The sequence below is a fragment of the Parambassis ranga genome, chromosome 14 (genome assembly GCF_900634625.1).
Source record: "Parambassis ranga chromosome 14, fParRan2.1, whole genome shotgun sequence".
Lineage (NCBI taxonomy): Eukaryota > Metazoa > Chordata > Actinopteri > Ambassidae > Parambassis > Parambassis ranga.
The window spans coordinates 3,617,124-3,838,319 of NC_041034.1; the positions used below are offsets into that span (position 1 = coordinate 3,617,124).

The window sequence follows — 221,196 nt, forward strand, 5'->3', positions numbered from 1 at the left end:
GACTGTGACCACCCCCGTTTTTTTTTTTTTTTTTTTTTTTTAACCTTAAACCCCCCCAACCCCAACCCTAACCCCAACCCCAACCCTAACCCCAACCCCAACCCCAACCCTAACCCCAACCCCAACCCCAACCCCAACCCCAACCCCAACCCTAACCCCAACCCCAACCCCAACCCCAACCTCCACACCCTCAATTCGCCCTCCTCCTCCTCCCACTGCTTCTCTCACACGTTCAGATTACGCTTTACTCTCGTTGCCGTTCGCCTGAGGAGCCTCGTTGGGAACTGTCTTCACCTCGGCCGTGGTGTTGTTCACCTCCGTCTCGCCTTTAGTGTTATCATCCTTCACAGTCTTACCGCTGTGGGCAGGAACAGGAAAAAAAAAACAAAAAAAAACATGGGAGATTCAGTTAGCTGCAAATCACTAAGTCTCTCTTTCACAGCTAAACAGTTGGCTCTGAGCTGCCTTTTGTGTCATTTTTCAAAGAAAAGAGGAAAAAATGGGGGGGGGCGAAAAAACATGCAAGATGCTTTGAGGGAATTTGTTTTCCCTCCTGGAACTGAATGCATTTCACACATAATGGGATCAAGCGCACTATCCTAGCCAGACATCAAATAAAGAGTACATGGATGTCACAGCTACTTTCAGGGAACAATGAATGCTGATGTGGAATGAGACAGGGCCGGTACAGTAGGCACAATGCATGAGAGGGAATGAAAGACTGAGGCATAACCTACAACACAAACTACAATACACGAGAGGATTACACGCCATCTGGACCCGGCTGACACACAATGGGAAGAGACTTTAAAGCCATACATCACTTAAGTCCAATGTTTACTGCTGTTCCATTTTGGAAAATGTGGAGCTCCACTGTTGCGTCTTCTCTTCTATTGTTTTGTCTCAGCTCTTGTGTGGGTATTCCAACACATAATTACACAACCATGGACTCACACACACAGAGCATCCTGTGTGCATTATAAAATCAAGATAAGCACCTCTCCATATACATTTTTGGACGTTTGTTTCAAAACTTTGGCTCCTAGTGTTATTATATAAACAAGCACTTGCTCCCTCTAGAGGCCGAAACGGTCACTACACTTTGTGATAAAAAAATGCAATGAGTGACGATGATCAGTTTAAATTAAAAAGTTATCTTAACATGATCTCCAGCAGCAAAATAAAAGGATAAGCTGGAGCATCTCTCTCTCTCTCTGACTTTTAATTCCTGCAGAAAGCTGTTACTCCAGCGGGGTTATTATTTGGAGTTTTTGGGCCCTCTGAGCTTGCAGATGTTCCTGACTCCTGACAGCCTGTGAGGATGATGAGAGAGCGATGGCAGAGGATGAATTACTGAGGCTTACTGACAGTCACTCCTCTTTCTCTCACTCCTTCATCTCATACTTCTGCTCAGTCAGATGGCCAGAGGAAGATGTCAGTGATGAAGTACGGGGAGCTGAGAGCTAGCTGGAAGCAGGGCTCTTGTCAGCTCAACATCACCTTGATAAAAAACCAAACTTGTCATTGGAGGGGATTTTTCTTCATAACTCTGACAGGAGTGAAGCACAGCTCTCCCACTGATCTATGTGGTGATCCTTCTTTGGCATCCCAACACTGGAGATGTCTTGTCAGACTCCTCGTGGGTTTATTGGATTTTTGAGTGGCGGACTCCTCCTCTGGACTCATTTTCCCTCAAGAGCCGGACAAAATCTGCAGACTACTTCCACAGACTGTAGGCCAGCACTTAATAAATGCAACATATTCCAATTGTCCTTGATTATAAGCAGCAGGAGTGTGATAGACTTCCTTAAAAGTGCTCTTCTCTTATACTTGACTGTATTGTGTTTTAAAATTCTGCAGCAACTTGTAACTAAGTTAAAAGGAAGATCAACAATATTGCTCCCTATAGAATCCTAATATCATAATTTAACTGATAAAACCCCAATTGAGAATATATATTAGGGTTATAGATAAGGAGGATCAATCCTTCTATATCCTTACACACACACACACACACACACACACACACACATATATATATATATATATATATATATATATATATATATATATATATATAATAAGGATAACAAGGATCAAGGGGTGTAAGAAAAAAAATTGATAGCGAATGATATATCGCGATATTTTATTTGGAGATACTGGTATCGATTTAAGTTGTGGCCAAATCGATTTTATATTAATTATTTATGAGCAAACATTAATTTCAGCGTCTTACTTTTGTGGTGCACACTGTCTCTTTTAGCATAAAAACAACTTGAATGTGAGATACAGTTGCATTGTGCAATGTTCTTATAAAATAATTATAATTAAACATTTTGTTCTTGTGAAAGATGCATTACTAGTATTCAGATGAGGCTTTCCAAATAAGTTTCCATACTCTTAAAAATATATATATATATATAAAATGGCAATATATATATACCGTCTTTGTTCCAGTATTGGGATATATCGTATATCGTATTGTATCGTGACATGTGTATCATGATATTTTTCGTATCGCCAGATTCTTGCCAATACACAGCCCTATATATATATATATATATGAATATTCATTATATTATAAGACTTAGAAGGACTGATCCTTATTATCTGTCACTGTCTGGTTGATAACTATGTGTAATCACGGCTCCTTTTCCTTTGCTAAGGAGAAAATTAAGTAGATGGAATATTAAGTGTTTATCAGGATTAAAGCTGTAACAGTCTGCCAGAACAAGGATGGATATTAAAGTACTTACCTTATTGAACAGTATAATACTGAACAAAAACAAGGTCAATAAAAATGATTTAGCCTTTTAAGTAATATTAGCACATATTGTTGTATTATAAATAACATTGCTGATGATGTGTACAGTGTAAAATGCATCATTCAGCTACATGCTGGGGTGAGATGACTGAGGTGAGATATTGTAGGAGGAGGATTGCGTCTGTTAGACGAGTAAACAAACAAAGATGGAGGTGGTTGGGTGACGATGACAGGCATGCACTGGTAGCATCCCATTAGATCACATCTATGTGCTCACTTTCTCAATATATTGCAGTTTTAAAGGGAAAGTCCACCTTGCAAAGTCAAACAGCAACATTCAATAAGATGGAATAAAGTAGACGGTGCACTCTTCCTTTGATGTGTAACATGGTTTTTGTTGCTTTTTCATGTGTGATCTATAATGTAGAGGTGCTGGTATCTCTGCCTTTGGATCTTCTCTGACAGCTGATGTATTAATTACTGACACCAAAGACAAACATGTTTCGGGGAGATGATGATGATGAAAAACGTTTTGATCTGTATGATACATGATTGTATGCACTGCATTTGGGTGGATCTTTCCTTTAAAGCAGGAGCCGTATGAGCTAACAGGATGCTATCAGAACAGAAGTGATGGTTCAAGGAATACGGAAATGGAGGTGTTCATACTCATTTTGGGCTGGTGTGGTCGAGTCTGCGCACTGGGCATTGGTGGCCTCCTTGGCCGGGCCGTCTACTCGTAAGTCCTGACTCTGGCTGCTGTCGGGGGCTTTGACTGAGTCACTCTGGCTCTGTGGCCCATCAGGACTAGCAGAGGCCTGGCTGACTGGCTCAGATACAGGGGGTGTTGGGTTGGAAGAGGAGGGGGCAACATTAGGGGTGTCGCTCAGGTCAACCAGGGGCCCGACATCAGGCTGGGTGTTAGCTTTAAGTGAGGCGGAGCTGTTTTTGGGGAGGAGTTGGCGGGGGCCACTTTGGTTGGACTGGAGGCGCTGGTGGTTAGTGTGGTGCACTCGCTAGCAGGGCTGCTCTGCGCCGTGCTAAAGCTCTCAGAGTTAGCGGCGGTGGAGGGGAGCAAGTTTACCGCCATGGAAGGGGTGTCTGCAGCAGCAGGCCTGTGTGGTGGGGGGGAGGAGGAGGGAGGGAGGGAGAGGAGGAGGAGGGGGGGGGGTGGATATAGGGGAGGAAGCACAGAGCCGGAAAAGTGAGGGGGGGGAGAAAAATTAAAAAAGGAGAGCAGAGGGTAGAGTGCAGGTCAGGGAATAAACAAGGCAGAGTGAGTGAAAAAGTCAAATCTACAATCGAAACGTTAGAAACAAAAACATCTGTGGAGGGGAAACATAAAATAAGCCAACAACAGAGGAGTGAGAGGGTTCAGGACTGGGATGCTACGATGTTTTTTTAACAAGCACTTTTCCCAGCAGAAGGCGGCGTTTGTTCTCCGGCTGAATATGTCTGACGGGTTTATGCAGCTTGGCGAGCTCACGCAGGGCGAGATTTAACAACGCTCGAGTCTTTATGAAGATGAACACGGGTTTCTATAGAAACTGCTGGGTTCAATTAAAACCCAGTTAAACACATACTGGTAATTATAAAGTGCATTCCAAGCCTTCGAAATCTCACACACAGTCAGACTGTCTCTGTGGATGGATGGCGCTTCCTGAGCAGTGTATAAATCAGAATTATGAAGCTGCAGCCATCTTGCCTGCATCACAGCTTGACACTATATATCCTGCTAGCTTATCCTGCTGTATATCACACAGAGAGAGAGGGTGTACCAAAGGGACATTTAACCCCTTGAATAATGTGCGTTTGCTGCAGTGAACTACCCTTAACCCCTCTTGGTTCCATACTCACTCAGGTTCTGTCAGAGGCGTGGTCTCATTGGGCTCAGTTGGACCCCCTCCACCTTCCTGGTTCGGGGTGTTCTCTTCCTCTGTTCTCACCTCAACGATCGGCTCCTTAGACTCATCTTTCCTGTTGTCAAGAGATAAAACACTGTCAGCATCGCATGTACAAATTAAAAATCTACAAATTAGTGAGCTACAACATGCAAAAAAAAAAAAAAAAAAAAAACAGAGAAAAAACACAACCAAAGTCCTTTAATCTGTCCAATATTTGATCATCTGTCCCCGGCAGGCTGTGATCGCAGGTTCCCCCCTCGGGGCCTGGCGGCTCTGACTGTGCTGAACTATAAAGCGCTTTAGCTGAGAGTGACGTGCTTAGATCTAAGCGGTGGAAAAATGTCTACAACAATCTGTACATATTGGCCTCAATAAATTTGGTTTGTGTGAGCCGTTTAGTTAAAATATTTATTTGTTGTGTTCGTAGCGGGCATGGCGAGAGACAGTTGAATATACTGAACTGAATTTTTGATCAAAGGCAGCATTTCGACTGGATTACATATTTACTGGAGCAATCTGTTTCGGAATATTTTTTTACTGCTGAAACGCGTCTTTCTCTTGTGATGAATAAATCCTTTTTTACCTGCTTCTGTTTTAGTTGAGCACTGTGGGGAGAAAAAGAAAAAAATGTTTGTTTGTCCCCAAACTCAGACAAAAATGATAACGAATGAAAACAATAGAGGACGGGAGCTGTGACAAGCCTGAGGTGAAGAAAGCTTCAGCTTGCAGCATCTTCAAAACATGTTTGGCTTAGAGTTATGAAGAGGCTTTATGGATAATAAAATAAAAAGTTCTCATTGAGTCTTCTTGCTGATCTTGAATATGCATCCTGAATGCACAGTCTCATCCCATGAGGGGAAGCAGTCAGGTAATTCTGAACGTGTTTGTGCACACTGACATGAGGAGTCCTGTTTCTAACTGGCAGCAAGAACTTCTAACTAATACTGTTGGAACGTAGAGAAGATTGAAGCAAGGCGTCTGGACTTGTAGAGTTTTCTTGAAGACGTTTCGCTGCCCACCCACATAGGTCTGTAACCACATATAAACCATGTTCCCCCACCAAACGGTTAGAACTGATGAAGCTGCTTGGATGAGCAGCGAAACGTCTTCAAGAAAACTCTACAAGTCCAGACGCCTTGCTTCAATCTTCTCTACGTATGATGACCTGGATGACTGAGAATCTTCATCAACAATACTGTTGGAAGTTTCCTCATATTTTATATAGACTGACATGTTTTCGTGTGTGACAGGGCCGAGTGAAACACTGCGTTTCAGTGTTTTCAATCCACCACTTGATGACACTCAAAGCAACAGAATGACTGGGAGACGTGAACCCTGGGCTCCTGGGTTGGAGCCTGGCTCCTTCCTCTTGAAATGGGTTTAATTAAACAAAAGTACAATTTCACAAAAAAGCTGGACAATTGATGTTGGCGTGCACCAAACAATAGACTGATTATGTGACTATTTCATTTAGTCAAACACAATTAAGTTGGTGCTATTCTTCTAGTTGGCACCTTTAAAACTACCTTTAAACTAGACTTTGTTATTGATTCTTGCCAACTAGCTTCAGGATTTATGATGGAACTATGCTGATAAAGTCGTATAGCGGCTTTCCCTTGAGCTCTGCTTTAGTCTCCATAAACCAAAAGAGAAATATTTGGCCAATGTTTTCAGATTTAACAGCTACATTTGTAATAAAAATGAATATAAATGGAAACGTAATTGTTTCATAAAAGGTAAGAAAAAAAAGTTGCAATGCCACAATTCTTTGGGAGGGTTGGACACATGAACCGAAACCACATCATCACCAACTGAAATCCTGTAGAATATGACATAGTTTTAAACAATTTAACAATTAAAATAATAAAGAAGTCATGCTTACGTGAACGCCGCCTGGCCCTCCTCGATGTCCTTGCTCTTGGCTCCCGGTCCGGCCTTCCCGCAGAGGTTCACGGCAATGCACATGAGAAGGCCGCACTTGTTGAGGAAGTAGCAGGTGACGTCCACGCCCACAAGCAGCAGGAAGAAGACGACGATGAGGATGCCTACGATAGCTCCGGTGCCCAGGCCACTCATGGCATCTGAAGGACAGGGAGAGGAGGGATACGCCAAGCAAAACCAGGTAGAAGAGGAGGGTTTAACATGGAGGACGGGGGACAGGAAGGAAGTTAGAAAGAGAAGGAGAGGGGAGGAGGGGGGAGATGATGAGGAATGCAGTCAAGCTTTTAAAGGTTTCAGTCAAGATTTTAAGTGTTGGTGTTCAAGTTGTGCCAGAGACCGCCCGTCCTAATCTCTGCCTCATACCTCAAATTTACTCTTGACGCACTTGAGGCGTTGAGCCTGAGACAAACTGAGTCTACACATTCATCTACAGCGTTTCCTTAAACCAGACATTACACATAAAACCCATTGTTTTCTTTTAAATTACATAATCCACAGATTAATGCTTTACATTAATGGAAAACATGTAAATTCACAGTGGCGGGCTGGGGGAACATCAGTCTATCAGGGGAGGAAGGGAGTACAGCACAGGAAGACATCACTCACTGCAGACTTCTCCTTTGAAGATAATACAGGGGACGGAGTTCACAGGGCAGCTCTTCACTTACCGCTCTTATCACACCCTTCAAAAACAGTTACCAGCTTTCACAATGTTTCCTTTCAATCTCTTAAATCAGCTGCAGCGAAACTTTCTTTGGAAACATAAAGGTTAAAAAAAAAAAAAAGTGGGGTTATCTAAGAAGCTGTTTATCTCAACATATACACACGAGCAGCCATCACATTAAGAATTCAAGTTTGAGGACTCCAGTGCAAAAAGCATGAGTTATTTTCTCCCACAGATTATTCCACATAAACAAATAAATGCACATGCGGTTTACAGACACGATGGAAGAAAACAGGATTTGCGGGTCAAGGCAGCTCAGGCTTTGCAGCTTTGCATTTGAAGAACGTCTTTCTTTAGCTATCGTCAGTCAGTTTGTTGACATTTCCTGATAAAAAAAATGGTTGCCAAATTTCTGTCTTCGCATGCAACCACCCTTCAAGAGCATTTAGCAGAAATTAAAAAAAGGACAAAAAAGGTACATAATCCATGCATATTTTGGTCAAATTAAGAGCAGCAAAATTCATGCTGGGGCCTTCATGTGCAGCAACACAGAGCACTCAGTTAGACACAAACTACTTACCACTAGACTTCAAACAGGAGAAACATTTAGGAACATTTCTTCCTGGTGAACAGTCTAAAATGACCACATATTACTGCCAATCAGGGCACACATGATTCCAAATAATAATAAATCATTACTAAAACGTTGAATTGTATTCAGAAAGAAAGCTCAGAAAATAGTTTTTTTTGAGTGGGACTCAAAGACCTTTGAAAATGAAAGTCTCTCTTACTAATATCAATGAGGCCATAGTCTTTACAGCTTCAGGCAGTAAAGACTGTGGCTGTAAGTCGCCGGGGTCTGTTAAGGATCAGAGGCTCATCAAACTGTCTGAAGAGAATGTGAGCTCTGTGCAGTTAAGAGGACCAACTGTTCATACCCTCACCCTCAAAGGTGGGAATAAAAAGCAGGAAGCAGCGACAGAGCAGCACGATGAACCACTAAAAACTACAGTGTGAGCCTGTATGTACAGTATGATGATGCATGTGCAGTGTTGCAGAAAAATAGAACAGCTGTCAGAAGTGTTATCGGCACTGTTGTATCCACTTTGTCATCAATTTACACCATTTACTGCCGCACAATAGACTTTGTTATACCTGAGTTAACATCAGGGTTTCGTGTTAGTTCCAGATATCAGTTTCTCAACCAATCGTACGTGTAGCACTGACGGCACACCACAAGAACCAGTGAGATAAAAAGCAGTCAGGACTGGCTCCATGTTTAGGGATGTTTTTTTAGTGATACATTTCTGAAACAACACACACAGTAAAGAGCACAAACTTAACTCCTCACAGAGACGAATTTCAAAGAGGGAAATCTAATAGTTCAACAATAACTCAACAGCTAGCCTAAGTTGTTTCAGGCAGCAGTGGCTCAGTGGTGTAGCAGGGTTGTCCAGTAACTGGAAGGTTGGTGGTTTGATCCCAACTCCTCCCTAGTCACTGTTGTGTGTCCTTGGGCAAGACACTTTACCTGCATAGCCTCCAGTGTACTCACTGGTGTATGGCGCTCTTTGCTGGGCTGCCTTCCCCATTGTGGGACTAATAAAGGTTTCAAATTTTTAAATCAGAAACCTGACCCTTAGATCCTGTCTTTTCTGATTATAATGCCATTATAAATATATGTACCGTATTTTCCGGACTATAGGTCGCACCAGCCAAAAAATGCATAATGAAGAAGAAAAAACCACAGATAAGTTGAACCGGATTATTAGTCGCACCAGCGGGCCATCGTAAATCACTTCGTTTTTAGCGTAACGTTGCCTCTTGAATCCCTTTTAACTTAAGTGGTGCGGCTGCAGGACATTGAGAGTGAGACACACGCATTTCAAAAAGTTCTCACGTGGAGAAATGATTAGCTTCACCACACAGAAACTCCTATAAACATCCTGTAGATGAATAAAAGGCGACTACTGTGCACTCACATAGCTGTCTGGAGTTAGCGACATATCGACCACACGCATCACCTATGCTCGGAATGCAAAGTGTGGACAAGCTGGAGGTGGAAGAGACCCGTCAGGAGAGGACAGAACAGCTGCCATTATATCTGTAATGGGACGTCAGGACACAAAGAATTTCCCCTTGGGGATAAATAAAGTAATTCTGATTCTGAAGGCTAACTAATTGTATATTTTTTTAAGTCGCACACCCAGCCAGAGGATGAAAAAAAGTGCGACTTATAGTCCGGAAAATACGGTACGTATTTGCCTTTTTGTGGTTCCACACATGGAGCTCCTGTGATGATCCTTAGAATTTGGGTCAATCTAATGTCATATAAAACTTTGTTTACATGTTTCACTCTTGCTCGTTAGCATGACGCCTCTCATAATATTTACCACTGGGCCACTGTGGCCATGAACATGTCCATTATTCACAGGTCCACTTGATGTCACAGATTAGAAGCCGACATGAAAACCTCCAGAGTTTATAAGCACCGAGCAGGGACTATAATTTCCTTGCAGACTTTGGAACAGATTCCTGTAGGTGTTTGGCTTTGTGCGACACGTGACTCGCAGACAGCAGCAGTCGATTGTTCAGCCTCTCAAACATGTTATGTTTGTGTTTACTGCACTCGTCTGACAGATAACATTTTCAAGTGAAAACACAGCCCACGGCCAAGTGAGACATTTCATTTAAATTCACTCTCACCCCCCCCTTTTTTTCCTTTTGGCTGCACTGTAGTATGCAGACCTTAATTTTGTTTGATGGCTGTGATCAAAATAGCAGGTAGCGTGCCACAGCTCTGACTGACTGTGTACTTACAGGTGACTACAGACAACACCCCCCCCCCCGACCCTCTGCTCATTGCTTCATTTGCATTTTAACAGGCACAATAAATCATGTGGCATGTATTCAGTGCAGAGGTGGGGGTTTCTTGACGAGTTCTCTACACAAACATGTCTCTTTTACAGGCCTGTCAGGTACAGTACTGAGCCAGTTCCCCAGGAGACGGCAGATAACAGACCGTGTGTGTGTGATTTTTTACATTTTTACTGAAAACCACACATTCCTAACAAGTCAATCCTTGGTCACTGTCCAGCACTGACAGTCTGCCACACCCGTGTGTATATATATATATATATACATATATATATATATATATATATATATATATATATATATATATATACTGTCACATCCACAGGTGAATTTACATATCTCTACAGAGCTGGAAGAAGCATTCAAATGGTGGCAGGTGATTCTTTATATTCATCATCCACCTCTGCAGGGTGGATGCATCCTCACAAACTTGTGCAGCAGTTTGTAAAGATGCCAGCTTTGACGTGATGTCCCACACTCTCATTTAAAGGTGATGGACTAATGCAGTGATCAATAACCGCAGCCAGGCTTTTTTTTTTTTATTATTACAGCAGAGAAATAGAGTATTAGACTCTTATTTCAGCAGAGGGCGTGAAAAATGAATCATCTTCAGAGCACCGAGGAGCAAACATGGTGTTCCCCCATTTACAAAAGAAGAAAGCGATGTTTACATGGCAGCTTGAACTTGTGAGGTCACAATCTGGATCACAATTCTAAGACCGGGTCAATATAAAAGAACCATATATTAACACTAGTTGATGTGAGTCTGTGCTCCCACAAAGTCATGGTCCTTAAATGTTTATTTCACAGATTTTTCCTCCTCTTTTTTTTTTGCACACTCTATCGACCTTAGACAAAGTTGGGCCATGTTTGCGTCCTCCGTCAAAGCTTTGCCACAGTGTGGCACTGCACCGCCATTAAAACCACATCAGCCTCAGATGCAGTTTTCTTCTGGGGAAGCAGAGTGATGCTTTGACAACTGGCTCCCTCTGATTGATTAAGACAAGTGTGTGTGTGTGTGTGTGTGTGCAGGCTGGATGGGATTTCAAGCATTTAAATGAAGATTTCACTTACAAACTGATGTGTGAAGAATATGAATTGTGGGCTCACTTTCATGGAGTAGACTGGAGGGAGGAGTCATTAGGAAAGAGTTTAAATTATAATCTGTCTAATCTAATGAGAAGGGAGGGTTTGGATTGGTGTTTTACATTTTTTTGCTTCAGTTGTGGGAGATTGCAAATGAAGATAATACGACACAGCGGAGACAGTAGAGGGACAATGGCACTTTGTGCTTAATTTCCCATACGAATGTGCGTATTTAAATAGAACTTCTATCTCTATAAACATCTCGTTTATCTCACTGTGCTTACACACTGAGCACAGACTGTGAGTCTCACAGCAGCTCTTCCTGCGGTCTGTATGCAGACAGCGACTGCACCGCTCGCTTCAGGGAAGAGGAATATTCTGTTTATATGCAACACAAGTAAGCGTGATGCAGACATTTAGATGGAGATCCTGATTAGCAGAAATGAAAATCCCTCAGCACTGATCAGCACTATCATTACTCAGTAGGCACTGATGAACAACAGGAGGGACAAAGTGACAAAGAACACCTCAAGGGTGTCGTAAGCTCTTATTTTTCCCGGTGGCAGAACTTAGTTGAGATTAAACAGCCGTGCCAGGGATGATAAACTAATTTCAGGAAGGAAGGCGAGGAGGCCATGTTTCAGGACACACACACAGATCGTGCTATAACGCTTATAACAACACATGCACCGTCACGGCGAATCGATAAAGCTGGCCGTCTCTGGGTGTGCTTTCACAGAGAAAGGTATTAGTCAGAATCAGAGGAGCGTTGTGTTGGTGTTTAACACAACATGTCCTGTTAATTCTCCTCTCCAACCTTATTAGCTTGTTGTTTTTTGCTGTGCAGTCGTACAGCATTGTGCTGGATTGTTCTAAGTGCCCCAACATAGCTAAGGTGAAGCAACAGCAGAGGTGGAGTCAGAGTACCGTCATGTTTATCTGCTGACGGGTCACTCTCTACTTCAACCAATCAACAAAGCTCAAAACTAGAGAGAAGCAGTTGTATACTAATGTTAATGTTTCAACACATGTTCATTATTTGTCAATAACACATCCCCCTGATACGATGACGAAGTTTATGCTAACAGAACGTATGTTCACATATACACGTACGACACACTGTTGTTTATGCAAATGAAACATTGCCTGATGTCATTCAATCATAGGACCAATACAATCTGCATTAGGAGGAAGAGTGGCCTTACTCAGGAGTCTGGGGGTTGAGTCCCCCTGACACCACACGCGGTTTTGTTTTCACTCTTTAAGTTTCGTCTTATGTCTTATGGGCCTTTTTCAGCTACCATCAAATCAAGTGGCTAACCTACTTTTTGTCTCTGTACCGTTCACACACACAACATCAGGGTAGTATACAGAAGCAACAGGAGGAGGAAGAAGAGATGAACTTATAACAAAACATTTATGTAATGTCAAATTATGCTGTTTTTCTCAATGGGATTCTCCCTCCATCTTGTTTGGGTAAAAACCAGGTATCAGTTATTTTAGTTTCTGGCACACAAGGTCAAAGTTTGATGACGCTTTCATGTCCTACATTCAGGCAGAGAGCCTTTTGAGATACATTCACCTTAGCATTCGCTGCACAGGCTCCATCAAAGGCTACAAATCCCATGACATTTGCTTATGTGGAATTGAAGAGCTCTTTGCTACAGACACAAACACTTCTTTTAATGAACCCTTCTGAGTTTCAAATGGGTGCAGGCATGCTTGATGTTTAAGCACTTACAAACCACGAGGCTCGTCAGTGTAATGGGGGAACTGACAAAAAACTCCTGCCAGTTAATGATTTGCTGGATTTCAACACCGTGTTGAAGTACAAGGGGGGGTAAAAAAAGCAGATGGCAAAATATGCACTTCAAAAGTCATGAATGCTGCAAGAGTGGCTTTTTCATACCTGACTCTTGTCATGGACACAGTGAACGCCAACCCATCTGCACCATATCATTTGGTTGGAGTGCCATTACAGGGACAATATTGGGCACCACTCAGCTGGAATTCGTGCTAAATGAAAGGTGAGAAGCTTTAAGACAAGCACCAGCTTCAGATTCATCATGATGCATGACGCAAACTCTCCCTTATCGAGAAAGAAAAAAACAACAATCACCATCCACATCTGTGTGATTACTGAAAATGTATCAATGCTTTATTAATTCTCTCACATTGAAACGTTGTCAATGGTGGCTGCATGTGATTCTAGTCTCTTTATGTATTTGCTGTATCCCCTCATCTGACTCTGCAGCACTGATTTGTAGAGCAGTGTGTGGAACAAATGGATGAACAAATGGAAACTGTATAGATAGGGCTTACACTCTGATTTGCCATTTAAACTATGTAGCTTTCAAAAAGTCCTGAAGTTATTGCTCGAGTTCTTCAATAGCTCAATTGTTTGACAGCTTTGAACCAAAGCCTAAAACAACATATTTTTTTAACAGATAAAGACCTCCAGAGAGCAATGTTGAGGCAGAACTAATGTACCAGTGGATGTCGTGTCAGGATGGAAGAAATCTGTGCAGACAGACATCTACAGGCCAGTTTTCCACTTTGTAGTACAGCGTCTGACAATGATTTGAGGGGTCCACAGCACTTTTGTCAACCAAATACCATCAATAAAGCTATTATAGAGGTTTTAAACTGACAGACTGGCGCAGATGCTACTCCTCCATCCTTAAACCTCATCACGAAGATGATGCCTCTGCCTAAAACAGTCTTTCTAAAGACAATTTTGACTTAGTCTTTAAACAATTTTCCAACAAACTCTCTCTCTGTAGACCACTGTTTATATCCCATGGGGTCCAGTGCCCTTCCACTGGAGTGACTCAGGCACTCCAATAATTGTAACTGGTCTTGATTGGAGTACTTTTAGTTTTTAGTTGGCTCCATGTCCTCTCCACCAACATGGAGGAGGTGGGGTTTATGAGCTATACTGCAGCCAGCCAACGGCAGGCAATCCAGACGTTTGGAGCCATGTTTATTGACAGTCTATAATCTGGATTTCTGTCATCTGAGAAGAGTTGAACACATTAGCTGCTGCCTACAGAAGTAAAGTCATCTGACAATGTGAGAGAGATACAGTCTCACTGTGTCCAGAGAAGAGCACCATCATGGCCGCCGCCTCAGATCGCAAAACCAGAAAAAGAGGTTGGGCCATGCTGAGAAAGAGCTAGCTAGAGACGCATTGGATTACTATGTTGTAGTTTTAAAATAGTACATCAAGAGTCCTATGACATGGAGATAATTATTTGTGGTCCAAGAGAAGGGCAGGACTTCGCCTCTTTACAGTCATTTATAAATCTTACGCCTTCTTTTGGAAGGGAATTACAACTAAAGAATTTAATTTGGACCAACCGTGTCATTTCTTGGCTGTGGCTCCTGTATTATCATCATTCCAATGCTCTGCCGTCTCTTTTTGTGCTGCTGTAAAGCCTCTACATGATCTACAGTTTACCATTTGTTCCTTCTTTGTTCAAAATGCACTTTATCTCCCTCTACAGCTGAGCTTATAATCTCTCAGCATCTGGGTGTAACAGTCACGTGCGGTGTAATTTATCACTGAATGCAGGATACAGACATTTCTTTTTTTCTTTTAAAGCTCCAGAGGGGAAGAAAAGGGGGCTAAAAATCAGCTTCACAGAATCCCAGAACAGTCAGAGAAAATTCAGCGTCTTAGTACGTTTAGTCTCTAAAGCCTCAGAAAGCCATTACTGTCATGAAAGAAAAAGAAACACAATTTATTTCAACCCTACAATGGTTACATGGAAATACACTGATATGCACTTACAAAAAAAAATGTCTCAGAGAGCAAAATAATCTCACATTATTGAAAATGAATTTTTTTTTTTAGTGTTTAACAGCTGTTGCATTGATGAGACATTTCTCTGCTTTCAGGTAAAAAGAGAACATGGATCAAAATAACAGCTGATTTCTTCGCATTTCTTGAATATCAGTTTGAAAAGAGTATGTACACTTTGTCACAAAACATGATTAGTTGTTTTTTCTGCACAATTAACCTTTCTGTCCTCTCACTGACAAGGCGGTTACATAACAATGTATCTGAAAAGTAAAGAAAACTAAAAAAAAAAAGGATCCTCGGCCCATAACCAATATTAAAATTCTCTGTAAATGTTATCTTCCTTCGTTTCGTACAGCTGAACATTTCAAGCTTGTATCCAAAAAAAAACAAAAAAAAAAACAGAAATTAGGCACAGCATTTGTACTCATCCCCCCCACCCCCTTGGTTAACACATTCATAATGCTTGACTGGGGAGCTTTGAAGCTGCTGCATAGCACATTCATGAATACTGGATCATGCCTTGTGTCAGCTTTCATGCAGTGTTCATGCGTGTATGTCACTATATTAGTGACATAACAGTGGAATGATGTGTCTGTTTAAACAGGCAGTGAAGTCCAAAATAAAAGTCTCTTTACGACTGCCATGTCCGGTTAAACAATTACAGACACAATTCAACAGTGTAAGGTAATTTTTTTTCTCTCCTATTGATCACCCTCCCTCTTCAGATCACATTAAGGCATTATGAATGTGTTACGACTCAAATCTGAAACAAAGCTACAATACTTTGTCTACCTCGCTATCCTGATGGGAGCACCAAACAGAAGCCTCCGAAAGTTTCCCTTCCTGAATCTGTTCATACACAACATGAGAACAGGTGAAAACTGAAAAATATGAACAGAATCTAGAAATCTGAGAATGATGCAAGTACTGAGCACCCTGTAATAACGTCATGAAACCAATGTCTTGACTCTTCTTCATCTTTTTTTTTTGTTTCTTTTTAAATCTTGTGTGTGGCTGCACAAGGGTCAAAAGGCATAGAAAGCAAAGGAGTCCGCGCCCGACAGATTTTTTTTTTTTTTTTTTTTTTTAAAGGCTCAGACTATCCTCTTTCTCCTTGAATGAAATCAGTTTATGAGAGCCAGAGCACAGTCAGCACGGACAGCAGGAGAGCTGCCAGACTGCACGTCACACACTGGCAACCAAGGGTGGCTGATTGACCCAACAAATATATGTATGTATATATATTTATATATGCATATATCAGAGAGGGATAGTCATTGCAATAAAGTGTGACAGGTAAAAAGAAAAACACAATAATAAAAAAAGCACAAACAGAGAAAGAAATTTGTGTGTATGACAATGTCATGGTCCATAGGTGCCCAAGAAGATCACACATGAAGACAGGAAGGAGAGGACACGGAGAGAAAAAAGGGGGGGGACGCAGGAGAGACAGAGGGAACAGAGGGAGAGAGATAGAAAATAGGTCAGAAATACAGAAATACAAGTCTGAAAGGTTATTAGAGGAATAAAAAAAGGACGTCTAAGTTAGAGGATCCGAAATAAAAAAGAAGTCATAGCATGTTAGCAGCACGGCAAATGACACATGGTTCACGGCACGCATGGGTGGAGGGGTCACACAGAGGCGGGGAAAGAGTGGGGGGGGGGGACACACACTGTAGCAGAGTCTTCCACTGCTTTACGGCTCAGTATAAACACACAGGGTTTAATCAGACATGGTGCAGATCAGTGGCGAGCTCAGGAGAAGACGCACAACAACCTGGATGCAGGGACACATCCATAAGAGTCAGGCTGTTATCTCTCACTCCTAATGGCCAGTGGTGTAATAATGTAAAAAAATAATGCAAGAAGCTCTATGCTTCACTTGCCACTGATGTGTAAACTGAATCAAGCCAAATGAATTTGCATGTTAGCTAATTAATAGAGGAATTATAGACAAATAAAGCCTGTGGATTTGGTTCAGTGTGTCTTTGGAAGCATGAGCCAAATGCTGCTGTACGGACAATAAAACAACCATTTCAATTTCCAATCAGCTGCTCTCCTCTAAGCCTGAGGACTAATGATGCTGGATGGGTTTTCTGTGTTAGAAAATGAGGATTATTTAATCTGATTAACATGAGGCAATGTTGGCGATGCCTTCATAAGGAATGTTTTCTCCTAACACTGATCAAACTGAAATCTGGGCAGCTTGAGGTTTTTATTCAAAACATATTTTGTCTCCTGTATATTATGATCACCTGGTCAACAAAAAAACTAAAACAAACAAACTCAGTGTTAAAATATTTAACCGGCTCCAAAAGCTTAAATTCAGACATATGTATTTGTGTGGTTGGTTTGGGTAACCGCTGGTTGTTGTTGTCACCTCACTAAGACCCCGTTCACACTTGGGAAATCAATCCGGCTAGAGCGAGATTTGGGCCGTATCCGGATATATTGAAAACCGAGATTGAAATCAATCCAGATATATCCGGATTTACATTGTCTATCCAGATATATCTGGATTGATAATTTCAGTCCACCTCTCGGAGGTGGATCTAGCCGGACTGGCTCAAATGTGTCTCAGGTCTGAAAGCAAATGCAGCTAGCAAATCCCGCTAGCGACGTGATACTTCTGGGTTCCTGGTTGTCCGGGTCGTGTACAGAAGCCGTATGTAAACAACCGTCGCACTACGACAGCTTTGCCCCGAGTTTTATTTTCACCCAAAAAACGAGCGACACAGGAAAAAAAGAAAAAACGATTGCACGGCGCTTGTGCGCACGTGGTCCTACCGCACTCTGAATGGACTCTGTATATTACGAGGCGCCACCTAGTGGTTTGGAGGACAACAAACAAGCCGGGTTAAACTGGATTGAGCGCTGACACGTGTGTGATAGATTTGAAAATAGGTCTGAACGTATGCAGCTTAAAAGCTAACTGGATTCGATCCTACTCTAGCTGGACTGACTTGGGGCCCAAGAGTGTCACAAGCTAAGCTCCACCTCCAAGATAGGTGGAGACATCACACTTTTTTTTAACACTATCAGCTCTGCATGGTGTGTAGAGTGGACGGATATAAATCTGAAGAACTCGTTTGGACTGAGATTAAGTTCAATTTAAGTTAATATAAGTTTAAGTTCAAAGTGCAGATTTTACATTATTAGCATGGATGTAGCACACAAGTGTCTCCTCCTTCCCCAGAAAAACCATTTAATGAGAAGGTACACATGTTTATAAGGGAAAGAGAGGGACAAAATATTCACTTAGGATTAGGGCAGCTACCATTACACCACTGGTCACGGCAGGGAGAAAGGCCCATGCAAAAAACCACACATCCAAAAAACAGAAGCTGGTTATGAAGGTCAAGTCTGTGACATGGATGAATGAGTGACCTCATGTTATATAACCTGAAAATGTTAATAGCCATTTTTTTAATAGTTTTTACTCAACCTTAGCTGGGGAGATCTGGATGGATCACCTGTCGACATTTACAACAATTTTGTGTCCAGATAATGAATAAAACTAACGATGTGTCATCTCTCAGTCTGCCCAGCTGGTACCTGCAGATTTGAAGCTTTTGACACGGCAGACTCAACAGATCATTTTTCCAAAGAGGAGAAATCCTTCATGCTAAAACGCATCAAATCACTGGGGTGTGTGTGTGTGTGTGTGTGAGAGAGACTGCTTCGAAACAGAAAATAAATTGAAAGTCATCAACACTGCTTTCACAATTTGAGCTGAGGAGTGAGTGTATATGGAGCCAGTATATACTCAGAGAGGAGCAGCTGCTTTAAGTGACTGTTAACAATAACAGCTGTGAGACTGGGATCAAATGCAGATGTTGTAACTAAAAATAAACCTCGGCATTCTCCCACATGCCTCGAGGCAATGAAATAAAAATACAACAGCACCTTGGAAGTACTACTGAAAAATCCCAGAGCACAAAAAAAGAAAAGGAAAAAAAAAGACCTGAGAGTAATTAGGGGAATTAAAGGGGAGCTGACTTCAGCTCTGATAGAATTAGAAGTGATCCAAACCTCCCACTGCTATATGGCTGTTTCCCAGCAAGCGCATGAAAAACAAGGAAAAAGAACGGGTTTCTTCATGTGCCATGCACTGGCAGCCTTTTTTAGGGTCTCCGGTAAATAAAAGAAAAACAAATTAATCCAGCTGGAAGTGGCGCCATGCAAAGACTGTACGGGCTGCATCCCCACACATACTGTAAATGTTCAGGTTCAGACATGGAGCCTGAACTGTGAGACCCACTAAACCTGGCAGTGGAGGGGAAACATGGAGGCTGACAGAAGGAAGTGAAGGAGAGGAGACAGACTCCATGGCCATGGTAGACATGTGTAATGTCAACGTCAATGTCAAGAGAAAGATGAAGAGATCCTAAGCAGGATGGCCAAAGGTCAGACATTTTTCTGTTTCTACCAGGCAAAATTTACAGTTTTAATAGGATGTGTTATATTGAACTTGGAAAATTTGGATAAGTAATATCTGATATATATGTTATTTCATATTATGCTCATTATAATTTTTTTTGGATGTAAAATAAATTCACTAGTCCACTCAGATGAACTAAAAATGTAAAAAATACTAAACCATCCAATTAGGTCTTTCTATGCCTGAAAATCAAACACACTATTTGACTGCACTATGTGCAGCTGTAGCTGGTCATTTTAATGCTGCAGTCTACTGATGATCGTTGCATTATTGATGGATTGTCTATGATTAATCAATCAATGTATTCAATGTATTGGATGGACAAACCAGTGGACAAATATTCCAGTTTCAAACTTCTATTCATTGACTCATTGTTGCAACATTAGAGCATATAATGAGGATTTAAGTGATACATTTGTGTGTTTGCTGGACAGGAAACACAAATAACGGCTGGGTGTCCCTACAGTGTATTCATATAGTGTTTATTCTTCATAAAGAGATGCTTTGATCTGCTTTATGTGTGTGTATGTACATATTCTTTCTTTGTTGCATGTGTGTGTATGTGTATATATGAGTTTTTGCTCGTGTTTATTGTATTTATTGTTCTTTGATATGCTGCTACTACAACTTAATTTCCCCACAGGGATTAATAAAGTTAATCTTAATCCTAATCTTGTTGCTTCCGCTATAAAAAAACAGGATGATTCAGAAGAAAGAATAGATGAGAAAGTTTTGAGAGTGAATTTTGCTACATATGATAAAGAGACAGCTGGATGTAAAGGAAGCTTAACCTGTTAGCCAGCTCAGGTGTAGCGGGATGGGGAGGCAGCCCAAGTTAAAAAAAAGTGAACTTTACACACAACACAACAACAACAACAGAGCAAAGGCCGACCGTGACCACCTGTGTGCAGAGAGGCATTTGAAAGTAAAAGGACAGAACTCTTGAGTGTGACTGATGTCTGCTCGGACTTTATTGCTCACTGAACTTGAGCCGTTACCCCACAGAGACCATCATCCTGATGCTCAGTTTTATCTGCAGCAGCAGAGACAACACAGTTACTGTTGATACTGTTCAGCTCGGCCTCAGTAAACCTGCGAGCACAATGTTTTAAAAAAATGCAAATATGACTCTCTGTGCATGGACTGTATTTCTCCAGGAGCGAAGGATTAGGTGGAGAAGACACAAGATGTAACAAGCTGCAGAGTGTCATTAATATTAGGAATAAAGACGCTGCAGGCTGTGGGTGAAATAAACTTCAGATGACCCAGCTTCGAGTCACTGGTGAATTTCTACCGACATCAAAGTTTGAACCTTTGAGGCACAGACGGCTCAGTCTCTGGTTTTGTCATTTATGAATGCTGCTGCTGTTGTAGAGGGATGTCAAGTTGCTCTTTGAAATGATGCTGCTCATTGGCCGTATTTCGCCTCTTAGTGATTAGTGTGCAAGCAAACGCAGCCATTCCCACTGCTTTGCTTAAGCTCCCTGAATTGAATTTGAATCAAAGACGAGGGACTGTTTTTCTAAATTAAACCATTAGTGAAACTGTCATTTCCAATTTATGCAGCTGTATTTAAAAACCCTTCATGTCAATGTGTCCAGATGAACAGCTCAGTGGGGACTGTGCCATGCCGGTCCACATTGTTACCGACTGTGATAACGACACAGACCATCAGCTTTCAGTAAGCACCTGGTAAGAGCCATCAGAGCCCGTGTGGTCACGGTGGAAGCCTGCGTGCTCCGTGGCTGTTGTGTGTGGATGCTCGGGGTGAGATGATGAGAACAGTACCTGGGATGGTAGTGGGTTCTGTGGCTGTTCTGAAGGAGAGGATGCCAGGCTGAGATTTGCCCTGCTGATTCTCTGCCACCACGTGGATCTCATACTCTGTGTTCCATTCCAGGCCGCTCAGCACCACGTGCTCGCTGCCATGGGGGAGGCGGATCTCTGGCTTCCAGTCGGATACATGCTTCTAAAGGAAAGAATTCAGACAGGACAGACATTAAAGATGAGCAGGAGAGCCTCATATGAGCGGCTTTTAGCTTATTCCAAATGTAAATGTAGCATGGGACACATAATTATATTAGCAAGGAAAGGTGCCTTGAAGCCACCTCTTAGCCACTAGTTGTTATATTCCTGGAAATGACACATGCTGCTGAAATCCTATAAAAAAAAACATGACCTATCATTGGTGGATGGACCATGATCTAATGATTGACAGGTGCACAGGCTCAACACATTAAATCGCTATCGCTAAACCTTGTAGCTTTTTTAGCTTGACTAATTGTTGCAGCTTTAGAGCATATAAATAATGAGGATTAAATGATAACTTTGTGTGAAGAATAAAGAAATAATCTTCCCAGCTTGCTGTGGGGGAAGTTGTTTGTGTGAATGCAGCCTGCATGCGTAATGGGCCACACAGGAAACACAAGAAAACAACGGGCCGGCAAAAACAAACGATGGCTCAGCGTGCAGCCATAGTGTACTGTAAGAACCGAGCGGTTCATTTCTGCCTCCTCGTTTGAATCACCAGCATTATAGTGGTACCAAGCTCCATCCTTGCCCTGCATACTCACAGCCTTGTATCTGACCAGGTAATGTTTAATGGGGGAACCACCATCGTCCTGCTTGATCCAGTTGACCTGAAGAGAATTGCTCCCGCTTTGGACCTTGACCTCTAGTTTTGGGGCACTGGGTTCCCCTGCACGGGACAAACACAGGAGTCAGGATGAGCAGAAACATCAACATGTATGTGGCATAAAAACAATAATAAATACAAGTCACCTTCCTACTGTGTGTGAATGTGTCCTTTTTTACTTCAAGGTCAACAAAGCTAAAGTAATGGCTGATGTTGGAATTGATTGCCAGTGTTTTATTTTTATTTTCTTTTCAAACTGGCAATCATTGCAATCAGAGGACATTGCAGATGTGGATGCAGCCTTAATCACAGTGTGACTCAGGTTGTCGTTTGTCCTAAACAGAGTTTTCATCTAATGTTTATGCAGCAGCTGTAAACATGGACAGGGGTTTGGGTTTGAATTATGACATTTCATGGTATAGGTTATTTATCAGCTCAGTCTAGAAATGAAGAGATCAACACCAAGCTCAGATAGTGTGTTTGTCTTTAAGTGATAATCCACCAAAGTCCTTATTTTTGCCTCCATAAGGCATAGAGGTAGAGATATTTTTTTGAATTTTGACATGTTTCTAAAACAAAAATGTTCATTCTTTTGAAGACTGAAATTGATTATAACTAACAACTGTGGTCATGTGAATCATGGCTCCTGCTTATGTCCAACATTTTAAGGCTACGGGGAGCTTTCGCATTAGAAAAGACTGCCTAAAAACACCCTGAGCCTAGGTAAAGTTGAATATAATGCAGCGTTGTGTATGTTTCCTCTTTAGTGGGTTCTCTGGATCATAGAGACCATCAGCCATGTGCCAGTTTCTCTTTCTACTCTTTCAACTCTAGCCAGGTGGCTTCTGTCTTCTGTCAGAGATTTCTCACCGACTGACTTTTTGATTCCCACAGATAAGATTTTGGGTGGAATATCTCTTTAAGGACGGTGCAGAGGGCAGTGTGGAGCCTCAGAAACACAGGCTGAGGTGTTGTTCACATTCAGGCTCCTCATTATCTGCTCTGTCCTCCTGAGTAATGACTGCTGGGCCACTGGATAATGAGCCTGTAGGCCTTGATTGGACATGTTACTCTATTACTTTTAATAACATTTACATAGTCTTGTGGGAAGGAAGGTCAATGTGTGTGTGTGTGTGTGTGTTATTTTACTCTGTGTGTGTAGTGTGGAGTCTCCGGCCACTGTGAGGGTGGAGATTAACAGCTCAAACTCATCAATTATGTAGATATTGGTTACACACAGTTAGCCTTGTTATGGTGTTATTAGGTCCCATGGTGTTAGAGCCTTTGCCCTGTGCTAATAATCTGATGATTACAGCAACACAGCAGGTGGCAGAAAAACAGTATCATCACGTCTTCAGTATTAAACAGTTCGAACATGAGTGTTAGTAGTTATTTCAATGAATATGCATAAAGGCACGTTTTTCTTGAAGTGCAACCGAGCTGCATTCCATCAGACCTGAGTGAGCATGACAGAGGAAAACTGCAAGTGAAGCAGACAGTAGTTTCAGTTAGTGACAGCAGCAGTAACATGGCGGCAGGCGGCGCCGTTATTACTAACAAGCATCATTCTGGGTTAGGTGAATTATTTTCTGAAGCTAAAACAGAGAAAAGTGATGGTTAGAGTAAGAGAAAGAAGCAGAACAGTTTCCATGCAGCCTGGAAGGCTTAAGGTGCTGCGGTGCTGCGTAACATCAGGTCAGAACGCCACCTACGACCCTCACACTAACATGCATGTGAGTCCATGTGTAGCCAGCCTGAGCTGACGCAGCACCCGCCCTCAACTTCCAGCATAAACCGAGTGAAAAGAGAAGTTATTTCAAACATGCGATAGGATCACTTTAGTACCTCTTAATGCATCATCACATTATGAATAATGAACCAATTATTGAATGCCACTGATAAAAAGGTAACCTGGATACAATTGTGTTAAATGATTTAGGAGTATGCCCTTTGCATGGAGGGCAATTAGGGCCAGATAAAACACAAAAATAATACAATTCCTAAGAAATAACAAGAGGACTTGAAGCAACTTTCTCCCAGAGAGGGAACAGACACCTAATTTTCTCTTCGACTTTAAAGGCTTTTAACACATTGACTTCTTAAGGAGACGTGACACCAAAGACGCAGACACATGCAAGCAGGACTGACATATTCACTGGGGAAACTGCAGAACAAGAGGAAGGAGGAGGAGGAGGAGGAAGAGGGGATAGACTTGCATGCTGCAGTAATGCAATGAGCTGCTGTGAGTCCAATCAGTAAAGTGTGAGCCATGGAGACCATTTGGGGGGAAAACTAGCTTTAACCGAGCGTGCGATGCAGATGGCGGTCAGTGGCACTTTGTGAGGCTGCTCCTATGATGTTTGAAAAGAATTTAGCATAATGGTAAAATAACATAAGAATAAATGAAACTTCATGGGAAAGTATTCAAAACCACGCTGTGAAATCAAAAATGACAAATATGTTTGGATGAAAATGGAACTAATAACCCTATATATACATAAAAGAAGCAGAAAATCGAATTAACCTTCATATAATTAGATGCACATAAAGCCCTAACAATCAATGTCAGACAATGAATTAAGTTGGATTTAGACAGACAGATGTGATGTGGCCAATTAAAATTAGACGTGCAGCATCTGTTGCATGATTTCCATCCAGCCCACCTAAAATGAAAAGTTTCCAAATATGTTCCCTTTAAGTTTACTAACTTAAATTACAGCGAGTCTCAGTTATGATTTATCGCTACTTCTAATAGGGTTTAATCAAACACCCACTTTCCTCCTTCTATTAACATGCGCTCTATATCTGGATATTTTATCCTGGTAAGTGCAAACACACGTGAGGAAAATAAATGGACTCAATCACTTTAAGCAAAACCAGCTAACCGCAATTAAAAGGATGTGGCGAGTGTGTATTTCTAATCAGCCGCTTGTACAGTTACAAAAAAAAGAAAGAAAGAAAGAAAAAAGGCACTCAGAGGAAAAATGTTATTTTGTAGTTGTAATGGAAAAATGTGCAGAATGCTGATAGAGGAGAGTAGGAGGATGCCTTAAGATGAATGGAGATAAGGTTTTTGTGTTTATTTATGAGCTGGATGGTTTCTAGATGAAGAAAAAATCTGGCAAAATAAAAGGGAAGATGTGTCTCTAATTGAACACAAAAAAACCTGGTAAATGCTCACTTCTAATCTTAAGATCTCAAACTAAACAAAGAAAATTTACCTTCTGTTGGCCAGCGAAGTCGACATCATCAGCACCATGCAAGAGCCACATGACAAAGTCACATGATGTGCACGCACATGATTTGGTAGAAAGGTTTGGGAGGGAGGAGGAGGGGGAGGTGGGGGGGTGGGGTGGAAGGGGCACATGGGAAACATACAAAACATTTTTGAAATGATGAAAAACATGGCAACATAATGAACAAAAAACAGGAATGTTAGGGACAAACAAAAAACAAATACAGAAATCCATATAACAGAATTTTTGGAACACATTTAAAACGAAACTGAATATATGATGCAGCTGGAGACTTTTGAGAGTTGAGAGGAACAATCAATAAATACAGGAACAACCAAAACTGTACACCCACGATTACCTCATGCATCCGGTCGCAGCTGTTTCTCTGCAGATGTGTTTTACTTTAGTAACTAAGACTACCTTTGAGGAAACTCTGCAGCTTTGGGCATACACACCATGCTGACAACATATGATCCGCAACAACACCGCAGACAACGGCATGGACACATGAACAACCAGGACAGACAGGTCTAAAAAGCACTTTACTCTAAGTGATGCACGCTGGAGAGCAGCTACGTGGATCTGACTCGGACCTAAATGGACACCATGGACACCATGACAAACAGCATTTTAGAACAGGTTTGTTAGTCAGAAGATGCACAGTTAAAATGGAAGCATTGAGAAGATGACCTGATGAAAACAGCACAGTAGATACATTAGCTCTGTGATGTGGAGATCAGCATCACTTAGGTATGAGTATTTAAGTCGTTGTGTATTTCAGAGGGCCGCTGCTGATCACTGTGCATGATCAGGTCTAAACCTTTCAAGAATGATCAATATTCAGTCAATATTTTGTAGAAAATGATTGATTTCCTCAGTGAGAAGCCGTGTGATAAGTGTGATAATCCTTAGCTATCTGGTTCGAGCAACTTTAACCCTGTAAGTGACCAGATCGCAAAGACAGTTACACAAACATGTTAGCGGTCTACTATCACAGCATGAACATGCCGAGTCTGCTCTAAATTCTACCAAACATAACGTGTTAATACTTTACTACAAACAGCACTTCACTCAGGGTCAGTACTGCTGCTACCCAGACATTCCCACAATGTTTACAGCAAGCTCGGTATAGCTTACACATATTCCAACACACATCCACACACACATGACGTTCCATCTGCACCTTGATCAGGCATATTGTGTTAATCATTAGATCTTCACATATTGACAAATGTTAGTGAAAATCTAGTTTTCCAGACAGTTAGCAAAGCTAGCAAACTGCCATCTGATTTTTCTGTTTGATTATGCACTATTGGTGGATGAAGAGGAGGAGGAGGAGGAGGAGGAAGGGTCCTCCTCTGAGCCACGCCGGAGATAAACAAACATCTACGCTAACTGTGAGGCCAAGCACGTAAGAGAGTGATAAGAGGTGAAGAGAGACACACTGCACACTGCTGGACTGGCATACTCACTATGGGCCATACTGGTGGCAGGAATAGGGGGCGGAATCTCTGATGAAACTGAAAGATGGTGAAAACATTGTGAGAGGAGCCCGAGTCCTCAGCAGGAGTAACTCAGTGCTGTGCTGGTGATAAGGAGGTTTTTTTTTTCCCTGGAACTTTCCAGTGGAACATTGAATTCTCTTGTTTGTCTGCATCTGCACACAGACACACACAGACACACACACACACTGAGCTAACCACTGAGATGCAACAACAATGACAGCAGGCTGCTGCATGCATCCAGTTATATGGGCTGAATGTACAAGTGAATGGAGCAGAGACTGTATATTTTCAGGAAACCTTGGTGCACAGCTTATTTGTTAATTTAAATTAAAACATCTGCTGCTGTAGGTTTAAAAACCAGGAAAGGAATTTAAACCGAGAGTAACCTCCAGTCATCTCAGATGCTAACCATGCTGTGTGCTGCTTTAATAGCATTTTAAGCCCCAAAATTAGCTGTAGAGAAAGCTTACAAAGAGGTTCTAAAAATGTGAACTGTTGATTGAGGAAAGATTTAAGCTGTGACCTTCCTGTGTTTTCCTCCCACAATATAAATTTAGAGCTAAAGTGTGTGACAGTAAAAGGAAAAGAAAGAACAATAACTGCATTCTGCCGACTGACTTCAGCAAGTTCATACGCTGCATTCTTACAGTGGTGTCACCTTCGTTTCTGCCCTTTTTGTTCTGTTTTCCTTTGCAGCAACAACCAAACACACACACAGACTTTTACTCATTCCATACATTCTCTGTGCAAATCAAAAGTGATCACCAGGGCAACAGGAGCATGATGAAAAAGCAGCAAAAACCCTCATCTGAAGCTGTTTACAGTATTATTTCATATCCTAAATGGAAATTCTGATTGCTGTGAATTAAATAACCTGTTTACTTAAATATAAATACCAGGAAATATCCTCATTTTATAGGAAAGTACAACTGTATTCCTTCTCTGAAGCTGGCGGATTTATGTTCTGTATATCACATTCACTGACTGCTGCTGAGCCAAAAAGCAATACAAGAGACACAACAAAACAAAGATGCAGGAAATACTAAAAAAAAAAAACAGGCATCACTGAGAACTACGGGACAGAAATCAATCGCTTGCTACAGGCAGGGCGTCTGACATATACATGTCTGCAAAACAACTAAGAAACCACATGAAGTAATGACTGCAAAACAGGTGGAAATTGGGATTGGTGTGGATAAATGAAAATGGATGACGATTTGTCTGGAGAATCATTGGATCAGTCAGATTATTGTGGCATTTTTCATTAATCATTAAAGCAAAAAAATCAAATAAATAAATATGCAGTGAGGACGGAGACAAATGAGGGGAAACAAAGGAGACGAGACAGACGAGGAGAACTGAAACTTACTTGTGAAAGAATAGCCTGAGTCCAATGGAATACAGAACAGATGAAAAGCCGTGATGAGAAAACGATAACACAAAGAGAAGAAACAAAGACAATGAAATGAGACATGTGATCCATGAAGGAGGGCAAACACTGTCCTGCCACACTATTAACCCTCTGTCACTCTGAGGCCGGGCTGCCTGCTGACTTAAAGGACACATTTATTACCCTCCAAATTAAAAATGTATTTTTTTAAATGATCAGTTTTGAGGGACACTCTGGATCCCTTCATATAGACATTAAAATGCTAATAAAAATGTGAATTTTCTGTTAAACAACGCTAGCACTAAATAAATAAGATTCTTTGGCTGGAACATCTGTAAGTAGGACAAAGACTCACTTCAGCTGTAGGGAATCGAGTGAAGTAAAGAGGATGCTGAGGAGGGCTTTTTCTACAGAAGCAGAGGGGGTGATGAAGCACAGATGGAAGCGTGACATAGAGGCGGGTCCAAACTAAAACAAAGATTTATTCATGGCCCTAGTTTGAAATGCTGACTGAGAAACAGGTCTGTTGCCGGCTAAACTAGCTCACAGTGGAGACACAAAAGAAGACACTGCAACACGTCCTCACACACACACAAAAATGAAAGAGTGAGAGCGGCCACCGACCAGAGGGCCCTCTGTTAGGGTCCTGCATGTACTCTGTACATGGCCACTGCTGTAGTTTAAGGTTTGTTGGGCCTCAGAGGCCCCTGACTGCCCTGGGGTCTCATGCACTTGCCTGCCGGCACGCAGAGCCCCTGCCAACAACATCAACAATCAACATCTCGGCATTCTCGGTCATACTATCGCATAAACTCTCATGGAACTGACGCACATACACTCCCCTCCCTACCCCTGACCTGCCTTCACGTCTGCCACGGTATCTGTTGTTTTTCCTCCCTCATCCTCTGTGTCCATGAAAACATTCCATCACGTTACCACGTGTACTGTAATCAAGTGTCAATGTCATTATGTGATTGTTTTATTTGTATGTATCAAATCTGCAACCGCAATCTAACTTCAGGAGCACGTGTGGCGGCGCCTGATGGCTGCGGCTCGGAGTCGTACTCCAACTCGTAATTCTATTCTATTCTAAAATGTCTGCAAACAGGACTGGAGACCATTGTTTTTATTTTCCTTGGTAAACTCCATGGTTGCAGTTCCTCAAATGGCCACTTGAGGCTGGCTCCAAATGTGAGTCAATCCTGGCGGCTGGAGCTTTTAAACTCTTGAGGAAAATGGTGAATGGTTTCATCCATCTTTGTGTTTTGACAAGAAACAAACCTCCTGTCTAGACAAGCTTTTTTTTCCTTTATACACCCCACCACAGGAGGGCGCATACCCACATAAACGCCTGTCACTTCAATCACTTTAAATATTCTTCTGAGGACTGACAGCATCAGTAATATGCTGCAGTGAGCAGTTCTAACATTTCCTGAATAAATCCCAGAGATCCTTGTACAGCAGAGACTGTCTCAGCACAAATGAAAGCAGTTCTTAACATCTATCCGGTCCAATTTATATTTCAGAAAGAGTGTTTTATCTGACAAAGTCACATTTTATGTCATACCGGTGCATTCCGATTGGTGATGACAGGTGTCGCGCACCTGCTCTTTGCAGATGCTGCCATGTGTCAAGCACAGCTGTGATATGACGTCAGATTATTCACTAAGAAAAAAATGGTGTGATAACACGTCTCCTCTGAACATTCAGAGTCAACAAACGCAGACCAGATCTCATCTGCCTGACAAGCAGGCATTCTCCTTGTATCTTTTCTTTGTGCTGTTAAGGTGACTTTCCATCAAACGCAGAAACTTCCAGCATGTCATCACTTTCATAAACACTCCTCAGCAGGGCTTGACCTTTGGCTGCTGTCACTGAGCTATGAATGCTGCACAGAGCTGACACCAAAGTATAAATCAGCTTTAGGAATGTGATTCCACTAAATCACCAGCATGATGAGCCGCACACACACTGCAAACCTTCGTAAACACGAACGTGACGAAGGATGCAGAGTTAACACTGTTAAAGAAGTTGGATTATGAAGTGGCGTAATGAGTGAGTTATCGCTCCGTCTGGCCTGGATGGGGAAGGAAGGACTGTGCTAGGGGCTTGGCGTGAGAACAGAGGAGTGTTGGGGTGAAAGCATCTGGGCTCAGCTAGACATGAGCAGGCGGCGGAGTGAGCGACAGTATTAGGTTCAAAGAATCAGGGTCAGTTTGGGAGAGCGAGGGGATCACTTACGGACTGGCTCGGTCTTGAAAGTGTTGGCCGCGCTGCTCTCGCCTTCACCTTTGCCGTTGATGGCGGACATCCTGACCTCGTAGGTGGTTTCTGGTTTCAGGCCGACGATAGTGATCCTGGCCGCGTCTGTCAGAGGAGAGGGAGAGGCATTGTAAACACTGAGGTAAAGTGGAAAAAAAATTTTCATACATTCACCAAAATTGTTCGCAACAGGAATTTAACTGATAGAAGGGTTTATTGTCATTCAGTGGCAGCCACTGAGCACAAAGGCAGCACTGCAAGAAAAGGACAAATTATAATTGCAGTGGGGCTCTGTGGTTTCCTGTTACAGGTTTAATCGGAGGAAAATAAATTAAATTAAGGTCTATTGTAACACAATGCCCATCAGGTGAACGCTATTAGGGGAAAACAGCAGTGTAATCTTTAAATGTGTGTGAACTATTCTGATAACAAACAAAATGACAAAATCTTTCTTTTAATGACGCAGTTTGTGTATTACATTTAATCATGTTATGTCTATAGTAGCAAGGCACTGTTTAAAAAGTGATCCTTGACTTTTGGCTGATATCTCACTGCAAATAATGGTAATTTCATGGATGAGAACGAACTTAGGATGCAGAAACCATCCTTCTATTACTGTGACTCTTTTTGTGGCTCAGATTAATGTCTCAATGAGAAGGAGTTTCTGGATGAACACAGCTTAAGTGACTGAGGCCAGATGAAGTCAGAACCAGGATTTTAGCACCTGCGTAAAACGGATGTCACTGCACTGAAACCATGCACGCCCTGATGAAATCATCACAAACAACCCTTATATATGCAACTGACTTCAGTGTGTATAGTAATGGCGGTGTTGTTGTGCATGCTAACATGTGAAAGACCATCTTAGCAGATGACTGGATGAACCAGCATGTCAGTGGATGATCTTTTTCTGCACACAAAAGGCTTATTATCACTAAAACAAATATTAATTTAAATAAAAAGATACAGTGGTTGATATTATAATGCACTGGTGAACTTAAATTTACTGTACACACCGTGTCGGAGTTTTATTAAAAGCTTCACAAAGTGAGTGACACATTTAATCATGTAGCAATTTCCGCCAGAGCCAGTAGGTGGAGTTAATGTTCAACTGACTGTTAACGTCACACAGGTGTCACCGGATCGCTGGCAGTCAAACACACACCTGCAATTACTGCTTATTGCCACAGGTGCCTCCAAAGAGCCCTATACAGTGTGTACACTTAATAATGAATGATTTAAAATTACAATACAAACACATCATAAGCACATCAGTCAGCCTCAGCGTTGATGAGTGACATTACCATGACGACCTGCAGCGTACAGTTATCATCATGGCAAAGCAAAGATGGACATTTATAGTCTATGTGCATCATGACTATCATGACGGAAACATGTGATACATATGGGTCTGATCAATGAACACCTCTGTGTGTGTGTGTGTGCATAAATAGCTACACAGCATGGCTCCACAGTGATGGGTGTGGTATCTATATCTGGCAGTACTGCTTCTAAACATGTGATGGCAGCCCTGGCTCACTGTATAGTCAAGACACAACGGCTTGTTTTTTTTTAATTGACAGGTGCTTGATAATTCAGTATCAATACACTCATCTTCTCTCTGGTTCACTGTAGCTTCGACAACAAGCCTGATTTTACAAATCGATGTACATGTGCAGCAGAACACATTCACCGCATGTGTATGCCGCAGCTTGTCAGAGGTAGAGCAGCTGAATGAGACATTTTTGGTTACTGCTGGAGCATGGGTGCGTGTGTTTTGTTTTGTGTACATGCTTGTATGACAGGCGGCTCTTGGGCCTTGAGCTGACAGCGGATCCTGTCAGCCGCTGACTGATACGTCCCATGTGGCAGACGGGACGAAAACCGTCCAGATTTGTAAGAGCTGCGAACCCTCAGCGGGACGGGGATGTTATCTTGGGCCTGTCAGTGTCTGAGCTGAACTGTCATTTAGGCTACACTGTTCCACCTCAGTTCCTGACATGCTACTGTCATGTTTGGATTAACTGCTTTTGCAGAGTGATTTGTGCATGGAGGAGATGTAGTCCCAAAAAGAACAACAACAATAGCGTAAACAAAAATAAACGGACACCATGTGCAGCTTTTAGGTCTGTTGTTGGTTGTAAACTTGGGAAATCTTAATGCTGCAGTCTGCGGATGATTTGTTCACATTATTGATTGAATCAGCCTTTCTCAAGGCCACCCGATGCCTGACCTCACCACCCTTCATCAGACTCTACAAATGCTTAATGGGCTGAACAGGGAACCTAAAGTATATGTGGTGTTTCTGTTCCCTGTATATGTAAAGAATATTTATTGCTTTGTTGCAGGGAGGCCACAGTTTTTTTAACAGTTTTCTTGAAGTAATAGATATTTGTTTACAAAGAGACTTAGTTGAGCTCTTCTTTGGGAAGACTTAAAGCAAGATTTGGATGCTGAGGATTAAAGTGGTATTAGTGTTACTAAGGTGTAGCTGACGCAGCTGATGCTGCAGGAATGAGTGAGGAGAGCACTAAATAACATCCCATGCATCCACGGTGCCTGATTAGAAGTATTTTTTTTTTAAATTTCAGGGGAAATGTAGGTAAGTAGTGGTGACTCACGGATCTGAAGAGTAATTCAACCCTGAATCACACTGAGGAGAAATACATGACACCACAGCCGCTTCCCATCTGCTGCCAATGACTGAATGGATCCGATGCTCAGGAAAAGCCACAGCGGCATTTCTTATGAAATAATGATTTCTACATGTGCGGGGAAAGAGAAACGAGTGGCTCACCATCATCGGCGTCATACTCTCTGCCAGTCCATTCCTTTCCAGGCAAACGCCATTCCACTCTGTACTTGATGATGGGCACTCCACCCATAGAGTCCGGCTCCTCGAACTCTACCACCGCTGTGCTGGAGAAAGGGTCCACTTGTGTAATTTCTGGTGCTGATGGCACCTCTGCAACAGAGAATAACAAGTCTTGTGGTTGGGGTTTTAAAGCACAAAAATAAGTTTGATAAACCACAGAATAGAAAGAAAGAATTCAAACAAAGACAAGAATGATTTCATCTCTTTTGTGCTTTGGTAAGGCTCATAGGATGGCATCCACCACAGTGCAATTTAAGTAACTCATCAAAGTGACACCCAGAACTGTGAATGTTTACATTCATGAGGCAGCATCCTCAGGTAAAATGCAGTTTTTAGTTTCAAAGTCAGTCAGTTATGATGCTTGAACAGCATATTTTTAATAATTAAGCGCTAAAAAAAACACAGTCAAGCATGAATATTGTACCCATTGACACTTTGAATAAATACAACTTGACAAATAGATTAAAAAAAATGTAACTAATTGGTTATATTTTGTTTCTCTTGAGGCAACATGATCAAAGAAAAACATTTGTTATCTTATGACGAGTATTGTCAGATTAACAGATCCTCTATATGTGCGTGTTGCTGTTGTACGACTCTTCAAAATAAAAGGCCTAAGAACACTGGATTTAATCTCGCTGTGGGACTATAAGACCAGCGTGTGCCTGTGTGTGTGCACTTGTACAGTATCTTTGTGAGAACCAGTCTGAGTTTTAGTGTGTCAATACGGATGAAGTTTCAGTGACGTCATCAAGTGAAGAACTGTTTTGAGTTCCTGAGGTGGAGCAGAAGTGGAGCCGAGGCTGGCGGGCAGTCGCCAGTTCACCAGGCTGTAAACACGTTTTATTTCTGCTGTTCAGTTGGACATTTTATCATGGAGGTCTATGAGGACCGACTCACTTTTGGAGCCAGCCAATTAGGTTTAGGGTTTACCACTGTGATGGTTTAAGGGTCGGGGTAGGAAATGCATTATATAAACTAACAGCCTCACAAAGACAAGTACAAGGTTGTGTGTATGTGCAAGGCACCAAACTTTCCACCATGTGCTTTGGCAGAACTACTTAAAGGCACTACAGTTGAAAGCCTCTAAAACTAAAACTGTGTTAGACATGCCTGAATGAGTTTCCAGTGACAGTTTTAGCTCACGCCTGTAGATGCACTTTGATTCATGAATTTAGGATTGAAGATTTAGAGTGATGAAGCCAGAGAAACAAGAGTCCACTGCAGGTTCAGTGTTATTCTCTGCTCACAATCATTGGTCAAAACATCTTTTTCAACACTAAAGAAGTAATTTAATGGACAAATCATTTTTGTTCTGCAGAAGAGTCCGCCATCTTTCATCACCACACAATCCTATTTTAGCACCACTCCACAGCAAAAAGTTCTATTAGTCGTATTGTTTTGTGCAGTGAATGCAGCAACCTCATGAGCTGTCACCTTTTCTGACTACTAAAGTCACTGCAGCTAACTACAAAGCAACCAAGTATGTTTATATCACTGCTAAAGGGCAAAGGATCAGATTAAATATTAGCCTATTGTGCTAAGTTTTTCTGCAAACCTCCCAGAGGCAGAAGAAAAAAGATAAATCCACTCCCTCCTGAACTGTATACCATTAAAAACTGACTTATTTATCGTCACTCTCTCACTACATTTTAAACTTTCTCCTTGACATATCATTGTAGGAAGAAAAAAAAACATATTTAGAGAGTTGTGTTTTGGGCCAGCTCTCTCTGGAAGGAGCCACTTTATGCATACTGATGAACCACACAGAAAGAAAACACCTCAAAGAGCCTACAGGATATTACACAATGGCAGCACAAGCTGCTACTGCAATTAATTTGACCACACTGCATTTAGACAAGGTCCTGAGTGACCTACCACTTTTAATGGGTCCAAAGCAATTTGCATACCAAATGAAGCTAACGGAAACCAAACGCAGAGCACAGAAAATAAGACGTAAAGGGCACTTCCACAGCAGTCTCATTCATTATTCGTCCAGTCTGTGTGGTGGAGTGGCTCTGTGCATGGCCAGCCACTTTATTTAAGCTACCCTGCCATCAAGATTTCAACATACTGTCACTTTCCATATGTAGGAAATACATCAACAACAACTACCCTGTTAATCCTCTCAAGGCAATTAGCACCCTCATAAGTGGATGTTGTTGTAAACACATGCTGTTACGCACACCGCAGTGGCAGGGTCACTCCACCAGCAGCAGGATTTTATATCCGTGTACTCAAAATGGTTTCTGCCTTTAAATTTTATTAAGATATCAAGAGGAATTTCTTCTGGTTTTATTCCAGAGCTGTTAAAATATGCATATATTATGCAAGATTATTAACTCATGCTGGAAACGTAACATGGTCAGAAGCAGGTGTAACAACCTTTTTGATTTTTTTTATTAAAAAGGTATAAATTAATTAACGTGTGATCAACATTACATCAGCCTGTTTGCTACCAGCATGCTTCTCCCATCTTATTTGCTTTATTGCTTGTTTATCATGATGACAGTTACACCCCCAGGACTCTATAATAACCACCGTTTCTTCTTGCATAAAGTCAAATGCTCCATTCTTTGCGGAAAAATTGTCAAATAATACATATGACTTTAACTTGGAAGCACACAGATCCTGAAGCAGAACAGAGACAGCTTCTAAACAAAGTCTCTGATTTCAAGATTAGGCTTTGTCCAGCAGCTCAGTGTAAGAAAGCTTGGCTATTCCAAACTTGTATTATGTTATACCCCTTTTAAATAGTACGCTACAGTGATTCTCAGACAAGAGTGGACTGAGATTAAGTCATTACAGGACGTGACGGTGCAAATATAAAGATGTTTCTGTGCACTCCTACCTGGCTGGTTTGGACGTAGGTTGAGGTGCTGGGTGCCCTCAAGTGCCCAGTTTTCAAAAAATATGCTGCCCTATCTAAAATTTTAATGAACATTTTGCACATAAATGAAGTGCTAAATTTTCAAACCTGCTTGGATAAGAAGGAACTCCTTGGATTCAGTTCCCATCACGTTGGTTGCCGTGCAGTTATAGCTCCCAAAGTCGTTCTGAGAATCAGGGGTAATCTGAAGGACAGAAAAAAAAGTTTCAGTTCATGTGATTGACTGCACAATAAAAACTAAACACCGATTCAAGTGTATATATATATATATATATATATATATATATATATATATATATATATATATATATATATATATATATATATATATATATATCTAAGATGTAGCCATTAGTTAAAAGTTTTACTCCATTTAGTTGCGGTTGACCACAAATGATTCATCTGAAGGTTTCTGGTATGCAGATGCACAGATGTCGAGGAGCTAATAATTACACACTGCTTCATTAACACGGCGTCTAGCACTCTCTACTCAATAGCACGCCTGCTATTATAATCCATTTAGAGTTAGTCTGGAAGTACTTGATAGCTTTTCATGCCATTACTCAGGTCACTTTCTAATCTCACTGCAAGTATGTTTTTGTTAGTCTTTGAATATTAATGCTAAGTGAAACATGAATGCGTTGCCAATAGATTTCCATTTGTTAGTCAGTACAGTCACCGAATGAGAAATGACAACACAAAAAAAGCCTTTACAAAGATTTGTTTAGGAATACGCTCATCCCATTTATAATTGTTTCTAATGGCTTTATCTGCTGAGTAACTACAGCTGCTGCTGCTGCAGAGAGAAAGTGTGTGAGAGATGTGACACGTCCTGCCAAAATCTCTTTGTCTCCCTGCACCTTTGTATGTCAGTATGAATCAGCGTAAAAGATGGCAGACCTCCAGGTAGCTGAGTTTTGGCGTGTTGTAGATCTTCATGTTGGTGGTGTTGGCAGTGGGCAGCGGGAGGCCGTCTCTGAACCAAACCACAGAGGCTCCGGGGTGAGCCACCACCTCACAGCTGATGTTAGCCGGGTTTCCCTCCCATGTGTACACCGTGACAGAACCCAGGATCTTTGGAGCATCTGAAGGAGCGAAGATGACATGATGTTGGGCATGTTTGGAATAACAAAAAAAAAACGTCTTCAATCTGGCTCAGACATCCAGCAGAGAATGATACGTGTCATTAGAAGAAACATTAGATTATCATCAGCTGAAATCAGCTGTATGTGGATATACTATGTGTGATTGTGAGAAGATATAGTTTTTCTTTTTTGCACTGCTGGCAGCGAGGGTACCAGAGTGATACATAAAGACAACACTTCTCAGAGGGAACTGAAGCACTTGTGGCAATATTGACAAAATCTGCAATTTTATAGCATGGTAAACAAATCCTAAGTGCAGCCTGATGGCTGTGTTGGTGCTCTATATGTTAAAGGCAGCACTGAAATGCTCTTTTTTGCATCCGACAAAAAAAAGAAGTTCCATTTCAGCAATTAAAAACATCCCATCAAGTCTTAAAGTAAAAAGACCAATAGCTGCACAATCACATATCTGCAGACACATTTAATCACCAGAAATAATAACAGGTTGTTTTGTCAACATGCAGTGGGATTCCAGCTTCATTTTGGGCATGATTACTGTTTCTTTTATTGCTGCTGGTACCTGCAGAGATAACAGTGCTTCCACTCATGCAGTGTAAGCCCCATCAACCAAGCTAGTCTCGATACCACGTGGCCATTCTCTTAACACACTGAGCCCTCAATTTTTTAAAATCAGAACTGAGATGTGCCAAGCTGCCAGTAATGACTGCTTTCCTGCACTGTTTCCTTTTAATAAACCCTGCTCACATCAGCCAGCCGTGATTTTGCATGCAGACAAGTGCGCTTTTGCTTCCCGAGTGCTGTGGAATGCTGCGGCCCCTGACCCTTCCAGGCCTCTACTCCTGACCCTGGATTCTTGAAAACGCTGCAGTGTGCTGCCGCCTGGGATTGATGGACAAGGCTGAGTCAATAGATGCTCCATCTCCTGCAGCCCTGATTAGACTCTCTGTCTTTCTATCAATGCTGCTTTCGGGACTCATTGACTGACCACAGTGTCTGTGACCTGCCTGTTTGATTTCTGGAGCCTCATAGCTGAGTGGCAGTGAGATTAGCGGTGCTCACACAGATGCCCAACACAATGATGGCAGCAAGGGTAGCATAACAGTATACTTTAAGGTGCTCTCTTATTTGTCAAAGAATGGAAGAGGAGTTCACTGAACTGTAGCTGAGTGGTCACGTTTGAGTGAGCTTTGCTTCCATGCAGCTAAAAATGTAAAGAGGTGTATCGCCCTGTCATAGCCTGTCAGCAAGCAAGCAGACACATCACTTTTGTAACGTTGTAAAGGGCTTTAAACTGTTACCTGCTCCATTCATATTTCAAGTCTGATTGTAAAAAAAAAAAAAAAAGATTGGTGGATCAATGTATGGGCACCACGCAGAACACGGTCTGGGACCTTAATAAATATAAATTGCAAGCTCTACTATTTAGTGATGTCCCTTTTTTTAATATTTCAAAAGGAAGCCACAGGAAAATGACTTGGTCCAAAGCACCATGTATTTACTGTATTTTACATTAACTAATCTAAGGTGTAAATATGAGAGGTTAACTATGGAGTAAATATAGATACAGATAGATGTAAAAAACATAAAGGAATGAATAAAATAAATGGCATTTGATTGATGGTGAATAAAGAGAACGGAGTCATGGCGAGGCCAATAAACTGTAAATAAGATGTAATTTGGTGTTTTGAGCAGAATAATTAGAATCCGTACATCAACCCTCATCAATGTGCAGGTGTGCAGAGGGTCATGCCAGCCAAGCTGGATGATCATGAAGATGGAACCCTGCATGATGCTGTGGCCTTCGTTTCCATGCGTTGCTAGGCAGCAGAGTCCACCGACATTAGCTTACATGGTTTCTACTATTACACCAAGCTTTGCTATGCAGAGAAACACATCAAAGGTTAACAAAAAGTGGTTAAAACCTAATGGACTTTCTAATTCTACTGCTGGCCAGTGACCTTCTCACAGCTCAAGCTGGGTTTCTCATGCAAAACAAACGCTCCAACTGCTTCACACAAAATGCAGCTCAAACCGAAATATTAACGCTTTCAGTCCTTCAGCAGAGAATCTCAGACACACTCAGCCTCGGCTAATGGGATCATGCTGTGCAGCAGATAGGAAGTTCCATGTTTAGATATGGTCTTCATTGTGTGAGAGGCGATAGAGAGGACAGAGAGTGAGAGCTGTGCTCAAGACAAAGCACCTTTTCTTATCGATAATTGCTTGGCAACAGTGAATCAGCTTGCTGATTATTTGCTTATTGCTCAATCCCTGAAACAACTCTATCAATTCTGCACTGTGATTATATCTCCGAGCGAATTGTGAGCACATTCAGAGCAGGGCATATTAATCCAATTATACATTAACAGGCTTTATTTTTTATCTCTCTTTCTTCAACCAAGGTGATGTTTGATAGATTTCAAAAGAGATCAAATATAATCATCCATGTTAGGACAGTTGACTTTGTCTCCAGCTTTGCTGCAAAGCCCTAAAGGTCAAAAATGGCCACAGCTGTTGACTCTTGTTTTCTTGTGGTGCGATGGCTGTGTCTTGTCAGGACGTGTGTGACCACAGTAGCTGCTGTTCTAATGCAGGCTGTCCACATCTAATCCACACGGGTCTATTAGGACCTATCCTAAAAGACAGTTGCTCAAAAAATACAGAGTCATTTAGTCTTAAAAGCCACTGCACCCCTGAAGGTATGTGAGAACTGAGACCTTTGTTTCCATAGTAACAAATCACAGTGGTAGCACTGACCCAGCAACCTCTGTCTGTACCATTTATCCCCTGGTGACGGCTCAGGGAGCTCATCATCACAGCACTTGTATTTTCTCAAGTGTCTTTCATTGCATTATAATTTATTTATTAATTTAATTCTTCTATAAACTAGCCTGCCACAGTGGTGTGTGTGTATGTTTTTTTCTGTGACAGTGTTTTGGTTGTGTAAGAAGAAGTCAAAAAGCACAAACTAAAGGTGATAAGCCTTAGTAGCAGCGAGAGTTGGGAGACTCACAGCGGACTTCCAGGTAGACCTGCTGGTCGTCCTGACCGATGGAGTTGCTGGCAGTGCAGAGATAATGTCCGGAGTACGTGAACTGGATGTTTTTCAAGCTGAGGGACGAGACCCGTGCGTGGCTGCGCACAACGATGTTTCTGTCATGGCTCTGTAATAGAAAAAAAAGAGAAAAGAAATCACTCACACAGAAATGATTGTGTGTCTGCTCACCTTATTTATGAGGGGTTTTAGTAGTGGGTCTGGGAGGTTACGAAAAAAATAAAGGAAGCGACTAGTAGGAGAGGGACACTACTCGACTGGCAGGTGTTTGATGTGCAAAAATACCATAGCAACAGCTAGACACAGGTTCCAGCTGCATCATATTAACTTTGTTATTTCAGGTTGCACAGATGTAATCTTACAATATGCATCAGTTGATGAGGAGTCGCTGCTGCTACCTTTGAGTTTCACACCTTACTGTGATTTTCTTGACTGACAAAAATAGCCTTCAATTTGACAAACAGAAACCTGATAAGTTAACATGACATGAAGTCTTACACAGTAAAAAAAAGTCTTACACAGTACCTTTTTAAGTACAAAATGAGAGTTATTCATTATTGCAATTGTTTCTAGCTGTGGTTGCCAGAATAATAAAATAATTCTGTAAAAAGACTTACAGCAAAAATGTAAACTTTACAGGACAGTTACAAAAACATACAGGATTTCTACAAGGTTGTTCCGATAAAAAAATAATGTTATTTAACAGTGCATCCTTTAAATCATAGATGTAAGTTAGACCCAAGGTAGGCTCAGGTGGTCAGGTTACAACACGTGAATCTTTAAATCATAAAAGACAAAGCTGTTATAAAAGCTTACAAAAACACTGGCCCCATAACGTCTGAGCCCGGGCGACTCTATCCCCGGATCGACCTGGATAACCCTTCCCCATAAACTCCTACCTCTTTTATATCCTTTCTATTTTCAGCAGGTTTACAGGCAGTCTACCTGCAGATGCACTTTTGTTGTCTTAATGTTTGTAAGCAGGTCACATTATGAGCTGAGCCGGCTGTTTGGTGAATATGCAAAGTCACTGAGGATGCACAGTGACGCACTCACAGGTGTGAAGCGGACACCCGAGTTCACCCCAGGTCCGGTTTACTTTAAATAAATAATAATCATACACAGTGTGGGTGCTAAACAACACACAAGATGAGACCAAAGACGGGGACGCTCAGTGTCCTGCTCTGATGTCTCTCTCTCGTTTTTGTTTATGAATATTCTAAAACAGTTTCTGTATATTTTGCTGCAAAAGTTAATAGGTAAAAAGATGAATAACAAGGTAGGAGGATATATTAAAAACTCTGGCTGTTAAAAATACAACAGCTCCTCTTCCCTGTGGGCGACACGTATTTCACACCAACAGGGGGATATACTGTACATCTCCCGTCTAGCTGCCATGATCTTCTATGAATATTTCAGGCCTGCTAGGTGCTTCTGTTCTTATGTTTTATAAATAATTAAATGGTGTTTGTTGTATTTGCATGAATTGTTATTCTTCACAGAGCAGGGTGATGCAGATGTGGCAGAAATATTTCTGCTGTTTACAGGAGATCTGAGGGAGTGCCCTGGAACATTTTGAAAGGGCAGCATTAATCTTGTCGTACTGCGGTATCGCAAGGAAGTGCTGTAGTGGGCACACTGACAGAATGTGCACAGGGAGAAAAAAAAAAAAAGGTTAATGGTGAATAATACTTCAATGACTCTACAGAGGTAGAAGTGAATAAGCGGACCTTTGAACAGGATTTATTCATTAACTCCGATGAATCATTTTAATTATGCATCTGCGATTTGTTGTCATATTAATTACTGGTAACAGAAGGCATGGGAATGATTTCTCAGCTTCCCTCTGTTTGTGCAGTCGCTGCTGCTTTATGTTGTCGGGCAGAACTGACGCTCTTACATAACCTGTCAATATGTGTGTTTAGGTTGTCACATATTTTGTACTGCAAGTGTCATAGAGGAGCGAGAGAGAGACTGCCAAGAGATAATCTGCACAGGCTGAGTGTGTCAGAGGCAAACCTATACGTGTGGGGCTTCTAGATTTTTGAGAGCTTCTCTCTCAGTGACCAATGTGCGAAATACGAATTTGGCACCTCTCCACTACCAACACCCTGTAAATAAGTTTTAAGGTAGAAGAAGTCAATTTTAGAAAAGTGATATTTTTCTGCCCTCTACATTTACACACTTGGTCTGGAGCTTAAAGGTCACTTTGTAAAAGTTGGCATCTTGGACTTCCACACAGCAGCACCGATACCATCATCAGAATCAAAATGGCAACCACAGAGCTGAGGAGATGCTGTCCTCTCTCTCTCAATCTTGTTGATTTTCTCCTGCAGCAGTCGTAGAAATCAGCGTAGTTGGGCCCTGTAATAGTTAGACCCCTTCTCCAGGTCATTCAGCAGCAGCACTCAGAAACAGATCGTCATCCTCTTGATGCAGACCTCACTCTTTTCACTGTGTGTTTGGACTGTTTCAGTTGGAGTTGGTGGACCAAAGTCTCATTAACGGTTAGAAACGGTTCAAGATATCTCTCAGGATCCACCTCAATCATGGCAAATTGTCCCCCAGCATGTTGAATCTGCTTCTTATCAGGCCCAAGGACTTTCAGCACCCGATGAACTCACACTTTGGTCATTTGGAGTTTTTTGTGATAACAGCATGGACACACTCCTATGAGATACCCAGCTCTGTGCCAACGTACTGCTGAGGTATTTGTTGATCCTGTCGCAGTTTTTGTCTCCTAGCGGTGACCAATGATCCCCAATGTTCTCTTGACGCTGCATCTCCTTCTATTTTAGGCCACAAACCAATCAAGCAATCACCCATTGTAAGAGTTTCATATATTTGGTCAAACACAAGAAGAAGCCCACATTGGCACACATGGTTTCCATTGCTGCAGTGAGGAAGGATGATTACACTGATGGAAATAGAGCTGGGTTAAGCACAGCTGAGGTTGACATGCTGAGCCAACAATGTCTTAAAACAGCCACTACACTGTGTCTGCAATACACCTCATGATTAAGTGTGTCCCAAAGTGGGACCTGGATCCTTCGGCTGGACAGTCTGTATTTTTCAGAGGACTCAAAAAGACAAAACTGAAGTCAAACCCACCGTCTGCAGTACAGTACCTCGGGTTTGACCTTCTACCACCTACTAATGACCAATGAATGCAAGCACATAATGCATAGAAAACAGTCCTGTAATCCTTCCAGATTATAAAAGTCACCAAGGATTAGCAGCACTTTGTCAGGCTATTGCAATCACACCCTGATCTGGCTAAAGTTGTCAGGCAGCTTTGTAAAGTGCACTTGTTTGTGAAATAAAGACACAGTAGAAAGGCTTTGCAGTTCATATTAGCATAATATCACCTTTCATGTTACATTTGGCATTGTGACTAACTGCATAATGTCTGCTCGTTAGGGTCGTTGATTCATGCCTGTCAGAAGCAAGAGGCAAACACAAAACTATTGTCAGTGATTTGTCAGATTGTGTGCTGTGGATTCTGATTAAATGCACACAGACACACATCCACTTCCACTTAAATCCAGTGTTTCTTTTGCTCTTAATCCTCTCACCTTTTACATACTTACACATTAGAGTGTAGTATATTTCAACTGGGAAAAGAGTAAGTATTTGCATTATTTTCATATCTGGCTCTGTCTTACAAGCTTCAGCTACAAAAGTAAAGGCATCCCATCATAATGCATGTGCTGCAGTTGTGGTCTGTGGTGCCATAAATCACACAACTTGAAACCCAGTCAACTGTTCCGCAAGGTGACACGATAATGGTCGCACGCTGGGATAACACAGTGTTAAACAGTCTCGTGTGATGCAAAATTATGCAAGCAGCAATTATGCGGAACCCAGATGATGTCATTAGTTAATGAAATAACTAAAACCAGTTAGGTGGAAAGTGTATGAATAAACCCGTGAGAAGTCAGGATCTGGAAACTTGAGTCCATTTCTCTTCAGGCGTGGTCGACAATGAGGGAAGTTAGCTTGTCAATGGCCAAAGAGCAAAACCTCCTATGTGCTAATGCTGACAGGAGGTTTTGTGCTTTAGCCAGCTTTGTGATATTGAGTCAGTTCTTGTTTTTGGGAAGGTCAAGAGTTTGCATGTTTTTTTCTCCAGCCAGACAAAAGAACAGGGACCTCAACATTTCTTATGACTGTCTGATTAAATACGCTGATTTCATCTTTAAAAAACTAGCCTTGAAAATAAAGCTGTACTTCACTTTGGGGCTGCATCCTTCACAGGGTGCATTTGAAGGCCGACTGTGTCACAACAGCATGACAGGGCTTTTCCATTTCAAAGCAGCCTTTTAAAAGCAGCCTTTTTTCCTCCTCTAGTCGCAAAGATCTAATGGGTGGATTCTTCGTGACACAAGCTATTCAAGATTCATTGAATAAATTGTCTACCATGCCTTCATTCACTGCCCCTGAACTGAGATACAGCTTCGACCAGGACTCCCTATGTTGCCTAAAAATGTGCACATTTCAAACAGGGTTGATTCCAGCTCCACGGTATGACACAAAACCTGGAAAAACTAAATCTAAAACTTGGGTACATATAGAACTAGCAGAGGCTAGCGACAACATTTTTGCTGTTATTACGTGAATGAACTGACCCTGCGAGTATAAATGAGGCCCCAGGGGACTGAATAAACCAACTGCTGTAATGTGTGGCTGGCACAAAAACATGCAGACCCCTGACCCATGACAGGAAGTTAACCCATTGTTAAGATTTAGTAAGAGTTAGAGCCACGGCTTTCCCACAGCAGAGCAGACAGTGTTTTAAAATTAAGGAGGAACTAAGCAGACCACGGAGCAGGATAAAAAAAAAATGGAACTACTTAATCTACTTTGAGAATCTTTGACTGACTCTCTCTGCATCACAAGATGATTGACGGCAAAAAAATAAACAGGGACAAGTAAATAGAGCAAGTCTAAATATGTACTGGAACTAAATGGATTAAATGAACTGCACTATGTCACTAATGGTCTACATATTCAGTGCATGTCTAAATGCGGCACTGCTAAGGCTACAAACCGACACTTCTGCTCTGCAGTAAAGTTGGGGTTATTGTAACTGGGGTTATCTAGTAGTCATACCTCATATTTGTCTGGTCGAGTCCAAGAAGCCTAGAAAGGACAAGAGGAAGTAAAGACAAAACAGCGACACAGGGATTCACACACAATGCGAGCAGAGCTGGAGAAACCTGCAGGAGATGTTCCATGATTTCATGTCTGCATACCAGGACATTCATTTTCTACCGTGCCGGTCGTTTCTGGTTTGTGAAAGAGGCGAACTGTGCTCCTGTTTATGTAATTGAATGAATTTTTTATGCTACTATGCAACAGCAGTGTATCTCACCACCTCATGTTACATGGCTCCATATTGATTTTGATATCCTACATAGTAAAATAAATGTAAATCAATGACAAAATGCAGGGCAACAGCCTTTCATCCGGAACACTGTAACAAGCGTGTGTCCGCTGTCAAGCTGCACTTATAACAAGTCCAAAATAACACTAAAAGTACAAACTATATGACCAAAAGTAACTAGACACCAAGCGCAGCTTTAGCTGGTCTGTTTTTAGCTGAAGGTGCAGCAGTCTAGTGATGATTTTTTTGCATTTTTGATTAATTGTCCATCATTCCAGTCAATGTATTCGGACATTTTATAGACAAACCAGTGTGGTGATGATCTGAAAATGTTCCTGTTTCCTAAATGTCTAATACTTGTTACAGCTTTAGAACATGTAAAGAGTTTTAGGTGTGGAAGAACTAGCCTGTCCCGTCATCATCACCCTTCATCAGACTTTACACGTGCTTCAGGGGCTGAACAAGGAACCATAACAATGGAAGCCAGCAAATGCATACAATGGCTCTATAGCCACATACCTTTGTCCATATAGCATATTATTAAAGAAATAAATAACAGGCAGCATAGTGTAGCAAAAACATCAACATAAACTATCATTCTTCTTCCTATAACACTACTTTGCATCTCAAGGGGTGACAGTGGGTCACTATAGCATCTTTTCTGCCTGGAGATGTTGGACACCAAGTCAACGATGGCCCATCCCAAGCAAGAAAGGACAAAGTGCTTCTTATAGGAGCTAAATGTGAGTTTAGTGACTTTCCACAGGAATGACTTGATGCTGACGTAGCAACATAATACAGCTGATTATGCTATGCACATAAACTGCAAGCTAATCTTACATATTGCACCTTTAAAATATTAAACAGAACAGGATCAATATGAAAACCTGGCATCATTAAGTTCGATATTTTTCTTAAAGTGAACTGTTATGGGGTCAGGATTTCTGCCTTGGCAGAACAACGGCAATCAGTGAAGTGTGGTCAAAATGCCGAAGTAGAGCATATTTTCCTGAGGCAGCATGAGGGCCCTCGTCACTTAGTTATTAATTAATGTACTGTAATAAGAGAGGGTTTGGAGGCATGCTATGGAAAACAAAGCACTGAAACTAATTATAAATGAACCACAACCAGCACCAAGAGACTGTTTTCCTAATCAGCACCTTTGCTTATCATGGCATTCTGTGGTCTGATTAACTCATGTTAATATGTATGTCCAGAACACTGGTTTCCTCCACTTATCCTCTCTTAATAATAACTACATACAGATTCTAATCTCACAGTGGGAAAAAAAAAGCTCAGCATCACACTGAGGTCTTTAAAAAACAATGACACTGATACAATCAGCTGGACCTTTTTACACAGCAGTGAGGCAGCAACAGCGGGTAAAAATCACTGTTCTGACACTGCACATTATTATAAATATGTCTGTGCTCTTCTTGTCTGACTGGCTGGTATGAAGTGGAACTAGAAGCCTGAATGGAGGACAGAGAGCTGGGAAGAGAAGAGAAACCTATGATGAATGACGATCTGATGAAAATTAGTGACAGCTATTACCAAATGATCAGCTGGAATTTTCTGAGTACAGCAGCGCTAAATCAAACTTGATCTGACAGTGATAGATCGGAAAGAGAGGGATGATGACGGGCCGTGAATGGGAGCCATTTGGTGACAAGTGTGAACAAGCGACAGGCGAGTCCCGTCTTGCAGGTGGAAGATAAGATTCAGTAACTCGGGACGTAGCCATGAATGCTTCCACTGATTGGCAGTGATAAATGGCACAGTTAATCAGGAGAAACTGAGTCAGATGTACAATAATCCTCTAGCACAAATGTGGAAAGATGGAGATTCCAACACACAGCTCGCGTCACGTTAAGTTTCCTCACAAGTATCATCTGTCAAAGCATAACAAAGAAAGTGCCATGGAATCTATTCATCTATTTTTAACCAGCCCTTTTTACTCTTACAATTAGCCAGTAGAGAATATATATATTTTAAAACACTGTTAAGACCTAATTGAACACACTGCGCTAACCGACAGAGCATGTGAAGTAAAGTAGGCCAGTATGGCCCAAATATTGTGCAAGCGAGTCTCCTCACATCCTCAGGGACTTAACAGGACAGGTGCTTTCACTGCACGTACCTTGCATCGCTCTAAAAAGAGTAACATCAACGCAATGACTGCGTTTGAAAATGCAGGATAACATCCCGGATTCCCATCTGATTCGCACTGTTTTTATATTGACAGTTTCTTTGCAAAAGTACACGCTGTATTTCACAGCAGACACTAATTGAACAAGCCCCACACCTGACAGCAGCAGGGAATGGCCTCACAGAGATGCTGTATGTTCCAATCACAGTGGAGCGCTGATGGAATAAATCCCAAAATCTGGGTCCTGAAGTCAGTGGGGGGTTTTTGTCTAGATTATTAAAAGAAGATCTCTAGCTAACATAGGAGATTTTTTAAACTTTATTCCAAGACAACTATGCCAGCAAATATACCATGGGTGTCTTAAAAAAAAAAGCTGGCTGGAACTGCTTTGGGACACATTAATGTCTCCAAATGTGGGGAGCATGTCTGTGGTGTAGTCATTTGTAGCACGGTGTAGGTTCAAAAAACATAAACGTGGTGTTTATTTGTGATGACTGGCTGATGTCTGATAATCAATTCATTTTTCCACCTAATTGCAGAGGACACACAGCCTATCCTGTAGTGCAATCAATTTATCAAGATGATGAGAAAATCTGTTTGGATCTGACCCCTTCTTTAATGGCCGATGCTAAACTATTTTGCTACAAGAAAGGCCAGAGCCTTCCTGCAGATTTTGTGTGGAGGCTCAGGCCCTTTAACATCTGTTGGACCATGCTGAGGATGTTTTGTTTGCTGCCATGTGCTGGGGCAGCAGGTTGAGAGCAGCGGACACAAACAGATTCAATAAACTCATCGGAAGGACCGGTGACGTTGTGTGTGGGTGGAGCTGGAATCCTTGATAGCAGTGTCAGACAGAAGGTTGCAGTCTGAGCTGCGGGGGATCCTGGAGAACAGCTTCCATCCTCTCCACAACGTGCTGCTGAAGTGCAGGAGTACTTTCAGCGCTAGACTGATCACTCCTAAATGCACCACTGAGCGCCACAGGAGGTCATTCCTCCCTGTGGCCATCAAAGTCTGATCTAACACACTGTCTTTAATTATACCCATACTGGATGTCATTTCTAATACTCTTATATTTTACTTGCTTGCCATAGTACAGTTATATATATTACCTTATTTTATATGTCTAATCTGCTAATATTTGTGATCATGCACCACATTTTTAATAACCCAATCTAATATGAAAACTTCACTATGGGACATGCTGCATGTTCTCTGCAATTTGCCAGAAAAAAAAATGTGCAATACTGCAATGTGGTAATTGGCCAAAAAACATGTGTTCTGTGCATCTCTAATATGTGTCATTTTAAAGCCATCTCATACTGACATTATTGCGCATCCCTAATTATTTTGTCACAGAGCTTATTGTCTTTCTGCTAACTACCAGCTTGGCCTAAAAAATGATTTTAATCCTGCAGCACTCTATAAGGCTGAGAAAATGATGCAAGAAACTGCAGCGCACACAAAGCTAGAATAACCATTAACTGCGTCATTATGCCAAATCAGGACATTTTCCTTCAAGCCTTTAAGCAAACGCTCCAAGTCAGTCTACGCTAAGTCCGCATCTCATGCAGCACCAAACTGTTACAACCATTAGAAATAATACACATTATTGTTTCTGCAGGATCTAATGTGAGAGGAGGCACAACCCAGCACATGAAATGTTCTTCCTGAAACCTGCTAGAGGCAGCAAGGTAATTATCTTAATACTGTTTACTGCATTCACAGCAGAAAATTACCCCTCTGAAGTGACTAATCTGTCTGTCGCTCACATGATGTATGTGTTCACAACAGACCGCTAAGATGGATTTTTTAAAATTATACCATTTTAATGAGCTGATAAGAGCATAACAATAGACTTAGGATGAGATGCTCTCTCCAGGCTGGTAGCATTCAGAACACTGTGACCACTGTAATGCCGAATATGCACAGGAACAGTATTCATAGCACACAGATCTTAAGAAGCCTTTTACTATGTTCTGTGGGCAAATCTATAATCCAGTGTTATCTGCAGTGCTCCTGAAGGACGTGAAGGAAAAAAAAACGAGGATACACACCAAAGCATGACAAAGATGCATTACCCTTATGTGGATTCTTTACTCGTTCATCCACAGAAAAAAAAAAGTGCCCACTCATTTCCGAAGTGGATTATCACAGCAGTTTGCCAGAGTAGCAGAACTGAGCTCCAAACATTCTGATTCACAGCACTAATTGGCCTAATATCACTCAAATCATTTTCACATTCTCACTTAATTTTCTGTGAATTTCCAATGAGCACTTTCCACACACAAAAAAGTCCGCCTTTTAAAATGCTAATAATTAATAGGGAGTGAAGTTGTGTGTAAGATGTGCTGTCAACAACACTGTGTGGAGAGTCACAGTGTGGAAATATGTTGTTTACAGAATCCCAACTTTAATGTGTGATGACTACATTCACATGACAATTAAAGATAAGATGAGACATTTTGCCTTTGAAGCAGAGCAAGTAATTCAAGTCAACTGATTAGCTATTAATGATCTGAGATACAAAGTGATGAAAAACACAGTTCATTTCAAGACTAAATGAGAAATGCCATTCAATGGGCTGGAGACTAAATGACTCAAATATACCCATGTGAATAACGGTGATAAACTGCTGCCACTTATAACAAAAACTGTTATATTTCCAACACTTTATTAGAAACAAATGGCAGTTTTTTTTTATTGCACACTCAAGGACTCAAAGGTTAAAATAAAGTTGTACCTGCTCTCCTTCAGAGAAAACTCTGTTCCCAAAGCTCCAGGAGATGGTAGGCGTGGGATCACCTGAGGCTTCGCAGGTCAGGGTGACTTCCTCGTCAAACTCTGAGGCAGTTTGGTTTTTCAAGTAGGTAATCTTGGGTTGGACTGAAAGAAGGACAAAATGTATTTTAAAATGCAACAAAAAACAAACTCCACATCAGAAGGTCTGTTTGTCCTAAAACTGTAGTCAATGTGGCTCAGAAAGTACGCACAGTGCCAAAGTTGCTTGCTTACTAAAAAGCTGGCAAATCCAGCTGCTGTTCTTTGCCATGATTTAAACCGAAACAAATGCTGTATATTGCAGTGGCATTAGAGGTGTATGGATCGTAGCACAAACTAAACACAACACAGTGTATTCATTGACAAATTGTTTGTAACACCAACCAGCTGGTTGGCTATAGGTTACCTAACTGAGATTGTATGAATGAATACATTCATTTTTTTGTGATTATTATAATATATGTTATTATCCCGAAATTAAAATTCTTGGCCGAAACCAAAAACCGAAAATGAGGAATCCAAGGCCGAAAACTGAAACAAACCATATTATGCCAATTATTAGTACTATTGCCTTAATGGCTATGACTGTGTACTAACCACACTAAAATCAAGGCATTGCAAATGCACAACTTAATATTAATGTTTCAAAGAATAAAGCAATTTAATTAATTTAGCACATTCAAACAATGCACAATATAAAATAAAATAACTTAGCTTGACCCCACTCATGTGTACATTATGTGTGCATCTTATTTAAATAGGACCAGTGCATAAATAAACAATTTGTTAAATTAAAAAAATGTCCAGCAGAAAAATAAATCTGATGTCACATATATAGTAAATCAGAACACAATAGCCTGTCTATGATTTTTTGAGGCGCTCTACTGCAGGATCTGACTGAACACATCAGACAGTGAGGGCCTTCCAAATATGATCTTTAGAACGCGGACGAATACCGTGATGAAGTGCAGAGAATCCGAGTAGTGAAACGTGTGTGTACGTTTTAAAGTTTTCACTTCGCGGCCTGTCTTAACCTCTTTGCTTAGAAGACGCTTTAGTGCTGCGTTTAAAAGAATAATGTCAGCTGCAGATGCGTCAGAGTGGATCTCTATAGTTAGCTGCTCAAATGGAGCAAGAAAAGACACCTCAACACCCTGTTTTGGCGAAAAAAGTGTTTCCGGAAAAATGCAATTTTGGGCCATTTTTGGGTGAAAATTTTTGGTGGCCGAAAATTCGGTGCATCCCTATTATTTTTACATGAATAGTATAAGCTTTATTTTTATATCTATAAATGATTTCGTTTCTAGTATATTATCATTTTTGTATTGTGTGACCCTGGACAGGAACAATGCATGGTTTTTCGAGTGTATTATTGCTAAAATAAGTTCCTGCTGTGTTTTTCTGTCTGTGACTGACACTGTTTCCCAGCACACACGGCACCAACTGATCCACTGCTGATCTGAGAGCATTCAATAGATAATTTATCATTACTGTTCAGGCTTTATTGGGGTTGTGGCTCCACAGCCTACTGACCTATAACAAAGCACATGATTACACAACTTCCTCTGTGGATATCTGGTGTGATTTATCTGTAAATGTCCTACGGGATGGCCTAATTAGATTCCAATAGAACACGCTGTATACTTCACACTGTGTGCACCTACATACAACCTTTGGGAAAGCTGTATAGGACTATACAGCAGATGTCTATACTGTATGGTCAACAGAAAAAAACCAGCCAGAGAGAGCAGCGGTGTTCTTCATTCATGTCTCAAGTGGATGGAGTTATTCTCTCACCGAACACGTTCAGGCTGACTTCCTCGCTTTTCTCTCCTGCCTTGTTCTTGGCGATGCATGTGTAATCTCCTTCATCCACTTTCTTGACATCTTTTATTACCAATTCCGAGCCATCCTCGTTCAGGCTGTACTTATCTCCCGATTCAAGGACGACGTTGTTACTGTAGCAGAAAGAAAAGAGGAAAAAGACAGGGGTTCACATCACAAAAGGTTTGCTAAAAAAACACTTGAGGGTCACAGAAATACATTTCTGAATTCACTGACAGTGAACTGTTTGAGGTTTTATCTCATGAAGCAAGCAGCTGGTACACAAAAGAGACCGAAAAAATCCGTCCTATGCTGTGTGCCTCTGAGATTGTCCCCAACACTTCTACATCTGCTTTTGTTTGTCTTGATTCTCCTTTTAGCCCTTACGTCTGTGTTTCTAAGAAGGTCATGCACCAAACTGCATGTTTTTCTCAAGTTTGAGGAAAACACTCTTTTACTCCTGAGAACCCGGCCTTCACTGGAGGTTAGAATCCTGTTTGTAGAGAATTAAGTGTATGTATGTATGCCTGGAGTAGCAGCATTCCAGGAGCATTTTGCAGGCAGACAGTGAATGACAGCCCTGTCAGCAGCCCCTGAGAAACCAGAACAAATAGAGCTTTAGCCTTATGTTTTTTTTTTCCTCTGCCTCACCCATCTGTTCTCTCAACAAGCTCGCTGACGGCCCGTCTTAACCCTCTTCTGGCCAGAAACTGTATCTCCCCCAGCTTCAACATCCACATCACACAACAGCTTTGCTACATGGGAGACAGCTGTGAGCGGGGCCCGAATTTATTCACTCACATCTCAGTAAAATATATATATATGTTTACAGTTTCTCCACAGCAGGTGAAAAACGAGGCAGCATGAATGCGAAGGCAGCTTCGTGAGAAAAAAAATGATTGTATTTGTCAAACACAGTCTAGTAGCAACATGAACTCAGACTCAAAAAAGGGTGAAACATCAAGTATGCACATTCATTATAGGTTTATGACCTGTCTACTATCACCACCTTTAACTTCCCATTTGTTTCTCTCTCCTTAGAAAGTGTCTACACTTAGATCGTTCTATAACACTGTTGCAGAGCTGTTTATGCTCTCATGCATTTAAAATTGATCTTTCACAGGTGGCCGTACAGCAGCTACATGAATCTTGGCTTTCATTTTGTAGAAACAGGTGTAGAAGTGACGTGACGTTGATGTAGAGCGTTGTACAAAATATGTCAGTGTGGATGAATGGATCAAGTAGAGTGTAAACATTTATGTCATCCTACCAATACCAATACCATGAGGCGTTTTGTTTTCATCCATGGTTAAGTATGCGGTTGTGAGTCTGGAAAATGAGAAATACATTTCAGACTCTACACACATTTTTTTTTTTTTGCCGTTAGCAAGTTAGCTCTAATAACAGATCCTAACTAAACGTGAATTTAAACGCAAGAGATTCTTAGGGCCTCAAATTCATGACTACATTCAAATTGATGCTTTCAGCCTCCATCCTACTTGTCTATTCAAGTTTCTGTTTTGGGAACATCTCCACTTGCATAACACCCAATAATATGTTCATCAAAAAAAAGCAGCATTCAACCAGAGACCAGAGCAAAGTAGAAGTTTTGCCATTTTCTTTTTTAACATTAGATTTTACAGTGATAAATGGAATCATCAGGCGTGTTTCTATGCAGCTGTTGTGACCAGGTGCCGATTTTACTCCAGGTTTGCACATCGCGCACATCACTCCCTGTTATGTAACCTCACTAACCAGAGCAGAATGATATGAAAAATAAATAGCATGATGCACAGTGGGAACTCTGCTTAAATAACACTCTGGCAAACCTGATTATTTTTCCCACAAAAACTCGATGAGATGTTTGCGGCGTGTGTCGCTTTAAACAAAGCGTGCGAGCAGCATGAGGCATCACCGCTGAGCAAGAGAGTCAACATCTCTTTTATCTCATGCATGATCAGAAGGATCAATTTAAAAAAAGCTACCAGCCCTCCAGTGGATAACTAAACCTGAAAAAAATAAAAACATGCACTCTCAGCTAAAGTTTAAGTGTCCTTTGATAAAGCTTGTTTGGAGCATGACTGAATTTGCATTCTTTTAATGAGTAAGAAAAAAAACTGAAACAAAAAAGCCTGTTTCTTTTAAAAAAACGGAATATATATATATATATATATATATATATATATATATTTTCCAAAGTTTGACTTATTCAAGGTAGTTTCATAGAATGTCATTGAACTAAGATGCTAGCTTGAATTAATCTGAACAAGCTCTTAACTGTCTTTTGTATTGTCTTCTATGCAATCAGTGTTTTGTTTTTATGTGGAACTTACCTAGATTTCTCCGATTTGCAAAAAAGTTAAAGGTTTAATGTGAAATCAAACTTTCATCTGATAAGTGGTGAATCTGAGCCCCATTCATTCAAACAGTAAAACAGAAAAGGACGTACTGTGCCCAGGTCACGGTGGGTTCAGGGAAGCCATCTGCGTCACACGCCAGCAACGCCGAGTTACCGATGTCTGCGGTAGCATTGACCTCTGAATGACGGGCTCGGATGGTGGGAAGCACTGGAAGACAGACACGAGATAAATATGCAGCAGGTGGCAGAAACAAGGCTGATCGCAGAAAGTGGTATTATTATTGATTACAAGTTTGATGAAACAAGCAAATATACATTTACAGGACAGCTTGCCTTTGTAAAGAGAATAACACATAAAGGTTATGTTGTTCCTGAAATGAAGGTATCAGTGTCTACAGGTGTGTCAGTGTCATTGATAAAGATATCATTGGACGGATGGACTGACAGACTGGTATCATCATTAGGAAGATTTATGAATAAAATTAAAGGCTTGAAAAATATGTCTAGCATCATCATTACTGTATCCTGCTATGTTAAGCAAGAACAGCCCTTCACTGAACTGCATGGCAGACAAGGTGACGGAGGCAGCGCTCACCATTAACGACGACCTTTATCGTCCTGAAGTCAAGTTCTCCCCGGACAATGATGCGAGCCTCACAAACGTACATGCCCTCATCCGTCTTCTTGATGCCGCGTATCTGCAGGCCGTTAGGCATGTACCTGAATCGCACTAAAAACAGAGGAGGCAAACGGGAAAAGGAGGCAATTCAAAATATTGTTCACAACAGTTATTTTCAGTTTATTAGACCAGTTTCCAGTGGAGGTCAGATTAAAAAAAAAAACTGCTGTGGTAATAACACAAAGCGCTGCATGACACTCAGGCTACAGGCAACACATTTTACCAATGTTTTCCAGCAGGCAGAGAGCCTGACAAACTGTTGCACCTACAATTAAAAACAACATCTAGTAACAGAGTGAGCTGTCTGAGCTGAGGTGTTGTTCCCGACAAGTTCCTGAGAAAAAGCATTTATTAAAATCCAGAGCTCAGACCTCATCAGATTTAAGTGCCTGAAGACAAGCAGCTGAGTCATTAACTTCCTTTTCTTTATTTGGGAAACTAAAACCATCCAACTGGATTAAAAACCAGGTACTTGTTAAGCTTACCCATGACACTGATTCTGGGCTAAGGAGTAGGAATGATATTTCAATTACTCCACCTGTCTAAATGGGAAACATCCACTGAAGTGTAAACCCATTTTACATGAACTACTATGACCAGTTTGGGCACTAGAATGAATTTTTAAAGTTTACCAGTGTAGCTGATATGTGCATATAATGCAATATAATAATATACGTTTTCCCCATAGACTGTAAATAAAGATGGATGACATGACTCCACCTCCACACTTTGTACAACACTTAGGTCAAAACACCTCGCTTACAGGCTCTGCCATGAAGGAACAAGATGCCATCTTGGACTTGGAAGTGTGGAGTAGAGGTTGAAAAACAGCCACCCACTTCCACAGCACACCCTTCACTGAACATTTTGCACAGCTGGGGCGTTTCATTGGTTGCTGACAGAGACATTACTTTTTTTTTTCCTTTAGCCAACAATAACTAATTAAACATGAACATATAGGAAAAGAGCATTAGAGCACAGACAGGTGTGATAGAAAAAAAGAAAAAAAAAATAGCCAACAAGCCATAAACTGCCACCAGGAGGCTTTCCAAATGTTTTGTCTTCACTCTCGGATAGCTGCCATGTTGTCCTTGTTTATTTATAGTCTATGGTTTGGCCCAGGTTCACAGAAAATCTGATATTTTCACAATAAAAGCACAGAATGTGTGAATGGCCAAAGCTGTTTTTTAGTATTGATTCTGGGGTAGCACTTCATGGCTAGTATTGTGAAAGATTGTTTTTGATCCGTAGTAACTTTTGCAGCAACACAGGCCTTTTATTAGCCTTTGTAATAGTTGCACAATTAAGTTAAAAATACATGTCATACAATGTAAAGATGTGCACAACTTTACATTATATCTTGCAAATTGTATGGTTAAAACTATTAGAATTACAATACATGTTTTCTGAATTAGCATGGCAATGCTGCCATCAAACACATTCCTTTAGAAACATTTACATGCAGTCTAAAAAATCTTATTCAATTTCACAGAAAAACAAACATTGTTTTAAGGTAAAAGTGACATTTGAGTGAAATTTACTTAAAAGTTACATATTTTAAATATGTTTTTACAAACTTAAGCAACCACAGCTGCTTTTTGTTTCCTGCGCAAGAGCTTGTTTTACAGTGTAGTTTAATCTTCCCCCACTACTAAAATAATAAATCACCGACTCCTCCATGTTCAGTGTTGAAATGTCATAACATGTAAAAACATTTTGGTAGAGCAGCAGTTTTATATTTTGTTGACCATCTCTTTATTCATGTCACATTGACACATATTAGAGTTCTTTTGGGGAGGTTCGCTGAACAATGCAGTATATGGTTAGGTCAACTGCTGCTCTGAGGAAAATTACATAAGCAGTTTTCAGTGTTGGTTACAATTAGTGGTTTTTTCCAGTGAAAAACACATTCCTTGACTAGCGTCCAAGAATAAAGGCGGGCTTAGCGCAACACTGCGGTGACTCCGGGCTCTTCGGGCGGTCATCGGGGGGGAGGGGTTACTCTGAGGTTAGAACAGAGCCCGGTTCAAGTGTGAAACAAAACCCAGCATCCCACTTCACCTTTACCTCCTAAAGTTTGTAGTTCAACTCTTTTTGCTGTCCAAAGAAAGCAGCTTTTGTCTGCTTTAATGCACTGACTACACCATTAATGCCCTCCTTATCTTATTAGTGGAAGCAGTGCTTAAAAGGTTTGCATTCACAGCAGCTACAGTAGATTCCAGTGCTGACCTTCAGTCCTCAGCAAAATGTTTCAAAACTCCTTCAGCTCCACTTTGTGTGCTTGTTCATTCATGTGTTCACACTCTGTTTCGGTCCCACAGAACTCAACACCTTCTGTGTTTTACCGTCTTAGAACATATGGAGGAAGGGGATGACAATACCGTGGCGGTTTGACAAGATTCTATAGAACCTTTTATGTTTTTGTTTTGCGTTGTTTTTTGTTTTTTTTTCCTGCTGTGACTGTGTGAGTCACCGTTGGAATCCATGGCAACGGCTGCACATCAAAACTAATTATAGCTTTCTTTCTCTGTAAAGGAGCAACAACCTTTTCACAACCTCCTTTCAAGCCTAAAGCCAGGGAGAGTTGTTGATATACTGAGAAGATAGATTTTTTTAGTGAAGTGCACTTTTAATAGTGTACTTGTAGCAATGGGTAAAGCTGACAAAGGAAGGATGTACACCCACAATAATCATTCCTATGTTTGATATTCAATACCAAACATGTTAACCTGCAAAACCAGGTTGTGTCCTCCTAACAATTGTAGTTTTGTTGTCACTGGGAGCAGGGGCACCCTAAAATTGTTCTGGTTTCCTTTCTCTATTCCCCTTTTTAAAATATAGTTTTTCAGATTTTTACAGCTCTGCTTCTGCCTCCGTTTGGGGAAATTAAACTCCAATCTGCCCTCAGACATCTTTTCTAGTGACAACAACGACTTGGAGCCAGGCCATAAAATACAATTTCCATGTTCATGCATGGTCTATGAGGTCTAAAACTACTTTCCTTCTGAAAATGCATGGCTTTGTTCATAGGCGATGGGCAGGAGGAGAAGGAGATGAGGAAGAGTGTGGCAAATTGATTGGAAAAGCATGAACTGGCAGGCAGCAGTGGACTGCCAGGTGGACTGCTCAGGATGACAGGTTTGGAGGTGAGAAAGCAGCTCAGGCAGTGGAACATTTTTATTTGGTTTTGGCTCACCGTCCTGGGCAGGATGGATCCTGGAGCCCTTGTGCTTCCAAAAAATATTAGGTGGCGGAGAACCGACGACATGGCAGATAATGTTGGCGTCATCGCCCTCGTTGAACTCCTGTGGGCTGGGAGCATTCAGGAAGGTGATCTTTTCTGCAAGGAAATGTGACAAATGTTAACTTTCTCAAAGACTGCAAGCAAATTGTTTACTTGACCTTATTTTATCTTATTTACCTTAGTTTGAGCAATACATTTCATGTTAATTATTATACGTTTTTATGTATGCACCAATCACTAAGGCAAATTCCTACTAATGTGAATCCTCTCACTTACATGGCAATAAACACGATTCTGATTCTGAATGATCTTATGTACTTTGCTACTCCAGAATCAGCAGGTTCAGCAGGTTAGCATGTAGCCAAGGTTTAAACTTCCAAAGTTAACGAAAAACCACTCAACCACCTGAGCCACATATAACAAAAAAACAAAAAAAATACACGGTACAGGTACAGGCAGTGTATGGTATTAAAGTTCGGTTGGTTTTTATGTAACCTCAGAGGAAGGAAGCGGAGGAAAAACAGTTCAAAGAGCTAATAAAGACAACATTAGCTGCCCTCTAATAGGACCTAATAGGACCTCTAATAGGACCCATATGTTGACATGGAGGGTGTGTGCCAACACAGAGCCTCATGGCTGAATTTAAAACAAACTGCTGATTTGGTATCCCAACTAGGTGGGTAGTGTTTGCACAATTCATTAGATTATCACACAACAGCACGTCTTTGCCAAGCTTCAATCAAGAGGTTGTCAATCAGCGTAATGTAAGAAACTACTGACAGCTACATATCCGCCATTATTACCAACAGTTTCCAAGGCCGACTCCTGCCTTCCTTCCTTTTAGAATAAAAAGTTACATACTTGATGAAATATTTTGTAGAGATGGAATTAAAATACAGAATGGCTGCATTCTTTTCTTTTTTCTTTCCCATTTTTATCTTCAGTGTCTAGGGCTGAAAATATTAAATCCTCATCTCTTTAAAAGCATTACTCATGGAGGGCCCCTCGTGGCGCTCTTGTTATGTCTAACACTGCTCATTCAATACCTTTGATTGGCAGCAAAAAATCAGAAGGAAAACATCGGAGAACTTACGGAAAATGTTCACTTGGACCGTAGCTTGGGCTTCTTTGTCACCATTCCTGGCCACGCACTTGTAGATGCCGGCGCTGTCCTCTTTTGCATGGTATATGGTCAAAGCTGACGTGGATTCGTCACTGCGGCTCACAATGATGTCCTGCCTGTTTGGAAGGATCTTCTCACCGCTCGGGGCGTACCAGTCTATCTCTTTAGCATCTCCCACCACTGAAAAACAAACGGAACAATGAAGTATTTTGTATTCCCAAATAAAGTTGGAGTGAAGATAACTTGGAGACATTATTGTCAAATCAAAACTTTATAGTGAACGTCTTTTAAGAAAAGTTAGACCAAATAACCAGAGCGATACAGTATAATTCATTTCTATTCACTCAGTAGGATTATTTAGTAGAAGGCAACTTTCACTAAAGGAAAACTACTTTCATTCATTTTTAATAAAGATAAGTACGACCGGTGACAGCTTTCCTAAAAAAAAAAAATATATGAATACTATCTCTTCTCTTCAGAGACACATTCAAAGAGCTCTGAATGCATTTTGGAACTCTTTTCAGCCGAGAAATTTCAGTTCAAACTGAAGCAAATTTCCTTCATAGAACAAGAAGAAAAATAAATAAATAAATAAATAAAATAGCTTAATACTTCAAGGTTTCATGTTCTGTACGCACAAGAAATACTGAGTTGTGCTTTAATGGCTTCATTGTGACTGTGAAACTCTCTGCATGTTGCAGCAGTCAAACACCTACTCATTAGAAGGAGGAAGAGGAGGAGGCGGAGGAGGAGGGCAGTGATAATTAGTTAGTATAATTAATGCCACATCTATCAAGTGTCCATTGCCAATCTGAAAAAACACACACCTGTGGACACCACCAGTTTTAGAGTGCCATCCTCCATCCAACCTTACTAATTATCCTAGCGGTAATCGACTGAACGTTATCTGTGCGTGTGATAATGGCAATTTAATTGATTGATAACAATCAAAGCTACAAATACATGGCCAGGCGTTATTTAAAAAAAAAATCTGTGCCAGACAGCTGCGTTGCCTTAATATAAAGAACCACCTACATCTTACAGAGAAGCTGACAAGTGCACATGTACATTCCACAGTGAAAAAGTCAAAAGCCTCTGTCTCATTATGTCTGCAGACTGCTCCTCTCTCCCGCTTCTCCTAAGCCCTCTTTCTTACCTGCCTGTGATCTCATCTTCCCACTGCCTCGACAGAATAAACCCTGCAATCAATTTACCTGTGTGTGTGTGTTTCACCGGTGCGACAGCCTCATTACTCAACATGACTCACATCACTTTTATCACATGACCTCAATTAATACTGCCAATATTGCCATATGAGGTGACATTTGCATCCAGCTGTTGAGATGGCTCTTACCTTCGCAGAGGAAAAATTTGGACTCTCCAAGGCTGATCTCCCCTTGTGATGGAGTGATTTGCACCTGAATGGCAGCTTGGGGGGAAAAACACAGAAGACAGAACAAAATATACATTAGTCACTGGCTGCATTGAGAGAAATGGTGTAATAGTGACACAAGGGTGGTGGAGTTCAAAGCACAATAATACAAGACTCAAGAGTCAAATTGCTATGCCTGCCCTGCTCACAGGAACAACCGTGTTCAGCCCACACTCTTGTATAAATGAAACCAAGGGATGAAATTTTTATGCTCACTGGAGTGCAAAATCTCAATGCGCAGATAGGTTATGAATTTACAGTCACACAGCCAAGACACATACAGTTAGTGAGCAGTAATATCTTTCTTTTGTTTTTGCACATCACAAGCTGCAAACTGCACTGTTAAGCAGGATGTCTGAACATTTTGAAAGATTTCTTGTAAACCTCTATTGTCTCACGTCCCCCCTGAGAAGCTCCTTTTTCCTATCAAAAAGGTGTATGCTCTCCATGAACTAACACTTGCATGTAGTTGGCACTCTGCGACAGCCTTTAACTGACAAGAATACAACAATTATGCAGTTGGTCTCTTGTAGGTTAATCTTCTGCAGCAGCAACACAATCTAAACATTCTTTTATGTATTCTGTGTTTATAAAAGCCGCCTCGCTGAGTCATTCCAGGTTGCTCTTGTACTCATTTTCCACATCCCTGCTTCTCCCGACAGATGATTTAGAAGCAATAATGCCTTAAATCAAAAGAATATCCTTTACTGAGACTCAAATACATTTCATCTCTCGGCAGCAGCTAAAGCTGCAGTGACACTGCTGGGGTTCAGATGCAGCACAGAGAAACACCCGGTGTTTGTTCCTTCCTGCATGCTAACAAATTAAAACTCTTCCATAATGAACGAAAAGTCTTTAAAATATTTCGGAGTCTTAATCAGCGAGCCATCATTTGCATGTGTGCACCAGAATCACTAGGAATGTGATGATTTTTTTTTTTATGTGTGACATGGTTTAATGTATAAGGCTGCTATCTTCGATGATATGTGGCATGGAAGTGAAGCACAGCCTGTGAAGTCGAAATACCACTGAATCGTGATCCGGAGCTTGACAGAGAAATCCCGCTGAGCCTTCAGCATGTCGCCACTTCACACAAATGAGTGAGTCAGTCTCAGCTCAATTCTCACCAGGAGATTCATGGGAATGGTTTGCAAGGACTTGCCATTCAAAGACAGGTATCCAGCTATAATCACAGCTCAATGTCACGTTGGTGTTTGAAAATGCGACAGTCTCATAGCTACAGAAAAACATCCGTGACTAAAAGGAGACTGTCAAAGCAGAGGCCTTTGTTGCTCTTTTTTCCCCTCTACAAACACTTTATGTGAAAAGGTATCATCATTATGGTGTGAAGCTTAACCTCAGCCAAAATGCTGGGATCAGCATATGCAACATTTAGCAATGCAAAAAAGGTACACAATGTGCTTTTGTGTTCAGAAGCATTTACAGATAAATGTGTTTAAGCCCTTTTGTTTTTTAGCAAAACATTTCAGGCAGAAAAAAATGTTCCTTTTGGGGGAGATACAATTACTGGCTTTTGGCTGAAAATGGAAAAAAAGTGTTTGTATATTCCTGGATGTTTTTTTCCAGTCACATAACCTACAGTTTTTGCACATTTTAAGGCATGTCTGTGGATGCTCTCATTCATCCAGTCATGTTTTGTCTGTAGTTTAAATTGAGGCACTGAATTGCCTCAATCAAAGATTTTTTGAGGACGTTTCGCCACTCCCCCGTGTGGCTTCTTCAGTTCTACGTTTTAGGTTTTCTTTGTCTCCACTAACCCATTCTCATATAAAAATAGTCACGTAATTTGTAACATATTGTGTCACGCAACTGACAGGCAGCATAATTTTCTAACAATGCATTACACTTGGGATTGTCTTTTGTGCCTGCAGCATGTTTTCTCTCATGTATTGTTTTTTTTTACCCCGTCTAACCTTAAGCAGCTGAGTTTTAATGCCCAGCCCAGACTGCAAGAGATAAAACGGATGGAGGTGATGTTCCTGATGCTCATGAAAACAATACAATGGTGCCACAGAGAGGGCACGAACCTGAGGTGAAAGACCACTGCAGGTTAGAGTCATCTATTATCCTACCTCCTTCGCATGAATTTCTGCAATTATATGTCAAGGAAGGAAAAAAAATGTCTGACTCGTGTGTCAACACATAAAAAGGTTGGTGTTGTTTAGGTTGGTGTGCACAAAACGCCACATTCTTTTGTGTTTTCTCAAATAGTAATGGCAGCGAACAACCTGGACAGATTGCCAGTTTATCACAGGGACACTGGGAGACAAACAACAAGACACACTCACACCTACACCCAATTTAGAGTCCCCAGAGAAAACCCATGCAGGAACGCATGCGAACTACACACAGAATAACCCTGCACCAGGAACCTTCTTGCTGTGAGGCCACAGTGATAAGCACATGCCATTAAATGAGGATTTCACATAGTTTTATGAGACTGAAACTCACTGTCATTCCATGTGCTGAAAACAGTGGTGAGATTATTGTCAACACCAGAGTTACAGCACATCCTGCTGCACAAATGCCACATCTCGCCCTGCATTGTGTTGCACAAAATAACATTTTTTAGATCAGTGACTATCAACATATACAATGAAGCCAATATGTCTGTTTTGCCCTGATAATATCAACCCTCAGAATGTACCCATACCCAGCCATACCCAATCATTCTGTGGAAATTATATCTGTGAAACAGATCTGACACTTCCCTCCCCTATCCACACTCAGTACACACCCTATTATAACATTCACAGTAACACCTCCTCCACTGGACGCCATTCGGGATGTCTTCTGTTGATACTAGCCCTGGTTGTCGCTCTGCATACATCACATGCCTTGTATCTCTGATTGGTTGTATGTCTATCCAAATGCCTCCAGTAGGAATTTATTCTGCGTCTGTTGGTACTGTCCCATGGAAATCCAACTCGGATCCACAGAGACCAGACTGAGTCTTTGTATAGGCAGGCTAGGCTTTATTTCTCAGGCTCTACTCCTTTGTATGTAACACAATGATACAGCATAAGATCCCCATAACCACTGCAAATCCTTCCATAAAAACCACAAAGTTGTTTGTTATTGGGCAGCAAAAGAGCCAGTGTGAGCGTTTAAAACAGCCTTTTAAATAATGATGTTTATATTGAAGCAACAAAGCCTGAATAAAGCCTTGAAAATGCCAAAGTAGCAGAAATCACAGACTAAAATCAGCCTTTGTGCAAGTATGCACTTTTAAATATGATGTCTGTTGCAACATCTTTTGCTTCTGTTATCTCACTAATACAATACAGCAAAGCTTATCTTCTGTCTGCATATTTAATAGTGTCATATGTTGCCAGTTGGAAGCTCTCATGTAAGATATTCCTGCCAACAATCACAGTTATACACTTAATTCTGAAGAAGATATGCAATGCAACTCTTTGTTAAAAGCCAGAGCGTAAATGATCACACAACTATGCCAAAGTTAGGAGACACAATGACACCACTTGTCAGGCAAATGTAAACACGAGTTCTGAGTCAGTACAGGAAATAAATGGTGCATTATACGTACAGTCTCATGTTGGTTTCATTAAACTATTCCAGGTGAGAATAATATCCTGCTTCAAATCTTTAGTCCAGAAGTCATACAAATATTGATTTGCAGTAAAAACCCTGTTTCTGCCACATGAATGAACTGGCCTTTATCCCAGGCTAGCCTACAGGCTCCAGAGGCACACAAAACCACTACCCACAGTGTGTTTGCTTTTGCAGGCTGGAGGTAGATACAAAGACAACAACATATCCATTTCCTTCCCTCATCGAGTAAGATCACAGATACCATGCAGCAAACCCATGCCTCCTAAGACCGGCCAAAAAATCAACTGATCATATCTGCAACACTAAAGACAACAAAAAGGGAGTTCAGGCGGTGTGGGAAAGATAGCTATTCCCAGAGCCATTTTCTCAGCGTATGCCTCTAAATGGCCACTTGTGCAGGTGTCAAACAAAAGTGTGATTTTGTGTCTCTCTTGTAAAGAGTGCACAGAAAGTTGAAGGTCTGTTTCCCAGGTTTAATCTGCAAAAGTCCAATCAGTACTGAGCTCAAATGAAAGCTGATGAGATACAGCTGCGCACCCAGCACCTGCTAATTTGTGCACATTTGCAGTATTAATAAACAAGGAAATGATTCAACAGGCAAAGACTGGGGATAAATAATAGGGCCAATGTAGTTCTTTAAATGACCACTGGAGGGTGGCTGTAAAAATGAATCACTCTGCACAGACATGCTATTTAAAGCAACACTATGGAGGGTTTGGAGGGTTTACTTGCGAGGTCCCCCTACAGTCTGATGAATGCTATCAAATGCCACAACTGTCATACAGGTTTTCTACACACACATTTGTTGACAAGCAGCCAAAGACACCGGCAAACACCTTCCAAGCTAGAGCTGTGTGCTCAACCGTGTCATCCAAACTATCGTCAAGTTACCTAGCATGTTAGCTTCTAACTTTACTTAATGGTAACAGTAACAGCGCCAGGTCACCGTGACGTCAGTCGAACATCCCTCCTCGTCTTACAGCTCTCGCCAGCGAGTGAAAACCGGGTCTATATTAATCCTTGTTCGAGCTCTTGCTTTATCTTTTTACTTTGTCATTCAAGCGCCTGTTTGTGTTCGCGCTCTGCGTGGACTCCCGGCAGACACCGGTCCGCAGCTAGAGGATGTGCGCATGCTCAGTAGTAGTGCGCATGTCTCCCACAACAGCTTCGTTTGCTTTGCTCTGTCATAATGCGTGTTCAGTATTTTTGCCACAAGTTCCGAATAAATGAATGAGTGGATTTAAAGTATGGACTCCTCGGTCATTTCAAAACTTTCTTCGGTGTATTCGCCGCTTCAGCCGTGGCTTTGAACTTCGTTTACCAATGTGACGTTTGCCGTAAAGTAGGGAAATGTTGTAGTCCTTTTAAAGGTACAGGCTTCAAAGTAATAATAAAGGCTCTGGAGGAAAGACGGGCTGTCATTTGATGAACCATCAGTGATTTTGGAAATACAGTTTAGAGGCTGAAAAACTCCACAGTGTTAGACACTGCACATTAACAATGTGGTGTCGTAAAACAGCACATGACACTATTAAGGAAACATCTATAAAGCTCTTAAGGAGAGAAAGAAGAAAAACGCCCTTTCTTCCTTTTTAATATCTAACTAGCACACTTCTTTCTACATGGGCTGATTACAAACTCTAACCTGAGGTAGATTCAAAAGAGAACACACTAAACAAGACAAACAACACTGAAAATTGGTCTAATCAAAATTTGCAACAATCAGACTCTGATTAGGCTACACGATGTCACATGGGAGCTGCGAATGCACTCAGTGTAATATCATCGTGCAGGTATCTGTTAACATGTCTCAGAGAAAAAAGAGACATGAGAACTGTTCTATAACTATAATAAAGAGACGATCCTGCTGCAGTTTATGTTATGGGGGAAAAAACATTCAGCTGCTTTCTTTGAAAATATAAGTGTGATTTTTGGGAAGCTGGGTGTTACAAAGTGAGTTTTTAGAAGGGGAATTCTCAGGCGTGAGGAGTGTTGAATGGAGGGACTTAAATTAAGCCACTTTATAAGGATCAACTGATTCACTGAAATCGATGCTGAGGTGAGGCTGATTGGACCTTCTTGTGTGAACAAATCTCCATAAATCAGATTGAAATAACACACAAAAACCCACTTCATTATAAAACTAGCAACAGGACCTACTAATAAGCATCACTTCTTTAATGGTGATAATTTGCCAAGAATGAATAGGCTCAGAAAACTAATTAAAAAAAAGGTAAAGAATAAAAAGTTTAACTAAGAAGCCCAGAAGCAAAAGGAGATAGGGTGTAGATTAACAGCGAGGTGATAAAGAAGTGCTTGACACAGTAAAGAGAGAGCTCAGATAAAGCGTGGAGCTATCTTTGCCCCTAACATGCTCTCTCATGACACCAATCTAATATCTATCCACTAAGCCCGTCCCTCGCTTCCAGACTCACAAACCTCTCCGTCTGCACTCAAGAGTCCTCCTTTACTCTTGCTCTGACACATATAGTCATGTCACCCTGCTCTTTAGCAAACAGCACTTCACTATCAGCACAGATGAAGCAGAGGTGTGTGTGTGTGAACAAAGATCCTGTAAATCACAGAAAATCCCGACTTCAGAGGAAACATGAGCCTGTTTCTGTAGCAGACAGCTGCTGGATTTTCATCAGAATTACATTGTTTGTTATCAGACACAGAGCAGCTGGATCTCATTTGCATCATATCTTGCACATCGTCCTATATTCCTATAGTAAAGTTGGCGTCTGCCTCCCAACAATGTGTTGTGTTGGTGGAGAGAAGTGTGTCCTGAATCATGAACAGAGCAGCAGACGTGCAAACTCCAGCCAGACTTTAAAAAAATTAGGGCAACTTCTCCAAAAAACGATGACGATGATGATGATGATGATGATGAGTGAGAAATAAACTTGCAGCAATGAGAATACTTCATTTTTTTCGTGTTACACCTGGATTAGTTGTTGGTTTATTGTGTATTTATTGTGATACGCTGTGGTGAGGCACACACAGCTGCTTATATAAGAGAGTGTTATTGACACATAATCACTGCACTTGCAGGATCAGGCTATGTAACCTGGATACAGAGGCTCAAAGCAGGCAGGCAAATGTTGTTTATTCAGTTCAGTTGCTGTATTTTAACTCCCAGCCCAGAAGCCCTGCCTCTCCCTTGTATAAATAAAACTCCCATCTGCCTCTCTGCCTCTCTCCCTGTAGACTTTTTTTTTTTTTTATTGCCGTGCCCTTGTTTGAGCTATTGAGGGCAGCACAACTGTATAACCAGAGATGACAGTTTCCTCCTCAAACCTTAGTGCACCCTGTTCTTTCTTCTTTCTGGAGGTGGAGGGGGAAAAAAAAAAAACAGACAGGTTGTTCCCTGGAACCATCCAACCCAAACCACTCACAGTTATTCCACATGGTATCCTGCAGTGTTTACCTGCTGCTGCCCATCACTGATACTGTGTGCCTGTTTAATATCCCTTTGCAATATATAACTAATTCTCAACAGCATATATAAAAAAAGTTCCCTCAGGCAGCAATTACATTAGCCATAAACACGACATAAAGCCAGGGAACACTCAAACTTTACTGTTATGATAAAAAAAAACACTATATGCATTCTATAAAATATAAATAAAAACATAAAAAACGAGGTAACTTTTAGGATAATAGGATGGAAATTAAATTACACTTTATAAACTGCGAGCAGCTTACAGGCATTTCTTTTAATTCACTGTCACATTTTAGCACCATGTGCTCATTGTTCACTGTGATATAAAGGCCTGCACCTCTGTAGAAACAACACACTCAAGGCTGCAAGTAGGGGAAATGTCTTTTATGCAGTTAAAATTATAAATGATATAGACTCAGCATGTTCACCTGGAGAATAGTTAAGCTCAGATTTTGTTTCAAATTTCCAACAGAAGTCACACATGATGCATTTAAGAACCACCGGAAATTTGGAAGCCTTACAATTCCTTCTGTTTTTAGCATTTCTGGTTGTGATTAACAATGTAATTTTAACAAAGCATGCTAAAAGGGCAGCAGTGGCTCAGTGGTGGAACAGGGTTGTCCAATAACCAGAAGGTTGGTGGTTCGATCCCAACTCCTCCCGAGTCCTTGGGCAAGGCACTTTACTCGCTGTGCACTCACTGGTGTGTGGTGCTCTTTGCTGGGCAGCCTTAAGCAATTTGCCTGATGGGATTATTAAAGTATTTCAAAAATAAAACTGCTTCTACACACACACACCTTTTGTTTGCCTAGTTTTTAATTTATCACACAATCCGATTGCTCAAGTCATTAATTTGGCAGAAGTTAGAAAAAAAACAAACAAAGGAGAACAATTAAAGCTAAGAGCAGAAGACCCAGATATGATATTAGCAAAGGTGTATTAACTTCCTGCTAATCCTGCTGAGGTAAATATGCCTGCAAACAATCACCTAAACCGCTGAGAGAAGAAGAAGTGAGAGCCGGCCATTCTCCTGTGAGAGGATTACAGACTTTACAGCCTGCTACTGTAAACAGGCTTTCAGCATCTTAACCGCTGAGTTCTTCAATTCTAACTTATGTAAGAGCACAAATATTTACAGCAGCAGCAGCAGCAGCAGCATGGCCATCATTACTTCATTTTAGGTCATGAGAGTTTGAGAATTACCAACCAACAAGTAAGCCGGTCCTGTTTGAAAAGCTGAAGTTTTGAGGCAGCTTCTTTCCCGTCTTGGATCAGGAGGTTTGCATGCCTAATTGGAGCCTGGCAGCCGGTGGTGACTGGCTCCATTACAAGGAGGCTACAACAACAGTCAGCTGTTGGTGCTTAACATGCAAGTCATGTCGGAGCAAGCACACACTATGCCGGAGCAGACAGTATACCGTGCACTGGGACACATGCATCAGTGTACGCTTGAAAAGCAGCTGTCTGAGAATGCGGAACAACAAGAAGAACAACAAGTGAAGATGCTGGAGTTTTATGTCTGAGCTTTATTTCCAAGCACACACTTAACGTTACCCTCTGAAAACAACCGGAAAAAAACATTTACTCTCCTACTCTTTCATCTATTTAATTGGTCTAAAAGGGTCATGCTTAACCCCCCCCCCCTCCCTGGCAGGAAGGAGGAGTGAACGGTGGAATTCTTGAGATATCATGAGACAACTTAAACTGGTGCTGCACCATTTAATATGAATATTTTAGGGCTATTCATGCCATTATTTGACAAAGAAGAGAGAGATGCAAAACTACTCGAAACTTCATTTAAAAAAGTCCTTAACTTGCTGTTACGCCTTATTAAACGGAGCCATAAGAATTTCTGCATCTCTAAGTTCCTACTTAAATAATCTCCCACAGACATTTTACAGCACACTGAGGGACAGAAAACCCTCCTAAGCATTATTTTCTTTTCAAGCACAGCTGTTCATGCACATGCTGGGACAATATTAGATATACCCACTGTAGACTATTTACATTTTTTTTAATCATATGCATTTGCATTGTGCTGGTCTTCCTTCTCAGTCCAGGTAAAGTGAGCAGTTTAAGATCTATCGTTAGAATCAAATGGGATTCTCTAATGTGAGAGGGGGGGGGGGGGGGGGGCACTGAAGCACAGCTTGGAGCTAAGTTGGCAAATATCCATATCTGTTACCCCAGCCTCTTATTCTCAAGGCCTATATGTGATGCAACATGTCATTTTTCTCCAATTTATTCCTAGTCTCTGAGTCTTAAGTCTAGTCGCAACTATCTTCCATTTACAGAGCACTTACCTGAAACTGCATTTATGCACATTTTCTTTCCCCACAATTTTAATTTGCCTCTAAATCGGGTTAAATGCTTTCACACAGACATGTAGATTTTGTGTAAGGTGGATCAGCACATTTGTAAACTGAAGCTGTTTAAAGCTTTAAACAGGCCACCATCAGACCTGTCCTCACATTAACAACGATGTATAATAAGACCTCCAGTGCATCACCTGGCTATAGGTGCAGCCGTCTTGGATACCTTTGATACGATGGGGGAGAGAAAGCACACCTAAAAATAACCTAATCATGTATGAGTGTCAGATATAACCTCCACACATCACCTGTCTGCAGCCTCCTTCAGAGGCTTTGTCGGTCAGGTAAAGCCAAGTCAGCTCCCTGATATCAAAGTACACGGTCTCCACGGACCCCCACCGGAGCTCTCCGTCTAAACCCCTCACGATCTTTCACAGACCTGAACAAGCTTCTTCACAAAATTCCAGCAACCAGCACTCTATAAGTTTTTTTTTCTTAATAAACACTTTTTCCTCACTTGCCAGTCAATCCACAGAAGCACCTAACACAGCTCCCAGCAGGCTGTCACCCCCATAACCTGTACACACTGTCTGCAACAAAGGGAATGGCCTGTAAATGCTACTCTACGTCCTCCAATTATCTTCCTTTCCTCGTGCTGAAATGCAATCTTTTTGATCTTTCCTGCAGTTTATACAGATGAGTGCTGAATGAAAGTCCTGCTAAGGTGTTCCGAGACTATCACTTTTAATGCTACTTGACATTTATTCTCCCACTCTTGGGGAAATAAAAGGAATAATATTTTTTATGAAATATGCTCCTTCCACTTTTTGGTAACTTGCCAAATGTTCACATTATTTTTAGCCTCATCCTTTAAGCCCTCATATCCTTGGAGGAGGATCTCCTCAAAGAGCTAAAGAGACCTCTCCCCCATCAGGTTAGGGTCTCAGCTTCTAGGGTAAAGTGGGCTTAAACCACACCAAGAAAAGGCCGACATCATAGACCATGTAAAAGAAGGGCACACCAGGATGTCAACCCCTAATCTGCTGGCTCCAGTTTTTGAGGCCTTTGGGTGTCTCCATCTTTTATTTATTTGACTGGTGGGACTGCTGGGAGAAAGACATAGACAGAGCAGCCATGACATCACCAATAGGTCTCTGAGGCACCGCCTTGGGAGGCTCTGACTGTTGCCATGTTCATTTCTGCCATTAAGCTGGTATTTTTAACATGGAGGTCAATCAGGTTTTTGTCTTATCTGCAGGCTTTCTGCAACCTTTGAACACCCTGACAGTAGGGGGTGCTGCAGCCCTCTCAGTACCACTACTTCCAACATCCCTGATATTTGGGTCTGACTGAGAACCGCAGCTATAATGTAACTAACCATCATGCATCACGTCCTGCCTCTTTGCACCGTAAGGTGGGACAGTGAGTTAATATAGGAGCCACATCTGTATAACCTGAATTATTCTGAGCCTCTCTTTCATTCTGCTTTTATGTTGTCACCTCTTGTGCACACATCACCCACACACTGAGATGCAGCTGAATTAAATCTGTACTAGTCGACACTGTAAAACCAGCATAATATTACACACTTGTAGCATAACATTTGCAGGTGAATATACACAACAGCGGTTACATTCGGGCCCAAAACAGAACTTACTTTGAACATTATGTGTCCAATTTGTGTTTCAGAGGTAGATAAATTAGCCTTTCAGGAGCACATTCCAAACTGTCGGCACCACTTATCATTAACCTGCTGTACTTGGAGGCACTGCACAAAACACTAAGCAGCCGTTTCCATGTGCTGTGTGTGGGTGTCAGGCCTTAATCAAATTGACGTAGACGTGTCAGCTACTAAGCTCCTTCTCTTCACATCTTTCAGTCATTCAGCACCACAGCTTTGTCAGGATTACGGCTGTTGCCATCATCACACCACCCCCATCCCCTCAAACACAACACTACTTCAGTTGTCATCCAAGTGAATTATAATTGGAGAAAAGTGAATCTGAAGGAGGCACAAAAGGCGTAGTACTGCAGAAATCCACGTTTTTTTTACACTGAAAAGTTTGGAGGCAAATGGTGATATAAGCTGGGCCTTCACCTCCTGCAGCTTCATGTTTGCCCTCCTGTGCTGATTAAAAAAAATGTGCTGCCTCACCTAATCTTCTCCAAGTATACAAAGCCCTCATACATTTCCAATAACAGCTTATCTGTCACTTTAAATATTTGGACATCAAAAAGAAGCCAATCAGTAAAAATGTCCCCTCTTTACTTTCACTAATTAAAGTCTTGTCAGTCTGACAGCACCTAATTACCAAACCAGGAGAAAATGCTAAACAAAAGGCTAAAAGGCTTAAAAGGGCAGCCGGATGGGAAACAGCTACAGCTTGCAATCCATCTGTGAAAAGCTTAAATGTAAAAATCAAAGGGTAAACTGGGTCAAAATGATACAAAAAACTTAAGGTAAAAATATATATACAGTGTTCACTACACCTCACAGTATAAAGCCTTCCCTGTAGAGAGGTTTGTCTCATGGGAGACGCCTATAAGGAAGAAAGATGGAGGTCATTCAAACACAGGGGGTTTATTCATGGGGAGTCAAATTGTGTCCTACTATTCCAGCTCAGCATTTTGTGTGAGGAAAGCTGGCATTCTGGTTTTGATGTTGGTACCAGCGGAACTCTTTATGTGGGATTGAAATGGCATATCTTCTGATAAGAATGAATTTCCTCAGTAAATGTCAGGCTGAGGTTTGATATTTATTCAGTATAGGTGAATGTTAGGTGAAGTTCACCGTTCTTATCAGGACTGAACCTCACAGGACCACATCAAAACTCAGAGCACTTCAGAGCAAATTTCACAGCAATACTGTTGCTGACAACACATCCTCCTGAATAAACGGCACATTCAGTTCATAATTACATCCTGCAGATATGATATGTGGTTATGTTTATGCTAGATGGTCATCACAGAACACATGGATATATCATCCAAAGACAACCAAAAATCCACACCAGGAGGTCAAAAGAGGTTGTAGACCCCCGGGTTGTAGACCCCCGGGTTCCCCCAACACTGTTACTCCATGTTGGTTAGGTTCTTTGTGAACACTGAAAACATCCTTTTTCATTTCCTTATCATTCATAGTTGGGGTTAGGCATTAAAAACTTTAGTTTTTCAGTTTTTTTTACATTAAACACGTTGCATTCTTTCATTTTAAAAACATTTTTTACAAGTAAAAATGTTCTTGTCTGCGTTTCCATGGCAACAAGTTCCACCGTCAACATCATATCTGAACTGGACTGAAATATATCAACCTTAGATCACATTTTCCTGGTGATAGTGTGGTGGTTGCTAAAGGAAAGAGCAGGTTGAACTAAAAAATTAAGGTTCCATATGTAAGAAAATGAAAAAAAGAAAATGTTAATCGTGACATCTCTGTCAGTCTCTTGTGCACATGCTCACCCGACACGTTAGTGAGCGATTGTGACAATTCTTCAGTTGTTTTTTGAAGCAGCTCATGGCATCCCTCTTGGCTATTAGAAGGTGATTTTTTATTTGTATTGTTGCATCATTTGTTGGCTAAAAAGCCAGAGAACTATCATGGCTTATGTTCGCCAACTCTCATATCCACATAGGCCTAGATAATGTTAGGACACAAGTTAGGATTACATTAACAACTGTAAGTAAGCTAGGTCACTGTGTGATAATAATATAATATATACAACATGCATACAAACTGAGCATTATTATAAAGCTGTGATCCAAGCATCAGCATCTTGCAGCAACATATTTCTGTTTAGTTGTTGCCTGTGTAACTTAGACTAGTGGTCATTAGCCTACGTAGACTCTCTGAGACTGTAAAAGGTCAGCTCTCCAAAGCTTTCATTTATTGTTCTATATTTCACACACCCTTCCTATCGCACTTCTCAGCTGAAGCAGATCATGAGAAGTATTTCCAGGTAATTTGAACCTGGTTCTGACCTGAATATACGTCGGCTCCTACCAATTAACTTTCTGCTGGGTCTTTCTGTCACAAGGTCAAATCCCCTGGTACTTTATAATTAACAGCAATGCAACCGAGGCCAAGCTATAATTTGGAAAAGGAAATTGTAATAGAGGTAAACGGTAGGACGGACATTATAACACAACAATAATCACTTTAGCATGATAAAATACAACTTTGTATAATTACATAATGTGCATAAATATGCGCACTTTCTATGCATGATTACTGTTATTTGCATCAAACCTTGTACAATAAACATCTAAACATACACAAGTCGTCAGTTGGCCAGAATGTTCTTGTGCTGCATGTGCACACCTGAACACCACACATAAAAGCCAACACCAAACGTCTTCTTTCAAATGAACAAAAACACAACAGACGAACTCTTACAATCTGAAAATAAAGGTGACGTTTTGCTCCTTCAGCACTTGGCTTTTAAGATGCTATGAACATTAGGACTGTGTATTGGCAAGAATCTGGCGATACGATACATATCACGATACACACAATACGATATATGATATACGATATATCCTGATACTGTAACAAAGACGTATATATATATATATATATATATATATATATATATATATATATATATATATATATATATATATATATATATATATATATATATATATATATCTATGTATATATATATATATATATATATATATATATATATATATGTATATATATATGTATATATATATATATATATATATATATATATATATGTATATATATATACATATATATATATATAGATATATATAATATAATAATATAAGAGTATATTTAGAGTATATTTAAGAGTATGGAAAGCTTGTTTGGAACAACACATTGCACAATGCAACTGTATCTCACATTTAAGTTGTTTTTATGCTGAAAGAGATATTGTGCACCACAAAAGTAAGATGTTGAAATTAATGTTTGCTCATAAATAATTAATAAAAAAAAAACAACTTAAATCGATACCAGTATCTCCAAATAAAATATCGCGATATATCACAGAATCGTTTTTTTCTTACACCCCTAATCGACATGCTCGATTTAAAGGGAGGTGTTAGATCTGCATTCCTGAGCACGGATCTCTCCTAATAAAACAATATGAATTAAAACCTGCTCAAATGGTGCAGCAGTGTCTGCTGGAAATCATGATTTATTGACAAAAATAGCTTTTCTCTGCCGAGTAAAATTTCCAGTCACTCTGCATTTCCCAACCTTTATTTACATTCCATCATATATCAGACATCGCTTATTCTCTGTGCACGCTGAAAGGCCAGAGTGAAAGAAATTACCAGTCTGCACCTTAATTAACTAATAGGGCCAAAAGGGCTAAACCACTGCCCCCATCCTCTTTCTTTCTGCGACCCTGAGGTGGCCCTGCATCTCACCAAGCTGATAATCACTGCAGAGCTGCAGAAGACTCCCTGGCATACTAATGTCAAAGAAACTCATACACCAAGCACCACAGCAGCCACTTTACATTATGTAAAGTGTGTGTGTGTGTGCCACTGAGATTGCATTCTTGATAATTGTTGGAAATGAGCAGAGGAGACGAATGATGATCTCCAACAGATTCTCTCCGTGCTGGTGTAAGCGCTGTCCCGGCACACTCGGTGTCTCAGGAACAGACGTTGTTTTATCCTTCATGGGCCGGCAGCCTCATCTGAATTGTTGACAGTGGCTAAATGATCTGGAAGGCATTTTTGGCAGCCAGCAGTTTAGATAAACTTGAAGAAATTGAGTCGGTCGCTACTTCCCCCTGAGGCACCTTATCCCCCCCCCCCCCCCCCCCCCACCCCCGACGTCTTCAGGGTTGAGTGCTTATCAGCATCTATACTTCTCTAAAGAGCATTTTCCAGATACACTTATGCATTTGTGCAACAGGTGGACAGACAGTGCAAGTCTGGGTTCAGTTTTTAAGCTTAGAACCAGATATGAGGCTCATTCAAGTGGGTCTGCCAGAGTCGGATTTCAAAACCTTGCATGACAGGACAAAACAATAAAGTCTGTCACTCTACCAGAGGAGGACAGTGTGTGCCACAGACAGAGACAGAGAGTCGGAAAGGAGAGGGGGGAGCTGAACTGAGCTGACCTCTGCTTGAGATTTTACCATTATCAGTGTAACACTCATGAAGTGGATGGCTTTATTAGGGGCTGCCCTTTTGGGTCAACGACTTCCTTTATAATTTTGAGTCTTTGCTGGCTGGTAACAGGTCATTGTCATGGTGATGTGCATGTGTGTGTGTGTGTTTATGTTCAAAATCCATGGATTTAATGCACAGAACTATGTAAAATATGATGTAAAAATCTCACAGTAGCTCCCCTGTTGGGAGGAAATGACTTAATAAATACAGACATTCTTGTTTCCCAATTAGGTAAATTTTTAGTTATCTTAGGCCGTGTCAGTCATTAAAACAAACACCCCTCGAGCAACAGCTGACAGGAGGATGTTGTCTATGCAATTCGAATCAGTGTTGTTGGTAGTAGGTGATCTTAATTTAGAGAAACACCAGCATTAACAATGCCCCTGGTGCGACTAACACTTTCAGCCATGTTCTCATTTGTTACTGGTAATGTTACAGAGGTGCAGCAATTAATCTGACAGTGATATATGACTGTTTGAATTTGCTAAACATAGCACTTTTAAAGCAAACCCGGGGTATGGTACGACGGCAGCAGAGGGAGGATGCCGTGTGGCATGTGTCCAAGGCACGGGGCACACCAGCCATATATATATATATATAGTCCACTGAATCAAGCTGAGCCTGCAGTGGGGGATTGGATATGGCAGGATCCATGAACAGAGGCTAACTTAAATCCAATTGAATCTTTTGCAATCACTTTAGAGCCTCTGGCCAGTTCTGTGCTTATTCCTCACACCATCCCTCAAAGGACCACAGACACTTCCAGCTCTCAGTAAGCACTTTCTGTATCATCCCCACACAGACGTAAACGCACACCAAAAAGAAACTCTCGTTCACATACCCGTGGATGATATAATAAGGAGCCCGAGTAGATATTAAGAAACAGAAACCATAACCTCTGGGATGTGGTTCTGGATTTATAATTGATGAGGTTTCCACACTGGCTGCTTGAGATAGAATAAAACTCTTTTACATAATTGAGAGTGAGTGTTAATTCATTCCTCCTGAGCTTTTCCATTTCGACCATGTGCTTCTGGGTGCGATGCAAGTTTCACCGAACAGCTTCCATACAAAACAACGAGACGTCCATGTGTAAAGCATGTGCGCACATCACCAGAGTCAGGCGGCTGTAGAACCTCTGCTGAACCCTCTGTGCTGTGCAGAGTGATGATACAGATCCTTTTTGAAAGAGGACTCATGTTCACCGCTGAGACTGTATCTATCACTCATGCGCAGCTGTAACTTGGATATTCTTCAACAGCAGTGGAGGGACCTTATAATCCAGCTCTCAACTCAGGCTGAGCTCCCACAGGGCTTTTTGTAATCTTAATCAAAGACAACAGCAAACATCAAGCAGACCACCATGTGAGACAATGCATACTGAGTCTGTGAGTCTGTATGCAGGCGCAGACAATTACAAGCTAGACATTAAATATTAAAGACATTAAAAAAAAAATCAGCATCAAGAATTCATTTTAGCCTTTAGCTCATGTGTATAAGTTTTAAAAGTTTTTAACAATGTAAAGTCCCCACGAAAGTGGCATTAAAAACTCGTCCTATGGTACACCGCCCCATAAAAAAAAGAACAGAACGTTATGGCAGATGCACAATTACTGAATGTTTAAAAAGTAACTTACATCAATCCTCTCTGTCTGATACATGAAACCTGACCTCTGTCCTCGCTTGGCGGTGTGCTGGAGCTACCCTTTAAAAGCTTTGTGAATCAAAGTTAGAGAACAAAGCTCTTCATGCCATCACTTCTTGTTTTTGCTGAGTGAAATCATGTTCACTCTGAACCTCCTTGGTGCAGGGGATCAGGCGAGCACGGATAATAAGCACTCTTTTCTGTCTGTGACACCGATCTGCAGGGGAAATTCTCTTTTTTTTTTTTTTTTTTTTTTTCTTCTTTCTCGCCCACCTCCACAGGAAGGTCAAAGCTTTGTCTGCAGCACAGCAGCGCTCACGGACCCGGTCCTGCTGCAAGAGGCTTTTAGCTGAAGGGAGGTCTTCCTAATCACTGGGCCCACCCTGATGCCTACATGAACTTTAAAAGTTCACTGTGTTTCTAGGTCCTACCACACCACACCCCCCTCTGGACAGGATGCACCCTGCTAACCTTTTAGAAATGACGTAAAAAAAAACAAAAAAAAAACCATCAGTTTACAGAATTCATCCAATGAAAGTCTGGCATTCATGTTTGACTGTTCAATCTTCTTGACATCAAACGTTTACACCCTGTCAAAGCCGCTTCCACCCCAACATTTTCATGTCACCACATCAGAGTGATCACATTTCCTCCTTGCACTTTCACCACCACGACAGCAAATTGTCCTGAAAGATTCACCCATTATCCACTTGTTGCCTTTTCACCAGCAGGAGCACTCAGGGGATGCTCTCCGTCCCTTTTGCTTCATGGGTGTGCATTTTTATCGAGCAGTGGAGTCACATCTGCCTCTATTACCATCTGATTTATTCATACAGGAGTGCTGCTCATTTGGATTTGATCATTTTTAGCAGCAGAAAGGGGGAGACTAAAGCTAAAATAATAAGATGAAAGATCCAAATCTGAATACGCTCAGTTATGCACCGCTGTTGTTAAGCATTGAATAAGAAATATGAAATGAATGTTTGAGAACAAATGCTTGCACCTTGAGAACTTTGTGTATGTCTGTGCTGTTGTTTGCTTTGTTTGATGATTTAGAAATGCATGTAAAGATGATGCTGGTGGGGGGGGCTTTTTTGAGAAAGGGATCAATAGTTGTGAATAAAATTGTAATTTACAGCAGTGAAGGAAATCTGCAGCAGAAAATCAATCTCCTATCAGCTGTTTTGATAATCAGAAAACTACCAACCTATACTGCAAACACACACAGAGATAATAATAATAATAATAATAATAATTAGGGATGTCCCGATCAGGTTTTTTTGGCCTCCAATCCGAGTCTGAGTCATTTGATTTTGAGTATCTGCCGATACCAAGTCCCGATCCGATAGTTTCAGGATTCTCTATAAAGGCACTCATTGCAGCAAAATCCACGCTGGGAGATTTCACACACGCAGCAGCTCATCGAAGTCTCGAACCCAGGACCTCTCGCACCAAAAGCAGCTGTCATACCCTTACACTACAACACACAATGCCACCCTGCATAGAAGGCATTAACTTTGACAGCCCTAATAAATATATATCCAAGTCCTGATCGGGAGGTAATATCTGATTCCGATCGAGTCTGAAATCACGTAATCGGGCCCGATTTCCATTCACGTTATCAGATCGGGACATCCCTAATAATCCCTGGACTCAATAAAACCTTTCTTTATATGTGCACACTCCTGCTGTCTTCACATTCATTCATTCAAAATCAGTCACTTGTCACCGGAGAAAAATGGCGAAGAAGCTTGTTGCAGAAGAAATTTGCAATATTCTTCTTCTTTTCTATAAACCCACCAACAGACGTAGAATAAACTGCCTCTGAAGCAACTGAAGAGCTAATCAGAGATACAAAGCATGTGACGTAGGCAGACTAGTATTATGATGGTGTTCAGTACGTACAGCAGTTATACTGTTATATTTTTGAACGAGGCATTGAATAAAGCCCGCCCCCTTTTAGATGAACGTTTATGATTGGTTCCGTGCATGGGGATGAGAGATTATAAGACCACATGACAAAGCACCTCATCAATACACAGTCACTTGGACCAATCAGCATCCTGTATAAGGAAGCAGGCGCTGTAGTGTAAAGGTTTGACAATAACTTGGGACATAAAGCTCTTAAAAGACGTCCTGAAGGTGGACACTGACTCAGTAGGTGAACGTCTAACTTGGCATTTGTACTGACAATATGAGGTCACATTAAATCTTTCTCATCAAACAGCCAGAAGATTCCTCATAAACTGACAGACCAAACCAATCCAACTGCTTGTTTTTTTATTGCTGCTTGAAAGCAGCCCTGAGATGACCAGAGTAACAAACACTTTGTCGCGTCTGTCTCATAAACACAAACGTTTGTTTTTTAACAGAATCCATCTAAGATGTCAGACATTTCAAATGTGATTTGTGAGACTGAAGCTCGTCCGGTTGAAAGAACACACTGACAAACGCAGGGTGTGTTCCCTCACAGGTGCACAATTAGATCTCTGTTATGAATTGTGAGTATTTCATTTACTACGGCAAACAAACCGTAGTACACACACAACAACACGCTTTGATCTGGTTTCTCTTTTAAAGCTTGTCACTATGAGCCACGTTCCACAGGGCAGGCACATCATGACATCACTGATGGTTCATAACAACACAGACTTCCCTCACAATTCAGAGGTTTGGAATTAGCCTGCTTGAATACAGTAGTGCGATGAACTTAAGCTTGTTACAGCATTGACAACTGAATTGAATGGAACTGTATCAAGAGCATTAGCTCCATGTCAACTTCATTAGCCATGCAGACGTACTTAACTTTTGTGTAATCAGTGTGGCCGCAGCACTTTATTCCCATCATTATTATCCCGGGAGACATTCTCCCAGAATGCCTTTGACTTATATTCTGCTCACGCCGACAACATAGGAGGAGAAGTTGAATATGTATTAACCATGAAATATATGCTAACTAATTTATGACAGTGCTTAAAGTGCATTAAGCCAATATTTCCTAGCTCCCATTCCACCCTCCCTGTCACCCAATAAATCTGCCTGCTTTTAAACGTGATTATGAACATTGGAAATGTGGAACTCCAACAGCCGACTGGAAGATCTGGTGTTTGAACTCCACTGGATGGCTGCTGGGCTTATAAACAGAATGGACCATAATAGATGGTGTGTCTGGGTGTCTTTTAAAGAAAAAAAAATTTGTGTCATCTGAAAGTTATCTGGTAAGTCTGAGATATGGAAGTCAGTCTGAATCCCCGCATTCAATCCAAAGAGATTTTTCTCCTGACAGATTCTATTTTAATTGGATTTTTTCTTTCCGGAATAAATCTTCCTCAAAAGGACACCTGATCTGACACATGTCATCGTCAACAAAGGCCAGAAAACCATCGATTAAATAGCTGATAGCTCTCGCCTCTGCTGGGATTGCAGAGTTTCCAGAGCCTTGGTTGTATTTTGTATTTTGCAGAACTTAGTGAGGGTTCTTATAATTGATTTTGCTTGTTGCCCTTTGCATTCTGATGATGGCAGCACCTTTCAGCACGATTTTTTTCCCCAGAGAAATATAACAGGGCAAATTAATCGACCTTTTTAAGCTCAGTATTATTTTCACTATTGTCATTAAAGATATCTAAAACTCTGAAGTGTGCTGCACTACCACACGATAGGGATACATGATAACTATATGAACAGAATAGGGGGAGGAGAAGAAGAAGAAAGTTACATTATCAATGAATACCCAAGAGATATTATCTATAGGGATGTCACGATCCGATCACGTGATCGGAAATTAGGCCCGATCGGATCGGGACTCGATATCGGCAGATACTCAAAATCAAATGATTTGGACTCGGACTTGAGGGCAAAAAAACCTGATCGGGACATCCCTAATTATCTACCAACTTCATTGTAGGTCTCAGCGAACATTAAATTCCACGATATCAGCAAGGTGAGGGAGCATTTTAAGAAAATAAACAAAATAAACAAGCACCTGCACCGGACTTCATCAAACCACCAAAATAATGACATAATGCGTCGCTTCCTCCACTGAGTTAATTACAGTGTTTAGTATTAATGGCTCCATTCCACAGTCAAAGGCCACAGGAGGGGCAGTAAGCGCTTCACACATGTTGCAGGAAGTAATAATTGGAAACAATGGATAAATGATAACTGTAATTAACCAAATGTGAAGATGCTCTTAATACGCACGGTGCAGATGGACTGATGTCAGGGTGGACAACAAACGGTCTGAATCACAGGCTTCAAACTCCACAGCAGCAGTCCTTGTCTGACATGTTCCACTGACCTTCTCCTAATGTTTGACATGTTTCTCTGTCATGTCATGTATAAAACCCCTTCACCTGCCCTCAGGACTGTATGTAACAGTAACACAATGATGCCAGTGAAGTCATGAATATCAATGAGAGCAGCCCACCTCAGCTTGATGTATTCTTAACAGCTGGAGCTTGGGCCATAAGTGCATCTCAGTGTACATCCCACTGAAGCCATTTCCATATAAATGCAACCCCAGTGCAGCTGGGTGCATGCAGAGAAAGTTCCGCTAATTTGCTGGTGTGGGTGTGGAGATAAAGTCATTGTAAGTCTGGATAACAGCGGGCGGTGACACAGATATCAAACATTAATGCTGCAAAATGAGGTGAAGCAGAGATGGCTGACATTCCTCTGTATTCATGTTGAAGCACCAATCTGATTGTTTGAAAAAAAAAAAAAGTCAGAAGCAACACCTGAACTCTTATTTCCTGGAAATTCAATAAAACGCACGCCGGATGAGATGTACAAGCTGAGCAGAAACAAACAGACAGACAGGCAGGACGGAGGCTTTGTAGGCAGCAAATAAAAATCACATTCTCGCACCACCTCTGTATCCCACCCTATCTCATTTTCACTGCACTGTATCCCATGTTGAAATTCATCTAAAAAAAACGCAATCCGTCTGTGGATGGTGTCATCCTAATGACACACTTGGCATACTGATGACTGCCTCCTGCATCCCCCTCCTGCATCCAGCTGAGTGGATGTGCAGCGAACACATACATTATTTAAGCATCTGAATGGGACGACGGAGATTGGTAAAAATAACATGCCTCTGTGGTCCAGCTGGATGCTGAGACACTCTATTATAGCATTTTCACTCCTCGGATTGTTAAATAATGTATGTACATAAGGCAGCAGGGAAGGAAAAGACGGAGCCAGTGCCAAGAAAAGAGAGAACAGAGGGAAGTGTGAGATAGGAATAGACAGAGAAAGAAGAGGGAGAGAATTGGTGCAGCCTACTGCTGATGGTGTAAAAAGACCTTGCCCTTGAAAAATGAGGACAAGCTGCTAAAACTAGGCTGACTCAAGTTCCCAAGTGAAAAAGTACATATAGTAGGTTCTGACTTGTATATAAGGGATGGCCTATCACATGTGTTCTTCTTCTTTTATCAAACCTGAAAAGACAGCGCTGACATTTTAAATGGTCAGAGTAGACTTCAGCACTAGACCGACAGTCTGAGCTCAATTAAATTGCATTTTTTGTACATTTTGAAGATCTGGATGAGAACTGGAAGTTCTTCACTCAACCTGCTGCCTGCAGGGAACTCTGTGAATCCACTGTGCTGCTGCTGTCTGTGGAAATTGCTTTCGGATCACAATTTATGTAGAGCCAGTGTTAATGCAGAAAGTAGAAGCACGATCCTCTCTCTCTTTTATTCTCTCATCTATTTTCTCTAAACATCATTTTTTAGTGTCTTTCTTTTTTAACTTAACTTTAACTTTTATTTCCATTCTCATTATAGGGATGTATTTTATTCTATTCTTTTGATGTTTATATGAAATCATGCTTCTGGTTTCATTGTATTGTTTTTTTGTATTCTCTTATTGTATTGTTGAAACTTTGTTAACTTGCATATAACAAAATAGACTGAACTAGTGAAACAGAAGCTGGGATTTGTATAGACTCGAGTTAGAGACCGACCTGTTATAAAGGTAGGGCAGGAGATTTTGAAAACTCAGTGAGAGTCAGCCAGATTTGGAAAGTAAACACACGCCCCTTTCTCTCTGAGCTCACCCCGAAGCCACGCCTCCAATCACATGGACGCGCATTACCTGAAGACGAGCTGCGGTCTGTGACTTCGGCCATCATGCACGTACCTCTCTGGTGCGCGCAGAGCAGGAAGAGAGTGACAACCAGCCAATACTCCGTGCAGGGTCCACCCGGAGGATTGGCTGATGTTTTTAGTGTTTTATAGCTTCCACAGATGATTCATATTCTTTGTTTTAATGAGAAACTGCCAAACTAATTGGTTGCTATCGGATTGTAAAGACAAACAAAAAGTGCATCAGAATGAAATCTCCTACCCTACCTTTATAACACTATATGGTCTGGCTGACTGAATACCCAGAAAATGTACAATCCAAAATAAAAATCCACTGTAAATGTAATATTTAGATGCTTTCATTGAGGAATAAGTACATATGGTGTGTCCTCACTAGGAAACTATAATATGGCGGTGATATTTCACATCTTTGAAAACAGAGCGCTTGAGTATTTTTCCGTATTTTGCCACATGATGACCAGAAAGTGGCAATTCCATTCTAAATAAAATCTTATTTTCATATTCGAAGACTAAATAATCTCCCATGTAAAAGCAAAAAAAAGGCCACTTAGACTGGTGAATGTATATATTTAACCAAGGCTGCACTTCTATTCAGCTGTGTAATTTCAGCTTCCAGCTTGATTGTAATGTCCGGTGTGAGCTGCACACGGTGTATGAGCAATCGACCTGTGCAGTGTGAGTATAAAAGGCCTTTCTGGCTGCTGTGTATGATGTCAATTAGCCAGAGTTTATACATCTAACCAGGTTAATAAAAAAGCATCCAGGGCTGCACAGCTTAAAAGCAGCATGCAACAGCTGGCACTGTGGATACAGGTTAACAGACAGGAAGCTGCGTGCAGGACCCGCTCTCAGAGAACAGAGAACAAATGTATGCGCTGATACCTCCTCAGGACGGATCGTCAATCAAAAAATAAATGTCCCTAATGTATCACAACACATGAAAACATTACAGGTCTTTAGTACCGGAGGGATGGGGGGGGGGGTGCAGGACTGGTTTTTGGTATCTATATCATGTAATATATGCAGAAAATAAAGACAGAGTCCACAGCCAGCATCTTAGGATGCAGCCGGTGAACCCCTGAAGCAACGTTTTAAATAGGAGTGCCCTCCTCTGCCCCTGAAGCCAACTGTTCTGCTGCTGCCTGCCTCATCTCCTCAATCTGTTGTTTGCAGCCTAGAGAGCCAACCCTGGCTGCCTCTCCCCCCTGACCGGTGCTATCAACAAAGCAGCAAGCAGCACACTATCTGACTGCTCATTCTCATGGGGAGAGTCCAATAAATCAGCATGCAGGAAGCTTTCAGGGGGACTTCTACACGTTTTGGAACTAATTGGACTTTTTTTTTAATGACCTCTTTCTTTAAAGTTACTCTAAAGCAGACAGGCTTCACACACGCATGTTTTAAAGACTATACCATCGCTGTGTTTATGTCAACACGAGCAAAGATGATGGTAAGACTCCATGACTGTGTAATACTCTGTCGTCAGTAAGCCAGAGAACGTCCATGGCCTAAAACCATTCCTCCTTCCTGGTTTGTTAATGTTGTTTTTCAGCTCTGATCATTTCTAAAGGGGTAAACAGTTTGATTTCCACTATAGCTGACCAGAATATCATCACACTGCATTCACCACGAGGATCAACTTCTCCCATCGCATTATGTTGGAGTTTTCTTTTTTAGAACAGATAAAAGCTTTTTTATTTTTATTTTTTTTTATTTTGTGCACTTCACTATTTTCCCGTGTTGATGATAATCATCTTACAAATATTTTAATTTGTAACTTGTTGTCAGCAAAACAGTGTTTGTATGTGTATGTGTCCAAGCAACCGACCTTTAGTGAACTGAAGCATTTAATGGGCAATTTTAAAAACATCATTTAAAAGTAACTTTAAAAGTTTTTGTCTGTTCCAATAGAACATTGGGTCACACACAAGCACGAGCCAATACAGTGCTTAGAAACCTTGGTGTTTTTTTTTAACCCCTTCGGACCCTGCGTCCATTGGAATGGACACGACATATTTCTGTCTCTAAACCAGTAAATATCCTGTGATTGAATGATGTCAGTAATGCTGGTTACTGAGTGGTTCCTGATTATCCAATCACAATCATGTCATGACTTTGACAAGCATGGCGGAGCGACTGCAAAGAGGGAGGAGTAAGTGCTTCAATCAAAAATATACGTTTATGTTCATGTTGGCCAAACAAATTTGCTGTCAGCATAATTGTAACTGTTAAAAGTTATAATATTTGAGGTAAATATCCTTTGATTAATTTACAGGATTTTTTCCGATGTCCATTGCGATGGATCAGGAGTTGAGCGAGTTTAGCTAGCACACATGTTTAGTGTCAGTTTATAAAGAAATAAAAGACCTGCAACCTTTCCATAGGTAAAGTATGGTGTCACATTTATCCATGATTATACATTTTTAATAATATATATATTACTCTACTCGAGTATCGAGTCGAAGACTTCCTTGAACGTAAATGGAGAGTTATCCGAACTTGATGAGACAAGGGCTGAGATAGGTGGTAAATTTAGTGTTTTTAATTGTAAAAACATCATATTTACTATGAAAAGGGGAAATAATTTGCAGTGCGTGTATTAACTGATTCAACAAAAATGTTTCTTTTGACTCAGACGGCCGTTGGTGCCTCTCTGTAGACTCCCCTCTGTTGACAAAGGTCTCTAGCGGCAAGAAACAAGTGAAAACTTCGGTCAGCTCAATTCTGCACTGCTTGCAAAAGACTTGCTAAAAATGTAATGTGAAGAAAAACATGCAGAAACAGAAGAAGGTCTGTGTGGAACTCCCCGAATGCTTCTCATTTCTCATCCTGTGTGCTGCACATCTGTGGTCAGCTGTGGCTGCTGTGTGTGTTTCTCTGTTTATGTGTGCACACATGTGTTTGTGTGACCACTTGTGTGTGTGTGTGTGTGTGTGTGTGTAGCTGAAAGATTTATATGTTGGCGGGCTGCTTTGTCTGTGGCGGTGGTGACCACTGCGTGGCCCTCAGCTTTGTCATGGTAAATAGAGACCTTTGCTAGTGTGCTTTTTACTCAGAGTATCTATTGTCTTCCTCTGGCCACAGAAACAAAGCGAGGCTCCCGAGGGCCCAGATGTACACAGTAAAAGCAGCCAAGGTCTGAGAAAAGGGGGGTGGGGGGTGCATAAGCACAACCTGGAGCTTAATTTAGCCTGGGAGCATTTCATCCACATCTTGTGTCCCTTGGCTCACAGCGTCTTTGTCCTGTGTTGGAGACAACTACCAGGAAACAACAACGTCCTGTAGGGCAGAAGCAGAGAACACAGTCTGATGGAGGTGATGGAGGTGCAGTGGCCTGACTTCATTAGAAGTTTCGTCTGAAAGTTTTTCGTTAAGCATCTCATTGTTGTCAGGGCAGAGAAAGGGCTGTGAAGGATTTGAACCATGAGACAACAACACAACACACTGCAGGGTACACACACTCTTTCAGAGGGTTTAACAACACAAGGAATCACAATGTATTACTGAGCGAGTAGGAAAGACTTCCTAAATTGTATTTACAATCACCTGGTAAACCAGCAGTGCCAGTTTTACAGTGACTCAAATCAGTCAGAGTAAATCAGAGTAAAACTGGGAAAAGTTTCATCAGTTCTGGTTTGTTGGCCAGTGTCAAAGGTGCAGTGGCCAAAAAAACAAAACCCACAACATGTAAAACCCTGACAATGCAAGTTATTTATACCTGATGTTAATACAAAGGAAATGAGGAGCACAGTTCTCACTGGTGTGGTGATCCGTGGTGCTGTGGGGTTTGTTTTCATGTTATTCTGGTATCTTGTATTTTCCAGGGTTTCGGTTATGTTTCCTGTTTTATTTTGAAGTTCATATTTCCCTTGTGTGTTCCCCTGTGTTTTCCTTCCCCTTGTGTTCCCCTCTCTTTGTGATTACCAGCCCCGCCCTGATCGTGTTCACCCTCCTTCAGTGTGCGCTCCCTTCTGGCCTGTGTCAGTCTGCGTGGTGTTGTCACTCCGTGTTGTTCCTGCCTGTCACCTGTGTCTTTTGTCTGCTTTAGTTGGATACTTCTGGTCTCTGTGAGTCTGCATTTGGGCCCTATTTGAACTCTATAACCTAACAACTAGCTTCCTATTATTCCTGTTACTGTGTGTATGTCACAAATGAACAATGTTGATAATTGCCTTTATGTTTTCATGTGAGGGCAGTTATGTTAGCATCACCTAATGTACCGTATATTCCGGACTATAAGTCGCACTTTTTTTCATCCTCTGGCTGGGTATGCGACTTATACTCAGGTGCGACTTATCTATGAAAAAATATACATTTAGTTATCCTTGTGTCCTGACGTCCCATCACAGATATAATGGCAGCTGTTCTGTCCTCTCCTGACGTTTCTCTTCCACCTCCAGCTTGTCCACACTTTGCATTCCGAGCATAGGTGGCGTGTGTGGTCGATATGTCGCTAACTCCAGGCAGCTATATGAGCGCACAGTAGTCGCCTTTTACTCATTTACAGGATGTTTATAGGAGTTTCTGTGCGGTGAAGCTAATCATTTCTCCGCGTGAGGACTTGTTGAAATGCGTGTGTCTCACTCTCAATGTCCTGCAGCCACACCACTTAAGTTAAGAGGAATTCAAGAGGCAACGTTACACTAAAAACGTAGTGATTTACGCTGAGCCGCTGGTGCGAGTTATATATGTTTTTTTTCTCAGTCATCCAAGTCATCATACGTAGTGAAGATTGAAGCAAGTCCAGACGCCTTGCTTCAATCTTCACTACGTATGATGACCTGGATGACTGAGAATCTTCATCAACATATATGGTGGGCAGCAGTGGCTCAGTAGTATAGCAGGGTTGTCCAGTAACCGGAAGGTTGGTGGTTTGATCCCAACTCCTCCCTAGTCACTGTTGTGTGTCCTTGGGCAAGACACTTTACCTGCATAGCCTCCAGTGTACTCACTGGTGTATGGCGCTCTTTGCTGGGCTGCCTTAAGCAATTTCCCCATTGTGGGACTAATAAAGGTTTCAAATGGTTGTTTCTTCTTCATTTCGCATTTTTTGGCTGGTGCGACTTATACTCCGGTGCGACCTATAGTCTGCAAAATACGGTAAACATGTACAGAAAGTACAGTGAAAATGACAACTACACCTTCACTAGCTTCATCAGCACCCCAACTTCTGCTGTGACAACTTCTATCATCAGGCATCATCATGTCGTGGGTCTTGCCTTTGCGTGTCCCTTGTCTTCTCACTGAAATGACAGTACTTCTCCTTTGCAAGCCTTTTCTAATCTTACCTCAGTGTTTAGTATTCACTTACTTACAAATAAAACCATTAACATTTACATGTAACCACAGGTTTAGGCCACTCGGACTACTTGCTTAAAACAATATTGATACAAACAAGCCACATGCGCCTCAGGAATGTAAATCAGTGCGTGATTCTGTTTAAAAGGACCGATAAACATCTCAGAATTCTACATTAATGAAGACATTTCCAATCATAAACAAATCTCTCTTTGTATTTCTCACCATGTCAACAGACCAACGCACAACTCACACCGAGTAACACTTTTCCATCCCGACGCAGTCTGAGCTTCAGAATGTAGCACGTCCCTCTTCTCGGAGGGCAGCTAAATTTACCCCACTTCCCTTCTTTATGTGGAGCGCGCCCCAATTCCCAAAGCCATTTATTTTGACTCCAACCGCTGTCAGGAATTAATCTGAGTTATAGTGGTTTCCATAGCAACACACTACACCAATTATGTATGTATGTATGTATGCATACATATATAAAAAAAGATGTGTTTTCTTGTGCTTAAAATGGTTCCACCCTGCAGACATAAACACGCTGGGCCACCATTTACACCCACTTTTGACAAGGTTTCCATTTCAAAGAGACAGGATAAGACGGAACTTAAAACCACCAAAACACACTTTGATAGACTTAAGCACTTTGGTTTGTTATTGAGGAGGCTGCCTTCTTTGTTGCACGGGTTTCTTTTGGACTTGTCCCCAAAAAACCTCGGTGCCTGGGCCAAAGTTTCCTTTTTGATCCGCATGAAGAAGAAAAAAAAACTAAAAGGAAAGAGAGCGTGGCTGCTGTTCATTGGCTTTAAGCTGTTCTGGCCTGTGATAGCTGGAGGAGAAACATCATGAAGATGGACTCAGAATGCATAAACCACGCTCTTTTCTGGCCAGTGGCTCTTGCAATAATAAACCTAATCCATTTAAGGGGTCATAAATTCTCATAAGCACAAGTTGAAGAGTCGGTGCTAATGTACGATAAAAGCCGCCACAACACCTCGTGCATTTGTATGAGCGCTGGTTTCCAAAGCAGGGGAGGAAATAGCACAAACAGTCATTCTATAAACAGAGTTATTCTAGACTGAGTCAACAGTCCAACGGATGGACAGTATTTTTATCTGAATCAGCTCATATAACCAGGAAATGAATTCCATTCTGATTATGTGGTCAAAACTGGAAACCGCTGGGTCCCTATTTCCTTTAAGATGCACTGACTCACACTGAATTTATTCAGGGAAGCAGAACTGCTCATCCTGAAACACTGCTACATCCAAGTCTGACTCGACAAGACGACCGCACATTCGCACCACAAGTGTTTTTCCTGCTATGTAGTGGCGACAAAGTACTCCGGCTTCTAGTTCTCAGGGGGCTTATGTGTCTTTTAAACAACATAAAAATGACACACACACACAGTGCATTAAGCTGGATCCATGCTGCACGAGAACAGAGAACTCCCTCCCTCTGCACAAAATGACATCATTTTTCTCTCGGAGCGCCTGTTCTGCAGCTCTCTCGGACACATGGCCCGGGCAGAACTTTTTCTCTCAGTGCTGTGCGAGAACAATTGGTCGGAATTTATTGTGGGTGTTATGAATGTGGTGAAGCACAAGAGCTTCTTCAGGTGCAGAACACACAGACAGAAGAAGTACAGCGACGATGGATTTTTTTTTGGAGTTTAGATGAGCAGCTGGCAAACAGCTCCTGGAAGGAGAAACACGGCACACAGAGGAGAGAGTCTGTCCAAAAGGTGGCGCTAAAAATTAATCCCAGTATTGATCACGGCGTTACAGTGGCTGGACGCACATTAAACACCGGGAGACGGGATGTATTATTGCAGACAGTCATCCACACGTTCACAGAGTTAAACTCACACAGACCAGAGGTCTGCTACAGTCAGCTACACTGATCTTCTATGTATTGTCATGCTGTGCGCCCTCTTCCCTGAACATTATCAGCTCGTTAGGCCAGGTAACCACAACTGTGCTCACAACTTGCAACACAATTGCATTGTCAAGCTTTTGTGTGTGATGTGTGCTGCGTGGGCGGGCCGTATGCACACACACGTCTCGTGGAGTATGGTACCTCTGTGCCGAAACAAACTTTTTTTTTTTTACTCCTACCACCCGGGGAGCGAGTTCTCTGTTATCGTGGAGTATGGATCCAGCTTTACATCCAAGTCTGACTCGACAAGACGACCGCACATTCTCACCACAAGTGTTTATCCTGCTATGTAGTGGCGACAAAGTACTCCAGCTTCTGTTCTCAGGGGGCTTATGTGTCTTTTAGACAACATAAAAATGACACACACACAGTGCATTAAGTCACATATGCGTGCATGGTAAAAGTTGTGTGAGCAGTGTAACGACGGGCAATCAGCAAGCTGTATTTTACAGTATGTGTAGGTGGTTTTTAATGACTTACAGTGTTATTGAGTTATATAAAGTTGCATATTTCGAAGTATCATTCTCATTCTCTGGTCCTCACACTGAAGACACATTTTCCTATTTGTGATTATGTGAATGCAGAACAACATGAGAGCGCACTTTTATTCCTCATTTCCAGCAAATTGAGGTTCTTAAAAGAGCCTGTCATTTTCTCTCAGGAACGGCTGAGCAGAACTCTGCAGGGTTTTTTTTTCTTCAAGAAATATGAAACAGCAAAATGAATCAATATGTAAATCGTGTGCGAAAATGCACCCCCTCAAAAAAAAAAGAAACAGAACATTAAACGTTTTATTTAAAGAAACATCAATGGAAGCCGGTGTGCTTCTCTGTGAAAGGTAGGAAATGACAAATCAAAACGGAAGAAATGTGCTCTAAGAGAAATTAACCAAAAACTGCAGGGAGACGAGTGCGCGGTGCACAGAAATGCAAAAATAAGCAGCTGAAAAACGTCTGCTATGCACTCTAACACACCTCTCAATCAGGCTGTCACATGAGAGTTGAAGTTAAACTGTTACATTGTGCATGATTGTATCATAAATTTATTATCTGGACAAAGGCAGCCAGAGAGCACAAATGAACATGGAAATGCACTCAGTGTGCATTAAACAGGGACATATTGTTACACCTGAAGAGTGTGTGATGTAGATTTGTTCAAGGGGCACCAAGGTCGTTCCATTATTAAAACATTCAGCCGCTGCATATGGCTGAGCTGACTCTTCAGATAACTGTGTGTAATGTGTCAATAAAGCATTGAGGACCTTCACAGTGAGCTATGTGATGCTATTACAGAAGCTATTGTGTGTTTACAGCAGGAGTGTCACTGAAAGCGATGCTTACGATAGCGTTCAATGACAAAGTGTGTGTATATATACAGAGGCTGCCACTGTTTCTTGAGTGTTTCTCCACACGCTGATGCTCTACTGGGAAAAAAGTGCTGCAGAAGAGGAGAGGAAAGCTGTAGAGGGACTGCAGCCAAGGCAGCCACGATGTGTCAATTAGGTCACACCCACATGTGTGCACACATCAGCTGCACACTTGTGTAAAAATAGTGCAGGGCGAAGTGAGCAGAGGAGGTGAGAGGGAGGATCAGACGAGCAGGACGGCAACAGGAAGCGATTCCAAATTAACAGCAGCTTTTAATTGGGTAATTCTACTGTGACTGTACAAACTGATACACTTCTGGTATCGTGACATTGTTTATTCTACATGACCGGACTCCTAATGCCCCCCCCCATATTTCACCATATCCACCATATCAGCTGCCACTCAGCCAGCTATTAGGGGACAGGGTCTAGAGGTAAAAATAAGAATAGCAGCAGACCACTGGCTTTTTGCAAAAAGCTCTGGTTTCCTCTAAGAAAATAAAGATTTGTTTGGTTTTATAGGCTATATTAAGTCACAAGAAGAGGCCCCTGTGGTGCAGAAGCTGAAGACAGTCAACTCTCTCTGAAATATCTCTATTAAAAATTCAAGACTAAGGAACACAGTGTGAAGTGGTGCTTTGCTATTACACGATGATAAGACTGAAATCTTATGGCTAAAATAAAGCGTTTGTGTTATCGGCCTGCTGCATTCAAGTGATGGATGAGACTGTTTCATTACAGCCAAACAGATTTCTAACATGCTGGGTCTGTAGGGAATTCAGCACATCCTGAGCACACACCACCGACAGATGTACTCAAACTGGCTACTGTTTTTGAAGGGGAGATGACTATTATATGGTTTATTATTCTTATTTTATATTTAGGCAGATTATATATATGCAAAGTTACTGAGGAAGGACTAAATGAGACTTTTTACTAATAAAAGGGCTCCAACCACTGACAGTAACAACTATGGACAGAGCTCTTCTAAAGAGCTGTTTTGAGGCTTGGTGGGAGGCTCCGGGATGCTCTGACCGCCGCCATGTTGGCAGCGTCATGCCAAAACTCCAAATATGGACAAAAAGGGGTGATCGTCAAGGCAGGAAACTCGCGCTGTCATACGGCAACCATCTGCCGCTCAAGCGGCAACGCCCATAATTATGCGTAATTTTAAGTCTGAATAAAATTAAAACGAGTGAGTTGTAAAAAAATTCACCCCCGTACAGTTTTTTGTACCAGGCTGTAAACATGTTGATTTCTGCTGTGAAGTTGGCCATTGTGGAAATGACTCACTTCTGGAGCCAGCCCCCAGTGGTTACAGCATGAACTACAAGTTCTGACACTTCTGCATGGGCATCAAGTCTGAGCCCTGAAGGTTGCCGCTTGGCTCCAACACATGATGCAAATGCAACAACCTAAAGACAAATAGGGTGGACAAACAGTCCTGTCCTGACAATGATAATAACCTACAATGGGACAAACCACAGACCACCTTTAAAGGTGCTTTGGCTAATCAGCAACAAACCGTCCATGAGTAGCAATGAAAAGACAAATGCAGAGCAGGGACAGTCATTAAAGTTACATAATGTTACTGTAAATCTATTCTACTAGTACAAAGAAGATCATTAGTGAATGACAAAAAAAACATCAAAAGTGAGAATCTAATATTGAAAAGAATAAAACAAAATGAAATTTCAGGTGTTTAAGAGACATAACCTCACTAAAGCCTGTAAAAAGAAGAAGCCTTATACTGTAGGGGCTCTAATGGCAAAAGCTCATCACTTTCTGTCTTCAGTCTTTGACTTTGAGAGAAGCACGTGTCTCATCTGAGGATTTAAGGAGTCAACAGCTCTGTTAAATAACTTGGAGCCGGGGTTATGTGATGTTTCCTGTTAAAACCAGTAAGATGATCTTCAATGGAACAACCAGAAAGTAATTAGTCTTTCAAATAACTTGTTCAATGAGCAGCACTAATGAAGCTTCCATCTTTCTACATATTTGGAAAATAAAATGTTACCACAGACATGGCAGAAATAAAAAAATAGGCTTCCTGATAAGGCCAGCAGGTCAGTGTCCTCACACTCCCACATTCAGATCGCACATTTCTGAGGAACTGAGGAGGTTCAGGGACTTTACAAGTTCAGATCAGAGGGGGATCTTCAGTGGAAACTCCCTGCAGCACGCCTGCTTCACTTTTCCCTGACAGGAATCACTGTGCTCGTCCTCATCACTATTCCTATTGGTGTTGCTCGCTTCACCGACATTTGACACAAAGTTGACGCAGATGAGGACCACTGGGGGAGACATCTTCAACATGAAAGCACATTACAGCTCCTCATCAGAAAATGGCGCCTGGAATGCAGCAAACATCAAGGGGCTGCTTTCCAACTGTGGATGTGAGGGTGGGTGGAATTTCCATGGTCCATTTTACACCCACTCAAATCACGAAAAAGCTGCTCAGTGGACACCTGATAAATAGATGCCAAATGGGTCTTCTCACTAAGCAGCTCTGGCCTTCAGACTCTTGGCTTTTATGTAGCACGCCAGCCAGTTAACCCCGCTGCCATTCCACATCAGCCTCCTCACTCTGATTTATTACTGAAATCTACCCAGAATGCTAACAGAGGCCACATTCCACAGGAACTGCGTATTTACACTTTAATTTTAAGTGCAGGTTTTCGACAGTTTGGGTCTGTGTTAACAGCAGAAAGAGACGGACACACATGCAGCACTTGCCATAAAATGACCTCTCTTCATTCATCTTTCATTTTTGTCTTTGTACTCTGATGATTTTTTTTAAATACCACCCTCATATTCCTGCTTCGGTTCTCTCAGAGGTGTGTGGGAGAGAGCTATTAGGGTCTGATGGCCTTTCTCTGATAGCCATTTACACCGAGGTAATTTAAACAAGACCCGAGGGTATCCATATACAAAAATAATGATCTCCTGTGTTACAGGAAATGTGAAATATACTTTTTACATAGTTTAATTGCTGCTGGAATTGAAAAAAAAAACACAAACAAAGTGAAAATAACACGACACCATGGAAATATAACTGATTAACAAAAAGACAGACAGAACAGAAAATGAACTGGAGAAGGCAATTCAAATTATTTATAGACAAGCAATAGAATATGGCACAAAACAGACTGGATGACTGTGTCTCTACTCTTTAGAATATATCCATGGCCCTTTGTTGCTGTGCTGGTAATGCACAGGATGGAGGTGGAGAGGCACAACAAGATGGAGGCTACACAGAGATAACACACTTCCTTGACCTTCCAGTAACAATGACGACGCTCAAGGACCAGGCTGCGTTTGAGAAGACGCTCTTGGAGAGTCTGAATGATGAGTAATGAAAAGAGAAGGACTATGCTGCAGCATCTACACCACAAGTACATGTGGGTATGTTTGTGTTGTGGCCAAAAGGAGCTTTCCAGGGTTAAATTAATTGCTGAAGTGGGTGATATGAACTCAAATGGAACACCAATGGAGAACTGCGCCCTTGGTACCACAGTATGACTGCGTGTTTCGACCTCTGCACGCCGATGCCCCGCTCTTGTATGAGGCAATTTGATTGCTGTCAGTTCCCATCCTGCCACGTACTCAACAGCAATTGCAAAACTCCAGCTTTACTTTACTTATCGTGCCTCCTTATCTGCTGGTGGGCCACGTAATCTCGCTGCCTCTTTGAGAGCATCCCAGCTGTAAATCCACTGGTGGGGAGCTGATACCATCTCATGTCAAGAAGAATCCACTTCATTCATCTCACTGGGGGAGACAACGTGCGTCACTCGTATCTGCCTGCCTGCTACTTCCAAATACATTGCACATACGCCCTATATTTTTGAGATTAGCATAGCCCGAGGACAGAAATACAAAATATTCAAAACACTTGGACTGCGCTGGGACGTGTCATCGCCTATTGTGTTTGCATGTCCATTTTTGACAGCTGTATCTATTCCTGAGTTATTTTAACCAGACGGTGCACAGGATGGTCTTACTCACCCTGATGCACAAACAAACAGTATTAAGAAAAACAATTATTACACCTCCTGCACCCATATAGTATGTTAAAGGCAACTGAACCTACATGGGGGTGTGCTGCCGTTGACTACTGCCACATCTGCCTTTGTAAAATGACCAGAAATCGTGTGGAGGGCTCGCTCTGCTGCAAGGGATTAGAGTGTATATGTGGGGCACTACAAAGACATCCGGGTATCACTTTGCCACTAGCTACAAGGGCACCTAATGCACATGCGATGGAAGACCAAAACAGACACATCTGTCGCACCAAAAGCAACTGTCATACCCCTGCGCTACAGGACACAGAGCCACCCTGCACAGAAAGCGTTAACTTTGCCAGCCCTAATAAATATATATCCGAGTCCTGATCGGGAGGTAATGTCTGATTCCGATCGAGTCTGAAATCACCTAATCGGGCCCGATTTCTGATCACGTGATCGGATCGGGACATCCCTAGTTTAAACGCCATTTTTGTTAGTCCCTTCCTGTGAAATGGGTCTAGGATCCAGTTGTTTATTTGTGTACCTCCTCCACTCTATGCTTTGTTTGTCGATACCAGTCTGATTGTTGATCTTCTTATGTCACATTTATTGGCCGTATTTCTATCCTAATGTGTTCAAAGGGAGTTTATTCTGTGTCCGTTGGTCATTCAATCAGGAATTCACAGAGACCAGACTAATACTTTTGTATGGAACAGAAGGAGATTTATGATGGTTGGGCAGGCTGCCGTTCTTACAAAAGAAAATTCTCTTTGAAATGGTGGTGGAGAGTGCTGTCTCATATTTTATAAAAATAGGTGTTCAGTGGGGTCAAGATCTGATAACTGTGACGACCATACAATATGATTCAAACCCTTATTTCTCCTTTGCCCGCCTGCCCATCAGCAGGGGTCCCCCCCACCACCACCACCACCATCATGTGAGCCTGGTCCCGCTCAAGGTTTCTTCCTGTTAAAGGGGAGTTTTTTTTCTTACCACTGTTGCCTTAAGTGCTTGCACAGGGATCGGGCTTCTATAAAGCACCTAGAGACCACTTTGATGGTGAAAGATGCCATACAAATAAAATGGAACTGAAAGCCAATGTTTCTCTCATCCTTGCTGAGCAGCTCTCTACTATATGTCAGCATCCGTGATACCTCCTCCCAGCTCCCACCATTACAAGAAGACAGGGAATAAGTCCTGCAGTTCAATTGTGAGCAGGGTGGCATTCACCAGCTGCAGAATAACCGTTACAATATAAACCTGCTCTCCATAATGATGATGTCACACTAATTCCCTGTCTGCTTCCACAGCATTTTTTTTCAGGAAGAGGCTGTCTATGTGCGTGCACCTCTTTCCAGACATGCTGCCTGTTTGCTAAGGTGATTAACTCCACATGTTCTTCAGGATAATCCTGGAAAGTAGTAATGTCCTCACTGGACACATGGCGGAGAGCGACAATGGGATGTTGGCAACAAAAGACAGCTTAAAGTTAAAAGGCTGCAGGCAACAGTGTCACATCTGCAGCCAATGAAGCTAAGAGTTAGTACTAACTACTTATATGCAGCTTGCCACAGACAGCTTCCTCTGTGTGTGTGTGTGTGTGTGTGTGTGTGTGTGTGTGTGTGTGACACACAGCTATTGGCTGGCGGACGTAAACTCTCTCAAATGCTTTTTTGTCTTCTCCTCTTTCCGTATTTCTCTCACTCAGTCATAAACACACGTTACAGCCACCAGGCCCCGCCGTAGCCCAGTTGCTAGTGCCTGCACTGTTGTTGCTATGGAAACACCTGCATCTCTGGTAATCCTATGAATAGGATGCAATGAGCTTCAGGGGGGAAAACAGCTCATCGCGGTGGCAGGTGGAGACGGCAAACTGAAGCATGTCGCTCAAAAGGACACTCAACTCTGATTCTCCCTGATTTTCTGAACAGCTGGCCTAAAAGTGGCACAAAAAAATCCATTCCAAAAATCTTATTGCATTTTACCTTTATTAGTGTTGCTGCACGGTTTTCGGCGGTCTGATAAAACGTGTCAGTACTGTAGGCAGTAGGCAACTACACTCACAGCCTACCTGACTATTAGCTACGTTACCTCATTAATTTGCCAAGGCACCTTCAGAGCTTAACACGACCGCTACATAAACACTATAAGTCTATTGCCATTCACACCCAAAGCAAGATATAAAGACTATGATAAAAAAAATCAGACAGTTTTGGCTCTGACATAAATCATATAATTGAGATTTTTAAATCTATTAAACAAGCAGAACACAAGATGCTGATCACTGGTTGCTGGAACAGTCTGTTCCAACACAAGTACTTGGCCCATTGACAGCCCTGACTGTGTTAACACCTACACAGTAAACAGGTGTGTCATTTTGTTGATGATAAATGCTGCACCAGAATGTGATTGTCAGATTGTCAGATCAATAGCATGATGCACGATAAGACTCTGAAGGCGAGGCGATATGTGTTAAGCCGCAAGATGAGTCATACATCCAATAAATGAATGAGAATTCTATAGATGCATATGACTGAATGCAGAGTGGTGCTATCTCTCTAGGGACCTTTGAATTCCCCCTATGAAAAGTGTCATGTTTCTGCAACACTGCAGTCAGAAATGTGAAAAAAACAAAAAAAAAACAACCATCAGTGATTTAGAGATTATTATTATGTATGCAGCCCAATCACTTAGGCACACTTTGTATAATTTTCTAATTTGCCTGTAGGGCTCTTATCCTAACATTCACCATAAATTGCTGCCACCATTTTGAATTTTGAAAACCTTCTCTTATCGAGAATGACTTTTACAGAATTATGTGAGGTTCGCAAAACGATTAAGCTTAGATTGTTTTCACCTTTGTTGTCTTAAATTCAGTGTTGAAATGTAAACCCTGATGTAAACACATGCAGAGTAAGAGGCACAGAGGCCGCCTCGCCATCAGTTCAGTGCTTTAAAAGTTCACTTCTCTTTCTTCTCACCCTCAAAAATCCTGACGCCCCTCAAAAAAGTCCTTGGCTCCATCCCAGCAGCACAGACCCACACACTCTTCAAACACAACGGTTTGGGAAACACTTTCAAATTAAGAGCCTGCCACCATAATTTACTGCTGTCATTTTGCCTCCATCTGCCTTCGGAACAGGTCAATGAGTTTGTCAAAGACATAAAATTAGGCTGCTGTTAAAGCGCTGTCGCAGCTGTACCGTATCTCCGCTTGTCACTTTTTGACCATTGAATGACATCCTCTTACAACTCAGCGTCAACATAAAACGCACAACAATTCAAATGTTTCTTCCTTTTTTAAACTAAGAAGGAAGAAAGATGTGAAGACTGGGGTTGAGCAGGGAAAGTCTGAGCAGCTGAAGAGGCATGTCAGAGAGAGAAAATGAGAATGATGAGGCTGGATGGCAAAGATCAGAGGGGAAAAAAATGAAGAGAAGGAAGCTTGACAAGACTGAAGTACAGACATAGGATGCTGCTAATAGAGCTCTGTAGTTTGGCTTTCTCAGAGAAGACTAGCCAGGTGTCAGCTGCTGATGACAGCCACTTATCTCTTTTGGGGCTGTAGATGACACAGTGTTTGCGATCAGCAGTACTCCCTAATTCCCACCATAGTCTGCACTCACTGCTCGCTGCCATGACACCAATCAATGACCCTGCTGAGCATCTGCTGATGATCGGACAAGTCGAAATGACTCTAAGAGCCACAGAGGGAAGGAAACATGTCTTTATGTCGCATCAACCTGAAGAAGTTGATAATGATCGTTTTAAGCTGCCAGGTTTAAATGGCCATCCTTGTTTCAGCCACTCAGAGTTATTTTTAAGAAAAAATTGTGAAGGAGAAAAAAAAACACCTGGGTCATATCCATCAATGTGCTGCATTATGTTTCTGGCTCTGACCTTCAGCGTGAGTCACCCTGTCGGCTTGTTATTGAGCTCTAAAAAGTTTCTAAGAAGACTGCACGGTGCATTTTTACACCACAGGCATTTACCACAGAGTGCATAGAAAAATAGACAACATGGTCCCACCTCTGTCTTCATAGAAGGGAGGCCAAAATATCTCACTTCCATAAGAAGCCATCTTGGAAGATAGTTACTGACTGTGTTGTTACTTCCAACAATAACTAATTAATACAAAAAGTTGGGTCCATGCTCCATTTATTAATATGGAGGAGACGAGGTTTATGACCTGTTACTGCAGCCAGCCACCAGGGGGCAATCCAGGCATTTTGGCCTGACTTTTAAGGAGCTGTCATGTCCTCCATCTTTATATACAGTCTATGGTATTAACTAAACAAGTAGGTTTAGTTGAGCTGCTCAACCTGCCTAGCAAGCTAACTGTTTAGCCATACTGCTCATAGACGAGCCCGACTACAGTTTTGCAGCAAGTTGTTCGGGTCACCGAACAACTTCTTTTTGTGCCTGCGACATCCACATTAAGGGCCGAACCTCACAGACCGGATTCTGAGTGCTGAATCAGCAGAAAAATCGGACTGTGTGATTTCTAACTTTGGACATTTCACTGCAACACAAAGCAGCAGCATCGATTCCTGAGGAAATATTCTCTTCATGGCGTCTCATGGTGCCTGTGGAGGACTGAGGTTAGGGAGATTAACTTTCCAGCACAATTCTTTTTAGGAAGTTGTTTTTCCCCTCCTCCTTCTTCTGAACAAGCAGTCCCTCTTTGGGATTTGTATCCCGGGCCGGTGTCTAATCTGCAGTTCAGAACCAGCCTCTGACTGCAGGCTGCTGCCTTCACTGATATCATGCCAGTGCAGCCTAAAAGCTGACACAGATGACATTTTTATTATTGTGCAAAGGAAGAATACAGTGTCCAGTGCCAGCATCGGTAATAGCTTCCACTACTGAAAATCAATACAAAGCTTTGTCAAGTGAGCTCCTTGTATGTATTGCTAGGCCAAAAGGTTTCCTGTGCCACTTAAAACAGCCTACGGTGTTTTTTTTATGTACATTTCTTTGAATTTGAGATAAACAGCTAGAACAGAAGAGAGTGACGGACACAAGGGGGAAACAATGCCAGAAGAAACAAAGAGGAGATTAGACCCAAGGATTGCTATGCCAGGCTCTGGGGAGATAAAGCACAGAGGAAAGCCATATTCCTTTTTTCCCCTGGTTTCTGGTTCCTTTTCTTGCAGCTGTCTAATTGAAACTGCTTTGTTTTATAATAGCTTCTGATCCAACAGGAGCGGAAATACAGTTGGAATTGGAATGGACACGAGGCATGAAGTCTGCAGGGCTGCACCGTGCTGTTTCCAAGGGTTTGCACGGAGTCAGGAGAAGACTGCTGTACTTGGCAGAGGTAGTTAAGGGCTTGAGTTATTTTGTTTACGACTTCCTGTCATCCTCCACCGCAAATTACACAGTTATGCTGGAGATGTGGCTGGTCTGTGTTCAGGATGCTGCGTCTTATCTTTAAAAGCACATCTGACTGACTTCACATATGTTAGCACAGCGTTAGGATTTCAGTTTTGTCTGTTCCCCACTTCATTTAATATTCAGTTCCATTTGTAGGCTAGAAACAAAAACTGCTCCATGATCTGTGACAGAAGTAGAGCTCTATGGAAAATGATTAAAAAAAAGAAGAAGAAGCTGCGACAGAGCGCAGAACGAGTCTCAGGAGTCGTCTCTGACATTAGGCCTTAGAGGTTGATCGCAGACTCAGATGGCGTAACATACTCTGTGATTTCTCTGTTAATTGGATGGTGCACCCATTAAATATCTTCAAATAAGAGCTGATATCAAAATGAGAAACTTCTATTCACACGTGCATTTAATTTCAACTAAACAGCCGCATCAGAAGGATAATCAGTCCTGATAAATTAATCTCTGCAGTTCTGTGAGCTCAATAAAAAAAAAAAAAACACCAATGCAACAACACAACAACATGAGCCGAGGAGAGCAGCAGCTTTGATTGTTTTCAAAGGCAGCAAGGCTGATGGCTGATTCCTAATGGCTGTGGAGGAGCTTGGGGGGTTAGGGAGAGTTCATTTAAGAATATTTTGCTTAATAAAAAGGTGTCTATATAAAAAAAAAACAAGTGCTTCTGCAGCCCTTCCCTGTGGTTTCCTGTGTGAGTGTAGCAGCTACCAGTCTGACTGGGATTATTGCCCGGGAGTAATGGCTTCTCTTGGTTTGATGCTTTGGAGGAAAATTAATCACATTTGATGTAACTCTGCTTTAACAAATCCACACGGAGGTCTTGAAATGGTGTTCTAATGCTTTAACTAGGCATTTTCTTTCCAAAAGTACCAACTGGATGTTATTCACATATTTAGTTCAGCAGCAACAAAAAAATATTCAGAAGATTCTTACCTTTGAGTAGACATGGAGCGATGATGCAACACAAGATGGTTTAGAAATCACCAGGCAGCAGCAGCAGAGGGGGAGGCAGACATGAGAAGAGAATAAAAGAAGGAGAAGAAGAAGAAAGGAAACGTTAAATTTATCACAGAAAACATCCCACTCCACAGTAAACAGGTTCTTTTGGTGTGTCTGCTGCAACTATTTCCAGAGATAAAGGATATGATTTGAGGCAAAAACAAACCTACACAGCTATAAGAGACAGTGCACACAGAGTGTTTATAATAGGAGGATATAGGTCCAAGGCTGAGCGTAGACCTGCTCTTAATGCTTTATGAAAAGCCAAATGCTCCTTATGGCAAACTGGAGACGGCATAGTCTGTGTTCTGACAGCAGATAACTGTGAACTATGATCCCATTGTGTACAATGGTGCGTCTTTATAAGCATTAAAGTATAAAAGCTTATTAGTGTTGTAATCAGGGGGAGCCATGTGGTGATAAGGTAGCCATAAGTGAGAAGTAATCCCATTGGACGAGGCCTGATGTATCAATTCACCATCAGCACAGCACAAGGCAAGAAAATGTGTGTGTGTGTTTCTCTTCTGGTAGAATAATAGCAAGGCGAAAAAAAAAAAAACACATGAAGTGCAGGTCAGAGATCTGATTGTCTCATTCAGGCCTTGTCCATATGCGCTCTGTGAAGAGCGCGCCATGACAACAGGTGATAACATGAACCCTGAAGGTTCGCTTGTTATCTCGGCCAATCAGAAACCTGAAAAAGCCTGTTGAAGCCTCTGTTTCTCAGCAGTGGCAGAGCAGCAGCAGTGCAGGGCGTTTATGTGTGAACCAGAGACTCCAGCTCAGCCCCCACTCAAACATATAGCTCCACCACTGCTCACCACAACACTACGCCCTGCTTCTTTTTACACCAATTTATGATTATACTGCAGCCTCTGCTGGCCTCTGTTTTGAGAAGCCATCATGTCATCCATGTTTATATACAGTCTATGCTGCAGACAAACATAGGATTCAGAGTTAACTGAGGACATCATAGAAATGTAGCTCTTATACCCCGTTCACACTGGGGGAAAAAATCTGGCTAAAGCGGGATTCGGGCCTATTCAGATGTTTTTTTCTGAGTGTGAACACCTCGAATCCGGCAGTATCCAGTTTGAATTCAATCCGGATCGGCTCAAATGTGGCTCAGGTGTGAACGCAAATGTGGCTAGCGAATCCGGATAGCGACATGCTACTTCCAGTTAGCGACATGCTACTTCCGGTTACCGATGTGCTACTTCCGGGTTCACAGGGAGCGACACGGGACAAATAACCGCACGACGCATGCGCACACACGGTCCTACCGCGGCCTGAACGGTCTCTGTATATTACGAGGCGCCACCTAGTGGTTTGGAGGACAGCAAACATGCTGGATGAAGCCGGATTGAGTGCGGACACAAGTGTGTGCTAGCCAGATTTGAAAATAGGTCTGAACGCATCCAGCTTAAAGGCTGTCTGGGCTCAATCCTACTCTAGCTGGAATGACTTTCTCAAGTGTGAACGGGGCCTTAGCGTTCAAGTTCAATCAGGAAGACTCTGTTCCCATCATTCACCATTTATCCCGATTCGCTCCTAATCTCTCTCCCTCTATCCCTCACTCCACCTCCCTCACCAATCAGCTGTCGCTTTCTGTCCCTCTCCTGACCAATCACAGCGTAGCACGAAATTTCCATCTCCTCTCCAGCTTTCTTCTGATCGAACCCGGCAAACCCTCCTCCACCCCGAGCACCACCAGATCCACGCCTCCTATCTCCTGCCCTCCAGCTCTCCACCACCACCAGGTCTAGACCCCATGGGGGGGGGTCTTCTAATCAAGCGGCCTCTCCTCTTGTGTGATGTGGTCTTCACAACGGGGTCTAGGATGCCAATGCACATTCAAACTTTGTACTTAATAAATATTTCTCATTCAGTTTGCTGAGTCTCTCATGATTTAAATGCATTTCTCTCATTTAAAAGAAAAATAAAATGCTGTAAAACTGAAAGTCTAAAAAATAAAATGCCCAAAAAAAAAAGAAAAACAGCAGAGTCTGGCTGTCACATGTATTTTGATGGAAATCCATCCAGTTGCAGCGAAAAGTGGGGAGGATTGCACATCCCTTGTGGAAGTCTGTACTCACCAAGAAAACAAATCACTTTGGTTTCACATCTCGATCTCTGAAACTGGGCCTTCCAAGTATTTTTCAACTGACTGGGTTTCACTTTTACAAACACAGACACAGCGGTTCACTTTGGGTCACAGTTCTAACATTTTACTACAAAACACAACCGAGGCATCACCAACACACACACACAAACACTTTTAATGAGCAGAAAGCAGGAGGAAGACGTTTTTTTTTTGTAGCTGATAAACAGCCTCACAAAGCTCATCAGATGTAAGGGAAGGGAAAAGGTTACTCAAACATTTGTCCCTCTAAGGAACATCCGCTCTTTTCTTCCTGTCTGTGGATGCCTGTGACCCCCAGGCTAATTTGTTTCTTTAAAAGCTATTTGTTTACACTGATAAAACTATTGTGGAGACGGGCATGCCATGGAGTGCAATGCGAGATTGTACTGTACAAACCTTCACCTCCCTTTTTACGGATGAGCAGTGCATATTGATGGCGACAATGTGATGTGTGCAAGAAGCGACACGCTGTGTGTCAAACCATGAGAGCAAACACAGACAGCGGGGAGAAACCGCAGGAAAGTCACGACAAAAGGAAACTTGTCTTTTTTAGAGACGCTGTATGTGGGATGCCTGGAGGTCGGTGAGGATGGTCTGCACGCAGGGGGGGATGAGTACGACTCTCCCACCACTAGAAATATGGTTCTTAAAGGCGCCATGTTATACTTTATTTAACAAATTAATAGCTAAAGCCACCACAAAGATCAAACAAAAGTAAGTGGAGGCCATTAAATCCCATTGATTTGCTGTGAGAAAATAAAAACGGTGTCAAAAAAAGTGTCAAAAATATGAACACAAACTTCATGTTTACATGTTAAATGCTTTGCATAATTCTGTCTGCTTCGGCCATGCAGCCATTAGACTCCCTGCATCGCTTTGATCCACTTAAAATAATCTCTGCATTATATTCTGAAAGATGGATCAAGCTCATCACAGTAATTTGTATATCTGTCTTCTGTCAAATTCAATTAAACGCTTGTTCCAGTTTCTAACGGTTCATCAGTCTAGATTATCTAAATGGATCATCTTCAGTGTCCAGATGGTCTGTTATAAACTTGGCAAAACATTCTATGCATGCTGTGCTGGGATTGTTTTGGAATAACTTAAATTTTGGAAATGCAGCCATCACTTTTCAAAAAGATGTAAATAGTTCAGCTTTTTTTTTTTTAGGTCACACTGACTCCACTGTATATGGATGCTTCACAAATGACTGACTTTGGGTATTTTTAGGCACAAGAACCACCTGGTTACAAGCATGAATTCATCACATTAGCATTCATCATGTTGTCTTATGAGCAACGCATAGAGCTCAGCTTGTTTTTCTTCCATGCTCATAAAAAAACAAAAAACAAAAATGAGACACATCTGCCCTGCACGTCCGGAGATAATTCAAGGAGCGGAATAAGGAGAAGAAGCCAATAAAATGAGGAAGAGTGCAGTAGGTATGAAGAGCAAAGGGAAATGCAGAAACAACCACCGCAGGCAATCTCTCTCTCTCTCTCTCTCTCTCTCTCTCTCTCTCTCTCTCTCTCCCTCTCTAATACAGCAAATTAGCACTGATGAATTAGCTATTGTCAGCAGCTCTTATTGTATCCTGTGGGCCACTGGTATTATGAATACAGAAATTTTAATACTACTTAAGGAGCGTTCTGGCAGATTACATTGAGTATTCATGGTGGGTATACCGGGACCACATGGTCTGCTTTTAATGTCACCTTCAGAGGGTGTGTACATGCTAAATACTGCCCCAAAGAAATATTTCAATATATTAGAGCTAAAACATGAAGCATCAATAATAACAGTAACTGCTGAATTCACTACACACAACACCAATATTATAGCTCTAGCATAGACTGTGAACCAAGGTGGATGCTGTGACATTGCCCCCTCCTTATGTACAAACTATCTTGCTTATGATCATGGTCATGTCAGAAAAAGACACCATCTTGCCATCAAACACAATACCCCACCTGTCATCCATCTTTACATACAGCCTCTACCAATCAATCTTCCACCATATCACCGATAACATAAGAACCTCAATGTGTTCTGTCTCTTACTTACTGCTAAACTTACTGCTTTACTTCAAACTGTAAATTGACACTGCAACAACTAAGGAGTAAAATAAAAGCCGACAAACGCAGCAGTATCACAGAACACACCTACGTAGGAGTGAAATATAAACATCATAAAGTACAGAATAGTGGCTCAAAGCTGCTTAATTTAAACAGTCGACTAAAGTGTGTGACTCTCTGTTTTGGTCCTGTCTGCTATGGACCCAAAACATAGGAAAACATGCCCACACACAGATGGCACAGTGTGAAAGTGAATAAGTAAGTGTTTTGGTCATTGGAACCCTGCCAGTGCATCTTACTAAATATGAAATTTTTGAATCTATTTTTCACGAACCACTTAACGATAACGAGAACATTCATGTGCAGCAGAAACATTGACCCTATATACACACTGATTGGTTGTACTTCCCTTTTTAAACATGTTGCTCAAGTGCAAAAGTAAACTGTTCTGATTATACTAACAAAAATGGCAGCTAGTCCTCTCACTTCTAAGCAGGCGGAGCCTTGGAGTACCACAGGGAACCATACTGGATCCACTTCTACATGCATACATGCAGCTGTAAATTCAGACAACAGCATCAAGCTGTGCAGACAAGCATGCCGACTTCCCATAATCCTTTGCTTTGAGATAATGAGAGCAACACAAATGGAACCCAGCATGCAACCATAAATTGGCCTTGGCTAGAATCACCAGAAGTTCTGAGGTTGCTGCCTGCCTTGGAATTATATTTGGAACTGTTGACCAAAATAACATAACACATTTGAGCCAGTTCTTTCTCCAAGATAATACTTCAGATGAAATATTACTCTTTATATAATATACCTATATCCGGCACTACTACAAACTGTGACCGGGTTCATACGCCCTATGTGTCCTTTGCCACTGCATATTTTAGTGGAAGTCGCACGATATAAAACAGAGCAGAGTTCTGGCCTTCGGGAATCTGTTTCAAACCAAAGTGTCACACCCAATCTGTCAGCTCGCAACCACACACTGAGAAAATGGAACGCCAGTCAGAGCACAGCGGCCAGCTTAGCTGAAACTGACCTACATGTGAAAGAGAGGGCGAAGCAGCCTCATTATGTGGAAGATGTTTATGTCAAAAACCAGGAGGAGGATCAGAAAACGTTTCAGGCTAAAGGCTGATTACAATCAACTAAACATGTAGTTGTGTTCCATCATAAAGAGATAAAGTCCCTTTAAAAATAACCTGTTGATGTTTGATGTTGATCTAGTGGACTGTTTATTGCAATTTTCAACACAATATTTTTACCCATTCATGCCCATATACACCAACACATATGATTCACGATGACTCATTAACAGTCTGTTTGTGTGTCACCTCCATATTGCATGCACCCACAGTCACAAATGTGTACACACACACAGATCACAGCCTTGCGCTTCTGCACACGCACACAGGCGCACACAGACGCAGATGGCAGTCAGCGTGGTGACCTTGGAAACAAGCAGGCGATCCATTTGGAAAAGTGGGAAAGTGCTTTATCACTGGTAGAGCGCTGGACGTGACAAAGTTGCCGTCTGCCAGTGAGAGTGAGCGAGGCGATTGATTTTTCAAGAGAGTAAACAAAAATTTGACAATTGAATTTTTTGTACACAAATGCGTCACTTATGCTCACCCACATCCTGAAATGTCAATATATGGAAGCGAGCCAAACATGCTGCATAATGAAAACACGTCTATCCTTTCTTTTCAAGTAATTTTTTTAGACATCAGCTGCACAAAAAAAAGCCAACATCTGAACTGAAAGCTGCAACAGGGTTCTTCGTGATGCCCGGCAGCAGCCCCACAGCGCCGCAGTTTGCCCTTGAATCATATACAATCTGTACTGTGCTCGGCTCTGATCAGAGTAGAAGCCCCGAGGTTGGAAATGCACCAAAAGCCTTTAACCTCATGTTGTATTATCATCCCACATTCTGATGATTTGTTGCTTTGCTACAATTGCACCAGCAATGACAGAAGCAGCATCATATGGACACACTGACAGATAACTCGGCCTATTTATGAGCCTTGCTGTAACAAGTGGGAGGCCTAGCTCCGACGGTCTGGGCAGCACCATCCACAGATCTACATTAGCTCTGATGTAGTGTAATACTGTAACATAAAAAAAGGATGCAAAATATGAGGAAAAAAATCCAATTTGATCGTTCAGATACTGTGGTGTAGGTGTAAAAAAGGCAACATTTCATCACTAAAAAAAAGCCACATTTAGTCAATAATACATCTGCCCCAGATACGACACATGGTTACATTTATGCTGGACGGCCAAAACAGTGGTGGTGCAGGCAGCGGTCTGGGGTCTCGTTTTCACTCCCTATTAAGCTTCATTCTCACTAACTAATAAAGGGTTGTCTTAAAAAAAAAACATATATTAGTAACATTAATATGCATTTTACATGACTGTTCCCTTCTACTGCTGCCATTTTTGGCTACCATGGCAACAGGTCGCGCCCCGTAAACATTGAAACGTAGCGCACTTGATCTGTTTCCAAGGACTGAAATATCAACCTCATGTTTGGCTTGTGAGGACAGGCTGAATAAAAAAGTGTAATTATAGGGGGAAAAAATCATTTATATGACTGTCAATGCTTGAAAGGTTCAAATGGAATATTAAAATATGCAACAAAAAAATATGGAACTCCAGGATCTACCCGATTTTCTGGTGCTGGGACATCCATAACAAAAGTTACACACTGCACCAAACAAACTGAAAATCAGTACAGTACAGGCTCTGCCACTTCAGCATCACAGCTGAGTATTGCTCAAGGGCACTTGAGGCAGTCAAAAGGAAGCAGACGGTTGGTGATGACAGAGGGGTTTTGCTCGCTGCCTTTCTCCACTCACTTCTCTGATTGGAATCTTTGACCTTCTGGCCACAATTTCATCTCCTCCACCTCCTTCTGCAGATTTATTTCCTCATCCTGTTTACATTTTCATCACATAACTGCTTCAGTGCTTCTTCATATTTACCCCCATGATATGCAGCTTCATCACTGACGGGCCTCCCGCCGAGCCGGCTGTGATGACTATCCCCCCCTTCCACATTTACGACTGATTATGGACAGTGCACCAGACGAGTCTCCTTCAATTATCCCAACTGCTTAACAGCAGCCTGCTCTTACAGAGTTGTGCCGTCACCCACAAAAGTCAAACTCCTTGACTCGGAGCTCAGCAGACGCCTTTCCTTCCCTCCATTTTTTTTTTTGCAGTGGGTAAAGGGTTAAAGAGGCAGCCACAGCCGCTGATGTAAACCGAAGCTCTAACTGAAACGCTATTAATCCAGATGTTGAATTAATCATAATTCCACTCCATTCTGTATGCAGCTGATAGTTCTTTTAAGTCATAATACCCTGAATTATTCACATTTCCCCTCTGAAGAGTAATTTCTCTCTGAATTATTGAATTTCACAATTCCACCACAGTCTGCCTGATTGGCCTGTTAATACGGCAACTGTGCCTTTAGCATTTCACACTTTACAGCTTCCTTTCTTTTAAATAAGCGAGATACCACATTCAAGTCTCTCTGAATTTCCGTTGCCGCTCCAGATCACGGGACGACTTGTCATACGTAGGATTAAGGAAATATTTCCGTTTAGCGTCGCCTTGTCGCCTCTCAATGTGCTCACCCTGTGTGGCTTGTTACTGTTATGATCACCTACAGTCTGCTCAAGTGTTAGTGGCATTTGGACTTCCTCCTACTTTATTGGTTAGAGCAGAATGTTGGAAATACAGACAAACAGTGGAAGAATTTAGAAACCAATGGTTGAACCACTGCTAAGACATTTCTGGCCCTTAAAGAAGAAAACACGTGGTGCACAATTATTCCTGTAAATTCCCAGCATACCAGAGAAGAGACGCTCACATGTATGGATGCTAATTTTTCTATTTTACAATGCGGACATCCATCCATCCATTTCCCTCTGCTTATTCAGGGTCAGGTCGCAGGGGCTTAAGCAGAGAAACCCCTCTATTCAGCCACTTCCTCCAGCTTATGCAGCAGCTTGGAGGCTAGAAGCACCTTCCTTCAGGACAAATTTTAAATTTTGCTTCCATTTTCTTAACCCACTTTGTCCTGTACAAGGGTTGTGGGGGGTTCTGGAGCCTAACCCACACTGGACAGATTTCCAGTCTGTCACAGAGAGACAAACAACTACACAACAGCCAAAGTAGAGTCTTTGTAATGTAGGAGAAAGCCAGGGTACCCAGGTAAAACCAACCACAGGCACATGAAAGGCCAGCTGGCCTGTAGGTTTGAACCCAGAACCTTTTTTTTTTTTTTTTTTTGCTGTGAGGCTACAGCGCAACCATTACTGCATAATGAGGACATAATCTGCAGCAAAGTGGAATCTTGCCAAAACTGAACGAACCTCAACAAATTACAGCTAATGGTCTGTGTGCCAAAATCTAATTCTCTCCCTGACATGTTGTGCCAAATAACCTTGATGAGCGTACACATAATTTGTTTACACATCTCTGCTGTGGATCCTTTATTACGCCTCATTTTTCAAGTGCCACGCCCCCCCCCCCCCACCCCCCACCCACACAGAGAGGCCTGGATGGTGTCCTGCACAAGCACCCATACTAGGGTTAGGGGAACATGTTGACTGTCATTATAATATCAATAAAAAAATGATGGTGTGCTGATGAAGAGTCCATGTGCAGTGTGGATAGTTTGAAAAATGACCAATCAGAAGAAGGACACCTCTAAATGATCAAAGAGTGGGGTGATAAATAAATAATGAAGGTGCAACATCACTTAGTGTAGTTATTCAAGTGTGTTTATGAACAGACGGGTCAGTTATTGCACAAGAAATTACTGCACAGGTACAGCAAGACCTCATCATGTATTAAGCATGTGTGAGAGAAAGAACTGGTCTAATTAGGAGCTAGCATTGGTGTTTGACTGACAGATGGTTATTTGAATTATGAAGAGACAGATGATAGATAACATGGTTCCAAACATCTTCCTCTTAAAAAATACCAGCTTCAAATAAAATGAGGGGCATCTCTGATATCGATTCAGCCTTCTTCTCTAAATGCAGCTGAGGTACTGATTATTTTCTTGAAATTCATCGTGGAACATGTGGGGTTTGTATCAGCGGCGTATCAACAGGGGAAAGTGAGAGACGTGGAATTCTTGCTAAAATGTTGCGCAGGAAGGGACCGGGGCTGAAAAAAGCCTCGCTAGCTGTATCGCAGAGAGCGCTCGGCTCCCGGCGGGTCTCTTCAACATGGCTCTCATGCATATGAATGATGCTTAACCCCTGGGAGGAAAGCTGTCATGTCAGACACAACTGCAGCATTGGCAAATTTCTCCAGACAGATCCCAGAGCCAGCCTCAACAACAGCGTGTCCAGCACCGGCGACAAGTCCGTCTGCATTTAACACTTTATTTTCTTTTTAATTTTTCAAATTCCAATTGATTTAATTTTCTCATACATTTGTAAGAGGTGGATAATGAACGGTGAGACAGCGGCAGATGGAGTCTCAGTGTAAAAATTAACTAAATTAATTAACTAAAAAACTGCCAACCCTCATTTAACTGAGAGCCCAACCCCTTTATAGTTAGTGAGCTTTCAGATGGAGGCTGCTGCACACAGTGCACAAATACATGAGAAACATGTATTTATATACTGTATAACACAGAAGAAAGGTGCATTTTAAATGTAGTTGGTGACTACAATGTACACTAATTAGAGCTGACTACATAAGTGTGTAGTTTAACACACACCTTGCATATTTAATTAAACACAGCAGGCTCCAGCTTCAAGCTACCAAATGCCAGATTCTTTCCCCTTAACCAAATTTTCTGTTGCTCCCTGGATTGTGTCACAATTGATTTCACCCATAAAGGCCCAAAACACATTGATGTTAAACAGCAATTTGTACACCAAAGCTTTAACACATCAAAGTTTAGGAGTGACGTCTGATGGAGTGATGAAGTCTCAAGTCATAAGAAAGAATAAAAGAAGCATGGCACATCAGAATCACACGTGCATTGTGGGTAATGTAGGCAAAACTCAAATACATGACATAAAAAGAACATTTCTGTTTCTGTTGTATGTAATTTATTTTGAGTTTGAGATTGATTAATTAATAGTTTCTTACTTAAAGGTAGGGTAGGAGATTTTGAAAACTCAGTGAGAGTCAGCTAGATTTGGAAAGTAAACACACGCCCCTTTCTCTCTCGGAGCTCACCCCGAAGCCACGCCTCCCGATCACATGGACACGCATTACCTGAAGACGAGCTGCGGTCTGTGACTTCGGCCATCATGCACGTACCTCTCTGGTGCGCGCAGAGCGACAACCAGCCAATACTCCGCGCAGGGTCCACCCGGAGGATTGGCTGATGTTTTTAGCGTTTTATAGCTTCCACTGATGATTCATATTCTTCGTTTTAAAGCGAAACTGCCGAACTAATCGGTTGCTATCGGATTGTAAAGAGAAGTTACACTAATTTAACAAAAAGTGCATCAGAATGAAATCTCCTACCCTTCCTTTAAATGGAAAATAATAAAAGGCCAATTTGATGGAGCCTGCTCAGTGAATCACATGTTAATATTCATCTTCTGCTCTACGTTATTTTTAGTCTGACCTGTGGAGGCTGTGGTTCAGGTGTGACTGTGTTCACATGGCTCAGAGTTCAGAGTAGCAGAGCGACATAGAGGTCAGGACCAGCTCTGCATTTGCAATTTTTTGCAGTATTTAAAACAAAATGTTTCTTTAAAAAACAAAACAAGTCCCACTGGTGTGTCCGTGGATTCTGTAGCCGGCTGTGATGCACCACACTGACTGATGATACTCAGAGAAGAACAACAGGGAGAGCAGCATGTGAAGGTGGAAACTTTGTCCCTGACACAAACCATGCCTTAAGCGAGGTTTGGAGAACAGACCTTATTGTCTGACACAGTGAAAAAAAAAAAAGAAAAAATGATGTTAGTCAGCAGTCGCACCGGTACAAGCACACCTCTGATTCACAGAAACCAGCCACAATGCTGGTGCCCCGCAGGGTTTGCAGCGACAAGTTGGAAAGCAGCATGCTCCCCCTCAGCTGACGCATGATACCGACCAGCAGACATCAGGCTAAAAACACACCAGTGTGCACAGATTGTAGGGTCTGGAGAAGTGCATTCACCCAGGTGGCCGCGTGGAGTCAATGCTTCGCTCTGTCAGTGTCATTAGAGGCAGATATCACAGACACAGCAAAACCCAGGTAACAAGGTAAGACCAGCCTGTCAGATCTTTTCCTCACATATTGTGCGCTTGACATTTTTGGATATCCACCTTTTATTCAAATATCTTACCAGTGCTTGTTTGCTTGTTTTAGCCCATTGACTACAAATCACACCACACATCACACTAGTGCCAAATTTCCAGCCTTTGTTTGTTGTTTCAGGATATTATGAAAATCAACTTGACATTTACAGGACTTGACAAGAAATCCATCTTCGTATTGTTTGTGCTGCAGAGTTATTTTCACTCTCCTTGGTGACACATTTAGATTTGCGTTGTAATTGTTGCAACCTGACAAAGATATTAGGGGCTGCAACCCACAAATCTTAGCTTTCAGAGAGTCTTTAGGTGTCCTTGAATGCACCACCGGCAGCTACAGGCATATATTTGGCGCCATTAATGTACATTTCAATTTAAAAAAAGGGAACTCAATGTTCCGCGTGACTGATTGCCCATTCAAAGTAACTTTCAATCCCTTAGGCGACTTTTATTATAGCGCACTGAAAATAATGGGCGGCAGGAAATCAATCAGCAAAACCTATCACCTAGCAACATGTGTTTAATGGGTTAAAACAGACACAAAAAGCTTTTATTTCAGCTGTAGCATATCAATATACTAATTATCAGCTTTGTTCTGACATTTTGTGTTTTGCGGGCTGCTAATCCTGCCACATGTTGTTACAGCTCATTCCACGTCTTTCTCTCTCTCACACCTACAACAAAGACGCCGAGGATAACTTGTGCAGGTAGAATCCGCTGAGAGATGGAGGGAAGGGAAGGATATGAAGTGGATGGCTGTTTGTGGCGGGTGAGGGATAAGCAGGGTTGGATACGTGACAAGAAACGGGATCAATGGGAGGAAAGAAAGAGATAGAGAGAGGAAGAAAATCCCAAACCTAAGAAGAGACAGCTGCTTCACAGCCAGCAGGGCTCCACCTCCCAACACAAACATGGAGGAGGGATGATGGTGAGAGAGCAAAGGGAGGGGCTGTGCTTGGTAAAGAGACGGGCTGTACAGCATGAGTGCTGCCTTGACGGAGCTGCTGTACATTATCAGTAAAGCTCTCTCTCCCTCTTTTGTGGGAGACTATTCTTTTGCAGAGCACACTGGCCATTTTAGGCTATTACAAAAGCTGCAAAAATAACACCAATTAACTCGGTGAAAGAACTTTTTTTTTTTTTTTTTTTTTTTTTTTTTTTTTTTTTTAGGTGTGAGCTGGAGGGGCAGGACGGAGATAAAAGGGAGAACAGCGTATATCAAAACCTCGACTCATGAGGGTTTAATGAGCACATGGAATTTTCTGTTGTTTTTTGATAGCGGCTCGTTTATTTCCAGTTTTCCTGCAGCATTATTGCAGCAGTGCACACACAGACACACTCACATATTGATGTGATGGCATTCATTTCCATTTCAAGCACGCAGTCTGCCCACTTCATTTTAGTATTCAAGGAGCTATATGAAGCTGTATGAAGGTGTAATGCTGAAGTTTAGGTGGACTGTGACTCCAGTCCGTCCCCCCCACAGGGCCTTAAAACAGCGCTTCAGAAGCCTACGTGTGATGTCACGGAGGCGTTGTCCACGGTCCACATGTCGCTGTCTATGATCGAGGCTTAAAGTGTTTTCTGTAAGCAGGTTTATTTCGGCTGCTGGACATTTTAACATTGAGGTCTATGATGATTGACCCTTTTGTGCATCCAGACCTGTAGAGCAGGGGTGGGCAATTATTGGGGTGGACATAGACTTCCATAAGAAAGCAAAGAGCCACATATCCTTTTCATAAATAATACAGTGATATAAATTGGAGACCACTGGCACAGTACCTACTTTTATAAATATGCTCTTGTTGCATTTTCATCATTGTAAGAGTCTTTTGCTGTCATTTACTGCTCGCTCCTCTGTCCCCTCTGTGTGTGTCCATGTCTACTCTGAGTGTATGTTGGTTGTTAAAACACACACAGTGCAGAGCAGCACAGATAATGTGAAGATATTTTTTTACAGAAGAAAACCATTAGAAACTAAAACTAAAGTTCTGAAAGTTGGGCAAGAAGTGAGCTTTTTAAGAACAGATGACAATGAAATATTTCAGCTGCAGCACCGCAGCAACATCTGAATGCACTGTGGAGTTTCCGGGTGCTTTACCGTATATTTCAGCATAGTCGCGCAGCATTTTTAAAGTGTAGAAAGCGCGACCGTGTCTCTACAAAAAGTAGATGGTATGATGCAGTACAGCAGCGTGGACGAGACAAGGAGGGTAATGCCGTGCTCAACAGCTGACTTTCACTGCCTTTGTTTAATATTTGAGTGCACGGTCCACGGACCGCATTAAAGACGCAAGCGGGCCGGGTCTGGCCTGGGGGCCATACTTTGCCCAGGTCTGCTCTAGAGGGTGTATGTGGAACTGCAGTTTCACATAAACTCTTCATTCCACAGCCCCTTTATTTAACCCTCTCTGTGTTGAATTTATTTAAAAAAATGATATTAAAGCTACTATGCAGAACTTTTCTTGCCCCCTTCTGCTAGTTACAGTCATTACAGAGAGACAACAATTATTGATTTTCCCCAAACTTGCTTGCTAACATAGAATACTCTTGGTGTGGGTCTGCTCAATGGGAAGGTTAGATCATCCCCTCGCTGCTCTTGGACACGTCTAATAAATATTGAATTATTGTCTGAGAGTTGTGGAGCATTTGTTCTTGACATTGTATCCTTAGTCTTGGAAAAGCAAAGAATTTTCTGCTTTAATAAAGAAAAACAACAATTCCTAAAGAGGACAACAACAAACAATGACTCTGTTTAAATGTGGAAGCTTACACTCGCACACATTTTGCTCCCTCTGGTCTAGCTGTGCTCACACTTATATATATATAAATGTCTGTCTGCGCTGGCAACTGTTGCGATTCCGCATATTGCTAGACCATCAAAGCTGTGTGAAGTCAGGGTGATTCCGCTGGTGAAAAATGCCTTGGTGCAGTGGAAGGGATGTTTAATGTCTCTGGCATCAGCAGCTGTGGTTTGTTTGTGCTGAACACTACAAGGAAAAATGAGCCACTTAGCATGAGCAACTACAGACACCAGGCCGATGAAAAAGACGCACACACACACACACACACACAAAAACAAGAATACAAATGAAAATAAACACACCACAAAACAACACCTTTGCTCCTCGATGCAACAACAAGCCTTCAGGATATGTCAAAGACTTTAAGAATAAAGCTGCCGTTCTATTATCAGCACGTTGGAGTTTTTTTTCTTATCTAGAGAATCTGATGGCTTAGAGGAAGCAGCCATCATCACCTTCTGTTTCTGCTGCACGACTACTTCCTTTGCAATTTAACAGATAGCGCTGTCTGAGGAAGGAAAAAAAAAAGCCAGAGTGTGCAAATAAGAAGATGACAAATGGTTTCAAGCTTCATGATCCCATCTCTCAGGCTGAAAATCTCATTTGTATGACTACAAGATGTCCTGCCAGAGCCTTTCTTTGGACACAAACAAGCACTTTCTCCACTGAATTGTGAATCGTCATTGTAATTAGATTCTCCTCAGCCTAATGTGGCTGCTGCTCCTCTCAGGCACACACTTTTTATTTTATGGTTGATACTGTTAGAAGACACAACACTCCAGCTGTGACGTGTACTTCACTGGAAAGAAAAGGATCTGATTAACTAATTAAGGTCCTTTGCATGACAAGCTGTAATCTGTGTGCAGGGGGGGGGGTTCACCAGAAGCGAATCAAAAGGTGCTTTTGATGTACTGGTCACAGATGATGAGTTATTGATAAAGTCATTATGTTGTCTTGCATTAGTCAGGCTGTGTATGGTTATGATAAATGACATGATGTCACATTGGCACAGTGTGTCTTTGGCTAAATGATGAATGGCAGCAACCATCTCCTGTCCAATGAGTCTGATTATCTGCTGAATCGATTCACTCACACACTGTCAGTCAGGTGCTTCTGCTCTGAGCTCATAATTTCAAACCTGGAACATGTCATGTACACACTCACAGGTCTGATTAAAGAGGCCGGCACTTCAGAAACATTAACATGGAATTTCTTGCATTTGAATTTGCACTACGTGTGTGACTAACACATTATCGTTAAATTGGTCATTATACTTCATTAATCTGTGACAGTGGCAGCTAATTAAAAAAAAAAAAAAAAGTAGAAACACGTCAATGTGCATTGGATTTTATCATCTTCCTCTTCTCAAGTTTAAATTTCCTGCTGTTGATGGGATCATGAAGTCACATCACTCCGGTTCTCAGGTCTTTACAGTGGCTTCCTGCCTCTCAGAGAACAAACTTCAAAATACTCCTGCTGCTCTGTGAAGCACTCAGTGGTTCGTAGACTTTTCGACCCTGTTCCACACTTTTACTTCGCTTTCTCTGGATTTTTTAAAGTTGTTTTTTATCCTTCAGAAGTGAAGTGCTTTTGAGTTGCCTTGTTGCTGTGCTATTAGATAAATTTGCCGTGCCTTTTGTCACATAAATGAAGTGCTTATGAAAGTTAAAAAGTGTGAAATGTCACAACACACTCTCAATAGTTATTATTATTACTATCAGCAGTGATTTAAAACCTAATTTAACTCATTATTGGGAGTTTATAAAAGTGGTCCTGTCAACTTTGAATTAAAAAATAAATCTAGTTTGTAATTTAACAGAAAATTTGAAAATACTTAAAATGTTACAGCTATTGTTAAGGCATGACAGTGAGCATGCAATAGAGCTTTTGGTAGCTAAACGGTTACTTTAATACCCTGTTTAGGGAAAATCAATCCGGCTCGAGCGGGATTTGGGCTGTATCCCGATATATCGGGATATATTTTTCAGAATCTGAACAACGTGAATCTGAATATATCCCGAAAGAAAAAATAAAGAACGAGTGTCATGGGACCAACAAAAATGCACGGCGCATGCGCTCACGCGGTCCTATCGCCACCTGAACAGACTCTGTATATTACGAGGCGCCACCTAGCGGGCCCGGACACGCATGTGTGATAGCCAGATTTGAAAATAGGTCTGAACAAATCCAGCTTAAAGGCTGTCTGGATTCAATCCTACTCTAGCTGGACCGACTTTCTCCAGTGTGAACGGGGCCTAAATAAACAATGGAACTGAGTCTGTCCTCTCACACCCCTGTCCGGTCCCGACTCTCTTGCGTCTTCCAGACTCCTTCTGCATTCATTCACCTAATCACCGCATCTGCTCCTTTACTCCTTTATGTCTCCTCCTTTATTCTCCTCTTGCTCATCTTGCAGGCACCCACCAAATCCCCAACTGCACCTTCCACCAGGGGAGTCCTCACTGGGGCAGGCTCCTGCAGAGCACTCTGCCAGGATCTGCTCATGCCTGGTTATATCTTGGGGAGTCTGAGTCTGCGGCAAATAGAATTTTCTATGCCTCATTGTCAAAACCTTGTTAATAGATCCTCTCTCATCACCATTTCATGTGGCAAAGTCTTTTCTAGTTGAATTAATATCATGTAAAGCTTTCCTAAACCCAACCAAGTAGTTTTGTTGCCTAAATCCATCCAAACAGCCACAAAAGAGAAGCAGTGCAAACTGGCTGGTGCTGTACTCTTTCTACAGTGTAATCAAGTGAAGCAAAGTCTATTTGGCAACTTGTACCTGCAACAAGCTGAAGAAACAATATCATATAGCCACTCTATGGCTGTAGACTATTATGGACTTTCACAACATCAACAGTGAGTTTGAAATAAATGTGAGGTTCTGGGGTCAGTGTAGGAAAGAGAATTCAGCCAGAGAGGTGAAATGCAGGGCACAAAACAATACAGCTATGCTGTGAAGACTGAAAATGAACAAATCAGAGGTGAGTATACGTGGACTCAACTCTGAGTAAAGATGGACCTGAAAAACAAAGGTCCAAGGTCAAGAGGTACACACTCCTTGAATGTAGAAAAGAGATATTCTAAAACTGTACGTTTACTGATCAAATATGTATAAGAACAAACGGTGAAATCTGTGTATCGTTAGTACTGCCCACATTTTGGGCAGGGAACCAGTCTTCCAGATCATCCAGTCATCTTGATATAGTACGATGAAAGTCCTCTGAGCCTTGTTAAAGTGGGAAGTATTGGCATTCTAATAAAGAGAATATTTCTCTGAGTGTGAAATATGATGTGGGGCACCCTGCCTAATACTGCTGAAGGTGTTCGAAGAGCAGACGACTGCTCATCTCGTGCTCGTCTAAGGGATATCAGGCAGTTTATTTTAACAACCAAATCTGCAAATTTCCTTAAATGTATAAAACAGCCAAAAAGGCGGGGTCTTCATCCACAGCTGATCAGTTGCCAGTACATTAAACCGTTAACATCACGGCTACACCTGCAGAAGGAAGAAGAGAGAAGAGTATGTTGAAGCTGAACATCCAGACTGACTGCAGAAAGGGTCTTAAAATAGCCTGCTGGGATAATTAGTGAGTGATTTACGAGCTGCTGAAGGTGTGATATATAGAGTCATGCTGTAAGCTGCAGTGGCGTCCGCATGGAGTATTTATGAAGGGTGACAGGAGCAGCAAATGGCTGCATTGCAACACGGTGACGGCACGCGCATATGTTCTCACCCTGCTGCACATTTCTCAGGAACAGCTCTATGGCATTGCAGAGATCTAGGACTTCTGTGTCATCTCGGTCGTACAGTCGGAGGATTCCTGACGAAGCTAACAACCAGCACAAAGTCCAGAGGAAAGAAAACCATATTTATACCACAAGGTTGTCCGTCTGAGTCCCGACTGCAGTGGCAGTAGTCCAGACAGAGCACTAATGAATTTACTGATAAGAGTCTTTCAGCTGAGGCCATCAAGCTCTCCTTCATTCGCACTTTACTTCTTAAAGGACACTGGAGTTTATGTAATGGGTCACAAAACCATCTGAAAAGCATCAGAGCAGCCCAGCTAATTATGCAGGGAGAGGAATGAGCTTTTCATGCAGGCAAAGACGATGGCACAGTTTTGGATAAACTGTGTGTGTGCGAGTAAGTAATCTTATTAGGCAAACAGTAATGCAAATTGATGCATTTCAAGCTCATAATTTAGACTGGCTGCCCAAAGCATAAACAAACACCTCAAATATCAGTAGGGGGGTAGTAGTAGTAGTGGTACCTGTCAAACTTTCGATAAGCCAAACTAATTTAAATAAACCTCAAACTTCTTGTTATCAAACCTGATTTAGAATATTAGAAATAATAATATACCAACGTGTGTGGCTAACAGCAACCACATCCACACACAGTGTAAGACGTTGACCTAATGGCTAGACAAGACAAAATATGCAGCTCATTGCAGCACCATTACAGCAGTCTGCAATGGGTCAGCAGTTTCACATGATGCGATCCTCATGTGTCTCCACTGGAGCGAGCTTTTCTGCCTAATTTCCATTTCTCCTGCAGTGTGAATATGAGAGTTAGTAATACCCTTACTTATTTGACCATTCATGGGAGAATCTGAGAGTCTGCACAGTTAACCTGAGCCTCCTGTCTTAACACAGAGTCACAGTGTGGACACTGAGTTACACAATATTCTGTTTACAGTATATTCTGTCTTTCTTTTCACACTACAGGCCAGCCAGTCCTCCCACAGCTAATGGAGGCACCAAAACATCTCTGAGCAGAATCTTCAGTACACAAATAGCAACAGGTATCTGTAGTTCTGGAATATCATAGCTGTTGTTATGAAATATTACCATTGACAGCTGGGCTGTCCTGAGGCATCAGCCTGGCTGTGGAGGGTGGGTGTGATGGTGGGTGTCAACTTCACATTCCTCAGGCAAACACAAGCATCACCCGGGTGAATCTACAGTACATCTCTGCCCTCCACCCCTGCCGGGCCTCTCTACCATAAAGATGAGACAAGCTGCCTTCATGGCAGGCCGGGGAGGCAGCAGAAGCAGCTTCCTGTTGTGATGAGGGCATGTTATTCACTCTTGGATGCTATCGAACAACAGCCAAGTTTATCACTTCCTCCCCCGCCCTGTCCACCCCCCACCCGGTCCTCTTGGGCCATCTCACTCACAAGTTACTATTGATACTGATGAATGGATTTTGCCAACTAAATTCTTAAAACAAAAAAAATGTCATATTTCAAGAATCGTCATGAGCTCATGTTCAACTGTAAGCTAAAGGGCAGTGAGAAGGATGAGATGAAAATAAATCCATTAGCAGAATAATCAGTGATCACTCTGCCCCTGGCTTAGCCTGAGGCATGCATATTAATTGATTACCAGCGCCTGGCAGCCCAGACCCAGGGGAAAACCTTTAATATATGTTGTCTTGAATGGCTCCATTCATTAAAATTCCTCACTCACAGGGAGGCATGGTTTTCCTCACAGTCAATAGCGGTTGTGTAATCAGGGGAAATCAGCAATTCCAGGGAAACGAACCCAACCAACGTGAAGGGTTTACAATTAAAAGATGACTAATCAATTTTTCTGTGAGGTGTTCTGCTTGTAAAACACACGGAAAAAGACCAGAAATCGTTGTCTGAGAGATGCAGCTGTTACATATCACGTTTATCTATTTTGGCTAAAGCTACTGAAACGCAACAACAAAGGAGTTTAGTAGAAGTCAAGAAAATTCTCACATTCTGACAAAACAAAACTAATAAAAGCAGCTGTGATGGCCGAGTGGTTAAGGCGTTGGACTCGAAATCCAATGGGGTCTCCCCGCGCAGGTTCAAACCCTGCTCACAGCGACACCAAGAACTTGAAGTGGGCTTAATTATTATTCAACAACTACTGAACAATTAAGCTTTTACACGATTTACATGGTCAGAGAGCCCTTTATGTCACAAACAAATAAATCCAGAATTAGTTGTGAACTTAGTTTCTTAGAGGCAATCACGAGCCTCAAAATCCATCCATCCATTTTCTTGTGCTTATTCAGGATCGGGTCACAGGTGCAGCAGTGTAAGCATGGAAAACCAGACCCCCTTTTTCCTATAGCCACCTCCTCCAGCACATTACGAAGTGAGGATATTGAGGAGTTCCTAGGGCAGCTGAGAGATACAATCCCTCCATCGCATACTAGGTCTTCCAGAAGGTTGAGGGGTAAATTGAGAACCTTGCAGTTCATCCCACCTCTTCCTCCCAGCGTCTTGACCCCAACATATCTGAGCAGAGCCCCTATGACTGTGGAAACCTGGCCAATGAGTCACGTAAAATACACTCAGATGGTCTCTCTCCATTTTGGACAATCTTTGTCTGGAATCATCAAAGTCTAATCTTTGCACATAAATGTACTGTAAGTGATAGATACATATTTCTGCCTTTAACCACGGACAGAGTGTGGGGGGGGCGCGACATGCAGTCAAAGGCACAAACTGGATTTGAACCTAGGTTGCTGCGATGTGCCTCGGTTTATGTGGGGCAAACACCACCAGGTGAGTGATCTAAGCACACTGATGTGAATGAGCTGGACACTCTCTCCATATCGGTTGACTGAATGAATAAAACCTTGCAACAGGAACATTTAATTGAAGGTATAGATATGAAAACACCATATGTGAATATTCTTAATACTAACTATAGATGCTATAGTTGTTCAAATGTAAAGACAGACCAATAAAAGCCCACTTGGTATCGACTCAACATCCTTATGTGTTTCTCTGATTCTGTCCAGGTCTTCTAAAGAATAAGACATGGACTCAATTAATGGTTATTGATTGGTTGCAGAAAAAAACATGAATGCCATGCTGCTTTGAAGGTCTCTGTTTACCTATTAGAAAATGTTGTGTAACCTCTCCATAGAAACAGGATATTTCTAAAACTGTGTAGTGTCTTTTTGCTGTTCTTTGCTGCACCTCTCTCTCTCTCTCTCTCATCCTTGGCTGAAAGCACTGTTTAGCCTACTCTGTGTCGTCCATATTTATCAGCAAAATAGCCCCTGTTTTTTTTTTTCCTGAAAACCATTTCATCCTGTACATGAAGGGATCACTCTCCCCAGCTAACATCTTTCTTATTTAAGCAATGCTAAACGGATGAGCTATTGCTGGAGGCAAAATGCATGGTTGATGACAAACAAAAGTGACAAGTGAACAACAAATAAATTACAGTTTAAGGAAGGGTGCTGCCATCAAGGACAAAGTGGGGCCAGGGGTAACACACTCAGTCAATGACTGTGTAATATATCTCTGGTATGATGGTGTCAAGTCACTATGTTGGGATTTAAACACAGCAAATATCAGGCAGCTACACAAGGACCAGAGAGATGATGTACTACACAGATCTCCGATTGCATCGCAAAAATGTTGAAGCTGTTCTTTTCTGGGGAGGAAAATATGAAACATGATCAAAAGATCACAGGAATGCTCGACCTGATTTAAATGATAGGGTCCCAATCTTTCACCTCAGAGCTTATTAAAATGTTCTTTCACATCATTTATCACTGCATATCCCCAAATAACCTGACAGTTACAGGGACAGGACGAACCGGCCTCTCTGACGTAACCCAGACAGGGTCAGTTGAGGCACAATTTCAGCAAACAATTGCGGTCTAACAGCAATCTCGCAAGCTGGCACCGCTCATTTAGAGTTTTGTTTCGTAAATACATGTAAATAGAACCTAATTAGAAAGCATCTAGGAAACGAAGCCGGTGCCAGTCTTGTCAGGGTAAAATAAATAAGCTGTGAATAGGATGCAGAATTAAGAGGCTGCATGAGCCGATGATAAGAAAGCAGGAGATGGCAGAAGTTTCAGTAGCTATTTCTGTGGTGGCAGACTTCCAGACTTTCCCCTCATTTGCAACCCATTAGGTTATTGCATATTCATTATATATGGCTAGGGGCACATAATTCACATTCAGGAGAGCTCTTGAGAGTTTTCCTCTAAAAATACTCAGCCAGGGTTGTAAGATTGGCGTACGGCAGAGCAGACAGGTGGTGGCCAGGAACAGATACCCCCATCAGTAAGACAATAACACAACACGTTTATCGATGTTTGTGGGAGGAAATGGAGTCAATCAAGTGATGCAAGTTCAGAGGAGGTTTTTAACGTCAGCTCGCAGGTGCAGACAGACTTTGAACAGTAAGTGTACTCATCATTGGGTTAAATATGCGGAACATGAATTAGCATGACATTTGTTCGAGTGGGATGAGCAGGGGGAGCTGGAACGACATTTCTAACCCTAATTTTGGTGCCAAGTCACCAAACATTTCTAACAGTTTATTTAAATTAGATTTGTCCTTTTTTCATTTTGATCTGAAAAAAATCTGCTCTAGAACCATACTTTGATGGATGCAAATGGGCAAAACTGGCTTGATACCATCCTAAGAACAGCGATTTAAGTGATTTAACGATGGGACTGAGGGTTTTCTTTTCTTTTCTGAGCCCGTCTGGTCCTGCCTCTCTTTAGTCTTGCTGCCTCCTCCTCATTCATCCGTCTAATTGCAGCATATGCTCTTTCATTCCATTACATCTCTTCTCATTTCAAATTCCATGCTTTTCCTCACTGTCCCTCATGCTCATCTTGCAGGCACCCACCACTTCTCTAAACCCACCTTCCACCAGGGGACTCACAAGAGTCCTCACTCCGGGCAGGCTCAGACGCCCTCCTGCTGAGCGGCTTTGCCAGGATCTGCTCATTCAGGGTCTGAGTCTACACCAGATCAAATTTCCCCTGCCTCATTGTAAAATCATTGTAAATAAATCCTTTCTTATATTAATTTCATGTCGTGAACTCTCCTCTGGTTGAACTGAATTTATATCCCTACAAGGCGCATAAAAATGAACTGTCATTATTATATTAAGGGATAATTTGAAACGTGTTTGTCTCCTGCGTATATTCGACCTCCTCCCTTTGCTCCCTGCAGATATGTCACGTCACTCTCTCTTTTGCTCCCATCATTGCCACTTCCATGTTGATGTAGGCAAAAAAAAAGACTGACGATGTGGCACTCCAGTCAGTGCAAAGAATATGTTAAGATGTTGCAATGTCCGTTTGCCCCAAATATTTTTACTTGACTGAACTGGAAGCCACTTCTAACACACTCTCCGTCATTCAGAGGCTCCTGCTAATGCTGATTCAGATGGTTCTTCATACAGGTTATGCAAATGCACATAGCAGAATGATGAGAGCGCTGGCTCTGGCTGAAAGGTTCGACCGCTTGCGGTAACCACGTGGAGTCCTCAGATTTCCAGAGTGCACGCATTTTTCCTCTCTGACTGGAAAAGTCAACACAGCACAAGGCAGGCAAGGGGAAAGTCTAAGTAAGGATGAGGTATTCCAGATGAAATATCTATTCTCCTCCTCCCCCTCCTCCTCCTCCTCCATCAAGGATTATTGGTTCCCATAGCTTGAGAGATTGAACGCATGTTTTCGCATTTCATTCTAAACCTTCAAAATTCAATATCTGTGTAAAAGCAAATCTGGAAAAGTCGTTATAAATCACAATACTATCCAGCCTTTGACAGAGCCCTTCAAAGTTTCCTCATGCGTGTTCTCAAAGCTCCTTGGGTAACAAGAAAATACAGCAGTCTTTCTCTGAGTGTTTTCCTAATTTCCTGACTCAGTCCAAATTCCGTCTGACAATATTATGACTGGAACCTTGAGTTATTTCGAGGCAGGCGAGATTTATTTGGCTTTGTAGTGGGAGATAAAGTTAAAAAGAAAATGAATGAACTGAGAACAGAGAGTGAGTGGACACATGATCTATGGTATACCTTACGAGACAACAAAAAGGGTCATGCTAATTACACTGTGTGTTCTCTAAAGCAGATTAACATGTCAAAGACTTTGACTGGACTTTCATTAAAGGGTTTAAAACAAAAAATGAGGGGTATTCCATGACACGACCTTGACCTACAACCTGAAATAATCTGCTCCTATTTCATTTTTTTGGGACAAGGACTTGTGGCCCCGCAACCGGAGAACAGTGTGAGAAATCCTTTAGTCAGCAGGGCTACATCCCCACCCATAATGAATTGAATCTTTGTAGTGAAATACAGTTCTTCCTAATCAGTGGTGACTAAGCACTTTGCCCGGGGAGAGCTGCACTGGTCTTTAGCCTTCTCTATTCCCTTTTGGCACCCTTTGATATCTGAATCACCAACTGCCTGTGTGAATCTGCAGCTCGGGTAACTGACATCTTTTTGCAGGAGTTTTTGGCCGTTGAAATTCTTTTGTTCCTTCTCACTGCTACATGGGGGCCACGAGCGTACAAAAAGCTGGCAAATGCAGCTGTTGGTTTCCATCTTGAAAAGTGCTTAGAAGAGCAGTAATGGAGGGAAAATCAGTAATATAAGACGTGCTAATGTCATACCCCATCACCCCCAAATACCTCCATTTAATTCAACTAAAGTCCCCACTGAACCCGAACTCCCATTTTCAATTGATCCAGTGCTAACGTGGTTGTTTCAACACTGTTCCAGTGAGCAGAATTCCACAGAAAAGAGAGTCAGAATATTTGGAAATGCTGGGCTGCTTATTGAAGTATTTGTGACGTTAACCTGAGGGGGGTGATATGGAAGGATACTTTACACCCCGTCCAGACTCAGAGGTGGTCTTTGGCATCATGGAATAACTTGTTTAAACAAATGTCATCCATGGTGAGCCACACATCTGCACCAAAGAATGACTGAAACTTCCATTTTTTTTTTTTTTACCCCCATACTTTCAGGACTCACATACCAGCCACCACAATAACACTTGCTGGCAGGTCCTGGGCCAGATGTGGTGGTTCATAACTGAAAGAGTGAAACAGAAGCCTCTTCTGAAAGAGAGTATATCAAGAGTGAGTTGAACTAAGATAAACAGTGAGTGAGGCAAAGTGAGACCGTGGAACCTGAGGGGCACCACCAGATCTGGCAAATAAACACACCTCACATGGGCTACTTGTGTCCGTAGCAGCAGGAAACAAAGACGATCCAACCCACTTTGAAAAATAAATGGTGCCGGGAAATGTACACAAACACACACACATACACATACACACAGAGCCAGGTATGTTTCACAGCCAAAGAAAGCCATTCCATGTCTTTGAGATTAGGGTCCACTCATATTACAGGCTACATTTAAGGAGCTCGCTGCCCAGATTTCATGAAGCATTTCTAATTAAGGGGATCTGTTTTTGTACTATGTGGGCATTAAAGGAACAGACGTTTGCAGGAGAAAAGAATCTTCCAGAACTGTATTTAAACAGATGGTTGTATTAACCTGGGATTTTCATCTGCTGGAGGAGTGGGGATAAAAAAGGGGGGGTTATAAGGAAAAAAATATGCCCTCATTCCCATCTGGGTAATGTGATCACAGACAGGTGTGAACACGCTTAGGTCCACATCTGCAAGTAGCTCCACATATGCCTATAGACTGTATATACAAATGGATGACATGATAGCTCCCCAAAAGCCATGCGGAGCATCTAGATCCCCCCCCCCCCAGTGGCTGGGTGCAGTAGAGGTGATAAATCCTCCATCGTCCATGTTAGTGCCCCAGAGGGGCTCAAAGTAGAGTGTCCTCCTCATTTAGAGGAGCCGGCTGAGGCTGGGCTCAGGCTTCTGGTTAGGATGCCCCCTGGGTGCATCCCTTTACCAGGTGCAGCCATCTGGGAGGAGACCATGCGGCCTATCCAGGACCTGTTGCAGAGATTACATCTCATGGGAACAGCTGGGGATCCCCTGGGGGAAGTTGCTGGAGACAAGGAGGTCTCTGCTCCTCCTGTTTCTACCACAACCCCGATGGATTATTTGCAGGATAGACGGACGGTTAGTCAGCTCTAAACATGCAGTAGTGCTTTAACATGTGAGGACGTTATGGCAACCACACACATGGATACCTATTCAAATGCAAAGTGATGTATCTAAAGCTGTCTGCTTTACATGACCCGTGTTGCTGAATGTCTCCTTTGATTCAACTATGAGAGGAAGCAAAGTTATAATTCTTCAAATTGTAGACCTCAGAACTGACAAAATGACCACCTATCAAACATAACGTTCTCCACACTGTCATCTGCACACATTCCTAAAAGCGTTATTGGAACAAAACCACATGAGGTCCAAGGCTTATCTCTGCACGGGTCTTTAATGTGATGTTTTAAGCGCGCCTGTCTGTCCCTGAGACACACTGTGACTAAAAGTAGAGAATAAAGCCCCAGAGACAGGACGAGAACAGAGGACACGCCGCTTATTTTCACAAGACACCGCCAAAATGCAGCCCAGTAAAACTAATTTGTGCTCATTTCACCGACAAACTTTAATTGAGACCTGGAAGGGGAGGGGAGGTGGGAGGGTCATCACGCTTTCTCGGGGTGATGAGCAAAGAGTGTGTGCAGTGCAGTCACAGCTTGTAGGGGTGAATCAAGTCTTCGACACCCCCCTCTTTTTCTTTTTTTCCCAGGACGGCTCATCAAGCCAACATTAGAGGCTGATTTTTTTTCCATTGTCAGCAAATGCCAGCATGAATTTGCATCAGCACACTGCCTCTGAAAAGACACTCAGACTTCTTCACTGCCACCGTGTTCCAGTACCCAGGGATTGGGGAAAATTAAGTGCTGCTCCTATAAAAGGATCCCTCACCCCTCATGAACCAAAAAGCACTAATTAAGCAAATCTCATTACCATCATATAGCAGCACAGCATCGGCACTCGATGCACATTTGCAAGCACAAAATGAGTATCTAGGCTGTTCATCAATACCAATAACTCTGAAGCCACAGAGTCTAACAAGTAGTTTGGAACAATGGCTTCTTGTGCATTGTGGTTGGTACACAGAGAGGAGCAGCAGGAATGAAATCCCATGCAGGGTGAACTTAAATGGCTTCGACAGCGAGTAAGAATCCCGGCAAACACCCCAGTCCTGCTCTTTGCTCTATAGAGACAGATAAAAACATGGAGGAGTTGTATCAGTTTCCCTCAACCTGCCCTTCTGCGGTTTTAATGGCATTCTGTTCAGAATTGGTGATCAGCTTGGTGCCACATTGGCAGACCGATATAGACGACAGTTATATTTATCTGCAGAGAGGAGGTCAAGCTGACAATGAATAACATATTACCTTCCTGTTCTAGCAAAGTAAATGGTGACGTGCAAGATATGTGGCCTTAAGCAGGGAAGAAGGGCGAAGAGATCAATAAAAGGATCACCATAACAAATGCTGCTGTTTGAGCAAGTGAGGAAATGACACGATGTCTAGAAATGGTGTGTATTCTGAATGTTGATCGGTTAATGGAGTACAGGTGGTGATGTATGAAGCAATAAGCAGTGTGCCGCTCCATGCACCACTCAACATCATATTTATATTCATTTACAGAGAGGACGCTGACACCGTCGTAGCCGTGGCTAACAGCAGGCAAGCTTCTGTTTTTACAACAACAAAGTAGAATACATTCATGTGTGTTTGTGCGATCCGAAGAAAGAAAGAAAGTGTCAGAACATCATTTCTGCATTATCCATGATCATGAGCTCACAATTATTACACCATTTGTTTTCAACATTTTGCCTCCGTACACGACTCAGGATTTTAAAAAAGACCATGAAGCACTCACAGCAACATCCCATGGTGCCACACACACAGCCATGCCTTTCATTCTTTTCGCTACAGGGAATGAAACAGCTTCACACAAATCAGAGGGAAAATCACTCTGGCATCTATCTTTCATCTGGGTATTTTGGGGATTCCCTCCCTTGATTCAAAAGGAAGACAACATCCAAAGGCAAACGCTTTGTGTGGAACCAAATGATGCCCCGAGACCTGGTTTACTGTTCCCTGCTGTGTTTGTCAGCTAATAGAGCCAGGGGAAGTTAAATATGAAGTGGAAGAGGAAGACGTGGCCAATGGTCTGAGTGTTGGACAAATGAGCGGCAATCATTGTCAGACAGACGCACGTCTTTTACAGACATCAAACCGCTTTTTCATCCATTAATCAGCACCAAAATATGTGTTACCACTCTGTAAGTGTTACACACGGCATATTTTATCAAAGAGATGTGATGAACTTTTAAACCATGTCCTTTATTGGCCTTCAAATATATATTTAACAAGCCAGAAAAAAAAAACAAGCCAAGTAAAAGTACCCACCGGGTTAAATTATGCAACATATTTTAAAAATGCAGCGACTTTTACTGAATGAAACCTGATTTTTTCTTTGTGCTTGTGCCTACTAAATCAGGGTGAGTTAATAATTAACAACAATTAATAATAATTGTGTGACTTTCTAAGGCACAGACACTAATTGGAAAGATCTGTCTAATTAAATGTGTTTTTTAACTGTCCTTTACTTAGAGCTAGAAGATTTTACAAAAAGAAGTTTGAGGAGGTAATTATAGTTTTTTTACCCTAATTCACGTAAGAGCTGTACAATTACAATAAAAGTGCTAAAAAGATAAATGGATGTAGTTAAGAAGGGAAACAACAGGTCAAATATCTCCCAGTTCAAGTGGGGCTTGTTGACACATTGTCCAATAAAATGGTGGAGAAACTTGTTTAATGTGATTTTTATTTAATATTCAGATCTTTAAAAGAAAAATCAGACCAGAGTGCAGCTCAGGCCTGTCAGATTAAGACAATGTCCATAAAAGGTCTGCGTGCAGCACATTGAAACATTTAAGCACTCAGACTTTAGTCGGCCACCCAGGGAAGTAGATCTACCATAAAGCCTTTACCAGCACGCAGGTCTTTTTTTTTTTTTTGCTTGAGGCATAGACCAGGCCAAATCCTGCTATTACACAGAGCACCTGTGACCTTTATTACCAGGTTTAAGCCCTATAAACAGGCTGATCTGCTCAGAGGGCTCATGAGAGGAGTGAATATTGAGAGGCTGCCTTTTCTTACATTACATGAGGTGTGAATGTTCAGGATCAGCTTTATGGTTTTACAGGAACACCAACGCTGTGATGCCACAGATGTTTACATCAAATCAATGCATGCTGACACATATTTGATTATACAGCTTGATATCTCACAACACACCACCTCCTAGTGTATGTACAGCAGAGCAGGCTGGACGTCAGCCCTGTGTGCAGAGCTGATAACATCCCTTACAAACACGGTTTACATGCTGAAGGTCGGCGCTATATCTTATTAGTCCCCATTGGGCAGGATTAAAGAGCTGTTGTCCTGTTGGCTTCCGCTGGGACCGAGCAAAAACCGATAAAAAAAGACTAAATAAATTCGATGTGACCACCTCAAAGCTACCTGCAGATACAGCTGTCAAAAGTTTGGCTCCTGTCTAAAATGGCAAAGCAGCATCTTTGCACTCTGCAGAAAAAAAAACAACCTGGAACTGTTAGTGGGCATCAAACAGATATGTTGAGTGAAAACTGCCTCCAGGCCTGAAAAGTCTGTCCTTTGTGGATTTTTATTTTGGTCTCACGTCAATAAAAAAAAGTAGCAACATGAGAGCTGGATTAAAATAATGTATGTATAATTTAGCAGTCTGATGACTGATTTATGCCTCACAAATATTCATGTAGAGATGGAAAAAAACAAAGCAGCGGAAGAGCCAGCCAGTCCAGGGAAAAAAGAAATTAGAAAACCTTCTTCAGGACAAAAAATAAAAGGCAGTCATTCCCATAATACACCACTTAGCTACTTAAATGATGTGTGTCCTCCTTTTCCCAGTGATATGAAAGATGTGCACCACTTTCTATCCTCAGAAGGCCTCGCTGTTTCCTCCCTCCCTCAGGCAGTGTATCACATTACTAATCAGATTATCGTCACTCTTCAAGAAAGTCACATCCCCCCCACCCCACCCCACACCCCACCTCCACAGAACCCCTCATTGAACAGGCTGGATTAGGATGTTTGGCAACTTCTTTTGTCCTAATGACAGGTTACGTTTACATTATACGAAGCTGATGATGATGATGGGTGGTGAATGCTGAATCGGCCTATTGTGTATGTGTAGTACAGACGCTCCATGAAAGCACCTCACCCCCCCTGCATCAAAGCTTGAAAGCCGAATAACTGAGATGACTTAGATATTGAAGGATCCAAAAAAAAAATCAAATTCTGGAGAGATTAGCTGCAGGATTTGGCACAATTTAAGAGAATTTGAACAATGTAAAGTTGCTCAATCCTTTTCTATTAATCTGATGACAAATGAACAAGCAGCCTGGTCACTGGTCCATAAAAGCAGCCATCTCAACAGGACTTTACATAACCCTGAAAGAGGTCCAGACTTTCATCAGCACATTTGAAGGGGCAGCATGGGCTTTTGGCTGTCATGGACAGAGACTTTTTATAAAAGACAGGCTGTGCACATGCAGGAGCGCAGGGAATATGAGGACAGAGTTTTCAGAGAGACGGAACGGGCCGTCCAAATTGGAGTGTGGAAGCAGATGAGGCTCAGAACATCTGACAGTCTCACATCCTGTGGCTCCCTCAGTGAAAAAAATGACTTGTCTGAATGAAACATGCCATCTCCTGAACCAACCAGCAATGCAGCAATGGCTGGAACATACATTTTCAGTCATCAGTGTGCGCCCTGCTGCAGCTGTCAGAATTATTTTAAGTCACTGTGGAGCAGCTTCAGATTGTAAAGAAAGAGACTGATGCAACAGTGGAGAGCCTGGTGGATTAAATTATGTCTCTGAATAGCTCTGTGGCAAAGCGCCTGCACATGTCTGCTTATTTCGTTTAATTAATCTCTCAAATATTTGGAACATATATCCTCTCTTTCATGCGGTTTTATCCTAGGTACGTGCCTTCAGGAAAACAAAGATAAATCGCTGAAAACAAAAAGCCTGCAGATTGAACTGAATGATGAGCGATGATGCCCATAAAGGTCATGCTATCAACAACACTCACTTGATAAAAAATGTTTTCTGAGCATGTCACCGGGACTCAAACACACAAGTGTGCCTCTCCAGTCTCTGCTAAAACCATGTAAACACTCCAAGTGTACTCAGAGGTACCCAGTTAGAAACATTACTCGTCTCCCTTTTGCTCTCATACACACAATCTTTTGCCTTAGCATTCTGTGTGTGTGTGTGTGTGCGTGTGTGTGTTATTATTGGTTTCCTGCTTCTCCCTGCAATCAATATTAAATAAAATGGACTAAATAACTAAAATCCATCAACATCACCTACACAGTAGAAATTAAAAAGGGGAGGCAGCGCTCTGCTCGTCAAAAAAAAAAAAAAAAAAAAAGTCACCTCAACCTTTATTCTTTGAGTCCTAAGGGGCGGAATTAAACCCAAATATGTTGTAATTAACTAAGTGGCTGCAGCCACTGCCCATTGTTTTGCAGCTCGCCCATCTGTGACCATGCAGTCGTCCAATCTCCATGCTGCTGCTAATGGAAAAATATTGATCCTGCCTGTTCCATATTCAGAGGGGAGAAAAAAACACACACACACACGAGAGAGAGAGAGAGAGAGAGAGAGAGAGAGAGGTAGAACAGAGTCAATACTGACCGCATTTTACAGCCCTGCCTTTGTTTGCTCTGACAGATGGAGCTATTGATGGCATGTACAGTATTAGTTTATATGAGGGGGAGCTAGTTCAGCTCTAAAAGCAGTGCAGATGTCAAAGTTAGGACATTACAGAATACATTTTATTCAATTAGTGGACTGGTTACTGAGTTAACGCCATGAAGGCCGAGCAAATTCCATTTGCTGATGAAACCCGGAGAGGAGGCTGGTAGCTTAGGGAAAAGCCAATTATTGGTTGTTAAGATTATAATGTCACTACCTTCACTATACACACTATTAGGAGCATCAGTGGAGGTATTTAGAGGTGGTGTATCTGAAAGGTAATGGAGCTTGGGTGTGTGTTCAATAAGGAAGATCCGTTTCCTCACATGTCGTCTCTACAGCCCTGGTTCCACGGAGCTGATCAGTCCGACAGTCTGCTCTTTAAATTAATTCTAACTTGTGCCGCCTCGTCCTCCCTATCTTCGTTCAGGTTAAAAAGGTAGGGTAGGAGATTTCATTCTGATGCACTTTTTGTTAACATCTCTTCACAATCCGATAACAACCGATTAGTTCGGCAGTTTCACTTTAAAACGAAGAATATGAATCATCTGTGGAAGCTATAAAACACTAAAAACATCAGCCAATCCTCCGGGTGGACCCTGCACGGAGTATTGGCTGGTTGTCACTCTCTTCCTGCTCTGCGCGCACCAGAGAGGTACGTGCATGATGGCCGAAGTCACAGACCGCAGCTCGTCTTCAGGTAATGCATGTGATTGGGAGGCGTGGCTTCGGGGTGAGCTCAGAGAGAAAGGGCCGTGTGTTTACTTTCGAAATCTGAGTTTTCAAAATCTCCTACCCTACCTTTAATGGCTGTCTCTGTTATCATGATAAAAATAATCTCTCCTAACTCGGTCGCATATTGGCAACAGACAGCACAGAATCTTAGTGCAACATTTAAAAGTTGCACCTTTGTCTTGCTTGAAGGTGATCTATCTTGCTGAAATTCCCCAGTTGCTGGCATTATTTACAATCATCAGATTAAAGATACGCCCACCACACATCACTGTTTAAAGGACACGTGCATGTCAGAAATAACCGCTTTGATGTTAAAAAAAGATACGCTGACATTTACATCTCGGTAAAATCCTTCAGATCACCGCAGATGTGAGCTCTACTCGTGTCATTTAAAGAGCGGGAAACACTGAGCAGGCAGCCATGTTGTTTGTTTAAACAGAACCCGATTAACCTTGAGTGTTCTTGTTCGATGAGTTACTGGCAAACTTTCCGCCCTTACAGCCCGGGACACAAGTGTGGCCGTGACATGTTTTTTTTTTCTTTTTTCTCCATGTCTCTGCATTCTCGTTGTTTTCAAAGTCTGTTTGTCACAGAAGTGTAACCTTTTCAAAAAGCAGAGCGGGAGAGGGAGAGCCGATCAATGCAGCGGCGACCTTCAGAAAAAGCCACGCTGACTTGCTGTTTGTGTGAATATAACTGCTAAATGAACAAAAATGTAGACGTCACACAGGGTAAATGTTTCTTTGGGAAAGGGTAGATACCACTTTACGTAACACTAAGCAAGCATGCATACGTTTGGCTTTCAAAGGATGCGTCACCCAAGGTAAACTAAAGAAAAGTTGATCTGCAGCAGGCAGATACAATGTCAAAAGCAACACAATGGGGAAACCACTGTGGTAGATACTTCCCCATGAACAGTGTGTACCTTGGACACAACGATGTCCACAAACACTTTGTCACTTACTAATCCAACAGCAATAAGGCCACATGTCATCAGTCTTAGCTGCAGGCTAACTCCACCTTTAAGCAGGTATATTGACATATGTCTGGGTGTAAAGCAGGCCATGTGTAGTTTCCTGTGCATTCCTACCAGAAAGACAGTTACATAGTGGAAGACTCAGGCTGTGGAAGAGGGACCACATTCACTCTGTTATGAGTTGAGACGGTTTCACTTTAAGTTATAATAATATCTATATATAGTGTCTAGCAAGGATCCCATTAAGAATTGAGTTAGTTGAGTAAACTGAGCTTCTCGGTGGTCACAGGATTAAATGATGTTCTTGTCTTGTATTTGTTCAAGGCATCTTGAAATGAAGTATTTATTGATGGTTGCTGGTAACACTCCTACTGCTCACATCCATCCATCCATCCATCCATCCATCCATCCATCCATCTAGTTTCGGGTTGTGGGGGCAGCAGTCTAAGCAGAGACTTCCAGTCTTCCCTCTCCCCGAACATTTCTTCCAGCTCATCCGGGGAAATCCAGAGGCATTCCCAGGCCAGCCGAGAGACAGAGCCTTTCCACCGCATCCTGGGTCTCCCCTGGGGGTCTCCTCCCGTTAGGGCATACCCGAAACACCTCCCCAGGGAGGCATCCAGGCATAGCCAGTTTCTGTGTCCAGCGATCGGGTCGCCGAGGCCCCCCCCCTGCCTTCGAGTGCCGCCCGGTCTACTTTGCACCAGCCCCTTGCGGTTACTCCTGCAGGTGGTGAGCCCACGGGAGTGCTCGCATACAGAGATGCAATCATGCATAATCAGAGTCCCATAATGATCTCATCCTTTGTTTTACTGTCCGCCATACAGTTGCTTCCCTCCACACAATTTCTGTTGCCAAATGGATTCGGTCCAACTGAATGTTTTATCTGGAGCTGATGGGTGACTGCGACCTGCTCAGTATCCTGGTGCTGATGTACAAGCCAAACCGCAGCTCAGGAGGATAAGCAGCTCATTGCATCATATTAGAGGAGAATATACAAGGATGCAGTGTGCAGAGGAGCTACGACGGGACACAAGCTGAGATCACTGAGATATTACAAGCACAAGAATAAATAAATAAATGTCTGCCTATGGTCTTATGTTGTTTACTTAAGTTTTCCTGGAGTCTGAAGCTCATTTTTTTAAACATCTTTTGAAAAAACATCAAAAAAACTAATGGGTAATGTAGTGAGGAAATGCAATTACAGCTCATTTGAGGCCGACAGTGCAGATGATACTCCAGTGATGCAAAAGTCCATGCATCATATTCACATCAGAGATCTGTGGAGGTTATTGAGGTTCAGGCTTCGTACTGGGTTGTAATGAAGATCTGGCATAATGGGGGTGAAAAACCAGACAGTAATCAAGCTCAAGAGCTCTTCATGTAATAGCTTGGTTTTTGAATTTCAGTTTTAGGAAAAAAAAAGTTTTCTCTATTGTCCTGTTTAAATAACATCTGAGCTTTTGTGACTGAAAGCAGTGAAATTTGAAGAGAAGAGTAAAAAAAAAGTATCCAGCCATAACTCATAATGCATTTCCAGAGTAGCCCACATGCATGAAAGGTACGTGTAGGCGTGTCTGCGTGCTATCAAATCAGCAGCTATTGATTCATCTGACAGTGCGGATAAATAAAGCTGGCCATTTGTGAGGTGTGTGTGAGAGTCTAGACAGGGTTTTCACAGTAGCTTGAATCTGCAATGATCCACTAATGGGCTTGTGTTGCCTTGTTCCTCATTGATCCAGGCATTGGAGGGCAATGCCGATGGCTTATGAGCCATATCCTGCGGCCCAGATGCCAGCATTTACGCTAGTCCATTAAACCTTGTAACACTCTAAAATGACCCCATATGGGAACATCTCAATTATTAGATCATGAAGGTACTGCTTCTGCTTTTATGTTATTTGCTTTTTAATCACTCGCTACATCAAACCCCCGATCCCTCTCATGCAATTATATTAAAAAAAAACACAGTGTAAGGTTCAATTTGCTGGTATAATTAATCAGAAAACAAAATTAAATCTGACCAAACCAGACGTCATTCTGCTCAGCCGAGCACCTACTTGCATTAAAGCCTCTGTTGTATGTCAGTCGCTAACCGCTAAGCAATGTGTAGCTGAGGCAGAAAACCTCCCCGGTGACTGATTTAATACACGGGGAGGTCATGAGTGTATCAAGAAGCATATTATAACTGCGGTATATTTGTTTTCACAGGTTGAGAGCTTGATTTAGCATCTCACCTCTAAAAATGTCATTGCCTGGTTGCGTATTTTCATCTGGCAAGCCTGTGAAATGAGGCAAATAGCGACTTCCTCTCCCCCCTCCCCCCTTTTCCTGGAAAGGTTAGAGACCGGCCTCACAGGAAAAATGACAGCAACATTTATTTGTTCAAATGGGTAAAACTATTTATTTCTCTTTTTCACTGCCAAGGACTTTTAGTGGCCATGTAAATGATCTCACGTGTCTGTCCAAAGGAAATGAGTTCTGCACTGCTGTAGTGATGTAGTATTTTTTAACCCCTTTGGGAGGTTTAGGTCAGCAGAGTGTGTGGAGACTGATTTTATTGTTCACATCCCTGGCAACAAATTTGAATATTGTTAAAAAGATCACACCTGTGGTCGACTTTGTTTATCAAACTATGAGTATCAGAACGCGGCCCGGGACAACAACCACCCTGAAGACCTAACTTTACCCCTTAACCCCAACTTTGAATAATTTTTGCTGTAATCATTGGTACGGAAAGTCCCTGACAAAGAATTTATCATCTGATATTGTTTTATGCTTTCTGATGTTTATGTTTAACACCAGTGTTTATATACTGGAAAGTTGGAATGGAGTACATCACCATGGGTGAGCTGGATTACCAAATCAAAATATTATGCTAACCTCAAACAGCGCAACAGAACTCAATCACATTTGAACCATTTTATTATTATTTTTTTTAAAATCTTGTGCTCTATTATAGGCCTCTGAGAGTTTTACGTCGCTTCGTGTCACTGGTGAAATATCGGAAGTTAAAAAAGAAAGCGCAGCAGGAAGAATCATGGATCTAAGTCCTGTTTCTTCTTTCTGTGAGGCCGCGGTGGAGCTAAGCAGTCATGCATTATCATGCATTAGGAGCACATGTTCACGGCTGCTCCTCACAGTAGCCTGCTGTAGCTCTTTGATCTGCTCTGCATCCAGAAAGCCTCCACACAGTCTGCACAATGATCTAAACATTAAAACGTCAAAGAAGTCATATTACTGAACACTGGGACATGACTGTCAGGATTAGCATTAATAGACATAAATAAATCTGTCACTTCAGTTATAATTTAAAGTGCTGTTGACACCAAAAAAAAAGCCGAAAAGCAAATGCTAACATTATATTTAACATCTTTATTCATTACAGTCAAATGAGCTGCAGGCTTCTGTGCTCCTTCATCATTGATGTTGCTGCCCACTAACATATATTTACATTATTAATGCCTATAATTGAGAATTTCCTTTTAACATACTGTAGGCATTCAACATCCAACTCCTCCCTCCTCGGGGGCCGTGATTTCAAAGCCAGGGGAGCAGTAAATGTAAACCGCCGCTGCTATTATAGCTTCAGAAAACAATCTGCGACAAGTGGGCTGTGTCACACAGCCATCAGTCTCAAAACCACACTGTGTCATGAGGGAAGCCAGGTAAAGAATAGCATCTGGAGTGCAGCAGGATCTCTGTGCTGATCATGCAACAGCCACAAAAGTCCAAGTATGGAGGCAGGCTCGGGATATTGGAGGTCTACAAGGCCGGAGTAATACGTTCACATCTTCCGTTTTCAAGGAAATATCAACCTCATGCTACGTTTTCCCAGTGACGATGGGCTGATATAATAATATGTGGCAGGTAGGGCGGAAGCAAAGCTATACTCTACCAGTTAAGTTAACTTGGCAGCAGTGGCTCAGTGGTAGAGCAGGGTTGTCCAATAACCGGAAGGTTTGTGGTTCGATCCCAACTCCTCCCTATAGTCATTGTTGTGTGTCCTTGGGCAAGGCATTTTACCCGCATTGCCTCCAGTGCACTCACTGGTGTGTGGCGCTCCTTGCTGGGCAGCCTTAAGCAATTTCCCTGATGGGATTATTAAAGTATTTCAAAATAAAATAAAAATAAACAAATCAGATGCATGAGCAGTAAAAAATAAAATGAATTCACACAGGGACAAATGTCTGAAGTAGAATTTTAGCTTTTAACATACAGTACGTGCCAGCTCCAAAGTCACCTTTAACCCTTTGGGTACAAGATACAAAATCATGGCAAAAAACATGTTTGACCACTAAAACGTATAATCGGTTCATACTGTACGTTTTGTGCTAAATTCTTGTGTGTGGAAGTGTGTAAGGTCATTGCAAAGTTTCGGCAAAACTTCTTATGGTATTCCTCAGATAGCACATTCACAAACATGAGACTAACAGTCCCACACAACCAAAGAAAACACAACCCAAACACATAAAGCCTGCGGCCATGGATGTTTCTGGCCGGAGGCATAAAAACTCACCACTTTTACAGAATAGATGCCACTGAAACCGTTTTTTAATCTTTTAAGGCTTTTAACAAAGAAACTGCAAAACTTTTCACAAAGAATCTGCTAAAAGTGGAATTCTTAGCCAGCTGATAAATACGGCATGGGCTCTGATGTTTTATTCGAACGCTGCTGGTCCCTCGGCGTTACAGTCGTCTTAATGTGAAGACCACACCAAACACGCTTTTTGCATTAAGAATGCATTTATGTGGGTAACCACTAATTGCTGCAGACACAACAAATGAAAAGAGGTACAGAAGAGATCTGTTTGGTAATGCTTTCTCAATTAGTGGCTCACTTAAAGATTATGAACTGAGCACAAACAATTTAAAATGCTAATTTATGCAAGACATCAAACTCTCCCCCGGTGTACTTTTTAGCAATTCAGTTTTTTGTTCTTAGACACATTTGTGCTTCAGGCAGAAGGCAACGGGTTTCTGTTCTCCTTCCATGACATCTTCCTTTTCAAGAATTAATGATCCAAATGATGTAGTGGCTGTGATTTGACTGTTATTGGAAGCCTGAAGAAAAGAGAAGAGTTGCATTGTTGTTATTCGGTGTGTCATCAGCAGTTTGGATGACAAGCCCCTCAGGTCACCAGCAGCTCCAACAGGTAGACATCAGACTCACCTTACACACACACACAGATTGGTCTCAATAAACGTCAGCAACAACAGATCTACTGGTTGCCATGACAACGTCTCTAGCAGCTTAACACACTATGTGAATAACAATATGGCCGAGTGCTGCTGTTGACTTCAGAGAATGACCAAGACCTGCAGGGCTTCTCCTTACCGCTGATGATTTTATGTTACGTTTATATTGCATTCTCAGTCTCATAAGACCACGCCAAGCTATTTATCACTCTTTCTCCATGCATAAACTCTCATAATATAAACAAAGAGGTTCCCTGTTTAGCTGTTATTGCTCGGCCAAGGAAACATCAGCATCCATGTGCTGCTGTGCCTTTGATTTATTCAAACTAATGGAACTTTTAGTGCCGTAAACAATGCATTCTAAGTATATTGTCAAACTTTTCCTCGTTTTCCTGTGACTGCACACTTTTTTATTTATTTATGCTTTTTTTTAGGTTTATTGTTCTCTGCCATCATCCATCAGAGAGTGATAACTTGGTCAAAGAGGGCATCAAGTGGCACACTCTCCATCTAGATCAATACACCATGAGCTCCACAGACTTGCCTGTGCTGTACTGTTACTGTTACTGTAAAAGAAGCTGCCACTGAACTCCTCCGCCGCAGACAAATCCACAGCAAACACAGCAAAGCCGCTCCTAAATTCAATGCAAACCCAGCTGGTGAGATGGAGTTTGTTTAAACTTCAACAGTGTCTTTATTTTGAAGTTCATGCTGGCTTCACATACTCTATGTTGAGACTCCCAGACATGAAACTGAAATTTAACCAGCCAGGCTCCTGCTCCAATCCGTTTCACTGAGGACATTAGAGCCAGGGTTAGTCAAGCTGGAGAGCTAACAAGATCTGAAGGAAGCATCTGCTCACGGTGTCACCTAAAGACACCCCTTGGGGAATCTTCCAAAGCCACACCCTACCTTCTACAGAGACATGTACATCAAGGGGGGGCAGCATGTAATTGGTAACACTGACCCATCACTGTCAAGTGCTCCAGGCTGGATTACTGCTGTCCTTTTCAGTGGTCATGTGTGATTTTTTTCAAAGGATGCGCCTGATCCAGATTCAAAGCGAGATTTAATCGAGAGTCCTGTCTGATCTGTCCGTACTTAAAGAAGCCATCGCAGTCGACCTTCCTCACGCTTTTTGGTGTGATAGTCCTGGAGTTCTGTGTACGAGTGTGTCCGGGTTGCACGTGTTTACGTGCACTGATGACCGTAATGGCATTCAGCACTTAGGTCAATAAGAAGTCAGTTGCATTTGAAAGGTAACAGTGTGGTTTCCCAGACTGAAGAATTGCCTGTATGTTTTCACATCACTTTAAACTAACCCAATAATGGGGCAATTTTGCAGGTAGTTGAACACTGGGTACCTTTCTGAAAAAAAGCCGCTGAAGGCCAATTTAAGGAATTTGCCTACCTCTGTTTCCAATTTCAAGTCTGCATCATATTCATTATACTCGTGTAACTACCAGAAGGTCATTTTCAAGTTCACAAATAAATCCACAGCAGCTAAAATATTAAGTATGAGTGTAACCGCAAACTGCCGCCTCTGATGATGATGGAGCGGTGCTGTAAAAGATATGGACTCTTACCACCACAACAAAAGGAGGCATGGCAAACTAGCTGGAAAAATGTTTTCTCCGCAGATCCCACTGTGCTTCCAACCATCCTTTTTATTAACATGAAGTATTGTCGCAGCCTGGCACCAAAACGCCTCTCTGATCCAAAACTCCCCCAGAGAGAGGAAATGAGGGACAGGGAAATGAAGAGGGGGAGAGAGAGAGGGGGGAAAGAACAGAAGAAACAGAACAAAGTTGAAGTTAAAATATAGAGAAAGGAGGTAAGAACAAAGACGCAGAGAGGAAACGAAGAAAACAGAAGGGAGGAGGACGGAAATACGAGGCGATATACTGTAAAAGAAAAAAAAAACTGATGATAAAAGCAAGCTCAAGCTCTCAGATGTAGCTTCGCCTGAAGAAGACGGATTTCAGAGCATCTAATTTGGCACTTTTTCTTCTTTTTTTTGCTTGTCATAGGTAACAGGGGTATGCTGTGTATGCAATAAACCCACTGCATGCAGCATTTACATATGCAATTCTTTTACAAAGGAAGTGTGTCAAAGAAAGGCTGCAAATGAGAGCATATCAGAGAGGCAACACAAAGTCTGCTCATCAGTTTGTTGTTGCACCCGAGCAGCAGGACTGCATCGATCGAACCCCAGCACTCACATGCCCATGCGTCACATATGATGATGATGATGAAAGTGAATGTGAAGCATCATGTGGATACATTTGTGCACCTGTCTTTCATTCTTTTTGAAAGTAAGTGGAAGAAGGTAACACCGCAACACACTGCAAGCCTGTGTTTATCCCTAACTCATATCCTGCAGAAACTCATCCTGCGATGTGTACATGCATCTTCGCAGAGGGATAATTCCAGAAAATCACAGGCTTGGCAATGATTTCAGACTATTCCACTGACGGCAGCGCACAAGCATCAGGCACAGAAGGAGAAAACTCCTACATATAGACCTGTATGTAGGAGTTTTTCACAAACACATTGACTTCTTGTTGTTATTAAGTCCACAGCACTGCTGCTAGCAGGTGTCTCAGTCCATCAAAGTGAACTCCACCTAGCTTCCAGCTCCTTTACTCAAATTAGGATTTTCTTGCCCCAGTAAATGACAAAGAATGGGCAAGCTGGCAATACATCAAGAAGCAACTGGCATGACGGAGATAACCACTTGATTTGTATAACACAGACTGCTGAAGCCTCATTAGCTCCGGCTGAACGAGGGCCGGCAGCAAATTCCAAACTTTCAAAATCTCCCCTGAGAAACCAGTGGCTGAAATCACAAATGCCACAACAAGAGGCCACAATATCCGAGTTTAGGTTCACAACTTTATAAACATTGTGTCAACACAACTGAAAAAGTCCAGTCAGGGTAGAACAGTAAAAATGTCTGTTTCTAATGACCATATGGCAAAAGCCAAGCAAACTACAATATATCCAGCCCATTCTCTGGCTAATATACGGTGGTTTAACCATAGTTTTAATGTATAACCCCAACTATGAAACTTAACAGCGAGTGAAAGCAAAACGGCTTGTGTTGTCGGGGGGGCTTGAACCCCAGACTCCTAGGTGAAGGCCACGCTACCTGTACCCCGAATCCTACCTCCTACTTTGGACATTGGCAATATGATCATATGTCGCTTAAGCATAAATGTGACCATATGTTGTATTTGAGGAATGTTTTTTCACCTAAATGTGGCATGTTTGTTCTCGAGGATGTGTATACAAGTTTGTGATAGTGGGATGTTGACTTCTTCTTATTTCCAGGTAAACCTTCTAACCACTCAGGTATTCAGCGGGCAGTAGCAAAAGAAATAAAAGGATATTTCTGATTGAAAGGTTTGTGTGTTAAAACCTAGATCTTCCCTGATGTGAAACAGAAAATTGAAAACGGAATGATGATATCAATACTGTGGAAAAAAAACAGCAGATATCCTGGTGATTGTTGCCTGCAGCATGTCGGGCTGCAGCGCTGCAGCATTCCTCTGACACATCTCGTCATGGTCAGACATCTACCTAGGAACAATTTGCTCATGCATATCGCTTTTCCCAGACAATCCATCACTTTTGCTTGAGGAAAATGTCAGAAGTGCTTGCTTTAGGACTGGTGGGGGTTATTTGTGCATACTACTGTCAAAAAGCATCAAAGCACTCGGTGACCTTTGTGGAGCTCAAGAAGGATTTTTATCTGCATGCAAAAATTCAACCTTGCAAAAAAAAAAAAAAAAAAAAAAAAAATCATAAAAAACAAATAAAGTGCTTCCAGTAAGCCAGCAAGTCTAACGAGGAGATGGGTATATAAACACAAGTGGTAATCAATTTTTGCTGTTTATATGTTCTGCTTATGAGAAGAGAAGGCGTATCCACAGGGAGCGATTACTTATGATACCTCACATGGGAAGCAATGATAAACAATACTGCCTTTCCTGGTACAAAGTGTAAATCAGATATTGCTGTATTCCCCACAGAGCTTAATTTATTCAGGTTTTAGGCCAAAACTAATTTAGTGCAAATGCAGTAAGTCCTGTCATACGGGAGGAAAAGATCCGCTTTACAGCAGCACCATCAATTTTTCAAGGACACAAACCTGCTGTAGGTCCAAAAATCTAAAGGACGCGCCCACATCCCATAACAAAAAGATGTGTTAAATATGGGTTTAACAGCATGCACTAATATATAGCAGGCAAACTAGCTTGAGCCATCAGCTGTCTGACCAAAGTTCTGTTTCTTTATCACCTCCTTGTGATTCCGCGGACAGGGTTTCCCTACTGAGTTATAGTGGATTGATATTTCCCGGCAGTCGCTGACAATAATTTACATGTGACTGCAAGGACAGAGACAACCACTGGCAGTGGACAGCCCAGAGTGCTGAAGCCTCATTAACTTCAGCAGAAGGGCAAGATCTAGGAAAAGACGACTTTGGACGTTGTCTCCAGCTTCTTGCACTTGGATCATGTTATGACAGTTTTGAGAGCCGAATCTAAACACTACATTCCAGCAGTAAACAACTTGGGTCAACCCACTAAAGAATGCTGAGCTTGCATCCCAGCAAAAAAAAAAGTAATTTCGAGCCCGGTTCTAATCAAACTGACCCTCTAAAAGTTCAGGTGAAATGAAACGAAGTGAGGAAGAAATAGTGCAGCAAATTGCCCAGGATTTGGTCTGGTGGGTTTTAACCCCACTCAGTAACAGCTCCCAGTTCAGCAATACAGCAGCTCTCAGCAAAACATATGCAACATTTATCTGATAACTGCTAAAACTGTGCTGCTCTAGTATTTTTCATTCCCGTCGAGCCTCGCAGAATAACAAGCGATGGAAGCTCGAGCACCGTACAGATAAACAGCTGAATGTCCAATTAATGCACTGCACTCGATGCAGCCTGTGTGTACACTGGAGGATGATCTGTGACAGAATGATTCACACACTTCTCTCTCTGGTGAGGCAAAGATAGCTGATCTCAATCCAATCCAGTTGAACATCAGCCATGCCTCGCAGCCACACACACACACGCCAAAATGAAAAGCTCCGTTCCTCTGTGAGCACTAAAGAAGAACTCAAACAACCTGTTGCATGTTAGGTGAAGGCACAGGTCCTCCCTGCAGCGCCGCTGACAGGCTGAGGGGACCGGAGTTTTCTGAGGAGAGATCCCTGAAAAAAACTTTCATTATTGGCAAGATATCTTAGCCAGGGGGTTTGTCACTATCATGTACTCGCCTTAAAAAAACAAATCATAACGTACTCAGCGGGGGTATTTTATAAGCACTCTTTCCAACACTGCTGGCTCCCATGTAAACAAACTTAACAATCTATTATTGATGAGTCGAGCTACATGACATAAAACAAGACAATAATTAGGTGTAAAAAAAAAAACGATCCTTCAGAGAGGAACCTTCCTCTGGCTTGTTTGTTTTTTCTCTCACATCTGGTGGAGCTCTTGAAGCCGAGGCAACACAAGTGCCCAGAGAGGGCCGCCCGCCTCTGATTAGAGGGCGTCAATGAGCTATTTTTACATACATTTCAGTCACAGATGGTTTTCTCTCACTATCAGCCTTGCAGGGTTGGGCCAAGTGATTTCCCACAATTAACCACGTTTATGAGATTAAAAGTCGCGCACTACGATCAATTTAAGAAGAAAAAAAGATCATTTCAGGAGAACTGAGGTGTGTGTGCATGTTTGACAAATGCCTGACAAACTGAATGCACACAGTAAATCACACAATCAATCACAATGCCTTCTATGTATCTCTCAACTCGACTGTGTGTAGAAAATGTGGGCTGAGTCCATACTGTCCACCAGCTTTAGTCCAACAAGCTTCATCTTCTACTACAACACACCCCTCTCTCCTGTTATCACAGTGACATGTTGGATATTTTCAGTGTTTTGTTGTTGCTTCCTGGTCCATATTTGACATGCACAGCTGTCAGAGTTAGTCATATTTAGCTCAGCTCCACAGCATGAAAAATATGCATCATGATGTAACAAATGAATAATTGACTTTTAAATTCATTGGCAGCTATTTGATTAGATGTTGCGCCCCTATTTCAGCAGCATCACAGCTGGTATGTGAACTGTTTGATGTATCTCATTGAGACAAAGTGTTCATTAATACCCCGTTCACACTGGGGAAATCAATCCGGCTAGAGCGGGATTCGGGCCGTATCTGGATATATCAATCCAGATATCAATCCACCTCTCGGAGGTGGATCTAGCCAGATTGGCTCAAATGTGGCTCAGGTCTGAACGCAAATGCAGCTAGCGAATTCGGCTAGCGACGTGATACTTCCGGTTCACAAGGACAGTGTCCAGGTCGCGTACCAAAGCCATATGTAAACAACCATCGAACTACGACAGCTTTGTCCCGAGTTTATTTTCCACAGGGCTACAAAGGAATAAACTACTTCTTGCAGCGAAAAAAAAACGAAAGAACGAGTGACACGGGACAAAAAAACAATGAACGACACATGTGCACACGCTGTCCTACCGTGGCCTGAACAGACTCTGTATATTACGAGGCACCACCTAGCGGTTTGGAGGACCGCAACCAAGCCGGATTACGCCGGATTAGGTGTGGACACACGTGTGTGATAGCCAGATTTGAAAATAGGTCTAAACGTATCCATCTTAAAGTCTATCCAGATACAATCCTACTCTAGCTGGATTAACTTTCTCCAGTGTGAACGGGGCCTTAGAAAAAAAAAAACATGGAGCATCCATTCTCATGGCCCTATAGTCAGAGTGCTGAGGTTGTATATGTTCTGGAGGATGACCTTTACTGTACATTGTAAAAACCATCCTTTTGACAGACAATTTGATCGTGCTTTGACCCTGTTAACCCGAATCTCCAGTAAACCCAGCCTGGAGGCCCTGCTGCTCTCACTTCCCGCTCAGAATAATGAAACAATTAGATTGGCAGAGAGCGTCAGAGGAAAGGAAGGCCTCCTCATTAAAAAGCCCTTTATTCATTCTTATTGCATTACAGACATCTTTTGTGCTGCTCTCTTTCACCACTCTGTCTTCTAATGCATTCACCTCAGCCTCTCACTGATTGGAGGCCCTCTAGAGTCACTGGGTGGTGGGAGAGTCACAGTCATTAGATCCTGGCATGCAGTACATGTGTTCCTGTGGGCTTTTTTTTTTTTTTTAAGTGAAGGACTTCATATTCCAAAGATCACATCTCTGTGCTTTCATTGAAATGCACACGACATACTGTAGCTCTAAATCTTACTACATGTTCACTAGTTCTCCTTTTCTCACTGTGGTGCTATCAGATGCTAGCATGAAAGTGAGGCTATCTATCCTCAAGATTACAGGATTGAATCGTTTAAGGATTTCTTGTATAAAATAAAAGCAGAGTAATGTGCAGTCATTTTGATGAAATGACCAGTTTGCTGCACATTTAACACGTTAATCTGGAATGTATTGACGCCTCCATAAGGCTAATCACTATGTGTGAAGTCTGCGTCGTGTAACTAAACAAGGCAAATAAAAGTTAAATGTTAAATTACAAACAGAAGTCATAAGACCCAAAACGAGAGCGGATTCAGTTAAATTGTTTCGTGCTGAAACGTTGTTGACACATCCAAGGACATCGCTCTGTTATGATGCCTGTTGAGGTTGCCGTTAATGGCAGAGGCCTCGTTTTTATTGGTTGTGACGGCAACAGCTTTTGTTTTTCACAGTGCCGGTTTCATTTTTACACCAACTAAAGACAAACTGCTGAAGTGCCACCCCCCAGAGAACACGGAGAATTTGAAGCTGGAGGGGGGGCAAGCCGAGCAAAACCATGACGGAACAGGAACTGTTACAAATACTAAGATCAGAAGTGAAGCAGGAATCTTCCTAAAGGCTCTCGTCGTCAGCAGAATGTACAACTCCACGACTGACATCTTACAATTTATAGAGTGTAAAGGGGAAATGCTCCAGCCTGGCACGTCTTGGGAATCTGCGGGTCATGTCATGTCATGTCAGTTTTAAGCAGAAGCAGTCATCTGTCTGGCACCTGGATGAATCCCAACAACTGAAACACTTCAATGCGTCCATGTGAGAGCCATGAAATGCCATCTTGTTCCACTCTTTCCACTGAAACTGGCCTTAATTCAAGCCTCCCCTCTCCTCTCATTACAAAATCGGTATTAGCCAGTATTAGAACTGCATTTCTATCTTGTCCTTTAAGCCTCTGTGGCTTTAGATCAGTTCAGCAACAGAGAGAAAAAAAAAAAGACGCAGCTACAGACTGCTAATATTTGCAGTGAGTTCCCCACAGTTCCCTCTTGGACAGCTGTGAAATATATTCAGAGGAAGGAAGACAGAGGCAGAGACAGAACTGGCGCATACTACTCATCCATGTCAAACAGAAGCCAGCCTATTGTCTCTGTAGGAGTGGGGGGGGGATATTTGCATTTAGCATGTCCTCTAACCTGCTCTATCCATCCTTTGAGGGAGAAACAACCCTGTAAGTCAGCAGCAAGGTTCCCTCTCACACACAGCCAACACTCACATATTACAATGTCTTTAAAGGCATGTTTGTCCTACTGAGAATATTCATTATGTGATTATGATGATTCTGAAGATTGCAAAATAATAGAAGTGTGGGATTCTGAAAATGTGTGTGTGTGTGTGTGTGTGTGTGTGTGGACTTGGATATAATGTAATGCAATACGTTCCAGCTCAGCTGCCCATGCAGCCAGTGTTGCAATATTATTAAACCAACAGCAGGCTCGCCCTGCGTGAACCGAGTGTAGACAATGAATCCGCGCTTGCCTTTAGCCAGAAGAAAACCTAACCTGAATTTCAATCTAACCTTCTGAGAATTGGAAAAGAGGACAAACAACTGGGTCATGCAAGGCCATGCACACACACACACACTTCTCCTTCAATCCAGCTATCCCTTTTTCACCTTAAATTAACAAACTTTAAGATTCATTCTTGGACAAAAACATCCATTCTAATTGTGAGAATGAATCTGTCTCCACAAACAGAAACTGTTGCATCACAGGTTTAACATTTTCAGGACCTCCATTCAAAAGGCCTTAAATGGCAATGACCCCTGCAATTACATACTTGTAAAGCTGTCATTTTAAATGGAACAATTTACAGTGGCCTATTTTTCAGGGCTTTTAAATCCCAAGGCTTTATTTACAGGCACAAGTATGGCTACATCTCAGCATGCCATCTTTAATATTGCATGTTATTTCTTAGGATCCGTTCGACAGCTGCACAGTTTGACAGTTGTTTGAAGGGTTTTTTTTCCCAACACATTATCACCCCATAACAACACACAGACATAAGACACAACATCACTGTTCTGGACATTCTGCGGCTCCAGACAAGCAGATAAACGGTAGAAGAAGGTTGAATTCTACGTGCTTTTCCTTTTTCATATTTGAATTTGAATGTATTTATTTGTAACTTTATGGATACCTTAAAATCAATCATTTCTAGTCCATCTGAATTTCAAAGCAAGAGGTCTAATAATAAGGCTGATTGTATATCACTGACAGGTTCTCCCTGAAGTGGGAGGGCAAGAGCTATCGAGGACTTGTTCTGCAGCGTAATGCTAATCCATTAGTCTTCTGCTCCAGACATGGCTGGCTTTGAACTCACTGGTGGCCATGTTCAGCTCTTTAGTGAAAGCTTTCAGCTGGATGGACGGCTCTGGTTATTTTTTTTACACACTTGTCTGTCAATGTCTTAAAAACCAGTCACATTTGAGACCATTACACCTTATTTCTCTGCAGGTTTAGAGATGTTTGATGACTTTGCTGTTTATCACCTTGAGCTTTTGTTTTTAGATGAAGTAGCTAGAAACAAACAATCAGATCATACAGTGCTGATGGTTTAAGCTGGATCCATACTCCGCGAGAACAGAGAACTCCCTTCCCCCTGCCGACGTTCCGCCCACAAAATGACGTCATTTTTTTATCTCGGACCGCCCGTTGTGCAGCACTCTCGTGCACATGGCCCGGGCAGAACTTTTTCTCTCAAGTCTGTGCGTCAACCATGCTGTGATTGGTCGGAATTTACCGTGGGTGTGATGAATGTGGAGAAGCCAAGAGCTTCTTCAGATGCAGAACACACAGACAGAAGGAGGAAGTACAGCGACGATGGACAGTTTAGATGAGCAGCTGGCAAACAGCTCCTGGAAGGAGAAACATGGCGCACAGAGGAGAGAGTCTGTCCAAAAGGTGGCGATAAAAACAAATCCCAGTATTGATCACGGCGTTACAGTGGCTGGACGCACAGTAAACACCGGGAGACGGGATGTGTTATTGCAGACAGTCATCCACACGTTCACAGAGTTAAACTCACACAGACCAGAGGTCTGCTACAGTCAGCTACACTGATCTTCTATCTATTGTCATGCTGTGCGCCCTCTTCCCTGAACATTATCAGCTCGTTAGGCCAGGTAACCACAACTGTGCTCACAATTTACAATACAACTGCATTGTCAACCTTTTGTGTGTGACGTGCGCTGCGTAGGAGGGCCACATGAGGAGCACACACACACGTCTCACGGAGTATGGTACCTCCGTGCCGAAAATAACTTTTTTTTTTACTCTTACCACCCGTGGAGCGAGTTCTCTGTTCTCTGTTCTCGTGGAGTATGGAACAGCCTTAAGACTTAACACCAAGGTGGCAGTAGTGCTAAAAAATGTTATGCTAATCTTTAAGAAGCCAGTGCAAAAAAAAAACTGCAATCCCTGGAATGGCCACTTGAGGCAGACTCCAAATGTAAGTGAATTCCCACAGAACTCAAATGCACCAAAAAAGATGAGTAAGAAATGCTGACATGATCCCATTAAACCCATCTTCACATGCAGCTCAGTGTTTTTATATTATTTCAGAAAGATGCTGTTCACTTGGAAAATGATTCGATGAAGTGCCGCTGGCTCTGACAAAAATGTTGTCTGATTTTGCTGTTTTTCAATGGATTAAGTGAGGACCATAGACATGTTCATGAATTATAAAAACTGTTTTTTGCAAATACATCTAACACACACACATCTCCTGTGACCCATCATCAAGCCTGTGAAGCGGCCTTAACCTAATGACAGAGGGTTCCAGGGTGAACACATCTCACTGCCACCGCAGAATAAACAAGGCTTGTTATGCAGCAGCTGAAGCTTTCCACTGGTCTGAAGAAAAAAAAAAACACAACAACACAGCACCATGCAGGCCATACTAATCAGAAAAAAAAACACACCCGCTGCCTATTTCTTCAGTCGAACGGTGGCATTTCAGTGAGGATGAGACGTGAAGATAGATTTCTCCTTTCAGCTTAAAATGATGCAGGAGAAGCTAAAGTAGGACTCCTTTCAACAGCATAAACTCCCACAGAGCCAGCAGGGATGAAGACACAGCACGTGCAGTGTTCTCATAAGGCTGAGCCTGGTGCTGAACCCGCAGCGAGATGCTCCTCTCTGAACTTGTGTTTGGAGGTTTACAGGAAGATTTGAGAACAATAACTTTTTTTTTTCTTGCTTTCAGTCCATTTCCTGATATTCAGTGAACTCACTCATGGTATTTCCAACAGACCTGTGCGGCTTCAAGGACATCTCAAGGCAATGAATGCCGAGGACCAGCACTGTGGGCAGTACCTCCTCTCTTTTTTTTTTCTTTCTTATGTGTAACTCGTGGTCTCAGAAAAGCTCTTGGAAATTACTTTTGAATTCCTCTGAGAAAAATCTCAAAGGTGTAATGAAAAAGGGTCTCTTACCTTGATATGACGGATGGAACAGGCCATTTTGGGTCATCACATGGAAGAAAGGGAAAGAAAAATAAAATTCATTAATGAAATTACAATCTTTACATACCCATTGATTAGAAAGCCACAGCACGTTCTAAACAGGGTGTTTCAGGTCGGAGTCACCGGTGTTGTGTCTGCACATGTGGGTGACTCAGACCAACACCTCTTCTATGTTGATTTATGTCCATTTTCAATGGTGGATGCTGAATATTGTTTCTTTAGTTGACAAGAAGAGGCTCCAGAGCAGACAACTAAAACTGGAAGTGCAGCAGCTGAATACGATCTGTGCTTCAAAAAGAAGAAGTCCAGTATCTTTCCTCAGTACAGTATACGTCTCTCATGTGTGATGCTAGCTGCTAGTATCAGCCTTGTGATGGTCTGACCCCCTAAAAACATTGCTGTTGTTGCTGCTGAACTGCCACATCTTTCATAATAAAAGGCTTCTGCCTCCCTGCATTCTCTCTGCTCCGCTCCATCTCATCCTTCAAACCTTTAATTCTGCAGTGAGGAAACACAGGTGTGTCTTACACAGAAGAGGAAACACAAAAAAGAAGCAAAGATATACAGAGCCCATGTCTGTTTGTGTGCCCTCCCTGCTGCTGTGTGAAAAAGAGCATCTTCAGTGCTGTTCACAAGTTTCTGAACCCTATTTCTGCATAAATATGACCATGAAACATCAGCTGGTTTTCACACAAGTCCTGTAGGTACAAAAAAACGGAACCCAATCTAACAAATGAAAATAAATATTACATTTGTGTGAGTGGCAAAAACATGGAAACCTTTGCTTCTGGTATCATCTGTGACCTCCCTGTGCAGCACTGGAGGAATTTTAGCAGAGGACAGATATAATCTGAGAGGTTGGGACTGCTTGTTTTAGGTGCTTCCACAACAGTTTAGTTAGAATAAGGTCAGAACTTTGACTTGATTTCAGAACTCAAGAATTCAGAATTCATTGTTCCATCAATGCTGCCAAGTCATCCTGGTTCAGATGCAGCAAAACAGGCCTAAACCATGATACTACCACCTCCATGTTTAACAGGCAGGATAGGTTCATATTACTAATATGCAGTGTCAGACCTTCTTCCAACATTAGGGTTCATATTTAAGCCAAAATATTTTCCCAGCAGCCCCTCTGGTTCGTCCACATGAGCTTTAGCAAACTGCTTTTAGCTCTGCCATGCACACCATGACTGTTCAGAGTTCTCCTGGTGGATTCATGAACATCAACCAACGTGAGAGAGACCTTTAAAACAATGGTCTGACACTAGATCCCCATCTTCTGGCTGTAAATTTGGATTTCAGTTAATGCCACCATCTGGCACACTTCCTCTGTTTACAGACTTTGTCAGTCTTTTAATGACTGCAGCCAAACACCATATGTCATTTTGGGTTAAAAAAAAGATGGCAGCTCACACGAGGAGCTAAGCTGACTGATTCTGTTGTTTATGTGAGGGAACGTGTTGGTCAGAGCCACCTTATTTTTCGGTCTGCAGTAACATTAGATAAATGAGGTCTGAGGCGGCAGTAGGAACTTGAAGGAGAACGTTTGGTTTCAGCGGTGCTTCATCGTGTTTAGTAGCTACTGATTTCCTTTTGCCTTTAGTTTCCGCACTGGTCTGGCTCATTCGTCACTATTAGGCAAAGCATTACGCTCATACAACGTCATGCAGACAGAGAAAGAAGCTGTGCAGAAAGAAGTCCTTCAATATGTGGTGCATTCACCGAGACTCCTGAGGTGCACTGTATAAATAAAGACTGTCATTTCCGCACATGCATTACATTCCTTTTGACACCGTGACTTTTTACAAATATTTATTTCTTACATTCCAGCATCCTTCACCAGATTTGCTGCAGAGTTTCTGCCATTAAAGGACATTTTAGAAGCTTTGTTTATATGCTGCTGGTTTTTCATTTTATATCATCCCTGTTTATGAAATGCTGCTTTCACTGAAACATGACACAGGAAGTTTGTGGATTTTTTTTTTAAAAAGAAGCTAATAAATTATCGACACTGTCAGATCACTGATCTGTTAAGCTGCTTTATAGCATTGTGAAATTAATAGAAACCATCACAGTCTTTTTTTTAAAAATTAACAGAAAATGTAATTTATCACCATCAGTACGGAAGTTAATACATTCAAATGGATGGCCTTTTACTAAAACTCAAACTGGTGCATTCAAACAGCTACATTAGCTTGCAACAAAACATTGTAAAGGAGTGTTCATCATAAATCTTAAAATCAATTTGCATCTGTCAGCCCTGCTTCTGTCCCCAACAGTTGTGCTTTTATAGGGTCATCATAAATCAGAGGGGTCTGCGCGCTGAAAAGGAGGGACATAATATGCAAATTAGTCCTTTAGACCTTCTAACGCACAATGGTAGAGAAAAAAAAAGGCGCCGGAATGGATGATTCAGCTGGTGGAAATTTAAAAAAAAAGCTGCAGAATGTTTGAATATTATCATCCCAGAAATCTGCCTTAACAGCAGGCAGATTGCAGCCATACACTGCATGTGTGTTGTCTTAAAATATTCAAGGATACGCTCGCATTTTTCAATCGTTTTAGAGGAAACAAATCAACCAGCCTTCAGGAAAAGAAGTCATTTTCTCTCTGAGAAAATGCAGATACTTTTTGCAGACACTAAATAACTCATGTAATCAAACTGAAAGGCACCTTCGGTTCACAACAACATGAGCGTCTACAAGACACTGCTGTAAATACTGCAGGGATTACAAACTGAAGATGTACAGTGCTTACTAGAACAAGGATACAAAGTGCTCTCCTATGTGAAGAACACATCCAGCACAATAAGAATGTAAGAAATAACATCTATAATAAAGTGATAAAGCTGCTCAGCAAAGGAGAATAATCATTATTTGCAGGGATTATCCTCACAGCTATTAAACTTTTCAAGAAAATAATGGTTTAAATAAGCTGCATAGTCTTTTCAACACTTCAGTGACCAAGTGTGCAAACGACCAGCCACAAAGGAGCTGCCAACTCTCTGCTCCCATTAAGGCCAAATCAGCAAAAACTCAACTCCCAGTGAAACGGTTCGTCTCTACGATGACGTACACTATCAATTATTTCAACACGGCTACAACGCTCTGAACAAAAGTGTGGATACAGGAGGTCAATCGCAAAGCTGATACTCGACCCAACCAAGACTTATCTTCAAAACAGAAGGCACAGGAACAAAAACAACTGGCAGTGTGATCGTATACAGACAGAGCTGGGGCTTGGTGTTGCACGCAGCTCCCATGCAAAGCAAAGTTGTCTTTATTCAGGTTGGCGAGGAGGTTATCTGTTTCATCTGTTGTTTCTGCTCTGTGGAATGCACGGACTGAAACCGTTTAATATCCTCCGAATATACTGGGTGTTGCAAATATTATGTTGATGGTTTCTTTGAAGTCAGCTATTGATTTTTGCCTAACGTCTTCCAGTGAATGTCAGAAGGGGGTTATATGTGGATTGTGGAGTGTTCAGTGGCAGTTGGCAGAAACACACACACATATTGTTTTGGAAGTCTTGCAGGCTGGCTGTGCTCTGCGCCTTCGGTTTTTGGAGGGAAACTCTCCCCTGTGGGGTTTTTTTGGAATTAGATTAGGAATGTGGTCAGAGGTAGCGGGATTCAAGGGATCAATTGCTGCCTTTTAACATCAAAGTTATTTCTGGTGTTCAGATTTAAATACTTATGATATAAACCTGCACATATTGGATGAGTAAGGAGCAGATTTAAGGGCCGTTTAGTTGTGCAATGTATGAAAACAACTGCTGCTGTAGGTACAACATTACATTCAGAGTTAAAGGTAGGATCACCCTCCTGTTTTCTTCACTTTAAAATGCAACAGAGCAATCATTAAAAACTTGAGTGCTGAGTGAGGATTATGAGTGAGGTGAGTGTTCATAACCAGTGCATATTGCGTCCAGCAGGGTGCTGCATGCAGACACACATACAGCACAACACATGTAGGCTTTTCATCCTCACATATACATGTGATACTTCATCCAGAAGCAAAGAGATTAGCTTGAACAGAACATAGATGTCCCTACATCATCTGATTGTAGGACAACATTGACCACAAAAGTCCATGTAAGGAGGTTAGAGGTGCAGCTGGCAGCACTAACCCTAACCCTAACCTAACAGTCTGGGATACTTGCTCACCTTATCACCATTATTTTAATTAGATGCATCATAAAAACCATGGATGTCACTTCTGTTTTGAACTTCTCCTCAAGGTTAAGGTGTCGCTGCAGTGGTTAGCACTGCCTCAAGGTTCCTGGTTCACATAAGATTATCCTTTATTAGTCCCCCACAGGGGAAATTCACAACATGTTGCTTTGCATTTCCAGCATGGGTTTTTTTAAGGTACTGCGCTTCCTCCCACATACCAAACATCTGCACATTAGGTAAACTGGGGACTCTAAACTGTTGTTGATCCCTCTGTTAGCCCTGAGATGGACTGGAAACCTGGACTCTCACACATTGGCAACATGACAACGTGAATTAAGAAAATAAATGGATAGTTAAGGTTAAGTGTTAAAAATCAGGGTTAAGTTTAGGTAAAACTCATGGGTTGGGTTAACACACATTTTATTTTATAACCCTTTATTAGTCCCACAGAGGGGACATTTCTTGAGGCTGCTGCCAAGCGATGCATACAATGACCTGGCAAGGCACGCCATACACCAGTGAGTACACTGGAGGCTATGCGGGTAAAGTGCCTTGCCCAAGGAGACACAACAGTGACAGAACCACCAACCTTCCGGTTATTGGACAACCCCGCTCTACCACTGAGCCACTGCTGCCCCTAAATGCATAATAAAATAGTTTCTCAAAGTCAAGGAAAACCTCCTTGGTGGTCTGGACTGTATATAAACTCAAATAATCCGTAAAGCTTCTATACAGTACAGAAAGTAAAAAACGTAAAATGTCGACTTTGTTGTTTTGATTTGTTTTAACACTTTCAGCTGCATTAGAACTGATGGCTGCTACAAGCAAGATGCAAGATGTAAAACATCTGTACCCCTCTCTACTACATTGAGCCCAGGCAGCACCACCTATGCTGGAATAACTCTGCAACAACAGCCAGTTCTTACTGTAGTTGGCAATTCAGTCATGCAGGCTCATCAGTCATGTGGTCTCCTGTGCCAGCTTAATCACCCATTAACCAGGGAGAAGTGAACTGTGGACAAACGGCATCAATTCCACAGTTGTGGGCAGAATGAATCCCAACATCATGACTTACCCATCCAGAACCACCCTGTCAGAGGAGACAGATCAACTGCGTCGACGTTTTGACGGCTAGTGATGAAAAGTGTTGTTGCTCAGGATGGTAAAATATGGTAACTGATGTGAAGTGCGGACTGGTATTTTGCCTGGTGTCCATTCCATTTCACACTTGCAAAGCCCCGGGAGATGGAAGCAGCTCGTCAAACATGGTAATGGGAGTCTTGCGGTTGGCCGAGTGTAGTGATGGATAACGTGGCCCTCCCCTGAAAGCATCACCTAGAAGTACAGCTGCTCTTTCAGTCTACAATAAGGCTGCATTACAGGCACCTGCAGCAATACCTCTGATTGAAATGCAGCAGAACTACTCCTATTTACACAAATTAACATCTGGTATGTATATAGGCAGTGGTGGTTAAGTGCTCTCTGCCCACAGGGAATGACAAATGGAAAATTACAGGTTAGTAAGCACAAATCCGCTGTGTATATACCATGAATCAAACATATTCCGTCTGAAATTGTATTAATGCTGCACAACAAATGTGGGTTAGTGCTGCGTGACTATTACATTTCAATTATAATTTTGGATTTTTCAGACCTGTCTGCATGTAAAAATGTCCAGGCGAGGAATGGATGTCGCCACTGTCGCCAAACAAAGATGGAAGATGTGTACAATAAAACATCCACACCTTTTTTTGTGAATGGTTGCAGCATGTTCAGTGCTAATGTATGCTAAGCTACAGCAGGTCTGTTTTAGTTGTAAAGGTGGAAACACTGCAGTCTACTGATGATTGTTTGGAATTGCTTAATGGGCTGAAGGGGGGGCAGTCAAATGGAGGCCAGCACACATATGGTCACTGTATGTCTACATCCTTTTGCAAGCTCATGTATCTAGTAGGTACAGAGCCCCTCTGATGACAAATAAATAAATCGTGGCCACGAAATATGTATAACGTGGCCATGAAATACTAATTTGTTTGCACAGGGAGGGTGTGTCCTTGGCTGGGCACCCCGCTCCCCTGCGCTCTTGAAGCTCCACCGTGCTCCAGCACATTTCCCAGAGAGGGATGCTCTACCTGCTGCCCAGAAAGGGTGCTCCCTGGCCGGGCAGCCCACTCCCGTGTGCCCCGTCAATAACAATAATAATTCGTGGCCACGAATTAGTATTTCGTGGGAATGAACTAATATTTCATGGCCACGAATTTACCATGTCATCAGAGGGGCTCTGTAAGTAGGCTTTAAACATGCGATGAACACAAACCTGGAGATCACTGCCAATGTTTGAGCTGTGTTCACTTGTTGTCCTTCACTGTGAGAAGTGGGCCAAAGGGGAAAAACACGGGGCCTTGCGGTAGTTAATATGTCACTCTATTTGTGTATGTGATTGCAGACCTTTCCTTCAACACACAAAAGTGATGGAAAGGTCACTGTACGCCCAATTAGCTGTGACATTTCCAATTATGATCGTTGATGACAGGTAACAAGAGTTCCGCCGGGCCACGGGATCACTTAATCCAGAGTTTGGCAAAGGTTTGGAGGAATAGGTCATCCATCAGGGGGATGAACTTATCCAGTAGCAGTGGGTAACTCAAGAATAGTCAGGCTCTTAATCATGTATGTCAAATGTACAACACCCAACAGACTATGAGTATATGCAGCAGACACAGGCAGTAACCACGCAGGATTTTTTTTTTTTAACCTCATGAGTAAAACACAAAATGAGAAACAACAGCAACAAGATGTGATTGCCATTTTAAACATGGCTGTGAAAAATTTGGTTCAGGCTCTGCCATCCTTGTGTGGATTCCCTCCACCACCTGCTAAAGCAAGATAAATTTCACAACCAATGAGCAGCCACTTAGGTTCACAATGCTGTAAAGGATGAAAGCAATGATGTATTTGTACTAAGCTGCAGAGAATGAAACTCTCACCACTGGCGACGGCCGTTCACCCCAGTAGAGATGAATTTAAGGATCACTGACAAAAAAAAGGCAAGATTTTCTTTGCAGCAAAATTATTTTTCTTGTAGTCTCAGCACTGGTACGACTACACACTTGCAGAGGGAGCGGTTGGATGTTAGGGATATTCACCCTTGGCTGTTATTCTGTATTTCCGACATGCCCTGTTGGTTTGGGACCGGTGCCCAAAAAGCCTTGAGTTCATCCCTGCTTAAAGGTCTCTGAAGTGAAGCGTGTTCACATCCTCGTAGTGCTGGGTACTTCACACTGTGAGGCATGAGAAATCACGTAAGAAATCTCGTGTTTCGCCTGTGTTTTACCTCTTCATCCACACTGCACAGTCGTTCAGGCGGACAAGCTCTCACAGAGGGAAGTGCTGACCAACACAAATGAATCCACTCCAGCTTAAACAGTCAGGAAGAAATGAACATTTCTGGCTTTGAACAGCTTATTATTAGAAGAATCTAGGCTTTACAAACACAAACATAACTTAAACAAGCCCATGATTCTGGTTCTACATCATAAAAGGAGACTTTATAAACGTGATTAATATCTGGCTCTTAATGGTTGGTGCTAAATGTAGCATAGGTCAAAGGTGAGATGACAACTGGGGCCATTGTCTTGCCTCTGAAATGACCACTATTGTACCACTTTCCCAGAGATTGTTGGCGCCCTTCAGCTCGGCAGGTTTCCATGCTGACCTCCAGACAACCCCTCATCCTTACAGGCTCATAGGGAGCTTTTACATGGCTGCCTCTTAATTCCATGCCAACTCGACAAGAGTGAATGAAAGGAGCTTCAGAGCATGGGAAGCTTTCACATGCTGTCTGACAATGCTCTGTCAGGAAAATTTGTCAGGACAACAAGGTTAAGTGTGACAAGTGCTATCGGCCATGGGAACTTTGTTCTCTTCTCGGGTGTCTTGATTTGTTGTTGTTTCATAACGCCTTCAAGAAGGGGTAGACTTTGTAAGCGTGCCTCGGGGAGTCTTCTCTAACAGAATACTCTCTCCTCAGAAGTTGACATGGAGATTACGGTTACATTGTTGAGACTTGGTCTCAAAATCTATTTCTTAACTAAACACTTTAAGATAACACACAGAGTAAAATACCGATTTTCAACATGAATAATTCAGGAGGCAGACTCCCCAGTGTAACTGGGCTAAAAATATTACAGTTTCCCTGAAAGATTTCCAGATGGAAACCAAAGATCCATCTCATCAAGAGTGAACCACTGTTAAAGTATTTTTTTCCCCAATTCTGCAATATAAATGGCCAATTAGATCCCATATATTCCAAATAGCAAGGTTGGTAACTATCTAGACAGAGCTTAGGGAAGTGGACTAATAACTTTCCATGTGAGGATGGTGCACCAAACCCTCAACCCCCCCACCCCTCCACGACTTTTTTTCCATCCATTATTTGTAAGATCCATTCGCCGTTTCTTTCTCTGCCATAAAGGCTGTGCTGCACATTAGTATTTTGTCTGGGCTGCGTGTGGCCAAATGGAATGCTAGAGAAATTCAATCCTGCATCAATAGTTTATCAGTCAAAGAGTCTGTGTATCCAAACAAATCAGGAGAGGTCAAAATGCCAAGGCTGCTGCAGAAGGATGCTTAGACTGACCCAGTGTTTGAAGAGTTCTTTAGACCAAAACAGTGCTGTTTCTACTCTTAGTTCACCTTATATATAACATCATCCTGGCCTATTTGCTGTCTGATTTGTTTAATTAAAAGAGAACATCAGGTCATAGTTCATCTACCAACGCTCAGCAGTATCTGGAGCAGCTGTGAGGACTGTTGTAGACTGTTGTATTATTTTTAACTTTGCGACAAAGTTCAACAATGACCTAATTATTATCTCTTTGCTGTTACACCTCCCTGACAATCATCAGCTCAATAACAGATAAATCTTTTAATCACTAAAATCAGAATCAGCTGCTTTTTTTTGTTCAACTTTGACCTAGTTGTATGATCAGCTACAGAAAAATGTATTTATGACCTGACTGTCTCTTGTTCTGCTTGACCAATATCACTAATTCTCAGAACAATTTTTTGTGTGTAAATCACAAGTGACATGAATAAAGGACATAAGTACAAAATTCAAACCCATGTTGTAATAAATCAGACATAAATCTTAAAATGTGGAAGAGGCCTTTGCAATAAAAGGGAGGGATGACAAGCCACATGCATGGCTGACCAAGTGACAGCAAGGTACAAAACTGTAAATATACATATATATAAACTGGTAGCAAGCAATGCTACATGAAGTCAACCCCCCAACTCCCAGCCAAGTCTAGAGGTCCAGTGGAGCAGACATACTGTATATTTTGTTTCTAATGTGTCGTCTGTTAAACTCTTCACACTACGAATTCTCTCAGGCATTTCGTCCCAATGGAGTCCCGTCACGCACAATATAAAAGCCACCACTTCAGGGCTCTGGCGCACAAATTACACTTTTCAGATCCTCTTAAGTATACACAGCTGTAAAGATGTGGAGGAGGAGGAGAAAGAGGAGGAGGAGGAGGAGGAGGAAAATGCAAAATATTCTCAGCAAACAATACCCCATAGTTGGAATTCAAATGGGAGTATCTGTATTTTATCCTGACCCAGACTGCAGAACAGCGGGTTCAGGGGGGAGCAGACGATGACTACAGTATGGGAGTGTGTGTGTACATCAAAGCCAGGGGTCCATAATCTTTTCATCAAGGCGAGCTGGTTCTGAGAGTGGTCGCAGCTGGTTTCTATATGAAAGCGCAGCCTGGGCCACAATACAGAGGCAGAGCGAAGGCATTTTTATTCAACAGCTCTCTGCTCCTCAGTGGATTCTGCATTCAAGTTGGTAGCAGCACTTTCAATATACATGTAAATCATTACAATGTGCATAATCACGCACCTCACAACAACAAAAGCCTGTGGACTGATATGTAAATAGATATCTGTTCACTTGTTCTGGAAGGGCCGGTTTGACAGTTTGCAAAGCTTCTGTGCACAGTGAGAGTGTTACAAACACACACACACACCCACACAGAGTAGTCACACCCCTTGATGCTTTAGTTGTGTCACTTGTCTGTGATGCCACATTTGACAGTGTAATTTTCCAGTAGCTGAAATGAGAGACTAGAAGCAGACAGTTTGGAATTGAATGGATTTTCTACTTTAAAAGCCTGTTTGGTAAAGAGGATGGAAACTCTCCAAAAATAAGTTCAACACTTAACAGATGTTGGTCTGCTGTTTGGTATTTCAGGAGGAAACTAATCTCTATCTACGTGCCAACACCATATGCAGAAGGGAGAGGGGGGGGAAAGTCTATACAGCTGGCTGGCAGTAAGTTTGTTGTTAATGTCAGCTCGTGGCCTGTGCTATTAAAAACAAATAAAGTGAAGATTTCATTTTCATTTTCTTGATGCCTGCAGAAATGAGCACTTCAAGGCTGTGTTATTAATAAAAGCTTTGCTCTGTCGAGGTCATGATATCTGTCATTGTAAAACATTATTGGTTTAATATTAACCATTAAAAATGCAGGAGACAGCAGAGGAACGGCTCCACATGCTGGGTTTGATCAGAGGAACTCGTCCGTTTCCCTTTTATGCAATGCTTTGATTTTATTCAATAATAAACACATCCAAATGAAAGAATCATGAGCTAATAAATAAATCACTGAGATTCAGAAACAAACTATCTAATTATATTTATGTAATATGACACCAACAAGGTCTGTAAATGGAGGAATCGGGTCAGATGGTGGGTCATTTACCACGTTGTCTAATCATTACTTTGTCACTTCTGTGGTTCGTATCTTATGTCGTATATTACGTATATTACGTCTTATGATTGGATGATGTCATCATATGTTCGGTTAGCATAACCAGGCTTTCACCATATTTAAGTCTAAGCTAAAAACTGCTTTAACCTGACGTTTTAATGATCAATTTTAGATCTTTGTTTCTTTCTCTTCACTTTTTTTCCTGCCAGCTCAAAGGTACTTAACACAAGAAACTAAGGGTTAAGTGTCTTGCCCAGGGACACATTAGCATGCAGCATGGCTGCATTGTACTGCCAACTGCCAAACGGTGTATCACTATCTCTCCAAATACAGCTGCCTGCCTTCTGTAACAAGCATCTCTGCCATTTTTTTTTGAGACAAAAGCCAGACTCAACAAGAGGATTTTACAAGCACTTACTCACAAAACTGCATGGTTAAGTGTTTTAGTTGACTTAAAAATGAAAGGGAAATCTTAATGATACTGCTGAGGACAGGTTAAAATTAACCTTTCATCCTTCAGGAGACATGTAATCCTCCTCTGTTTCACTCCTTGGTTGATGATTTTGTAGTTTGGGGCTTTATTTCAATCTATTGTGACTTTTTCCTTTAACCATGAACATAATATCCTTATCTTAACAAAGTAAGTGGTATTTTGCATGTAAGCTGAGGCCAGTTGAGAAAACATTACAATAAATTGTACTGTCACTTTTTGAAAATGAATGTCTGGGACAATTTATATATTTATGTTCTGATCGAAGACCTAATTTGATTTGACCTGTTGGAGACCTGACCTTGACCTGGTCCACAGTAATATTCTCCTCTCTACAGCCATGACTGAGGAGGGTCTTAAATCCATTGTTGGGGGTTGTGTGTGTGTGGAGGGCCCCGTTCACAACATGTGTCTCAGGTTCATATGCTGCTCGAGGGGCCCATGTGGGGATATAAATTAGAGGGATGTCAACTATAAAGCACCCCCTTTTTAAAAAAAAGGGAGTGTGGTTGATGCAGCTGGCCCTTTTTGTTACAAACGGTCAAATGCAGCCATATAAGGAGCCCGGTTCCTTATAGGCAAACAATATACTGAATTGAACTTAGCCTCAAGGCTGAATGTTCCTTTTGGTGAAGGGTGAAAGCGATGTACCCGACAGCTGATGAATCATTACCAAACAAATTTACACTGATACTGACAATTTCACCCCTTCTGATGTTACTGCTATACCTTGCATATATCTCCAGTTGGCAGCAAGCATTCGAGAACAAGGCAATTTCTCAGATGGGCCTTTAATTCAGTTATGGCAGCAGCTGAGATAGGTTTTTTCCCTCCTCCTCAGTGGGTTCAGTTACCAGCGGTAGAGCAAATGTGTCTAGCAGCTGGTAGCATATGGGGTCTCTCGCCTCCTGGGCTTGTATTGGATAAGAGCACAAAGACGCCAGCGGTGCACAGCTGTCTAGACAAAAAGCAGGCAGGACTTGGAGGGAAAAAGGCCGAGGAAGTCAATGAAGTTAAACTCGACACCAGGACAGAAGGATATATAGTGGCCAGTGCTGATGATGTGTGGCATGCGGGGCTTTCATTCAGGCTTTAAAGGACTGCGAGCTAAAGCTGTCCTAAAGAAAAAGTTCAATAAGCACGGAGGAGACCTCTCTGGACCCGTGAGGAGGCCTAAATATGTAACCTTACTCCGCAACACATGTTTCTAGGCTTCCTTCTGTACAGGGGGGCTGAGAGGGGGAGTGCAGCTATAGCCTGTGTGAACAACAACATCGCACATAAAAGAGAATAGCAGAGTCCAAAGTGGACTGGCTACTAAGTATGTAACCCAAAAACAGCAACCTCCCCCCCAGCAGTGAGGTGGAACTATAGAACAGCATGTTCTCTCTGCTGACAGAAAAAAAATGAGATGGAGACCTATTTTTTACCATGCTGGAATATGCGAGTGCATATTTCAGAGGTCACAATTATTATCCTTAATGCACATTGTGATCGGGGTTGGTGGTCAATGAAAATAGTCACAATACTGCCTTCTAAACCTCAGTCGGTGCCTTGTGAGTACATTCCAATTTATTACTCAAACTCAATTATCTCAGACTCTTATCCACATGTACTCTGCACCACCATTTTGATCCTATTAGTTATGGACTTTGAGTGCTTTTCATTTTGTTCCTCACTAGGCCGAGAGAAATGTAAACAACAGTAAATAGTAAAGGGAGATCACTGGCTGCTGTGGATAGAGAGAGAAAAAAACACACGTAGATCCCACATTCACTCAATAGCTACGTGTACATGAAGGGGTTTAGCCGGGCAGCTTAGGCAGTCCAGACACTAAATTGGATAATGCATCTAGCCAATTTATCTCATTAGCACTGGAATGCTGAAGATAACAAAACATTCACCTGAATCTAAAACAATGTATTAAAATAATAGCCCCAGGTTTATTTTAAGGTTCTTACCATTTCTCTCATTAGGTTTAATTACTTTCCCGCAGCTGAGGGGAAAAAAATCATTATTGAAATCATAACAATCTAAATTTGGGTCGGGGAAAATGAGTATTGTCAGTTCATTTTGTTTTAGCTGTCCTTTGGGCTCCAGAGTCATTTTCAGTGTTTATCATGTGCCCTATCAATCCCCCCCCCCCCCAGCCAAGGGGGGAAACTGCACACTCGGAACCAGCTAGGGTGGAAAAGATGACACTCCGATCATCTGCTTGTCTTCGTTAGTGTAGCACAGAGAGAGAGAGAGATCTGATCAAGAAAAGCAGAAAAGCAATCTGACTGCCGTGCACTGTCCATGACCACTGCACAGAAACCACAGGAACGTCTGAAAATAAAGAGCATGAATGTTTGCAGAACAGATTCAAATAATCAAATAATCCTGCAGCTCCCCCGGTGCAGACAGATGACTGAAGGCTGAGGACTGGTGGTTAAATGATGCAGTATGCTTAAGCAAAGGGTCATTTTTTTAATATTCTGGTATGATGGATAGATTATATTATTGTTGGCAAAGCTGCAAGTCCAGCCACTTGATTTATGAAACAATCCTTCACACTGTGGTCTCAGAGATTACTTTCCTGAAATCCCTCACTTTAACCCACCAATGAGCACTAAAAAAAAAAAAAAAAAAAAGCTATCAGCCTTCTGCCTTCCACCTAAGCTCCCAGGACTCTCAGATCACGGTGATGTTTCGACAATCAGTGGAATTTCTTTGTACTTGGTTTGTTCTTTTCTCCCTTTGTAGTACAAGAGTCTGATTGCTCAGTGTGTGAGATTCACATTGACACAGTGATCAGTAAGCAAGCACTTAGTGTTTACAATTCCTTGGCTAAAGCGCATAGAATGGATGGAAAGCTTTAACTACCTTGTAATCCCCACAGTGTGCCACACACACACACACACACTCTCTCTCACTAAAGAGTCTTGCACAGCTGCTGTTAGGACAAAACTAACTCTAACTTAAATGTGATAGAAAACTTCCCTCTCGGCTGTGATGTAAATATACCACAGTAATTTGTGTAATACTCTGGGGGCAGGGATGATGTGTTTTGTTAGGCCAACCAGGAAGTCAGCATCTCAAAGGTTCTGTTGACAAAAAGCCCAAGGGACACAAATTAAACTGTGACAAACACAAGTTCATGACACTACTCAAACCTACTCCACTTTATTATTGTCTGTACAGGAAGTTCGGTCCTCAGCAGACATTAAGCATCAAGGCACATCATGATATAGGAAAACACAAAAGAAGTGTAACAACAACAGAATTCCACAAGCCATATAAACAAGATCAAAAGCCTACCCAACTGAAGCAGAGACTGAGATATTAAAAACAGCACAACCAACCAACATCGTGAAAAAATGTCCCTTTAGGTTGATAATGTAGCCGGCAGATATCACACATGCTTATACGTTTATGCCAATGGAACACATGATCGTATTGCCTGACATTTTTCAAGCATGGGACCAATGCAGCCACTAAAGTCTGTGTTAGGGTGGGGATGATATCAGCCATGATCCACAGCGGAGCTTCACTCAGGAGTCCGGGGTTCCAGTCCCCCTGACACTGTTTTGTTTTCACCAGTTCTGTTTTTAACTGCAGTCAGATTTGGCATACAAAAACCTACTGGTTAAGGTTAGGCATTAAAAACAGGGTAAGGGAATAATTAAAGATTTCATAACTTTCATCACTTCATACAAGCAGAAATGTTCCCTCTTCCTGGTCGCCATTTTCAGCTATTGTGAGGAGTCCCTGACCCCACGAACATGCAGAAATATCAACCTCATCTTCTGTTTTTCTAGTGAGGACCGGCTGTCAGGTATGACAGTGAAATACTAAGATAGACAATAAACAGTGAAACATCTGAAGTTCAAAGAATCTAAAGAAATGTTCATAAAACAGCTAGTTAGCCAGGTACACTGAGCTTGTCAATGGCCATAATCCTGGGCATCCTGAAACAGCTGCCAGAACGTAGAAGACTAAAGCCTGTTTAGTCCAATAATCCTCACAAATGAATTTTTGAAGCCTAAATCAAATATCACACAAAAAATCAAATTATATCACAACTGCTAAACTGCAAACACATTTTTAATCTTTAGCATGCAGTGCTGTAGCGCTCTATGTTCTGGTAGCCGAGATCCATCTGCGATTGTTCAAACTGGTCATTGTCAATAGAAACATCATGTGCTCTGCTTCACCTTACATTGTCCTGAAAATAACATAAAAAAAATACAATTTTCCCTGATTTATCTCCTGTGACAGGTTTTATATCTTAAAGCATTTTTCCAGCTGGAATAACTTTCACTTTCCTACACATACACCTCCACAGGAGTTCAGGTGTAGCTGCTGTCTGACATGAGCAGCCCTGGGGAACCACTGTCACTACTGGCATCCTGCATGTTTTTCCACAACTGTCAAGATCAATAATGGTAAAGAATGCTGAAAGTAAGGACCTAAGACATCAACAGAATTCTCTTAGCTTGTTTGGATGTGCAGCAATGCAGTTTTAAAACTGCTAAAGTTTACTTTTGTGTATGTGTGTGTGTGTGTGTGAGATAGGATGCATTTCCATTTTTAGGATTTCATGTATTTTTTTGTAGAAAACAAAAGAACGAAACCTTGGGAAACACGATGAATCTCTTCAAACGGAGGATATGGGGGCACAATGAATAGGTTGATGATAATAACAATGGTTTGTCTATTATGCTATGTCCTTCACAATCATCTAATTTCGAGCAACATCCAAGGAACAAATAATCTATCTACAAAAGAAGTTCCTCACTGAACAATAGGAGACGGAACCTTCAGGTCCACTGAGAGTCGGAGTCTGAAAACAAACCTTCTGTGACCTGAGTCAATAAGTCACAACACAGCAGGAATATGTGCGAACAGAAGTGGACTGTTTGTTGTCGCCTCAATCTGAAATTTCAAATATTTAACAGAGCAGACATTAAGACGCCCAGGAGACAATTTCCTGGGCGCAGAAAAGACTGATAGCAGAGAAACAGTCGTTCTGGAAGCTCATTCTGAAGAGAGCTGTCAATTTCTGTCCTTCAAAGACATTTCAGGCTATTATAGATATAGTGGCAGACAAATTAAATTTCAGCATGAGGGCAACTGTCTTTTTCTTCCGTGTTCTATTTGACTACACTGTATGAGGCGCTGATTACCTGCCATCTGTTCTTATGATGGCACCAAGTTGGACCGAACATTATTATCATAATTATTTTTAACTGAATCCATGGCATTATCTGTAATAAGCTGAAATGTCTTGCCATTGGCCTTCTCCTGACAGCTAATTAATAGGGCCTACACACACACACACACACCCCTCTGAAACGCAGCTCATGCAGGGACCCAACTGTGCTTTCTAGACTGTGTAACTGATGCCGAAATGCCCAAAAGCCAGCTGACAGTCAGTTGCAAAATGGGACACAATTTGTGAATGGGGAAAAAAATAAAGTTGGCTCCCTTCAATTATTTAAAAGACTCGGGGGCATGTTCGCAAACATTCAGAGAATACTTGCAGACAGATTTCTGTCTGGTAAGTAGCCCCAGTTCAGGAACAATGCGGCAAAGTTGTCACGCTGTGACAGGCTGAGTGAGGAGTGAAGAGGAACCTTTGTGTCAGCGACAGGGTGAAAGTGATGGGACGGTAGGTGTGATGCTTTTCTGTTCAGTCAATCGGTGAAATTATCACTGCAGTTTAGAGGATTCATTTTATAAATAGTCCAGCAAAAAGAAAAAGGAGAAGCAGCTCAGCCTCCTCCCAGCCAGCTCTTGTTTCACAGGTCATGCCCGTTTATGAGACAGAAATTGACGGGCAGGCTGAACAAGGCAGAGAGAGAGAGAGAGAGAGAGCAGACATAGTGCCTCCTTAATAGCTCAAAGCCAATAAACACATAAATAAACATCATAGTGGTGGATACTTTTACAGGGGCAGGTGGTGAAAGCTTGGTTAAGTGGCGCAGAAAGCTAGTAAAACGCCAAGAGCCTGGCCTTTAATCAAGTTTTGGTGGGGCTCTCAGCAGAGATCTGATTAGATGCAGACACTGGGCTCCCGATGATGTATGTGGGTGGGACTGGGTGCTCCAACTTTCCAGCTCTCCTCCTTCTCCTCCCCACCACCACCACCACCACCACCTCTTCCACCTCATCACTCTCTGAGGTGAAGGATCAAGATGGCAGCTGAGCAGAATTTCCGAACACATTGATTTCCAACCGGCTGCCTGGATGCACCATATGGTGCCGACTATCAGCACGGCTCCTGCCAGCCTCACTGCGCACACACACGCACACAAAAACACACACAAATAGAGCAAGCTGATTGGCTCATTTTGCATTGTTTTTCCCATGGAAACTACAAGGTCAAATGTTACTGTCATGCAGGTTTAAGACAGAAATGTTAAGCAGATAAGTGGTTGTGATGAATAATTAACATGGATGGAGTTAGAGTGGTTTGTAGTATAAGTTATAAGCAAAATAGGTCGCACTGGCTAAACCTGAAGCTCTGGAAAAATAACTCAAAGTTCGACATATCTGACAGTGCTAACCACCTTTTTTTTAGATTGAATAGTGTCAGTCCAGCTAAGTGTTTCTGACACTTAAGGGGCCTTTGCTGAAAAGCATTAAAGCTCACCTTAAGGCTTGCTAAGACGTGATTTTTCCATTTCATTTGTCATCTACGATAAAATATGTTGGGGGAAAAAGGCAGCTCCTGCAGCATGCAGCCAGAGAGCGGACACTTGTGGCAGACATTTCAACGCCGGTAGAATTCGTGGAGAAAAAGAATCTTTTGTTGTTTTGTCTTTAACATGACAGATGATGACGACAGGCCAGGAGCATTGTACTAGGATTATATTCAAGTTTTATAGTGTAGCCAGAGAAAGAAGGGATTTATTCTGTGGAGAAAATAGCTGTTCTTTTTTTTTCCACCATGGACAAAACACATTCTCTTTTTATCAGCCATGTTCAGGTTATTACTGCAGATTATCCTAATGCTTAGTGCTGTGCCAGATCATTGTTGTGGTGCAACAAACGCTAATTCTACCGTGCCATCAGATGTGATGAAATCAGTGCTAAAAAAATACTCTTCATGTCACATACTGTAGCCGCCAAGGCAACCGAGTCTGTGTACTTCTCACATTAATGTTGGAAGTGCCTCTGACGAAGCAGTCGTCCTATCAGGCTCAGCAGCATCTTTTTCATTAGCCTCCAAGCAATTAAAGTCTACACCCACGGTTGGAGGAAATGGGTGCTGAGCTGCTACAAATCCTGCTGACAGGCAGGCTCTCCTCTCCTCTCCTCTCCTCTCCGGTCAGATCCGTCTTGTGTGATATGCACATGTAGTACCTGAAATCTGCATTTGAAATGTGTTTCTTTATGCCTGGAAGCTGATTAATTGTTTATCTGCTGTGGTTGCCTAGACGCAGATCCTAGCATTTTTAGCTATTTAAACACCAGACTACAAATCTCAGCATCCTGATTCCTCCTCAGGTCTTATTTTAAAAAGGTCTGGTTGGAGGTTTAAAGATGATCTTCCCAATTTGCTGTGAAAGAACTTGCCTGTTCTGACCTCAAAACCACCTGATGCCTGAATTCATCATCTGTCATTGGACTTTGCTGCCCGATGGGCTCGACGACCAGAAAAATGGAGGCCAGTAAACACAAAACGCTGCCTGTCCACATACTTTTGACCATATTCACCACATTTGTCAGACTGCCCACTCCTCTGCCGTATTGTTCCAGAGATAGGGTCACAGCTGGAAACTTGCAGGCTTGTGTCACTGCTTGTTGTGTTGACAGGAAATGCTTTGTTTCAGATGAACTTTGTCTTGTTGGTGCATTCGGCCACCGGTTATATTCTCAGTGTATTGCTGTCAGGCCAGGCTCCAAAGTGAAGTAAATTAATGAAACTTTGAACACTATCCATCATCATGGCGACAAAAAAGAGGGAAGATTAGACTGGGAAATGACTAGAATTATCCAGTAATGCTGCAGACACAGACTTCAGCTGAGCTGTAATCTGTTGGGAAGAAAGGGACACAGTTCAATTTGACTTGTTTGAGGCGTAAACAGCTTTCTGTGAGGCACAGAGAGGACAAGCCTGTGACGACTCACACTCTGCAGTGGTGACACATCAGCTTTAGCTTTAGAACATTACAACTGCCAGGGATTATAATGCTAATAAAATTAGTCATGCTGAAAATGTGTTCACAATAAGTAATTTGACGTTACATGTGGACCATCTGTGAGCGCTGGAACAATGGTGGAGATTTCTGCCCTTATCAGTCTGGGTGTCTGTGTTTCTAGTCCTGTGTGTATAATGACATGTTCTTAAGATGAAAGCCCCTCATGGCTCACCCACATTTTATTTGCCGCCTCTTTTTTTTTTTTTGCAAAATAGTGTCCTCCTCCCTCATGCTGGCAGACTCAGCCGTCCTCTATAGGCTGTAATTTTGAGGGCAGCAGCCCCATGTTCCCGCTTAAAGAGGAAGGAGGGCGCTCCGAGTGTGGTCGCCTTTGAAAAACTGGGATCAGCGGTAGAAAATGTGAAGCCTGTCGGAATGTCTACAACATTTTGGCATGTTGTTGTTTTGACGACAGCTGGGGATGGGTGTGCCAGACCTGTGGGAGTGCCTTGGAAATGATCCTGATGTCTTTGGAGTAAGGGGGGTGGGGGTGGGTCATTATCGACCCATGGCTGAGAAGAGGTGGGGCGACTGGGGCCGCTCGGTGGGCAGTGCGGGGAGTGGAGAGTAGGAGGGTGTGCTGGAGTCGACCTGCTTTGGAACTGGCTCAGCACGCGGGCGACAGATGGAAGGGAATGCCATGTGCCACAAGCAGCCAACGCAATCCTTCACAGCTGTCCAGTAGGGCGAGGGCATGCAAAAATAGCAGGGCAGGCCCATAAGGGCTCTCGATGGGTATGTGGAATGAGGAGTAAACATTCTCATCGCTCACTTTCCAGCCGGGCTCGCTGGGTGCACTGACCTCAACTGATTAGACGGCCCTCTGAGCACTCCAACGCGGGCAGGAGCTGGGGGTGCGGACCTCCCCTACCTGAGCGCCTCCACCTTTAAAAAAAGGAACCATCTCTAACTCCTATTTTCTGCCCAACAGCAATCGCTGCGACTACCACACCTCCTTTACACCCACTGTGAAGTATTCAACAATAAAAAATGAAACCTGAGTGAGGGCTAGAGAGGATAAGACCAGCAGGTCGTCTCTGTGGCTCAAAAGACTTATAGAGCTAAAGTGAGGAGATACAGGGCTTTAGGACGGGTGCAGGATATGAATAAACGTCAGTTTTGTTTGTTTGTTTGTTTGTATGCATATAGACCACTCAACATCATAATTAGATGACTGTAACATCACTATTAGCTAGTGAGCTTGACACATAGAGACATGATGGTTCCCTTCTCTTCTTATTTCCTTGACTACATCAGTGATGCATCAGAGGGTTCTCTTCTAACAGATGTCAGCCATCACAGCCTTTAAACAAAGCATTTGTCATCCTTCTTAAAACATGAAAGAAGAGGTGCCAAGCTGTTTTGATGCAGTAAAGTGTTCTTCACTCTCATCTTAGTTTCCACCCCCCCCCCCCCCCACCCCCCTCTGCAATTATCCTGTCTGCCGGGCCTACCCCGAACTCGGAAGATGCACGCCGACGTGATACGCAGGTGATACGCTCCTGAAAAGAAGCTGTCAATCCCACACACCCCATGGCAGCGTGCAGAGAGGCCAGGGCCATGCGATCAGTATTCAATTAGAATTGCATTTGTCAGCTTGTTCGTGCACATCACTCAGCAGCGAGGTCGCCAACCCATGACAGAGAGTTATTGTAGGAAAAAAAAAATGTTGTGCTCTAATTAAATCTATTAGGAACACAATTTGGTACCGATGTGACGGCTCTAATAGCTGAAGCCTTTCTTTGTAGATTTGTCATTTAAAGAAACGGTGTCCTCTGTGTGCGCATGTTCTGCTGCAATGAAAAGAGAGTGACTCAGTGCGGAAAGCAAACTACACCTACACCTGCAGATTAGAAACCGTTGGACTCGGCTGTAATATGACAACATCAAGTCAAAGAAAAACGCAACTACAATATGAATCTATATTCTATTTTTAGTTGCAATTTGGTGAATGTAATATTTTTGCACTTGTTCCTACAACCACAGGAGCGGGCACTGCTGCTGGGGTTTTTTGGCGACGGGACCAATCTCTCAATTTTAATGCTCTCAGCCAAATAAGGAGCATGTAAAGGCACTTAGAGCCCACATTGAATGAAGTTTTTATAACAAAGCCGACAAGTCCTTCACCGGCAGCCCTACTCTCCACTGCACACCGTTTCTGCTGTCTTTTGTTGATCCTAGTGTGGTTGTCGCTCTGCCCACATCACAGGCTTCTTTCTTCTCTGATTGGTTGTATGGATCCAGAAGGAGTTTTTTTTTCTTTTCTCCATCTGTTGGTACTGCCCCCTGAAAATCCACCTCAAATCCACAGAGACCAACCAGACTGATTCTTTGTATAGAACAGAAGCAGAATTAGAAACGCTGGCCAGGCCAGCACGGCTGATTAATGATGGTTATCAGTTTTCAGTGGTCAACTGAACAATTGATGCTAAGAAAAAGCCTTGTCTATCTATAAACCAGAGGCTGCATATGCAGGTGTGTCCTACACCAGAGTCTTTTCACCTGGACAGAAGAGTGTGTGTAAATATATGGGCGTGTCTCACACTAATAGACATGATCACTAACAAATTTACTGACTGGGCTTATGTCATATTAATGTGCACAGACTCAGAAATGGTTAATTAAGTTAGTTAATGAAACATACATTAGGAGCTGCAAGTGCATGAGTGGCTCAGTGGTAGAGATAATCGGAAGGTTGGCGGTTCAATCCCAGCTCTGCCCTAGTCATTGTTGTGTGTCCTTGGGCAAGGCACTATACCCTCCAGTGCACTCACTGGTGTATGAATGTGTATGAATGAATCGGCGGTGGTCGGAGAGGCCATAGACACACCTTGCCACGTCTCTGTCAGTCTCCCCCTGGGGAGCTGTGGCTACATCTGTAGTTTACCACTGCCACTCTGTGTGAATAATGCATCTGTAAAGTGTCTTTGAGTGTCCTAGAAAAGCGCTATATAAGTTCGATGTATTATTATTATTATTATTATATACTGTATTATGGCATTAAGGGAATGGAAATAGTGGTCTACGGTGATATTGGGGGAAACCTGCTCAGCTCTCTTATGTCTGTAGTAATTATCCCCACATCTCATTACCAATAGCTTTGCACATATAGTAGCACTGAATTCAAACAACCTGCATGACAAGCTGTCAGTGGGGGAGTAACTGAGAAAATATGGAGTCATTCTTGTGAGTCTGCCTTTTATTAGACGAAAAAGACCTAATATGGTTGGATAAAACTCATTAAAGTCCTCTTTTTTTCATGTTTATACAAAGGAGTGCTCCTGACAGGAAGCTAAAAACTTAAAAATAGCCTTAATGCGATCAGATGAGGGCTGCATACAACCCTGGCTGTGAGCAGACCATGATAAATTCTGAGCTGAAACCTTAGTGCTACAAGCAAAAACTCCATCATGGATCACCTCACAGATCACCTCCTGGAGCAGGAGGCTGACATCGGATACTCCCCGTGGAGTGGACCCTAGGCCCTGAGACAGTGGGGTTTAACGGGCTGACAGGGCCCCTTCTCTTTTGAATGAATGCACGGAGGCGGACGGCCAGCAGCAGACGGGAGCATTTAAGGAGGGACCCGTGCGGCGAGGGACTTGGACGGCATCCAGAGGCTCTCGCTGTGCAGCTTAATCACAACCAGATTTGGAAATTTAAGATGAAAACAAAACTGGGGGAAGCTTGTAAAATTTATGAGGTCTTTGAACGGTGAGATTGCAACTGTGTAAGGGGCTGTGTGCATGTGTGTGTGTGTGTGTCCTATTACTACTTTATTATCTGCAATATTATCACAAGAAAGTCATTACAGTCATGTCCTATATCCTATACTAGCTGTCATGTTCACAACATAACCCGCCATGAGAGAAACGCTGACAGTCTCATTTCAGCATTATTTACTCATGTGTCGGCCATTTTCTGGCACGTATCCCGGACTCTCAACCCCGTCTCCTCACAAATTACCTTTATACCACTAGTATTGCCAAACATATTTCAAAAGAAAACTCCACGGCAACTTGCTTCAAGGGAGAGAGGAGCGATGTTTATTTACTGCGGAGGATTTGTACGGAGGTGGTTGGGATGGGTGGCAGGCAAATTGACCCGAGTTGCTTCATGAGTCCTGTGCGCGTGTGTGTGTGTGTGTGTGTGTGTGTGTGTGTGTGGGTATAATTGGCCAACAAAAGCACTTCACTTGAGGTTACAGAGGGATGCTTTTCCAACCTTAATGTTTAGGCTTTAAGGGCTCACCATGGTTCATTATAATTGTCAGTACAAACTTTGGAGCTGCTTGACACATGCACTCCTACAAATGACATAACATTTCCATTTTATCTCCCATGAAACAAAACACAGGTGGCGGGAGCTTTGCTTTAATATGTTTATGGTGACACAATTTAGGATTGCACAGATTCAGCCATCATCAGTCAGAGTGATTTTATGGCTGCAACTATCTGCTGTTTTAAAAATGACTTATTTTGGTCTTTAAAATGTCCAATATTGGTCAGAATATCATTGTTTATGTTATCGTAGTACGGAGAAAAGCACTGCAACTCTTGCAGGATTTATCTATTGTTTTCACAACTTTGACTGACAGGGCATCACTTATTTATTGTTTGTTAAAAGTTTATTCATGGTCAGCTCCAAAGTGTTACTAGCTAGCATATCACAGCTCCAACCCAAACTAAAAGCAGCCAGTTTACTTCTGTCTTCTGTCTGTTTTTTTTTCATAAATAAACAAGGTGAGTAACTCAACTCCTTAAGAATAGGATAATATTGATAATAGTCAATATTTGAATGTTAATTCTTTGAGCTGCATGTTCTTAGGTTTGGTTTGACTGTAGCCTGGGCACAGTCACCAAAATGTCAGAAGGTTTGTTCACAGAAGCACACAGAGGAGTAGAGGTGGCATTAAAGTTCAAATCGAAAACCTCTCAAGACTCCATCTTATCATGAATACTCAAAGCATTATTAATGGAACTCTGGCCCTGGGCTGAACCAAAGAGATAGATAACCACCACACCGACCCAACAATCACCATTTTCATCACCCATCAGTGAAGACTGGCCTTTAACAGCAGCCGTATAAATAATGGCTTTCTATCATTTCCAGGAGACAGAGCGACCTTGATTTTTTTTAACCCTTGTTTTAACAGAGCTGTTCCCAAAGGGCTTATTTATGAGTCGTAGTAAAAGCACATAGATGACTCACCTATTGAAGAAAACATGGGGCGACGATATCACCGGGGGGATCCGAAAGGAGCGGAGGAGGAGGAGGAGGAGGGAAAGATGGAGAGAGGAGAGAAATATTAGTTATACGGTAAACAACTTTAAAGCAGTGTCAAAGCACACAAAATCACACATATGAAAGGCCTTTCAGATGTAAGGTGAGGTAAGCTAAGCTTTACAAACACTGAATCCATTCCTGAAGAGTGCAAAAATCAAGTACAAAGCTATTTTCAGCTGACCTTTAAATAAAGTCAGACTTTGTGGGTGAACAGCAGCCCTCGTCCTTCATTTTTTTTTTTTTAACACGAGGTAGATCATGTTTCTGCATTAATGACAATGACACACCCGCGAGGGAGCAAGACATTATTAAAATGATGACAGGGTAGACTCTGTTTTTCCGACTGTTAAATCCGCTGCTCGGTGTCGTATTGTTTGCTTGTTTAATTTAAGTCAGCTTAAAGGATTAACACTGTCTCAGGTTACATCACAACCTGTTACTACTGAGGTCACACTATAATCATGGCCTCATATGGGGCATTACACACACACTTGTTTGTTTTATCTCTCTCTGTCTTGGTTAGGGGGGTCGGGTCTCTCTCCTATGTGGTCTGTGCTGGGTTGTTGTAGCCTCTTTTCACATTTTCGTCCTCCAGCTGAAATCACCACAAAAAACACTTCCTCATTCATGCCTGAACATCATGTCAATTTTGCACCAGCAGGGGAGTGAATAGCAAGGTCAACGTAATAATCCACCTGAGGAAAAACCCTGCTGTTCTTTAACTTTAGTGAAAGGGCCCACTTTCTAAAGTGGTAATCATCTGGGCGCTGTAGAGTGCTCCAGAAATGGGGCTAGGCAAAAGGGCAAACGAGGAGAGAGAGAGAGAAAATACAATGTAGAAGCAATGGGAGCCTAAGCAAAAGGCTAGAAAGGTCGCTGGTATTTAAAGTGGAAGCTGTAATGAGTCGTCCACCCACAGCTTTCTTTGATTGCACATCGGCGGCGGCAGCAGCATCCTGAAGATAGCATTCAGAGATAACATTTATCAGCCGTTTGATCTGCAGCCCTTCTTAACCCTCTTTAAAGATATTCTCCTGAAGAGTCAGAAAATGGTGAAGGAGGATATGCCACTAATTTTTTGCCATAAAGACTAGTAGTGACACCAATTATCTAAGTTTCCCCTAATGACATCAAGTCCTTTGAAGCCACTCAGCTGTAATGAAATGAGGTTCAGCATAATCAACACCCTAATATCCACTATTTAGAACCACCCCCACATGTAAACGCTGCCCACAGCCTTAGTATACAACTGCACTCATGTGTTCAAGATTCAATGTTCTTGTTAAACCCTTTGTCCTATGCTACAGGGTCACAGGGGGGCTGAAGCCAGCTGTCAATGTGGGAAATGCAGAGAACACCCTGGACAGGTAACCAGTCTATTGCAGAGACAGACAACTCACACCTCACCCTTACCTCAGAAGCACAGAGAGGCCCGAGTGTCACACCTTGAGTGACAAAAGCACAACTTCCTAAGGAGGGTATCACCAAAACTCAGTAAAATCATCTGGATGGATAAGCTGCACTGCAGGTTTGATTTTGTGGTGAACTGTCTCTTTAAAAATGACAGAAATGAAACTGAACTGTACACAATGTGCAGAAAATTTCTTCGATGTATTTGATCTCTCTTGAACAAGAGTGTTAAGGCCTCTCATAAAAAGTTTTGTCGAAGTCAGTTCTCATGAACATCGTGCTGCTTTCATGGCCTCATCACTGTCGATGCAGAGCTGTGCTCCACAAGGTAAACACACTGAAAGAGTCACTGCTGGCAAAGTGAAACTGAGAAATGATTGCCTGTCAGCGCAAATAAATAAATCTGTAAATATTTCTGGAATGTGCCAGCCTCTTAGGAAAATGCGTGTCTTGCAGAGTGCAGTGTTGTAAATAACTGTGGTCAGTTTGTGGTCTAACAACTGGATGTGTGTTTCAAAGAGGCCAAGAATAAATTGGAACTGTTGTTCAACGCCACTTAAGACTTTTTCTTCTTTGTATTTTAGTCATCTTTTTGTCAACAGTGACTCAACAGGGACCAATCTTTTCATTATGCAACAGAGGTCCTTTGCTGTAGTAAATGAGTCCATCCCCTCTGTGCTTAACACATTCAGCATATCCTATAGCGGCCACTTTTAACACGGTCAATACAGAACATCTGATTTACCCCCAGTGTCCCACTTCAGCAGGGTTTATTCTGCACTCAGATCATGAACTACAGTTAATTTTCTAGGTGACCTGGTGGTGTGCTAATGAGCAGATATCTGATGCTATTATTAGCCGTCGGTTTTTTAGACTTATCAGCAGTTGTGTGTCAAAATTCAGATTTTCTGAGACGTCCCACTGTGGGCAGCAAATATACTTTGAACACATCTAGCCCCTTTAAATGTAAAGAAGGCAGCTAGCGGTGTCATCTGACTCATGATCAAAGTCTGTCTCTATGACATAACATGCATCAGCTCTTGTCTGGTATGCCATGTCCAATAAAGGCATGGATCATTTCCTGTTACTCCCCTGTGTATATGGTGCTTTCAGCCTCCCGGAAAAAAGGCAGACTCATCTGCCAACAATAAAGCCTCCTGTAATGAATCTGATTTTATAACATGCCATTTATTTTTTTAACCAAACAAAAGCAACATTGAAAAAGGCTGATTTCAAGTTTGAATGCTGTTATAAAAAAGCACTCTCTGTTTAATCAGAGGTGACAAGTGATCAGTGTGCTGATATTCCAAAATAAAGGCAAGCTGCTGCCAGCACTCGTCATGAGCTTCAACTACAGCAACAGGTCATGAGTCTGAAATGCCCGGCACGGTTGCAAAATCTGCAGCAAATAAATCAAAACCTATGGACCGGATTCTTTGCTCCTTCAACAACAACAACAACAACAAAGAGCCCTTGGCTTTCCTTGTTGTCATTTGAAGGAGTCACCGCCATGTCTGCTCCATACAGCTCCCACTAACTGCGGTGGCGTCCATGCTGACAGCAGAAAACAAGCACAACAGAGCAGAGAGTGTGCCGGTGGCAGAGCACACAGGCACAGATAACAGGCTTAAGCACTGGCTGAGGAAGTATTAAGACTACAAACTTTTTCCCCCCCTGACAAAGCCACTGACTTTTTACAAAACTGCTCCAAGTCAGAGTCTCACTAGACTCCAACACAACTGTTATCTGTAACCTCAGTGGATGCATCACATCCGGCTCACCAAGCAAAACTTTAGTGCACCTGCCATTACAAGGTAACCTGTTGGATGCACAGCAGTAGAGGACAAACAAAAACACCTGTTTACTATTAATATTGTGCATTGAACACAAAGAGGCACCAAGAGGAAAATCTAGGCTGAGACAAAGAACATTAGTCCAGCTCGTAGAGGTTCAGTAGACATGTTGATGAAGATTCTCAGTCATCCAGGTCATCATACGTAGAGAAGATTGAAGCAAGGCGTCTGGACTTGTAGAGTTTTCTTGAAGACGTTTCGCTGCTCATCCAAGCAGCTTCATCAGTTCTAACTGTTTGGTGGGGAAACATGGTTTATATGTGGTTACAGACCTATGTGGGTGGGTCTGGGTAAAACTTCAAAAAACAATAGCACTAAATGTTTCCATAATTAGCTGTGATGTTGTGAGTGATGTGAGTATGTGCAAACTTCCTGGGAATAGATGGGATTGTATGTGGTAGAAGATGATGATGTCTGAGGCCACCACCTCTGTTAAGGGAAGGTTTTTCCAGCTTAACATAGATGGCTTCCTTGACTCCTCTTTCGACTCCTCAGACATCATCTTTCTACCACATACAATGCAGTGATTCCATCCATTCCCAGGAAGTTTGCACATACTCACAGCAAGAACAAAGGGCTGCCAACCAGTCCCCCTCCGGCAGTTTCATAGTTGATAGCCAGTCGTTAGACACACCTGGCCCAGTCAGCCAGAACATCACAGGTAATTATGGAAACATTTAGTGCTATTGTTTTTTGAAGTTTTACCCAGACCCACCCACATAGGTCCCCACCAAACAGTTAGAACTGATGAAGCTGCTTGGATGAGCAGCGAAACGTCTTCAAGAACACTCTTCAAGTCCAGACGCCTTGCTTCAATCTTCTCTAGGTTCAGTAGACATCAATCAAATGTCATAGAAATGTCACATCAATTCCTCTTTTAATAACACGCCAGGCTAATGTAGAGATAAAGCTGCTTTGTCTCTGCAAGAATACCGCCTGAAAAGAAGTCCTTATGTCCGACATCTAAGCGCCGTCCTTTGGGAGAAAAAAAGTAAAAATATCTCCTGAAATAAGAGCAGGAGAACGCTGACAGCACATTGCCCGTCATTAAATATTGATGTGTCTCAATGGTAAAGGGACAAATTTTATGCTGTTTATTAAGTACTTTCCTTTGAAGGAGTTTACTTTACAAAGAACCCCTACCGCTTCCTGTTACACTCCATTTACTTGTCACCGTTTTACTATCTTCATGCTTCACACTCATGTAAAACGCTCCGCAGCTATTGGCAATTTATGGTCCGAGCGGTGCAGGTACAAGGTTATTTGATGTTTTAATATTTAATATTAAACACTTTAGAACTAAATATATGGACATTTAATATCTGAGTATCATGCTGTCACACACGCGCACTCTTGCAGTGCGCAGTTTGAAACTATATAAAAATAGACTCACTTCATTTGCTCAGCATTTCACGTTCATTAATGTTTCCAATTGAATCAAATTTAATGAACGGTTTTTATACACAGAGAAGATATTTTCCAAAGCTTAAATTATAGACGCAATTACCAAAACAGTTGTGTACACAGTCAATCAACTTCTCCTTTAATATGGTTGCAGCTATAACTCAGGAGGGGACAGCGCTCGCTGTCAAACAACCACGCTGAGTGTTGTTCAAACAACAAAATGTATCCTTTTTTTTTTTTGGAAATTGTAATGACAATTACAGACTGAACCAATGGGCACAAAGCGCATCCTGATTAAACAATTCGGTGTAAAGCACTGTCACGGTGGATCATGTCAACACATACTCGTGAAAAATGCCACATTTGGTCGATAAGACGTCCCCGCGTTTAAGATCGTATTGACTCACTTCATCCGATCATGAGACTGCACGCAGACACAAAAGTCCACAACAGGGGTTAGGGTTAGGTTGGTGATGGTAGGGGGTACAGACAGCATGGCAGACCTTCAATCAGAAGTTCAAGGTCCAAGTCCCCCTGACACCGTAAGCTGCTTTGTTTTCAAAGCATTAAAAACTACTGGTTACCATCAGGCATTAAAAAAGACAGAGTGCAGTTTTAGGTAAAGAGCAGGATTTGCCACAAACCACATTAAAGACATTTTACAAGAAAAACCGTTCGCCATCTTGGGTTACCATAGCAACAAGCCCCACCCCGGTGAACATGTAGCGATTCAGCCAGAGAAATATCAGAACATGCTCCATGTTCAAGGACTGAAATATCAACCTCATGTTACATTTTTTTCTGGTAAAGCTGCATAGTTCATAAAAGTAAAATATAAAGATTTATACATTCCCCATGACCCTGCACTGAAGGATGAAGCGGGTTCAATCCACTTTTGTTACCTTGCATTGAACAGCCACTTGTTGTCTGCTCAGTCCTTCTATACTGCCAAGCAAGAGCTGAACATTGACCTTTACTGTCCTCTCCTGTTTTGGCTGCATATGCATCCTCTGCCTCAGTATTTTGTGTTGCTACAAAGCTTGGCAGTGGCCTGGTATTAGGTATTATTAGACTGCTGTGTGATTAAATAAAGGGACATGGTGGCTGATTGGGTTTGCAGGTGACACAGCGCAGCCATGTCTTTATTATTATTCATTTATTTACATAAATTCAACACTTCTCAGCAGTGTCCTTTTATTATTATTATTTATGTATCTATGTGACCTGAATGTGTAGCTCTTCAGTGCCAGTCATTATAGTATGGTGCCTCATGTATTCTGTCCTTTATGTATGAGCATGTGCTGAAAGTAAACGACTTCATCTACAACATGGAGATGAGTTGAAGAATAAAAACGCAACCAAGAAAACATTTTGTTTCTCTGCCTCTCAGTATAAAGTAGTGGCCCCTCTCTGTCTCCCTCTGAAACCATCTAACATGAGCTTTTCATCTGTGTTGTGTAAATCATCAGCCTCTCTCTAATTTGACGGGACAAACTTTATTTACACAATGTCCCAGAGACACTTCAGAGAATATCCCAAATAATCAACTGTTGCAAACTTGACATGCATACTCAAAAAGAAACTACATTTTCCAACCTCGCACATTTGCCTGGGAAAATACTCCCAACAACAAGGCAGCTCGATGTTTGGTAACATATGGCCTGTGGAGACGTTTGTGTTTCTGATGTGGGTTGGTGGTGGCATGTGTGGTCAGAAAGCCTCCTTTCAATGCTACGAAACAGTTCAAAGCCATAATCAGACAGCACAGATTTCATCAGACTCAACGTACTCTCCAAGTGTCCATGTCTGAGTTCTCCGTGACCCTTTGAGCTAACAGACCTGGTATGTGCTGCTCTTTAAGAGGGTATCAGTGCACTCAACTTCAAAATCCCTTTCCAAACCTGAAGCCCTCCTGGGGATTATGGAAAATGCAATTATTTTTTATCAATAAGACACCATAATCAACTCATAGCTCGGCAATCTCATTACACCCCCAACTGCCAGATGCCTAATCGGAAGCTCTATTATCTCTACTTCTGTCTTTTGTCCTGTATGGTAGTGAATTCAATTGTAACATCATTAGTAGCTTTCATAGGGGCAATGACCCTTATGTCTTCCGATAAATGATCTGAAGATCGCAGGGGCGTGACTCATCTTTTACATTAAGGACATGCACCGCGTCGGTTCTAGATACAGATACAGATAGGACTGTTCTCAGAAACATACTCATTCATCAGGCTGCTGAGAAACAGGAGCAGGGCCCCAACAGAAAAAACACCTACGGTTCATTTTTCACCCAAAGCCAGCCTGAAAAGATTTGTATTTTTCCCCACACTGAAAACTTCACAGTCCTGTTAACACTTCTGAAATTTAATTAAAAAAAAAATCTTATGAATACTTTCTACAATGCCTGGATTTGTGAAGGACATTTGAATTCCCTGGAAAGAAGGTATTTCATTTTCTATTTCTCAGTCCTGTAATCAGGAGAGCTGGTGACTGATCATCATCCTTTGGCCGTCATTTCCGCAGAAAGCCTTCCTGTCCTGATATGACTGAATCTGTGTACTGAAAGCAATGAACAATAAAGCATGAGTCCTGATGAAAAACGTATTAATAGTCCCGATTCTTACCAGGATTGTGTGTAGCAAAATGTTCTGGAGTGTCTCATTTATATGATAAAAGGAACAAAAATAGATAGAAAGTATAAAAACACCGAACATGGTTTTATTACCATTTTAAAATACAAACTCTCAACACACAGTCTCACAGAAAAGGATATTTGCTACCATGGTTCAAATCAACACATGTACGACACTTTGTGACCAAAAATAACTGGACACCCTGAGCAGCAGTGTACTGCTCGTCAGCTTTTAAGGAGGCATTTGCCCGTCCTGACCACATCACGCTTCAGAACCCAACAAGCCTTAATGGATGAGTGTCCAAATACCTTTGGCCATATGGTGTCGTTTCATATTAAAGGCATTGAAGGAAACAGTTCATCAAAAGTTAAAGGATGGAAAATAAACAGCTGAAAAAAAAGTTACCACAAACTCAGGACGACTTTCACGGCAGCGCTAAAGACAACACAGACCCAAAAAACAAAACACAAAAGGACATGTCTCACAGGCTACCTCACCACTTGTTTTCAAGGGCAAAACAAATGCTCTTTGTCAATGCCACCTCTGCAATCACTCTGTTACCCCTCCCGCCAAAGAAACATATCCCTGTAGGGGGAAGACAGGAAATAGTTGCGATTCTCATCAGTAACCTGTCAGGAAAACAGTGAGTGATGGCTCCAAAACCCCAGATTTAATATTATTTCCAATACACATGTCACATTTAATGGCATGTCGCTCCAAAGGTACACAGGCTCCTGTGCTCTGTTACAACTGGTTTCACCGTGGCAAACACCTTCCTACCCCTGTTGGAGCTGTATGTAAACAATGATGATCTTTGGACACTGGATTTTCCTCCTGCACACAGAATGTGTTTCAGAATTTTCTCCAGATATTACACAGTGCTGCTTGATGCTGCAGAATTTTCTGCATAACATGACCCAAAACATCAGCTCAAGATAGAAAAAGGGGGAACCTAATGAAATAGATAAAACAGAAGAAGCAGCCTGGCTACTTGAAAAGATGGACACTAATCACATGTATGAATTTCATTAAAGCGCTGAGCAATCCATGTAATTAGATCCCGCTGAGAAAAAGGGGAAACTAATAAACAACGTTCCTTCCTAAATGTGTAGGATTTCCTTTGTGGGTCACAGCAGGTGTGAAAAACACCTGGGAGGTTTCTAACTTTTTAATGAGTTCGCTCTTAATGCCTTTACTTTATCTTTTCTGACTTGAGGTCACAGAGAGGCAAACCCTGTCAGTGAATGACAATGTGATAAAAAAAAACAGCAGACAAATCTGCTGAATCTGAAAATGAAGTCGCCGTGTATGCTTCTGTCTCTTGGAAATACTGATATAGGTAAATTTTTCATAGCCTCCGAACCACTTATTGACAGAAAGATTGGCTGCTATAATCCCTTCATCTTTCTACGCTGCCCTAAGCCTCTCGCAATATCTCTATCCATCTGGTACACAACAGCGCTTGGGTCCCTTAGCTTATCATGTCTCAACTATCTCATGCCTTCTACCTCATAGGCAGCTTAATCACAACCTTGCTTTCTTCATTTCCAGCTGGCCCGTAAACAGATAGAGCCTCCTGCAAAGTTTGACAGTTAATACAACTATATTAAAATCTGCAAAATGTCAGAAAAGATGCACAGTGGCAGAGACTGGAAAGAAATTCACCTGTATGTGGTCTGGTTTTGACTGGATACCTGAGACATGTTTTTTAAACTTAAACATTAAAGATCCAGCTGACCTCCTCAGCAGTCTGCAAATCTGTGACCGGTAGCAGTCAGACCTAATAATCTTTGTTCGCTTTGAGCACACTCCTCAGTAGCACAAAGTGGGGGCCACAGTAGAAAGGCAGCCTAATGTCAGCACTCTCCTCCTCGTCCTCCCTTTTGTCTCAATTGCTCACAGATGTTCCTCGCCTCAGATCCCACAAATCTAACACTGTAAATAAAAAGGGCTGGATGGACACGAACCAGTAAATCTGAAACATACTACTGAACTGTCAATAGAGCTTGAAGCCCCGAGGCGGGTGGTGCCAAAGAAAACATGCACCATTTGATTTAACATTTGCAATGAGCTGTCACAGTCCGCAGATTAGAGGCCACTTGTGCCGCTGAAATGTGTTTGCAGTGGTACGGGCGGGATCGTGTATTAGAGTAGACGGCAATTAATGGGCAGCAGGTGATAAATTAACTCTAATAAAATGTTCACTCTATTACTAGGTTACGCTAGATTCCATTACATCTTGCTTTTGAAGCAGCACATCAAAGCTCAAAGAAACTTCTGGTTTGTCAAGGACTGTGCCGTCTGAATCTGGTCACGGCCGAGCCTGCCTTGATCTGAGAGAAGATAATTTCAAAGAAAAACCAATGCTCAGACACACTTTTTGTTTCAAATCGTGTCATTAATCTCGCTGCACAAAGAGCCATTAACTAGATTAGCAACTGAGGCTGGATGCATTTTTTTCCATGTTAACTCTCATATCAGTACATAGTGACAGTCTTTGTAGAGCTCCATTGGGACTAGTGTTAAAAACATTCATGTAGGAAGTGCGATGCAGAAACATAAAGATATTGATCTGAATTGCCTGCATGTTGGACTTACCACAGCCAACACTGACAAAATACTGTGCATCATGACTCAGCTCTGCTGCACTGTTCACTAACTGATAATAGAAGCAGGGCATGGCTGACACCTCTTTGGCCTTAGCTTGAAGCCCTACTAAAAAGAGCCGATTAATGGACTATTAATGAGCTAAATGGGCCCTTTTAAGTGGAGAAACTCATGGGGCTTTTCATACGGCCTGGCAAATGTTCACAGGGGAAAAAAAGTGATCCAGAGTAAGTGAGAATAAATATTTAATAAACGTGGAGTAAATGGTCTCACTTCCATTTGAAGTGAAGGAATACAGGATGCTGTGCGACACTACGCTGTATATCAACATCAGTTTTGTTGCAGATGTGGATGTATGTGGCATTTTATGAGCCTTTCACTTCCAAAAACATAAATATGTTGTATTTTAGCTTTTCAGATAGAGGTTGGAAATAATGACGAAGTTAAAACACCTCTTTAAAACCTGGTCTGCAGATGCATCAGTCGGGGCTTGTAAATCTGAAATTATGCCAAACCATTGGGGTAAAATTGCAAGAAGAAGAAGAACCATTTCCATGACCTAAACCTTTCCAGCATTCACAAGGATGATACAAGCGTCTTTTAACTGCCTTGAAATCAAATTAGAATCTTCCATGTTCCCTTTGCAGCCACGATTGGTTATTGGTTGCATTTTTTTGTTTGCTCAGCATCTCATCTGGTAGTGAAGGGCTCCATTCCCATTAAAGCCTGCTATCTACTGGTGATGGCAACTCAGTGGGTGCTGTTGAGGCCTGTCTGAGCAAGCTGATAGCTGTAAATTGACTAGGGGCAAGCTAGGCCCCTTGGTAGAACCCTGCCCTGATTAATTAGAGCCATGGAAGATGGAAAAAAATATCTGGAGCTTAGTACTCCTGTAATCCTCCTTCCCTCTGGAGATCATGTGGTCAGAGCTTGACCAAGCAAAACACAAAGAAGTTGACTTGGTGAAGCGCTCTCTGTTTATTCCAGCTTTTTCATTGATCTCTGCTCCTCTATCACCAGCAGAATTAACTGCAGACAACCCAAGGGAATAATGCAAGAGTATGCACAAAGCCACGAGAAGCTACTGATGCTCCTTGGACGGAGATGAAACGGGAGTCAGAAAAAGTTACAGTGGAGGCATTAGATGAAATGAACCTTGAATGTAGTATTTTTGGGCAAATCCCAAGAGAGGCTGGCTTTGTTTAGAAATATTACTATTTCTGCCAGAGCGTATGCCTTTAATAAAGTCATTATGCACTGTGTTTTTTTTGTGTTCTCTGTCACTTTAAAAGAAGAAACACAGCATATAATCAAACCAACAGGCCATAAAATGGCTATGACAGGCATAAAATAAAGAAAACAAAATGCAGCAGGCTGTTCAACAGAGAGATTAAAAAAAACAGATGAAATGAGATAAATCATTTTGTGAGTGATTAAAACGGAGAATCCAATTATATCGTAAGTTATTTTTGCACGTTTTCCGCTACCATTTTTATCAGCGATAACGGCACAGTGCTGAGCTGTTAATCAGCGAGATCTGGGACTATTTGGACATTTATATAAATAAGTCTGTTGGGAAAAGGAGAACACAGAATCCAGACACAATGTACACAAACCCCAAAGGTTAGCCAAACATATTTAAAAGAGAAAACAAAGGCAAACTCTTACATTACTATCCAAACCGTTACTTCCAAACATCCGTCACAGTTTACAGAAGGACTTCCTGCACACATGCCTTCTGAGGGCAAGAGGGATTCAGCTTGACCCCAAGGAGTGGTTCTCTTATTTAGCTATTGGCTGCAATACGTTATTATATTTCTGGTGAGTGAGAGAAACTGTGTGGTCCTAAATAAGAGCTAAAGACCTAAATATATTTATAGCTTTAAACACGTGGAGCCAGGGCTCATAAAGAAAAGAAAGAAAAAGATGTATTTGCTACCAATGGGTCATGGACATATACCTTATTATCTGCACTCACCTGCTGTAAATAGTTGTTTTTTCCTGTATCTCAGAACACAGTCTTCATCTGTATTCAGACTGCATATATGTTTTAAAGTAGCACAATGGAGTTCAACGGGCAAATTGCTCTTGGGTTGTAAAGACTCCCTAATAACCAGTGTAATACATAAGGAGCGTATCTTGGAAACAACAATGCTCAGAGGGAAGGTGGAGAATGGGTTCATAGCGGCATCATCACTGATCTTGTGCTTGGTTCTTCTTCTTTTTCTTTGTTTCTTCAGACAAAGGTTTCCTTGCTGTCTGTGCTATAATGTTAGCTCACAGATTAACAGGCTATCTTGCATCCCTTTAACCAAGAGGCAAAAACTGTCCTGTCATATTCTTATTATGTGATTTTTTTGTACATTATGTACCTTAAGCTCTATGTGCCTTCAACTCGCCTTCGCTGACTAATAAAGTTTTTTTTTAATTGACTTAAAGAGCTGTGGTTCTTTGTCCTGGCACAGCACTGGGGTGGAGGTTTCAGAAGTCGGACTCCTCTTTGGGGTCCCCTGCTCTGTCACTCGTCTCCTTTCTGATCTTGAGCAATGAACTCCCCACAAGGAGGGCAATAACTCCCATTGACTTCTGTTTCTGTCATCTCGGCTGGTTAGAATTACTCCTCAGATCTATACGGAGCGTGACCTTGAAAAGTGTTTTCAATTACTTGCTGCTGGTGTCAACCTCTTGTGCTGAGCTTATTGAAATTGAACCCCTCAAACTTTGAACAAGGCCAGAAAGTTACGCTGTGCAGCTACTGCGAACATCAGAAAAGGACACATTTTACAAATGCTTCACAGTGCCATGCATGGTATAATTTCAGAGCAATTATGTTCAAATACAGTTCAGCCAAAGCACTTTGGGCCACATTTTAGTTCAGTGCAATAAATAGAATATCAAGAGTAAAAGGAGCTGCTGCAGCTATAATGACATTGGTCACATTTGTTCAGGCACTGCTCCCACAGAAGATGTAAATGTAGGTCATCAAGGCAACAGCAACAGTCCATCTTTAGGAATAACTATCATTTGTGAGAGAGACTGAATAGGATGTGTTTATACAGAACATGTACATGAAAATGGGAGCTCTGCACCCTGAGTTTGCCGTGGAAGTAACACAACAGGTAATTTATTTCCAACCACTCTCTTTCTCTCATTTGGCAGGAGCACAAAGATAATTCTGAGCAACAATAATTTTACATTCTGGCCCCTAATCATCTGAACTATGCTTTTACTCTCAACCTAACGACCTCGAGGCCTGAAGAATGAAACCAGAATGGAAGTGCCAATAACAGTTCTCCCTGCAGCTGCCTTGTTTCTGCTTTGCCGATATTTGTGACCGCAACTTGCACAAAGTTGGCGCTGTCACAAATTGCTTAAGGCAGCCCACACCAGTGAGTACACTGGAGGCTATGCGAGTAAAGTGCCTTGCCCAAGGACACACAACAGTGACTAGGGAGGAGTTGGGATCGAACCACCAACCTTCCAGTTATTGGACAACACCACTGAGCCACTGCTGCCCATGAAGCCTACATTTAGGTGCGTATTTCTCTAAAAACAAAACAGCTTGCTGTGTCTGTGGGGATGTGAAGACCCTGGACACCTAACGTGAAAGACTAATAGATTGCACATACCCCCATATTAGTCTCATGATTGGATGATGGGCAATACAATCGTGTATTCCATCAGCATAAACATAACATATTTACATATGTCACACAATATGTCCATCTGTACCATTAACATAAATGTAAGCATCTGGTACATTATGCTGTATATATATTGTCAACCAAATGTGAGTTTTTCTTATGTTGTCAGTTCAGTCCCGATCCACACTGTTACAGCTGGTTCATTTTACATGTTACACAGCTCTTACATTAGCACGTAGGGCACGTGTTGGATGATCAAGGTAAAAAATGTAGAAAAATGATGTTAAATAAGTAATCACAAAAAGTAGCTGAGGTGCATAATGATACACGTGTGTTGTACAGAATCTTAGAAAAAGGAAAGCGTGATCAGCCAGATAAGTGACAACACATGGGTAAACAAATGTGTGGGGTACATTTGGTAGTATTAATATAAACTATATATATATATATATTGATTATCTAACTGGTAGACCACAGTATGTGCGGATGCAGCGGTGTTTGTCTGATACAGTGGTCAGCAGCACCGGAGCCCCACAAGGGACAGTCCTCTCTCCCTTCCTATTCACGCTCTACACCTCTGACTTCAGCTACCAGACAGAGTCATGTCACCTTCTGATGACTCTGCCATAGTGGGTTGTATCAGCAAAGGTGGAGAGTCTGAGTACAGGACTGTGGTTGACAGCTTTGTTACATGGTGCGAGCAGAACTGCAATGTGGCAAAGACCAGGGAGCTGGTTGTGGACCTGAGGAGGACCAAGACACTCGCGGCTCCAGTTTCCATCGGTGGGCAGAGTGTGGACATTGTGGAGGATTACAAATACCTGGGAGTGGTGTTGGACAATAAACTGGACTGGACAAAAAATACTGAAGCCCTCTACAAGAAGGGCCAGAGCCGCCTCTATTTTCTGAGGAGGCTCCGGTCTTTTAACATCTGTCGGACTATGCTGAGGATTTTCTATGAGTCTGTGGTTGCCAGTGCCATTTTGTTTGCTGTTGTGTGCTGGGGCAGCAGACTGAAAGCAGCGGACACAAACAGACTCAACAAACTGATCCGAAGGGCCGGTGATGTGGTGGGGGTGGAGCTGGACTCCCTGACAGCAGTGTCAGACAGAAGGATGCTGTCTAAGCTGCAGGGGATCCTGGAGAACAGCTTCCATCCTCTACACCACGTGCTGCTGAAGTGCAGGAGTACGTTCAGTGCCAGACTGATCCCTCCTAAATGCACCACTGAGCGCCACAGGAGGTCCTTCCTTCCTGTGGCCATCAAACTGTACAACACCTCCCTCTGAGACCAGAACACACTGTCTTGTAATCATATCCATATTGGATTTATTTAGACAAGATTTTATTGCACATGGTACAAGTTGTATTATATATGACTTTAGTCTTCACTTGCCAGGATTTGACTTGAATGTATATTAATGTTTAGAATTTATTAGGTTTTATTTTATATTTTTTATTTTTATGCTCACTACTTTACCTTATTTGTATTTCTGTCTTTTTTGAGTACACACGGAGCACCTGGAACGAAAGCAATTTCCCCCTGGGATCAATAAAGTATTTCTGATTCTGATTCTGATTCTGATTCTGATATAGATGGACTGGAATAAAGTGGACCACGTGTCCACTCAAAGTATAAACATGAAAAGCACTTTCCATCGTCAACCACACACCTCCTGGACAAAACAGGTCCCACACTAATTTAGAAGACAATGTGTGCATTCCTTAATAAACTTCACAATGCAGCTGTCACTTCTCATTAAATGCGAACTCTGTATGAACTCTGTATGCAGGATTATAGCTGAATTTCTTAAAACATCCCTGTTTACTTGGCTGAGGTGGGCTGCCCCTGTCCCAGTGTCCCTGAGCTATTATAGCCTCAGCAGGCACAGCGTTGTGTTGTCATGGGTGACGACTTTGCTCTTATGTATTGTGTAAGGTGTAAACTCTGCTCACACTGATTTGCAGTGGCACCGATAAAGTTCAAATCCTCTGGCCCCCCCTCCCCCCCACACGTCTGTGGCTCTCTCAGGAGTCCTTGCCCTTGGCTGTGCGCCACTGACACGGTGCTAGGCCAGGCAGGACATTCCCATCAATCACACTTAGGGGGGATGAAGTGTGGATGAAGGTAGTGATGCGGCAGTGCTTGTGATAATGGCCTTGAAAAGTTGAAGCCCGCCAGCTTTTCGCCACCTCGCTGTATCAGAGATGGAGCCGACCAAATCCTTCAGGGAGAGGAGGATCCCTACCCAGAGAATACTGGGGAGGTGAGTCATGGAACATTCCAGAGATAGGTGCCTGCATCACTGTGAATCACTCTTACCGCAGCTAACCCCCACGTTTTATACACGCATGATTCATCCTGGACATATTTGCTCTGATGAGATTCTTATCCGCCACTGCCTTTCTAATGGTCAAAGACAAAGTACTGCATTATTAAAAAACATCTCTTAATGTATGAGAAATAAACGAAGAAGACCAACCTACTTGTTTCCGCTAATAGCATTTTTCTACTTTATCCTGGCCTATAATGACATTTCATGTGCAGTAATTGCATGTAAAGCTACTCGCATGTTTTTTTTTAAACGAAACATTGGTGACGTATTGGTCGATGTCACCTGACACACCACACAATCATGGATCAATATAGCAACAAAAAGTCCACAAAAGAAGGTGTGCTAGGGATGGTGGGGGCCGTACAGCACTGGACTTTCACCCAAGAGTCCCCCCAGAACAGTTGCTTTGAACACTGCTGACTGTTTTTACAAGGTTGAAGCAAGGCTCATCCAAGCTGCTTCATCAGTTCTCTGCTGCTTGGGTGAGCAGCGAAACGTAGTCAAGAAAACTCTACCACTTTACAAGATTGCTCTTAAGTTTCATTTTTACTTGCTGTTGGGTTTAGGCATTAGAAACTACTGCTTACGGTTGGGTGTTAGAAACAGGTCAGGGGCTAGGGTAAAGGTTTGTCTGAAAATGCATTCATAGCGACACATGTTAAACCAAAAACTGCAGTTCCTCAAATGGCCACTTGAGGCTGGCTACAAAAGTGAGGCCATCTCCATAGATCTCTATATTAGAACAAACAGATTTACTGCAATAAACACGTTTACAGCTTGGATCGTCTGTTTTTGGAGCTAAATGCCTTTTTAGGACACACGTGTATTACATGAAGGTTCATCCATCTTCACTTTCAGTCTATTCTGAGCTTGCACTCTCAGTATTTGATATGACTTCTACCTGTTAATGCAGCTTACATTGTGTGGACTGGAGGCACTGTTGCTACGGATTAGCTAGAAGCTACGATTAATGTCACTTCAGCCTCGCCATGCAGAGCCTGTTCCTGCCCTCATCCCATTCCAGTTTAACCAAGCAGCCCAGCAGCCAGTAACTCCTCTGGATCTCTGATAATTCAAATGTCAGGGCTGGTATCTGCAATCTCTGGGGAAAAAAAGGGGGGGGGGGATTGGGCAACCTGGCTACACCGCTTCAGTTTTAACTGCAATAAATCAGCTTACTGGGGTCGTGTGGCCACTGATATCTGCCTGATTTTCTTTTCAGAAAGTAATAGAAGGGAAAAGATCAGGAGCTTTGAGTCAAGAAGATCAAATGAAGTCATTTTAAATCCATATATGATATAATTCCTATGTATATCACAGTGGGTAAACTAAAAAGTGTATGTGCCTCACAGTCCTCCATTCCTCAAAGTGCTTGTGTGATAAGTGAAGCCATAATTAAAACAGACCCGTCAGGCCTTTCTGCATGAAATTATTCAAGCAGCTACCATGTTCCTTTAAGAAGGAACACGTCTCAGAATAGATGTGTTGATGAGCAGATGTGAAAAACATCTATTCATCACTGGAGAACTTGCTGCACTGCAGGCTCTTCCAGGCCCATCAGTCAGCATCTGCACAGCAACAATGACCCTTATTCACTCGCCCTCTGCATTATGTTCAAGTACATGTGTTTACAGTAAATGTAAAACGTAGTATCTGCCCATATTTATAAGCAGCAACGCTGCCATTTCATGAATTTGCACCATTTGTAGTCACGTCAATAGAACACAAAGATCTATTTTGAGTTCCACCACATCAGCTAACCACTCATGTGTTCTAAGTGCAGCCATTCTTTAAGTACAGGGCTAAGAATACCTGACAAACCCAAATATGCAGCCATCACTGTCTGATTTGCACTCATTTGCTTTCTAAGGAGAGACATGAAAGCTTGTTGCATTCTTTATAATCAATTTATCAGCGTTTGCTGAAAGAAAACCTTTGAAAGATGCACACTACAGAGATCAATGCTTAAAGGCTTTGTGTCCGTTTCAAAGTTTGTTTCCTCAACAACAGCTGTCTACATCCACACAGGTGGTGTTCTATTATTCAGCTATAAATGAACTGCTTTGAGGACAACAGACACAAACGAATATATTAAATAAATTCCCTGGAAAGCAGCATTTTAATTTGTGCATTAAAAATTATCTTTGACAGACAGGAAATGAAGCAGAGTATGTGCTGTGAATTTCTATCTCCCCCTAAACGTGCGCTCCACTACATCCTTTGACATCCGTGTAGAGGTTTAAAACACACAAAATACCTCATTTTCATGTACAATCCAACACAAAGTTAAGTTCAGAGCTCCACACAGACATCTCCAGAGCGAAAAGAAACATCATCAGTGTTGGAATTCCAGCTGTCGTGCAAGTCAGACAATAGACAGCAGCTGCACAGAGACGAGTCCATTTATCTGCGGCAGCTCGCTGAGGCTTTCATTTCCAAGCAACTCAGCCAGACTTGTGCCATTTGTCCTCAACACTGCAACTGTATGATGGAGTCCTCTGCTGAAAGGAGGTTAAATAAAAGTAAGAGCACTGAGAGGCCGAACAAACAAACACTTACTACACCCACTTACTTAAGAGCACTCTTTAATAGTGCCTCTTGTTGACATCTTATATTTTTCTGACTTTTTTTTCCACGATTTGCAACTGAACACATTCACGCTACTCGAACGCACACTCTTGGAAAAGCAGCATGTTTTAGGGCTCAGAGAGAAATTCAGAAACCAAAAAAAAAAAATCTCATCGCTTTCATGGCATGAGCAGTGGACAGCATTTGGAACCGCACCATGGTACATGGTTCAGGCTGTTGGTCTTCTCGACTGCATAAATATACCAACAGCACATTCCAGAGAGAAACTGAACTCCTGCCACTACAACAGACATATTCACACCCCTTTCATGTCCAGTCTGACTCCACATTCCCACAGTGCACTCCTCATTCCCATATATTCCCCCTCCAAATTTTCAGTTATGCAAACGGAGCAGGCCAATTTTCACTTAGCGGTATTATTTCAGTCTCGGCTCTGTGTGCTTATGTGCCTCAAACACAAACATACTTTCATGACTGGGTCCGAGAACGGGTTCGGCTTGTCTTCTTGAAAGGAGCTTTTGCATTTGGCTCGGCTCCTGTTTGAATTAGTGACCGAGAAAAAAAAAAGTACAAAGAGGAGAGAGAGACGCACAGAAAAAAAATTGGTCTGATTTTTTTTTTTTTAAGAATCAGCAGTGGTGCACAAACAGCAGTTAGCATAATTTGGCTCTATGGAGAATAAAAGCTGTGTTTTCAGAAAGACAGAGTCTGTTGGGTAAATGTTGCCAGCAATTCCACACTTTCAATCCACTCTTTGAATAAAGGGCACATCTGCTTTCTTGTGTCGCTTCTAGGAGACTGGGGCTTTTCTCTCAATGCAATTTTTAATGGAAAAGAGGTGCGACTGTTCCCTTTTAGGTTCATTAGACTGTGTCACAAGCTCAGGCAGAATATATCCTTAGTTTGCTTGTGCACAAAAAAAAAAGACAGAACAGGCAATTACAGTAAGCTAGTGTGACAGCACACATGAGGCGCTGTCTGAGGCCCTGAAACGGTTAACATCGCACAGGAAGGAGGAAACAGTGTCGCATTGGGTTTCTTCCAACCAGCAGCAGCGTACATATGTTAATGTGAGGAGCATTGAGAGGCTAAATGATGGGCTGGTGCAGACTGTGCATGCACACATCTGCCAGGGGGACTCCAAAAAGCCTGCCGCATACATCTGGCCATAAAAAAGAAAAACAGTGATAGAAACAGTCATAAGGATACACAGCTACCAGGGGACGCACAACGATGTGACCCCAGCGGAGCAAAAGTACCACTTTCTCTGCTGCGAGCAACATGATGGAGGCAATGTGTGACAAGCAGAGAGGAAGAGAAAAGGAAAGTTTTCACTGAGGGTCAGTCAGAATGTGTCCCTAGGTGAGGACGCCTCATCAGGACCGCTCAAACACTCAGAGAAAAATGGATATTTCCTCTTCCAGGCAGTTTTCATACAATGTTGCTGCGAAAGCCAGCAAACAGTTTAACCAGATTATCAAAACCAATTGATTTGGAAGTATTTGTCTTCAACAAATATTGGTCGTTTGATGCAAAGCTCATCAGCACGCTGTAATGGATGTTTAAAAAGGACAGCTAACGTAATCATTTCACTCTTTGCTGTGTTTTCTTTGCCAAATACGTTCCAGCTGCTTCGTAGTGATCAACTGAATAATAAAACTTTCTTCTATCTGGCCCAGGAACACATCAGTAGCTTTTTTATACAGTATCATTATCTACATCCAATCCAGTAATTAGAGAGAACTGGTCTCATAAAACATATATTAAAAGGTTTGCGAGCGTTTTATCTCGCCTCACACAGCAGTTGAAGTCGGAGAAGAGCAGACAAGCACAATCCAATCTTCACACCAACTCCGGATGACTCACTCCTCTGTTTTCCCACAGCCGAATTTGTTTTGCAGAATGATGTGCAAAGTATCCAACAAAGCCTCAAATGCTAACTAGCTAATTGGCTACCAGATGTGGATGTAACGACGGCTCAAAAGGATGCAAGGGGAATATAACAAAGCAGTTACTCTGCCATCGCCACCACCACAGTGTGAAGGTGAATAGACAGACGTTTTTTTTACAACTGTCTAGACTTTCCATCCTTTGCAGACCAGCATGGGATCCCTGATAGTGGAAATCTATTCTGTGAAATTCTCAGAACCCCTAATGAAGAAATGAAGCATGGCGGAACCATGACAGACCGCAGCCAGAGGGCACCGTATGGAGGGGAAAGACTGCTTTGGAGAGGGAGCTGGTTAGAGCGGAGAGAAGAAGTTTGCCAGAAAGGGAAGGTGCTTGAAAAAAATACAATATGCTGTATAAGATATTAAATCCTTGTTAAACTGTCATACCTGAAATACCTTCTCAGACAACAAACCTCAGTGTACCACATATAGTTTCATTTCAGTGGCATTGGGAAATTAATTTTTCTCATTTGACATATTTGTGCTGTTGAAACAGCTAGCAGACCATTTCAAGCCACTTTAAAATCTTTTGACGCCAAATAATGACGTGGGTGTAATCGTAAAAGTACTACCATAAAACTTCAAATAATAGCCCGGGCCTTTATTTGCCTAAAATGCAAAATTGTCCCTGCTTATATTTGGGGCAGGCCTTTGGTTATTCTGGTAAAAAAGAACCCTCCAGAACTAGGTGAAAAGTTGTCCACATCCCTTCCATCGTTAATGTCATCGTACATTTCTTTAGCCTTGTTTATGCGTCTCCATGACAACGTCACACGTTGACATAAATTGTTGTTGTTTTTATGTTATATTTATAGTTATAAATTTGCTCCTTACCTTATGAGAAAATCAGACCCGGCTTATAATTGAGGCTGGCCTTTATATGTCCAAATCCATAATCGGACCGGGCATGTAAACGGGACCGGCGTCAGTTCGGGACTCGGCTATTATTTGAAGTTTTACGGTATTTCCAGCACAAACATCCTGTTGCTTCGCAGTTTATAGCGACATTTTCTTCCTCTAGTTTCTGTCTTTGAACGGATATTCTGAGCTGTCACCACCACAGATGCCTGTTTACTGCAGACTATTTGATGAAACAGGCCGTCTGGGTAAAATCACATCAATAAGTGTTTTTTACATCCACATTAAATATCCAGAATTTGTGTCTTGTCCTGTGTTTGATCATTTTTTAGGATGTGGTGTTTACTTTTAACATCAGTCTAAAAAGTATTCGGGGTTGTGATCATCAGCACACTGTTGCAACCTGATGTCTCTCATTTCAGCCACCGCGCTCGGTGCCAGCGGGGAACATTCAGCAACATCAAGAAGCTGTTTGTATAAAAGAACAAACTGGTTTAGGTTTCTGACATCAGGATAAACCAAACAGTTAAACTTCAAAATCAGTATTTTGATGGCATATTAACTTCCTCCCGGGCCTGAGTACATCAGGCACTACAGATGCCCAAAGGTGGAGTTAGCAGGCAGCTAACTAAAGGATGGAGCCATGTAGCTTGTTCCTCTTTGTGCAGACATTATGGCAGAGCCAGGGAAGAAACCAAAGAGCGTCCTGTCTTGTCTAAGGACACAAAGAATAAGAGAGCAAAAAAGTGGCCCTCAAAGAACCCAAATACGAGTAAATATTGGACCAGTTTACACGTTGACCAGAGCTGAAAAAGTGGCGTGTGCAGACATACTCGGGTCTGTGGTGGTGAAGAAAGACCTGAGCTAAAAGGCAAGGCTCTTAATTTATTGGTTGATCTACCTTCCTACCCTTATCTATGGCCACAAGCTGTAGGTAGTGACCGAAAGAACAGGCTCACGAACACATGCAGCTGAAATGAGCTTCCTTAGCAGGACAGCTGGTCCCTTAGAGATATGGTGAGGGGCATGGTAATCTGGGAGTCACTGCTCCTCCACCCTGAGATTAACCAATTAAGGTGGTTTCAGGACCTAGTTAGGATGCTCCCTGGTGAGGTGTTCCAAGCATGTTTAACTGGGAGAAGACCCCGTGGCAGACCAAGGACACGGTGAAGGGATTATCTCTAAACTGGTCAAGGAACGTCTCAGTATCCCCTCGGATGAGCTGGAGGAGGTGGTTGGAGAGAAGGAGGTCTCGGTTTCCCTGCTTAGGCTTCTATGTGTAAATAAATACACACGTGTTACAGCATTTAGGTGGCAGACTCCTAACAAAACAACTATTTATAAGAGCGACGGGGTGATTTCAAAATATAGGGGGGAGCCGGAAAAATATTTTCTTATCAGACTCCATTGTGCTGCTTTAAATGCTCCATCATTTGGACATTGATTCAGAGGTTAAATCTACAGCTCCACAGTTTAATGTGAAAAATGGTGAAGAAAATTCAAGCCTGCTTTGTAACATGGTTAGCATTCTGAAAGGGTTTTAAGCCTAAGAAGCCAAACCAAACCAAAATCTAGTTGTTGGCAAATGTAACTAAAAACTGAACATGTGTATTAGTGCACAGCATGCAACACATGGGAATTGTGTGTGATTATGTCTGCACTGCTTTGTTTGCAATGTTTTCAGTCCTCATGGCTCAGTATCACCTTTAGTCCCCGTTTGGCACATCTGCCTGGTTGAGTCATTGTCCCAGGTGAAGCCAAGTGGAAGACATGTCTGCCCCAGCCCCTCAGAGCTCCCCTATACATGAACAACAACAACCCTCCACCTCTACCACTGCTACCTCATTGCAGCACCACCCCCAGGGAGCACCCCCTTTTATTTCTCCTTGTCTGCTCAGGGACTTCGGGGATCACATCGCGAATCGGTCTGGCGCCTTGCCTCCTGCCACCGGCAGTCACAAGGGGGGGGAGGGCGGGGCCACACCCTTGCTCAGCATGGCTCCACTTTCAGCATAAACCAGTCTTTGGTCCTCATTATTTATGACATTTTCAGCCAGATTATTAATTTATCACAATTATATTATATTTCAGACACAGTCCAGACACTGTCACATCTGTGGTGTTCTCTGGAGCCCAGCAGGTCCTCCAGGACTCCGCCCCGCCCACTCCTCCCTCCATCACTGCTGTTTTTCCACATCTCTAATTGGGTTTTGTTTATGGGTTCTGTGATCACTGGCGACAGCATGATAGGTGCGGTTGCCTCCCAAACTCTAATGGGGGGGAACTTGTCTATTTATCCTGTGCCTGCTTCACTTTCCCTGATCACATTGTCATCTAGCAAACAATGATTTCTTTCAACAGCACTGATGCATTCTCCAGATTATAATCAATTCTTGTGACGATATGTTGGGGATATTAGGTGTCTTTGGTCTTTTGGGGGTTTAGGGGAGTTACATCAGCTCTCCTGATCAATATATGCAAAGGATCGGATGGCTAAACAGGCTGCTCCTAATGATAAAACCACTTCTTGTCTTGGTTTTATGGCCCAGACATCTAATTTTTAGGTATCTATAATGCCTTCCATTGTCACTCAAACATTTCTGTATGCTATCCGAACAAACAAAGCAGCTCTGGAGATGCATTTTTAGGGATTAAAGGGGAAAAAACAAGGCTAAAATAAGAGTTAGGCGGACAAAAATACATCTTCAATTGAATGCTATTGTTGCTGCAGCTGTAATGACAGTGAGAGGGAAAATTGTTGTTCGTGTTCTTTTGGCACCCACCATTTTCTTCCAAGCTTCCAGGCAATCACTCTCTCACATCAAATGGACTCACTCTGAACAAACACAACTCCGGTGTCAAAGCTAGCACAGGTGAAAGTGTTGGATGCTGCCTGGTAGCTAATCTAATGTCCAACTCTCTCTCTCTCGACAAAAACTGGTGACAAGAAGCACATGGCTTGTGTCAAAAGTGAAGTAAAAATCCAAGAGATAGTCTCAAAGAGCAGCTGGCAGACTGGTCAGTGTGGAGGGAACCCTGAGGCCCAGTGTTAATTTGCTCTCAGAGTTATTTTACTCTACTGAGTTCTCCGATGCGCTGGGACAAATTTGTGCTGCACTATGAACACATGTGGGTCCATGCCAAGGAAAAGGATTGTGTATAGCCTAGAAATAAAATGAGTAAATCCTCACTTTGGTATGGTATCCTCAAGGTCCATGGGTCCATGCTGCAAAGCACAGTGATGATTCAGTGGAAGATTTACTCTTTAATTCTGGCAACAAATTGACCAAAACGTACCTACAGGGAGGTAATAGGATTGTTGATCAATACCATTTACCGGCTGCCGAGATTACGCCTCTCACTTCTTATTTTTAGCCATTTATATGCAAAACAAATCACAAAAATCACATGGATTGCATTTCAGCTGTAAAACTGCCCTGAGTATTTAAACAGGAGTTCACATTTCACCAACACTACTTCCAAATACAACTTTGTGTAGGTGAGACCCAAAATGCCCCAATTCCATCACAATGGAAGATCAGCTTACATGCTTGTCAGGATTTACTTTCCCCTCTCTAGCCTCATCATGGCAGCCCTTCAGCTTCCATGCTCATCATTACCAGGCGCTCCGATAAGCAGCTAGAGCTGCCAATAAATCAGCAGCGTCATGCACCCTTAAAGGGAGCAACTCACAAGACATGAGACCAGGGCATGTGCTGAACAACAACAAAGCATCTGACATATTAAAAGCTGAAGCAAAGTTGAGAAACTGTCTTCACACATTGTTTCTGGGAAAAAAAGAAATGGTAATAAAATGGTGAGAGGGCTGCAGTTTCTGTATCTCATTTAATTAATCTTCCTCAAAAAGACACTCATAAAATGAAATTTTTTTTTGCTCATTATGAAAACCTCTGCTTGAGAAATGACTGCCTGACAAACTTGTCAGCAGTCTAAATGAAGAACGAACAATAGAAAACAAATCTCTCCATCCAGAAATGTTTAAGTCTCCAGCAGCAGAGCTGATCAGACAATGTGGCGAATCACAAAGAAAGCAGCATGCAGCTTTCGGAAAAACTCTATTAGGAAACCCACAGCTGAGGTGGCATAAATTCCATGTAGGTCAATGAAGTCTTAATTTAGACTTTGATGAGAATTCATACTGTAAAAAAAAAGAAAAAAAAAGAAGGTTCTACATTCAGCCATCTTTCTTTCCTGGACACCAACTGGGATGCAGGCTACGGCATCTGAGCACTGCATCACATCCAACACACAATGTTCCAAACATAGACAAAGGACCCCCACCCCCCCCTCTCTCTCCACCCATAGTGAGCGAGGGGACAGTGATTAATGAGGCCACACTGGTGGAGAGTAGCTCCGTTATACTCCACCTCCACTCTTGTCTCTGCTTCAGCAGTAAGGGTGTCAACAAGTAACTAATGACTGCCAAGATGTCCTCTGTTATACATTTCCTCATAACATCAAGCAGTCCTTATCACCTCTTTATGCTGCATCCATGCAGCACTGCTACATGGCTGGAAGCAAACTACACGGTAATTATTAAAAAAAAAAAAAAAGCAGATTGGCACTGAAGTGCACCTGTGCTGCCTTGAAGAGTTGTGTGTTTGTGCAAGATCTGAACCTAGCACCTGCTCTACAACTAAAGGACCCCACCCAGCTGAACATACCTATAGTGCAACAATTTTGTCCATTACTGACTGTTAGTTGTCATGGCAATGCAACAATGCGGGTAGGATATTTGCCTTTTTGCTCTAAGAGCTATGAATCTACCTGCAACAAGTGACAAAACTGAAGCCAAAACTAAATGTTTATGCAACACAAACTGACAGAAGACACAGAAATTGCAATATCTGCACAGGGTTGGAGGAGAGCTGGTTGTGATGACCCTCCTGCTGCCATACCTGCAGTACCTGAATAAAACAGATGACATATGCAGGAAATTCATCTATAAAATGCACATGGGTGGAAATTTTATTTCTGTAGGTCGTCAATGGAAGACTGAGTCACTTTTGTTGCTACCCCCAAGTGACCATTTCAGGAAGTGCATTTTGTGGCGGTTTTAACAAAATCATCTTGACAACTGGATCCAAAGCATTTTCTTTTTCTCAACTTTTCCATTTAAATGTCGTCATTTTTTATTGATTTTTCTTTGATGTATAAAATATTTTATTGCCTTTGCACACCATAGGCTTCCAGACCTAAAGTGGTTTCTGTGTGAACTCAACATAATCCTGTCATTCAGTCTGGTTCTTGTGTTTGATGCCACATCTTTAAGAAAAAAACAATCTCTGCAGGCGTCTTTAGAGGAGAAAAAATAAAATAAAAAATTTTCCTCCACTCCGTTGGTCGGAGAGTTCCTCAAGCCACTGATCGAACTGCAATCTCCCTGTTCAAACACAGCTGCATCAATGGGCTTTTATCACACTGCATTTCCCTCCCTTCCATCTCTCTCTCTCTCTCTCTCTCTCTCTCCCTCCCACCCCCCCGGGTACAAAGATATGCACAGCTGCTGCCCTGTTGCCCAGAAACTGAATGTCATTTAAGGAATACCCCCCATTCCACAAACAAGATAGTGTTACAGGAAGCACTGCAAAGGTCTCCAAACTTGATTTTCTCTTTTCAGTCGGAGCCTCCTTCTCTATACTCCATCAATTTGCTGAGGCCCGTCTCTCTCTAATGAGAGTTCAGATGTCATTGAAATTGTGAAGAAAGGATGAGTAGGATTACATAATTGCACGCTTCCTAAAAGAAGGACCTCCCTGTTATTGAGTTTTTCGTATCATTTTCCCATCGCTGGAGACTGACCTGCACCAGTGTTCAATCAATGCTTACAAAGTTATGAGTTCTGTAATTTAAAAATTACATTACTGGATGCAGCTCATTTAGTTTGAGTGCTTTATCAGGAAACCTGCTAACAGACATTATGCCGTCCGTTGAAAAGACAAAAGTAAGTGCAGGTTCTTTCTGTCCTGAATTTGCAGGGAGGAAAAAAAATGACTAAGATGACTTCACTGTTTCCCTCATGGTGGATAAATGTGAAGGTTTTAACAGCATAAAGAGAATGGAAGTGAAATAGATTAGTTGTGTTCATTAGGGAACTGTTAACTTCGGACGTGAGAAATGGCTTCAAGAAAAATTACAGTTTAATTGGTTTTTTTAAAAAAAGGTATTCATTACACCAACACAGCCATCACCCTTTTATGGAATTTAGCCTTGTTTTGTATAAAGAAAATCAAGCCTGACAGCAACGGTTACCATAGAGGCATGAATCGTATGCTACTTCCTTCTTCCTTCTGCCACTGCAGCGCTGAGAGACTGCCACTCTGAGTCTTTCATGCAGGTGCAAATATAAATAAATGGAAGAGAGGTTGCTGGGGTTCTCCCTTATTAACCTGACAGGTATTTTACATTCTGTGCAGTTTGAGGCTTTTCTGCAAGAGGGAGTTGGCATTTAAGGCCCTCCAGAGGCACTAAAGCCATTGGGCTAGTAAGAAGAGCCATATCCGTGAATGAACTAATTAATGTCTTCGGCAAAATGGTGCCCTGAGATTGTTCTCTGCAATAGCAGTAATGAGAGAGAGAGAGAGAGAGAGAAAGAGAGAAGGGTGACAACATGGGAGGAAAAAAGGAGGAGGCAGGCAGGAGGGGGGGAGAGGGGAAAGGGGAGGGCGGACCTCATCCTCAAATGCATAAGGAGCGTGTACTGTTCAGAAAAGGGAGATTAGGCAGGAGGCAGGATTTCAAGTTCTTTCTGTCCCCGTCCTGGCCGAGCGGACATGTTACATTTTTTGAATGCAAAGTCCGTATTTTCTTGTCTTTGTTTTCCTACTCTTGGTTGCAGGAAGGCTCATTAAAGTCCATAAACAATGCGAGATGTGCTCTCTAATGAGCGAACGCTTTGGTAAAAAGGCCTCTGTCCTTGGGAAGCTGGCCATGTCAGCTAACACTGTATCCAAACCCAGTCTCATGCATCTCAGGACTAACAACCGGGCCATTCTCACCAGGCTCGTTTTGTCTCTTCAGTCTCCTCGTTTTCATTGTCCCCTCATTTTCTGTTCTCTTCTTCCCATGGAAATTACCCGCTTTTTACCTCCTGACTCTGAGGGGCACACAGCCACTTCCCCTCGCAACTTTGCTCTGTGAAAAATCCCGCAGAGTGATTAATAACCAACATTTGAGACTCCTCTGCTCAACTCCTTTAAAGGGTTGCAGCCAATAAAGTGAGAGTCAACAAAGTCCCGGGAGGTTTCTGTGACACAGGGTGGCTAACTAAGTGATCTGCTTGGCCGGATACAGAACGCAGTGAAGCAGAATGAACCGGTCAAAAACAAAAGCGGGCTTTCACTGTGTTAGCAGGGCCATAACGGAGTTTAATATCTCTGAGATGGAGAGAAAAACATGAGATGGTTGCATGACGTAGCAGTTTGATTTGCTCTTTAACGCCGACAGTGGGTCAGACACTGATAAGGGATCTATGTGTGGCTCACCAGTCACAACAATGCTGGATAAAATGGCAGACGCAGTGAGAAAGTCACCTTTACTCCACCGACAGTAACCGTTCCTGCTGCAGAGAAACCTGCCCACACACATTTAAACGTTGGCATGTAAGAACCAAGCTGCATGTACTCCACATTTATTACAACTCCAACTAGGCAACATCTGCTCACAGATCCACTCCGTATCAGCATGATGGAAACCAAAAAATGTGTTTTTTTTCCTCGAGGCAAGAAGTTGCTATCTCAATACCCATAATGTGGTTTTGTCTCGCTGTGAAAATATTTAGAGGGCAGACAACTTCCTTTTCTTGATGTTATCTCTTAAATGTTTATTATAATACATGTAAATGTATGAGAGAAAAATGTTTTTTATCTCTTAAAAGGCTCAGACAAACAATGAAATCAGGCAAATAGCTGCAATAAAAAAAAGGCAGACCACGCTTCAACTAGACCAAAACATGCATCAGAACCAGCCCGTCCTCACCAGGAAAACAGAATATGGGGTTGATATTTGAGTGTACAGTCTTTTCTCTGGCTGCATGTGTTTGTTTATGGGGGCAGGACTCCTACGGTGGCCACAAATGACGACTGCAGAAGGAAGAATTTTCCTTAATGTTATGAATGTGCATGTTTCAAAAAAGATCTCATCCTTAACCCAAACCATGAGTAAAAACCAAGCAGCTCCTGGTCTCCTGGGCGAATGTTCACTGCACTGCTTGTGCCACCAGCAGACTACTTCCTAACCATTGACAGTAAAAACTATGGACAGAGCTTCCGTGACGTCACCCGTTTGTTTCTGAAGAGCCGTTCTGAGGTTCGGTGGGAGGCTCCGGGACGTGCTGACCGCCGCCATGTTGGCAGCGTCACGTCTGCCAAAACTCCAAATATGGACAAAGAGGGGGAGCACAAGCGGGATTTAAGGGGGCGGGCGATCGTGGAAGCAGGAAACTAGCACTGTGATACATCAACCGTCTGTCACTCAAGCGGCAACGCCCATAATTATGCGTAATTTTAAGTCTGAATACAATTAAAACGAGTGAATTGTACAATTGACACTAGAAAAGAACCTATCATTTGAGACCAGAATGGTTTTTGTACCAGGCTGTAAACATGTTCATTTCTGCTGTGAAGTCGGCCATTTTAACATGGGAGTCTTTAGGAAATGACTCACTTACGGAGCCAGCTCCCAGTGGTTGTGGCGTGAATTACAAGTTTTGACACTTCCACATGGGCTTCAACTTTGAGCCCCGAAGGTTGCCGCTTGTTCCTAACATGGACTTTGGTGGCTGTCTGTCCTGTATTGGCCCTTCTAGCCTACACTTAAACCATGTGTTGAATCTGGAGCACATATCAACCAAACATGGCAGTTTTTCATCAGGATGTGTTGAATTGTCACATCAAAAACCCTACCCTCCTTCTCCTCCTCCTCTCTAATATGTGAAGCTCATAAGCATGATACCACTACTACTAAGGAGACACATTCAATAGAGAGTGTGCACAGCAGTGCCGCTGAGGGATGCCAAGCGCATTACAAGTCTTGATGCTTGAGCCTTTGGAGCAGCACAGCCTCTGAGGCCTTGTGTTGGCTTGGATAAAAAAAAAAAAAGAAAAAAAAAAAAAGGGCCCAAACCCCCGACCCCTTGTGCTGAATCCTCTGACTCAGGCCCATCTGGCTGCCTGCACCAGGAGCCGTTATCAATCACATGCAGCACGACACACACCCTTTGTTCCTGTAACGCAAACATATTTCATCCTTCTGGTGCTCAGAAAGAGCTCTGGTCTTTATTTGACATTTACCTCTCAAGCTGTCATGCAAATCAGACGGAGATGGGATAATGTAATATGACACGTTTCAGGTTTTAATCTAAATTTAATTTTGAATTGTATTTTTAAGCGTTCCCCTGGTGTCGGTCAGCCATGAGGGGAAAGTTAAATGCGTCGTGTTCCTTGGCAGGAAGTGGAAAAAGATGCTGCTGCTGGCAATAAATGCAATATTCACAAGAGTTCAGAAAGTTCGATTTAGAGTTTATTGACTGGTTAAAGCTTTTCAGAAAAAGTGCAATACTGGCCTAAATGGAATGCAAAATACATATGAACCTTATATTTTCACATGCCACTGACTTACATTTACATTTTATGCATTTAATGCAAGTGGTGAAGCACAAACACTGCAAGCTGCCAAAGAATATGGAGGAGAAACTGCAACAAAGCTGTGCCAAGACAGGAGTGCCAAGAAAACAGAGCATTTCTTTATCTCCTGTCAACATTCATGTATTATCAACACGGCAAATTCTGCTCTGCTCTCTCCGACTTGGGTGAAAACAATGTCTTTGGGTATCCAGTTTCATGTGCGGGCATGATTTCTGAACTGTCAATATAGAGCACGATAATTACACAGCTACAGGACTTTGGGTTATTAAAGCAGCAGAGCAGCACATTATGCAAAAGAGCCTCGCAGATAAAATAAGACAGCTGTCAGTCACGAGAGCGGCTATTCACTCGTCACTAGACATAATCAGGCCATGATACATAAACACCAACTCTGATCCTTTTACAGCGGTAGCGTTAGCAGCGGAGTGTCTCTTTATTTTTAGAACATATCCTCACATCTTTCTTTTCATGACATCCGAGGTTTAATTCCACCTATACGTTCAAATTAGTGCCAGGAACCATAAAGATGAAGGAGAAACATGCTCGATCTGCACTTCGAAGAAAGGCCATCATCTAAAGTGTGGCAGGAAAACAGAATAATGTGGAAGTCATCATTTTTAAATTAAATGATGGAGGAATGAAAAGTCTAAAAAAAGACATCTATCCGTGTCTAACACCATTACTGCTCTCAGCGAGCTTCATTACATAAAGCCCGGCTGCAGCGACACAACGGGAAACAATGAATCCAGAGGTTGAAGGGCCCTGCTTGCCCGACGGCTCCTCCTTCACAACACTTTGTATTGTGTCCTGCCTCCTTGTCGTCGTCCTCCACCCTCTCCTCCTCCTCCTCCTGCTTCTCCTCCACCTTTGTCTGCTAACCCCCACCCTCTCTCTCTCTTCCAGCTCACAGTGAGCCACTCCTGGGCCTTTTTCCTTAACAATGCTGTTAGTGTAAAAAGCATAATAAATTACCGAGCTCTCCCGATCTCATTAAATGCAGCACATTGAGCATAAACTCAAAAACAACATAGATAAAACTGGATTAGATGTTTTTTTTTCCAGGTCAAACTACCTCATCTTTATTTTCAACACTTTATTCTACATTTATCAACACAAACGAACAAAAAACACACATAATCATTAGAGAACGGAAGAATAAAGAGCAAAACAAGCCCCAAACTAAACTACTTTCATGTCTCTTTGTCTCAGAAGCTTTTCATTTAGATTCAGGCGCCAACAAAAAAAAAAACGTTAAAACTGTAACTGGTGACGACCAGGCTGCAGTACACAACTTAATGATGTGTACACACATATAATTCAATAATTATTCCCAAGGTAATCCTGCCGTTTGCTTTTATCAATCTTTTAAGCTCAGATTTCATCATCAATGTTTTTCCTACGTTTGACCTCTGAGAGGCTGCATGCCATATGAATTATTAATTAATGGAGGTGACCTACAGAGGACAGATGAGGATTTAATACCTACTAAAAGTCGGATTAATGGTGGCAGCTTTTATAGCAGGAAAGGTGTCATTCAAAAATGAAATACCTGAGATTTGTAAAATATTCTGCACAGAAAATCGCATTAAATCAATAGTAAACAAGAATATGGTGCCAACTTTTACTGTGTGAGTACAGATTGTTGCTCATCCCTGCTGATGTTTAAAATGCATTCAGGCTCACTCTGTTTGTGTTATGGCAACAGCCACTCCCTCTCAGCGCTGAGATGATGTTACCCTGCAACCACCTGCTACCAGCACAACACCACACAACAACATTTATTTTGATCCGTCTGCCCTCATCAATGTTCACATGTGATTTCCATATGTAGCAGCAGCAGCAGCAGCAGGGCCCTGCTTATATGCAGCTCCCATATTAGATTGTGGGCAGGATTTTACAAGTTAATTAGATGATATCTGACACAGCAGTTTGATCAAACGGTCCGCAGAGTCTGTGCTGCATCCGCTGTCAAATCAACAGCTCCTAGATGTGTCTGAGTTTCATCTCCTTTCTGTGTCATTACCTCACAGCAATATGCGCACATACAGGGACTGAATATGGAGCCTTTTTTAAAACTCATGTGCAAGACTTTGTTTGAGCAAACCACTGTCACATCCATTGTTTTATTTGACAATAGTTCGAAAACTGTTCGCAAAAATCCACAGTTCGATTTGTATCACGGTTCTGAGGTCACGGTTTTTGGTTCGGTTCGGTCTGTAGTTTCCATTCTGTCACTGCGTGTGCTTCAGAGAGCTGATCCAGTGTTGCCAACTCCACAGTAAGAACAGTAGCTATTGGCTGTCCCACTAAATGACATCATCACATAAATTACATAATTGAAAGTGTTCTACTACCACTATTGTTTTTTAATTTTGCCATTAAAATATGCTATTTACATCCCACACTCTAAACCAGGACGGGACCAGCGGCGGCTTTGCACACATTTGGACGCAGAGGTGTGGGTCTCCTCTCTGACTGCAGCTGACTGTGGGAACCTGTTGCTCGTTGAGGACAGTAACAGCAGAATTATAGTGTGCCTTCAAGTCAGTCAAAAGTCACCAGAGAAACTCGCTACATATGTCGCTAATTGCTCTTGACAAAGAAAAAATCGGCAGATTTAGTGAAGACAGTCACCAAGTTGGCAACACTTGTCTCTGTACCAGTGAAAAAAAGGCTACTTGCATTACTTGATGTGCAGGTCCTGAACCGAACAAAACACACACCCTGAACCATGCCTGGTAATAAACTTACTATTTTTGTATCTGGATGAAATTAGTTTCTGCACATCGAGGCTAAAGAGCATCAAGCAAATAACCTATAAAAGATGAGTAGAGGAACCCTCTGATGAGATTTCAAAGTACATGAGACCAACAAGTGTCTGACTGTGAACAGTAATAGAAGTCATTCTGCTGCTGGAAACACACACTACAGTGCTCTCCCACAAGACATCCTGTGGTTTTTTTTTTTTGTTCTTCACACAGAGGCTGAGGCGACTCGACACCTGAAGAAGCCAGCCAATCACAGAGTCCCCGGGATGAGATAACTGCCATTGCTAGGCATTACATCATGATGCTGGTGAGTCACTCCCTGGGATTAAGAGGCAGTAGAACACATGCCCAAATACACCATGGCCTTGACTCTCTGTGACAGCTCAGCCAAGGTAAGGGGAGATGATGGATTTCTGATTGTGAAGGTAAAAAAAAAAAAAAAAAAAAAACATAGGAAAGCTGGTTTCTTTGTGCTCATGAGGTGCGTCAGATAAACACTATTTATCACTAATCCTCAGGATGTGCTCCGAGCTGCAGCAGTTAAATCGTGGCAGACAGGCTTTGCTCAGGTAAACGATGCCAAGGCACCCAGAGAGTGATGCTGAAAGGATGCTGAGTTTATAAAAAGGTGAGGAGTCAAAACGTACAACACGTATGCGCCGACACAACATATCCACACTGCCTGAGGCCACCAGCAAATCCCTGAGCGTGAGTGGCGACCGGCAAATACAAAACTCATCCCCCGAAGGCGTTTTACAAGTCAAGAAGCTGAATATGTTATTATCGCCTCACCATGTCGATAGGCCACTCTGAGGCCAACAAAAATGGAGAAAAAGTGCATCAGTCTTACTGATGTTTAATCGATTATTGTTTTGATTTTGTGAGTCAAACAGAAATGGACGTTTCTGAAGATGCAGCCAGCTGCCACTACATATACATTTATTGGAATCACTGGTCATTACGGAGAAAGCCATTATATTCTGTGCAAGCTGCAAACAGAAACCTGTTTAAGCTGGACATAATGGCACCGTCTAAGTAAAAAGAAAATGAGTCTTGGGAAGATAATAGCAGGAAAGAAAAATAAGATTATCAAGGAGAGAAAGCAAAAGAAAAGAACACACAGACATTCAGTGGGAAAAGGACAGGAAATGATATATTTTCAAAATCTAAGACAAAATCACAATGAACCGTGTGAGGGGGGAAAAAAACCACCACTGCATGCTTCGTAAATGAGCAACAATTATCCCTGCAGACACCAGGTGTACAGGAAAATGAGCTGCCTCTCCAGGTGGTTTGAAAAAAAAAAAAACAAAAAGCAGGGTTCCAAGCAGAAAATCCTTCCTGAACCGCAGACAGACAAATGCAGCAGGTGTGATATCAGCCAGGCTGCTGAAATCCTGGAACAAACTGTCTTAGACTGTTTTATATTTTTGCTAAGCTGCAGAACTGGTACCACAGCACACTTATAAAAACCAGCAGAGAGCCTGCTCTTTCCCTCTGCATCCATAAACTTTATTATTTATTTCATACAGTCCTGCTGAATAATAAATACATCTAATAAAAAATGTCTGCTGCTTCCCAGGTGAGGAGGGACAGAGATGGATCATAGGAAGAGTCCAGCACCTTTCAGGACAAACATGGATGCAGGCAGCAGAGACGCACAAGAGGTTGTGTTTAAACACTTTGACCCAAAAAGACGTGCAAAACAGAGAAACGTACACAAAGGTAGACTTGGCCAAAAATCTGTGCCACATTGATGCCAAAATTCAGCACCTCAGACGCCATCTGGGTGACAGAGCAGAGTATAGCTGAGAGGCAAGATGCAAGCTCTGCAGTAGTGATGACAACAGTCAGAGACAGTGAAGGTGCCGCTGTGAAAGGTACCCAGCTGGGATGGGATAGTGTGAGGAGGCTGTTGTGCACAGGCTTACAATGGAAAACAAATCAGCATTTTCGCATGTGAGTGTACAGTAATATGCTGCGGATATGTGTCGCCCTTTAGTCTTTCTGCAGTATATTGTATTACAACAGTTTGTCATACAGACTTATCACCTATCATGTTACGCTGCTGACTATGGCACACTCGACGCCGACCAACACAGCACAGGGAACAACACAGGGAATGTTGAAGCATCAGCAGCACAAAGGTGCACAGATGATAGTGCTGCTCCCTCACTCCGCCTCTCTCTCTCTCTCTCTCTGCACACCTGGAGGAAAGACTGTCAGCTATCCGACATTAAGAAAATCGCTCCGTGCACACCCTGATCAAAACACAGGTGACCTGCACAATGTAACACATCTTTTCACCTCAGTTGAGTATTAAGACAACTCCGAAGTGCGTATGACTTTCACAGACAGACCCACCATCTGTTCACCAGTGCCAGTCCTGGGGGAAGTTAAGTTAGAAATAGTGACAGCCTATAAATAACGGCGGCCCCATGCTGACAATAAAGAAAACTGGAACATCAATACAAACAGTATCTATTCCAAATAGAATCTCTGCTTGTAGTTCTCCGGGCTATTCAATGAGGACAGGGACATCATGCTGGGATTCTGTTACGCGGTGATGTAGTCCATCGTCACCTTGGACACCCTCACCAGACTTGGCACGCTGGCTTAAAAAGAAAAAAAAAGCAGAGGGAGCTGCATGCCAAAGCAGCACAGATCAGAGCAAGTGCATGGAACCTGGAGAGGTTAGGCTAAAGGACTCACACACACACACACATAAGCGAGTCACTGCAACCATCCACCATCACCTGCTGTAATCTACACAAGCAGCAAGGCTGTTAGAGTAAAAGCAGCAGCAGCTTCAAAGACTGCTTTGAATCAGAACCACTCCCAGAGACGTTTCACCTTGCTGAAAGTGATCTCAGGACGTGCTCACATCAGTAATGGTTTATCTGTATCTGGTTAATATGAAGAGCGCTGGAGAGGAGACCACAGTAAAACAGAGGAAGCAATCACAATGGATGGATGAGCAGACAATGTGAAGACTCAGCTTACTCAGAACACTGTGATTGAAGTGAAACAAGCCTTAATAACTCATCTGCATTATAATACTAGAATACTAACTTACTGTATCGGGTTTTTGCAAAGTAACAGTGGCAAAAGGGGGAGCGAGGCGGACATTTGTACGACAACCCCATCACCACACTCTGTTCTTTTTTTCTCCCCCTCCTCCCCTTTCTTCTCCCTTTTCTCCCACATTCAATTCTCTATAGGACGCCCTCGGAGCTGACACAATGCAAATCACTCACGGCCCCTATTCATGTGCTGATTAATATGCAAAGACACCCCGTCCTCATCTACCAGTCAGACGAAATATAGCAGCCAGCCCAGTCATTTTCAGCTTATCTGGTTGGAGCAATCAGCACTTTCCGTGTCATGTGACATGTTTCATCTGCGCTTCAGACCATCAGCAAACACACGCTAATGAAATCACCATCGTTATGATAATACGTCCCCTATGCACGGTTGAGAGGTTAAATATGTGGCCCGTGCAACTAGACTCTATTAAATCTTAACTATATGGTGGCACAACAGCAACTTTTGAGATTTGGTTTTGAGATTTCAACAGAGCATATTGTGCAATCTGTTGCTTTATAAAGAGTTATCATCACTCCTACCTAAATGTCCAGCCATGGTACTGATATAGTTTCCTAAAATAGACTTACTTATGCTGCTCATTTACTCAGAAAAAGACATGTAGGTATCACAATGACTGTATAAGAAGTCAATGTCTAAAGCATTGACCATCATTTTATAGTAAAGCTGAATCCAACGTTATGTTTATATATTTTTATGCATACCAGATTTGCTCATCTTGTCAGTTCACCTCTGTGACAGTCGCTGTGCCCTGAAAGGCCTGCAGCTGCACAATCAAGCCATCTAAAAAGGTGATGTTTGTGTGACCACTTCAGACCTTAGGTGGCTCCTATTACAACCAATTGATGGATGACGATGCTCTGTGCATGTGTATTAATAAGAAGCTGCAGGTTCTCATTTTTGTTGCATGGCCACAAATCAGATACATCTCAGATATTAGGAGTCAGACATGATAAGTGGCCAGATTTGTGCATCCTGAGTCACTTCAGCCTGGTAGTCTGACAGGCTGTATGTAGCTTCGACGTCACCAATAGGCTGGTAGGCTCCATTGGTCACCATTTTGGCAGCGTCACATTCCGCCTAAACTACTAATACGGGCAAAGAGATGGAGCAGGATTTGGAGTTGAGACAGACAAGCAGTGGCAGAGCACAGCTCGTCGGCACACGCCTGTTATACAAAGTGGTCATGGCTATAAGTGTGCAGAATTTTAAGTTTGAGAACTTATCAATGGAGACCAAAATCGTTATTTGTACCTGACTGTAAACATGTTTATTTCTGCAGTGGAGTCGGCCATTTTAACATGGAGGTCTATGAGGATTGACTCACTTCCACATGGGCTTCGTTGCTCAGCCCTGGAGGCTGCTGCTCACACCGCTGTAATCTGAGCAGCTTCTGCACTGATGACTGTAAGCTGTGATACAAAAAAAGTGTGCATGTGACTTTAAATGCAGCATGGACTGTGGTGCAAAGGTTTCAAGATCCAGAAACTAAGTTTATTCAGCGAGCAGTCTAAAAAAAATGCCTTATAATTTTCCCCTTGTTTGGCTTCTTTTTCCAGTTCCCCTCAGTCAAAAATAGCCTGTATTATTTTCATAGTGGCTTTGAACTCACCACAGCAGTTAAAGTGCCATATGTTAGTCATTTGGGATTTGTATATTTTCTCCCTTGAAATGTTAAGCTAAACTTCTTTCTTCTGTTTTAGAGTTCAGCTCCACACTGTTTTTCTAGTTTCGTAAAATCTTCAAATCCAGACGGACGTCTCGTTTCTGGCATCAAAAATTAATAAATAAACCAGGGGAAGTCGTGTTGTTTGACAAGCAGATACATGAGTATCTGTCAATCGTATACCCCCCCCCCCCCCATCTCAATAACCATAAAGGAACTGTGGAATCATCCGAGTCAAAGTCGTCTAAATCGTGAATGCACATATTTTATAGGCCAGTAAAGTGAGCCGCCCGAACTTGCTGAGCAACTTTTTTTGGCAGACAGCTTTGTATTGGCTTTTTCTAGCTGACAGGACATTAAAGAGAGGAAAAAAAATGGCGTAACATCACAACACCTTGGAACAGAAACTCACAAGCTCAAGCCAAAAATGTGTAAGTCCAAAATCCTGTTTAAGCATTAGCAGTCATCAAGCATCACCTCTGTGCTAACGTAAACCTTCACACAGCATCTCCACTTAGCCTCCATCACTGACCAATGGAAGTAAATTAAACTGTTAAGACATCAACCATCAAATTTGTGTCAATTCTAAAAAATATTAGATAAGATATTTTGCTTAATCTGCTCTTAACTCTGTCACATCTTGAAAGGTGACATGGCCTCAGAATCTAAGGTTTGTTGCTAGCCTCAAAATTTAATTATCACTGAACTGGAACAGAAACTGGAAATCAATAGATGTAATTAAATTGCTCAGCCCTCAAACTGTGTGATCCCGTCATTAAACTTACCCGCAGACTATCTAATAATGTGATCAATGTATTTGAGTTTGTGCACGTTGCAAACAGGGGAGAGCCGAGGCACAGTTGTCTAATTATCTCCTCTTGGTTCCTCTCCTTCCCATATGGAGGTGCTGTAAATTGCGGGGGTGTCGGCATATTCTGTCAGGATCGTGAATCATATGGAGAAAAATGAACACGTTCCCTGGTGTGCTGGGTTCTGCGCGGCTGCCGGCACCACGGCGGCAGACTGAACCACTGTTTGGGTGAAGGAGACGGTGACGGTGAGAGTTAAACTTTTGTGGGGCGGCTCTGCTTCATACTGCAGCAGTTATGAAATTATCACCACATCAGATCCAGGCCAACAATGCTGGCTGGCTGCAGCTTATCACAGACTCTGTCTGTTGCTTCTTAGTAAACAAGTTAAATGCACAATCATTTTTTAAACCTCAATATGAGCCTCAAAAACCAGTATGAGTCACTAATTAAAGGGAACCAGGGCTGCTTTGGGGCCAGAGGCTTCTTTGACTGAATTAAAGCTCAACAGGAGGGAACCAAAATGTTGTTTTATTCTAACAAAAAGAGTGAGGGGAGGTAAAAAGGAAAAAGGAAAAAAAAAGAAAAATAACCTTGTAGACCTGTAGAACACAGAGAAACTAAAGTGAGATTGAATCCTGAGGTTTGAACCATAATTCAAAAGGGCCACTAAATTAAATTATATTATACCATTAAACTATTCTTCTCCTCTCCAAGGACCCCTGCGGGTCCTCATACTCCACTTGGAGCTCTCTATTGCAGCAGATGCAGGGAGGAGAGGAGGATGTGGGTGGCGTGGAGAGGTGGTGTGGGGGGTGGTTTAGAGGCAGGGGGGTGGGTCGCCCTGCCCCCCCCCCCACCCCCCCTCTCCCCACCCCACCCCACCCGCCCGCCCTATATAACCACGGGAGCTCCAGGATTGGATCCTATTGTATACATTGAATGACTATTCAGTTGCCCTGAATGGATGACGAATCTCCTCCCAACCAACCGAATTATTAAAAACTACGATCGCTTCTGTCCACATCATTTTGCGCATAGAAACGCACCAAGATATGAAGTTTGGAAACAACTGCGTCCTGTTTAGCGAGAGAGCAAAACAAACTGCACAGACAGACACACACACACAGAAGGCACAGCTGCTGATAACCTGTATGATCAGAGCGGCGATAAACACTGTTATCCATCCTACATTGACACATCAGCACGGAATACTGTGTGCGCCAAATCCGATGATGGCGCGGTATAAGGGAATGGTGGACGCACAACAGAGTTGAGTTAAAGCCCACGTTGAAGAAGAATAAAATCCACATTTTTTTTAATGACAAAATGTCCGGAGACCTGCTTTTTAGACGGAAACAAAGCATCCTCGAGAAGACGCGACCGGGTCGCCGGACACTCCATCCTCGGTGCGTCACGGTTGAACCAGCAGAAGTGAGGCAGCCCGGGAGGACTTAATGTGCAGAATATATGCGCCTTGTACTTGGGTTATGTTATATTTAAACTTAAAAAAAGGCCGACCTGTTAGCACACACACGGAGTGTCTCTTGGTATAATAGGGGGGTACAAAAGAGTCCCTGTGTTAACACCAGACCCAGTCTCTGCCAGCATCCGTCTCCACTCCACACAAATAAACGCACGTACTTCACTCTCAAAACGCAGCACGTGTGGAGCATGTTCATTGAAACAAATACACAACATGTCAACAAGGGAAGCCGGATGAGAGTGTGTCCAGACAGGACCCCCCCATCTAAAACTGAATCCAAGCTGTCCCAGCCTCACAGAGAGGGAACGCTCCCTCTCCTCACACACACAAACTTTTAGTGTAACCGTGCTGTATTTCACACACCTCCAGCGTCTCAACCTAAACGCCCCTGTCCGGAGTCTGAGGACAAGGATGCCGCCGGTGGGACCAGAGGATGCTGCTCCAACAATCAGCCCGGCTCGGCCGGCCTGCATGCATGCATGCATGCATGCGCACAGAATTAATCTCCAGCGCCTGATATTAAAAAATAAAGAACTCATCCTACCTGCACAGCCAATGAAAAGCAATCCCCAGATGAGGTCCCTTATTTGAAGCATTGTAAGGTGTCACAGATATTCTCCTTGCAGAGCAGACGCACTTTTAACAAGCGAGGTGTCTCTACTGGAGGAGGAAGAGGAGGAGGAGGAGGAGGGGGGACAGATATCAGCCTTTTTTCCAGGGACAACAACTGCTACTGGACGGATTTTTGGTCCTTGTCGCTACCCGTGTTCGCGCCGCGGCACAATGAGTGACAAGCAGCAGCAGCAGCAGCAGCAGCAGCCGTAGCACGCACCCGCGCACACATGCACTCAAAGGATACCAGCACGAATTACTCCGCCCGGTAGGCTATAATACACACAGAGACAGAGAGAGAGAGAGAGAGAGAGAGAGGGAGGGAGAGAGGGAGAGCGCGCACGGAGGGGGCGGGCTGAGGTGAATGCAGTAACAAAGTAGTGCGCGGAGCTGTCCGTGTAGACAGCAGATGGTCGCCAGGCTCTAATTCGGATTACTGAGTTTACAAACCAGAGGAGTGTGGTTTGAAAACACATGGGCACAAGTTACTTATTCTAAACTGATGACTAATTAAAAGTGCGATTCGGATTAAAACAGCCCGATAAATCCTGCATCTTTAATGTGGAGGCAG

The 221,196-nt window shown here is 42.2% G+C and overlaps 1 protein-coding gene and 1 non-coding gene across 2 annotated transcripts; one reads left to right on the forward strand and one right to left on the reverse strand.

Annotated features, from left to right (window-relative positions):
- Positions 1-206: 206 nt before the first annotated feature.
- On the reverse strand, positions 207-220,860 carry LOC114446068 (neural cell adhesion molecule 1-like). The gene is given in 23 exon segments (XM_028421484.1): positions 207-358; positions 3,434-3,702; positions 3,705-3,879; positions 4,622-4,741; positions 6,551-6,749; positions 21,271-21,451; positions 22,056-22,180; positions 25,339-25,341; positions 26,826-26,873; positions 28,228-28,242; positions 30,490-30,615; positions 33,308-33,475; positions 36,363-36,459; positions 37,176-37,360; positions 40,395-40,545; positions 50,715-50,857; positions 52,550-52,710; positions 55,026-55,143; positions 55,531-55,665; positions 58,811-58,954; positions 59,952-60,161; positions 61,336-61,410; positions 220,558-220,860. Coding segments are annotated over 23 exon segments (3,021 nt in total). The 5' UTR covers positions 220,610-220,860; the 3' UTR covers positions 207-237.
- trnas-cga (transfer RNA serine (anticodon CGA)) lies at positions 123,789-123,870 on the forward strand. The gene has a single exon. It is a non-coding gene; the product is annotated as a tRNA-Ser (tRNA).
- Positions 220,861-221,196: the final 336 nt, after the last annotated feature.